General features: G+C 49.0%; 3 protein-coding genes and 2 pseudogenes across 7 annotated transcripts; all 5 read left to right on the top strand.

The window, feature by feature from the left end:
* Nucleotides 1–65,373: 65,373 nt before the first annotated feature.
* On the top strand, nt 65,374–65,909 carry LOC118663658 (annotated as a pseudogene).
* Nucleotides 65,910–102,739: 36,830 nt separating this feature from the next.
* Nucleotides 102,740–119,458, top strand: SALL4 (spalt like transcription factor 4). Its single transcript, XM_036320976.1, has 4 exons — nt 102,740–102,863; nt 112,250–114,580; nt 115,336–115,613; nt 117,492–119,458. The coding sequence occupies exons 1-4, from the start codon at nt 102,740–102,742 to the stop codon at nt 117,903–117,905; spliced, it is 3,147 nt and encodes a 1,048-aa protein (XP_036176869.1). The 3' UTR covers nt 117,906–119,458.
* A 10,288-nt stretch (nt 119,459–129,746) lies between these two features.
* LOC118662633 (probable phospholipid-transporting ATPase IIA) lies at nt 129,747–242,998 on the top strand. Of its 4 annotated transcripts, none has more exons than XM_036321235.1 (25): nt 129,750–130,090; nt 157,815–157,959; nt 159,469–159,582; nt 167,021–167,129; nt 181,591–181,649; nt 183,083–183,134; nt 184,876–184,970; nt 186,639–186,719; nt 188,770–188,845; nt 194,878–194,954; nt 196,741–196,901; nt 199,940–200,082; nt 201,019–201,131; nt 208,509–208,721; nt 220,517–220,678; nt 228,015–228,107; nt 229,191–229,274; nt 230,595–230,765; nt 232,132–232,230; nt 234,166–234,255; nt 234,330–234,474; nt 235,844–235,908; nt 238,538–238,693; nt 241,566–241,630; nt 242,897–242,998. In XM_036321235.1, exons 1-25 carry the CDS (start codon nt 129,804–129,806, stop codon nt 242,988–242,990), a joined length of 2,949 nt encoding a protein of 982 aa, XP_036177128.1. In that variant the 5' UTR covers nt 129,750–129,803; the 3' UTR covers nt 242,991–242,998. The 4 variants fall into 4 exon arrangements, with proteins under 4 accessions (XP_036177129.1, XP_036177131.1, XP_036177128.1 ...); XM_036321237.1 differs by lacking the exon at nt 129,750–130,090 and adding an exon at nt 156,768–157,038; XM_036321236.1 differs by lacking the exons at nt 238,538–238,693; nt 241,566–241,630; nt 242,897–242,998 and adding an exon at nt 238,381–238,470 and having other exon boundaries at nt 129,747–130,090.
* Nucleotides 242,999–243,309: 311 nt separating this feature from the next.
* On the top strand, nt 243,310–247,572 carry LOC118662635 (probable phospholipid-transporting ATPase IIA). 2 transcript variants are annotated; one of them, XM_036321239.1, is made up of 3 exons: nt 243,310–243,836; nt 245,514–245,717; nt 247,101–247,572. In XM_036321239.1, exons 2-3 carry the CDS (start codon nt 245,525–245,527, stop codon nt 247,235–247,237), a joined length of 330 nt encoding a protein of 109 aa, XP_036177132.1. In that variant the 5' UTR covers nt 243,310–243,836; nt 245,514–245,524; the 3' UTR covers nt 247,238–247,572. The 2 variants fall into 2 exon arrangements, with proteins under 2 accessions (XP_036177132.1, XP_036177133.1); XM_036321240.1 differs by lacking the exon at nt 243,310–243,836 and adding an exon at nt 245,340–245,378.
* Nucleotides 247,573–282,958: 35,386 nt separating this feature from the next.
* LOC118662498 lies at nt 282,959–283,523 on the top strand (annotated as a pseudogene).
* The last annotated feature ends 2,736 nt before the right edge of the window (nt 283,524–286,259 follow it).

Below are 286,259 nucleotides of genomic sequence, written 5' to 3'. Positions count from 1 at the left end.
CCCAAAGCAGAACTCTGTTATTTGTAAGTCATTTAAACGATGATGATGATGATGACGACGTCAGAAGTTTCCATCCTTGAGTGGTATAAGGCAGCGTTTGAGAGCCAGATGCTGAAACTACACTCTCTGGGTTTGCCCAGCTCCCCACCTTTCCATCCGCGGGACCTCCGGGACCTCTCAGTGCCTCCGTTTCCCCACCTGCTAATTGGGTTGTTTTGAGGAATAAATAAGATAAAGGATGAAAGTGTCTGCACATAGTAAGTCCACAGCATATTTTCATTCCCTTCTCCTTAGAGGTCAGACGTGGCCTATCGGACCAAGCTTCCCCTCTCCTCCCCCCCAGGGCTTGCAGCCAGTTCCAAATGCTGAGGTAAGTCTTTATTTCCATGGTCACAGATGAAAGGGCTCATGATGACTTACCCAAAAGAGTAAGCAGGAAGTGAAGAACTTGCCTAGGGCAAAAATTAAATATGTATGCACATTTATATGTATGTATGTGTATATATAAGTTTTTTGGGGGGGCGAGAAATAAACCTCAGAAAAGTACAATGAAATAAATGACAAACACTGTTTAATAAGCGATGTATAACACAATATTTTTAAAAAGTTGCATATGCAAAAGTACCTCCCAAATGCCAAGCTTCCATCCGATGATACTCACTAGTAGCATGTGGGCACACATTTCCCTAAGCATATGTGGGCCATTTTTGCTGGGTACCTTCATGTACACTCTGCTCTGCCATCTGCAGTATTAACTTCCAACAGTATGTCATGGAGTCTATTTCACCAATAATGACATTGTTTATCTTTTTTAAATTTTCAAACTAATAGATGCCCTTTTATTTTTAACTCGAGACCTGGTGCACGGATTTGTGCACTGGTAGGGGGTCCCTCAGACTGGCCTGCGCCCTCTCGCAATCTGGGACCCCTCAGGGGATGTCAGACTGGTTTCGGCCCGGTCCCCGCAGGCCAGGCCGAGGGACTCCACCAATGCATGGATCCGTGCACCGGGCCTCTAGTATGCATATAAGATCTTTGGTTAATCTCTTCTCGCCCTTCCCTCTGAGATTCATCAGCCTGTCCCATGTTTCCATGCATTGAGCGTCTGCCCCCCAGTGGTCAGTGTGCGTCATATCGACCGGTTGAATGGTTGAACAGTTGCTTAGGCTTTTATATATTAGATTATTTTTAATATGTTTTTATTAATTTCAGAGAGAGGAAGGGATAAGGAAAGAGGGACATAAACATCAATGATGAGAGAGAATCATTGATTAGCTGCCTCCTGCACCCCCGCACCCCGGACATACGCTCTGACCAGGAATGGAACTGTGACTTCCTGGTTCATGGGTCTATGCCAGTGGTCAGCAAACTGTGGCTCGCGAGCCACATGCGGCTCTTGGCCCCTTGAGTGTGGCCACGAAGTTTCAATCGCACTGGACGTGCGTGCTCGCACGTGGTATTTTGTGGAAGAGCCACACTCAAGGGGCCGCAGTTTGCCAACCACTGGTCTATGTTCAATCACAGCCATGCTGACTGTTTTTTGTTTCTTTTTTTTAAATTAAATCTTTATTGTTCAGATTATTACATTAGTTACTCTTTTTTCCCACCATAACTCCCCTCCACCCAGTTCCCACCCCACCCTCCGCCTTCACTCCCCACCCACTGTCCTCATCCATAGGTGCATGATTATTGTCCAGTCTCTTCCCACACCCCACACCCCTTCCCCCCCCCAAGAATAGTCAGTCCATTCCCTTCCTATGTCCCTGATTCTATTACAATCACCAGTTCATACTGTTCATCAGATTATTTATTCACTTGATTTTTAGATTCACTTGTTGATAGATGCGTATTTGTTGTTCATAATTTGTATCTTTACCTTTTTCTTCCTCTTCCTCTTCTTAAAGGATACCTTTCAGCATTTCATATAATACTGGTTTGGTGGTGATGAACTCCTTTAGCTTTTCCTTATCTGTGAAGCTCTTTATCTGACCTTCCATTCTGAAAGATAGCTTTGCTGGATAAAGTAGTCTTGGTTGTAGGTTCTTGGTATTCATCACTTTGACTATTTCTTGCCACTCCCTTCTGGCCTGCAAAGTTTCTGTTGAGAAGTCAGCTGACAGTCATATGGGTATTCCCTTGTAGGTAACTGATTTTCTTTCTCTTGCTGCTTTTAGGATTCTCTCTTTGTCTTTTGCTCTTGGCATTTTAATTATGATGTGTCTTGGTGTGGTCCTCTTTGGATTCCTTTTGTTTGGGGTTCTCTGCACTTGCTGGACTTGTAAGTCTATTTCTTTCACCAGGTAGGGGAAGTTTTCTGTCATTATTTCTTCAAATAGGTTTTCAAAATCTTGCTCTCTCTCATCTTCTGGCACCCCTATAATTCGGATGTTGGTACGCTTAAAGCTGTCCCAGAGGCTCCTTACACTATCTTCGTATTTTTGGATTCTTTTTTCACTTTGCTTTTCCAGTTGGGTGTTTTTTGCTTCTTCGTAATTCAAATCTTTGACTTGATTCTTGCAACCCTCTGGTCTGCTGTTGGGAGTCTGTATGATGTTCTTTATTTCAGCCAGTGTATGCTTAATTTCTAGTTGGTTCTTTACCACAACATTGAGGGTCTCATTAGATTTCTTGAGGATCTCACTACATTTATCGGCGGTCTCACCAGTCTTCTTGAAGATCTCACTACATTTATCGGCGGTCTCACCAGTCTTTTCAAGGGCCTTATTAAATTTATCAGCTGCTTCTAGACAGTTCTTTAAAGACCTTAAAAGTGTGGTTTTGAACTCTGTATCCAACAGTTTGCTTTCCTCCAATTCTGCCGTTTGTGTCCTGTTTCTTTGTCTCGGCATTTTTTATGCTTCGCTGTGTCGATAGAGTGCCTTTCTGTGCTAAGTGTCCCAATTACCTGAGCTAGACACTTTTGGTGCACCCCCTTGTGGGCTTTGTGCATAGTCTTGTAGTTAAGCCTTGATTGTTGTAGTTATCACTGTGCGGAATTGACCTCCAGGCCAATTGGCTGTGAGAATCAGCTGTGTCTGCAGTGGGAGAACTTCTGTGCTGGAGACACCCCTCTGGGGCTAGACTTGCTTCGATGGGGCTTTGGTGCTCACTGAGTCTGCCCCCTGAGTGTGTCTTTTATGGTTCCATGGAGCTGCAAACTGGATGGTCCCACTCTGACCTCTGGGCTTCCTGGCTCCTGGATCTCTAGGGAGGTGCTAATCTAGCCTTTGCCTGAGGCTATCCAGCAAAAGTCTCCCTGCAGGGCTTGGGCGGGGCGGGTCCCACGGGATCAACAGGGTGGGGTTAGCAATTATGGCTGCTCTCAGTCTTGCCCTCAGAGGCTCTGCTTCTCAGTGTCCCAGTAATCGCTGCAAGCCCCACGGAGAGAAAGCTGCCCTAAGGTTCTGAGAGATGCCAGACAGTCCCACTTCTCCCGTATGAGTCTGGGTCCCTAGAGACTCGCCCGGAACTGGAGCTCAGAGCCTGAGACTCCCTCCCAATTGAAAACGACAACCGAGCCCTCAGCCACCAGCCCGCTCCGCGTGCACTCTGCACCTTAGTATTTTACTTAAGCACTACACCTCCTCTGAGTCTCGGTATGCTTTTCTCTTTCCTCCTAGTTGTAGAACTTCCACTCAGCCAGCCTTCCTGTGGTTCTGGATGATGTCCGTTCCGTCTTTTAGTTGTATTTTTGAAATGGTTGTTCAAGGCAGCAAACTCCAGTGTTAACCTATGCCACCATCTTGGTTTCTCCCCGGCTGTTTTTTGAAGTCATTCTAGATCACAAGACTTATAAAAATAATAGAGAAATGTAGCTACCCCCATGCTTCCCCCAATGGTGACATCCCCCATAACCATAGAACATTATCAAAACTGGGAAATTGATAGTAAAAGAAAACTCCAGACCTTTCTAAGATTTCACCAGGTTTTACATGCATACATTTAAAATATATTTTTAAAGATTTTTAAAATTTATTTTTAGAGAGAGGAAGGGAGAAGGAGAGAGACAGAAACATCATCGTGAAAGCGAAACATTGATTGGCCCCTGCACACCCCCACTGAGGATTGAGCCCGCAACCCTGGGGAATGTGCCCAGACCAGGAATCAAACCAGCAACTTTCAGTACACGGAGTGGCGCCCAACCAACTGAGCCACACCGGCCGGGGCTTTAGTATGCTTTCAGGTGTAGATCTCTGACATTTTATTTTATTTATTGGGATCACAAATGCCATTTTTAATAAACACCATCCATCCAGAAATAGAGTGCGGTATATTCAAACCCGTGGTGATGTGTGGGCTGTTTCCCCAGATGATTTTCTCTGTGTATATACTGGTTTTTTAAAAACAACGGCCACACTCAAAAGGGATCTTCTGAGCGGCATATGATTTTTAAAATGTGCCTTATTGTCAGGAAATCGTGGACATCTGTCCGTGTCAGGACAAATTCAGACCTGCCGCGGTGGGGGTGTGTTTAGGGTAGGACGTCTCGACTGTAACCGATGACTCTCCAGGGAAGCAGTAACCCAACGGGTGCCCAGGCTCTCACACTCTTTGGAAAACGTGATGTGCGCGAACTGTTGGCATTTCTGAGCCAGAGCCTTGGGGTTGCCTGAGCCGGGTCCGTGCACAGGCGGGGAGCCGCTTCCTCTTGGAGCCACCAGGACCCTCTGCTCATCTTCCAGTCGCCCCGGCGACCTGCTGGTCGCACACCTGCTCGACTGTGAACATTGACTGAACACTTTTATGAGGCCTCCCCCTTAACAACTTCCAGCCGAACCGCTCCGGCCCTCCGGCTCCCCTGCCCCCACGCCGGGGAACTGCGAACGCTCCCGTTTCTGCTTTTACGCATTTGGCATCAACATTTCTTGCAGCTCATAAACACCTTGGCCGTTTTACCAGTGTCGTGAAAGATGTTTATGACCCAAATATGAAAACTTTGTGAGAATTAACACACCGGCAAACAGGCTGTGTTATTCTAGGAGAGAGGAGCCGTCTAGAGACGACCCACGGCCTGTCTGTGGAAATGCATGTGGCTGGATACAAGTGCTGAACGGTGTCAGGATGGTCTGGGACGACACCGCTTACTGCTCTTCAGGAACGTGAGGTTTCTAATGGTTATCAGCTTCCTGTTTGGGTGTTTTTATAGCATGGTTATGTTGCAAAGTGAACGAGGCAAAATAAAATAGGAAAAGCGATGTAGGACCAGGAGCTTAATAAAAATCCATTTTGTCACTGGCCAGCCTCCCCCCCAACAGCTTCCTCTGCAGGGCCCGCTGAGGCGCTTTGTATTGACAGATGCCATTGCTCATTTACGACGTGATAATAAAGGCCTTCAGCCTGACTCAGTGTTATTCTTTTCCTCCCCTGACAGGAGGGAACCAAATGGCCGCAGTCGCCCCAGCAGGCATTTTTTCATTAAAGATGATAACTTTATGGTGAACAACAAAATTCAAAAGACGTTGCAGGAAAGTCACATTTGGTCAGGGAAGGCTGTAAAATGTCCCGGATTTGTCACACATAGAGGAGATCTAACGAGCATAGATGAAGGCGAGCTACACAGGTGAGCTGGAATCTCAGAATATAAAAGTATGGGCAGCGAATATGCAATGTGGGCTCTGCTTCGTTCTGCCATGGTGTTGTTTGTATAAATAAGACATAATTGCCTAACTCTTATCAACTTGTAATCCATTTTTAGTGTCTTATACGTACAAGAGCTTTGTCTTTGTTTTTCTATCATTCATGTATCCTTGGTATTTGACACTGAAGAGAATTAAAAATGCAGTTCATAGGTTTCATAGTTTTTTTTATCCCCAAAATTCACATTTTATGTAGTTTTATTGCTATTAATCATTTTCAGACTTATATTTGGCTTTTTTCTTAAAACACATTATTATTAGTGCTTCTTAGTCCCTGGTTCAAACGCTATTTTAATGAAACCGCTAGTTTCGAACTCAGCCATGTTAGGCAGTTATGACCCAAATTGTTTCCTCCTATCTCTGTCATACGCCATAAATGAGACTTGTTGGTAGACCATCGATGTCTTCAAATGAACACAGACAGATTTCTCTGCTGTGTTTTAACCCTCTAGAGCAGTGGTTCTCAACCTCCCTAATGCCGCGACCCTTTAATACAGTTCCTCATGCTGTGGTGACCCCCAATTTCATTGTTACAAATTGAACATAATTAAAGCATAGTGATTAATCACAAAAACAATATGTACTTATATATGTGTTTTCTGATGGTCTTAGGCGACCCCTATGAAAGGGTCATTCGACCCTCAAAGGGGTCGCGACCCATAGGTTGAGAACCACTGCTCTAGAGTCTGGGCAGAACTATTGTTATCAGCCACCGATTCTTGTGTATCCTTCCTGAGAAATGTTCCATCTTCAAATAAACCTACGTGTTAAGTATGAGGCACGTCCTTGTTTAAAAAGCACAAATGCGGTCGCTCACGTTCTGCCTCGCCTGTCATTTGTGGGCTGGTTTGGATTTTTACTGAACTATAACTACAGGCTGGGGCAGGAGTTGTTCGTATGGAAAATAGTGCAGTTAATAAGCAAGAGCACAAGAATAAACTGTGTTTCGCACACTCACAACTGGAAGCCCACTTTTGCCCCATCCCGCACGGACATTTCTGTACCTATACGTCCACTTCAGTCTTTTGATTTCTATTTGGGGGAGTAACAATCATGGCCACTGTGTGCCCGTCCTCCTTCTCAACCCTACCTAAGCATTGGCTCATTTGGTCCTCGCCATTCCCCAGTAAGTAGTCTGGCTATTCTTGTTCTGCAGATGGGGAAAGTGAGGCACTCAGCAGTGAAGTGGCTGAGAAATAATTGACGGCTCTGTTAATGGAAAGGCTGTTTCCAGCGTTTTCTACCGCATTACAAGCAGCGGTGAGCGTCTGTCTTTCTGCACCTATTTTTATTTTTCTTGGCTTAAATGCTTGGGGTGGCATCGCTGCACCTGAGGCCAAGCGCCTTTTTCCTCTTGGGAAGTATCGCTGCCAAACTGTTTAGGCCAAGTATTTAGTCTTCCTGTTTTCGCTACAGCTGTCATTTAGACAGTGTGGCTTGCTACTTGGATGGATGGATGGATGGATGGATGGATGGATGGATGGATGATGGTCAGAGCGATAGAACCCATTTTCTTTCTTTTTTTAAAAAAAATATTTTTTAAATATTTTTATTTTTAATGATTTCAGAGAGGAAGGCAGTGGGAGTGAGAGATAGAAACATCAGTGATGAGAGGGAATTATTGATCGGCTGCCTCCTGCTCGCCCGTACTGGGGATCGAGCCCGCAACCCAGGCATGTGCCCTGACTTGGAACTGTGACCCCCTGTTCATAAGTGGACACTCAACCACTGAGCCACACCGGCTGGGCTAGAACCCATTTTCTCAGTCTTTCAATTAATAGCATTATATACTGATTCTCCCCCACCCCACCCTCGCTGCCACCGAATGTGGGGGTTGGCCTAAAAGATTGGGATGGTTTCCCCAAATTTATGGGGAGGCTGTTTGGAGGATACAGATCTCAGCTCTTTTTCCATTTTGTTAGCAAGGTCCAGAAACTTCTAAAATTCAGTTGTTTGGGGTTTTGTTTTGTTTTGTTGTTTTTGTCATAAATTAATTCTGAGAGGCAACTAACACACCAAATGGCGCGTCCCCGCGGTGGCCCTCAGTGGACAGGAGCTACTCCCCAGGAAGACACTGGTCATCCACGAGCCTGGTTCCCCTCTCCTTCTGCAACGAGCACAGAGCAGATGCAAACCCTTTTCCTGCAGAAGCAGATGGATCCGAAATGAGGGGGCCTTCAGCATTCACCGTTCACTGCTCATAAAAGCGTAGAATCAGAGAGTGAGGGAGAGGCCCCTGCGTGTCTGCACCCTTCATACTCAGGGGACAAAAACTCACTTTGCAATTCCTGTGACTTGTGGGCAGCCCTGCCACTGTGAGCGGGAAGATCAAAGGCCCACCTCCGGGTCGGAAATGGGAGAGTTAGTGTCCCGCTAGGCGTCTCTCGCCCCTCTTAAGCCTGGTGATTCTCCTTATGATCGTGAGCTACTTGGCTCTCAATTTGGGGTTTCGTTAAGGACATATCCACACTTAACTGAGGGAAATGGAAGTTGGCACTTGCTTTGGAAGTCCGGCTGTGAGGATGAATTTGCCAAGCTCACAGCGCAGGGCCTGATCACAGTAAGCCCTTGGTAACCTTTCAGGATCCAATAAAAATAATAGTTGTGAAACATTTATATCCTCCTGGATTTGGAGACACAGCTCTCGCCTTAGGCTACCAGGGCCCCCCAAAGGTGTGTCCGCCCCAAGCCAGGACCTGTGCCTTTATCATGTTACACAGCAAAGGGGAATTTAGACAGCAGGTTGATAGAATGAAGGTTGCTGCTCAGCTGACCTGGAGATGGGAGATTATTCTGGATTTTTCCATGGGTCCAATGCAACCACAGAGTGCTTGTTTCGTACGTGCCAGGAGTCAGCAGATTTCTTCTGTGAAGGGCCAGGTAGTAAATATTTTAGGCTCTGTAGGCCAAGGGCAGTGCCCTCAACCCCTCAACCAACATTCTTGCCAGAAGACTGAATAGTCTTTTTTCACACTTTGCATTTTAAAATGTAAAAACTCTTCTTGGCTCATAGGCTGTGCCAAAACCAACAGGGGGCCTGATCTGACCAGAGGACTCCAGTTTGCTGACTCCCGGTACAGGCGTATGTGCAAGTATGTACTTTATTTCCAAAAACAGGCTGATGCTAGATATACAGATTTTAATCCCTTTTTTAAAACCTACCATTTATTACGAGCATTTCCTTGGAATAAGTTATTTAACAATTCCATTGTGACGTTGCGTAGTATTTTCTCATAGGAAATGCACAACGTCCTTTTTATCTCTCGCTCTATTCTGTGTAATGGCACGCTACAAGCTTTGAACATAAATCTCTGTTCGTATCTCTGATTATATCTGAGGATCAGTACCCAGAAGTAGCATGACTGCTGCTTTCTCCTTTTAGGTCAAAGCCTTTGAAAAAGTTCGTAGAATGAGATGGGGTTTTGGGAGAACAAAACCTTCATACAGAGAGAAATGAGGAGGAAGGAACTGGTCGCCGCGGGTGCTGGCTCACTACAGAGCCCCGGGTTGAAGTCCTGGGCCTGCCACGGACTGGCTGTGTGACCCGCCACGACTGGCTGTGTGACCCGCCACGGACTGGCTGTGTGGCCCGCTGCTGCTACTTAAGCTCTCTGGGTCTCAGTTTCTTCATCTGTAAAATGGAGATAAAACACTACCAGCTTCCTGGCTGAAGGAGATCACACACACACACACACACCTGGCCAACAGTGCCTGCTCAGTCAGTGATGGCTTTGATCGCGACCGCTGCTTTGCTGCTCATCTTTAACAAGACCCTCAGAGGAATTGGAGCCTACTGTTTCGCTGACTGCTGGCACCCTGGTTTTTATTTTTATTTTTTTTTATCCTCATCTGAGGGTATTTTTCCATTGATTTTTTTTTTTTTTTTTTTTTTAGAGAGAGAGAGTAGAAGAGAGAGGGAAAGACAGAAATATCAACGTGAGAGAAACACATCGATTGGTTGCCTCCTGCACGAGCCAGGCCAGGGCCAGGGCCCGGGAGGAGTCTGCACCCAAGGTACCTGCCCTTGACCAGAACTGAACCCGGGACCCTTTGGTCTGCAGGCAGACGCTCTATCCGCTGAGCCAAACCTGCTAGGGCAGCATCCTGATTTTTAAAAAGGGCCAACAGTACCCCTGTTACTAATTCCTAGGGACCCTCTGGTGTCAACAGGCCCAATCGTACTGGGTCTGGCCGTACATTGAAGTTCTAGTCCAATACCTTTAGGAGTCTGGACAAGTTGCCTAACAACTTGGGAATCTGTCCCTCACTTTCCCCATTAACTACATGGAGGTGATCCTGCCTCCCCTACCTTACTGATGAGAATAAAATGAAATAATGAGTTTGAAGTGCAGCTAAAGAAAAAGGCGGTGTTTCAAGCACAGGAGGTACAGGCCCAGGAGTGACAGGCAGGGTTCGAGCTGTTTCAATGTAGAAAAGGAAATACGTGCATAAGCCATGTACCTGTCGGGGTCCAGAACAGCACCCTGTCACCACACACATGGATGTTTCTGCAGCAGGAAAGCAGGAACATTCACACAGATAGTCTGTGTCCATCGAGGTCAAGCTTTGCCACCAAATGAGTTCCTATCGGGTGAGCTTTGGCTATCAAATGAATTAAAGTAACATTCGGTTTTCTGAGCCTTTTGTCCTTAAATAACATTCTTCTTGGGCGTCTCCATATGCACAATAAGCTTAAGAGAGAGATACTATTACTGTGCCCATTACCATAGGGAAACAAGCCCAGAGAAGGTGAGTAACTTGCTCATGGCCACACAGCTGGTAAACAGCAAGGCTGGATGCAAATGCAGGGAGTCCAGACTAGAGCAGTTCTTCACCTGTGCCTCATGGGTAGATTTTATGGTAAACCTGGATGGGGTGGGGGAGGGCTTTATTTTCACTGCCTTCTAACTAAAATTTAGCATTCCTTCAATTACAAATGTAGGCAACAAGACACAGCAAACCTCTGACTATCACCACAAGGAGATATTTCCCATTACCATGGTGGCAGCCGTCACCTCCGCTCATCACTTCTTTGAAGTTATAGGAGCTCTTAGACCCCCCCATGAGATGCTGTCATTAAAGGAATTCACAAAGAAGCACATGCGTTGCTATGTCACAAATTTTTTTAAGTATTTTGATAGTTGTATTTCACTATCATTGATTTCCTTTGTGCTTACATTTATGCATTTGAAAACAACTCTGAGAAGGGGCCCATGGGTGTCATCAGCATTTCAAAGGAGCCCAGGGTCCAGAAAAGGCTGAGTAGGCCTGGCCTAGAACCACGCTTGAACCACTGACACCCTGCAGATGTAACATGCACGCACATTGACCAAAAGTGGAAGTGAGACCTAATGGCGTTATTGGTCATCTCTGGCCGACTTCCTTCCTATTTACATATGTGTATGTTCTGGAATCGTGTGCAGTGAGCATGTATGACTTTACCACTTAGGGGGGCACACCGCTCTTTAAAGACACAGAGAGCATTCTCTTTAGTCTCACAAGACATCCCTCCCAGATGCCGGGTACCACGCAGGCACTGAGGAAGTCAACCCAACATGAAAGCTGTCGTTGAGGTCTGACGTTGAGTGAATGAGAGCCAGTCGATCACGTTTCTCAAACTTTAACTTTGAAAGAACAAAAGGTCACTTCCTGCCTACCAGAGGGCCAGTGGCTGCGTGGGAGAACCCAAAGCACAGGTGCCGTGGGTGTGCCCACAGCGAGAGAGAGGGCCCTATTTTTGCTCTGACTTGACTCTGCCATTTCACAGAAACAGCTATTGCTGAAGCAAAGATGGCTAAAGATAACATTTTCCTCTTGACGCTGTCCTGTGGGTTGGGACGGTGAGCTCAGGGTGCCTTTCATTCTTCTCATCCTGAGTCCCAACCGTTGCTCAGGCCTCTGTTGACAGTTAGTAACTGTGGTCTTGGCTGAATCAAATAGGATGCTGAGCACCAGTGAGCATGGGAGGGAGTCCCCAGGTGATGGGTGCTAGGAGCACAGTGGGAGCTCTGAGTGAGGAGCAGGAAACCGGAGCAGGTTGGTGATCTATCCTACTCAGCTTCAAGGACGACTTGACCTTGGGATTTGTGAATCCTACCAGCTGGGACTTCCCGAATAGTCACAGCATCATGATATGGTCTACAGGCTCATCTTTACCTTCAAGAAAGCCATGACCAAGACTAATGGCCCCCTGCTAGCTAACTCCCACCTGCCCACCAGTTTCCAAACCCGTCCTCTCCAATAACACCTTGAAAACAGTTCTTCACAGCACTCTTACTGCACCATGATGACCAGCTTTGCCAATAAGCGTCCATTCCTTGAGGGCATAGCTGTGTTTGCGGGGGAGAGTTCAGTACCGTGAATATGAGCATGGGCTGGGATTCTGGCTCAGCCACTTCCTGGTTGTATGATCTTGGGGAAGCCCCCTCTCTCTAAGCCTTTGTTTTCTCATCTGTAAAATGGGTAGTCAATGGCTGGTCTAAAGTATCGAGAGCTAACTCTGTGCCAGGAACGCTTCTAGATGCCGGGGATTTAGAACCTGACGAAAACCACTGCCCAATTGAAGCCTGAATTCTAGTAGGAGTAGGGGTGACAGGCAATAAATAAGCAATAAATATAATTATGATAGTATGCCCCTCCTTACTGAGAGGATTACTTGAGATGATGCTATTATGGTGCTTAGCATAAGGCCTGGCTCATAATCACTGCTAACATGACACTGTTGGTTGCTTTCTCTAGGAAATCATTCTTGACGCCCCTCCCTCCCCCCTGTAACCAGCACCCTCGCCCCACCCCACCCCAGGCCTGGCTGCAGGCCCTCTCTCTTGATTCCAACAGCACAGCCAGTGCACTTAACCATGGCACCTATCAGATTGTGTGAAAGTATTGTCTCATGTACACATGGGTTCCATGGTGACCTCACCTACTTGAAACATGTACTACAGATTTGTATTCATCTTTATATCTTCAGAACCTCACCCAGTGCCTGGCCCATGGTTGGTACTAAATAAATGCTTGTTCAATCAACCAGAGCTCAAACCTAAAGAAAACCCCAAGGCCTCAAATGACATTTAAGGAACTTGTGTCCAGCCTGTTTTGAAAGAGTCCTGTAGCAGCCAGCCTCCAGGTGGCCTCTGATGAGCCTCGCCTTCTCACAGTTATACCTTTGTGCAGCCAGTGGGAGACGAAGAAAGGACAGTGTGAGTTCCCAGACAAGGTCAGAGGTACTGTAGCTTCTGCGTGCCTCTCTCTCTTGGGTTACCTGCTCCGAGGGAAGCCAGCTGCTGTGCCCTGAGGACTCCTAGCAGCGCTATGGAGACGCCCACATGCTGAGGACCTGAACCTCCCAGCACCACCCAGGACCTGTCAATCACGTGAATGCACCATCTTGGAAATGGATCCACCAGCCCCAGGCATGCTTTCTGAGGACGGGGACCCTGGCCAACATCTTGTCTGCAACTTCACCCAGCTCAGCCACTCCTGGATTCATAGGAAACCCACACCTTTTTAAAAAGAAATGTATTGGCAGAAACTCAGCCAGCTTGGACTGCAATGAGCAGAGACAGTACAAAATGAAAAGAGGCTTTGAACCCTCAGACTTCTACAGGCAGGAAGCAGGTGCAAGACGACTCAGCTGTCAGCAGGAGCTACCTTTCCTGGGAAAAGAAGACAGACTCGGGAAATAGACCCACAAGTCCAGAGCGTGCATCCAAGAGAGTCAGTCACTCACTCGTGGCCACAGAGCCGATAAGAAGTAGGGCCAGGTTTCAGACGGAAGTAGCCTGGTTGTAGAGTCCATGCTCTTTCCTCCTACAGTACGTGCTCTCTCTAATGGGTGGGTGGATAGTGGATGGATGATGGGTGATGGATGGATGATAGATGGATGGGTAGATGGATACAGATCATAGTTTCGGTTCTCTGTATTCACATTTTTAAAGAGCAAGTGGTGACCATGTAGGCACACAGAGGGTCAGAAGTCCAGACTCCCTGACCTGGCACGTGCTGATCTGAAGCTTGAGACCTCCAAGAAAATTCACTCAAGGAACCAGTGCAGCCTCTCATCTTGAGCCTTTTCTTTGGACACGAGGGAAAATGTGCAGGAAGATGTGAAAGACAAGGAAGGACAGTCACCTCACCACACCAGGTGCAGGGGCTTCTACCCCAGCTTACCTTCAACACCCCAGCGTGGGCCTGCCTGCTCAGCCTCCCTTCTTACTTTCTGTGTCTTTTCTTCCTTATGCAGGTAGTTCTAACCTACGTGATCATTGTAGGAAAATCAGAACTGACTAAAAAGCACAAAGGAAGCCAAGATTGCTCATTGTCCCACTACCAAGCAACAGCCCCGGTAGCATTGCCTTTCAGTTTTGTGTTGTTTTATAGACGTGCATCCTATCTGCAGGATTTGTCACTAAGGATCCAGTTGGGTTGCACCTGAACATTTTGTTGAAAAGCCTTCAGGTTTTTTTCCCCCAGAGTTTCCTACGCCGATAGGAATTAATTTCTTCCTTCTTCCAACAATCAGCAGTGTGTTTCCACCCCTAGGTGGGCTCCCGGGGAATTAAATGGAAAACATCTCCTTTAAACTCCACACCAGCTTTTGTTCGGCCCCAGTGTCTATGCAACACGAGCATAACTAGTTAAAAAAAAGTAGTCATATTGGGACTCTTCTCCCCCGAATTGATGGTTTCTTTGGAAGTTATGTGGGCACTGACTAACCACTTCATCTCCTGGGGAAACTTAGTTAACGAGGGTCTTTCCAGGTAGCCACGGAGTGTTGCTATATGCTCATGCTGGCTGCTCTGTGGTCTATGGAGAGATATTTGCAACTGATATGAGTGATTTAAATGTTTGCTCTGAATTCACTGTTAACTATTCCATTTTTAAACTTAAAAACTGATCTTTCGTGGGGTTTTCCTTGCCTTAAAAAACAGATTCAGGCTGGGTGATAAAACGCAAAGAGCCCGGTCAGTATGGCTCGGTGGTTGAGCATAGACCTATGAACCAGGATTTCGAAGCTCAATCCCCAGTGAGGGCTCGCTCGTGCCTGGGTTGCTGGCTCGATCCCCGGTGTCGGGCATGCAGGAGGCAGGTGATCAATGATTCTCTCTCATCATTGATGTTTCTATCTCTCTCTCCTTCTCCCTTCCTCTCTGAAATCAATAAAAATATATTCTTTAAAAAAATAAAAGAGGGAAGAGTACAGCAACTCACAATGGAGAGAGTAGGGGTGTTCTCTCAGCCCGCCCCAGGCAGCCACTGTCGCCAGCACTGTCACCCAGGACACCATTTCTATAGCAGCTGGGGGGGGGGGGGGGGATGAAAAATACAAAACAAAAAAACATGCCTGTGTCACAACTAGACTAGAAGACCACCATGTTAAAGGGGTTGTTTGGAGATGGGATTATAGGTGATTTTTTTTCTATTTCCCAGTGTTTACCTGCATTTTCTACAATAAGTGTGTGACCTTGTATCGCAATTTAAGTTATAAAGAAAGTAGATGCGTTCCAAAAGCCACATTAATTCACGTATGCAGGTGTTTGTTGTGGTTTGTGCGTGAGCATGACTGACCAGCCAGCTGCACTTGTGAAATAGACACTGAGCTGGTCTCGTCTTCATGAGGCTTCTCCTTCTTACACCCCCCACCCCCATCCCGGCCCCGGTCCCCCAGCTTCCTCCTTCTTTTAAGCGGCACCGCTAGTTGCCATACTTTCTGGAAGATCTTAAGGCATCAGAATCCTGTTTGAAAAACTGACAATCCAGAAACCGCGGAAAGCAAACCCTGTGTGTGGGTCACCGTCCCCAGACCCCAGACACATTGTGACGTGGCAGCAGCCCGCCTGACGATGTCCGTTAAATAAACTCTCCACAGAGGCGAGGTTTGAAGGGTCATCTCACATACCAACTACTTTGTTCCTTTCTGATGGCTGCTGATCAGTATTAATAACGGCAACACTTACAGTGTCTGAGGGCTGGCTAAGGGCACTGGGAGAGAACCCTGCTACCTGCCTGACCTCATTACATCAGCTGCACTGCGTCCTGGCTGCGAGGCCTGGGCGGGGGGGGGGGGGGGGGTGTTACTTCACCTCTCTGTGGCTCTGGCTTCTCACCCATAATATGGGGACAATCATGGTGTGTACCTCAAAGGGTTGTTGTGGGCTTAAAGGAATTAACACATTCAAAGCACCTAGAACATTGCTGGGCACCTTGTAAATAAGCTTAGCTACTGCTGTCCTGATTACCCCCATTCAAGAGGCAGAAAGACTGAGGCATAGAGATCTCAAGCAACGTGCTCAAGGCCATACAGCGAGGCAGGGCTGGACCCTCAGTCTGGCTCTGCCTGACTGCAGCGTTCATGGCCTTGACCGAGGAGTCAGTGCACTCTTTGTGTTCGGGCTGGATAGTACATACAGGGTGTCCCCCAAAATGTATACACACTTTGAATGGTTATAGAGTCAGTGTTTACTAACATGCAGCTCATTTTCAAAATTAAGTGAGTTATCAGCTGTTAACGTGTGTATGCATTTTGGGGGAGACACCCTATATTTCAGGCTTTACAAAACAGACTTTTTTAAACTAACTCCTCAACTCTGCCTTTGCAGTGTGAAAGCTGCCATAGACAATACATAAAGAAATGGGCTTGGCTGTGTTCCAATAAAACTTTACTTACAAAAGCAGGTGGGGGGCCAGATTTGGCCCGTGGGCCTTAGTTTGCTGACCTCTGGTATCAGCTACTACACACAGGAACCTATAATGTTCATTGACTTCCAGGCTTTAGCTGCTCTGGAAAGAATCACTCTGAACTCCTTTCTGCTTCTGCCATGTTTGAATTTTACAAAAGCAGAATGAAGACGTCGTGAATACTTAGGGAATGCAATATGAGGCTGGTAACTGTAACTTCACTTGCCTCCCTTTAAAAACATATTTCTTGCTGTTTGTTTTTTATCCTATAGGCCAGTGATGGCGAACCTATGGCACGCGTGTCAGAGATGACACGCAAACTCATTTTTTTGGTTCATTTTTCTTTGTTAAATGGCATTTAAATATATAAAATAAATATCAAAAATATGTCTTTGTTTTACTTTGGTTGCAAATATCAAAAAATTTCTATATGTGACACGGCACCAGAGTTAAGTTAGGGATTTTCAAAATGCTGACACGCCGAGCTCAAAAGGTGCGCCATCACTGCTATAGGCAAATATGTAGACATGCATTGTATGTGTTATCATTAAAGCATGGGGTAAACAGTGCCTGAAACAGCACCGCTATAAGTTAAGCAAAGCTGCCTTGATGGACAGGGCTACCCTGCCAGCCAGCTGGAACCAGATGAACAGAGATAGGTCAGACGTTCGATCTTTAATCAGTATGGTCTCTTGGTGATGTTTAATGCCACCCATCTTTGTCAGCTGTTATAGTTCCTGGAGAATTAAAATGGTCAGCATTAGGTGTCTTTGCCAATACCCATCTCCATGGGCGCTTTTTCTCCTGGGTGAGTGTTGGTGGATATGAGAACAGCGCCTGTCTTAGAAGCTTTTTGGAATTCTTTGGTGTTTCAGGGTACTCTTTTTGCATTTTCACATTTGAGTCTGTTCCCAATAGCTATGACTCCCAGACCTGAGGGGTAAGTGGGCGTGTTTGATTCTATATTAAGGTATTTTGTTGTATACACGCCTAAGTGTTGCCTCCATGGTCTTTGCTTTTTGTAGACATTCCTTCATCGGGAAGGAAATTAACTCGATGTCTGTGTGCCTCCTGCTTTCATCACCAACACTGTCTTCCCAGCTTTAATATTGAGTTGTAGCTTCAAATGATAAGTTTCGGCGGGCAATGAGAAAACTTGGAGAAAAGGCAAAGAGAGGGGAAAAAAACCGTCCGGTTATACTTTTACTCCCTTAATTCATGCTCCCTGTGGAAAGCTCCGTCCGGGAAGTTAACTAGTGACACCACAGATGATAGATACAGTGGAATCTGGTCATTGAACTAACAGAAATGGCCTAGCTGGTTCCTCAGCCTCATCTCTGACCTCTAAACTCACCTGCCCTCTCCTGTTTTGAAAAATAAACAGGATTTATGAGAAGTTGGGTGGGCTGCTAGGGACATTCATGTGTTCTGGAAGAATCATCGTCAGGTGAAATGAAGGGTGAGGAAGACAGTGGCCACCAGGTGCTCTCTCTGGGAGATGCGGGAAGCCATTCGGCTCTTCACCATCACAAAGGGGCTAAAATGTGGACTTTTGACACTATTTTCAACTGAAGTCATACTCAGGGAAACACTGGCGAGACTGAAGCAATAGTGTCCCTTCTACACTTTTTTATGTTATTGATTTCTTTAGAGAGAGAAAAGGAGAAAAAGAGACAGAGAGAGAAGCATCGATTTGTTGTTCCATGTATTTATGCATCCATTGGCTGGTTCTTGTATGTGCCCTGACCAGGAATGGAGCCTGCAACCTTGGTGTATCAGGACAATGCTCTGACCAATTGAGCTACCCGGCCAGGGCCTATTCCTGTACTCTTTTATATATATACTAGAGGCCCGGTGCACAAAAATTTGTGCACTCGGGGGGCAGGGGGGCCCTCAGCCTGGCCTGTGCCCTCTCGAAGTCTGGGACCCCTCGGGAGATAACGACCTGCTGGCTTAGGCCTGCTCCCGGGTGGCAGAGGGCAGGCCCAATCCCTAGGTGCAGCCCCTGGTCGGGCTCAGAGCAGGGCCGATTGGGGAGTTGGGGTGCCGCCCCCTGTCATGCACAGAGCAGGGCTGATTGGGAGGTTGTGATGCCACCCTCAGTCACGCTCAGGGTAGGGCCGATTGGGGGGTTGGGGCACCGCCCCCTGTCACACTCAAGGCAGGGTCAATGGGGAGGTTGCAGCGCCACCCCATCATGCACAGAGCAGGGCCAATCAGGGCATTGGGGCGCTGCCCCCTGTCACGCACAGAGCAGGGCCCATCAGGGGGGTTAGGGCTCCGTATCCTGTCATGCACAGAGCAGGGCCGATCAGGGGGTTGGGGAGCTCCCCCCTGTCACGCACAGAGCAGGGTCAATCAGGGGGTTGAGGAGCTCCCCCCTGTCACTCACAGAGTAGGGCCGATAGGGGAGTTGGGGCACTGCCCCGTCACACACAGAGCAGGGCGGATCAGGGGGTTGGGGTGCCGCCACTGTCACACTCAGGGAAGGGCCGATGGGGAGGTTATGGCTCTACCCCGTCACACACAGAGCAGAGCCTGTGGGGTGGGGGGGTTGGGGCGCCGCACCTTGTCACACACAGAGCAGGGCCGATCAGGGGGTTGGGGCACCGCAGCCTGTAACACACAAAGCCGCAGGGTGATCAGGGGGTTGGGGAGCTCCCCCTATCAGGCACAGAGCAGGGCTGATCAGGGGGTTGGGGCGCCTTCCCCTGTCAGGAACAGAGCAGGGCCAATAGAGAGGTTGTGGCCCCGCCCCTGTCACACACAGAGCCACAGGGCGATCAGGGGGTTTGGGCGCTGCCCCCTGTCATGCTGATCCCGGTGCCGGGAGGCCTCGCAGCTCCGCTGATCCTGGTGCTGGGAGGCATATTACCCTTTTACTATATAGAATAGAGGCCTGGTACACAGGTGGGGGCTGGCTGGTTTGTCCTGAAGGGTGTCCTGGATCAGGGTGGGGGTCCCCACTGGGGTGCCTGGCCAGCCTGGGTGAGGGGATGATGGCTATTTGCAGCTGGTCACACACCCTTCAGGGTGGGGGTCCCCACTGGGATGCCTGGCCAGCCTGTGTGAGGGGCTGAGGGCTGTTTTCAGGCTGGGACTGAAGCTCCCAACTGCTCCTTTTTTTCTTTTTCTTTTTTTATTCTGGGCCAACTTTAGCTCTGGATCCAGCTCTGAGGCCTCAGCTGCTGAAAGTAGGTATCTGGTTTGTTTCGGTTCTATAATCAAAACTCTTTATCAACTCCAGCTCTGAGATCCCGGGCTCGCTGAAAGCAGGTTTCTGGGGTTTTGTTTAGCTTCTATATTTGTTACAATGTTTCTTAAACTGCAGGCTCAGAGGCCGGCAAGGCAGGCGGGGAACGTTGGTTTCCTCGGTCACTGAAGCAAGTAAGCCTCATGTTAGCTTCAAGCTGCCTGGCTGCTGGCCGCCATCTTGGCTGGCAGTTAATTTGCATATCTCACTGATTAGCCAATGGGGAAGGGTAGCGGTCGTACGCCAATTACCATGTTTCTCTTTTATTAGATAGGAGATATATATATTATTTATTTATTTATTTTTTTACTGATTTCAGAGAGGAAGGGAGAGGGAGGGAGAGATAGAAACATAAATGATGAGAGAGAATCATTGGTTGGCTGCCTCCTGCACACCCCACACTGGGGATCAAGCCTACAACCCCGGCATGTGCCCTGACCGGGAATCGAACCGTGACCTCCTCATTCATAGGTTGACGCTCAAACACTGAGCCACGCCAGCTGGGCATTTCCTGTGCTCTTTTAATCACTCTTATTTATAATACAAATGAGTAAATTAGGCACCAATGTGTTACTTAATATTCCTTATAAGCTCCTGCACCTTCTTTGTTCTATTTTTACTTTTTATTATGAAAATTTTCAAGCATGAAGACAGGCACAGAGAGCAATGTGTATCTCTACACGGGCGCCCACTGTCTAGATGTAATCATTGTTGACATATTTGCTTCATTGGTCATTTCTTTTTCTTCAAGTAGGTATAATTATAGAAATCCTGAATTTTTGTCCCTGAATCACTCAGGTTGTGTCTCTTAAACAATAGGGAGGGGTATATATATATAATTATGTACGTATAATCACAGTTTCCCCCAAAATATCCTTTACAGCCAGTTTATTAAACCAGGATCCAGTTACATGTGGCTGTTAATGTTCTGTGTCCCTTTTAAAATCCAGAGCAACCCTCCTCCCACCCCACCTTGCTTTCCCCCAGGACATTAATTTTTGAAGAGCCCGGGCCAGTTGTCCTGTTCAATAAGGGTGGGGCAAAAGTAGGTGTACAGTGTGAGTATGCAAAACACAGACTTGTTCATATGGAAAATAATACAATAGCTAATAAATAACAACACAAGAATAAACTGTGTTCACACGCTCACAGCTGTGAACCTACTTTTGTCCCATGCTGTATTCCGTCTTCAGGAAGATTTCATACAACTTTGCACTTTTGTGTCGTCACTGGACCACAGTATATGTGAACTGGTGTTTTTTAAATTACTTCTGACTAGCATAATCATATCACCTGAGGATATTTTTTCCATTGATTTTTAGAGAGGTGGAAGGGAGAGCAGAGAGAGAGAGGAAAACATTGATGTGAGAGAGACACACCAATTGGTTGCCTCCCGCACCCACCCCTAAGTGCTTCGGGGATCAAACATGCAACCCAGGCATGTGCCCTTCACCAGGGATCAAACTGGAGACCCTTCAGTGTGTGGGCTGGCGCTCTAACCACTGAACCATGCTGGCCAAGGCAATATTGCACTGCTTTTTAGATTTCTTTTTTTTTTCTTTTTGGTCTGTAAAAGCTATAATTTATAGCTGTGTACTGTTAACATATCACATATCACACAGGTTTAATAATATTTCACACACTTGAATTAAATTATATATAAAGGATATATATAATTTATATAGTCACAGTTATATATACAGACTACTAGAGGCCCAGTGCACAAAATGAGTGCACTGGTAGGGTCCCTAGCAGCTACCAGCTGCCGGCTGGGTACTCCCTCCCTTCCCCCAGCCGGCCCTGCCCCCTAGTCAAACTCCCGGGAGAACTGCCAGTCAAGGGGACAATTTGCATACTATGCTGTCATATATTATGTATGTAATTTATACAAAATGTGTATGTGTTATTCTGTGTATATATAGAATGTTTATATTCAGAAAATTCTAGAGAAATGGAAGAGACTTGTGATCCTGACAGCTACTGGTTATATGCTCAAAGATAACTGTGGGCTCATCCTAATTTGGGGTGCTTGTCCACTGTAGCCATCGTTAGCTGCCCCCACCCCAAGTCAGTATTTATTCCCAGGCCTATAATACGGCGGTTGTGGGTCCAGAGCTGGCCCCCTGGGCGTGTCACCTGCCCTAAGGACTTGCTTCTGCCCCACCGGGCACTGCAGCCAGGCTTCCTGCCTCTCACAGCACCTTCCTGATGCTTGGACAGGCGTTCCCTGGAGATTAATCGGAATTACTAGTATTTCCAGCAGCTCACGACTCTTTTTCCCTTGTCGCCTTAATTTCATGCCAACCTTTTCTGGGATGGAGGGTTTTCTTCCTTCCGTATGAAGCCCTGTGCCGGCCAGCGGTGTAGCCCTGATCTGTGTTGCCTGGGAGGGTTAGTGGGAGATTTCAGAGGTCACTTGAGCCACCCTAGATGGGAAGACGTGAGCTATGTAAGCGGCAGCGGAACTAAGCCACCACGGGCTGCGGGCTGCGGCGGTTTGTTTGGAAGGAGACAGAGCTGGTCTTTGAAAATGTTAAATGAATTGCTAACATTTAAAACTTGGGTGCACTCACCACAAGAATTCAGATCACGGGGGCTTTTGACAAATGGGAAGGACCTGCCATCCCTGGAGTGGCTGGGGCCAAGGGCAGGCTGTCCTGTTGGCAGGACTGAACTTTCTAGTTGGCCGCTCACACTCCCCGTGGTGCAGAGAGGGCGGCAGAAGCCCTTGGAAGCCACGGAGAATCAATCACCCAGCAAAATGTACCGGACAATCGCTGTGCAGGCACAGGAGTAGCTGACAGACACGTCCCTTCCTTTGAGTATTGTGGGAGATGAAATAGATAGGAGTGGACAGGTATGAATCATTCAACAAATATTGATGGAGCCCTACCATGTGCTAGACGCGGTTCTAGCAAGAGATAGAGCAGTGAATGAGGCAAAGTCTCCTGGCACTCACATTGGGGGGTGAGGAAAGAGAGACAGACAATAAACAAAATAATCTAAGTAAAACACATTTGTTAGAGAGCGGTAAGAGCTATGGATAGGAACAGTCTGGCAGTGGTCAGAGGGGAGGGGGTTTGGGGGAACTGGATGAAAAATGGTGGGAGGATTAGCCAAAGAACACACATGCACACCCCATGGACACAGACAGCAGTGGTGATGGCCAGAGGAAAGGGGCTGCAGGGAGGGTCGAAGGGGGCAAAGCGGGGGGAAATGGGAACATCTGCAATAGTGTCAACAATAAAAATAAAGAAAAACAAAAAGCTATGGATAAACAGTTGAGAGGGGAGCAGGATTGGTGGTAGGGGTTGCCACTTTATATCCAGAGGTCAGCAAAGGTCACAGAGAGGGTGACTTGAAGGAAGAGCAGAGCCAGGGAGGGAGGGAAGGAGGGAGGGGATATCAGAAGGACAGCCAGGGCAAAGGCCCCGAGGTGGGGTTATGCTGGGGAGTTGTGGAGAGAGAGGCCAGTGTGGCTGGAGGGCCCGCCAGGGAGACAGTGGGGAGCTGAGGTCAGGTTGTGAGGACGCAGACTTCTCCTGACTTGAGCGGAGCAGCCTTGCCATCCTCACAGGACCCCTCCCCCGCTCTGTGTAGAGCGACATGGTAGGGCTGAGGGGCAGCTGAGAAACCACCACCATCCCAGACTTGGGGCAGGATGGGAGCAATGAGAGGGAGAGGATGGTCCGACTCGGAGCACGTTTGGAAGTTGGAGATGGATGGTTGATGGCACGGGGACAGCAGAGAAAGAGGGGATTAAAGAAGTCCTGCTTTTTGTTTGTGTTTTGCCGAGTGGCAGGATAGAGCTGCCACAGACAATCCCGTAGAACAGCAGGCTGAGGGGGCCCAGGAGTTCGGTTTTGAATGTGTACATGGGGACAGGTGGGAGCTGGTGCGTTGTTCGCGGCCATTGGGTGTGTAAAGCCAGAGAGGCTTGGGGAGGCCGTGGACAGCGGGAGTGCCGGCAGAGGGGAGGGAGGGCCAGGTCTGCCGCGTGAACCTGGACGGTGCGGGAGACCCAGCAGGAGAGACGACGCGGTCACCGTGACTGGGAGGAAACCAGGCAGATGCGAGGTCTGGACGCCCAGGGTGTTTCCGGGAGGATGAACAGTCGAACGCTGCTGGCAGGCCAAGCGAATTCGCCATTGGATTTAGCAAGGCAGAGGGGTCAGTCTCTTCTAGTCTCTGGTTTCATCGCCCTTCAGTTAACAAAACCATCCATTCATCCAAAATACATCAGGTGCTGTGGCCACCAGCCTCCAAGATGGTCCCCAACGCTGATTCTTCCCGTCACAATGAACAAGGCTGGCGGACATGTTAGCCACCGGATGTGGCAGAAACGGGGGGGTGTGACTTCCAAAACCATGCCAGGTGTCTGGAATTAGAGAGTGGTGGTGATTGTGCAACTTGGTGAAAATACTTAAAAAAAACCCACTGAACTGTGTGCTTTAAAAGGGTGAATTTTATGGTGTGCGACTTTGTCTTAAGAAAAGAAAAAACTATATGGTGGGAAGACTAATTGAGATGCTACGGGTCAGATCAGCCATGCCAGTTGCCACAATGCATGTAATACAATGTGTTGTTCTACTTTTTAAAAAAGACCTGTGGCTGCCGGCCCGCCCCCTCCCACTTACTCTGGGGAAAGCTGCTGTCGTGTCACCAGGACACTCGGAAGCTCCCTGGAGGGGCCAAGGCCGCCCTGCAGGATGCTGGGAAAGACCGTTTTCTCCACGCGCCAGGACACAGGGCATCGTGTGCCTGAGCCAAGCAGCAATGCTGGTCTGGGCACTGAGGGGGTTCCCAACACCCCACCCCCACCCGGTATGTGCTGGTTTGGCAGATTAACTATTTTGAGTTAAAGGCACTTGAAAAAGAGCAGGTGCCAGAAGGGCTCTCTGCCCGGCCCCCTATTCTTCCTGAAAGTAGGGCATAAACCTCCCAAGGGAAAGGCACCTTCCCTGCACCCGGAGGGAAAGCACATTCTTGTCACTGGACATGGGGCGTCAAGCCCCAGGGGCATCTGCACAAACTGTATTAAAAATAATCCTTACCAAGAATAAATAAATAAATCAATAAACAAACATCAGAATTGCAACTAAAATGCAGAACAGCCATCATGGAGAACCACCTGAAATCTAGCTGAACGAAGTCCTACAATTAGGGGATTAAAGAAGCAGCACATCAAAACTGGTAGGAGGGGCAGAAACTCGGGGCGAAATCATGGAACTGTCTGGTCCCACACTCACGTGTGGCGGTTTAAAATCAGGAGAGATATGTTGGCTCTGGAGATTTCCCTGAGGAGCAAGGGGCCCCAGCCCCACACCACGCCCCCCAGCCCAGGGTTCCAGTGCCAGCAAGGATTGTGGCTGAGTGACATGAAGGCTGCTGGAGTCCCAAGCAGTTCCTCTTTTCTGTGGTTGTTGTTGTTAGTCCTTACCCAAGGATAGTTTTCCATTGATTTTTAGAGAGAGTGGAAGGGAGGGGGAGAGACACAGAGAGAGAAACATCGATGTGAGAGAGACACTTCGATTGGTTGCCTCGCACACAAGCTCCGACCAGGGCCCGGGATCAAGCCTGCAACTGAGGTACATGCCCTTGACTGTAATTGAACCCAGGACCCTTCAGTCTATGGGCTGATGCTCAATCCACTGAGCCAAACCAGCTAGCGCCCAAGCAATGCCTCTTAAAGGACCCATGCAAGGACATACTTGGACTCACTCCCTCTGAGCTCCAGTGCTGGGGCAGCAGCTTGAAAGAAACCTGAGACATTTGGGGAGGAGCTAACTTGTCTGGAATCAGGGCAAGAGCTGGAGGGGCAGCTTTCTCGCAGACAGAAGTGCTGGCAGAGGCCACTGTTCCTTTGCAGAGTCCTCTCTGCCACAGAGCCCACAGACTGGCACCATATCTGAATCTCCATCAACCTGGCTCACACTTTTTGCTGTGCCCTGATGATTCCCTGAGACCCTGCCCCTTCCTACTAGCAGGCTTATCCACACCATTTCCAGTGGCTTTTCCATACAACTGGCCTCTCTTGCCTCATGCTTCAGACTTTCCTAAAATCTCTCAAACAAACAGCAGCTGGCATCAGCATGCCCTATACCTCTCAATAAATGGCTCCAGGCCCAGCACTAGCAGCAGCCCACCTTGGTTCACAGCTTGGCTTCTCCTGGGTACCTCCAAACCCAACACAAGTAGCAGCCATCTGCAGATTGTGCTGTAGCTCATATTGGGTAGCCCAAGGCAGGGCACAGGCAGTGGCTGACTTTATACCTCCCAGGAAGCTCCAGAGCCAGTGCACCTGGTGGTCAGTTTTGACCATGTTGATTACAACCCCACTACCTCCATGAGTGACACACTCAAGGGGCGGACTCAGTGAGCACCAAAGCCCCATCAGTTCTTCCACTGTAGTTGCAGCGGATCCTCACAACTAATTGGCCTGGGGGGGGGGGGGGGCACAATCCCGCCCAGTGATGCTATCATCAACCAAGGCTTAACTACAATAGGACAGTGCACACAGCTCACATATGGGTGTATCTGGAGTGCCCAACTCAGGAAACTGGGAGGCTGAGACACTGGGCCCTACAGGACACTCTATCAATTCCAGGAGACATAGCAGCTCTACCTAATACATAGAAACAAACACAGGGAAGCAGCCAAAATGTGGAGACAAAGAAACATGTCGCAAATGAAAGAACAGGAGTAATCTCCGGAAAAAGAACTAAATGAACTGGAAGCAAGAAAACTACCAGATACAGAATTCAAAACAATGGTTGTAAGGATCTTCAAGAAACTTACTGAGAACTTCAAGGACCTTAGTGAGAACATCAACAACATAAAAAGGACCAATCAGAAATGAAGGATACACTAATTGAAATAAAGAATAATTTACAGGGTACCAACATTAGAGTAGAGGATGCCAAGAATCAAATCAAGAATTTAGAAAACAAGGAAGCAAAAAACATCCAATCAGAAGAGCAAAAAGAAAAGATAATCCAAAAATATGAAGAAAGTATAAGGAGCCTTTGGGACAACTTCAAGCGTACCAACATCCAAATTATGGGGATGCCAAAAGGAGAGGAGAGGGAGCAAATTGAAAACCTATTTGAAAAAATACGACAGAAAACTTCCCTTACCTGGTAAAAGAAATAGACATACAAGTCCAGAAAGTGCAGAGAGTTCTAAACAAGATAACCCCAAAGAAGCCCACACCAAAGCACATCATAATTAAAATGCCAAAGGTTAAAGACAAAGAGAGATCTTAAAAGCAGCAAGAGAAAAACAGTCAGTTACCTACAAGGGAGCACCCATACGACTGTCAGCTGATTTCTCAACAGAAACTATGCAGGCCAGAAGGGAGTGGCAAGAAATATTCAAAGTGATGAAAAGCAAGGACCTGCAACCAAGATTATTCTACCCTGCAAAGCTATCATTTAGAATTGAAGGTCAGATAAAGAGCTTCCTAGACAAGAGAAAAGCTAAAGGAGTGCATCACCACCAAACCAATATTACATTAAATGTTAAAGTGCTCTTCTTTAAGAAATAGACAAAGAAAATAGAGATAAAAAATATGAACAATAAAATGGAAATGTATTCACCAATTAAATCTAAAAATCAAAATAAATGAACAAGCAGAATAGAAACAGACTTATAGGTACAGAGAACATTTTGCCAGTTGCCAGATGGGAAGGGTGTTGGGGGGATGGGTGAGAAGTGAAGGAATTTAGAAGCACTGAGTAGTCATAGCCCATGGACACAGACCATAGACAGGCGAAGGCCTGGGGTGGGGTGGGAGATGGGTGGAGGGTGGCAAAGAGGGGAAAATGGGGGACATCTGAAATACTAAAATAAATTTAAATAAATAATCTTTTTCTTCCTTTCATCGCCCGATAAACTTTAGTTACTTTTTCACAACTAGCTCTTTGTTCAGCCTAGTCAGTAAACACAGGCCTGCCTGCTTCTTGGATCTTCATCTTCCTCCCATGAAGGCTCCCAGATGCATGTAAAAACATTATTAAATACAAGTTGTATGCTTTTTCCCCGTTAGCCTGTCTTACATCAACTTAGCACAGAGAAAAAGTTTTGCCTTCCCTACAATATTATCTTGCTAACTTAACGGCCGTATTTTCTTTTCTTTACAGTGAAATATTGTTAACATTTCCTTTCATGCTTTGTCCTTAGATGTGGTTCCATCCAAGAGAGGACCATAGTCAGGGATTCAGGTCCATCTGAGTGGCTGGCCTGCGTCTTCCCAGGTAGGCTCACTGGAGAAGGTCATGGTTAAGATAAATTTATCTTAGGAAAGGGAGTCAGGTGTTCAGAGGATGAATCAGCCCTGGTGGGTCGGGGGTGAGGGGTGGGGGAGCGAAGACTCTAGCCCAGGGGCATGGAGTAGGCAGGCCTGAGAGAAGGGCAGGGAGTAGAGACGTCCTTTCATTCTTCTCGCTGACCACAGTTCTGTTTTCCTTGATTTCCCCATCATCACCCCCACCCCATTCTCTTCCATGGCCAAAGGAGCTCTGGGGAAAACAAAAACATAGCTGAGCCTCACTAATCACAATACAAGAAGACACTAAAGCTACCATAGCTCCCATTTATTGAGAATTTTCCTCACCATGCTACACATACAATAACCTACATAAATTATCACATATATGCGCGCGCGCGCACACACACACACACACACACACACATCCTTAAAATAGAAGCAAGCACTGCATTAGCCCCATTTTATAAATGAACTAAGTACAGAGAGGTTAAGGAACTTGGCCAAGGTCAAGGTGGAGGAGGCCTGGGTTTGGACCCAGACAACCACGATGCAATCCATTGAAAGGGTTATCGAGTGGGAGGCATCATTAGAAATCTTTTTAAAGATGTGCATATTTGATTCAAAATATTTATGCATCTGGAAATATCTCAAGCCACCCATTCTTCTCATTTAATATATTTTAATACTAAACTATTGCACCAACAAAAATATCATTGTTGCGGTTCTTAAAAATAGCAGCACAGACAAGGATATTAACATCGCCCAAAGAGGCTTTGCAAGGAGTAGTCGCTAATTACAAATAAAATTTAAAAGGAGAGGAGGGTGGCTGTTTGAGTAAACACAGTCCTAGACATGGGGTGTGTTGGGTAAAGGATTGGAATTCCACAGAAGTCCTTGCAGCGTGGCTGTGCGAGAACAGGGAGCCCTTAGCCTGCTGTTGGATGTGTTATCATGTCCTCCTGTTAATAAACGTTCAGGTTCCTATTGGGCAAGATCCTGGCCACGCACCAAGAAGGCATTGTCCCCAGGACATACACCATTTAAATGTCAAATGCATGCCTAATGAACGGAAGCCCAGGGCTGGTAGAATTTTCGACAGAACTCGAAGGGTGATTTCATTTCCCTCCATCTCTTCGGAGTTCTGCAATTGGGTTTTGTCCACTTCCCCTGCCCCCAAGTCTGTCCGTCTTTCTCTCTGCAATCTGCTAGTGGCAACTAGCCTACAAGATGCACCTCTGTGCTCTGGTTTGGTTTAAAAAGGCATTCGTCTTGGTTATGGGGAATAATCTATGCTAATGTGTGTTTTATTTCCAGCGAGTCTTATTGATCTGCACTTTCCATTCTTCCTTATTAATGTCCAGCAGCCCAACTTTTAAAGGGTCAGATTTCAAAGAGACTGCATCCTCTCCTTGGGACGTAGGCCGCCCTCATATTTCTGGAAACACAAGTAGGGTAACTGGTCCCTGATCCATGTGCATGGATTGGTTCATGGGAACATCCCAAAGCCCTGGATGCCGAGGAGAATTTCTCAAAAGGCTGTAAAGACTTTATAGCCTAAGAGGTTGGGGGGGGGGGGGGAGCAGGGGGCAGAGAGGGGTCTCAAAACACTTTTTCTGAGTTGGAGGATCTCTGTGTTAGGCTTAGGGACTGCCTGATCCCAAGGCTGTCCTGCTGCTTGGGAATTCTCAGTGTCCTCCCTTCGGTGGCTGTTGCTAATGAGAGCAACAGAAACTTAGACGCCAAAAAGATCATTCCAAGCAGTGAAGTTATCTTTTTAAAATAAATGTTATATTCTGGAATAATTTTAATGTAGTAGAAAGGCTACCAAGATAGTATTGAGAGTTCCCACATACTCTTTACCCAGTTTCCCCTCATTGTAGCATCTCACATACCAAGGCCCAAGGGACAGGTGTCAAAATTGAGGAGCAGGGTGTCCACTGGTGTCCTGCTTCTGTCCAGGGTCCAATCCAGGAAACCACACTGTACTTTTACTGATTTTTTTTTAAATTCTTATTTTGTTTTCATCTTGTTGACCTCCCTTCAGCATCGGGTTTTTTTCTTTCTTTCTTTCCTGCTTTTTGCATTGTTTTTGACGTTCCATTAAAACTCCCAGAAGAGTAAACCTTCTGAAAGGAAGCCTAGGATCTGTTTATTTCAGTATTTCTAAGTGGTGGTACCCATCCCACGGGTGGTACAAACGAGATAATTTTAGGTGGCACACCAATGAACACTTGTTGTTGAAGTGGTTATGGATATATTTTAGTGGCTTTTAGAAAAGCATATAACAAGCCAATAAGACCATTCTACGTCCATATTCCCAAGGACGAGACTAAATGTGAAAAGTGAATTGATATAAAGGCAGCTTAAGGGAGAGCACTGAGTGGTTGTGCCACGACTCACAGAGAAGTTAAATTCTGGGAGAGGGACGCTTTGAGGCCTGAATTTGGGACACGCAGGTCTCCTTCAGATACTTCCTTATGCACATGAGGAAACTGAGGCCAGGAGGGAGTGGCTTGTGCCCTACAGCTGCCCAGTCCACTTCATCGCTAACTCTTCCCTGGGCGGTGCCCGCCCCCCAGGCGGCCTCCGGGCAGAGCCAGGGCCGGTCCTGGGGGTCCTGTGCATCCATCCAGGTGATGGTACAGGGACGGGCTCCATGAGACTTGAGAGCAAGTCTGCCAGGGGCTTCGGGAAAGTTGTCCTTCATCTCAATAAAGGACTCAGTCATCAGTGTGGCCGGGATCGATCACCCATGGCCCCTCCGCACAGAGGCGCGCCCCGGCCCTGGACCAGGCAGCTTCTACCGCCCAGTCCACAGGGATCACCGGGAAGGTGGCTGGGTGGAAGCCTCAGGAAAGTGTGTCAGATGCTACTCTCCATCCGGGAATGGGGGTGGTTATGAATCCATATACAGATTGGCCCGCATTAAAAAATACAGGACAGCCCCAACCGGTTTGGCTCAGGGGATAGAGCGTCGGCCTGTGGACTAAAGGGTCCCAGGTTCGATTCCAGTCAAGGGCATGTACCTTGGTTGCGGGCACATCCCCAGGGGGGAGTGTGCAGAAGGCAGCTGATCGATGTTTCTCTCTCATCGATGTTTCTAACTCTATCTCTCTCCCTTCCTCTCTTTAAAAAAATCAATAAAATATATTTTAAAAAAATACATGACAAAAAGATGAACCAAAAACTTTTAAGAACGAGTTAGCGATAAAGGGAAGGGCGGAAAGGGACAGAAGGGTCAGGCCAGAGCTTCTCTAAAAACTAATTCTGTTAGTTTTATTTCTGTCCCAGCTAAGTATGCTACATAACTAAAACTTAAATTTAACTTTGAGAAATGCAACCCCCAGATTTTGAAAACAAACCTAACTATAGTATTCAGGGTTGTAAACCTCCCTTTGCCCACCCTGTATTAACTCGGTAGCATAAGTACACAGAGAGCAAAGGTTCCAAGGGCCTTAAAAGACAATGACGTGAGTGTATGTCCTTGGTGGGATGTATATGCCCCAAGGACAAAAAGAATTGCAAAAAATGAATCTTAAAATCAGTTTTTCCATAATCACATTGTTGGTGATCAGGTTGGTACTGCTATTCTAGAGCAGTTAAGTATAAGCTGTGGGATAAGCAAATATTTATGTCCTAGGCAAGGCCATTATGTTAAAAACAGCTTATAAAGAAAGTTCATTGCAAATTAATATGTATCATTCTATAAAATACTAGAGAGGGTGAATCACTGTGACAAAAGTCACCCATAATCTTACCATGCAGCGATAACCAGTATTCACACTGCATATCTTCCCACTCAGTTTTCTATGCATAACTGTGTCCTTCTTTTACAAAAATGACCTCATCCTGAATATATGTTTAATAACCCATGCTTCAATTTTTTTTATTACTGCATGAAATTCTTTTTGGATTCCTAAGTATTTTTCTGCATCCACTTGATTATAAACTGCATGAGAGTGGGCCTTTGAACACTATTTCTCCAACCTTACTCAAGTACCCCATCTCAAATTTTACCATCTATGCATAACACAGGTCAACTATTTGATTTAGCATTTTCCTTTAAAGTTACTCACACTTTCTTCTCTTAGCTTAACCTTATGCTATTGTCTCCTTGGAATCATAGGCTTGATAAACCAGTTGTATATGCTCCCAATAAGAGTTAATATAAATACGTAACTAACACAATGTAAATTTTCATCTGTGTGTGGTTGTTCATCATCTTGTGTACAGCCAGAGGTGTGCGCACCACATTTGACAAAGTTCTACAGTATCATTTTTCAAGGCTAAATAGATTTTAGGTTTTTCTCATGATTGTGTGCATTCTATGAGTTTTAACGCACTTTGAGAGTTGTGCAACCACCACCCCAATCAGAATACAGAACAGTTCCCTCAGGCCCTAAATTCCCCCTGCTGCCCCTTTGTAGACCTGGCCTCTGGATGTGGTCTCCTACTGTTGGGTCATCAAGTTGTTTCCTAGTTTTCTCTTTGATGATTAACCCGCTTCCTTTCAGTATTGTTGTGTTTGAAGTCCTCTGGGACAGCTTCAGATGACAATCAATCTGGGGGTTCTAAGTCCTTATATAAATACCCGGACAAACATAACTCAGTTGGTTTTTCTTCTACTTTAATTCTCTGCCTCCCCCAAGTCTTTATACATGTATTAATCATCACTGAGGATATTTTTTTTCCCATTGATTTTTATTTTTCGAGAGTGGAAGGGAGGGAGAGAGGAAGAGAAACATTGATGTGAGAGAGACACATCAGTTTTGGTTGCCTGCCGGAGGTGCCCCAACCCAATCAGGGCTGGTAATTGTTTCTGAGCACAATTGAATGAAGACAAACTGTATACATATTTTAAAGATGGAGTGTCTCTGGACTGGGAATTGTCTCTAACATTCCGTTAGTCCCTCTCCATCCTCTCATGGTCAGCAATCCGGCCCTTATGCTAACCATACCTCCCAGTACAAGGACCATCTCTCAATAGCTGGTGCCCAAGAAAGACATCACGAATCAACTCCTGCACTCTTCAACTGATCCCTGATGTGCCTCGGAGCCTTTCTCCGCTCAGCTTTCCAGGCAGTTGGTCCGAGTTAGCATACCAATTGAAATATATTTGCTATTCTAACTTAGTCTTAGGTCGAGGTTGAAATAATGTCTGCCTCCATCTTGACCTGCTGGGTCTCTAAGCCCACAAGTCTTCAGTCCTCACACCTGGGTTCACTTCTCCCCACTGGAAGACCCTATTCCAATACTTGCGTAGGATGGGAAGAGGGTGTGACTAAAAAGGGGGTAGCGCCAAGTAGTTCTTTGGGGTGATGGAGGTGTTCTGAGTCCTGATTATAGACATGATTACACAAATTGATACCTATGTCAAAACACATCAAACTATCCACCCCGCCCCAAAAGAAAAGTCCATTTAAAACATGCTAACACTGTTTTCTCTTAGCCTGACCTTATGTATTGTCTCCTTGAAATGACAGGCTTAGTAAACCAGTTGTGCATGCTTCCAATGGGAGTTAATATGAGTACAAGTGAGTGGGTGCTGTGATTCCAGAGGTGATTCGAATGCGCTCTCATTTATAAACAAACAAAAAGTAGTGAACCGATCTCCAACGGGGGTACCCCACCTCACCGCGCAGCGCACTTGGTATCCGTCTCCCATGAGTGAACTTATGTCCTGACACCACTGAGGCCGGAAGGTGTTAGTCAAGGCAAACGACTGTGTCTAGTGTGTAGCTTTCCCATCTGGGCTGTAGGTGTCCTCTTTTCCTGGCAAGCAGGTCCTTCACAGGGAGGAACTGTTGCCTGCTTGGGGACTCCATGTCTGCCGCATGGCTCGCTGAACTCTGCTCACAGAGGCCTCTCCTGCGCGCCTTGGCTGCCTCTGGAACTCGCACCACCAGGGCCTGGAAGAGCTACCTCGCTCCGCTCCTCCTCACTTTCGCTGGTCTGAATCCTGCCCAGCTCCCAGCTCCCAGCGCCCAGCGCCCAGCTCCCAGCTCCCAGCTCCCAGCTCCCAGCGCCCAGCGCCCAGCGCCCAGCTCCCAGCTCCCAGCGCCCAGCTCCCAGCTCCCAGCTCCCAGCGCCCAGCTCCCAGCGCCCAGCGCCCAGCGCCCAGCACCCAGCTCCCAGCTCCAGCGCCAGCGCCCAGCGCCAGCGCCCAGCTCCCAGCTCCAGCTCCCAGCGCCCAGCTCCCAGCTCCAGCGCCCAGCCCCAGTCCAGCGCCAGCTCCCAGCGCCCAGCGCCCAGCGCCCAGCTCCCAGCGCCCAGCTCCCAGCTCCCCGCTCCCAGCTCCCTTTCCGCCCCTGGCCAACCCAGATGAAAAGATGACTCCCATTTGAGTTCTCACAGCATCAGCCTGCGGACTCAGGGGTCCCAGGTTCGATTCCGGTCAAGGGCATGTACCTTGGTTGCGGGCACATCCCCAGTGGGGAATGTGCGGGAGGCAGCTGATCCATGTTTCTCTCTCATTGATGTTTCTAACTCTCTATCCCTCTCCCTTCCTCTCTGTAAAAAATCAATAAAATATTTAAAAAAAAAAAAAAACAGTGGCTAGCCTGGCTGGCCTGGCTCAGTGTTTGAGCATCGACCTAAGAACCAGGAGATCACGGTTCAATTCCCAGTCAGGGCACATACCCGGGTTGTGGGCTCGATCTCCAGTATAGGGCGGGCAGGAGGCAGCCGATCCATGATTCTCTCTCATCATTGATGTTTCTATCTCTCCCTTCCTCTCTGAAATCAATAAAAAAACCTCAGTGGCTACCTACCTGAGAGACAACACACGTGATGGGATAATAGTAACAGCTATTGTTTATTGAGTGTGCGCTGGGTGCCCGGCACTGTGTGAAACATTTGATGTGTGTTGCCTCTTGATCCTCAAAAGCAATTGCGTCCATCTGATGATGGAGACACCGGGACCTAGGGAGATAAAGAGCAAGGGAATCCACGGAGGGGACTCAGCCCATCTCCATAGAGTGACTGGATTCCTGTTATCTGGTTATGCCTCATGTTGTGTTCAGCCGACCACTATATACTGTGTGGATATATATAATGGGAGTCTATGATTTGGAGGTAAATAAACTTATTATTCTGTCTTAAATTGACAGTTCCACATACGCCATATCCAGACTAAAGCAGAGGAAGACACATCACCCAGAGATACTGAAATGGAGACAGATGGAGTCCCTTGGATGTCGAGGTGCCTGCTATGGGGGTTGGGTAAGTCTGTTTTACTATATATTAACACTGGGTAGCTGAGATGACATTTTTGGAATTTTAGGAAGGAAGAAGGATATGTGTAGCTCTGTGATTCGATGAGAATGGCGGCCATTGAAGTTGTGCAGTAAATTGCTCTTGTCTTCCCAGCAAGGTTGTCTCCCAAGGCCACGTAGCTTCCTTTGGAGACTCTCTTCCCACTCATGGGATCATGGGGAGGCTGCCAATCCGGATGCCTTATTATATATCCCATACCCACCACCCACAGATCAGCCAATGAGAGAACTCTGTTTCACCACCTACTACCAACACTGCCTTCCTGATTGGTTCAGAACTAAACAAGGGATCACGCTGAGCCAGTCAGAGCACTCCCTAGGACTCCTCAGCCAGAGTTAGCATGGAGAATAAATTTACCTTTAAAGGAAAACTGCCCTCGTCCTTGTGGCTCAGTTGGTTAGGCTCATCCCATGCCTCAGGAGGTTGCCAATTTGATTCCCAGTCTGTTTTTAATGTCTTTAGAAGATCATTGAAATACAGCGTGGAAGGAGGGGGAAAAGAAAATTTCAGTGGAGAAATCTCACAAATACAACCTTGACCAGGTACTCTAAGTTAACATCAACAGCGATAAGTCATGTTGATAGTATGTACCCTTGAGATGAGATGATATGAATGGCTTACCTCTGTGGTCTTTCTTCCACAAACATATGACATCAGACAAATCCCAATGGAATACTTTCTATAAAATACTTGATCGGTACTCCTCAAAACTGTCAATTTAAAAACACACGGACAGCCCGGCCAGTGTGGTTCAGTGGTTCAGCGTCTACCTATGAACCCAGAGGTCACAGTTCTATTCCCAGCATATGCCCTGGTAGTGGGTTCAATTCCCAGTAGGGGGCGTGCAGGACACAGCCAATCAGTGATTCTCTCTCATCAATGATGTTTCTATCTCTCCCTCTTCCTTCCTCTCTGAAATCAATAAATATTCTTTAAAAATTTTTTAAAGGAAATCTAATAAAGTATGCACTTTAATTACTAATAGTGTATCAATGTTGGTTCATGAATTACAAGCAATGTACCATCCTACTGCAAAATGTCAGTAATAGGGAGAACACGATATGGGAATGCTCAGTGCCATCTTCACAATTATTTTCTTTAAACCTAAAACTGTTCTAAAATGAAGTTTATTTTTTTTTTAAATATAATTGACTATTTAAAGCAAAAAGAAAGTATTTTAGGATTTATAACATAAGTAGCAGTAAAAAGTCATGACAAATACAGCACAGGAGACATGAGGGGAAATGGAAATACTCCACCACAAGGCTTTCAGATCACATGTGAAGTGTTCTACTATCATTTGACGGTAGACTGTGATGTTAAAGGTGCACATAATAGGCCCTAGAACAGCTACTAAAAAATAAAAAGTTAGCCCTGACTGGTTTGGCTCAGTGGAGAGAGCGTCGGCCTGCGGACTGAAGGGTCCCAGGTTTGATTCCGGTCAAGGGCATGTACCTTGGTTGTGGGCACATCCCCAGTAGGGAGTGTGCAGGAGGCAGCTGATCGATGTTTCTCTCTCATCGATGTTTCTAACTCTCTATCCCTCTCCCTTCCTCTCTGTAAAAAATCAATAAAATATATTTTTTAAAAAATAAAAGGTTAGCCCTAGCCGGTGTAGCTCAGTGGATAGAGTGTTGGCCGGTGGACGAAAGGGTCACAGGTTTGATTCTGGTCAAGGTCATGTACCTCAGTTGCAGGCCCATCCCCAGCCCCCGTTAGGGCACATGCTGGAGGCAGCCAATCGATGTATCTCTCTCACATTGATGTTTCTCTCTGTGTGTTTGTCCCCCTCCACTCCACTCTCTAAAAATCAATGGGAAAATGTCCTTGGGTGAGGATTAAATCAATCAATCCATCAATCATAAAGGATATAGCTTAACAATTCAAGAGTAGATATAAAATGAAATCCTAAAAATAATTCAATTAACCCAAAGAAGGCAGGAAAAAGAAATAAAGAACAGATGAGATAATAGAAAACAAAAAGCAAGATGGTAGATTTAACTTTGAACGTATCAAAAATTACACAAGTGTAAATGACCTAAACATTCCAATTAAAAAGTCAGAGATTATCAGGCTGCATAAAAAGACAACAACCAACTGTATGCTGTCTCCAAGAAACCCACTTTAAGTATAAAGACATATTAGAAGCAAAGACTAGAAAGAGATGCGCCATGCAAATGCTACGCATAATACCGTGGAGTGGCTACACTAGCAGGGATAAAAAATGGGGCCAGTTCACCAAATGATGTAACCCTAAATGTGTATGTTCTTAATTACAGAGCTGAAAGAATTATTCGTGACATGGTATGGGAATAAAAACAAATATATGAATTGTTTGACACATGGACTGGGAGTTAACCCATGGGATAAATGCCTATAAATTGAATACAGGGTCAAAGTACACACTGATTTGAAAAAAAATTTTTAATATAATTTTATTGATTTCAGAGAGGAAGGGAGAGGGAGAGAGAGATAGAAACATCAATGATGAGAGAGAATCATTGATTGGCTGCCTCCTGAAAGTTGCCTATTGGGAATCTAGCCTGTAACCCGGGCATGTGCTCTTGACCTAGATCGAACCCGGGACCCTTCAATCCACAGGCTAACGCTCTATCCACTGAGCCAAACAGGCTAGGGCTGATTTAAAACTTAATGAATACTGTCAAATTGCTCTCCATGACAAATAGTCAAGAAAAGGAACAGCTCTGTCTGGTTAGCTCAGTAGTTATAGCATCTGCCTGAGGACCACGGGTTCTCATGTTTGATTCCTAGTCAAGGGTACATACCTCGTACCTCTGTTGTAGGTTTAATCCCTTACCTCAGTGGGGGCTCATTTGAGAGGCAACCAATTGATGTGTCTCTCTCATATAGATATTTCTCTCTCTCTCTCTCTCTCTCTCTCTCTCTCTCTCTCTCTCTCTCTCTCTCTCTCTCTCTCTCCCTCCCTCCTGCCTCCCTTCCACTCTCTGAAAATCAATGGGGAAAAATTCTAGGGTGAGGATTAAAAAGAGGAAGAAAGAAAAGGAACAATTGCTGTGAACAAATAACTCGTAAGAATAAGAATAATGGCTAAGATGTTTTTGAGCTCCTACTGTGTGCCAGGCTCTTCCTATTTATTAATTTTACTCTCATCAGAGAGGCACCCTGCTTCTCTCCCATTTTATAGAAGACTGTTGGAGTAGATGGTTATAAAAGAACTGGGGATGCAGGGAGGTCCCAGGTTCGATTCTGGTCAAGGGCACATGCCCGGGTTGCGGGCTCAGTCCCCAGGAGGGAATATACAGGAAGCAGCCCATCGATGATCCTCTCTCATTATTGATGTTCCTATCTCTCTCCCTTTCATTTCCTCTCTGAAATCAATAAAAACATAAATTTTTTTAAAATGGAGACGAGAGGCCCTGGCCCGGTAGCTCAGTTGGTTAGAGCGTCGTCCTGATATGCCAAGGTTTCAGGTTCCATCTCCAGTCAGGGCACACACAAGAGTCAACCCATGGATGCATAGATAAGGGCAACAACAAATCGATGTTTCTCTAAACTCAATAAAATTTTAAAAATTAAAAATAAATAAAAATGGAGACTAGAGTAGCCAATTCATCTTCTGTGTTTCCCTCTCCTGTAAGATCTCTTTGCTATTTTAGCTCCAGAGGCTGGAAACTGCATTCCAATGAGGTTTCTTTATGGACACTGACTTGGCAGAGTTTTCTGGCATCATGAAATATTCTTTTTTTTGGTGGTTTCTCAACCATTAGCCAGAAACAAGTGCTTCACCTTTTTTGTGTGGGCACTCCACACGAATTAAACACTGTGCCCTCCCTTTTAAAGGTATTCAATTCTCTGAGCCCCCCTATTCGACCCCCCCTCCGCTCCCCAGCTTAACTTGTTTCCTTCCATTGTGAAAAGAAAATTCCATGAATGCAGAAGCTGAGACACATGAATTTTTTGTTTCTCCTCAAGGTGCTTACCTAAGATGAGCTTTGTGACTGGAATGCAAAGAGCCATCAAAAGGAATCTCAATCGCATTAGAGCAGATAAGCAGTTATCAGATGGTTGGACTGATTGGCTGGTTAAGTATTTTCCTAAGGAAGCCAAGCTCCATAGTGCGTTCGGAGCGGCTCCCCAACTAACCGGGTGTGGCCTGCTAACTTCTGCTTTCATTTTTTTTATACTCATTTTTTTTTTCCTATCAGCTGCAGCCACGGCAGGTTTTAACTTTATAAAATTAAAGGGCTGGGAGGTGTCCCTATTCTGTTGCCCACCAAGGCAATCCCTAAATCGCTGAGTGTGATCCCTACTGTAAACACGGACTCATCTGTTTTCTAGAATGAGGGTTTGGGACAAAGTCAGGTTATTTGCGGAGGTTTCTTCCAAGATACAATCTGCCATTTCTCAAAGTAAAATTCCAAGGCAGATTGCGAGCCACTGCTGATGGGTGCACCCGAAGTGAAAATTCTTGTGGACTTAAATCAAACAACAAGTCACAACGGCCCCGAAGGCATACTCATCATTTTTCATCAACTTTTTTTTTCCTTTCCGGCGAAAGACATTCTCAGAATTTGAAAAAGCCTATTCACTGGACAAGTCGTCATATTCATCATAATTATAAAAACGACAGGGTTTTAAAAGCCAGATGCCAGCCCAGTGAGAAAGCGTTTACTAGGACTTAGGGCGGGAGCCGGGGAGATTTCACATCTGCAAAGGAAGGGTAACTGGCAGGGAAATCCTGACTCCAATTATAAAGCAAAGACAAAATCCCTCGAATCCTTTCAATTCATCCATCTTCTCCGGCCAAATTGTGTTCTTTCTCCTCCCCGCCCCCTCTCACATTTCCATAAACAATATGACTACGGGCTGAGCCCCTCGGCCAGCAGATAAAGGCGCAGGGCTAAGGAAATTTGCTTCCCAGCAATTATTTTTGTGAGGTCACGGAGTTAAGCATTAAAAGAAAACTGCTGTGACCAAGGGTATTCAGTAACTGTATGATCTGTGCTGCAAAACTGACAAAAGAGCTCAGCCCCCCTTTTACTTTACACCCACAGAAATCATTGACCAGGGGGCCTTTGTTCCCTAAATTCACCTAAGAGGAATCTTTCACTCGAACGCCCCTGCATGGCCGCTAATCCCCGCCTGCCGCCGCTTCCCAAGGAAAGTCCATTTGATCTGAGTCTACCCCTGCAAATTATCAGGATAATTATGATCTTTTTTAAAAAATGAAAGGAAAAATATAAAGAAAACTCCACCAAGATCTTTAGTATCCAGAGCAGGAATTAGCAAACTCTTCCTGAAAAGGGGGCAAAGAGTGAGTATTTTCATCTTTCTGGGCCTCACGTAGTGGACTGCTCAGCTCCGTGCTGTGGAATGAAAGCAGACAAGGACATCACTTAGTAAGTGGTAGTGACAGCTGGGTTCCAATAGAACTCTCTTTATGGACACCGAAACCTGAATGTATGTAACTTGCACGTGTCATAAAAACAATACTCTTTCGATTGCTTCTCAAACATTTAAAAATGTAAAAACCATTCTTAGCTCGGGGCAGAGTTGGCCTGGGAACTGTAGCTGGCCTTTGGAAAAAACCCTTCTTGATCTGAGGTGTGTGGATTATATCCCCTGGGTCTCCCCACACTCACAGGGAAGTATGGAGGCTTGAAAACACAGCCGGACGATGATGTCTGGATTGTAATATCCTATCCCAAATACAGCGAGGGATCCCAGGAATCTGAGGCAGAAACTGGACTTCATGCCACATATTCTGAAAAATGCTCACCAGGCTGGTGATTGTACTAGTAGATGAACCCATTCAAATCCTAGGGAAGTCAGCATTCTGGTCGGACAGGGAAAACTCACCCAAAGCCTTCCTTGCACATGTCTCTCACCCTCGGCCTTCCTGACATTGGGGCCAGGTAATTCTCTGTTGTGGCACTGCCTTGGGCACTGTAGGGTTTGTTTAGCAGCATCGCTGGCCTCCACCCACTAGGTGCTAGTTGCATCCCCCAAGTCATGACAACCCAAAACATGTGCACGCATTGGCCCCGTGGGGGACAAAATCATCTCCAGTTGAGAATCACTGACCGAATGAGTTTTCTCAATAGCACTTTCGGTGATAATGGAAATGTTTTATAACAGGATTGTCTACAAACTATTAGCCACTCATCAGTACTAAGTACTTGAAATGTGCTAAGGTGCCTGAGGAGCTGAATTTTAAATTTTATTTAACTTTAATTGCTTGAAAGTTAAATTTAAGTAACCACATGTAGCTGGTGGCTACCATACTGAATGGTGCTGCTTTAAATTATTTTATTTTTATTTATTGATTTGAGAGAGAGAGGAAGAAAGACAAAGAGAGAGAGACATTTTTGTCCAGCTGGTGTGGCTCAGGTTGAGCATTGACCTATGAACCAGGAGGTCATGCTTCAATTCTTGGTCAGGGCATGATCCCCAGTGTGGGGCATGCAGGAGGCAGCTGATCACTGATTCTCTCTCATCATTGATGTTTCTATCTCTCTTTTCCTCTCTGAATCAATAAAAATATATCTACACTAATAAAAGAGAAAGATGCAAATTGGCCATACCTTTGCGACACCCACCAGCCAATCAGGAGTAAGTATGCAAATTAACCCAACAAAGATGGTGGGTTAATTTGCATATGCAGGCGCTGAGTGGCCAGGGGTGGGGCGGGACGCTTGCATTGTCGCTATGGCAATGACTCAGGCATTCTGCACCACCCCAGCAGCTCCGGGCCTCGGGACAGCATGGGAAGGCAGAAAGGCAGCTACGGGCGGGAACGAAGGCAGAAAGGCGGCTCTGGGCTGGAGTGAAGGCGGAAAGGCAGCTCCGGCCAGAGCGAAGGCGGTGCCAGCAGCCAGGGGAAGGAAGGCCCATTCTTGCATGAATCTTCGTGAATTGGGCCTCTAGTATATATATATAAAAGACATTGTTATTCCATTTATTCATGCATTCATTGGTTGCTTCTTATATGTGTCCTGACAGGAGAATGAACCTGAAACTTTGGCATACTGGGATGAAGCTCTAACCAACTGAGCTACCTGGCCAGGATCTTGAGTCTTATTACTTTAGAAGCCTCATAGAAATGGAATTATTCAATATTTGTTTTTTTGTGATTGGCTTATTTCACTTAGCATAATGCCCTCTAAGTTTATCCACATTGTAGCATCTGACAAAATTTCTTACTTTTTAAAGGCTGAATAATATTCCAGTGAATGTGTTTACACGTTCTTTATCCATTCATCCCTTGGTAGACATTTAGGTTGCTTCTACTTACTGGCTACTGTGAATAATGTGGCAGTGAACATGGGTGTGTGAGTATCTCTTCGAGATGCCATTTTTAATTCTTTAGGATAAATACCCAGAAGTGAGATCGCTGAATCTTATGATAGCTCTATTTTTAATTTTTTGAGGAGCTGCCATACTCTTTTCCATAGTGGCTACACCATTTTGCAATCTCGCCAGTAATGTATAAGGACTTCAATTTCTCAACATTTGTTATTTTCTGTTGGGGGTGGGGGTGATAGTGGCCAATATAATGAGTATGCAATATATTTCTGTGGTTTTGACCTGCATTTTTCTGATGATTAGTGATGTTGAGCATCTTTTCATAGGCTTGTGGACCTTTATATGTCTCCCTTGGAGAAATTTCTACTCAAGTCCTTTGCCCATTTTTTACCAGTTTATTCATTATATATTCTGGATATTAAGCCATTATCCAGTATACTAGAGGCCCAGTGCACAAATTTGTGCATCAGGGTAGATTGGGGCTGGGCCTGTCGGGAGGAGGAGACAGCGGGAGGTTGGCCAGCCGGCCCGCCCTGATTGGGGCCAGGCCAGCTGGGGGAGGGGCTGTAGACAATTTTCCAGCAGACTCCACCTCCAGTTGGGGTAGGGGGGCCAATTGGGGGTGGGGCCTGCTGTGGGGCGGGGCTGTGGGCAGTGGGCCGGCCAGCCCCGCCCCCGAATGGGGTGGGGGGACGATCAGGGGTCAGTGGCTGGGGGAGGGGCCGGGGGAGGTTGGCCGACCAGTCCCACCCCCGATTTGGTTGGGGGGAATTGGGGGCAGAACTGGCTGAGGGGTGGGGCCCTGGGCCAATGGGGGGGTGGGGCTGTCTGGGGAGAGGGGCCACAGGTGGTTGACTGGCCAGTCTGTCCCTGATTGGGGTGGGGGTGCCAAGCTGGGGTGGTCTGATTGGGGTGGGGGTGCCGATCTGGGGTGGGGCTGGGCAGGGAGAGGGGCAGGAGGTTGGCTGGCCGGCCCCACCCCCCAATCGGGCCAGTTCGCTGGCCGCAGCGGGCATCATAGCAACCAGTTGTTCCAGTCATTGCGGCATTCCGGTCACTGGCTTTTTATATATATAGATGATTTGCAAATATTTTATGGCTAGATGTTCAGCAAGCAGTGAAATGATCAGATTGGTGGTTTACAAAGATGATTTGTACCAGTTCATTCATCCTTTGTTGTTTATAAAAGGACAGAGTTGATTATGGTACCTATGGGTTTCTTTGTATGTTCAATTCATCAACTAGGAATGCTATGGTTTTCAAGAATATTAGTGGTGGCTAGAATAATGATACATTTAAAGGTGTATGTCACCATATGTTAGACACTGTCTTAAGCATTTTATGTACTTTAAACTCATTTAATCCTTCTGTGATTACTACCATCCAGCCAATTTTATAAATGCAGAAGCTAAAGTATAGAGAATTTATGTACCTTGCCCAAGATCACACAGCTAGTAACTAATGGAGCTCAGGTTTGCACCCAGGCTTCTTGTTCTCAAGTCTGAGAATTTAACCACAGCATGCAGTGCGTCTCTGGGGCAGCTGGCGATCTTTCTTCCTATCTGAAATCTCTTTCCTAGATTGTCACCCAAGGTAGACTCTCAGCCTCATCATTCTAAAATCGGGTTGTTTCATTAGACCATTGGTTCTCAACCTTCTGGCCCTTTAAATACAGTTCCTCACGTTGTGTCCCAACCATAAAATTATTTTCATTGCTACTTCATAACTGTAATGTTGCTACTGTTATGAATCATAATGTAAATATCTGATATGCAGGATGGTCTTAGGCGACCCCTGTGAAAGGGTCGTTCGACCGCCAAAGGGGTCGCCACCCACAGGTTGAGAACCGCTGAATTAGACGATTCCCTCTCCTTCTAAAAAAAATCTGTGATGTTTTGGCCACATCTCCCTTACCAGGCATTTAGAAACGGCTTTCCAACTCACCGTCTCATTTAAATCCTCCCAGGGAGGCAGCTTTACTTTGAGTGACTTGGGGGACAGATTTTGCAGTCACTCGTTCCTGGGTTCAAATCCCAGCTCTGCCTTTCGGAGCCTGTGTGACTGTGGGTAATCACTTCACCCCTCTTAGCCCCGGGAGCCTCACCCATTACATGAGTGCACTGGTAACCTTCCCCGCGTTTTAGGTTATTTCTGGAGTTAACTGACATCCTGCATCCACGGCACCTCGCTCATAGTTTACACCCAATTAAATAACTGTCAGTCACCGCAAAAATGACTAATAATTTCACAGTCAGCCGCATGGGTATCACATTCGGAAATCTGAGGTCAGTGACACTGAGTGACGGGATGGGCTCAGGACCACGTGGTTGCTAAGCGTCGGACGGGAACTTCAGTCTGGCCTCGCAGCACTAAGTCTTGTGGTTGTTTCTCCCGTATCTCCCCAGAGGACCTAGGAACCAAACAGACTTCACGTATGAATGACTTATCCAGTCGGATTCTGGATCAACCATAACATCTTGCATGGAAAATATATCATTCGTACACTTTTCTTGTTCTTCATATTTCATTCAAGGGAAATATAGATGTGCAAGTTAAATACACATTGCATGCCATTAAAAGGAACTATGAAAATCAAATAGGGATTGTGTAAAATGCTGATATTACAACTTAATGGCAGTGAAAAATGACAAGCTAAGATTTTTTTCATTATGAGATATTTTTATTGAGCTAGAGATGACATACAACAACGTGGAGGCTTCGGGTGTGCAGCCTGCCGGTGTTATACATTTACATACTGCAATATGGTTACTGCCATAGCTTTCGCTTACACCTCAATCACACCACAAAATTATCCTTTCTTTTTCGTGGTGAGAACATTGAAGATCTAATCCAGGGGTCCTCAAACTACGGCCCGCGGGCCACATGCAAATACAAATAGTGTATTTGTTCCCGTTTTGGTTTTTTTACTTCAAAATAAGATATGTGCAGTGTGCATAGGAATTTGTTCATAGTTTTTTTTTAAACTATAGTCCAGCCCTCCAACGGTCTGAGGGACAGTGAACTGGCCCCTGTTTAAAAAGTTTAAGGACCCCTGGTCTAATCCCTTAGGAATTTAGAAGTACATGATGTAGGGTTGTTGACCAGTTGTGAGATTGATCAAATAAAATCAGGAAGGGTCCCTATAAATTGTGACAAATGGAGTCCCCTTTATTTTTTTTAATATATTGTTATTGAGTTCAGAGAGGAAGGGAGAGGGAGAGATAGAAACATCAATGATGATGAGAGAGAATCATTGATCAGCTGCCTCCTGCACGCCCCCTACTGGGGATCGAGCCTGCAACCCAGGTGTGTGCCCTTGACCAGAATCGAACCTGGAACCCTTCAGTCTGCAGGCCGAAGTTCTATCCACTGAGCCAAACCGACCAGGGCGGGCTTTCCTTTAAAAGAAACAATTCCCAAATGAGAAAGACATGAAGGATTCAATTATTTCCTTTTTTCTTCAAATTATAGATTCCATGAAATCTGGGGTGTCTGCCCTCATGGCAGAGGCTGGTATGCTTTCCATCACTAATAGAAAAAAAACCCTCAGCCTCACATGAGGCCTATTTTAGGAAGAATGTTGACTGATTAGTAAAATACTATTGCATTTATTTGTCAAGGAACACTTCTCCCAGCTGAGCGGCAAAAAGTTGTAACTTTTTATTTTTTTTTCCTAGCAGCATCACTGATAAATTCCTCCCCAGCCGGGAGGGCAGTGCCTACAGGTCTCCTCTGGAAGCCTTCTACCCGAGGCTCGAAGCCCCTTTCCTGGGGGCCCTCCCGGCTCCCAGCCCAGGACACTGAGTGAAGTTGAATTCAGTTGGTGGCTGGGGCCTGGGCGCGTAAATTGCAGGAAGCGGTCCCAGAACTAAAGATGCTCCCTCCAGAGCTTTGTCAGGAAGGGGTGGTGTCCGAGATCATAAACGCCCTGCAGCTTTTCAGGAGTTTACAGCCCCCAGGCCTCCCCGACAATGGGCTGCAGGAGGACTCTTAACACCTCGTTAAGGTTGTTTTTACCCAATGCTAATGACAAAAAGGCGCCCTCGGAGCCGGCTCGCTTTCACTCTGAATCCTCTCCTCTGGAATAAAAATAAAAAAAAAAAAAGTCATAAAAGGGAAATACAATAGAGAGCCCACTTCTTGGGGAGGCTCGTTAACATGTTCAGGTGGACAAGGAGTTGGGGAAGTCAAGGCTGGGCCCAGGGGCGGGGAGCCGGCTTCCGCTCCTGGCTGGGCAGGCAATCCCCACAGCACCAAGAAGGAAATGCTATTTTCAACTTTCTCTTTCTGATCACAGCACAGCTTTGGCACCGGGCCCTTTCCCCGCCCGTCTCCGCAGCCCTCCGCGCGGTCGGTGGCAGCGATTTGCCGGTGTGTCTCGAGGTTTTTTAAAATACGCGGTACTGGACTATTTAGTCGGGGCCACTGACCTTTTTTCCTTATCAGTGGTTCTCAACCTTCTGGCCCTTTAAATACAGCTCCTCATGTTGTGACCCAACCATAAAATTATTTTCATTGCTACTTCATAACTGTAATGTTGCTACTGTTATGAATCGTCATGTAAATATCTGATATGCAGGATGGTTTTAGGTGACCCCTGTGAAAGGGTCGTTCAACCGCCAAAGGGGTCGCGACCCACAGGTTGAGAACCGCTGCCTTAGACTGACAAATTAAAAAAAAAAAAATGACAACAGCCAACACAACAATAGCTGTCCAGTGTGAATGAATCAAAATTACACCTTTTGGGGCGAGGGGAGTTCAGATTGGCCAAAATATATTTTTGGTGTGCGCAGAATTTTAGTGATTAGTTTATGTGTGCCATGAGATGAAAAAGGTTGAAAATCGCTGGTCTATGGTATCTATTAGGACCAAAACTTTTTTTTTTTTTAAAAGAGGGGTCAGTGCGAAAAAGAGGTCTATATTCATAAATCCCATGACAGTGGGAAAGGGTGCTGTGCATGAGCCTGGAAGTTGCTTTTTATTCCAGAGATTCTGGTGTGCGACCATGCAGTTAGAGGTTAATCTCGGACTACCCCCCTAGAGACCCTCTCAGTCCCTGTCGAGCGTGTAAGCCTGGCATGGGACGCCCCTCTCTGTGCCAGCCGGTCTCCTAGTCTGTAAACTAAGACTGGGAGTGGCAGTAGCTACCTCTGGGGTGGTTCTGAAGATTGAATGAGAGGATGCCAGGAATGTTTTGCACAGGACCAGGCAGACAGAAAACCCTCAGTGAATGGCACTTAGTACTCATTCATTCACCCATCCATCCATTCATTCATACATTCACTCAACAAATATTTCCTGGGCACCTGTTTTGTGCTCAGCACTGTTCCAGCATCAAACAGACACAAAGCCTGCTCCCTCCAGGCTGACCTTTCAGGACTGGTTCTCCCGGGGGCAGGAAGGTAAGGGCAGAATGCAGAATCGCTACTCCGCTTCTTCGAGGTGTGGGACTATAGGTGAATCCCTCAAGCTCTGGGGTGAGAGGGTCCTTCAGGCCTCTTCTTGGTTTAGAACCGAATCTCTCAGCCTCAGCACGACGGACGTTTGCGTCCTGATAATTCTTTGTTGGTGGAGAGGGGGCTGCTAGGTGCATTGGAGGATGTTTAGCAGCATCCTCCACCCACTAGATGCCAGTAGCACCCCCAAGTTGTGGCAACAAAAAAAGTCCCAGACCCCGCCCCGGGTTGACAACCGCTGCTCTGGATGCATGGAAGGTCCCCACACCTGTTTCCTCTCTGAGCTGGAATAACCACTTTATCTATTTCACAGATAGTTAGACGTGAGACGTGAGTGAAATAAGGCCCTGCCTCGCACGCAGTAAGCCTCCATAAAAGTGATCGATGAGCCGGTCGATGCTTTCCCTCCTCCTCTGGGGAGAACGTGGGCGAAGCCAGGGTTTCCCGTTGACCACAGGTGCTCTGCTCTGATAGGTCCTGGATTTGGCGGGGAAATCTCACCTCATCCTGTCTTGGGGGCTCCCCGGTGGTGAAGGGTTTGGGCAGCCACAGCCAGGGAGCATCTGTGAGTGACTAATTGACCGTCCTTCCAACTGGCCTTTGCCAATGAAATGGCCCAGACCGTTACAGACAATGGGACTTGACTTTTTAACACGCAATTCAGCCGGAAGTCCAACCCCTCTTGGGGTGGGCACCTACCCTCTGGGGAAGGAAAGTAGGCTTGCTTCTGGTGGGAAGCTTCTAGAAACCCTAGAAATTCCCATTTGTTCAGGAGGCAGAGTAAGAAAGCAGAAGGAGAAGTAGAGCAGTTCAGAGCATGGGCTGTAGAGACGCAGCCACCGGCAGAGTGGATGGCCCTGGGCAAGTCACTTCAGCTTCCTGGCCTGTTTCGTCACCTGTCCGTCACCTGTCCGGCAGGAACAATCGTGACACCGCCCCCATTTGGTTGTGGGGATTAAAGGAGCAGAAGTGAGTGAATAGGATCTTGCCCGAGCATCTGGAGAGAGAGCTCAATAGGAAAAAAGCCTGCCCCTCTGACCCACAGGCTCTGCTTATCCCCAACGTCCAGGGGACAGAGGGTGACCACTCGTCCGGTGTGCCTGGGACTTAGCCCTGAACGACTGGAGTCTCAGGAAATCCTGCAAACAGGGATGCTTGGCCACCCAAGGAATGACGTTGGGTGTGATTTTCCGGTTCTGTGTCCTGGTGGAGCGCCCAGGAGGGTGAATGGGTGAATGGGACGGGCTGGTGGATCGGGGAAAGCGGGGGGCCCGCCACATGGGCCGCCCGGGAGGGTATGCTCTGTGGGCCGGCAGGTTTACGAGCGCTCTCCATGAAGGTTTAATGGTCCGGTGATTTATCCTATCTGCGCAGTCATTGCTCTAAGGAGAAACCTGCTTCTCCGAGCTTCTGCCTTCCTTTACCATCAAACCTTTCATCTTCCCGAGTCGTCTCCGTCCCCCATAAATAACCTCATTACGGCCACACAAAGCCAGGGCCCCCGCCTGCAAGACTGGACTCCCCAAATCGTGGTTTCATAAACCAGTTTGACCAGAACATGCGACACTTAATAGGATCTGCTGGGGATGTTTGCATGGGTGGAAGGATGGGGGTGTGTGTGTGTCTGTGGAATGATAAGCTTAGAATCACAGTTATCCACTCAATTACCCTCCCCTGGACATCTCTAAGAATGTCTTCCCACGGCGGAAACCCTATAACACAAGGTGGACAGTCATAATGTCCACTAGAACTTTCCACGCTGAGGGAAGTGTTCTGTAGTCTGTCCAGTATGGTGGCAGCCAACCCCCAGGGACCACTGGTGCCTGAAATGGTGCTGGGGTGACCAGCTTCTCCTCCCCAGACCTCAGGAGGTGATCACATTTGGAGCCCAGCAGCCAGTGTCCTGTAAGAAGAGAAGAAACACAGACAGAAGGAGAGACCACCCCGTGGAGACAGAGGCGGAGATCGGAGTGGTGTTGCTGGAAGCCACAGGGCAGCGGAACTACCAAGAGCCCCAGAATCTGAAAGAGACAGGCGGGGTCCTCCCTGGACCCCTCAGCGCCTGGCCTGCTGACACCATGATTCTGGACGTCCAGCCTCCAGAACCGTGGGGATAAATCTCTGCTGTTCTAAACCACCCAGTTTGTGGTCACTGGTCACTGTGGCCCTAGGAAACTAATATGCCCTCAGAAGCTTCGATCACTTGGCCCTCTCACCATCCAACCTGTGAGACCTGGGGGCCCTTAAGTCTGTACCCTCACCAACGCTAAATGGTATCTCTCTTTTAAAAATATTTTTTTTTCCTTCTTTTGCAATAAATTGTAGAAAAGTTGCAAAGATACTGGTAGTACCAAGTTCCCCTATGCCTTCAACTAGCTTCCCTAAGGTTAACATTACCCTGGTGCATTTGTCAAAATTAAGAAATTCACGTTGGTAAGATTCTACTCACCACTTACAGACTTCATTTGGATGTCACCACTTTTTCCATTATTGTTGTTTTTCCGTTCGAAGACCCGCATTGCTTAAAGCCTCCATTTCTTCAAATGTGTTTTTATTTACTACCTGGAAAGCAGTTTGAGAAGAGTTCTCATCTCTTAAAAGAAGTTTTATTTTTAAATAAATATATTTTTATTGATTTTTAGAGAGAGGAAGGGAGAGAAGTATAGAGGGATAGAGAGATAGAAACATCGATGAGAAAGAAACACCAATGGGCTGCCTCCTGCACGCCCCCTACTGGGGATCGAACCTACAACCCGGGCCTATGTCCTGACTGGGAATTCAACCGGTAACCTCTTGGTTCATGGATCAGCGCTCAACTACTGAGCCACACTGGCCAGGCTTAAGAGAAGTTTTAATAACCTTTGGACGTATTTCAAACATTCAAAGAAGAACAAACTAATAAAGTAACAGACCTGTTGATTTAATACATGGTAATATCTACAAGTCCACGATTTCTTTTCTGTATTTGCAAAACATTAACACTCTGGAAAACAGACGCTGATGGGAACTGTGTGCAATCCTAATATTTCGCCTACTTTGTAATACAGTGCAGACACCTTATTGCAAATATATCGATGCATTTGATTAGAAGCGCTGCCCCAGTTCCCACTGGGATTACTAGTATATAGTATAGGAATGTGCTCCATATTGTCTCCCTAAGATCTAGAAAATTCTAAATTCTGAAACATCCAGCCCCAGGAGTTTCAGAGAAGGCCTTGTAGACTTCATTCAATGACTTTCAAATCTTTTTGCTGTAGTGTTTAAGAGAAAAAATTATTACAGATAGAGCAAGCATCCCTCCCACCCTCTGACCTCATTCCCTGCTGCCTCCCCAGAGAACCCCCAGCCTGAAGTTGGATTTTATCATTTTCCTGCATGGTTTTTATCCTCACCCGAGGAGATGTTTATTGATTTTTAGAAAGAGGAAGAGACAAAGAGAGACAGAGAGAGGGAGAAACATTGATATGAGAGAGAAACATCCATCAGCCAGCCACCTTCCACATACACCCAACCAGGGGTGGAACACAAAGCCCGGGTATGTGCCCTGACTGGGAATCGAACCCACAATCTTATGGCGCATGGGATGACCCTTCAGCCAACTGAGCCGCCTGGATAGGGCTCCTGGTGTTTAATAATTTTATTTAACAAGTATGTCGTGAAAAGAAATTATGTTATTTTGTATTCTTTGCCCCAAGAATAAAACTCACCTCATCCGTTTTCAGGTTTGAGTAACATTTATACCATGCCCTCCGACTAAAATGTGAGAAATCAATAACAAAAAGGTGACTTGCGAAACCCACACATTTGGAAAGTTTAAGACACATTTTTTAAAAAGTCATGGCTAAAAGGATAAATTCTTAGTGAATTCTGAAAGTATCATAACAGCAATAATTAATGTGCTACACAAAACTTATGGTATGCAACTAGGCAGTACTTAGGAACTAAAATTTACATTTGAAAAGAATAAGGATGAAAATTATTAGCCAGTCATCCAACGTAAGAAATCAGAAAAATAGCAGTAGAATAACATCCTTAAAAGCAGAGGAAGGAAATAATAAAAACAAAGGCAGAAATTAACAAGATAGAAAACAGGGATATAAAACAAAGAATCAACACAGGCAACAATTGAAAGTATAATAAAATTGACAAACATTCACCTAAAATATTAAGGAAAAAACAGAAAAGCACAAATAAATATTATGAGAATGTGCATATGCAGCAAACTTTTTAAATACAAGGACATTTTTACAAATATATCGATGTGTTTGATTAGAAGGGCTGCCCCAGATCCAACTATATGCCAATAAATTTGAAAACTTAGATAAATAAATGAATTAGTTCTTAGAAAAATATAACTTGCCAAAATGGACTCAACCTGTAGAGTCAGGTTTTTCAAGAATTTAACAAGCTGACTCTAAAGTTTTTATGGCTGAGCAAATGGCCAAGAGCCAAGGAAACTCCCATGGAAAAACAGGTTGGGAGAGTCCTAGCCAGGTTGCTCAGTTGGTTAGAGCATCACCCTGATGCACCAAGGTTGTGGGTTCGATCCCCCGTCAGGGCACATGCAAGAATCAACCAATGGCCCGGCCGGTATGCTCAGTAGGTTGGGCATCGTCCCATGTACCAAAGGGTTGCTGGTTCGATTCCTGCTCAGGGCACATACCCAGGTGGCAGGCTCGCTCCCTAGTGGAAGGCGAGTAGGAGGTAGCCGATTAATCAATTGATGTGCTCTCGCATCAATGCTTCTTTCCCTACCTCTCTCTCTAAAAATCAATAAACTATTCTTAAAAAAAAAAGTAATAATTAACTAATGAATGCATAAATAAGTGCAACAACGAATTGATATTTCCCTCTCTGTCTCTAAAAATTAATTTAAAACAAAAATAAATAGGTTGGGAGAAATGTGCCCTGCCAAATATTAAATATTGTTTTATAAATCTGTAGTTATTAAAATAATGTAATATTGGTGTAGGGAGAGAAAACAAGACCAGTAGAACAGACTAAAGAGCCCAGAAATCTAGCCAAGATGCTATGGAAAATTATTATTATAATAGACTAGCAGAGGTCTGTGGAGAATATGAAATCGTCCATAAATGGTACAGGATAATTAGTTACCCAGAAGGAAAAACATACTTAGATCTTACCCTCTTGTGATATACAAACATCTCTCCTAAAGGATGAATTTTCTGGTATGTGAATTATATCTCAAAACAAAGATCATGCCCTAACCGGTTTGGCTCAGTGGATAGAGCGTCGGCCTGTGGACTGAAGGGTCCCAGGTTCGATTCCAGTCAAGGGCATGTACCTTGGCTGCAGGCACATCCCCAGTAGGGGGTGTGCAGGAGGCAGCTGATCGATGCTTCTCTCTCATCGATGTTTCTCCCTATCCCTCTCCCTTCTCTGTAAAAAAATCAATAAAATATATTTTAAAAAAAACAACAACAAAAAAAAACAAAGATCATTAAAGACTTAAAAGTGAAAGGCAAATGTTTAGGATAAACTATAGGAAAATATTTTTATAAGCTTGAGTTATGAAATAATATATTAGCCCAGCTGGTGTGGCTCAGTGGTTGAGAATTCCCAGCTAGGGCACCTGCCTGGATTTCGAATTTTGGGCTCAATCCCTGTAGGGGGCTGCAGGAGGCAGCCAATTAATGATTCTCTCTCATCGTTGATGTTTCTATCTCTCTCTCCCTCTTTATTTCTCTCTGATATAACAATAATAATAATAATAATAAGACATAGTATATTAGACACAAATGACAGATTCCATAAAAAAATTAACTATATTAAAATACAACTAATTGATAAATACAGCTACATCAAGGGACATTACAAAGAAACTGAAAAGATGAGGTAGTCTCTGGGAGAAAATTACAATATTTATAGTTATTAGAAGATTGTCCAGAATAAATAAAGAACTTCTACAAGTCAATAAGAAAAAAATACACACAGATAATGTAATAGAAAAATGGACAAAATACTTTAGTGGACGTTTCACAAAAGAGGAAGCATGAATGCCCAATCTATATAATAAAAGCCTAAATGACCATTATGGCAGAACGACCAGAATGACCAGTTGCTATGATGTGCACTGACCACCAGGGGGCAGACGCTCAATGGAGGAGCTGCCCCCTGGTGGTCAGTGTGCTCCCACAGGGGGAGTGCCACTCAACCAGAAGCCGGGCTCATGGCTGGCGAGCGCAGCAGCGGTGGCTGGAGATTCTCCTGCCTCCGCAGCAGCGCTAAGGAGCAGCGAGCCAAGAGGTAAGGAGCAGCAAACAGGTGGGAGGTGAGGAGCCAGGGATCCCGGACTGCGAGAGGGCGCAGGCTGGGCTGAGGGACACATCCCCCCCCTCCCCCCAGTGCATGAATTTCATGCACCAGGCCTCTAGTAAATGGATAAAGTGATGACTAATCTTATTCATAATCAAGAAATGCAAATTAGCCCTGGTTGGTGTGGCTCAGTTGTTTGGGCATTGCCCCATGCACCAAAAGGTTGCTGGTTCAATTCCTGGTCAGGGACAAGCCTGGGTTTCAGGCGTGGTCCGGGATGTGCAGGAGGCAGCCAATGAATGTTTCTTTCCCTCTCTCTATCTCCCTTCTACTCTCTCTCAAAATCAATAAAAATATATATTTTAAAAAGAAATGCAAATTAAAACCACAAATTGGACATTCAGGCACCTTTAGGGTGGTGTGGCCTAACTTATACTATGAATTTTTACTTCTTTTTTTAAAATATATTTTTATTGATATCGATCAGCTACCTCCTGCACACCCCCTACTGGGGATCGAGCCCACAATCCGGGTACGTGCCTTTGACTGGAATCCAACCTGGGACCCTTCAGTCCGCAGGCTGATGCTCTATCCACTGAGCCAAACCAGCTAGGGCAATTTTTACTTCTTAATCCCTTCACTTATTTCACACAGTCTCCAACCCCCTTCCCATTTATTTGGCCACGATCAATCCATTTTCTGTATCTATGAGTCTGTTTCTATTTTGTTTGTTTATTTTGTTCTTTAGATTCCACATATAAGTGAAATCATATGGTATTTGTCTTTCTCTGTCTGAATAATTTCACTTAGCATAAAATCCTCTGGGTCCATCCATGCTGTTGCAAGAGGTAAGGTTTCGTGATTTTTTTTATGGTCAAGTAATAATCCATTGTATTTATGTACCACCACTTTCTTATCCACTCATCTAAAGATGGGCACTTGGGTTGTTTCCATATCTTGGCTATTATAAATAACGCTGCCGTGAACATAGGGGTGAATATATTCTTTTGAATTAGTGTTTCGGGTTTCTTTGGATATATGCCCAGAAGTGGAATCGCTGGGTCATAAGGCAGTTCCATTTTTAAGTTCTTTAGGAACCTTCATACTGTCTTCCGTAGTGGCTGCATCAATCTGCATTCCCACCAACAGTGGACCAGGGTTCCCTTTCCTCTGCATCCTTGCCAACACTTGTTGTTTGTTGATTTACTGATGCTAGCCGTTCTGACAGGTGTGAGGTGATATCTCATTGTGGTTTTAATTTGCATTTCTCTGATGATTAGTGACATCGAGCATCTTTTCATATGTCTGTTGGCAACTTGATGTTGTCACAGAGGTCCCTTAAAGAATCCTCGTTTTCTTATTTGTTTTTCCTTTTTCCTGCTCTAATCGGGTGTTTTCTGCTAACTTGTCTGCCAAATCATTGATTTGATCCTCTGCTTCATCTAATTTGAAATTGATTACTTCTAGTGTATTCTTCATTTCAGATATTGTATTCCTCATTTATGACTGGTTCTTTTTTTATGATTTCTATGTCCTTTTTTACACTTATTTGCGCTTTAAGTTCTCACTGAGTTCATCCGTTCTTCTACTAGTTTCTTAAACATCCTTGTAACCATTGCTTTTAACTCCGTGTCAGGTAGATTGCTTGCCCCCATTTCATTTAGTTTGTTTTCTTGGGATTTATTCATTTAGAGTGTGTTTCTTTGTATCTCATTTTGGCTGCCTCTCTATATTTGTTTTTGAGTATTAGGTAGATCTCCCAGGTCTCCCAGTCTTGGTGGGGTGGCCTTCCTGGTAGGTGTCCTGTGGGCTCATTGGTCCAGTCTCCCCGATTATCTGAACCAGGTGCTTCAGGGATGACGTTGTGTGGGTTTGGGGAGCCCTCCTGTTGTACAGAGCATGGGAAGCTCTGGTTATACTAGACATCACAGGGTCGGGAAACATCCAGAAACTGAATGGTCACAACATGTTAACTGAGTGCTACCCAATGCCGCATTGAACTCCTGTACTCCAGAACTCAGCCCGACTCAAGCGCTGTGTCCACCTCCTCAGGCTTGCCACCCCGTTGACTTGGGCCTGGACCACTAACCACAGTGATCTCCAAACCCCTTCCCCAACCCTCTTCCTCACCATTTCTAAACATCAGTCAGATCATGTCACTCATCCATATAACCCTCCAACCACTATGCCATTGGTAGAGTCCTGGGATGGACAGGAGGCTCAGCCCCACTTGGTGAGAGGCACTAGGAGAGGAGATGGGACTTGAAGGAGCAAAAGGTGGCAAAACCAACCCTCCCTCTGCAGAGGCACAAGCTTAAGACCACTCGGTGGAGGAGGGGGGCGGGGGGCGGGGGCGCGGAAGGCGACCATTCCCAGGGCTTCCCTGGGCCATGAGCTGAGGATGGAAATCACACAGGGGAAGGGGCCTGAGTCCCTGCGTCACCCCATCAGCAACACTTGGTTTTACTGGGACAAACTGGGTCACACAAAAGACCTGCCCCTCTAAGACCTGCCAGGTGTGACTGGCCTCTCCTGAGTTCTCTCAGCTGAAGGCAGGTCTCAGTCCATCTGGGGAGGCCCTCGGTCCTCTGTTCCAGCCCGAACACTGACCGACACCAGGACAGAGGGGCGTCTTAGAGAGCTAGGGTGCCCTGGGACCTCTGGAGACAGGGTCAGCCCTCCCGGTGACAGGAGGAGCCTGGGAATCAGGAGAGCGAGCCTCACCCAGGGCAGGGCCTCACCCCTCTGCTCCGACACCCTCCATTGCAGAATGGGAGTGGCCTGGCCACTCTGACCCTGGAGGGACAGCTCCCGCTACAATGGGCCCCGTGTCCTTCCTGAAGGTGCTGCCCAGGGGCATGGCGCCCAGTGTGCCCGGGAAGGAGCAGGAGAGAGCGCTGGTTCCAGCCCTGCCTGCCTCCCTCCCCGCCCTCATGAGGTCTGTCCAGGGACCTGGCCTGGGCCTGTGACAGACACGGAGCCCTCTGCCGGTCCCGTGGGGTCGGCTGTGTTCCAAAGGACACTGGCCACCAGGCCACAGCTGTGCTGCCCGGGAGCAGGGAGGGCTGCTGCCTGCCCCAGGCCCTCCCGCTGGGCCGGGGCAGCTGGGGTCCCCCCGTGGGGTCTGAGCTGGGAGCTGGGGCCCAGGTCTCAGGCTCTCCCTGGGGATCCTGCTCTGTGCTCAGGTGGTTTCCATAGTAAAGAGCCGGCGCCTCAGAAGAGGAGAGCTGGCAGGTGTTCTGACCCGCACGACATCCATGGAGAAGTCGGGGGAGGCTGGACGGACACACAAACCTGCGAGCGAGCCCGCGAGCCCTGTGGCCAGCGCTGCCCTCACCCGCCCTGTGCGTGGCGGCCCTGAATGCCACCTGCACCCGTGGGCGCTGACCTAGAGGCCCCTGGAGAGAGGGCGGGGCAGGGAGCTGACCTCCTTCCACATGCAGCTGCGGCGCCTTCAACAAGGGGCACGGTCATCGCAGAGACGTGAGGGTCCCACCGACCCGGGTGACGACGCAGGGCCCATGTTGAACCCCTGGGAACAGAGCCCAGCACCTGGAGGAAAGTCAGGATGGTGGTTTGAAGGGGCGCACTCATCTCCCGCAGAGTCAGGCCCTGCTCTCCCAGGCGCGAGGGAGGGGAGTGGGGATCTCAGAGCCAACGGGGCTGGAGCGCTCACAGGCCTGGGCACAACAGCACCGGGAGGAGAAAGAGCCGCTCGCTCTCCCTGGTGGAAGCGTGCAGGTGCCCAGCTCCAGGCAGAAGGTCCCGGGGAGGCCGCCCCTTGGAGGCAGAGGGAGAGACGCAGGGAGTGGGCATCACCCAGCCTCTCCTTCGGAAGCCAATCTGCAGTCTCATTTGGCTCCGAACTTGAAAGTGTTCGAAAGAGAAAAAGGGAAAGTGCCCAGAAAACTGAGAGAAGAAAATGCACTGAGCAACGTGCTCACAGGACAAAGAGCCCGCCTCTCACAGACCAGGCGTTGGCACAGTCTGAGCACAGCCCAGCAGAGGGGCTGGGAGCCCGGCCGCCCCTTCGATGCCGGGGAACCACATCAGGAGCAAGGCAGCCGCCTCTGGGACACGCGGGAGAGCGAGCGGATGTCTGTCAGGTGTGCAGCGACAGGGCTGCACCACCAGAAGCCCAGCCTCCCGGAAGGTGGAGGAGGAGTGGAGAAGGCACCGTCTCCTGCCAACAGCAGGTGCTCTTCCAAGAGGAAAAGCTCCAGGAAGGTGATGGCAGCTCTGTGGGCCGAGAGAGGGCTCAACAGCTAAGAAAGTACAATCACATCAGACAGGTGCTGCCTAATGCCTAGTTCACGTCCAAGCCTTTGCCAAGTGGACATTTGCTACAATGTTCCCTGCACAGCCACGAAGGTCCAAAGCACCAGGGGATCCCCTGGGGCACCAGGTCCCCCAGGAGGGAGGTCACGCTGGGAAGGCTCAGGGCTCAAGGGTCCATGCGGGTTTCATTCATCTTCCCCAGCCGCTGGGCATGAGCACCCACCACCATGGCAAGGCCTGTGGCTGGGTCTCTTCCAGACTTTACAGTCTAACTGCTGTTATTCAGTTGGTGCTATGTTGGCCCATATTTAAGTGAAATGGTGTTATAATGTAAGTTAGTAGCTTTTCAAATATAGATTTCATTCATATAATTCTTAGGAATACATTCTTTTCATGTCACTGGACCAACTAAAGTTAAATAGTGTAAGTATTGTATTTTGATTGAAATAAAAGGTCCACTTTAACCAAAACCATCATTGAAGTTTGACATGGAGAGAGACTTTAAAACAATACAGTTTGCTTCCTGTGTGCTATGATTTGTGAGATTATGTAAAAGTCACCTAATTTTTAATCTCGTAATTGTAATGGGGTTATTTAGAAATAAAAAACAAAAAAACCTCGCCCATCTGAACATCGACAGAAAACTTGCCAATGCCTTCCCTTCCCTCTCTTATACCTAAGAGGCCTTCTCCAATGTGGTTCTGATCACCCTGGGCTTCTCTGCAAAGCTCCTACCCCCATTTATTTGCTCCCCAGGGCTCAGTGATTGCTGTTGTCACAACTTGTCTTCCCCCAAATGTTCCCTTGGCCTGTTCTTCATTATTCAGTTTTGCTCAACTGCAACCTCCTCCAGGAAGCCTTCCCTGACTACCTTGATGAAAATGCTACCCTTCCCCTGAGTCACTATCTATCGCAATTTCTTCGATGCACTTATTGCTGACCAACAGCATCTCCTTTATTATTTGTGTACGGATCTGTCATCTGTCCCCACGTGTCACCTTCAACAGGACAGCAGCCTGCAGCTCCTGAGGGAGACCTTGTTGGTAAACCCTTGAGCCCGAGCATGCAGCCCGAAGGGTAGGCGATAAGTGGGCAGTGATCGCATGGATGTGTGAACGTGACTCTGGAAGAACGCTTGTCATTAGACACGTCTTTCCCCCAGTTTAGAGATGAGGAAACCAGGTGCACTTTGTCCAAGATCAGGTAGAAACACAGGGGTCCAACTCCAGGTACCCTGCTCTTGACCATCGCAACCTCAGGCTGAGATCAGAAAGGAAGAAGGTTCCCCGTTACTGTCTGGCTTTCATATTCCGCCCTTACCTCCCCCAAACTAGAATCAACCTTTCATGCTCTGCCCACTGAGAAGTAAGCTGACAATGAGACAACCCTGGGGTCACTGGAGTAAGGCTGAGAAGGCTCAATGTTACTCTCAAAGATGAGATGCGCCTTCATCATGGAGACAGTATGAGGCCTGAGTCAGACCAGTGAGGGAAGCCTCACAGAACAAGATTGGCGACCACTGTCCAGGCCCAGTTAAGGGCTGGGTTGAAAAACGGCAGCTCCTGGCGCCAAGGCTAAAGACTGTGGATGAACTCCTCCTCTGCAGTCGAGTTGTCACCAGGAGGGACATTTAAAAGGCGGTTTCTCTGGACAGGACAGCCCCCGCCCCGCTGCTCTCCCCTCAGAAGGGAAACCTGGAATTCCTTCCTGGGAGAGCTTCCTTTACACACCCTGGGACTCCCCGGAGTCTGTTTTCTCTGTAAACAAGGCAGCCATCCCCAGCGTGGCCTGCGCAGTCTCCTCCCAGGCTGATGGCATTTGGTAAAAAATGGAGGTGAGGGGGTGGGCAGAAGGAAGGGCGGAAAAGATGGGGAAGAAGCCAGAGCAGCCCTTTTTGTTTAGAAGAGTGTGACAGACTGTCACCCTTGAGCCCCACTTATGTTCTCCGCTTGGTGGGGGCATTTGTCCAAAGGTGCAGCCTCACACTGTTGCTGATGTTGATCAAGCCGTGTGCCTTCCCCGAACCCCGAGCCCAGGAGGTGAGTGGGTGTCACGTATCTCCCTAAACCACCTCCAGGGCTCGGACAGAAGCCAAACACTTTCCCAGGTTTTCTCTCTCTGTTCTCTTCAGGGTTAAATACTTCCTGCCGCCCGAGGCCTGATTTTCTTTCCAACTAAACTGGGATCTCCATGGAGTCAGAAGTTATGTTCTATTTGTTTCTGTAATCTCAGCAATCCGGCATAGAGTACCGGGCAAGGGTGGCCTGAATGAGTGAGTAGGTAGATGAAGGGAGGATGGATGGATGGATGGATGGATGATGAGTGCATGGATGGATGCACAGAAGGATGGGTAGATGATTGGATAAGTATATGGAAGTTAGGTAGGAAGGAAGAAGGAGCATATTCTTTGCAAAAAACGAAAACATTACAGATAAGGCTGAAGCCCTCTTCGATGATCTACTTCCCAATTTCTTTTTGTCCCCTTCCCCAATGGAAACCAGGTCTCCAGGACTTCTTCCATGCACGTCCATGTGTAAATATGCATCTGTAAAGAATACATGGCATTGGTTTGTGCTCTCTGTGTTTTGTCTTACAACTTGCTCTAGTCGCCCAGTAATAGATGTCAATTCAGATAGACCTGCCCTTTCTCCTTAACTACGGCAGAATAGCTCTCTAGTTTGGGTCTCTCCCACAGCTTCACTGTCTAGTTCCCTGTTGATGGACATGTAGTTGGTTTCCAGTCTTTCTCTCTCACCATTAACGCTACAGCCTCACCCCTCTCCATGCGCACAGGGACCTTCATCCCTCAGCTTGAAATCTGTGCACATGATAGAGCAGCCAACTAAATGGGAGCCCTGTGCTGGGGGTTTTAAAAGCAGAGTCTTTAGAACCTGTTGTGTTCCTTCTCCGTGGGTTTAGATGTGACCTGGTGGGAAGAGGAGGGCTCAGGATCCAATAGAACTCATTCCCAGCCTTTTCCCACCAGCGCTGGCCCCTCGGGAAAACAGCTTCCCTTTCAGAGGTTGGGCAGCCTCAGCTGCACCCTATGGGACCGTGTGAAGACGGACTGAGGTCGCCTATGGGTGGGGCACCCCCTAGGGAGCCCTCGGAAGGTGCAGATGGTCACTGTCAAATACAGTCTCTTTCTCTGGCCTCAGGATCCTCGGTGTCCAGCTTAGACTCTCTGTGCTGCGAGCTTCTAAAGCTCATGCTGGCAGCCGCTTTCTACAGGGACGCTGCCATCCGAGTCGAGGCTTAAGAAAGAGCTGAACGTTTGGATTCCCTGCCGGTTATAAGCCAGCATGAGCTGGTGAAGCATGGAGCTGGGGAGAGGAGGCCGCGTCTAGGAGGCTACTTCCGACAAGATTTCGGGCTTTTCCCATCACCCCAACCTGATCATTAATCGGAGCCAGGAAGAAGCCCCTGATTCGTGATTGCCGATTGCCGAGGTACCGGCCTCCAAACATCTGAGGGCAAAACAGTTTGTTAATTGCTGTCTAGACAGTTTATTGCGGCAATAAGATCAAAACCCAGAATGCTAAGGTTTGTGGTATGAATCATGCAGACTAAACAATTGTTTTATTGCATTTACAGAGAAGTTGATTTATAACGTCACTGGGCAATAAAATTCCTTCATGGTTTCACGGGAATAATTTTGCTTCTTTTATGCCACTCTGTGATAATTCCACCGCTCCGGGCTGTTAAACTGTGTCCTCTGTCCCATCTAAACAGTCTCTGATCGGATGTCTGATTGTCATCCAGGGCCAGCGTTCGCTCCATCCTGCCAGAGCCCTGGTGAGAGCAGGCAGCTGGCAGGGGCGGCCTGCGAGGCTCGGCTGTCACAGCTGCTTCTGCCCACGCCTGGACGCCTGGGCAGTTCCTGGGCCCCACAGCCTTCTGTCTTGTTTGTTGGCAAAGGCCAATGGACCGGCTTCCCCCTCAGAACCGGGTCCTGGATGAAATGAACAGAGCCGGCCAGTCCTGTGGTGCCTCTGAGGCCCCGGGGCTGACTGCTCCCTCCTTGGTCGTGAAGATTGACCCCTACGTCTGCTCCTGAGATTCTTATGGGGTTAGCGCTTATGTTTAGCTCACTGGTACATGTTGAGTTAACTTTTGTATATGGTGTGAAGAAAGGATCCACTTGTTTGCCTGCAGATAGCCAAGTGTCCCAGCACAAATACTTAGTTCTGTGAACACCCTTTAGGTCTCATTTCCAAGGGCATCCCTGAAGCCTGACAAGGTTTAAGGACAGCCCCTCTAGCGCTCTAGGACTCAGAATCCCATCCGTCTTCCCTACAGCTCCGTGACCTTTCAGGGCACCTCACCACTTGGAGGCTTCATGGCCTGAAGTTATAAAACGGGCCCAGCCGGTGTGGTTCAGTGGCAAATGCCCAGGTTGTGGGAGGCAGCTGATTGATGATTCTCTCTTATCGTTGATATTTCTATTCCTCTCCCTTCCTCTCCCTCTCCCTTCCTCTCCCTCTCCCTTCCTCTCTCTGAAATAAGTAAATAAATCTTTTTTTAAAAAGTTGTAAAAGGTGAATTATCCTAACAGCATATTCTTTTTTAAAATATATTTTTATTGATTTTAGAGAGGGAGAGATAGAAATATAAATGATGAGAATCATTGATTGGCTGCCTCTTGTATGCCTCCTTCTGGGGATTGAGCCCACAACCCGGACATGTTTCCTGACTGGGAATCGAACCATGACTTCCTGGTTCATAGGTTGATACTCAACCACTGAGCCACGCCGGCCGGGCTACTAACAGCATAGTCTTCTAGGATTTGTTTGAGTCCCAGTGAGAATGAATGTAAAGTGCTCGATGCGATAACTGGGACATATTGGACAAAGGTCGATAATTATTTATTATCAACTAGAGGCCCAGTGTACGAAATTCATGCACTCAGGGGAGGGGGGCCCTCAGCCTGGCCTGCATCCTCTCGCAGTCTGGAGCCTTCAGGGGATGTGTGACTGACAGTTTGGGCCCGTTCCCCATGGGGAACGGGCCTAAACCAGCAGTCAAACATCCTTAGTACTGCCATGGAAGTGGCAGAGGCTCCCACCACCACGGCTGTGCTCACCAGCCGTGAGCCGGGCTTCTGGCTGAGCGGCGCTCCCCCTGTGGGAGCACACTGACCACCAGGGGGCAGCTCCTGCATTAAGCGTCTGCCCCCTAGTGGTTAGTGCACGTCATAGCAACCAGTCGTTCCACCGTTCGGCCAATTTGCATATTAGCCTTTTATTAGATAGGATAATTACATTATCTAATTATTAGATTCTAATAAAAGGGTACTATGCGCATTAGACCGGACATCTTCCGGATGTCCTTCCCAACAAAGCCACAGTGGCAGGGGTCGAGGCAGAGGTGGTTAGGGGCGATCAGGCCGGCAGGGGGGAGCAGTTAGGGGGTGATCAGGCTGGCAGGGGAGGGCAGTTAGGGGCAATCAGGCCACAGGGATTGGGCCTAAATCAGCAGTCGGACACCCCCCGAGGGGTCCCAGATTGGAGAGGGTGCAGGCTGGGCTGAGGGAGAGCCCCCGCAGTGCACTAATTTCATGCACCGGACCTCTAGTGTGTGTGTGTGTGTGTGTGTGTGTGTGTGTGTATGTGTGTGTGTGTATATAAAATTACCTTCCTTTAAAAAAAATAGTCAGCCAATGAATACATAAATAAGTGGAACAACAAACCAATGTTGCCCTAGCTGGTTGGCTCAGTGGATAGAGCATCAGCCTACTGACTGAAGGGTCCTGGGTTCTATTCCAGGGCATATGCCTGGGTTTTGGACTCGATCCCTAGTAGGGGGCGTGCAGGAGGCAGCTGATCAATGATTCTCTCTCTCATCATTGATATTTCTCTTTCTCTCTCCCTCTCCCTTCCTTTCTGAAATCAATAAAAATATATTTTAAAAAACAACAATGTTTCTCTCTTTTCCTCTCTCTAAAAATCAATAAATTTTTTAAAATGCATGAAACTTGACAGCAGCTCTACTCACTATAGGCTCAAACTGGAAACCACACAGATGCTCTTCAATAGGTGGCTGGTAAAACTGGGTACATGCACATTCAGGGTAGGACTCAGCGATCAAAAGGAACAAGCTGTTGATACACTCAGCAACCTGGATGGACCAGAGCTGATATACGTGAAAAAGAGCCAGTCCCAAAAGATTACATACCATGTGATTCCACTGATGTAACAGCCTTGAAATGACCAAACTCTGGAGATAGAGAATAGTGGGGTGGTTGCCAGGGGTCAGGGACGGAGTGAAGGGTGGGAAAGGGGTTTGACTATGAACGGGCAACAGGAGGAACCCTGGTGGTGATGGAAATGGCCTGTGTCTTGGTTGTATCAGTGTCGGCATCCTGGCTGTGACATTGTACTAAACCTGTGACATGCTACCATTATGGGAACTAGATAAGGAGTACATAGGCTCTCTGTATTATTTCTTTTGTTTGTTTGTTATTCCTCACCCAAGGATTTTTTTTTTTTATTGATTTCTACAGAGAGTGGGAGTGAAGAAGGGAGGGAAGAGAGAGAGAGAGAGAGGAACATCAATGTGAGAGAGACATTGATTGATTGGTTGCCTTCATGGAGTGCGGGGAGGGGGTGTGGCATGGGCTGGGATCAGTTGGACCTACAACCCAGACATGTGCCCTTGACCGGGAATTGAACCAGAGACACTTTGATGCACAGGCCGGCGATCTAACCACTGAAAACACTGCAAATGAATCTACAGGTCTCTCAAAGTTAAAAGTTTAGAGTCCTCACCAAGAGTCCCAGGGGATTCCTGCTTCTACAGTGTTTGGACGGAACTGGGCCCTCAACCCCCATCCCAGGCAGTAGTTGAGACCCAGCCTCTTCACAGTGCCCTGGGAGCACCTCCAGGCCCCTGCCATGGCTCTAGCGCCCACAGCCGCCTCTCCCCTGAAGCCACGCCTCTCCTCCGCCACCCATCCAGATGACGGTGATGACCGCAGTGACCATGTCCACCTCCCAAGTGTGTGGGAACTGCTACCAGGACTGGAGGCCGCCATCAACCGCCAGACCAACCTAGAGCTCTACACTTCCTACGTCTACCTGTCCAGTCTTAGTACGTTGACGGTGACGATGTGGCTTTGAAGAACTTTGCCAAGTATTTTCTTCACCAATCTCCTAAGGAGAGGGAACATGCTGAGAAACTGATGAAGCTGCAGGACCACCGAAGTGGCTGAATCTTCCTTCAGGATGTCAAGGAACCAGACCCGAGAGCTGGGAGAATGGGCTGAGTGCTGTGGAGTGTGCATTACACTTGGAAAAGAGTGTGAATCAGTCATTACTGGAATTGCACACATTGGCCACTGACAAAAATGACCCTCATTTGTGTGACTTCACTGAGACTCACTACCTGAATGAGCAGGTGAAATCCATCAGAGAATCAGGTAATCACGAAACTAATAGGCACAGGTTGGGGGCACCTGAAACCGGCATGGCAAGCATATCCTGGGAGACAGTGAGGAGAGCTAAGCCTCAGGCTGGCTTCCCGTATCCACGGGGGTGACATCCTGGTCACCAGAGCAGTACGTGCATGTTGCAGTTACCTTTATCTTTTCTACTAGAGGCCTGGTGCACGAAATATGTGCATGGGTAGGGTCCCTAGGCCTGACAGGCGATCAGGGCCAATCTGTGGTGTGACCAGCGGGGCGATCAGGGGACCCCCACTGGCACTCACCTTGGCTGGCCTGGGGCCTGCAGGCTGGGGGAACCTCCTGCGTTGAGCATCTGCCCCCTAATGGTCAATGCATGTCATAGCGACTGGTCATTCCACCATTCAATTTGCATAATAGGCTTTTATTATATAGGACTAGAGGCCCGATGCACAAAAATCATGCAAGTGGCTCAGCCCTTGTAGCCCCAGCTTCTTTGGGAAGGTCGTTCAGCTGTCTGGTCTAATTAGCATATTATGCTTTTATTATTTTAGATAACTTGTACCAAATCATCCACTCATGTCTTTCATTTGTACCATTCCTTCAAATAAAGTAATTTGTACCTCCTACCCCCAAAAAAGTTTAAGTAAATGTGTGTGTGTGCGTATGTGTGTGTGTGTGTATATATATTGAATTATATAAAATTGTTATGTCTACATGTCAAAAATGGACTAATACTGATTGGTACTTTCACACGGTTCAGCCTAGTAATTTTTTTCCACTCAGCTGAATGGGTAGCATCCAGATCACGGTTTGGCAGCTTGCTTCTTCATTTCACTCTACCACATGCACAATATTCCATGTCAGTATAAACACAGCTGCCTCCAGCTGCAGCAATACAATGCCGTGTTCTGGATGGCCATCACTTATTTTGACAGCTTCCTCTAATGGACATTTTGGTTGTTTCCATTATTTAGCTTTTACATAGGAGGCTGCAATGTATTTCCTTGAACATACATCATTTGTCCCATGTTCAGTTGGGTCTTTCTGATGAATTTCCAGCAGAATAATTGTTAGGCCAAAGGACATGTACATCTTTTACTTTAGTGAATGTTGCCAAATGCCCCCCAAGGGGGTAGAACCAATTTTCACTCCCACCCAGGAGGCCAGGCCAGGTATGCGAGGTTCTGCTGCCCCACACCTTGCAAAGACAGTGTTATCACACTTTGATATCTGCTAATCTGATAAATGAAAAAAAAAGATATCTCATAGTGATTTATATTTGCATTTTTCTTATAATGCCTAGGAGTCAAGAATCTTCTCTTGTAAGAGTACAGCTTGTGAACCTAATCTACCATATTCATTTGCAATGTCCTAAAGGGATTTTTGTGATAAAATTTCTTTTTATCACATAGAGGATTTGCATCCAGTGTGTTTGCATAGCGTGGAAGATTAAGAAATATTTGAAGATTAATTGCCACACCTGGACACAAGCCCCCACCCCTCTGAGCCTCACCCTCACCTCCTCAGGCTACAAGGGAAATCAGAAATGATAACTGGCAAATGGAATTGGACAGCAGGTGGGGTCAGAGAATGCTGAGGGTGGCTTTGCTTAAACCTCCAAGGATATTTTTACAGGCTTCTGGGGCTCTAGACTCAAGGACCTATGAGCTCTGCTCGATCCAAAGAAAAATATGGAATTCATAAATGGCTACAAAACGTATCATGCTGTCACCTGCCACTGAACTGAACTTAATTTTTAAGACTTTTTCAATCCCAAGAGCAAAATATTCTATTCTTAACAAATCAGTAATTGCACATTTAATTTTGAACGTTTCAAAAATGCATATATAAATTATATATGAAATATGTTCACATATAATGTAGTGTATAATATTATATAGTAAAATATATTTTTATATGGTAATATATTTATATTAATATAGTTAATATACATAGTATAGTTAATATATGTAGTATCATATATAACATATATAGTAACATACTAGTATATAGCAAAATTTAAAGGGCTGTTTATTATACCTGATCATTTCACATGACAATGAGACAGTCACTGAAACATTCATTGAAACATTCATTGGACTCTTGACCAATAACAGATACACAAGAAAATAACAGAAGCTTCTTATTTTGAAAACTGGGTGGGACTCAGGCTGATAAGCCTTTCATGCGTTCACGAATGCTAACTGGGAAGATAGTTTGGAACATTCCAGATGTTCCTTTCTTCTCTCTCCCCCTCCCTCTCCCTCCCTTGCTCCCTCTCCCCCTTCTCCCCCCTCCTCCCCCTCCTTGGTGCTCCAGGATGGCCATCAGGGCCCTTGGAAGCCGCCTTTATTAAGCTGGCCCATTGTATGCTAAGTAATGGTGGCTCAGAACTGATCCCTTCACAAAAGGCCTTTGTTTGGCGATTCCCTCTGTGCACTGGGACTCGGTGAATGACGCCCCTTCTGGGAAGTCTTCCTCAGCTGGCTATATTGACGGAAGCAAGTATGATTTTCTATCTTGTTTTCCTTGCTTCTTCTTCTCAAGCATAATTCAGATCTCAGGAAAGCACGGGGGAGATAAGAAAATAGCTAGGAAACAAGGTATTTCTGGCTTCTAGGCTATGTAAACAATTTAGGTTTTTACAACAAGTACGCGGCATCTTTTCAAACACTCTATTTTCCAGGTGTTGGGACTGTGGCCGACAGCCCTGGAGACACATGAGATGTTCTGATTTTGACCTCTTTTCCTTATCTGCTCTTCCTGTTCCCTTTCATTTCAGTCGTTGGGGGAGGGAGGGAGAGAGGATGAAACCAACTATTTCCTATTCATTATTTCCATCTTAAAATAAAAAATGTTTTAAATGTCACAGTAGATGGTTTAAAAGCAAAATTACAGAAAATTTTTAAAATGTGTTGATTTGAGAGAGAGAGAGAGGAAGGGAGAGAGAAGCATGGCTTTGTGGTTCTACTTATGCGTGCATTCACTGGTTGACTCTTGTGTGTGTCCCGCTCAGGGATCAAACCCGAAACCTTTGGAGTATCAGGACGATGCTCTAACCCACTGAGCTACCTGGCCAGGGCCCAAATCACAGAAGTTGTTTATTTTGCATATTCTCTGTAAAGAAAACTGGTGGGACCTTTAGGGGGAAAGGCTGCGCCACATAAAATGAGACAGCAAAGGACAAAACAGCAATAAAGGCAGCATTGGGGCTGGGGGCGGGGGGGGGGGAGGGGGGGAGTGCGTGTCCCCTTAGGATGGAGAATGCCCCTGTCCTTCCATGAAAAGCAGCCTTCTATTCATGGGAACCAGCCCGGCCCCTGGTTATGAGGCTACAATGAGTTCCCCAGATGTAGTTCTCGGGAGTGAGGATTCTCAGAGGAATAACGAGAACCCTAGGGGCTGCTGTTGGTTTTGTTGTGAATAGGTAATGCTGCCAAGTAGTTTGCAATCACAAAGTCCAACAAACAATGAGAAGTCCCTTAAGGACCGTCCCGCAGCCCGTTTCCCTGCTCCTCGTGACCACCAGCTCCTTCCGTCTAACATTCGGAGATGTGCGGTGAGCCAGAAGCCAATATAAACACATCCTCCGACTCCCTCCCTCGCTACACCATGCGAAGATGCCTGATAGGCTGTTTGGCTCGCCTTCCTTGCAGGGCCCCTTGATTTGGGCCATTGTTCCATCTCAATACTACAGAGCTCATCAATCTTTTCTATGGCTACATAGTGTTCCACTGTAAGTGTACCTTAATCTATTTAACCGGTCCCAACTGATGGGCCTGTGGGCTCTCTTTGATCTTCTGCTATTACAAACAGCGCTCCCTTGACTAATCTTAGTCGGACATCATTTCACACATGTGTGAGTAATTCTGAAGGGCGCATCTCTCCGAGTGCAATTGGTAGATCAAAGGGTTTACTAGCCCATTTGCGGAGAGGAAGGGCCCGAGGTGCCCGGGTTATTTACAGGCTGGCTTCTCACGCCTTCGGTTTCACAGCCTCCGTATTTAAATTTAAGATACCCAAGTAATACATTAACAGGTTCCCCTGTTGATTAAACCAATAAATAAATAATCCAGAAAGATAGAGGGTAACGTGTGAAAGTCCCCCCTGAACGCCCTACCCCCGAGACCTCAACACCACGTTCTCCCCAAAATAACAGTGAGCATATGATTCCAGACCTTTCTGAGCATTTATGTGTCTATTCATATATAGCTGTCCCTTGCTATCTGTGGGGGGCTGGTTCCAGGACTGCCTACGGATACTGAAATCCATATATGCTCAAGTCCCTTAATTAAAGTGGCATAGTATTTGCATGTAACGTATACACATTCCTCTGTATACTTTAAATCATCTCTAGATTACTTGTAATACATAATACAATGTAATGCTATGTAAGTAGTTTTTATACCGTAATGTTTAGGGAATAATGACTACCAAAGAAAGTCTGTACGTGTTCAGTACAGACACAACTGTCGTAGGCCTTACTACATACTACACGGCAGCAAGAAAGTGATCTTGTTAATGCCTTAAACATTTTTTTTGAAGAGAGAGAAAGAGAGACAGGGGGTCTGGGGGTCAGACCTGCAACCTTGGTATGTGCCTTTGGCTGGGAACCACCCCCAGTTCTTCAACCAACTGAGCTACTCTGGGCAGGGGAACAAGGTGATTTTTTTAAATTTTTTTAAAAATATATTTTATTGATTTTTTACAGAGAGGAAGGGAGAAGGATAGAGAGTTAGAAACATTGATGGGAGAGAAACATCGATCAGTTGCCTCCCGCACACCTCCCACTAGGGATGTGCCGGCAACCAAGGTACCTGCCCTTGACCAGAATCGAACCCGGGACCCCCCAATCCGCAGGCCAATGCTCTATCCACTGAGCCAAACCGGTTAGGGCAAGGTGATTTTTTTTTTTTTTTTTTGGTGATTTTTTTTAGAATATTTTCTATCTGTGGTTGGTTAAATACACAAATCTATCTAAGGATAAGAAGGGCCAACTGTACCTATTTCTTTCTTCTTCTATTTCTTTTAACCTATTTCTGTGTAGGTGTGGATAGATACATAGGTATGTAGATAGATAGAATACACTCAGAGGGGTGTGTGTGTGTGTGTGTGTGTGAATGTAAAAGTGTACAGTAGTGTTTGTCAGACTTTCCTGTGCCAGAGCGGCCCCTGCGGACTTTGTTAAATGCAGGTCCCGGTTCAGTGTGTCTGGGGTGGACCTGAGATCCCCCATTTCTAACAAGCTCCTAGTTGATACCAATACGGCTGAGTGAGGGTGTATTTTTGTTTTGTTTTGTTTTTTACATAAATGAGATCGTACCTACTTATTGTTTTGCAGCTCACTGTTTTCCAGGCCAGGTCGTCTGGGAGGCGATGGGCATAAGGCCGAGTATGTGGTGTGCACCTGTTGGCACTATAACCCTTTATGCAGGAAACAATCGCTTTAGCTGATTTCAGCCTGGGGAGCCTCTGAGACATTGCCAGGTTGATTGAATGAGAAGGACCTGTGGTGGTATTAGAAGCAGTTCTACTTGCTGCTGAAATTAAGCCTCAAGTGACATGAGAATTGTTTCTGTTCTGCTCATTCATTACCCTCTGGCGCTCAGCGACGGCGCCGTTTGAGAATGGGACAGACATGGAGACAGGAGAAGAAGAGAGGAGATTCTAGTTTCTTCACATAATTCACTTCACTGGCCAAAACGTTTTCCACGGGGCGTTCAATCAGCAGAGAGAAAAACAGAACCAAAAAGCCCTTTCTTTCATGTACAGACTTCCAGGTCGTTTCTCACCCGTGCGAGGGACGGGTGGATGGTTTGAATTCAGGATCAGCCGTTGCTCTCAGTTGTGCTGGACAACAGGGACCCCTCCCTCCCCTGCTCCTCCCTCATGCTCTCCACCCCCAAATCTCCAGACCCTATCAGGAACTCCCCCATTTGCACCTCCCTTGCTCCTCATCAACCCTCGTAGGCGGGATGTAAGGCCTTTTCCAAGTTGGCCTCCTCTTTCTCTGCAGCCTCATAGCTGGTCCCACCTCCTTGCTCAGCATCAAGGACTTCAGGTCCTTTTACTCACCCAGCTCCCTATAAGCACATGCTGTTCCCTCTGCCTGGAATGCTCTTCCTGGCCATTTGACCCGTTATCTCATCCTACAGGTTTCAGCTCAAAGGTCCCTTCCTCAGAGGAGCCCCCTCGGACTAACCAACTCTCTCACCAGCACCCTGACCCTCCTCTTCATACCAATTACCCCGGAGTGGGATGGTGGCTGTCTACCCATCTGGGAGTGAGTCTGTGATTGATGTTCGTCCCCCTCCACTAGACCTCAGGTTCCCTGAGGACGGGTACCAGGTCTGCTCTTGTTCATTGCTGCATCCCAGTGCTAGTAATAGGCTTGGCATGTAACAGGCAGGCAAGTAATACTTCGGTTGTTTGAAGGAAGGGAAGAGAGGACTCACAGCATGCCGGCTACTAATATTGTTGACAGGGCGGCTAAAATGGTTTGAGGACGATGCTGAAAGACAAGGGGACCGATTGGGGTAGATTGGGTTGGATGGTGGAGGGGCCAGAAAGCTCAGCTAGAACCTTTCTTTGCAGCTGGGCCAGAAGGTAGGATGGCAGGTAATGATGTCACCCTGGGGGTGACCTAGGGTGACTGCGCCTTGCCAAGGCTGGTACTTGACAGGGAGGAAGAGCAGCATTTCTTTTTTTTTTCTTTTCTTTTCTTTTTTTAAGTGAACTTGTATTTTCTTTTTCTTTTTTTTTCTAAATTTCTTTTTTTTTAATTTAAATCTTTATTGTTTAGATTATTACATTTGTTCCTCTTTTTCCCCCCCTAACTCCCCTCCTCCCAATTCCCGCCCCACCCTCCGCCCTCACTCCCCACCCACTGTCCTCATCCATAGGTGCACGATTTTTGTCCAGTCTCTTCCCGCATCTCCCACACCCCTTTCCCCCCCAAGAATGGTCAGTCCATTCCCTTTCTATGTCCCTGATTCTATTATAATCAACAGTTCATTCTGTTCATCAGATTATTTATTCACTTGATTCTTAGATTCACTTGTTGATAGATGCATATTTGTTGTTCATAATTTGTATCTTTACCTTTTTCTTCCTCTTCCTCTTCTTAAAGGATACCTTTCAGCATTTCATATAATCCTGGTTTGGTGGTGATGAACTCCTTTAGCTTTTCCTTATCTGTGAAGCTCTTTATTTGACCTTCAATTCTGAATGATAGCTTTGCTGGATAAAGTAACCTTGGTTGTAGGTTCTTGGCATTCATCACTTTGAATATTTCTTGCCACTCCCTTCTGGCCTGCAAAGTTTCTGTTGAGAAATCAGCTGACAGTCGTATGGGTATTCCCTTGTAGGTAACTGAGTTTCTTTCTCTTGCTGTTTTTAAGATTCTCTCTTTATCTTTTGCTCTTGGCATTTTAATTATGATGTGTCTTGGTGTGGTCCTCTTTGGATTCCTTTTGTTTGGGGTTCTCCGCGCTTCTTGGACCTGTAAGTCCATTTCTTTCACCAGGTGGGGGAAGTTTTCTGTCATTATTTCTTCAAATAGGTTTTCAATATCTTGCTCTCTCTCATCTTCTGGCACCCCTATAATTCTGATGTTGGTACGCTTGAAGCTGTCCCAGAGGCTCCTTACACTATCCTTGCATTTTTGGATTCTTTTTTCATTCCGCCCCTCCGGTTGGGTGTTTTTTGCTTCCTCGCATTTCAAATCATTGACTTGATTCTTGCGCTCCTCTGGTCTGCTGTCGGGAGTCTGTATAATATTCGTTATTTCAGTCCGTGTATGCTTAATTTCTAGTTGGTTCCCCAATATAAGATTGAGGGTCTCATTAGTTTTCTTGTAGATCTCATTAAGTTTATCGGCGGCTTCTAAACAGTTCTTGAGAGACCTTAAAAGTGTGGTTCTGAACTCTATATCTTCCATTGACAATTTTGTCCTGTTTCTTTGTCTCCGCATTTTGTTATGCTTCCTTGGTGCACCCCCTAGTGGTCTTTGTTCGCAGTCTTATAGTTAAACCTTGATTGTTGTAGCTAATACCTGGGAGGGTTTGACCTCCAGGCCAAGTGGCTATGAGGATCAGCTGTGTCTGCAGTGAGAGAACTTCTGTCCTCTAGGGAGGTGCTAATCTAGCCTTTGCCTGAGGCTATCCAGCAAATGCCTCTGTGCAGGGCTTGGGCGGGGCAGGTCGCACAGGATCAACAGGGTGGGCTGGAGAGAGCAGTTATGGCAGCTCTCAGTCCTGTCCCCAGGGGCTCTGCCTCTCTGAGTCCCAGCACCCACTGCAAAGCTCGGAGAGAAAGCTGCACTCGCTCTGACCGAAGCCAGACAGTCCTGCTTCTCCCGTTTGAGTCTGGGTCCCTAAAGACTCGCCTGGATCTGGAGCTCAGAGTCTGCGGCTCCCTCCCGATTGAAAAACTCCAACCGCGCCCTCCGCCGCCAGCCCGCTCCGTGCACTCCGCACCTCAGAATTTGACTTCAGCACTGCGCCTCCTCTGAGTGTCCATATGCGTTTCTCTTTCCTCCTAGTTGTAGGACTTCCACTCAGCCAGCATTCCTGTGGTTCTGGGTGACGTCCGTTCCGTTTTTTAGTTTCACTTTTGAAGTAGTTGTTCAAGGCAGCAAACTCCGGCATTAACCTATGCCGCCATCTTGGTTCTCTCCCTGCCTGCATTTCAAGGCAACATCTTGAGCCCAGCGCACTCGCAAGGAAGGAAGCGTTGACCAGATGGAGTGTTGAAGAGCACCCACGCGTGTCATTCAGATCCACCCCAGGTCTGAATCTAGTCTGAGCCAGTCTTCTCTGTGGGTGACCGTTCCCAAGTTACAGACCAGCTGTGACCTTCGTGTGCAGGCAGCGGTAACCAGGCGGGATTCTGTAGGTGAGAGTGGTCGATGCGTCTGTAGCAGCACCAGGCGTCATTAAGCGCTCAGGGAGGGTGATGTTCCATTGTCCAAGCCAGTCCTGAGCCCCAAAGGACAACCTGGGGATGCAGAGTGAGAAATAAATCAAAGCAAGACTTGGGGAGCTCATTTAGTAATGCCAAGGTGAAGGGTGGGCAAAAACTTCTGTTTCTAACAGAACCAGTTGAGCACCAAATATGCAGCCCTAAAATGTGAGTGAAGACTTGATCATTTAACTTATACAAATAATGTTTAAAAATATGACAGATATTTCTTTATGCTTTTCATCAATCTCTTCTTATGTTAACTATCTTACATATAACCATACTGTCATTATTTTTTTAAAAAATTTATTGAATTTATTGGGGTGACATCCTATATAATAAAAGCCTAATATACAAATTCCTGAAGGGCAGAATGACCAGCAGAACAACCAGTCACTATGATGTGCACTGACCACCAGGGGGCAGATACTATATATATATATATATATATATATATATATATATATATATATATATATCGAGAGTGAGAGAGAGAGAGAGAGAGAGAGATTTTTGTTCACTGCTATACCCTCCTCAGTGCCTGGCATGGTGTGGGGATGAGGATGGGATAAAGGAGGCGCCTACATTTTGTGCCCCAGGCACCCTCCCTGCCTCACTCTCATCCCCACCGTGGCCTGACATACGGCAGGTGCTCAATAAATAGTTTTCAGATGAATGAATCCAGATATGTGGAAACAACCAGATCTTTGAGTTAAACTTTCTCCCAGATGTTTCGACTTCTGGTTTCAGCAGCCTCAGGCTAACTTGGTGACAGTTTCTCTGACCCTTGCCTCCCAGGAAACAGACGTTACAATCACCAAAACGTTGGTGATAATATTGCCATTTAGCCTTTCTGGAGCCCTGTGTCCCTGCCCTCTATAGTTCTTGCCAGACATTTGAAGGAGCTATTTGTTTTTAATGCTCCAAGACTGTGAAATAGGTTATGCAAGCAAGTAAGAGAAGAGAGAAAGAAAGAAAACAGCTGATTGACTGATGTTGGTGATGGTAATTTCCATGTAGAAAAGGCAATACAAGAGCCAACTTCCTCAATGTTTTAGTCCTGCTCTGACCTGCTTAGCAGCCAATTTAGTTCTACAACTGACCTTTATATCTAAAGCAAGGTTTTACTGTTTTAAAACAGGGACATGTTGCCTCTGCATTTCTGAAGCTTTTCTCCATGTCCTATTGTTTATTTAACTTTTTTTTTTTGCATTGCATTTTTAAAAAACTTTTAAATTTACATCTCCACAGAAGATTTTTTTTTTTAAATATATTTTATTGATTTTTCACAGAGAGGAAGGGAGAGAGATAGAAAGCCAGAAACATCGATGAGAGAGAAACATCGATCAGCTGCCTCCTGCACATCCCCCACTGGGGATGTGCCCACCACCCAGGCACATGCCCTTGACCGGAATCGAACCCGGGACCCTTCAGTCCGCAGGCCGACGCTCTATCCACTGAGCCAAACCGGTTTCGGCTCCACAGAAGATTTTTAAAAATAATTCAAATTGGCCCTACCAGGGAGCTCAGTGGGTTAGAGCATCACCCCGATATGCCAAGGTTGTCGGCACATATAAGAATCAACCAACGCATCTATAAGTAAGTGTTTCTCTCTCTCTCTTTTCCTTCCTCTTTCTCTCTAAAAATCAATAAATAAACATTATTTTTAAAAAAGGTTAACGTCAGTAATAAGATGCCACATCAACAATATGAAGCCCTTGGTAAGACACATGGAGAAGTACACACCACCCCTGTAGTATTCTTGCCAAAAATGCATAACTTCTTTCCAAACATGAGAAAACACCAGATGATCTCAAATTATGGGGCATTTTACAAAATAACAGACATGTAGTCTTTAAGTGTCACAGTCATGAAAGACAAGGAAAGATGGTAGAACTGACATGGGTGAGTATGGGGTCCTGCACTGGACCCTGGAACAGAAAGAAATATGTTCCTAGTTTAGCCAGCTTGACAACACATAGAATTCCTTAATCTAATGAACAAAACAAGCAATCAGTATGGTGATTACCAGAGGGAAAGGGGTGGGGCAGATAGAAGAGGATAGAGAGGGGATAAATGGCGTCAGAAGGAGACATGACTTTGGGTGGTGAGCACACAATACAATATACAGATGATGTGTTATAAAATTGTACGCTTAAAACCTATATAATTTTATTAACCAATTAGAGGCCCAGTTGCATGAAATGTGTGCATGGGTAGGGTCCCTAGGCCTGGCCGGCAATCAGGGCTGATCTGTGGGGCGACTGGCAGGGTGATCGGGGGGCCCTGCTGGCACTCGCCTTGGCCGGCCAGGCACTGGCCATTGATCGCCCCCGCCAGCACCCGCCTTGACTGGCCTGGGGGCAGCTCCTGCATTGAGCATCTGCCCCCTGGTGGTCATTGCACATCATAGTGACTGGTTGTTCTGCTGGTCATTCTGCCCTTCAGTCAATTTGTATATTAGGCTTTTATTATATAGGATGTCACCCCAATAAATTCAATAAATATTTTTAAAAAATAATGACAGTATGGTTATATGTAAGATAGTGAACATATGAAGAGATTGATGAAAAACATAAAGAAATATCTGTCATATTTTTAAACATTATTTGTATAAGTTAAATATACACAAAACAATACTGTATATATGTACATACATACTAGTATATATGCATATTTAAAGCTGCATAGCACAAATAAAGGTAAATATATAGAAAGTAGATTGGAAGGATTCATTTTAAATACACAATGGTAGCTGTATATGACAGAGAAGGAATTTGGATTGCAGATGAAGATAAAGGGGAAAAATATAAAATAAACTTTTAACGCCTTAATATTCTATTCCTGTATATTGATCCTATAGATATACATACACTTGTCTACAATTATATGTACAAATACATATGTACAAAATTATACAATACTCCCCTACCCACCCACCGAGAGCATTGTTTATAATCACAAAAACCAGAAACAGCCTAAATACTTAAGTAGATTCTGACCACATTAATCTTGGTCCATCCAAATGCTGAAATACTGTGCAGCCATTAAAAAGAATGGTGTGCCCTGGCCGGTTTGGCTCAGTGGATAGAGCGTCAGCCTGTGGATTGAAGGATCCCAGGTTCGATTCTGGTCAAGGGCATGTACCTCAGTTGCGGGCACATCCCCAGTAGGGGGTGTGTGGGAGGCAGCTGATAAGTGTTTCTCTCTCATAGATGTTTCTGGCTCTCTCCCTCCCTCTCTGTAAAAAAAAAAAAAAAAAAAAAAAAGAATGGTGTATTTTTAAAAAGGTGTTTGGCCTTAGCAGGTTTGGCTCAGTGGGTAGAATGTCAGCCTGCGAACTAAAGGGTCCTGGGTTAGATTCTGGTCAAGGGCACATGCCCAGGTTTGGGGTTTGATCCCCAGTCGGGGTGGGTGTGGGAGGCAGCTGATTAGTGATTCTCTCTCATCATTGATGTTTCTATCTCTTTCTCCTTCTCCCTTCCTCTCTGAAATCAATTAAAAAATAAAATAAAATAAAAAAGAATGGTGTTTGGCCCTAGCTGGTTTGGCTCAGTGGATAGATAGTCAGCCTGCAGACTGAAGGGTCCCGGGTTTGATTCTAGTTAAGGACACATGCTTAGGTTGTGAGCTTAATCCCCAGTAGGGGGCATGCAGAAGGCAGCCAATCAATGATTCTCCTTCATCACTGATGTTTCTATCTCTCTCTCTTCCTCTCTGAAATCAATAAAAAAAATAAGAATGGTGTTTATAGGTGGAGCTGTGGAATAAACTGCAAAATACATTGTTAAATAAAAAAGTAAGAAGCAAGACTATCCATAACCAGAAAGGCAGCCGGGCCAGTGTGGCTCAGTGGTTGAGCATTGATCTATGAACCAGAAGGTCAGGGTTTGATTCCCTGTCAGAGTTATGGGCTCCATCCCCAGGGGAGGCATGCAGGAGGCAGCCGATCGATGATTCTCTTTCATCATTCATGTTTCTCTCTCTCTCCCTCTCCCTTCCTCTCTCTGAAATCATAAAAATATTTTTTTAAAAAGAAAGGTATGTGTGTGTGTAGCATGTATATGCCCCTTGCCTGTGGATAGACCACCACTCTCAAAGGAGTCACAAGGAAACTGATCCCAGCAGGACCTGGGGGAGGGGCGGTTGGGGGCTAGGGCAGAGAGGGAGATGCTCTCTCCCTGTCACAACCCTTGGAACCTTTTAAAGTCAACAACACATTCATGTATTGAGGACAAAAAGAAATAGTTAATTTTGGAAAGGAGTCTTCTTGCCCAAACCAACAGGAAAGCACAAGTGGGAGCATATGATCGACTCCACGGTGGTCCTGAGGCTCAGTGACAAAAGGCAGATGCTGATATCAGGGAGCACCTTCCTTCCTTCCTTCCGCAGAAAGCCCCTTCAAGTGCTCAGGCCCTGGGGCCCGAGCCTCTCTGCTCAGAGCCGCGTGCTTCTCAGAGCCGGTCTCCTCATCGGTGCCATGGAGACAGTGGGCTCCCTTCCCAGCAGCTGTGTCCGGGAGGGTGAAACGAGATCCTCCTGGCACAGAGGAGGCCACCTCTTGTACTTTTCTTAGCACCTCTGTGTATTTCACATTGATGACTCCAGGAATCCGAAGCCTAGAGGTTAGGAGAAAGAAAAGGGTAGGCTTCATTCCAGAGTCTTGCTAATCCGAGCCGGGCTGCCCCTGGGCTCCCCCTGCGTCTCTCCACCTTCTTTACATAAAGAACTGGAGGCCCTGGGTGTCTGCAGGCTACACAAGTTGCCTAGGGCCACCGGGCCAGAGCTAGCCGGGCCATTTGTTCTCCCTCTCAGCCTGTTCCTGTGTTTATACTACCCTGTTTAGTTTAATGCACATCCCAAGATTACCCCTAATACACATCCTCGGAAATGTTTATGGAAATTCTTTATAAGCAAACGGCTTTATTTCCCTTGAGTAGCTGCAGAGACAGAGCACGGGTCACTTTTTTATTGACAGGCTTAAACACGCCGCAGGGCCCCGACCCCCACCCGAGCGGGTCTGTTACCAGCCCACCCACGCTTCCAGGGCCCGTGGTACTGCAGTGGGAGCCGGGGCTGCCCACTCCGGGTCGGGCCGGGATCCCAGCCCCTGAACCTCTTTCCAAAGTCGGCATCTCCACGGCACGTTGTTTCCTCTGCTGGTCGTTTTGTTCAGGTGAGGGAAGCGGGGAGGGGGGAGAAGGGCATATGATTTTGTATTTGTTCCCCTCCGTCTCCCCACAGACTTACTCGATGCCTGTGAAGTGCATCTATCAGATAGAGAAATTGCATTCTGATAACACAGGCAGACGATAGGCAAACAAACAAGTACGTAAATATGAACATGCCTGAGGCTGGATAGTGAGTGCTATGAGGACAATCACATAAAATAATGCAATTAAAGTGTTGAGGGAGTAGGAGAACCAACATAATCTAGGATGAGGTCATGCTTGAGCAAAAACCCCGGTGAAGTGGGGAGAAAGCCAAAGTTCTGGGAAGGGCATTCCCAAAGAGGGAACAGCAAGTGCGAAGGCCCTGAGGCTGGCTCTGCTGGTTACATTGGAGGAAGAGGCAGAAGGCCCACCTGGCCGGGATGTCGTGATTGAGGGGGTGAGTGGTAGGAGGTAATGTTGGAGAAGCAGGCAGAGACCAGCTCACGGTGGTCTGGGAAGCCAGAGCAAGGACTTACAGATTTTGTTCTAATTTCAATGGAAAACCTTTAGGCGCTCTAAGCAGGGAACGACATGATGGGCTCTATGTTTTTAAAAGATCCCTTATATAATGTTGATAGGAATGTAAATTGGTCCAACTACTACGGAAAACCATATGGAGTTTCCTAGATGTCTATACCCTCCAGCAATTCAGCTTCTGGCTATTTACCCTGGAGGCTATGAAAACAGGATTTTGATGAGATATACACTCCCAAGGTTATCAAAGCATTATTCACAATAGCCAGGAATGGAAACAACACCAAATACTCACCAACGAATGACCAGATGAATGACGTGGCACATATACACAATGGAATATCGTTCAGCCATGAGAAAGGAGGATAGCCTGCCATTTGGGACAACAGGGATGGCCCTTAAACACATTATGTGTGCTAAGCAAGATAAGTCAGAGAGGAACAAGGACTGTGTGATGTCACTTATAGGTGGAATCTAAAAAAAAAATCAAACCTGTAGAAAACACCAAAACAGCCCTAGTTTTCTCAGTGGTTAGAGCGTCGGCTCTCAGCCTGAAGGGTCTCCGATTTGATTCAGGTCAAGGGCACATACCTCGGTTGCAGGGTCAACCCCCAGCCCCAGTCTGGGTGCATGTGGGAGGCAACCAATCGATATGTTTCTCTCACATCAATGTTTCTGTCTCTCTGTCTTTCCCCATTCCTTCCACTCTCTCTAAAAATCAATGAAAAAATATCCTCCAGTGAGGATTAACAGCAACAACAACAAAAACTATTAAAAGGTGATAACCAGGAAGTGGCAGAGTAGACAAGATTGATGGTGTTTAAGGGTACCAACTTGTAACAAGTAGTGAATAAGCCATAGAAATCAAATGCATAGTATAATGAATACAGACAATAATATTGCAGTAACACATGCAATGTAATAAATATCATGTCAACTGCAATCTATTACAATATATAAGTGTATCAATGGAAGTGTACCTTCCATTTAAAATTTAAATAAATAATCCCTTTGGGTCCTATAGAGAAGATGGTCTCCAGAGGAGAGGGGAAGACCAGTTAGGAAGCCACTGCTTTGTTTAAGAGATTGTCCAAGAGAGCATGGCGGTGACTTGTTCTGAGATCTACCTGGTACAGATGGAAAGAAGCAAATAGACTGAGATATCAAGTGACCCTGGATGAATACGGATCAGGCTCATCGATGGAGTGAAATGGGGAAGGTGACCCGAGAGGAACCGTGATGGTTGAGCAACTGGGTTGTTAGGGGTACCATTTTCCATGACGGGTAAGACTGGAAGAGGAGCCAATTCAGGGGGGGAATTTGAGGTGCCTATGGACGTCCAAATGGGACAGCACCCAGGAGTCTACCACTTCAGCATTCGTCATGGTAAAAGCCTACACTCACTCAGCATTCTCCCACACAGTGTTCCACAGCATCCTCACCATCACCCTGCAAAGCGATTGTGCCAATGTTATCTCCATTTTTCAGATGATGACAGAGAAACACTGAACAGTTTAAATAATCTGTCCAAGGTGACCCAGCCTGGATTTGAACTCATGGATATTGGAGTCAGTAATGGGTTAAATTATGTCCCCCAGTAAAGATAGGTTATAGTCCTCCATCTAGTCCCACAGAATGGGACCCTATTTGGAAATAGAGTCTTTCCTGGGGTAGTAAAGGTAAACTGAGGTCATTAGGTGGGCCCTAACCCAATATGACCGATGTCATATGGGGGAAATTTAGATACCGACAGGATAGATGGAAGACAATGTGAGGAGACACAGGGAGAAGACGGCCGTCTACAAGCCAAGGAGAGAGCCCTGGACCGGATCCCTCCCTCACAGCCCTCAGAAGGAACCAACACCGCCGACACCTTGATCTTGGGCTTCTAGTCTCCAGAACTGTGAGATGATGCGTTATTGTTTAAGCCCCTGGTTTGTTAGAGTAGCCCTAGAAAACTTGCATGCCAATACTTTTTTATTTCAAAGAAACAATTTTTAAATATATTTTTAAATTGGTTTTTAGAGAGAGAAAGGGAGAGGGAGAGAGAGAGAGAGAGAAACATCAATGATGAAAGAGAAACATCATCATTGATTGGCTGCTTCCTGCATGCCCCCGACTGGGGATTGAACCCACGAATCGAACATGTGCCCTGACTGGGAATCGAACCAGTGATCTCTTGGTTCATGGGTCAGTGCTCAACCACTGAGCACAGTGGCCGGGCCATGCCGATACTTTTAACGGGTAGCCATGTTCCTCCTGTATTAGAATTTCTTACTGAATTGTCTATCTTCTGTGCTGAAATAGATGTTTTGCTGGACAGTCAAAATCATGCAGACCTTGCACCTCGAGTGCCTCATATGTAAAAGACAGCTCTTAGATATTAATTTTTTTTTTTTTTTTTTTTTTTTTTTACTACAACTTGGAGCTTGTACGAATTACCTTCCCCCTGGGACAGGAAGCCACCACAATACAGAGGCTCAAGCTGCCATGAGATTTTATTTCTAACCATAAAATGACATTAGTAAGTGGGTCCATCCAGGATCCTGGCAAGAATGACAAGGTTCAGTCCAACAGGGTAACTGAGGAGAGGTGATAAAGGGGTATTTACAAAGGAAACCATAGGCGTGGTGAAGCACTCTAGGAGCCCCACCCTCAGGGCTGCCTGACCTCCTTTAGCCCTGAAAAGGCGAGGGCAGGGGGGAGCGGCGGGAGGGGGTGGTGATCAGAGCCTGGCAAGAGCTGTAGGAGAGGCCAGCGCACAGGGGCTGTGCCCTTCTGAAGAGGGACACAGCCATTGCCACACCAAAGAGCTGGTATCCCAACCTCACTCTCCCCCGACATCCATCTCTAGCCCTTGCTCCCTAGTGGCGGAAGCCAATAGAAACCAGATGTCACAGGAGCAAGTGAACACAGTCCCCGCAGGTCAGCCTCCTGGGCACAGAGCAGGGAAGAGAAGATGGAGAGCGATTCCTGAAGGGCTAGTAGAATACTCTGCACACTCGGCTGTCCACAGAGCTAACATTGGCAAGTCGACAGGCCCCTTTTCTTGAAAATGATCCCATCCCTACCCATTATTTATGTTGCTAGGTTTTTGCAAGAACCATGTAAAATATTTTACTCGCTTTTAAAACTCATAAATGTAACGAAGGCAAGATGTTTCAGCAAATGTGCTTGGCAGACAAATCCTGCCGAAGATCCGCTCGTAGCTGATGTCAGGACCAAGGCACATCGCTTGACCCGCAGAACATCTGACCGGGAAGCCAATAAATCCGTCCCCTGACCCACGTGGCTCCCAAGATGTCCAAGCTGTCATTGCAACTTGAGAATGTATCTATTTCTTCATGCACTTCCCGCCGTCATCTCTTGCAAGTATTTACTGCTCTTTTAAAACTGAACTTGGCCCTGGCCAGTGTGGCTCCGTTGGTTGAGCGTCATCCCCCGCACCGGAGGGTCGCCAGTTTGATTCCCAGGTAGGGCACATACCCTGGTTGCCAGTTCGATCCCCAGTTGTGTGTGTCTGGGAGGCAACAGATTGATGTTTCTTTCTCATATTGATGTTTCTTCCTCCCTCTCCCTTCCTTTCTCTCAAAAATCAATTTTAATAATAATAATAATGATAATCCTATCTAATAAAAGAGAAACATGGTAATTGGCGTACAACCGCTACCCTTCCCATTGGCTAATCAGCGAGATATGCAAATTAACTGCCAGCCAAGATGGCGGCCGGCAGCCAGGCAGCTGACACAAACAGGGAGGCTTGCTTGCTTCAGTGACGGAGGAAACCAACGTTCCCCGCCTGCCTTGCCGGCCTCTCAGCTGCACTCTAAGCAACATTGTAACAAATATAGAAGCTAAACAAAACCCCGGCTTCAGCCAGCAAGACCGCAACATTGTTTCAAATACAGAAGGGTAAACAAAGGCCAGAAACCTGCTTTCAGCAGCAGAGGTCTCATAACTGGAGCTGAGCCTCAGAGCTAAAGCTGGGCCAGAATTTAAAAAAAAGGAAAAAAGTACAGGTTGGGAGCTTCAGTCACCCGCCAGACTGAAAATGGCCCTCAGCCCCTCACCCAGGCTGGCCAGGCACCCCAGTGGGGATCCCCACCCTAAAGGGTCTGTGACCAGCTGCAAACAGCCATCATCCCCTCACCCAAGCTGGCCAGGCACCCAAGCGGGACCCCCACCCTGATCCAGGACACCCTTCAGGGCAAACCAGCCGGCCCCCACCCGTGCACCAGGCTTCTATCCTATATAGTAAAAGGGTAATATGCCTCCCAGCACCAGGATCAGCGGAGCCGTGAGGCTTCCCAGCACCAGGATCAGCGTGACAGGGGGCAGCACCCAAACCCCCTGATCGGCCCTGCTCTGTGTGTGACAGGGGGGAGCTCCTCAACCACCTGATTGCCCTGTGGCTCTGTGTGTGACAGGGGGCGGGGCCACAACCTCCCTATCCACCCTGCTCTGTTCCTGACAGGGCGGAGCTCCCCAACCCCCTGATCGGCCCTGCTCTGTGTATGACAGGGTACGGAGCCCCAACCCCCCTGATGGGCCCTGCTCTGTGCGTGATAGGGGGCAGCGCCCCAACCCCCTGATAGGCCCTGCTCTGTGCGTGACAAGGGGTGGTGCTGCAACCTCCCTATCGACCCTGCCTTGAGTGTGACAGGGGGCGGTGCCCCAACCTCCCAATCGGCCCTACCCTGAGTGTGACTAGGGGTGGCATCGCAACCTCCCAATCCGCCCTGCTCTGTGCATGACAGGGGGCGGCGCCCCAACTCCCCAATCAGCCCTGCTCTGAGCCCGACCAGGGGCTGCACCTAGGGATTGGGCCTGCCCTCTGCCACCCGGGAGCAGGCCTAAGCCAGCAGGTCGTTATCTCCCAAGGGGTCCCAGACTGCAAGAGGGCACAGGCCGGGCTGAGGGACCTCCTCTCCCCCCCGAGTGCACAAATTTTTGTGCACCAGGCCTCTAGTAATAATAATAATTGAATCTGTCCAGCTGGAAATGCACTGGTGAAGAAAGATTCCTGTATTTTGTTCAGGCATTCTGCATGGAGCCTCAGATCTGAGCTTTCTAAGACTTTAGTAAAAATGTGTGTACCTGAAATCTGAATTGATCATCAGTAGAGGTTCAGAGTAAAAATCACTAAACCAAAAGCTTAACACAAAACCTAGCATATGAAAAGAGTACAAGCCATATGTCAAGCAGACTTCTAGCCTTTTGCATGGAATAATCACGCTCATTTTCCTAATGGGTGTTTAATGCATGTGTTATTATCCCATTTTATAGATGGGTAACATGAGGCCCAGAGGGAGTGAACCAACTTGACTGGGCCACACAGCTGCCAGACAGAGTCCAGGCAGTCTGATTCCAGACAGCATGCTTAACCTCTCTGTAACACCACATAAAGAAATGAAGGGCATTCTTAGAAAAATGGTTTACACAGTAGCATATGTGGACGGCCTGAGTTTGGGTCCAATAATAGGTACTGATGGTGTGTCTTGAACCTCAGTCTTCAGATCTGGAGCTCAGCCTGAGACATGGTTCTGATACATGAGTATGCCCAGCAGCCATAGGTCGGGTATTTGCTCGGTGCCTGGCATTATACCGGGTACTGGGGATACAAGATTGGGTAAAGTGGATGCGGCTCCTCCTCAGGGGGCACCTGCAGTCTGGAGGAGAGAGGCTTTGGTCAAATAACCTCACAAATCAAGCAAATTGTAACCGTGATAAATGCTAGGGGAGAGGCAGCCAGCTTCACGGGCGTGTGTGAGGGAGCCCAGCCTGGACAGGGAGGATGGGGAGACTGACCGAGGACAAGATGCCTGAGCGAGGGATCAAACTGGAGTCACTCCCTAGATTGGGGAAGCAGAGTGTCTGGGCAGGAAGGTGCGAAGTCCTCTGGTCTGGGAGACGGTCTGAAAAGAGGCTGCTGGAGACGTGGGGCTGAAAGTGGGGAGATCGTGAAAGAACATCCAGGTCTGCACAAAATCCATCATACAGTGGCAAAGGGCTCAGGGCCCATCCCCAGACCTTGGACCTCAGGTTAAAAATCACTAGCTTCAGCCCTGGCTGGTGTGGCTCAGTGGTAGAGTGTCGGCCTGACACCCACACAGGTTCGATTCCTGGTCAAGGGTACATACCTGGGTTGCAGGTTCGCCCTGGTGGGGGCAAGTGTGGGAAGCAACCAATCTCTCTCTCTTTCTCTCCCCCACGACCCCCCCCCAAAAAAAGCAATGGGGAAAAAAATATCCTAATATCCTCAGGTGTGGATTAACCAAACAGAAGAGCTTCATTTACACATGAAAAGCGCTCAAAAACTTTTACCAGGAAATGAGTAGCATAATATTAAGTCACCTGATACACTGAGCAACAGGCCTCCAGCTGAGATTTTTTTTCCAGCCACACCCAGCAGACCTCCAGCAGAAACACTAAAGGAATAAAATAATGGAGGAAGAGGGGAGGAGACAGAAATAATCCGGAGAACACTGAAATATAAGCATAACAAAAGGATCTCCGAGTCCTGAAATCCTAGAAACAGATTTTTTCCCACCTGGGGACACGCCTGAAACTCCAGTTGAGATGCTTCCCTGGATTTTCCGGCTCAGAAACCAGAGTCAGTTTAGGTGCCTGGCTGGCAACCATGCCTAACGCCAAGGGGAGACGTGGGTACTTGCTACCTGTTGGTGAGTCTGGAAATACAAGGTGGCGGGTCTGGGTTCAGGTGCAGACTGCCACTTCCCACCTGTGGGAACCTGGAAGGTCCCTTTACCTGTCAGTGCCTTTGTTGCTCATCTGTAGAATGGTAGACAAGGAGGTAGCACCCACCCTCTTCTTCCTCCTTTCTTGCTTACTCTGGGATTTTAAAAACAATTTTATCTATTGATTTGAGAGAGAAACATCAATTTGTTACGCATTCAGTGGTTGACTCTTGTTTGTGCCCTGACCAGGGATCAAACCTGCAACCTTGGCATATTGGATGGCCCTCTAACCAACGGAGTTACCCAACCAGGGGTAGAAATTTCTGATATTTCTGCCCAATCAGCCGCTGCTGTTCTCACCCTTCTTTGTTTGGCTTGTAGGGTCTTTCCTTTGAACAATACTCTTGTTAAGAACCTCAGGAATTTCCTGGCCCAAACCTCAGATGCACATTCCAAATTAAACCCACTTCCCTTTCTCCTACCTTGTCTCACATGTCCTCAGAAATCTGACTAGCTGCTCTTCTCCACCCACCCTGACACTCCCAGTCTCCATCCCACTCCCTTCATCACACAGAAAGGGGACTGGCCACTGCTGACATCTTGCATGAGCAGTGGGCCTGAAATCAAGGGCAGAGGTTCTCTTGCACGGCCGGTGTGGCTCAGTGAACCAGGAGGTCACGGTTCGATTCCCGGTCAGGGCACATGTAGGAGTCAAGGGCTCGATCCCCAGTGGGGGCCATGCAGGAGGCAGCCAATCAATGATTCTCTCTCATTATTGATGTTTCTCTCTCTCTCTCCCTTCCTCTCTGAAATCAATTATATATATATATATATATGTGTGTGTGTATATATATATATATATATATATATACATACATACATATACACTCTGAGTGGCCAGATTATTTTTTTATTCTTTTATTATTATTTATTAATATTTTACATATGAACACCTATAAACCTTTTGCTCACCTTGTATTCAAAGTAAAATACCATAAATAATGGTTGATATTCTGAATTAATATAGAGTCCTTACAAATTTACTTTTTTTTTAAATTAAATCTTTATTGTTCAGATTATTACATTTGTTCCTCTTTTTTCCCCCCATAACTCTCCTCTTCCCAATTCCCGCCCCACCCTCCACCCTCACTCCCCACCCACGGTCCTCATCCATAGGGGCACAATTTTTATCCAGTCTCTTCCCGCATCTCCCACACCCCTTTCCCCCCCAAGAATAGTCAGTCCATTCCCTTTCTATGTCCCTGATTCTATTATGATCACCAGATTATTTATTCACTTGATTCTTAGATTCACTTGTTGATAGATGCATGTTTGTTGTTCATAATTTGTATCTTTACCTTTTTCTTCTTCTTCCTCTTCTTAAAGGATACCTTTCAGCATTTCATATAATACTGGTTTGGTGGTGATGAACTCCTTTAGCTTTTCCTTATCTGTGAAGCTCTTTATCTGACCTTCATTTCTGAATGATAGCTTTGCTGGATAAAGTAATCTTGGTTGTAGGTTCTTGGTATTCATCACTTTGAATATTTCTTGCCATTCCCTTCTTGGCCAGATTATTATAACCACCCCATCAGTACTTCGTTGGGCCACCTTTTGCCTGCAATACTGCGGCGATTCTTCTTGGCATTGACTCCACGAGATGTTGAAAGGTGATGCGAGGAATGTGACACCATGCCTGATGAATAACACTGTCCAGTTCTGTGAGATCTGATGGCTGTGGAACCAGCTGCCTGATGGCTCTTTTAACTTCGTCCCACAAATGCTCAATTAGATTGAGATCTGATGATTGTGGGGGCCACCTAAGCAAGGTAAAGTCTCCCTCATGTTCTTGAAACCACTCCTGCACAATACGAGCACCGTGGCATGGCGCATTGTCTTGCTGGAAGAAGCCATCTCCACTGGGATACGCCATCAACATGATGGGATGAACTTGATCAGCAACGATACTTAGGTATGTTGTGCTATTCAGACATTTATAATGATCTGGCCCTCTAGCAACTTCAGCACAAAATTATAGCTAATTTGCCTACAAACGTCAGGTGGTCATAATAATCTGGCCACTCAGTGTATATATGCCGTTCTCGACCAGGAACAATTCTGCCAATGTCTGGAGACATTTTGGGTTTTCACACTGGGATGGGGGTGCTACTGGATCTAGTGGGGAGAGGCCAGGGATGCTGCTAAACATCCCATAAAGTGCAGGGCAGCACCACAGCAAAGAATCACCTGCTCCCAGATGTCAACAGTGCAGAGGTGAAGAAACCCTGAGCTGGGGTTTAGAGTTAGGAGGGTGGGATGTGGGCGCAAAGCCCCTCTGAGAATCCAAGGAAAGCTACGAACCTTCTCCCAGAAAAACACACCAAATTTGGCTTCTGGTGTCAGATGTTCCATCGTCCCGGGAACCTACTCGTGGGTCACACAACTAAGATGATGAGCCCTTGAGCTCAGGAAGGGCCCCTGTCCACAGGTGACATGTTCAAAGTCTTGGCCACTATGTTGCAATAAAAAAGGGCAGGTATTATGTTTTCCCAACAATTGAGCAATTCATTTCAACATGGCTTATTCTCCTGTAACCAGCAAGACCTCGGGGCCAAAAACAAACCGAAAAAAAAGAGGAAAAAGAAAAAAACGGTATTGGAAGAATTATTATAAATAACAAAAGAAAGACCGATCCCAAAGGAGACCAGTCTGAGCCAGCTCTCAGCCTTTCTCAAAACTCTGATCAAGATAATTGAAGGGCAAGGAGGTCCTTCGCCTGGGGCACTTCCGTTGCCAGGACAGGCGTTCTCTCCTTCAGCCGGTGTGAGTGTTGGGCACGTCATCTCCCAAAGGTAACGCACAATCTCATTTAATCCTCGCAACGGCAACATCCCGCCCCTCCCACTTCACGGCTGTCCGAGCTGAGGCGTGGAGAGTGCTGACCATTGCCCCGCTGGTAAAAGGTGGAACCTCTGACCCCAAACCACCTAACCCCCGAGCTCGACTTTCTCCAAGGCTGAGCCAGGGTCTCCCCGAGGGTGTAGGAAGTTGCCCTCTTCTTGGTTGGACCTTCTAGACCTTCCATATTTCTGATCCTCAGACTCTCCCAGCTCATTCCTGCCTTAAGGTCCTTGCTGTTTTCCAGAACATTCTTCATCTCAGCTCCTAGTGGTCACCCATGTACATCCCCCTCCAGTCAGTCCCTGTTTATTCCCTTCATGATTCATATACAGTCTGCATTTGTTTTATTTGTGTCTTGTTTACTCACTAAGCTAGGAGCTCTAAGAGGTAGCTTGGACCTCATTGCCAAGTCCTGGGCCTAGAACCTTGCCTGCCCAGAGGGTTGTATGAAGAAGCAAATGGGTGTCCTGCAGTCAGACAGGCTGATACAGAGTCTACAGTTACTGCTTGGAGGTGTGTGCCCTGGGACAGGACACAGCTTTTCCCAGTCTCAGTTTCCACATCTGTAAATGGGAGTAATAACGCCCGTTTCTCAAAATTGTGAGGATAATTACATAAGGGCCCCATACATTGTATCAAATTTAGTTGGAACCCAGTCAATACTGGTCTTTCCTGATAAACTCTTCTCAGGGGACTAGCCCTCCAGAACCTTCTCCATCACCCCCAATCACACACACTTCTAGATTCCTATACAAATATCCCAGAGGTATACAGGGCTTTCTGCACAGCCATGGGTCTCTGTCAGGGGTCAGACATAGAGGACAAGGCCGGATTCGCTCAGATTCAGCTGGCATTCCCCGGCTTTATGGTGACCCAATCGACTCTCTCCTCCGCCACATTTCTGAAACTAAACTCACTGCTTCCGACTCACCCCTTCCTGATAGGCTCTGTCTGGAGAAAAGATACTGTCCATTTCAACTACACCCACGCCTGTCTTCCTCCTTTTCCCACCTACTCTTTCATTCATTCACTCAATCATTCAAAAGCTAATATTTACCTAATATCTTTTGGGGGACACCCTCCAGGCCGGACTTACAGCCAGGCCATTTTTAAGTCCTATGAATGAGGTGCCAGTGATAATAATAACATCAGCAACAACTGACATTTATCGAGCATTTCCTGCACTGAGAGAGATGTCTGAATATAGTCCAGAGATCACCAATTTTTTTCTGTAAAGGACCAGATGGGTATATTTTAGAGTTTGGGGGCCAAGAGGAAAAACTGAGGGTATTATGTAGATCCTTATATAAGAGGGGGAAAAATTTTCAATTGATGAAGTACAAAATATAATAATTGATTACAATTTTTTTTCTAAATCAGGTCTACTAATGAGAAAAATGGAAGTCTTTTGTAGATAAGATTTTATTGGATTGGGGTTCAAAGTCAGTGTTTCTTACCAAGTAGATGGTGAATGTTCATGTGTACAGCCCTTTCTTAGCCTGCAGGCCATACAGAAAGAAATGGCAGGCTGGCGTTGGCTTCAGGCTATGGTTGGCTGACACCAGTATGGTCCTGAGGAAGCTGCTTAGTTCTGAATGTTGGCCTGAACCCTACGAGACCTTGGGCATGTCACTTACCTTTCTGCACCTCAATCTCCTCACCTGGAAAACTAGTAAGATAATAACAGTAATTATACCACAAAGTAAATGATTACATGCATGCACTGTGATTAGAACAGTGCCTGGTCCTACATAAGCAATTCCATAAACCCTGTTAGTTATCTGACCCAATTTACAACACACAAACCCCAAGCCCCCAACATTTCCCCAGTGCCTTCTGGCCCCTTGTAGCAAAATCTCCTCTACCCTCACCCTTTCCTCTGAAGGTCCCTGCATCTGTGAGCTGTAACTGACCCTGTTCTCCCTTGGGGACTCTGCTTCTCCCAAGCTGCTCAAGCAGCGGCTGTTGCCTCCTGCCCCCCCACCCCACCCCCCACCCCCAACGCCTGACCAGGGCTCGGTGAGCTCCTTGTTCCTTTTCCTCCCATGTTCAGCCTTTGGAGATCCAGAATTCAGGGTTTCCTATCCATACCCCCTCCTTGTTGCATCCCCTGTGGGTCCCTGAGATCTTGCCCCACAGTTCTTAGAGGTTTTGTGTCCTGATTCAGTCTCTCATTCGCCTATAATGACTTGACAATTTGCATGTCTTTGAAGATGATCCTTTTGATTCCTGGCCGCTCAGTCCTTTAACCGCCTCCCCTTTAGGGATCTTGTCCACACCGTCTTAGCACACACCTCCCAAGCTCAGGCTCTTCGTTTCCAGTGACGACATCCTCCACCACCTCAGCTTCAAGCACTCCTTCCAACCACTGCTCAGTATTTTCCTGCTCAGCCTCTTCGGGACCCCAAGTCCACCGGTTCCTTGACCTTCCTCATAACCTCCACTCTTACTGACTATATCATTGCTTCACTCTTCTTACCCCCTTCCCATCCTACCACCTCTGACCAGACGTGGTTTCCTGCTCCACCATACTCCCTCACGTTCACCCTGAATGCCCTGGATCCTTTCTTCCTCTGTCCACCTGTCTGGCTAGACCCCATTCCAGGTTAAATCCAACCCTTAGCCCATCCCACACCTGCAGGGGAACAGCTGAAGGAGGCTGGGAAAAACACACACCATGCGAACTGGCTTCTCTTTAAATGCACGAGCACCCACATGGGCCCAGCTCCACACGCAGCATTTCCTCCCTTCTCCATCCATTCTCCCTCTCTCCTGGAAGACAGCACACCCCTCCCTTACTCCTCTTGTAAATTCGGTGACATAATAGATGCAATCACGCTAAATCAACTTACTGGTCTTTACCTGCACCCAAACATTCTCCTCCCCTGCTGTTATAATGAATGGTATGTTACCAGCACCCTACCCCTTCCCACCTTCTTAAGATCATCGCTCTGTAATTCTTCCTTTTCTCTCCTCCATCATCAGCAATGCCTCTTCCCTCGGAGCCTTTCTAGCATCATCCAACACCTGCTATTATATCTCCCCTTAAACTCATATTCCCCCTGAAGTTCTCCTACCTGCCCCACTCTACCCCTTTCTCCCCCAATCACCAAGAAGCATCTTCAAAAGAGTTGACCCTACTCACCACTTCCGTCCAACTTTTTTAACCCTTTCCAATCAGCATGTGCCCCACGGCTCCACTGAAGTCTCTCCTGACGACGCGCCATCCCTGTGTTACCCAACCCAACAGTCACACCTCAGTGCTTGTCTTCCCTGAATCAGCAGCAGCCGGTTCAGATGGTGGGTTCCTCCCTATGAAGCACTTTCCGGTCTCAGCTTCTTGGGTAGCTCTCTCTTGGTCCTTCTGGCTTCGCAGTCACCTTTGTAAGTTCTCCAACTTTCTCCTTTAAACTTGGAGTTTCCCAGGCCTCATCCTTGCACTTGATTCTTCCTTATCTCCCTTCTCTACCTAGAACCCGTGGTCGGCAAACTGCGGCTCGCGAGCCACATGCGGCTCTTTGGCCCCTTGAGTGTGGCTCTTCCTAAGCCTTAGGAGTACCCTAATTAAGTTAATAACAGTGTACCTACCTATATAGTTTAAGTTTAAAAAATTTGGCTCTCAAAAGAAATTTCAATCGTTGTACTGTTGATATTTGGCTCTGTTGACTAATGAGTTTGCCGACCACTGGCCTAGGGCAGCCCTGGGAATGATCCCAACCAGCCCCAAGGCTTCAAATACCATCATACGGTGAAGGTGTCTGCCCTCGTGGAGCCCACGGTGTGAATAACAAGCGATAAACAGATATGCAATTATCTCTCCCACTCCCTAAAATCAAGGAAAACATATTTAAAAAAATGATGAAGCCTATCTAAATATTTCCATTCTTAGACTTTTTGGTGCAGGACAAATAAGCATCCTACTAGTCGCTCCTTTTGAGTTATTCTTTATATCTTTGACATGTCCTAATAGATATTTGGGTGCCTCTCTGGTAAGGAGCCACTGTGATATGACATTTAACACAAATGGAAGGAAAGAAGGAAGAGGTAATGACAACTTTTATTTGGACTGTGAGCACTGAAGGTTTTCACCCTGAAATTCTCAGCACCTAGCTCAAGGCTCGGCACATGGTGGACAAAATAATTACTAGTTGGATGGATGAATGAACAAATAAATGACCAAGTAAGCAATATGAGAGACCCCAAAACTATCATGTATGTTTGAGTCTACTTAATATTACGAGAAACCTTCGATAAATATTCCTGCTCTAGCGTGTGGTGATTGGTATGACAATAATAGATGTTTCCTGAACACCAGCTTTATGCCAGAGACTTGAGGTAAATCACTTCTAATTTTCACAGCAAATGCCACAAATAGAGATTGGTTCCCCCATTCCCTGGGGAAGAAACAAGGCAGGGGGACAAGGCAGGGCGGACATTGCAAAGGTAAGAGCCTCACCCGCTCTGCCTCCCGTGTGCTGTCCACGCCACGGATTTAAGGAATTAACTCTCAGATCACCTGGAGGGGAAATGATTGAAAACTTTCCTATTATTCTCTGGGCCTAGTTTTCGTTCTGTTTCCTAAGCGTCCCTCCTTTCTCTTTTGGTGTCTTTATTTACCCCCTACAGTTTGCGTCCCCCTTGTTTTTCGTCCTCAGCTTCTGCCCTTTCCTGTCTGCCCTCTTGGTCTCCCTCCTGCCCTCCATGTTGGGGCCTCATCCCATTCTCTTTGTCAGCCCACCAGACTAGGGCGAAGTCATTTGTTTACTTGGGAGTCTGAGCTGAGAAGAGAAGTTAAAGTCTCTCCACACGTTCAAACAAAGAAAAGATCGTTTTTCTATTCCCTTTCATGGTCAAAAGATGATCCTTTCTTCCCCTTCACAAAATCCATTTAGGTGTTTATAGACCAGTTATCTTAACAATGACGGTCCGTGGCTTTTCTCTGTGCCAATTAATGTTCTTAATTGCCTCGCTCTAACCGTCTCACCTTTGGTGTGTTGGGTCGAGCTCTCTGACAAGTTTATTTTCGATAATAATTTACATTGCCAAGACAGATAGATATTTATGACAGTAAACTCTCCTGCGCACTGGGCTTTTAGCTTCCCGGGGTTTGTTTTAATAAAGAACGCTGCGACAAATTTACAGAAGAGCCTTCTCGGGGACATATATATATATATTTTTAAGACAAAGTTCAGAATAGGCACTTTTTTTTGAGAGGGGATGCAGGACCTGTGTGTGGTAGATAACCCAAGAAAACGTTTAAAAATTTAAAAAGCAAGAGAAAACTTTTAGGAAAGGTTGTGGGAGCCAGTCCAGAAATGTCCGAGTGCAGGAGGCATCAGAACTGCTCACAAAAGGGGAAGAAATGGAAGCGGTTTTAGCAGAAAAAATGTGTTCAATCAATTGAACCTTCAACTTGCTTTTGAAAATCTATACATTTCTCCTGCCCAGTTACGAAATAGGTGAGCATCCTGATAAGCGTGTTTATGAGGTTACCAATTCAGCTTGGTCCCTCACATTACTGAGGTTCGTGTCTTGCACAAGAGCCCACAGAAGGAATAAGACGGTATTTGAAACAAGCTTTTGAAGGGCTACGAATTTGGGAGATAGCGGCATTCATTTCAGAAAGGCTCAGGATGTGAGGCTTGAAGGAAAGAAATTCCTTCCTTCAAATTCATTGAAATATTCTCTATACTAAAACAACTCAAATATGTAACAGGATTGGGTAAGTAATTGAAAGGTTCATTCACAGAGTGAAAAATTACATAAGACACATTTACAATGTGTGTGTGTGTGTGTTTAATGCAACGGAAAGGGCTTCTGAAATCATGTTCAGTGAAATAAACAACTCCGAAATGTATTTTCAAATTGACCTCAATTATGTAAAGGTTATGATATTCATGGAAGAAAGATTAGAAGAAAATTCACTGAAGTGTTATCTTTCTCTAATCTTCAGAGGAAGCAAATAAATTACTCAGATCAACCCAAGGAGTGAATAAGATTGCTCAATCTTTGCAGGAAAGGCCAGAATGCAGGGGTCTGACTCAGTTGGGGGAGGTTAACAAGGCTCCAGGGGACAAGATAAGAGGATTAGATTGTGATTTAGTACTTAACATTTTATTAGAAAGTATCTTACTATTAAACAATGCTAGGTAGATGCTCATATGGCCTTGAAATCATATGGCCTACAGACCTGCTTTCTGAGCTTCAGCGCTATTGACATTTTGGGTCAGATAATTCTTGGTTGTGGGGGCTGTGTAGGATGTTAGCATGATCCCTGGCTTCTACCTACCAAGGACCATTAACACTCTTGAGTTGTGACAACCCAAAACTGGCTCTAGACATTGCCAATTGTCCCCTGTGTGAGAAGGGACAAAATCACCCCCCACTGAGAACCACTGCTGTGGACTTAGAGAACCAGCCTCCACTCCAGTGTGTGAGTGCCCAGAGTTACCTAAAGACCCATATGCGTGGACTAGACTGAGCTCATCAAGTGACTGAGGGGCAAAAAAGCCAGGCCCGTCAACTTTCTCATTCCTAATCCATCTAGTCTTCAACTAAAGAACCTGCCCCCCAAATTCTCATTTTCTGACAATTCATTCCTGCTTGAAGGAACTTGCTGGAATATATATATATATTTAAATACACAGTGGTGGGCTTCTATATATTAGTGGCAACTCAAGAAGATGAATTGGAGCTAGACATTGTTCGATACCAATTTGGAGTTGATCAAATGGCTGTGGGCAGAGAGATATCAAAGTGGAGGGGGGTAGATATCGTCAGTTAAGTGGTGACTGTTGCAATTAGCCAGACTTTGCAGCCATAAATCACCCCCAGCAGAAGGGCTCTGGGCCAGGACACTCGGAAAAGTGGACATTTGGCCCCATAATAAAGCACTCCCAGTGAATTACAAGCAAGATTTCAAGCAATTTTAGCTCAACTTCTAAATCTCTAGAATTTGAAGAGTTCCTTCCAGACATAAAGCCTTCCATGGGAGGCAGGCAACGATCCAATCGATGAAAGTCCATAGGCTCCAAGAGTTGCTCCATGAGAAAAAGCCGACGCTTCATACATTTCCCGAATTAAATCATCGGTGGTTACCACGTTGGGCCCCTTGGCCACTTCCTGGCATGAAAACTTAGAGACCCAAAGGGGCAGTGCTTCTGCAGGGGCGAGTCATGACTTACGGATGCCAGCCTGGCCACTTCGGTCTTTTCAAGAACACAGAGGAAAACCACCCACCTAATTATGGCCCTTTCAAAGATAGGGAGAGCCAGATTGCTAATTGCCTTCTGAAAAACGGCTTCACATATCAGAAAATTCACCCACTGTAAGCGTACATACAGTTTGATGATCTTCAATACATTTAAACAGTTGGGTCGAAACCGGTTTGGCTCAGTGGATAGAGCGTCGGCCTGCGGACTGAAAGGTCCCAGGTTCGATTCCGGTCAAGGGCATGTACCTGGGTTGCGGGCACATCCCCAGTAGGAGATGTGCAGGAGGCAGCTGATCGATGTTTCTCTCTCATCGATGTTTCTAACTCTCTGTCTCTCTTCCTTCATCTCTGTAAAAAATCAATAAAATATATTTTAAAAAAAACAGAAAACAGTTGGGCAACCATCAGTTTGTCATTCCTTTTTCCCCTAATTGTGGTAAATCTTAATCGTCTTTCATTGTACTGCTCAGTGGTATTAGGTACATTCAAATTGTGGTTCCATCTCCAGAACTCTTTTCATCTTACATAACTGAAACTCCATTCCCATAAACCAAGCATGTCAAACTCGCGGCCCATGGGCTGCATGCGGCCCACAACAAATATTTTTGCGGCCCAGCCAATATATCGGTATGTAAAGAAACATATTTAATAAAATTTCGTAACTTAATTTTTATAATATTCTGTTATACATCATTATTAGTAACAAACTACAACGTTCGCTAATGACTGATGACTACAATCATGTTGCCTTCATTTCCCTTACGCGCAGGCGCACCATTTCTCTCCACTAATAGCAGCAGGGGATATTTTAGCAGCCGGTGGCCACGTCATTAGTCTTGGACTGACTTGTCTGGTTTGCGCAACAGGAAATATTTCGCTTTTGGAGAACAAGAAAAATAGGTTTATTTGCGTTAGGCTTATTAATTTGTGCAGTTATTCAGTGTCTGGTAAGTTAATGTTCAAGGAAAAATATCTTTATTAAAATGTTCTATTATTTTATGTTAACAATTACTCATTTATTTCAGCCCTTTGTATTCAGCATGTCTCTATCAAAATAAACCTATGTTTCTATGAAAACTGAAGCTTTTTTTTTTTTGCGGCCCACATACACTTAAACCTTGTTTATTTGGCCCGTGTTAGCCTTTGAGTTTGACATGCTTGCATTAAACAGTGACTCCCTCCTCCACGCAGTCCTTGGTGACCACCATCTACTCTCTATCTCCGTGAGCTGACTAATCTGGGTCCCTAGTGCAAGTGGAATCATACAGTGTTTGCCTTCTGTGTCTGGCTTATTTCAATTAGCATAATATCCTCAGGCCCATCCATGTTGTAGTATGTGTTAGAATTTCTTTTATTTTTAAAGCTGAATAATATTCCATTGTGTGTATAAAGCACATTTTGTTTATTCACTTGTGGGTGGACTCTTGGTTACTTACGCCTTTTGGCTCCTGTGACTAATGCTGCTATGAGCATGGCTGTTCAGGTATCTCTATGTCCCTGCTTTCAATCCTTTTGGGTCTATATTCAGAAGTGGAATTACTGGATCATATGCTTAATTTTGGAGGAACTGACATATTGCTTTCCATAGTGGCTGTACCAGTTTACATTCCCACCAATGGTATTTGCCTTGTAATACCTTATTTTGTATTCAGGCCCCCAAAGTCATTCGCCATTGATTGATTGATCGATTCATTGTTATTTATTGTGATTTCTGTGTTCCGTTACCGCGACCAAGTGCTAGGGACACAGTGGTGAAGGCATCTGCCCCCATGGGGCCCACAGTGTGAACAACAGGCGATAAACGGATGTACAATGAAACCATGATGATAAATTTTGAGCTGTGCTATAAACACTAATAGGCAGGGCCTCATTCGGATGAGGAAATGCCCATTTTATAGGAAGAACATTCCCTGCAGGATAGAGCAGGAGAGGAACTTTGTGGAAAGATTTTATCTGAGTTCCACTGAGACTGTATCCCTTAACTGGACAGTTACTGAATTCATACATTCAGCGAAGTCCTGACTGATCTGAGCTGGTTTTCCCATCTGTGAAATGGGAATAAAAGTGAGTTTTAGTAAGGATGAAAAAAGATTATGTATCCCAAATAGCCTCAAACAGAAAAAAACTTCGGTGTTTAGAGACTGCTTGTTAAAAGGCATAACAAGTGAATTTCTGCCTGGGGCAAACAGAGAGAATGATCAGATTATAGAAACCCAGTCAGCGAGCAAAAAAGTTTAATAAAATCCTTTATTCTGGGTTTGTTTGTTTTTTTTTCTATCTCTGGTCCCACCCAGGTCTCTTGGTTTAAGGAATATTAAATGATAAATTTAAAGTGACCTTTGATTATATGTTGGAGGTAGATTCAAAATGTGTACTGTATCTTTTTTTAATATATATATTTTATTGATTTTTTTACAGAAAGGTAGGGAGAGGGATAGAGAGTTAGAAACATCGGATCAGCCGCCTCCTGCACACCTCCCACTGGGGATGTGCCCGCAACCAAGGCACATGCCCCAGGAATCAAACCTGGGACCCCCCAGTCCGCAGGCCGACACTCTATCCACTGAGCCAAACCGGTTAGGGCTGTACTGTATCTTTTCTTTTCTTTCTTTCTTTCTTTTTTTTTTTTTTTTTATGAGTTTATTCGAGCCAAACTAATGGCATGCCGGGAAACACAATCTCAGATGCTCCCGCTCTTCTCTGGATCTGATATTCACGGGAGGGTTCCACCTGAGGGAAACCTCTCCTCAGCTTTATCTGTAGAATTCGTTTCTACAGACCCTGGGTTTATCGGAAGAACTTAGGGCAGGCCTCATTTCACATGTTTTCTTTTACCACAGTATTTTTTTTATTTAGCTATTTCATCTATATTGAGCTACTGCAGGATGACAGGGCTTGGGGGGTGACAGGAAGAATTTTGGAGTCAGGCTCAACCACTTCCTAATTAAGTCACTTCACATCTTTGAACCTCAGTTTCCTCATTTTGCAAAATGGACAAAACAATGCAGATCTCCCCAGGAAGACTGAACGGGAAAGTGTGCCTTTAGTGAGTCTTTCCAGGTGTTTTATTATTATTATTATTATTGTCATTATTGGAATTTTTTGCAACACAGACTATGATGGGAAAGGTGTATAGTTTAAGGAGATTGTATTATCCCAAGAGGGGGGTATTTTAAATTCTCTAAAATTGTGAGTACAACATGATCTTATATTGGATATATATGCAGCGCATCTCTATGTATTTAATTCCACTAACTGCCTTGCACAATGTAAACACCCAATAGATGTTGAGTAAATGTGAAATCTTCAGCCTTGTAAGTCTTCGATGGGTGTTTCTGTCTTTATTTGGAGTTAACTTCATTGGAAGGAGCTGCAGCCATAAACCCTTCCTCCACATTTGTGCATTGCATTTTCAATTATTATTATCACTTGGAGACTCCAGTGGGACAATTGTATTACCTTGTTCTAAGTAGAAATGGTGAGCATGTTTTAACTATCACCAACTAAAATAAATAAGTACAAACAATTATCTCTTCCATGAAGTTTTCCTTAAGCCCACTACTATTTCTTGAGCTGTAAAGTTACTGTGCACTCATGTGGACTGGTAAATTGCATCTCCTGCTACACTATCTTACACAGGAAAGGTGTTGGGAATATAAGCAGATTAGTCTGCAAGACAGGCGTTAATTGGCCTTATTACTCAGTATGAGAATTCTAAAGGCTTCCGTGTATTATTAAACCAAATTCTTGCCTTTCCAACATTGGCTGTTGACTGTAGTTCTATCCTTTTTGCTTTAGGGGACTTACATAAAACAACACAAAACATTCTGAGAGACCAAAAATTGGAGGTTAACTTTCCTTTCTTCAATAAGTTTTTATTGATGGCCACGAATATAAAAAAGACGATCAAGCTGATTTATTTTTTGCCTTGGGTTGTCCAAACACCCAGGTGAACATACTTCTGAGCTCAACATTCTATTTTGCTTGCATTCCTGATGAGCTTACAAGAAATGCTTACAAGCTGGGAACCTGATGAATAACTAATCAACAAAATGCAATGCACAAATGTGAAGGGAGGGTTTATAGCTGCAGCCCCTTAATGAAGTAAATGCCAAATAAAGTCAAACGCCCAGAGGCATCATGGAAACACCCATCAAAGACTTGAAGGTAGAAGATTTTGCATTTATTCAGCATCTATTAAGTATTTACATTGTGCAAGGCAGTTAATGGGATTAAATACAGAGATTTACTGAATAGCCATATATGCATCCAATATAATATGATATAATATAATATAATATTGTACTCACACATACAATTTTAGAAAATGCCAACTATCCCCATATTGGGACGATACAATCACTTTGAACTATATATATACCTTTTCCATAACTTCTACATTGCAAAAAAATTCAATAATGACTAGTTTAGTAACGCCCAGAGCACAGTGCTTCCATGGGTGATGTGATAAAGTATGTAAAGTATATGTAAGTATGATGTTATCAGACATTTATGGCTGTGGGGGGAAAAGGCAATGGCTTGCTCTTTTGATATTATCTGGCTGTCCTCCTTTTTAAACTGCCCTTTCTAGATTTAGTATTCTGTTGTTTTAAAGTTAAAAAAAACAAAAACCAAAATCAAGGTCGCATTATAACAACTAATCCTTTGCGACTATGAATTCTGGGGGCTATTTATCATTTAAAGCAAAGAAATTATGGTGAGGGAATTATCGGAAAATTCGGAAACTCGAAGGTCACTTTGTGAGTTGAGATGGAGCGGGAAGGTTGAATACACCACCATTTTTATTATTCTTCAGGCATCACGAAACTCCATTTAAACATTTCAACCCCAAAGAAGATGGCAGGGGGCACGGGGCCGATCTCGGTTTTAGGTTTGCTTTTTGAGTTTTGGGTAGAGGAGCCAAAAATATGGAGCCACCGAGAAGACCTTCCTCCACGACTTGCGCGGGTAGCAGCCTTACAAAAAGTCATTTTTGGAGCACACTCATCCGGGACGCTCGTTCCGAAACTTTCACGGGAGCCCCCTGCTTTTTCCTAGGTGCACAGTTCTTTTTCATTTATCCCCAAGGATTCGGGTCGCTGGGGGGAAAGAGGGTCCCCCCACCCCACCCCCCTATTTCGCCCGCGACCCAGCCAATCTGAGCGCGGATGCTAATTAGCTGCGCTCCCGGGACGAACACGCCGTTGTCGCCTGCAGGGCCGGACTACAAAGCCCAGCATGCCTCGCCCCTCCCTGATCAATGAGGGCTTATTTAAATGATCTCTGAGGTCTTGGACCCAGGCCAATCAGCTGTCAGGGCTCATGATAAATCGCAATGCATTATTGATAATAATAATTACCGGGACATGCGCGTTCCGGCCGGAGGGGGGTAAATTTCCCCACGCCGGGACCTGGCGGCCGAGCGGGCGAGTCGCCGCGGCGCTGCGGGCGCCCCCATGCTCGCACCATGTCGAGGCGCAAGCAGGCGAAGCCGCAGCACATCCACGCCGAGGAGGAGCGCGGCACGCAGCCGCCGCCCCAGCCGGCCCCGGGGGTCGCGGCCGCAGCGGCGCCGGCGCCGGGGGAGCCGGGTGAGTGGGGCCGGGGCGGCTTTCCCGAAGCTTCGAGGGCGCGGGCAGCGGGGAGCAGCCGAGAGCCGCCGGGGCGCAGGTCCCGCGACGGGAGCCGCCCGCGCCCCGCGCGCCCCGGTGCCTTTTCCCTTTTCCCCGCGCCCCCCACTTGTGTGAGTTTTCCCCCGAGGTGGCCCTCTTGTTGTAAGATGGACCCCCGCTCCCTCCCGAGCGGTCCCGCTCCGGGCCCGCCGCCCCTCTTAATTGGTTCCACTCCCCTCGCCCCCCCCCCCCCACTTGTGACTTAGGCTCCCCTCCTCCCTCCTGGCGCCGCTTTTCAAAGAAAGACCCCGGGGGTCCCCCCGGGCTTCCCTCACCCCTCGGGCCTCTCTGGGAGCGGGGGGCGGCGCCCCGCGGGGGGCCCCGGGGAGGCGATCTGCGCCCGCGCCCCTCCCGGGCCCGCGGGGGGAGGGGGCGCGACCTCTGGCCCCCCGGGAGCGGGGTGCGGGCCACCCGCGCTGCGGAGGGGCCGGGGAAGGGCTCGGCGGGCCCCTGGAAAGAGAGTCTCTTTTCGGGTTTTCGCTTTTCCCCGCGGGCTGCGCCGCCCGCCGCCGCTCGCCCTCACCTTCGGGGCCTGACCTCAGCCATCTTGATTTCCGATTCCCAAAATAGCCGGCGCCGAGGTGCGGCCCGGGGCCCGGGCGGGGGCCACTGCCCCGCGGGGTGCGCCTCGCGCGGCTTCTCCGGGCGCCCGGCTCCCCCAGCGCCCCCGGGGCCAGCGGGAGGGGAGAGGTCGGCGGGGCTGGGGCTGGGGCTGGGCGGCCGGCCACGCTGCCAGGGGTCCCCGGGTCGGGGCAGCTCGGACCTCGGCCCCGCCCGGCCGACCGGCCGGCCCCCTGCTCCGGTCCCCTCGCCGGGAGGCTGGGGTGCGAGCTGATTCCCACTGTCCCTGCGCCCGGCCCGCCAAATTGCCGCCTGATAAGTTTCAGCGCCCGAATGGGGGCGGGTGGGCTGGAGCTCCGCGCGGCGGCCCCCGCTCCCCGTGCCCCGCGCCGGTGGGGGTGCGGCCCCGCAGACACTCGGAGGTGGAACTCGGGTGGGAAGACGGGCGCTCCTCTAAGGCTCCTATCTTTTTTTTTTTTTTTTTTTTTTCGGAGCGGGGATGAGGACTTCTCCCAACGATAGAGTGGGTTCCTATAAAACCCTACTACCTGCAAAATAACCTTTTTTTCCAGGGCAAATGAGAGAGATCGGCTTCGCGGAGGGGGCGGGCTGTGCGTTTTGGGGTGCCTGAGGGTCGTGCCGCGAGCACCCCGGGTCCCAGGAGGGTGGCCGCGCTGTGCCTGGGGGGTGGGGAAAGCCGCTGGCCCACCTGGAACAAAAGGGTTAACCCCGCGCCCGCCCGCCCGCCGCCTCGGGAGAGGAGGGCGCTCCTGCCCTGACCCTCGCGTCCTGCGCCGACCTCCCCTCCCCCTTCATTTTGGGTGAGCGCGCGCTGCTGGGGCTCCGGTGCGTTGGCACCCTTAGGGGAACTTGTTGCGGGGAGGGGCCGGCCGGAGTTTGCAGTGTTCACCGGGCTGTGCGGTCTCGGGCCCGGCCGTGCGCTCCCTCACTATTGGGGGGCGGGGGGTCGCTCTTGATCAGCGGGGTCGGAGCGGGCGGCGCGGGGTCGAGCGGCCGCCGAGCTGAGCGCGGGCGCCCCCTGGAGGCCCAGTCCCGAGCCGCGCGCTTCGCTGAGAGGCGATCTCCTCGCAGGTACCAGCTCTCACCTGATGGGGCGGGGTGTGGCGGGGAATGGGGAGCGCTGGGCAGGGCCAAGGATGGGCGTCCCCGGGCACTCCAGGCAGTCGCCGGCGGGATCCCTGGCTGTGCCGGGTGTTTGCAAGTCTTTGGGATTCTTGGAGAGAATGCCTCGGTCCTAGGTTGTGCTTGCAGAGTCCCAGGTACCACCGCGGGGCAGAAGGCAGTTTTCCCAAGCAGTCCATTTTAATGGCTGCACTTCGCATTTGGGCCGCCTGTTAGTATCTGAGTACATACAGATATAGCTATATTAGAAAGGCAAATATATAGGTAGGTGTAATTTAAAATTAACATGGGGCCGATCTTACTTTGAAGCGCCCATGTGAGACCCACTTGTAAAGAATACCGTTTTTTGAGGGAGGAAAATGAAGTTTGGCGACCATTTAGCAGATCAAAACATCTGCAGGTGGTCAGGGGGACTCCAGCTACACACAGGACAATTAGCATTTTCTCAAAAGGGTTTTGTGCCCTTTGTGCGAAACTGGATTACAACCTCCAACGATTAAGATTCCCAAGTTTTACGTAACTGCCTGGCCCAGGTTTCTAAACTGAAATGATCTACATTGGCCAGTGAGGACTTTGAAAATCGGGCATTTGGGAGCTCCCCTCTTTATTGAGGGATAGGGACGTGTGTGGGTTTGCAGCTTTAATGTTGGAAGCCGACTTTCTGTGTTTCTGAGTTGGGGAGAGGCAACCCCTTTGGGTTCATTAAAGAGGTTGTTGCACAGGTAGCTGGCCATTCAAGCCTCTGCTGGCTTCCTCACCTGTGGGGAGTTGGACAGGCAGGACAGAGTTGGCCCTTCCTCTTTTTAAGAGAAGGTGGCTTTGTTGTAAGGTTTTAGAGATGTGCGCTGCAGCCGGTTGTGTGCCTTTCAGCGATGCAACCTGTGAGGCCCACCTGGTTTCTCTGAGCTTTCGGGTTCTCGTCTACAGTGGTGTTAAGTGTCCTGTTTAGATCATTTCAACTGTAGAGGGCTCACTGCACTGGGAATGTGATCCGTAATTCTATTGTTCAGAGTCACCATGTCTTTGTTTTTATTTACTTATTTTGTCAAGATGGCGCTGAACTGCCAATTGAGATAATTCTGCATTTTTATCTGCAGCTTACTGTATGCCAGGCCCCAGGCTGGGGGCCTTAAGCACATCATCTTTAGTTCTCATTTTTACTCATCGGAGAGTAAGTGGCAGCTCCCAGTGGAAATGGCGTGCCCATGGCTGCCATGGCTTGTTGGATTGTAGCCTCGCTACAAGGGCTGTTTGTCCTGGTCTGAAGAGGAATTGGCTGTGGGGTGGAATTTTCTGTCAGTTCCTTTGATGAGGGGGCCATGGTTAGTGTTTGGGTGGCTGAGTTTGATCATCTCTCCTCCCTTTTAATTTCTGAGATGTGCGTCTGGAAGCTTTTGGTTTGATGCTCTGGTCTTTATTGCCCTGCAAAAATGATGGGGGAAGAGAGTTCAAGAAGTTCCCCTTTTCATCATCTGTTGTACTTTTGATTACTTTTAAAAAGTACCCAAACATTTTTAAAAGCCTCTAGACCCAGACAAGAACTGCTCCTCAGCCACCGTCATGCTCTTTTATTTTTTGACAACCCCCCACCCCCCATAATTTTGTTCCTGTGTCAGGCTTTGTTCTAGGGGGCCCTGGAGAAGGAGGCAACAAAAGTTTCCTGCCTGCATGAATGTTACAAATTTGCTTCAAAGATGAGCTCCAGTTGAGGCAAAATGGATCACATCTCTGTAATGTCAAGCGCGTGGGTAGCAGTGCTCACACACCCTAGCAGCTCTGCAACCTCCTTTAATTCTTTTGCCCCCTTCCCACCCCTTCCTCTCCCCCCCCTTTCAGCAGAATTCCTGAATTTTGATCCTAGACTGTTTGGAACAATTGTTTTAGCTCTCCATTCAGTAAAAGCTTAATTATTGCTCTAATTTGCCATCTATGAATGAAGTTAAAGGCTTATTAAGTGTTTCTCAGATTGTGGAATTCAGATAAAAAGGCACTTTCAACTGGCTCAGTCCTTGAGGACTTCTCAATTTCCTTTTGTTTTTTTGGTAATTATGCTGCAAGTGGGGGAGGGTAGTAGATATTGTGTACTTTAATCTACTCATTGTAGTTCTTTAATATAGGGATGGGGGGAGGTAAGCTTGAGTCCCAGTGCTTCTCAAGATAAACTTTTTTTGAAGCATTTTCTCATCTCCAGCATTTGATTGGCCTCTGGTAGATGAGCTTTTCTTCCTATACAATGGAAAGAGTATTTTCTCTCCATTTGGCAGTGATTGAATCTAAGACCCCTGCTGGGTTTACTGCATTCTTCCAACTTATTGGATAACTAGATGCTGGGAGATAACATTCCTAAAATTCGGAGTGGGGGTGGGGTGGAAGGATGGAAGCTTTACTTGCTCTGTAATCCTCTGAACTTTGCTTTTTTTCCTTTTGGGAAGGGTTCACTTAAGCATGCCCAGCAATTGTTCATAACAGTCCTCTCACTCTTTGGCAAACACGGTTTCAGTATTTGCCAATGGTGGTCTGGACGTAGAAGTACGTTTTACTGCAAGCAAACAGAGCTCCTGCTGTTTTAAGATTCGAGTGGGATGTGGCTGGTATGGCTACAGAAGAGGCGAGTCTGTGTATACAGTGCAGGCAAGCTGGTATTCAGGCCGTAAATCACTCCTGGAACTGTTAGATCCTTCTAGAGCAGGGGAGCTTAACCTTTTTTGTGCCATAGAGCCCTGCAAAACCGAAACTATTTAAATACATAAAAGGAAATGCATAGAAATACCGGGAAATAAATTGCATTGAGATGGTTATCAAAAGTAAAAGCATTTGTGATAAAGTGACACGTGCTTCTTTATGAACACAGTAAGATGTAGCAGCTGGTCAGGTAATTTCTAGAATTTCCAGTAATGCCTTAACACCCCATGACAATAATCTGTTTTCTGTTGAAACAAACTCACAGGTTCTGTGATACCACTGTGGTATGCGTTCCCTACATTCATAATGAACAGAAACACTGAGTTTTAGTGCAGGTTACTGAAAATAAGTACCTTTCGTGGCCCCCCCCCCCCCCCCACAGCCCCCCAACTGTGGCGTGTTCCCTACTTTCATAATTAAAAGAAACATTAAATTTTGGTTCAGATTACTGAAAATAAATACCTTGTACTACCCACCACCACCACCACACACACTGTGGTATGTTCTCTACATTCAGAATTAAAAGAAATGTTAAATTTTAGTTCAGGTTAGTGAAAAGAAAATTAATTTTTTTCCTATCTAATTCCATGGACCCCAGTTTAAGAATGTCTTAGAAAACCTGCATTTTTAATGAGAATTTTTTTAAATATACTTTTAGTTCAGAGAGGAAGGGAGAGAGGGAGAGAGAGATAGAAACATCAGTGATGAGAAGAATCATTGATCAGCTGCCTCCTGCATGCCCACCACTGGGATGGAGCCTGCAACCCAGGCATGTCCTCTGACCAGGAATCAGCTGTGACTTCCTGGTTCGTAGGTTGACACTCCTTCTGAGGAGGGTGACCACTGAGACACACCTTCCTAGCCTCAATGAGGGAATATCCCCTAGGGCAGTGATGGCGAACCTTTTGAGCTCGGTGAGTCAGCGTTTTGAAAAACCCTAACTTAACTCTGGTGCCGTGTCGCATATAGAAATTTTTTGATATTTGCAACCATAGTAAAACAAAGATTTATGTTTTTGATATTTATTTTATATATTTAAATGCCATTTAACAAAGAAAAATCAATCAAAAAAATGAGTTCACGTGTCACCTCGGACACGCGTGTCATAGGTTAGCCATCACTGCCCTATGGGGTAGAAGGTGTTTTTTTGGGGAGGGTTGTCAAAAACATTGATGGATATTACAGTGGTTTGTGGCCTTCCAAAGGATCACAGTGCGTGACCAGATATACAATGTATTTGTGGCATTAAAATGTCATGGCAAGGGGGTGATTAGGAAAAAAGATGCTTTAAAAGACTCTGTAGAGAGGTGAAATAAAGAAAAAGTCGGAGAAGCTCTGCTCTAGAAGAAACAATGATAAATGAGGCCACAGAACTTCCCTTATGGTATTTAAGAAGACAATCCCCGCTCTTCCATTTTCTGGTTATCCGTTTGTCCCATTGAGCTACTTAATTGTTTCTGAGTCTCACTTTCCACATCTTCCAAATGGGAGCAAAGACTTGTTTGGGTATCAGAGTATGGAGTGTATATTTTGTTGTTCAGACCCTTACAAAGTGGGCTGGGCATTGTGGGGTGGGCTTTCCTGGAGATTTCCAGAAGTAGAATGGTTGAGACAAAGGGTGTAAATATGCTAATTAAAAAGAAACCATAGTACAAAAGTATATACAGTTTATTAATCCTCACCCCAGGGTATTCTTCCCATTTATTTTTAGAGAGAATAGAAGGAAGGGAGAGGAGGGAGTTAAGAGAGAGAAACATAAACATAGCTGTGAAAGAGACACATAGATCAGGGGACTGCGAATTGAACCTGAAACTCATTGGTTTGAGGCCCAGGGCTCCAACCACTGAGCACACCAGCACTGAGCATTTCACATCTTGGGAAGTGTGCCATAGATGCTGTCTGTGTTCTAGAAGTTGATAAGTATTTTTAACTTGATTCTTGAAATAATGACTGTTGTGGAACAGTATTGGGACAAGAAGGAAGGCAGTACCTCCTTGATGAGCACCACCTGGAAGTTCAGAGCTGCATTGCGTCCTAACCATATTATTTTATTGTATTTTTTATAATCCTCATCCGAGGATTTTTTTCCATTGATTTTCTTAGAGAAAGTGGAAGAGAGGGAAAGACAAATATCGGTGTGAGAGAAACACACGGATTGGTTGCCTCCTGCATAAGCCCCTATCTGGGCCTAGGCCTGGGAGGAGCCTGCAACCAAGTTACGTGCCCTTGACCGGAATCAAACCCGGGACTCCGGTCTGCAGGCTAATGCTTTGTCCACTGAGCCAAACAAGCTAGGGTGTATCCTAACTTTAAAGTCAACTTCTGGGTGTCCCAGAAAGGTGGTAACCTATGCTCTAGCCACCCCCCCTCCCCCAGCCAACCTGACTCCTCCCCCTGGAGTTTCTGTGAGAGGAAAGATAGTTGCATTCTCAACAGAAGAAACATGATAGGAAGTGCAAGAACAAAGAAAGGACGAGTTCAAATGGAGGTGTGGGTGCTGCCTGCCTGGGTTTTAATAAGTGTAGTGTTTATGGGGCACCTGTTGGTGCATAGTCCGAATGCTGGAGGCTGGAGGCCCATCTTTTCATCCTAGAAGGTGAGAAGTAGTCAATGAGCTCGTCAAGACTGTTGTCAGCAGCCCTAGTTGCCCACCTTTAGAAATAGGTGGGGGGAGGGGGGATAGAAAATATATTTTTTTTTTCAAAGAGCCCTTGTAGGTGGCTGGCTTGTTTGGAGCGCCTTCCCATACGTGAAAAAGGTTGTGGGTTTGATTCCTGGTCAGGGCATGTACCTGGACTGCTGGTTCCATCCCCGGTCACAGTGGCTCTGGGAGCCAGCTGATGGGTGTTTCTCTCTCTCTTCCTCTCTAAAATCAATGAACGTCCTTGGGTAAGGATTAAAAATAAATAGAAGAGGTGGGGGAACTAATGTTCACTGAATATCTATGGTATCTGTACTTTTCACAGATCCTAGGATGGTTGGTGCTAAGCACAGCAGGTGCTCAAGCATTTGTTGAATGAATCACTTAACCCAGACATCTACCTTAGGAAGTTGTTGTAATTACACATGGCTTTTAAAATTTTATTTATTGACTTCAGAGAGAGAGATGTCGATTTGTCATCCCACTTATTTACATATCATTGGTTGCTTCATGTATGCGCTGTGGCTTGGGATAGAATCCACAAGCTTGGCTTATTGGAACAATACTCCAGCCAACTGAGTTACCTGGCCAGGGCTGATAATACATGCTTAGTAGCCCACCATATCAAACCTTTTATTGATGGGCCAGTGCTGGATTGGCTTTGCTGGCTTATATGGACAGAAGTCCCTGCCCCTGGTCCCTGATTGGTCAGAATAGAGCTGATTGGCAGGAGCTGCACAGCTCCAATTGGAGGGGGAAAGCTTCCATCTTATTGATTGAAATAGGATTTTAGGATCTGCTTTATAGGGACATGCACTTTAGCCCAGAGGCAGGCACTCCAACTCCACCTTCTCTGTGAAGTGTAGTATGTGTGAGAGGTCCCTGTGCAGAAAAGGCTGCTAAGCTCTGTTTGTTTGTTTGTTTTAATTTGAACCCAATTAGCCACCAGGATCCCTTGTTAGTGACTTTTTTCTCTTTAGGGTTCAAATCCTATATAATAAATAGGTAATATGCAAATTGACCATCACATCCTTGCACAAAGATGGCCGGCAGGGGAGGGCAGTTGGGGGGGGACCAGGCCTGCAGGGGAGGGCAGTTGAGGGGGGACCAGGCATGCAGGGGAGCAATTAGACATCGATTAGGCTGGCAGGGGAGTGGTTAGGGAGTGATCAGGCAGGCAGGCAAGCAGTTGGTAACCAGCAGTCCCGGATTGGAGAGGGTGCAGGCTGGGCTGAGGGACACCCGCCCTCTACCCCCAGTGCACAAATTTTGTGCACCAGGCCTCTAGTTTCTAACATAATTTTCATTGACCACATGAAATCCATTTGCCATCAGAAGGCCTGCTTTCAGTGGGTTGAAATCTGTGAAGGCAATTATAACTAGAGGCCTGGTGTATGAAATTTGTGCACGGGTAGGGTCCCTAGGCCTGGCCGGCGATCAGGGCCAATCGGGGCCTTCCTTCGTTTCACACTGCCCCCTGATGGTCAGCGCATGTCATAGCAAGTGGTCAAACTCCCAAGAGGACACTGCATATTAGCCTTTTATATATATAGATAAATTGTATGAGTTTCCTAGGGCTATTGGAATCAATTGCCACAAAGTGGGAGACTTAAAACAACTGAAATTTATTCCCTCATGGTTTTGGAGGCTAAATGTACAAAGTCGGGGTATTGGCAGGTTCGATTCCTTTTGGAAGCTCTGAGGGAGCATCTGTCCCTTGCCTTTGTCCTGCTTTCTATTGGCTCCTACTTCCCTACCTTCTATAAGCCAGCAGCCTTGGTTTATAGCACATAACTCCCTCACCCAGCCTTTTTCCCTGTCTCTAATCTCCCTTTCCTTTATAAGCGTTGGGCAGGGGACTCATACTAATTACATTTGCAAAGTTCCTCTTCCTAATAAGGTCACACACACATGTGCTGGAGTTAGTGCTTAGACATATTTGCACCCTTGCCAGGTAGCTCAGTTGGTTAGTGTCGTCCCGATATGCTAAGGCTGCGTGTTTGATCCCTGGTCAGGGCTCATACAAGATGCAACTAAAGAATGTATAGATAAGTGGAATACCAAACCAATGTTTCCTCTTAAAAAAAACAATTAAAAATAATAGACATGTTTGGAAGGACATTCATTGACCCACTACGTAAGTGGTTGGTTTTTCAGATTCTTTATATATTTGATTTCCTTACACAGACTGATGCATTGTGGGTGGTCATGGTTCTTCCTAAGAAATTGTCTCTCTTCCTTCCTTGAACAGAGTTCTTAGCTTTTCCTCTCTTCACAGGTGCTTCAGTGAACTACCCGGGGACTGGTGATGACATGAATGGGGACCCAGCGACAGGAAAGAGGTCTCGTCAGGAGGAGACTCACATCTGTGAGAAATGCTGCGGAGAGTTCTTCAGCGTCTCTGAGTTCTTAGAACATAAGAAAAATTGCACTAAACACCCACCTGTCCTCATCATGAACGACAGCGAGGGGCCGATGCCTTCCGAAGACTTCTCCGGGGCTGGGCTGAGCCACCCGCCACGCAGTCCAAGCATTAAGGACAGTCACAGGGAGAGTGGCAGCAGCTCAGGGGACTTGAAGGAGAAGCCAGGGGCGGAGTCTGTCCTGTACTTAAAGACAGAACCTGCCCTGCCACCCACAGCCCAGGACTTAAGCTATTTACCCAAAGGCAAAGTGGCCAACACTAAGGACACTCTTCAAGCACCACGGGGCACCAAGGTGGCAGTGAATCAGCAGAGCGCGGACACGCTGCCCACCCCCCTACCCGGTGCCAACAGCATCCGGTGGGTCCTGGAGCAGATCCTGTGTCTGCAGCAGCAGCAGCTACAGCAGATCCAGCTCACGGAGCAGATCCGTGTCCAGGTGAACATGTGGGCCGCCCATGCCCTCCACTCCGGTGCAGCGGGAGCGGACACCCTGAAGACCTTAGGCAGCCACGTGTCCCAGCAGGTCTCTGCGGCCGTGGCTTTGCTCAGCCAGAAAGCTGGAAGCCAAGGTCTGTCCCTGGACACCTTGAAACAAGCCAAGCTACCTCACACAAGATTCCCTTCCCCCACCAGCTCGGTGTCCCCAGGGCTGCTGTCATTTTCCCTGAGGCCGGATGGGACGAGGGTGCTCCCAAACCGCATCCCCGGTGCTTTGCTACCCCCGGCCCCAAGCTCTGTGCTCTTCCAGAGCCCTTTCTCCACGGTGGCGTTAGACCCATCTAAGAAAGGGAAAGGGAAGCCACCCAATGTGTCCCCGGTGGATGTCAAACCCAAAGACAAGGCCACCCTCTACAGGCACAAGTGTAAGTACTGTAGCAAGGTTTTTGCGACTAATAGCTCCTTGCAGATCCACCTCCGATCCCATACTGGAGAGAGACCCTTTGTGTGCTCTGTCTGTGGCCACCGGTTCACCACCAAGGGCAACCTCAAGGTACACTTTCATCGACACCCCCAGGTGAAGGCGAATCCCCAGCTGTTTACCGAGTTCCACAACAAAATGGCAGCAGGCAATGGCGTTCCTTATGCACTCTCTGTACCTGTCCCCATAGATGAATCGAGTCTCTCTCTAGACAGCAAACCTGTCCTGGTCACAGGGACCACCAATGTAGGTCTACCTCAGAACCTCTCTTCGGGGACTAACCCCAAGGACCTAATGGGTGGCCCACTGGTCCCCGACCTGCAGCCTGGGCCGTCTCCGCAAAGTGAGGATGGATCCCTACTCTTTGGGGTGGGGCCAAACCATAATTCCCCAAGAACTGGTGGCTTCCAAGGGAGAGGGGCACCCGAGCCAGGGTCAGAGACCATGAAGTTGCAGCAGCTGGTGGAGAACATTGACAAGGCTACAACTGACCCCAACGAATGTCTCATTTGCCACCGGGTCTTAAGCTGCCAGAGCTCCCTCAAAATGCATTACCGAACCCACACCAGGGAGAGGCCCTTCCGCTGTAAGATCTGTGACCGAGCTTTCTCCACCAAAGGCAACCTGAAGACACACTTCAGGGTTCACCGAACCAACACATCCATAAAGACGCAGCATTCGTGTCCCATCTGCCAGGAGAAGTTTACCAACGCAGTCATTTTGCAGCAACATATTCGGATGCACATGGGTGGTCAGATTCCCAACACACCCCTGCTGGAGAGTCCCTGTGACTTGATGGGTCCCGAGCTGATGATGGTGGGTGAGAATGGCCACACAGGTGTTGTCTGTCACGACGACATTGTCGAAAGCATCGATGCTGATAAAGTCAGCTCCCAGGATGCTCCCAGCAGCTCCTCGAAGGTCCCCATGCCTCTTTCCAGCATCCACTCGGCATCGCCCACAACAGGGTTCACCTTGATGGCCCGCCTGGAGGCCTCGGGGAAGGTAGGTCCTGCTCCTCTGGTCCTGCAGCGGCAGAGCAGCCAAGAGAATGGTTCGGTGGAGAGTGATGGCTTGACCAACGACTCCTCGTCCTCAGTGATGGGAGGTCAAGAGTATCAGGGCCAAAGTCTAGACATCCTGGAGGCGACCTCCTTTCAGGCCCTCTCCCCGGCCAATAGCCAAGCAGAAAGCATCAAGTCCAAGTCTCCTGATGCTGGTGGCAGAGCAGACAGCTCGGACAGCAGCCGCACCGAGATGGAAGGTGATAGAGCTTTGGATTTAACTTATGTCCGTTTCAGGCACAAGGTCATCCAAAAGGAACCTGGGTGGAACTTGGCACACGGAGAGTGTGATAAATGTGAAGCATCCTCTGTAGGGCAGGTAGCCGTTCTGCACTTCTGGGTGGAGGGAAAGAGTAACTTCCTTTATCCCAGTAAGGACATCTTTGATTTAATGCCCGTTGGCTGTGGACAGTGGGCTTTTTTTGTTTTTATTTTGGTGTTTGGGCCCTGTGGGGACATAGGGTAATCTTAAAGAGCAGAAGCATTTTGAGGAGGCGGGCACTGTTATTTGGCCACTGAGACAAATCATCATTTCTTGATTCTGAGGTCCCACTCCCTAGTGTGAGGTTCACAAATGAATAACGGGGTAAAAAAAGAATCTAACCCTTTTGAAATGCACATATAAATGGTGGGGTGCCTATTGAACTACATCAGAGAGAAGGATGGGCACCTGGTCATACTTCAAGGTAACTCTTTATATAGGGATTTGGACTTGAATGCATGTTATGTGTTACATACCTTTACAGCAAAATGGTAAAATTTCCTAAGTGTGTGAGTCATGATCATTCTCCGCACAGGTAAAGTCAAAGGAGAGCTGCTTCCGGGGTGTGAACTTCCTGAAGCCCTTTCCAGGAAGCCGAGTGGGGGGCAGGAGTTTTCAAAGTTCTTTTTTGGTTTGAAGTGTGAATGAGTTTGGGGTGATAAAGTTTTGGGATTTTTTTTCTCTGTGCACTAGGTCGGAGCAGTCTCCCATCTGCATTTGTCCGAGCCCAGCCAACCTACGTCAAAGTGGAAGTTCCTGGTGCGTTTGGACCCGCGACCATGTCCCCAGGCCTGGCACCTTTGCTGGCGGCCCAGCCACGCCGCCAGGGCAAGCAGCACGCCTGCACGCGGTGCGGGAAGAACTTCTCGTCGGCCAGCGCCCTCCAGATTCACGAGCGGACTCACACGGGGGAGAAGCCCTTCGTGTGTAGCGTCTGTGGGCGAGCTTTCACCACCAAAGGCAACTTGAAGGTGAGTTCCCTGGGGTTTCGGCGGGGATAGGATCCAGGTGGGGAGGGGCATCTCTTGGTGTTCTCCATCCACAGTACACCTTCTACTAGGAGCAAATGGGATATTACACTTCAAAACTGGCTCTTCAAAGAAATATTCTTTAAAAAGAACTAAATTTTCTTGTCCTAGCCAGTTTGGCTTAGTGGATAGAGTGTTGGCCTGTGGACTGAAGGGTCCCAGGTTCAGTTCTGGTCAAGGGCACGTACCTCGGTTACAGGCTCGACCTCCTCCCTGGCTCTGGATCCCTGGCCTGACCAGGGCACATGTGGGAGGCAACCAGTTGATGTGTCTCTCAGATCAATGTTTCTCAGTCTCGCTCCCTCCCTTCCACTCTCTGAATAACAATGGAAAAAATGTCCTCGGCTGAGGATTAACAAAAAAATAAAAAACAAAATAAAAGTAATTGTATTTTCTCTATCCTGGCATCTCTGATACTGGACGCTTCTTGCTGTCAGTGTCTGTGATCAGTGATTCTTTTCTAATCTCAGTGGCAGCTAAAATCATGACACATTTTACAAGGGGTGTCGTCAAGGAGAGGACACGAAGTCTGCACTCCGCTCCCGTCTCTTGGTGTTCAGTTTAGCGTAGGCCATTGTCCTCCTGGGCTGGGCGGACCATGCCGCCTTTCAGCAATCGTTCAGTAGCTGTGTGAAATCATAAATGGTATCTGTCATGTGTGGTAACGTAGAACTGATCAGTCATGTGATGGCCACCCTGCACTGTACGTTGCTTTTGTCTTCTGAGGCTGCTGGTTTGAAAAGAATGCCATCTGTTAAACATACAATAAAGGACCACCGCAGTGTGCCTCCAGGTCATCAGCGGTGCATTTCAAAGTAGAACAGCTGGTTCTATGGCCTATCGTTACATGACAGGTTGGTTCCACCTAAGATTTCACACAGGAGATGGAGGGAAGACCCTCCCACGTAAGGATTGGAAGTGGCCCGCATGAGGACACAGGATGGAACTTGGGGACCTGAGTTTTCCTCTTGGCCTGGCCCCTGGTCTTACACAAGCCATGTCTCTCTGGTTCTCTTCTCTCCCTCTCCAGAGTAGAACACTCGTTTAATGCTTTGTAGTTAGAGTAAAGATCGGAACTTCATCTTAAAGATGGCCTAGGAGACAACTGTATATGTCATTTTGAAAATGGAAAATACTTATCACAAAACAACCTATTCTTTTCAGTCCAATTGGCAAAACTGCGGGAGGAAGAACATGAAGTAAGTTAAGCTCTAGTACGACTCCCAGAAATACAAAGGTTACATTTGATCACAGGCCCTGCTGTCAGCCAGGGGAGGTCTGGAGCTGCTCTCGCTGCACTGGGGGCTTGAGGCAGGGGCTCCTCGTTCCTGGGTTTCCCAGGCATGGGGGTCCTGGTAATGATGGCCTCAGGCTTGTCCTGGAGATGAAATGAGTTATATAGTAAAGTGTTTCAAATTATGCCTGCAACATCTTAACAGCTTCTTAGAGCAATAAAGAGCAAGTCACTTCCGAGCTCTATGAGGTAACTCCCGACTACTAAGGTTGTCAGTGAAGATGAAATGAGAAAGCCTGGTACCACTTCAGTTTTTTAAAGAAGCTGAAAGGGGGTTGAGAATTCAAGCAGAACCAGGAAAGTAATTGCAGAAAGGAGTTGAAGAAGCAGTGGGTAGTACAAGCAGCTAAATTTTTTTCCCCCTCAAGAGAACAGATACCTGGTTTTTTATATATGAAATCTAATTTTTAAATATAAATTATATTAATACTGTTTGGCTACAACCAAACCCCCACACAGGCTGACTGTGGCTTGCCAGCATTCACATCTCGGTTTCGGTGGAAACCTTTCTGTCCCCCTTCCCCTAGGTTCACTATATGACGCATGGCGCCAACAGCTCCGCGCGCCGCGGGAGGAAGCTGGCCATCGAGAACACCATGGCTCTTCTAGGAACAGACACAAAGAGGGTCCCAGAGGTGTTTCCCAAGGAAATCATGGCCCCTTCGGTGAACGTGGACCCTGTTGTGTGGAACCAGTACACCACCATGCTCAACGGTGGTCTGGCCATGAAGACCAACGAGATCTCGGTGATCCAGAGCGGAGGCATCCCGACTCTCCCGGTGTCCCTGGGCGCCAGCTCCGTTGTCAGCAACACCACCGTCTCCAAGATCGACGGCTCCCAGTCGGTTAGCAGCGACGTGGAAAAGCCGGGTGCTGCCGACAGCGTCCCCAAACACCAGTTCCCTCACTTCCTGGAGGAAAACAAGATTGCGGTCAGCTAAGCGACGGGAGAGCCCGTGTGAAGGAGAAATGCAGAGTGACCGCTTGAACTGGATCTTTTGTTTTTGTCGTTGTTGTTGTTGTTTAAAAACCCATCTCCTCCTGTTTGTTTTTTTACTGATGTGCAAATGTTTACAGTTGTGACCACAACCTCAGGCACGTCCAACAATCACGATGTTGCTATGCTGCTTTGCTAAAAAAACCAAACAAAAACCACACACATACTAAAGTAAATACAGACTAGTATATATTTTTTTAAAATTTTGGAAGAAGCGGGTCTTGCAAAGTGGCTTTGTTACTTGAGACAAACTGTATATATGAAGACTTTGTACAAGCTAGAGGAACTGTTTCCAAAGATTGTCCCTGTTTCAAGTTGGAACTTACTAAACCACGATGGGAAAGAAACTGCTTAGCCTCACTGGGGCGGGGGGGCTGCATACTTCCGGGACTGTGTGCGGGTAAGTGGACTAGGTCTGTTGTCCTTGGTGGCCTGCTTTGTATGTCCCTCGACCCTGCACCCATCTTTTGTTTTCTTTCCTTTTTGAATGTACTTTTTATTTTTAACTAAGGTGTGGCATTACAGAATCCCTTCCACCTTGGGCCCGTGAGTAGGATGCCCTCCAATGGACGGTCTTGGTCCCTCGGGAGTCGGTGTGTGTGTTGCTGCTGTTGAAATAAGAGTTCAGTGGGAGCCCTAAGCGTGCCAATGTCTTCCCTGCTTCCCGATGCCGCCTTCCTGAGCACCAGGACAGGTGGGCACCTGAGCAGGGGACCTCAGGTGACTTGATTTAGTTCACCAGTGCCTACTCTAGCGAAGACATGAGTCTTTCATTCTTGAAGAAACTCATGGAGGGCATGTTTCTGATAAGAGGTTCACATACTAATTTTTATAAAAATTTTGATGTGACTTATGCCAAGTAATTGTGAAGATTCTTTCCCCCCGTTAGTACTGCATGAATGTTACAAAGTTGGAACAGGCGAGTCCTGGGTATGAAAGCTTTAATTTATCTACCTCATTTATTTTTTATTTTTGTAGCTTTAGTCTCTCTTTTCCTATGTTATGACCGCTGAAAGTGTTCCCAGTCCCTGTCTTAAACCTAAGAGTTGATGTATTGGTGGGAGCGGCTGGACCTTCAAGATGTTTTGTGATTTTTTTTTAATCCCTTTCTTGCATATGTAATAAGCAAATGCTGAAACTTTGCTCTGATGGTTTAACGAGGAAGAAGAAGGAAAGACCCTGGTTTCTGAGTCTTTCCCCTCAATGTGGAAATGTACATCAAAACGTGTATCAAAAGTTGGTCTCTGAGTTATTGCACCTGACTTCAGGATAAAAAAAAATTATTATTTTTTTGCCAAGTTGTGCCTTTCCTTCTGAAATTGTAATGAACACAAGACTAGAACCTGTTTACACTGTGAAGTGGATATTGTTACGGAGGACATGCCAGGGGCTTTCTCACTGTTACGCCTCGTGAATGTGCGATCTACGGAGAAAACCTTGTAGTTTTACCTGCTGATGCTGACTGATGGAAAATAAATTTTGGTATTTTTCCCCTCACCAGATGTGTCTAAGTTTTTCTGGTCCTTTCTGCTCTAACCTGAGAGTCCATCCTTGACAAACATTTCCAGGTGACTCCTGACCTCAAGGTCCTACAGTGAAGATGTTTATCCAGTTAATCTGTGCTTGACCCACTTCTCAAGCACGTAACCAACTACTTGCTGGTTCATATCTTTTCTTTTTTAAAAAAAAACAACATTTTTTTTATTGATTTCGGGGGGTGGGGGGGAGAGAGAGAGAGAGAGAGAGAGAGAAACATCAATGATGACCGAGAATTATTGACTGGCTGCCTCCTGCACGCCCCACACGAGATCAAGCCCGCAACCCAGGCTTGTGCTTTGACCGGGAATCGAACTCTGACCTCCTGTTCATAGGTGGACATTCAATCACTGAGCAACACTGGCCAGGCTGTATCATTTTTTAAGGCATAAAAGTTTTATTAGAGTTAACTTCACTAGAGAACTCTTGCTTGTGTTTGCTTATGACTACAGAGGACTTAAGCACTAGACTACCACACATCTCAGTCCATCCTGACCAAGTCACCGGGCAGAGAGACAATATTTTTAACCATCTCATAATTATGGGTTGCTTAGGAGGGAATGGGCTGAGAGTCAAATAGGCAGCCCTTGATTCCAAGGGTAGTGGGAAAAGTGCTCATTGGAGGGAGACACAGGGCAAGGCCAGGTTAGTGACCTGGTAACGTACCCTCTTGTTGCACATCTTTTGCTGTTTGTCTTTGCAAACCCAATGGCAAGAAGCAGCATGAGACCCCAGAACCTTTGTGGCTGTGAACCTCACATTATCCTGAAGTATATTCCCTTGACATCCAGCAAAGGGCTGGGAGTTGTGTTCTGATGACCTTTGACCTGCATGTCAACTTCTTTGCAAGTGGATGTTTTCCACCCTCCCCTGACCCTCAAGGTCTGTCCTTTGGCCTCAGTGCTAAATTTAGGAAGAAGCAGCCACACTGTGACTCAGAGACAGATTAAGCTGGTCCTTAAGATAGCTGAAATGCAAAGTACCTAATTTAAGCTAATAACATGCCTTGGTCCCAAGTGTACAATTTTCACACTTTCTCCCTCTTGATAGTAACCCACAGGTGAGTTATGTCTTTCTAGATTCAAATGTATGGTAATTATTTTATTTAAGAAAAAAAGTATATATCTTTAACCCCCTCTCCAGCATATTTTACACATCTTTCCCAGGCAAAGCCCGTTTCTGGCTAATTGTTTTTAAATATCTACAATAATATAGAAATGTTTAATTAGCTATTTTAGACGATACGTCTATTTCCCTCAAACTATTTTGTTAAAGCATTTTGATCATTGCCCTGGCTGGGTAGCTCAGTTGGTTAGAGCATCCCAATATGCCCAGGTTGCAGGTTCAATCCTCAGGGAACAAGAAGAAGCAACCAATGAATGCATAAAGAAGTGAAACAGCAAGTGGATGTGTCTCTCTCTCTCTCCCCCCGCTTCCTCTCTAAATTTAACAAAAATTTTTTAAAAAAGAATTTAATCGTCTTTGTGGCATAGTTTTGTTTTTTTGCATTTGAATTAACTCGGTAAATTTGTACTTGAGGGATTACTAGCACAAAAATTGTGATGTTTCCATAAGTGTGTGGTGTGTGTGTCTATTTTCTCAGCCCTAATCTTTGAAGCTCATTATATATATATTTATCTCCTATATAATAAAAGCCTAATATGCAAATTGTCCCCTCTGGTGGTCATTTGACCGCTCACTATGATGTGCACTGACCACCAGGGGGTGGCACAGAACATGGTGGGCATTGGCAATGGGGCACTGGCAGTGGGCAGCAGTGGAGGTGCCGCTGGCCCCAATGGGCCCTGCCAAGAGCAAGACAGTGGCAGAATGGTGGAGCAGGTGGGGGGGTGGCACCAGGCCAACACAGGATGCCAGGCGAGGCTGGGGGTGCAAGCCCGATCTCTGCAGGCCACCCTGAGGGACCCCATCTGTGCACAGATTTGTGCACCGGGCCTCTAGTATGTGTATATATATTACACATACATATGTACAAAAGCTTTCAGCTCTTTTTTTCCCCTTTTTATTGACTTAATTGGGGTGACACTAGTAAACAAAACAGGTTTCAGGTGCACAATTCTACACATCATGTGTACATTGTATTGTGTGTTCACCACCCCAAGTCAAGTTCCTGTCCATCACCATTTATGCCCATATACCCTCCTTCCCTCCCTCCACCTCCAGGCAGTCATCACACTGTTGTTTCTGTCCATGAGCATTTTTCTCTCTTTATTTTTTGCTCATTTCCCTCCACACCCCGCCATCCGGACCTCCCCTCCCCCCACAACTGTCTGCCTGCCCTCTATTTTGATTGTTAGTTCATTTTGTTCATTAGATTGTACATATGAGTGAAATGATATGGCACCTGTCTTTCTCTGATTGGCCCATTTCACTTAGCGGAAGGCTGTCCTGGTCCACCCATGCTATTGCAAAGGGTAAGATTTCCTTCTTTGTCTATGGCTGAGTGTTACTCCATTGTATAAATGTACCACAGCTTTTTTTATCCACTCACCGACTGATGGACTCCTGGGTCGTTTCCACGTCTTGGCTATTGTAAATAACGCTGCAGTGAACATAGGGCTGCATATATTCTTTCCGATCGGCGTTTCGGGTTTGGGAGAGTAGGCTGTGGTGTGGGCACAGTGAGTCCTCTGCGTTTATGGAGCACAGGAGGCAAGCAATACAGCCGCTGTAGAACTTGCTCTTCAGACTTGAGACCTGCCTGTCCTCTCGTGCCTTCCTCTGTGGGTTCCACATGTTCAGAGCTCTGTTTTGATGACTTAAGGGGTTCTCAACATCTTGGCTTGTATAAATGGCCAGTTATATCTCAATAAAACTTGGGCGGTGCGGGGGAGGGTGGGAGGGAGGCAAACTTCTTTTTCCCTGGCCTGCTGGCTTTAGTTGGTACCCCCAGAACATGTTTAAACATAGTGTTCTGGGAAAGGAATTGTTTGCATGACGTGGATGCATTTGGAGAGGGGGCCCTCCAGGTGAAGTACTTTTTGGCAGCAGAACTTGCCTAAGAGCCATTAAGAATGGGGAAGGCCCACCTAGCTGGTTTGGCTCAGTGGATAGAGTGTCGGTCTGCAGACTGAAGGGTCCTGGGTTCAATTCTGGTCAAGGGCACATGCCTGGGCTGTGGGTTTGATCCCCAGTAGGGGGCATGCAATGATTCTCTCTCATCATTGATGTTTCTATCTCTCCCTCTCCCTCTCTGAAATCAATAAAAATATATTAAAAAAAAAAGAATGGGGAAGGTGGCCCTAGCCGGGTGGCTCAGTTGGTTGAAGCACCCTCCCAGACACTAAAAGGTATCAGGTTCCACTCCTGGTCAGGGCACATACCTAGGTTGTGGGTTTGATCCCAGGTCTGGTGCATACAGAAGGCAACCAACCGGTCAATGTTTTGCACATTGATGTTTCTGTCTCTTTTCCTCTCAATAAGAAAAAGAAATCAATAAAAGTGTGTCCCGCCCTGGCCAGTTTGGCTCAGTGAATAGAGTGTCTGCCTGCAGATGGAAGGGTCCCAGGTTTGATTCTGGTCAAGGACACATGCCTTGGTTTCTGACTCAATCCACCACACTGGGGAGGCAGCCGATCAATGATTCTCTCTCATCATTGATGTTTCTATCTCTCTCTCCCTCTCCATTCCTCTCTGAAATCAATAAAAATATATAGATTTTTAAAAAGTGTGTCCTGGGGTAAGGATTTTTTTTTAAAAAGCAAGAACGGGGGAGGTGAGGTTCAGTTAAATCTGACTGCACCAGGATGACCCAGGTGGCAGTGTAGCTAAAACCACAAGGAAGGTGGTGAAATATCTGCACGTTCATAGGAAGCTCTTCAATGGCAACTCCCATCACAAGACGACCTTCGGCAGAGGGCTTGAGCCCAGTCAGGGAAGGTAACACAGTCAGATATGTAGGAAGTCCAGAAACAAGGTTGTTTGGGAAGGAGTTAGATGATAAAGGTACCTTTCATCAAATCGGGAAACATGGGTTCATGATGAGATAACTGGCCACTCCTTTGGGAGAGTCCCACGTCAGTGCTGTGGCTGGGTGCCCTAGGGCAATTTAATTGTGGATCCTCAAATAACTCACCTGCAAAATGGGGATACTACGTGGATCGTAGCACAGAGAGATTGTATGAGAGTATGAAAGCACTTGGTCTAGGGCAGTGATGGCGAACCTTTTGAGCTCGGCGTGTCAGCATTTTGAAAAACCCTAACTTAACTCTGGTGCCGTGTCACGTATAGAAATTTTTTGATATTTGCAACCATAGTAAAACAAAGACATATTTTTGATATTTATTTTATATATTTAAATGCCATCTAACAAAGAAAAATCAACCAAAAAAATGAGTTCCTGTGTCACCTCTGACACGCGTGTCATAGGTTCGCCATCACTGGTCTGGGCCCTAGGGCACAGGGAGCATTCCAATATGGTGGCTGTCTCTGTTTCACCTGTTTGGCTCAGCAAATCGACACAGTCCCATTTAGTTAATTTTGTTCCAACTCTGGATCAGGTAGGTTCTCTTGGTTCAATTTCTTGAGCCTGACGGAGGAGGCCACGTGGTTCAGGAGGTGCCCTCTGGTCGGCAGCTCCTTTATCTTGAAGATAATGTCCATTTTGCATCTCAGAAACTTGGGAGGAATTTTTTTCCCTGACCTCCGTAAATGTCCTGAGTAAATTGTGTCAGAGACAATTCTATCTTCATCTTTATTTTCTCATATGGCAAAGACCACAGAGGAGGAAGAAGAAACTAATGGATTTTTTTTTTTTTTTTTTTTTTTTTTTACTAATGGAATTTAAGATTGCTAATCTTTGGGATTCCACAGGCCAATGAAATTGTCTTTAAAAAAAATAGGGGAGGGGGATGGCCCAGCATGTAGCCCAGTTGGTTTGATCTCCAGTTAGGGCACATACAAGAATCAACCAATGAATGCATAAATACGTGGAATGCCACAAATTGGTATCTCTCGCTCTCTCTCTCAAATCAATCAATAAAAATTTAGCCCAGCCAGTGTGGCTCAGTGGTTGAGCATAGACCTATGCACCAGGAGGTCTCCGTTTGATTCCTGGTCAGGGCACATGCCTGGGTTTCGGGCTCAATCCCCTGTAGGGGGCGTGCAGGACGCAGCTGATCAATGATTCTCTCTCATCATTGATATTTCTCTCCCTTTCCCTTCCTCTCAGAAATCAATAAAAATATATTTAAAACATTTAAAAAAAATAGGGGATGTGAAACAGGGAACTGTTTAGGGTTGCCAACTTTTTATTTCTAGCAAGTTAGGATGATTAACAAGCATCTCATTCACATTCTATTTTATTATCCACATGGCATTCTTTAAAATGTTTACTTGTTTATTTTCTGTCTACCTTGTTAACATACCATATTTTAAAAAGGAGAAGTCATGACTTCTACAAATATAAAATGGATAAGATTTTATTAACAGATTTACAGTGGAGTCAAAGAATTGCAAGAACTCCCCAATGATAGGCAATCAGGAATGCTGAAGTGAATTTACAAATCCTGGTCAATATCCACAGGGCAATAATCCAGGGCATCCCATGGGACAGAATCCATCTGCATTCCTATGGACAAGAATGCTTGTTGCTATCAGTTTTCTCCACCTTGTAGAGTTGTAAAATAGCTCAAAGCCATGACAGGCACAGGTAACCTTGCCCTTTTCAAAGTCATTTATAATCTCCTCTAGGAATTAGCAGAGTCCTAGACACCAGGAAGAGGGGCTGTGTCTGTCTTGTTAACTGTATCCCCAGAGCCTGGGACATTGTAGGTTGTTAGTGAATGAGTGAATGTTCTGTGGAATTTTCCTAAACTCCCTGTTCTTTTTGGAAGATAGCATTGCTGTGGAGAGGGAGGGGTGAGGAGAGAGAGAGAGAGAGAGAGAGAGAGAAAGAAACATGCAATGATGCAATGATGAGCCCCACAGGCATGGCTCAGTGGTTGAGCATTGACCTATGAACTAGGAGGTCATGGTTAGATTCCAGTCAGGGTACGTGCCCAGGTTGCCGGCTCGCTGGGGCGTGCAGGAGGCAGCCGATCAATGACTCTCGTTATTGGTCTCTATCTCTCTCCCTCTCCCTTCCTCTCTGAAATCAATAAAAATATATTTTTTAAAAAGAGAAAGAAACATCAGTGATGAGAAAGAATCACCAACCGGCGAGAGAGAGAGAGAGAGATTTGTTGTTGCAATTATTTATGTTTCTTTATGTGCTCTGATGGGGAATCAAATCAAACCTTGACCTCATGGTTCATCCGGCCAGTGTGGCTCAACTACTGTGACACCCTGGCCAGTTACTTACAGAGGTTTTTTTTTCCTAAAAAGAAGAGTGGGGAGAAGAGATTCCTGTTAGAGTCACAGCCTTACTAGGGGCTTAAAAATTATTTCACATCACATGCTAGCCCAGCAGGTCTCAGCCAGGGACAATTTTGCCCTCCAGGAATCATTTTGCAATGTCTGAGGACATCTGTGGTCGTCACAACTGGGAGGGGTGGGGCTGCTACTGGCATCTAGTGGGCGGAGGCCAGGATGCTGCTAACAGGGGATGGCCCCACAATGAAATATTCAGCCCAGATGTCAGTAGAGCCAAGGTTGAGAAACTGCTCTCGGGACTACCCAGAGCATTCATTCAGAGAGAAGGTTCTAGACACCAAAAGGACTTCATTACTTCTCTGCCCGGCCCGAGTTTTCCCAAATCATTGCTATTGATGGAGTTCCCATTTTCCCCAGCCAGTGCCGCGGCCTCTAGTCCTCCCCCATTGGACAGGCAGGAGCAGCCAGCATGGACATCTATGAAAATAAGGCTGAGTGGTGCGTCTGCCATCTGTTGGCCACGCCTGTGGGCCTCAGTTTCTCTGATTTGTGGGCTATGTTGGTTTACCCACTAAAGACCTTTCCACTCTGGGTATCTAGGAGTTGGCAGCTTACTGCACCCAGGGCCTGAGGGCTGTCAAGGCCATGAAAGGGGTTGCTCCTCAGAAATCAGAACTCTGAGGGGACCATTCCTAGCACCATGGGCAGAAGGCAGGGCTGGGCCAGGTGCTGCACCCTCTGAGTAGGGCCCAGTATTACCCCTCCTCCCATCACTGCCCCTACTCTATTCCTCTCCTGAACACTGGCACTGTTTCTGAGGGCCCCCTGGGCCTCTTGCCTATCTCAGGCAAGCTTCTAGATCTCTCTCCAGGTGAGATAATGCCCTGGCCAGGTAGCTCAGTGGGTTAGAGCATCATTCTGCTACACCAAGGTTGTGGGTTCTATCCCTGGTCAGGGCACATACAAGAATCAACCAATGAATGCATAAATAAGTGTAACAACAAATCAATGTTTCTTTCTCCTTCTCTCTCTCTCTCTCAAATCAATTAAAAATAAAATAAAAGATGAGATAAAAGCCTTTAAGTGCCTCTTGTCCTGAGGGATTGCTTTGCTGAAAGGGAGTCTCAAAAAGTGCCTTCTCCAGCTTGGCCGGTGTGGCTCGGTGGTTGAGCATCGACCTATGAACCAGGAGGTCATGGTTCGATTCCTAGTGGGGGCACATGCCCGGATTGCAGGCTCAATCTCCAGTGGGGGACGTGCAGGAGGCAGCTTACCAGGATTCTCTCTCATCATTGCTGTTTCTCCTTTTCTCTCCCTCTCCTTCCCTCTCTGAAATCAATAAAAATATATTTTTAAAATAGTGTCTTCTCCAATGATTATGAAAGTGCACTGAAGAAAAACAAAAATGCAAAGGCAATAAAAATCACTCTTCTTTTGATATGGAAATGTTATTACCTCTGGAGATTAAGAGGGGGCTCTTTGGTTTTTAAAAGTATATTAATTTAAAGAAAAACATTGTAAAAGTGACACATGCTCACTAGAAAAAAAGTAGATGAATACTTACCACGAAGCATGCGTTGTACTAAGAGCTTCATCTGCCCCCATTACTGCTCTAAATTCTTCTAACAACCCTGTAATAACAACTGTACTCACTGCTTCCCTTGAGTAGGCACTCTTCCAGTTGCTTTATGTATATGATTAACTCATGCAATCCTTCCCACAGTCCAATGAGTCCATTTTACAGATGAGGAAACTGAGGCCCGACAGCTTGTATGTGACGCAGAAGCCACGGTTATTACTCCATACTTTAGAAAACGAGGGTCCGGTCAGATGAGAGTGGCCACAGGCGGGCTCCACAAGATCTACAGGGAGCTTGAAGGTTATTTGGGATCTGGATTAGTAGGCGCCTGGAGTGTCATGATGGCTGATTCCATTGGTCACAGGAGACCATCTTTCCTGCCTTCTGGAGCCCGAAAGACCAGGTCTGGAGCCCAGCCTGTCCCTAACCACGTGGCTTTGTGCAGGCCACTCTGAGCTACTCGTTCCTCACCTGTGAAATGGGTGTGATTGCTTAGATTTAGCTGCCAAGCCCGTCAGGAGGGTTAAGAGTGGAACTCAGGCATGTTTGAGGTGCTTGGTAAAAACAGAGCTCACAGTTACTAACCCCCAGCTGTGTGGGGGACCCTGGGTTAAAGGGTCACCATGTCCTTGGTCTTGTGACCACATGTGGTGGGGGAGGGGGGTGAAGAAGAGGGTCTGCAACTGATCTGAGGTGGGTGGGGTTTGAGAGGGGACTGGTGGTAGAGGGCGGGGCCTACTCTGTTGCCCTAATTGGGTGTCAGGGTGTTAGCACTTCCTCCACTCAACAAATACTGGGTGCCCACTGAGTGCCCACTGTGTGCCCACTGTGTGCCGTGAGGTGTATGGATCACCGCCCCAGATGCAGAGAGAAATCAGGAAGCAAAGCAGACCAGAGTGCTCTTAAGAGCAGTACTGGGAACAGATCAAGCCCTTAGTGCAATGCATGCTTTGTGGTCAGTATTCATCAAAGCTTAGCCAAGAATGCTCTTCTCCCTTCAGAGGCGCAATGCAGCAACTTCTAAAGACATGGTTCTTCCTCGAGGAACTTGATCGGGACATGAGCTAAGTCACACTTTGGTTTGGGATGCACCCCGCACCTCCTTCTGTCACCCAGGGCCCCAGACTCATATTTTTGGTGGCTCCCCCATTATTTGTAGCAAAGGAATTGAAAGGCCCGCCCGCCACAGGAGGTATACAGGTGTAACCACTTAAAGTTTACTTTAGTTGCAGTAGGTTAGTTTGTAAGGTATTACATTGAAGGACTCTTCAGTTACATAGGATTTTTAATTGCCCTCTAAACCTTCACCACTATTCATTTTCTTTCTTTTCTTGTTAATCCTCACCTGAGGGTATTTTTTTCCATAGATTTTCAGAGAGAGAGAGGGAGGCAAGGTGGGAGAGAGAGAAACATTGATGTGATAGAGACACATCCACTGATCGCCTCCTGCACACACCCCAACGGGGGGCCAGGATCAAACCTTCAACCCAGGTACATGCCCTTGACCGGGAATCAAGCCAGAGAGCCTCCCACACACAGTGAATGCTCCAACCACTGAGCACACGGACCAGGGCCACCACTACTCACTTTCTTTCTGTTCTCAACATGTTATCAGGCCCTTGGGAAGTTGGTAGGCCTTAGACACTGTGAGAAAGTGTGAGCCAGTGAGTGTGGCTGAGGGTCTGGGCGAAGGAGTTGGGGGTGTGCGATGTGAATCGGTGTGGTTGAATGTCTGAATGAGTGAGAGGGCGCGTGTGTGAGCCCCAGAGTTCGTGGAGGAAGTGTGAGAATGAGAGCGTGCAGGTTTGTGTGTGTGCACGTGTGTGATAGTGACTCCCAGGGATCCAGGTGGGAGAGTGACAGTGAGTGAAGGGTGGCGGGGAAGTGAGGTAGGGTGTGCCCCTGTGTCCACTGTGATTCCTAGGGGCACATGTGAGTGAGGCCTGAGATCCAGGATGGGCACATGAGGGTGAATATTGGGGTGTGTGCATGTGTGATTGTAAACGTCAGCGTTGGGAGTGAGGTGGGAAGCTATGCTGTGTGCTTGTGAATGTCGGATGGTGGGGAATGAGCGGGTGAGAGTGAGCGCGTGTGTGGGGCTGGCGTGTGACTGCATGTTGGTGCAAGAGTGAGCATGTGAAACAATGTATTTAATGTGACGGCTGAGCTTGGCGGGGGGCCGCGTGTGTGCTGGTGACTGTCGGACGCTGGTGGGCGGGTGGTGGGCGGGCGCGCGCGCGGCCGGGCGTGGGCGGGGGGCGGTGGCCGGGTGGGCGCGCGTGGGTGGCGCGCGGCGCGGGCCGGGGACACTGCGGCGGCGGCGCGGGTCCAGCCGGCCGCCCTCCGTGGCGGGCGCGGCGCGGGGCGAGTGGGCGCAGCGCGGAGCTCGGGCCCATGGTGCGCCCGTGTCCGTCGGTCGGGCCGCGCGGCCGTCTCCGCGCGTGGCCCGGCGCTCGCGAACTCGCCCCCTCGCAGCGGGCCCGGCCCGCCCGCTGCCGCCGCCTCCTCCCCCGGGGCGGCGCGGCGCCGGCGGGCGGCGGCGCGGAGGCCGGACCGGGCGGCGGCCCAGGCGGCGCGGGGGGCGCGGCAGGCAAGGCGGGCGGCGCGGGCGACATGACGGACAACATCCCGCTGCAGCCGGTGCGCCAGAAGAAGCGGATGGACAGCAGGCCCCGCACCGGGTGAGCGGGCCGGGCCGCCTGGGCGGGCGCGCGGCGGAGCTGGCCGGGCCCGACAGCTTGGCCGCGCGCGGCGCCATGAGCCGGCGGCCGGGGAGGCGGGCGGGAGGCGGGCGGCCGGGCGAGGCTCCTCTCCGCTCCAGCCCGGGTCGGGTCCCCGCGCGATCCCGTCCTCCTGGGCCTGAGCGCCGGGCTGTCTGGCGCCCCGGGCACCTTCCTCTAGAAACCCCGAGAGCCGGCCCGCCCGGCGCTGTTTACAGCGCGCGCACCGGGAGCAGCCATGCCTGGGCTGCCTTATTGTTTTCTGGCGTCTCCTCGTCGCCGGGATTGATACGAAACCGTGCTCTGCGCGCGGAGCGGTCCTCGGACCCCGGGGTGTGCTGGGCTGCCTGGGGTGGGGCACGGCTCCTCCCGTGCCCGCCCGGGGTCCCGCGGCAGCGCCCCCGGTTCCAGCTCCAAAACGGCCCCCTTCAGCGCCCGGCCCCAGGTGGACCCGCACCGGCCGCCGCAGGAGGGTGGGAGGCGCTCTAACCGGCCGATTTCGGACCCCTCCCCGCTCCCCACATTGCGGGAAGGAGCCCCTGGCAGGCGGGGCAGCCACCTGCGGCGGCTTTGCGGCAGACCGACTCGCGCGCCCGGGCGCGGGCTTCCCTCCCTTGGAGAGGGGCCGGGGTGATGTTTTGCGCCCTTGTGTCCTCCCCTTGGGAGGCTGGCAATGACCTGTTGAGGTTTTGAGGGACTGTGGCACCAACTGCGATAGATTTACCCAGGGGTGGAGGTTGAGGGGAGCTGGTTAAAATACAGATTTTTCAGCCCAGACCCGTCAATCAGTTCTTGGGGGTGCGGCGGGGCCTGGAAATGTGCATTCCCCCCGCCCGCCCAGGTGAGGCCCAGGCCCTGAAGGCTGAGACCGGCAGCTGGGCGGGGCTGCGCCAGGGAGCAGCCCTCCCCCTGGTGTCCTGTCCTGGCCGTTCTGGGCACCTCCCTGTGGCCGTGGTTTACGCAGCGTCAGATGCTTGGTGCAGGGGGTGGGGAGGGAAACGCCTAGGGCGGCTTCATCAGGTGTACATGGGGGGGCTGATGCCAGCTGCCATTTTGTGGGGTTCTTTGTCCCTGCCTTCCTTGAATCTTCCGGCGAGGAGGCCCCATTGTTGTAACACAGAGGAAACAGCTCAGCCAGGTTGAGGACTGCCAGGCAGATGCAAAGGGAGATGGGGTTAGGGTGGCCTGACCCAGAGACAGACAGCCCTCCACCCCTTCCTTCGCTGTTCCATGTTTTATTCCTGACCAATCCAGGCGAAAGAGTGATGTCAACGCGAGCTCTGTGCCTGGCATGGTGCCTGATGCAATATACACCCTTCGTAAATATTTCAGCGAATTTTTACGAGCAGCGGACTCTAAAGTTTAGTTATTAATTCATGCTGCAAACAATTGTGACATTTTGCCTACTGTGAGCCCGGTCCCTGCCAGGTGACTAGGATGCAGAGTGGAATTAATAAACAAGACAGTGCCCAGCAGGTGCAGGTGCCTGGCCCTGCCTGTGCATGGGAGCCATCTGGGGATGGCCCAGCCCCTGCCCATTTCAGACTTTAGAAATAAGAATCGGCAGTGGGACCCAGGCATGTATTTAATTTTTCAAAGCTCCCAGATGATTTCAACTGCAGTCGTAGTTGAGAACCTCTGATTCAGTGCATGAGAGAAAATGCACATGATTATTTAAAAGTGATAGTCTGGAGAAGCCACGGTTGGGGGTTCGATCCCCGTAACCCAGTCAACTAGTGAATGCATAAATGAGTGAAACAACAAATCAGTGTTTCTCTCGCTCTCTCCCTCTGTCTCTCCGTCTCTCTGTCTCTGTCTCTCTCTCTCAAGTAATAAAAAAATAAAGATAAAAGTGGTAGTTACCAAGAAAGAAATATGCACTGTTAATGTGGGGATCTGGAGGGAGTGGTACAGACGGTTAAAAAAGATTTCTGTGGGATATTAGAGTGGAGTGTCACACCTCCTTTAGCATTTGTCACCATGGAACTAATTTATTTCCTAAATAGTGACACGGATTCAGGTTCAAATCATGTATTGGGGAGCCAGGCACTTGGAAATATGGTCTTGTGTTCAGTCTACAGCGTTAGAAGCAGCATGTGGAGGTGGGGATCTTGGTGTATAGAAGTACTTTGGAACAGCTGGACGGCGAGGCTTCCTGAAATATAATTCCCTGGGAGGCTGGGGGGTGGGGGGAGTTAAAGGGAGAAGAAACGAATATGTGACAGGTCAGGCTCTGGCGGGGATTAAACGGTCCTGTTTTAATCCTCACAATGACTGTGAGTTTTGGGAATTAATGTCCCCATTTTATAGACGAGAAAACTGAGATTCATCAATGTTAAATAATTTGCTGGAGACAATAGAGGTGGTCCTTGTGAGGGGCTGAATTCGAATCCAGTCAGTTCATTTCCCCCACTGGCTCTCAGCTGTCGGGGTGGTTGGGGGGTTTTGTGGTTAAAAACCCAAAACCATAGGAGCCAGGAGTCCAGGGAGACAGAGCGTCGCTCAGCGTTGATGATGTCACTTTGCCAAGAGGTGAAGGTGATTTGCAGAAGGAATCCCGTGGCCCCAGTGCTCATGCTCTCGTGAGAAGGTTCCACATCCTGCCGCTGAAAACACTGTGGCTGAGGTTTTAGGAAACAAGGCATTTGCCCTGTATTCGCTGGGAGCCAGTTTCTGACGTCATGTGCTTTGCTTCTGGCTGAATGGAGTTCCTTTCTTCTTGGTGAAACACCAGAGATCGGTTGTGACAAGCGTGGGTTTGGGAGTTGAGGAGCCGGGTTCGAGCCCAGCCGCCTCTCCTTACTCGCTGTGCGACTTGGGAAAATTACTTCACTTCTCTGGGTCTCTCAGGTTTTTCATCGTCGAGTGGCAGTGACAAGTACGCATCCCTTGTAGGGCTGTTCTGAGACTCAGCCCACGTCAAGTTTAGAAGACGAAGCACTCAATGCGCCTTCATATTGACTGGTGGGGTGGGCAGAATAACGCCCTGCCAGGTGTCCACGTGGCAGAGGCCCTTTCCAGGTGTGATGAAGGTGACTGTGAGAAGGGAGGCTATCCTGGATGACTCGGGTGGGCCCAGTGCAGTCACCAGCGTCCTCGAAAGAGGCCGGAGAGTGAGTCTCAGAGCTGGAGGGAGACTGGAAGATGCCAGGCTGCTGGCCTGGAGGGGGAGGCGGGTGAGGAAAGGAGCCCGGGGAGGGGTGGGGTCTCAGAAAAGTCCATCAAACAGTTTGTCCCCCGGAGCCTCCGAAGGACCTGGTCCTGCCAACACCTTGACTTTAGCCCCCCGGGACCACTCAGGATTCCTGGCCTCCAGAACTGTACGAGAGTGCACTTGTGGTGATCTGTTACAGCAGGAAGGGGAGCCCAACGCAGAGGGTGTGTCCCGGAGGCCTGGGGAACGGGTTCTCCCACTGGGCTTCCCGTCCCGCCGGGGCGACGGGGGCCACCAGCATGTGGGTGCAGCAGGGGCGTCTCGCGGCTCGAGGGGGCAGAGTTTAAACTGGCGTGCTGCGTGCCTCGTACCCTGACCGCTGAGGAGGGGCACGGATGTTTAGGATCTGCAGTGCTTCGCTCGCTCTGACCTAGTGCTTCCTCACTCCTGCTGCCCAGCCGCCCTTGGACGTGGGTTTAATTTTTATCCGTGTTTCACTGGTAAGGAAACTGCGGCCTGGAAAGAGTAAGCCATTATTTGGGGCCAAGGATGCACGGCCGAAACGGATGAGAGCGCAGGGGAGCCTGACGCCAGATGAGGAGAAGTGGGGAGGGTTTCTTGGAGCAGCTGTGTCCTCCATGCTGCGTTTCTCAGTGTGTGTGTTTCATGTTCCCTCCAGTAACAGTGCCTTAACATTTTGCAAAATGACCGCAGGATAGAGAATGTAGGAGTGGCTGTCAAGGTATATCACATTTTGAAAACTGCTGGGAGAGTAAAGGTAAGAATATTGTAGGCTGTCATTTCATTTATTTACATATTTTATGTATTGATTTTTAGAGAGAGGCAGGGAAAAGAAACATTGATCAGTTGCCTCCCGCACATGCCCCGACGGGGGATCAGACCAGCAACCTGGGATGTTCGTTGACTAGGAACGGAACCCACTGCCTTCTGGTGGAAGGGACATTCCTCCCACCAGCGGAGATGCACTGGCCAGGGCGAAGCCCTTCATTTCACACGCCCAGCACGGGATGCTGGCTTCCTGGCTTTGTGGCTAGGTGTTGGGTTCCAAGGCCACACAGACTTAGGTTCAGGTACCAGCGCTGTCATTTTCCTGCTGGTCTAACTCCGGGCCACTGTCCTTCCCCCTCTGGGCTCCATTTCCCCTTCTGTAAGAGCGTCTGTGTGGTTGGGCATCACCCACACAAAGTAGTTGTTGGAGAACATCAGAAACAGTTCTTCTCTCAGTCTGGAGGCTCGGGCGGGGCCCCCTGTGGATGACATCTCTTCTTCCTAGATTTTGTAGAAGGTGTCGGTGAGTAAGAACTTGGCTGGAAAATGCCCACAGGATACTTGTTGCATATCTCAGATTAAGTGTCTAGTGTAGTGACGGCGAACCTATGACACTTGTGTCAGAGGTGACACGCGAACTCATTTTTTTGGTTGACTTTTCTTTGTTAAATGGCATTTAAATATATAAGATAAATATCAAAAATGTAAGTCTTTGTTTTACTATGGTTGCAAATATCAAAAAATTTCTGTATGTGGCACGGCACCAGAGTTAAGTTAGGGTTTTCAAAATGCTGACACGCCGAGCTCAGAAGGTTTGCCATCACTGGCCTAGTGACTGGGCAGCGGCAGGCCGTGTGCTTCTCGGTGGCCGCCCTCGGCAGCAGGCCAGGGGCAGGGTCTGTGATCCGGATGGCACCGTTTATGGGAGCTAAGAAAATAATGCCACTGTAGGGACCTCTTCCTCAGATAGACATAATTGAATCTAAAAGTCTGAACTTTTCATTGAAGCTGCCATTTCTGATTTGTGGGATTAAAGTGCCCCTTCTCTTCGGAGACGGTGGAGGCCGTATCAGGCATATGGCACCGTTGACCCTCGTCCGTCACAGTGGTTACGTCCTGTGAGGCCCCTGCCAGCCGTGAACCAGCGAGCAGTGACTTCTTGCTCCCTGGGAAGATGCGGAGGTTGGTGCCTGCGAGTAGACAGTGAAAAGGACATGTGTGCTGCCTGAGAGCCCAGAGAAGGCAGGGCGTCACCTTGCCCGGCCCCGCTGGGAATGTGGGTGGGGCGATGAGAATGTGTTGCACCCTGCACGCCTGTATGTGGCCACCAGGGTGCTGTGGGTGCTGATTTGGAGCTGACCCTTCGAGGCAAAAGGGGAATTCGCAAATACCAAAACCACGATCGATGAGACTGTATACAGGCGTGTGCGGTTTTCCAGTGTCTTCCTGTTGACACGGTGGAGTGGGGTTAGGTATACAGCGGATAGGGGTGTGTCCGGGGGGGTCCATGGGGGACCCTGCTTGTGGGTGAAATGCAGAGACCCAGCTCTTCCCCTGACAGAGGGGGACGCACAGTTGCATAAACAGCTCCTCGCTCCCTTGGACGAGAACAGCCAGGACAAGCCTTGGCAGTGGCCCATCTGGAAATGCTCTCTGCGTCCCCTGCCAGCCCAGCTGTATGTACTTGTGCCATTGTGTCTGGTACAGAACCCCTGCCCTGGGCCGACTGACACAGGCAGGGAGTGACACCAGAGGCAGTAGAATTACAAACGCAGACAGGATGCGGAAGCGTGTGTATAGGAGCCAGGCTTGCCAGGGCCGAAGGCCAGTGAGGGGAGGCCTGCGTGCCAGTCCCCAAGGCAAGAGGGAAGCCATTTGACTGTGACTTCAGCCAGGCACACAAGTCAGAAGGAGGAGGCAAGGCGTTGAACAATCCCTCTTCGGGCTTTTGTGTGTTCCTTTTGTTCTTTCACTATCTTTACCCAAATGCAAATGACGGAAACCATTCATTAGGGCCGGCCCGTCTCTTATGGCCACCTTTGGAAATGGGCGCCAAGTGTCTCTGGCCTCACTCATGACAGTGAGTGGACTTTGGGTTAATTTAGAAAGAAGAACGGTCGTGGTGAGGATTTTGTCGGTGACTTTCCCTTAAAGAGTTGGGGGGGGGGGGGGTGTGTTGATTTCTTAAGCCGGGTCGGCTTTCTTCCTTTCGTGACCCTTTGAGGCACTGAGACAGGGACTCAGAGGTTGGCCTGTGGGCAAATTCCCCAAAGATCTGTGAACCAGGCTCAGGGCCCAACACTGAAAGGTTAGCAGTTATTTTTACGGTTCCTTCTGTCTGTCCCAAGTGATACTTGTTTTCTCCTTGTGGTTCAGGTAGGAAGGGTCCTCTTGTTTAAGTAAAAAGGAGTAGAACTCAGAGAAAAGCAGGAAGTCAGTGGAGCTCATGCGGTTTGTGGATGGGCCCCAGGTCACGCCTGAGGTGTGGGAAGCGGGGGCCTAGTGGTGCTGTCTGCCTAAAAACACAGCATCATCGCCGCGGGAGCATCTGGTGGTGCTAATAGACTTAAACACTTTTATTTTGCCATGTTACCAGAAAAACATGGTTTGTAAACAATGACTAGGCCCTGGCCGGGTAGTTCAGTCGGTTAGAGCATCATCCCAATTCGCCAAGGTTGCGGGTTTGATCCCTGATCAGGGCACATAGAAGAACCAATCGATGACTGCACAAATAAGCAGCATAACAAATTGATGTCTCTCTCTCCCTCTCTCTCCCTCCTCCCCCCCTTCCTTTCTCCCTTTTTCTCTGAAATCAATAAGTAAAAATTAAAAAAAAAATACACACTCAAAAAAACCCCTAACCCCCCCCCCCCCAAACCCCCTAAGCCCCCGCCCCACCAGTAGTTAGTTTCCCAGGTTGATTGGGGATCTTAATGTTGTTTCTATCATCGGCTAAAGAGTTTGAGGGGATTATGGGAGAGTCCAGTTGGAGGAGTCCCATGGAAAGGAAGGCTTCTGTGGGAATCAGGAGGGGGGGGGCGGGCGCTGGTGCCCCTCCCGGTGAGATCTCTGTTGGCTGCCCTCCCTGAGGAAGAAGCAGGGTGAAGTGTTTACAGTGTCCTCCTCAGGGAGCTGGGCCTGGCAGGGTCTCCCACCTGCCCTGGGCAGGCTGCTGATGGGGTGACGTCAGGCTTGGCCTGGTTAGACCTGGGGGATTCGCAGCCTCGGCCCTGTGGACGTTTTGGGTTTGATCATTCTCAGTGTGGGGCTGTCCTGCCCATTGTACGATGGTCAGCAGCATCCCCGCCTCCACCCACTGGCTGCAGCAGCACTCCCTCCAGCTGAGACAACACAGATGTCTCCAGACATTGCCAAGTGTCCCCTGGGTTGGGAGGGAGACATGGGGGGTGAGGAGTGGGAAGTGGGAGTCAGCCAGCTCGTACCTCTTAGGAACTACTGGACTGATGGAATGAATATGCACTGAGTGGCCATGTCCCTTATTGTCTTTAAAAAAAATTAAATCTTTATTGTTGAAAATATTGCGTATGTCCCCTTTCCACCCCCCCATTGACTGCTTCTAGCTTGCCCCCATCCCCCGCCCCAGGCCTTCACCACCCTATTGTCTGTGTCCATGGGCTATGCATATATGTTCTTTGGTTGATCCCCCCCCCCCCCCCCCACCTTCCGTTTTCCCTCTGAGATTCCGCAGTCTGTTCCTGAGATTCCGCAGTCTGTTCCATGCTTCTATGTCTCTGGATCTATTTTGTTCATCAGTTTATTTTTGTTCATTAGATTCCACATATGAGTGAGATCATGTAATACTTGTCTTTCTCTGTCTGACTTATTTCACTTAGCATGATACTCTCCAGGTCCCTCCATGCTGTCTCAAAGGGTAAGAGAGCCTTCTTTTTTACTGCTGCATAGGATTCCATGGTGTAAAGGTACCACAGCTTTTTTACCTGCTTGTCTGCTGCTGAGCACTGGGGCTGTTTGCAGATCTTAGCTATTGTAAATTGTGCTGCTATGAACATAGGGGTGCATACATTTTTTCTGATTGTTTTGTTGAGTCTCTTAGGATATATTCCTAGAAATGGGATCACTGGGTCAAATGGCAGTTCCATTTAAAAAAAAATTTTTTTTTAGTTAATCCTCACCTGAGGGTATTTTTTCATTGATTTTTAGGGAGAGTGGAAGAGAGAAAGAGAGAAAGATCGATGTGAGAGAAACACATTGGTTGGTTGCCTCCTGCTCATGCCCCGACCAGGGCCAGGCCAGGGAGGAACCTGCAACCAAGGTATATGCCCTTGACTGGAATCGAACCCAGGACCCTTTGGTCCACAGGCCGATGCTCTATCCACTGAACAACCAGCTAGGTTTTAAATGTAAGTCGTGAAAACATAAAAATCCTAGAAAAAGCCATAGGCAGTAAAATCTCAGACATCTCTCATAGCAATATGTTTACTGATACATCTAGGCAAAGGAAGTTAAGGAGAAAATAAACAACTGGGACTACATCAAAATAAAAAGCTTCTGCACAGCAAAAGAAACCATCAGCAAAAGGAAAAGGGAGCCCTAGCCAGTTTGGCTCACTGGATAGAGCGTCGACCTGGGCACTGTCTCAGTCCCTCAAAGGGTCACGAAAGGAAAAATTCCATTTTTAATTTTTTGAGGAAACTCCATACTGTCTTCCATAATGGTTGCACCAGTCTGCATTCCCACCAGCAGTGCACGAGTGTTCCTTTTTCTCCACATCCTCACCAGCACTTGTTGTTTGTTGATTTGTTGATGGTAGCCATTCTGACAGGTGTGAGGTGATACCTCATTGTCGTATTAATTTGCATCTCTCTGATGATCAGTGACTTTGAGCACTTTTTCATGTCTGTTGGCCATCTGTGTGACTGCTTTGGAGAAGTGTCTATTTAGTTCCTTTGCCCATTTTTAAATTGGATTGCTTATCTTCCTTTTTTTAAAAAAAATAAATCTTTATTGTTGAAAGTATTACGTATTTCCTCCTTTTTTGCCCATTGACCCTCTCCAGCCTGACCCCGCCCTCCACCCCAGGCCTTTACCACTCGTTTGTCTTCCTTTTAAGTTATAGGAGTTCCTTATATATTTGGGATATTAACCCTTTATCAGATGTATCATTGCCAAATATGTTCTCCCATATAATGGGCTCCCTTTTCCTTTTGCTGATGGTTTCTTTAACTGTGCAGAAGCTTTTTATTTTGATGTAGTCCCAGTTGTTTATTTTCTCCTTAACTTCCTTTGCCTAGATGTATCGGTAAACATATTGCTATGAGAGATGTCTGAGATTTTACTGCCTATGGCTTTTTCTAGGATTTTTTTGTTTTCACGACTTATATTTAAGTCTTTTATCCATTTTGAGTTTATTATGTTCTAGAGGCCCGGTGCACAAAAATTTGTGCAGGGGGGGTGTCCTTCAGCCCAGCCTTTTGGTTCCATATACATCTTTGGAGTATTTGTTCTAGATCTGTGGTATATGCTGCTGGTATTTTAATAGGGATTGCATTGAATCTGCAGATTGCTTTGGGTACTATGGACATTGTAATGATGCTAATTCTACCAGTCCATGAACACAGTATGTTCTTCCACTTGGTTATTTCTTCCTCTATCTCTTTTTTCAATGTCCTGTAATTTTCCAAGTACAGGTCTTTTACCTCCTTGGTTAAGTTTATTCCTAAGTATCTTAAATTTTTTATTGCAGTGATAAATGAGATTATTTGTTTAGTTTCTCTTTCTGAGAATTCATTATTGGTGTATAAAAAAAAGACATAGATTTTTGGGTGTTGATTTTGTATCCTGCTACATTGCCAAATTCCTTTATTAACTCCAGTAGTTTTTTGGTGGAGTCTTTAGGATTTTTTATGTACAATATCATGTCCTGTGCAAATAATGAGAGTTTTACTTCCTCCTTTCCAATTTGGGTGCCTTTTATTTCTTCTTTTTTTCTGATCACTGTGGCTAGGACTTCCAGTACTATGTTGAATAAGAGTGGTGAAAGTGGCCATCCCTGTCTTGTTCCTGTTCTTAGGGGAAATGCTTTTAGTTTTTGCCATTGAGTATGATGTTGGCTGTAGGTTTCTCATATATGGTCTTTATCATGTTGAAATATGCTCCCTCTATTCCCACTTTGCTGAGAGTTTTTATCAAAAATGGATGTTGGATTTTGTCGAATGCTTTTCCTGCACCTTTTGAATGATCATGCAATTTTTGTCTTTCAATTAGTTTATGGTGATGTATCACATTTATTGATTTGCAAATATTGTATCAGCCTTGCATCCCTGGGATAAATCCCACTTGGTCATGGTGTATGATCTTTGTAATATATTGCTGGATCCGATTTGCTAATATTTTGTTAAGGATTTTAGCATCTATGTTCATCATGGATATTGGCTTATAGTTCTTTTTCTTTGTAGTGCCTTTATCTGGTTTTGGAATTATGATAACGCTGGCCTCACGCAAAGAGCTTGGAAGTGTTCCTTCCTCTTGGATTTTTTGGAATAGTTTGAGGAGTTTAGGTGTTGTTCTTCGAAGGTTTGGTAAAACTCCCCTGTGAAGCCATTCGGACCAGGGCTTTTGTTTGCTGGGAGTTTTTGATTACTGCTTCTATTTCATCAGTTGTTATTGGCCTATTCAGGTTTTCTGATTCTTCCTGATTCAGTTTTGGGAGATTGTATTTTTTTAGGAATTTGTCCATCTTCTCCACATTGTCCAGCTTGTTGGCATATAGTTGTTCATAGTATTTTCTCACAATCCTCTGTATTTCTGTGATGTCTGTTGTTACTTCACTGCTTTCTTTCTGATTTTATTCATTTGGGTCCTGCCTCTTTGTTTCTTGATGAGTCTGGCTAACAGCTCATCAATCTTGTTTATCTTTTCAAAGAACCAGCTCTTGGTTTCATTGATCTTTTGTACTGGTTTTTATCCTCTATGTCATTTATTTCTGCTCTAATCTTTATTATTTCCTTCCTTCTGCTTACTCTGGGCTTTTCTTGTTGTTCTGTTCCTTATTGTCTTTTTAAGGTGACTCATCCAGTCTTAAAAAAGAAAAAAAAGAAAAAAAGAAAGAAAAACCGGTTGGGCAAGAAATTCATGTTTGGACTGTTGTTCTTATCTATGAGGTCAGCTTTCTGATTTAATAACTATGGAAGCCTTGAGCTGTTGGAAGAGACCATTGGGGAAGTGGTATGAGCTGACGTGTAACCCCTCTCCCCCCACTCCCCCAATTCAAATGTTGAAGTCCTGACTCCCAGCAGCACCTCAGAATGTGACTGTGTTTGGAGGTAGAGCCTTTGAAGAGAAGGTTACGTTAAAATGAGGCTGTTAGGGCGAGCCCTCATTCAGGAGAAGAGAGATTAAGACTCGTAGGAAGGTACCGAGGGCGAGAGGAAAGACCATCTGAGGACACAGTGGGAAGGCAGCCATCTGCCAGCACAGGGGAGAGGCGTCAGAAAACCCAAACCTGCCGACACCTTGATCTTGGACTTGCAGAACTAAGAGAAAATAGCGTTCTGTTGGGTAAGCACCCAGCCTGTGCTCTTGGATTGTGGCAGCCACCGGCAGCCAGTGCAGAAAGCACCTCGTTCGTGGCCACGTCGGCAGGTGTGGTCTCGCTTGGTGTTGCTAATAAATCTTCATGAGCCCTTCAGCCGTTTTCTCTAGACCAGCAGTTCTCAACCTGCTGGCCCTTTAAATACAGTTCCTCATGTTGTGACCCAACCATAAAATGATTTTCGTTGCTACTTCATCACTGTAATGTTGCTGCTGTTATGAATCGTCATGTAAATATCTGATATGCAGGATGGTCTTAGGCGACCCCTGTGAAAGGGTCGTTCGACCGCCAAAGGGGTCGTGACCCACAGGTTGAGAACCGCTGCTCTAGACACTCCAGTCTCGAGCTAGCATCTTGCAAAGTCCTGGGGCTGGGGCTGACGCCCCCTCTCCCCATCTTAACCTAAAACACTCCCACGGGCTGCAGGAGGGACGCAGCCCTGGCACAGCCCCAGGTGCTTCCCTGTGCTCCACGAGCTTACAGCCGTCGCATTTCCAGCTGCACGTTGTGTGGTGGCTGTTAGCTCTGGACACTTGGACGGTGCAGGTCAAGTACGTCAGACTTGCGGCCGGCGGGCCACACCCGCGAGTGCGACACGCTTGGGGTAGATGAACTTGAGCACTGCATCGCCGCCCAGCATTCAGTAGGCGGCCAGCACTGTTCTGAGTTCCATGTGGATCGCCCCATTCAGCCCTCCCGGCAACCCTCTTACCGATGACAGCCCAAGGGACAGAGGGTTCTTTCCCCTTTAGAATGGTTTTGCTTTAGAAGGACCAAGACTCATTTCTGTATTTTAAAAAACCCATTTTCCCTTCATATGAACGTAGGCAGCAAAGAGCTTTTTGCCACTGGCCTCCACGCCCTTTCCTATGCGAGTTTTCCTGTGCTGTCCGTTCAGAGCAGGCGGTTTTGTTGGGGTTTTTGCAGGCTTCTGTGCTTTGGAGGTATGTGTATATTCTGTTATTCGCAGTGAAAGCTGATAATTAGCAGACATGATGATATGACAGGAAAGTTCTAGAAACTTCAAGTTATCCTAGTAAGTATACATTCTTCAGAAACATGGTAACTGTTTTCAGAGTCACTTATTGATCAGTATTTTTTTTCTCACCCTCTTCGTATGAGGCACATTCATGCTGGGGCGAGGGGAGGGAAGGACAGAATATCTGTTTCTAAAATGTTTGTCCTCACTCTGTAAAAGGAAGTCATTTGAGTCTGATGAATACCTTTTAGCATTTATACAGTCAGTCTCCATAAAAATTCAAATAAAATGTAAAACTGGAGAACTTCATCCCCCCCCCCCCCCAATCTTCTCTCCTCATTTTCCTACTCCCCAAATGAAAGGCAATTAGAGGCTCTCTTCCAAGGATGACAACCTGTTCAGGCAAACCAATGGACCAGGTAGTGAACAGGAAAGACCACTTGTCCCATGGATTCCGTTCCCTAAATAAGCTGACTTTAAAAAGATTATGCACATGTACTCACATATACAAATACATATACATATACATATACATATACATATACATATACATATACATATACATTCACACTCACTAAAGAGCACAACTCATGCATGCAGTCAGTGAATTTTCATAACGTGAACACACTCCTGCAGCTAAGGAGACAGGCCGCTACTCAGAACGTCCCCTGTACGCCCCCCTTCGCTACTCCCCCCCCACACCCCATTTAACTAGACCTGACTGCTAACAGCAGAGATTCCTTGGGCCTGATTGTGAACAGATGCATCAAACAGCAGGTGCTCCCTGGTGCCTGGCTTTACCGGCTCCATGTTCTGTTTGTAAGATTAGACCACGTTGCATGTGTATTACACAGGGTGGGGTCAAAGTCAGTTTACCATTCATATGGAAAATAATCATAATAATAAAAGGTCAGGAGACGTCTCGACCAAAACGACCAAACGACCGGTCACCATGAGGTGCATGGAGCACCTCTCGAGCCCTCCCCCACAGCCCACAGGCTCTGATCGCAGCAAGGCTGGCAGCCGGCGGGCCCGTGGGGCGGCGGGCAGGCGTGGCAAGGCGGGCGCAGCTGCGAGCGCAGTGGGGGAAGGTGGGTGGGGCGTGGGCGAGTGGACGAGGCTGCGAGTGTGTAAAAGCACGAACTCTATCTAAAAGTGTGCCCACAGCGGTAAACCTACTTTTACCCCACCCTGTAGTTTGCTCGTCCCCGTGGCCACATGTAGACGTTGTATGACATGTCATCTCTCGGTCCCTTCCCCTCTTGCTGGACCCTGGGGCTGTCTCCAGGTTTGGCTCTGGGACTAGTGCTGCTGTGAACGTATCTTGGAGCCCAGGTACTGTGTGGTTTGGCTGGGCCCTGCGGTGTATTTGAGTTAGCGTGAGTAGAAATGGGTAATGTTCCAGCGTGTTAGTACTCAGTGGTGTGTCCCCATCGGGGGCAGTTCCTGTCACTCCGTATCCTCACCGACACTTGGTATCGTCTGTCTCCTTTCATTTCAGCTGTCCTTGTGGGAACAGAGTAATATCGAAAGAAATGCATTCTTTTCCTTATGATTTATGTGAGAGAGGCTTCCTTTTTCTTGACCTGAGGTTAAGTTTTGTTTTTTTAATATATTTTATTGATTTTTTACAGAGAGGAAGGGAGAGGGATAGAGAGTTAGAAACATCGATCAGCTGCCTCCCGCACACCTCCCACTGGGGATGTGCCCGCCACCAAGGTACATGCCCTTGACCGGAATCGAACCTGGGACCCTTGAGTCTGCAGGCCGACGCTCTATCCAGTGAGCCAAACCGGTTAGGGCGACCCACTTCCTTCTTTACAGTCTTTTGGAATTTCCAAATTTTCTACACTAACAAACATTGCTTTAATAATCAGAACGCAAGGCCTGAGGTTAAGTTTTGAGATACAGGTTAGCCAAGTCATGTGAAACCTGAAGGTAAGCCAGGCAAAATAATCACACCTCAGCAGCCAGCACCCTGTCCTTGAGGAGTTTAATTATAGGGAAACAGTAAAAAACTGTAGTTTATTTATACTCTCAACATTTATATGTGTTTATATTTCTTAATTATATACAATTTTATGTACCAAATTTTAATGTAATATATATTTTTATATTTATTTGTACTTTATAAAATATAAAAGTTACATGTGTGCATGTGTATTAAAGAAAAACTGGAGAACAGAGAAAAGCGCTGAATATAATCCTGGCGTTAACTTTCCCTTCAAAGAAACCACAACTGCCCTGGCTTGGAGCATCGTCCCAATAGACAGAGGTTGTGCTTTGATTCCTGGTCAGGGCACATAAATCCGTGGAATAACAAATCGATGTCTCCCCCTCACCCCATCCTTTCCCTCCCTCTCTCTCATCAATAATAACAAGCCCTGGCCGGTTTGGCTCAGTGGATAGAGCTTTGGCCTGTGGATTGAAGCGTCCAGGGTTCAGTTCTGGCCAAGGGCACATGCCCAGGTTGCGGTCTCGATCCCAGTGGGGGGCGTGCAGGAGGCAGCTGATCAGTGATTCTCTCTCATCATTGATGTTTCTCTCTCCCTCTCCCTTCCTCTCTGGAATCAATAAAAATATATAAAAAAAGAAAAAGACAACCACAGGTATCACAAACACTTCAGCGTATGCTGTGTTTCCGGGCCTACGTCGTCTTGTGAATGATAACCATGTAGTGTGCGTGTTTTTATTTCCTACCTTTCCCACTTAGCATTGTAGCGCAGGGCCTTTTCTGTATCACCAGGGCCTTTGTAAACGACGCTTTAAATGGCAACAGAATATTTCTTTGAAAAGACTTCGCTAATTTACTTAGCCCGGGCCCTATAGTTCCACAAATGGATTCCTGTTTTCATTTTTAAAAAAATGTTTCCGTTCTGAAGGCTGGCCCTCCAATGCAGCGTCACCCCAAAGGCACACAGGGGAACGCAGACCCCGGGACCCCAGCAGGCACCTGTTTGGGGTGGGAAGAGCGCCATCTGCAGCAGGACTTTCGCCAAACAGCTCTGCTCATGGCCCCGCAGAACCGCAGATAAAATAGGGCCTTCCTCTGCCTTGTTTACATGTTCCGGAGCGCGGCGCGGATTCTGGCACGTAGGAGGCGCTCACTTAATACCCGCTGAGTGAATGATGAGGAGTAGGAGCCACAGTTCCGGTCAGCCTGCCTGCTTCCAGTGCCCTTAGTTTTATTTGAAAACATTAAGATCCCCAAGGGACTCTGGGTTCCTAATTCCTGTGGGGTGTGGGTGGTGTGCGGGGCGCACGGCGGGCTCTCAGTGCAGGTGTGTGCGGAGTGTTGGGGCCAGGAGGCAGAGAAGCAATGGAACAACCTTCTGCACAGAAAGAAAAGGGAGGCCTCTCCCCCCTCCCTCCCTCCCTCCCTCTCCTCCATCCTTCCCCTCCCTCTCCTCCATCCTTCCCCTCCCTCCCCCTTTCTTATTCACTCAGCCTGTTGCTTTAAGGAATTAGCCACAGAAGCAGCTTGTCCCAGGCCTGGGTCACAGATCTCAAATTGATGCCAGATTTCCTGCTCAGCTGTAGCTGCCGCTGTTTCAGTCCTCAGGGCTCCCAGCAACTTCTGCTGCATCACCAAGATTTCTGACATCTTCAGGCAGTGAAGACTGGGGCTGGGCCTTTGTCAGGTAGTCAGGAACAACCCCTTCAGGAGCAGTGGGCCGTTTTGTGCCAAATGATGGCACCAGCAGCTTGGGGGACCAGGGCAAGCCAGACGACGCCCTGCCAAGCAGAGAGGCCCGGGGTGGCCCAGGAGGGGGGTGGCCCAGGAGGGACCTGCCCCACTTGGAGCCGTGCCTGAGCGCTCTCCCCAGCTCTGGGGCCCTGCAGCGACTTTCAAGCTCTAGAGTTTTATTTTTTTCCACGATGAAAATAATAATTTCTTTTTTAAAAAGTAGTGGTTCCTGTTATAGAAAACTTAAAGATGCAGTAGCTAGAATTATTGAAAGCCCTCCGCCCTCTTGTTAACATTGAGGTATGTTACCTTCTATCTGTATTTTTATTGAATGCCTATCAATGACATGATTTCAGTTCATTTTTACCATTATAAGTTAGACTTAGTCTAGAGAAGATATCTTTTTTTTTTTTTTAAATCATTGATTTCAGAGAGAAAAAGAAATCGGAGAGGTAGAAACATCAGTGATGAGAAAATCACTGATTGGCTGCTTCCTGCATACACTGGAGATAGAGCCCACAACCTGGGTATGTGCCCTGACCGGGAATCAAACCGTGACCTCCTGGTTCATAGGTTGACGCTCAACCGCTGAGCCACACTGGCCGGGCTAGAGAGGATGGCTTGATGCGTGAACTTTATTCCTTTTGAGGATTTTCATAGGCTAGACTCTAAGGCCAGTGGGTTAAATGGACCACGGGGCGTTCTAGGGCTTTCTGCAAGGCCTCCCTTGTTTTACTCCCTGTGAGACCCAGAATCGCCCCACGTACTAGGGTTAGGGTGTGGGCAATGCCCCCACCAGCCATTTTAGTTTTGCTTATGCTCAGTGCATGCCCACAACATTGGGAACGTCTGAGAGAGAGAAAGAAGTAAAAACATGTGCTTTCCTTCCTCTGTCCACCACTGGGCTTCCTGCTTATTAATGAGCGAGGTGGTGGGGGTGGAGGACAGGGGCCTGTGGTCGACTGAGGACACAATACAGGCTCTGTGGATGGGCCGGGTGACCTTAGCCCCTCGTGGTGGTGTGTGTTGGTAGTTATGCAAGACGTGTTTGAGAGGCTGAGCCTTCTTTGTTGAATGAATAGAAGAAGGTCTGCATGTCGTTTCTCATGATGAAGCTGTGTGCAGACCGCAGGGCCACGAGCAGACTGTCCGCCTTCCCTGCCAAGGGTGGAGGCGGGCAGCACGGTGGTTGGAGCCCAGGGTGGCATCCCCTGCGGCACCAGCATCAGAAAAGGTGGGACCATGCTACCTGGTGAGTGCCCGCCTGTGAGCTGTCATTGCCCAGACCCCCAGCACCTTCCTGGGAAACACCTCCCATGGCCGTCCTGGGGCTGTCTCAGCGCCAAAGCCACACCTGAGGTGGGGCGCGTGTGGCCGTGGCGCTGCCCCGGTCTCCATGGGAACAGGGAGGAGCCGGATCTGGGAAGGAAAAAGGTTACTAACACGGTGGTGGCTCCCCGAGGCCAGGGTAGGCTGTTGGGGCGCTGAGGGGTTGAGAATGTGGATTTAAGCAGGACGGCCTCTGTTCAAGTACGACCGGCTGTAGGACCCTGGCATGTGAGTGCGCTTCTCTGACGTGGGCATGGCTACGGTGCTCAGCACTTCGGGACTCGATGAGTTAGTGCGTGCAGAGTGCGGAGATCCCAAAGCCGTGGCCCATGTGGCCCACGTGGCCCACGGAAAGCACAGTCGCAGTGTTAGCCGTTGCTAAGGCTACCGGTGGGGTGGAGGGAGGAGCCAGGTGTCACTGGGACCCTTGCTGTGTCCCTGTCATTGGATTTTCTCTAGGTGGCTGTCTAGGTGATCCAGAGGCGGCTCTCATAGTCTGCCGTGGGCTGAGGTCTCCAAAGGCAGTGGTTCAGGCCGCTGGGCCAGCTGGAGGACAGTCTGAGGCCATTTCTCCATCTGTGAGCACCGCCTGTAGGACCATTCTTTTTTAAAACAAAGCATTCCTTAAAAAAATACATATATGTGTGTGTGTGTGTGTGTGTGTGTGTGTGTATGTGTGTGTGTGTGTGTGTGTATTTTTTATCAATCATTGGCTGGCTGCCTCCTGCACGCCCCACACTGGGGATTGAGCCCACAATGTGGGCATGTGCCCTGACCAGGAATCGAACCCTGACCTCCTGGTTCATAGGTCGATGCTCAACCACTGAGCTACACCAGCTGAGCGGACCTTTTTTTTTTTTTTTTTTTAATCCTCACCTGAGGATTTGTTTCTGTTGATATTTAGAGAGAGTGGAAGGGAGGAAGGAGGGGAGAGAGAGAAACATCATTGGTTCCTTCCCACATGATCCAGGCTGGGGATCGAGGCTGCAAGTGAGGTACGTGCCTTTGCCTGGGAATTGATCCTGAGACCCTGCGGTCCACGCTCTAACCATTGAGCCAAACCGGCCAAGGCGCATGTAGGCCCACTGTGAGCACCAAGGGAAGTAACTCACACTGAGGACTTCACCGCAGCACTGGGCCCACACTGAGCGCTTTAAAGATGTTCTTGCTTATTGTTTTGGTGTCTGAGGAATCACTTAATTCCACTCTCTGGCATTTTGGGGGCTGCTGGTGCTGGCTGGGTGCTGTGGCACCAGACCTGTCTTAGAACCGTGAGCCAGTGACCTCAGTCAACTGTAAATGCATGAGGTAAGGCAGCAGGTCTACGCGTGCTGGGTGCCTGGGGCCTGGGAGAGTCATCAGCCCTCCCAGCGTGCATGAGCACCTGCTGTAACCGGGCCTGACCCACGAGCTCACGGCTGGGAGCCGAGGCCGCACACTGAGAGCTGTGTGCTGTTTGGGCGGCGGGTAGGGGGGTTCGTTTCTAGATTTAAAAGTTGATCAGCACAAAGTCACATAGTTCAGTGTTTAAAAGGTACAGAAGTGTGCACATTGCAGACTCAGCTGCCATCCCACCCCCTCCGTTCAGCTACCCGTGCCCCTCCCGAGGCAACCACGCATCAATTTGAGAAGGTCATTCTAAAGACTTTTAAAGTATTTATTAAAAAAGCTCACGTAGCCCTCGCTGGTGTGGCTCAGTGGATAGAGCGTCAGCCTGTGGACTGAAGGGTCCTAGGTTTGATTCCGATCAGGGGCACATGCCCGGGCTGTGGGCTCCATCCCTAGTGGGGGGCATGCAGGAGGCAGCCGATCAGTGATTCTCTGTCATCATTGAAGTTTCTATCTATCCCTCCCTTCCTCTCTGAAATCAATTTTAAAAAAAAGCCCATGTATTTTTAAAAAAATGTATCTTTATTGTAAAAGTATTACAGATATACCCCCCTTTTTTCCCTTTGACGCCCTCCACCCCACTCCCCCATACGGGAATATCTTGAAGAGGACTTATCAAGTCAGAGTGAATGTGCATTTAAAATTTTGATGTTATCACCAAGTTGCCCTCCCTCAAGGCAATCCTGAATTAGACACCTCCCAGCTATGAAAGTATCTGTTTGGCTGGACTGACCAGTGCAGGTTATACTTTTTGATCTTGGTCATCGTGCTAAATAAAAAATGATATTTCAGTATGGGTTTTGCTTTGCATTAAATTTAAAAATCGCACCAGTTGCCAAAAAGTGAGTGTTCGCACATCCAAGTTTATGTTTCGTCTCTGTCTTGAAGAGTCAGATGGTCTGTCGTGCTGGGCTTATGTAGGAACATATCCTGGCAGGAGCTGGGGGCGGCCACTTCCTTCCCACAGTGTGCCCCATCCCACAGGCCCGTTGCTTGCTAGGCTTCTGGACATGTCAGCTCGCCAGTCCTTGTCTAGAGAGAAACCAAGTACAGGGTAGGGGTGCTCAGAGCTGCTTCCTCCTCTCTTTGCGAAGAGCTCAGAGTTGGGCTTTGAAGGGTAAGTAGGTGGGGGCTTCCCGCAGGAAGTCTGGTGTGAATGAGCCTTGCAGAGGGATTGGGAGTTGGAGAAAAGGACCAGCGAGGGAAGGACTGGGCACCAGCATTCGGAGCTCACCTGCCTTAGCTCAGTCAGTGGCTTGCTAATGGAGGACCTGGGATGCAAAGGTCAAAGGCTTGGACTTGAGCCCGTAATTATTGAGCCATAGTGGGGTGGGACGCCCTGTGAGTCTAGGTGCACTGCTGGGCAGAAAGAAACCAACAGGGGAAGACATAAGGCAGGAGAAGTAGGGAAAGGGGACAGTTCCCACCATCTATGCCTGCCCCCTTCTCCCAGGAGAACTAGAAATTACCACCTGTGTGTGTGTGTATTTGCTTCCCAGTATTTTCCCCCAGGCATAGGTATATTAGCATGTACTTTTAACGATAATATCTCTCTCTGTAAAAGGCTAATATGCTAAGTGTCCTTCCCTCTGTCCAGTAATGACATCATGTGCCAATGCCCAGCTTCCTCTCCCTAGCGATGACTAGCCTCCTTGCAGCTTCTTCAGCCCAGGAACAGGACTTGCTTTAGAGCCAGGTGGAAGCATTTCACACTTTAACCAAATGTCTGTAAAGCGTTTTCCTGTGCCTCATCTCGTTTGATCCTCACAGAAGTCCTGGTGAAGGTAGATAGGAGACTCGGTGGAATCCTATTTTTTTTTCCATTAGCCGGAAAACAGAGATTTAGAAAGCTTAGAAACTTGACCCGACTGAAAAGAAGTAAGAAATGATAGACCTTGAAAATGACTTCAGGTTTTCTCACTGCGCAGAATATAGTCAAACACGGCTGCAGTTAAATATTTCACCCTTTCTTCTCCCTGCATGATCTACAATAATCATCTGCTTCATGTTGATATTTACTGCTGTGTTGCTGACAGTTACCTGTAAGAGAAGTTGGTGCGCTTCACTGGGTTGGAAAAAGTTTAGCTAAATCAGAAAGCAGTCTAATTAAGCAAGTTTATTTTATATCTATAAAAGGCTAAGTTGACTCACGCATGCTCCATACATATAAAGCTCTTGCTGATGCCAATTGCATGTGTGTGTTTCCATCTGTCATTGTTGATTGTGAATTTGGTTGACACTTCTATTATAGAGAAAGGGCCAATAGCAATATTAAACTATTTCTTCTAATTAATTTCCTTTCCATGTGCACGAATTTGTGCACCGGGCCGCTAGTAGCATACTAAATAGCATATCTATAGCTTTATTTTTTCTTCCCCCTACCTCATCACTTGGATCTGGACCTGCCAGTGTGTGACCTCATTCTTTTATTGCCACAGGTTCAGTGTACAGGGCGTCCCTCCATAATGGACATCTGGGCCTCTGCAGGTTTTGCTCTCTCAGTGCTGCTGTGAGCATCCTTGTGTGTTTCCTGTTGCTTACCGGTCCCTGTAGTTGCCTAGGATACATTCCTCCAGGTGGATGTGCTAGGTCAGAAGATCTGAGCTCTCCATTTAAAGAGAAATCGCCACCTTGACTTTTTTCATGGATATAGTCCCATTTCTCCTCTGGCCAGTAGCATCCTGTGGCCAGAGATATGGTTGACATCAGTGACCTAGCTTCCTCCTTTGCATTCTTTCTAACTTGAGATTTGCATTCTCCTGCTTAAGTAAACCACACCTAGCCACTGAGATGTTTATAGAACAAAGAAGTAAAAGTTTGGCTTTGTACCTCCCTTCCTCTTTTTCCAGCATCCTTATTTTCTCCCCTCCAGGCACCTGTGCTTAGCAATTTGGGTTACATCCTTCTAGAACAGTGGTTCTCAACCTTCCTAATGCCGCGACCCTTTAATACAGTTCCTCATGTTGTGGTGACCCCCAACCATACAATTATTTTCGTTGCTACTTCATAACTGTAATTTTGCTACTGTTATGAATCGTAATGTAAATATCTGATATGCAGGATGTATTTTCATTGTTACAAATTGGACATAATTAAAGCGTAGTGATTAATCACAAAAACAATATGTAATTATATATGTGTTTTCTGATGGTCTTAGGCGACCCCTGTGAAAGGGTCGTTCGACCCCCAAAGGGGTCGTGACCCACAGGTTGAGAACCGCTGCTCTAGAACTACAGTCGATGTGGTAAGCACTAGTTATATGTGGCTATTTAAATTGAGGGAATAACATTTAAATTTTACATTTTGAGTACTCGAAAGTCTCATGTGGCTACGTGGCTGCTCTCTGACAAGGCAGATATAGAACCTTTCCATCATTGCAGACATGCGTGGAGGATGCTGCTCTGGACCAGGGTCTCAAATCGGGGTGATTGACGTTTGGGGCTGGATCATCCTCTGTGTGGTGCTGCCCTGTGCATCGGAGGATGTTTAGCAGCATCCCTGGCCTCCACCCACTAGATGCCAGTAGTACCTCCCTTTCCTGCACCTGCATTTGGGACAACCAAACAGCCCTGTAGACATTGCCAACTGTCCCTGGGGGTCAGAATTTATCCTCGGGCGGGGGGCTGAGGGGGGAGGAACTCAACCCCCCCCCCCCGTCCCTCCCCTCCCGGTCCCTCCCACCCCCCAAGGCTGTAGACTATTTTTTCCATATTGCTCTCAGTTTTTCTTCCTGGGCCTTCCCAGTGTCAACATTGAGACGGGCACTTCCTGGACCCTGGCTGCCGGCAAGGTTGGTGCGTCACGCAGCAGCTCAGCGAATACTCACTGAGTGGGTGCCGATCGCCGGCCCCGAGAGCAGGCGGGATCCTTCTCCGAGGCCGGCTCCTGGCTGCAGCAGTCACCTTTCCAGAAGCACGGTTGCCATGGCACTTCCCCCTGTAATATTTGCTTTTCCTTTGCTGTCGGCCTGGCCGTGTGAAACCACTGCACATCAGCGGTCATCACCTTTGTTTGTTCTAGAGTCAATTTATAAGAAAAATCTACTTTGGCTTTTCTCTGTTTAAATGGTCTAAGCTGGAAGCAGTGAGACTAAGTTATCTCTAGCCTCACATCTTTTAAATTTTTATTTTGTTATATTTTTATTGATTTCAGAGGAAGGGAGAGATAGAAACAGCAATGATGAGGGAGAATCATGGATTGGCTGCCTCCTGCATGCCCCACACGGGGGATTGAGCCCGCATCCCGGGCATGAGCCCTGACCGGGAATGGAACGGTGACCTCCTGGTTCATAGGTCAATGCTGAGCCCGGGCCTAGCCTTACATCTTAACCTAGTTGAATAGCTGTTGATATTAACAGGTGAGAAAATTGTTTCATGTTTTTTTTTAAATCTAGAAAAATAACTCGAGAAGTAATATCTACTGTTTTAAAAAATATATTTATTGATTGATTGATTTTAGAGAGAGAGAGAGAGAGAGAGAGAGAGAGAGAGAGAGAGAGAGAAACATTGACTTGTTCCACTTTTTTTATGCCTCCATTGGTTGATTCTTGTATGTGCCCTGACCAGGGATCCAACCTGCAACCATTTGGGCTGATGTTCCAACCAATTGAGCTACTTGGCCAGGGCTCAGTATCTACTATTAATTGAATGCCTGTTATGTGCTAGGTCCTGTCCTATCCCTTTTCTGTATAAAATCTTTATCCTCATAGTAACTCAGCAAGGCAGGTCTTATCTTTTTACAGGGAGGGAAAATGGGCTCACAGATGAGTAGCTGGAAGGCGCACAGCCGGTGTGGAGCAGGGCTGGGATGTGTTCCTAGTGTGTTCCTAACACTGTCCATGTGGTCCTGCTGTGTTGAAACAGTGGCTCTCGCCTGTCACTGCTTTTTCAGCCTCTCCATTAATTCTCCCTCTTAGGGATTCTGCGGCGCAGCCATGTCCCCAGGCTGCCTGGGGTGCGGGGTGGGAGTTACTTTGCCCTGGCATGTGACAGACAGCTCCGTTTGGTATTAGGAAATAGCAGTAGCAGTCCACGACACCAGGTGACAGCTGTCACAACATAGCTCTGGGCGCCTTCCTCCCAGACCTTGGAGGGGGAGGGGCCTGAAGTCCACCCACTAGGCAGAGGGGGTCTGGCAGCGGCCTGGAGGGGAAGAGCTAGAGCTTTGCAGGTTATAAATCCAGAAGCTGAGAAGGGCCTCGCTACCGCCTCTTCTGTTTGGACGGGCCGAGGGAAACTTGGTCACTTGTAAGTTGGCCACCACGCCCAAGGCTTATGCTGCAGGACGTTAGTTCCCAAGATATGCTTCCAGACGCTGCAGTGATAGAGTAACTCACGGACAGGAGCTAAATCACTTTGAGACGGGTAGGAAGACACCCACTTCCTTTTCCAGTTTTCCGTCAGTATTGCTCACCCTGGCAGGGCCCCCTTTTTAACAGCTGACCCTGCTGCTGTCTCCACGCTACAGGGAGGAGAAGCGGCCCCGGGCCTGGCCGCCGCTGTGTCCAGGGGGAGTCTTGCGGGATTTGTTAGCTTCTCATTGCGTTGATCATTGCATTGATTTTGGTATTTGCCTTCTTTGTCTGACAAAGTGTGATGCTGGTTTTCCATTTATGATAGTGACATGAAGTTACCTCTTAAAATACATTTATGTAAATGGAGTTCTGACCTGGGCACCGCTGACACTTGGGCCGGGTCATCCTCTGTCGTGGGTCCCGTCCTGTAAGTTGGAGGACATTGAGCAGCATCCTGGCCTGCTCTGCCTACTACCTACCAGTGGCTAACCTCCACTGGGAATCACCGATTTAGGCAAAATTGTGAATTTAGACTAGTGGTTGGCAAACTGTGGCCCCTTGAGTGTGGCTCTTCCACAAAGTACCACGTGTGGGCGTGCACCTACAGTGCGATTGAAACTTCATGGCCACACTCAAGGGGCCAAAGAGCCGCATGTGGCTCGCGAGCCGCGGTTGCTGACCACGGATTTAGACAATAGAGGTAGTTGGATATCGCAGAAATCCTGTGTATGAAAATGGCTAAAGTTTGGGAATCTGCTTAGGAAATTTCCTTCAATGTCCTCGTCTGTCTTCTTTGGCACTGACATCGATCGGTTCAGTAGTCAGGTGGACGCCCCGGCCGGTGTGGCTCAGTTGGTTGGAGCATCGTCCCACGGACCACAGGTTTGATTCTCCATCAGGACACATACCTAGGTTGTGGGTTTGATCTCTGGTTGGGGCGCGTTCGAGAGGCAGCTGATTGGTGTTTCTCTCTCACATCTATGTTTTTCTCTCTCCCCTTTCCTCCCTTTCTAAAAATAAAAAATAAAAAAGTCAGGTGGGGAGGTGTCTTGAAAGGGGAGAGAGAAAGCAACGCTGTCCAGGAGAACTTCCTGTCATGCTGGAATGCTCTGTGTGCTGCTATGAACATAGGGGTGCTTCTTTCTGATTGGTGCTTCAGGTTTCTTAGGATATATTCCTAAGAGTGGGATCACTGGGTCAAATGGCAGATCCATATTTAATTTTTTGAGGAAACGCCATACTGTTTTCCACAGTGGCTGCACCAGTCTGCATTCCCACCAGCAGTGCACGAGGGTTCCCTTTTCTCTGCATCCTCGCCCAGCGGGAACTCTTAAGAAGCTTAGGATCTCAGACACATAAATCCATTGGGGATACATCTTTAAGGAGGGCTCGGCCATGTGGCAGACACGACCGTCAGATGGGAGGTTTGGCATAGTGGTTAACAGATGCCCAACTGGCTTGAGCAAAGTAAAATAAAACAAAACGAATTCACTGGTTCCTAAGACAGCCCAGGGAATGGACAGACCACCAAGGAGATTTTCTGCCTGTGTAAGTCTGTATCTACATCCCTCTCAGCTCCTTCCTTTTCTTTTTCTTTTTTTAAAATACGTTTTTATTGATTTTAGAGAGAGGCAGGGAGAGCTGCCTCCTGCCTGTCCCCTATGGGGATGGAGCCCGAAACCCAGGCTTGTGCCCTGACCGGGAATCAAACCAGCAACCTCTCGGTGCTTGAGACAACGTTCGACCAACTGAGTCACACAGGCCGGGGCTCCTGGCTTTTCAATTTAGTGCATCTCTCAGTAGGGCCACCCGGCCCATGCAGCTCTCGGTCTTCAAAGATTGCTGGGATTCCATTTTGTGGACGTTCTCTGTTCATTTAACAGCCAGGTTTGATGACCGGTCAGGTTTGACCACTGGTCAGGTTGATGACTGGTCAGGTTTGATGACCGGCCAGGTTTGACAACTGGTCAGGTTTACTCCCAGTCTTTGGCCTCCACAGTGCAGGCCACACTGACGGTCCTGCTGCTTTGGGCACGTGCACGCCCCTGCCAGTGAAGTAACAAGCAGTTTAACCTGGCAGCTTGCTGTGCCGAGCCTTCTGCTAAAACATAACCGACAAAACTTCTATAAACAGCCAGCCTGACTGTATGTGAGTCCCTTAAATTCATTCTTTAGCTTTCAGTACAAACAGACAGCAGTGGGATCCATCATTACGGGGTTATTGTAGGATGGGGAGAGAATTTCCGGTTCTGCAAATGGAAGGGTGTGCTTCCTATTAAATGAACCAACCCTCCGTCCCTCCTCCCCTCCCTCCTTCATTCAACACCCAGAGTGCCCACAGATGGCCAATGTGGGTAAGTCACACCCAAGAGCAGGAATGGGGTTGGACTACTTGAGGCTTCTGTGTGTCTGGCCGTTGGACGACTTAAAGAGGCGCCAACACGAATGAGTTGCTGGGAGCGAAGCCGCCCTTATCAGAGCCACACTGTACCGGGCAGCAGTTCGCTGGAGCGAGGAGGCTATTTTTAAGCAGCAGCGTCGAGTTTCAGCGTGGAAATTCTGAACATCCGAGCAGGCAGCTTGCTGGCTTGCTAATCTTTGGGGTCCTGATGCCCGGGACTGTGTTTGCTCAGCCCTGGACCCCAGCACCTGACCTGGGCCTGCTTGGCCTGCAGGACGAGTGGAGAAGGGAGTTCCTCCGTGACAAGTAATTATGTGAGTCCCGTCCGGCTGGTTTCACTTCTGCTGGGTGTCTCGCGGGGCCGGCCGGCCGGGCTGGGTTCCTCCCGCCAGCCTGTGTGTTCGGGCCGCGAGGGGACCGTGGGGTGTTCCTGTTGCCGTGCTCACCAGGGCTTGTAGCTCTCGGGAAAGACACACTGCCTTTTGGGGGTGTCTCCGAGTGGCTTTGTTCGCCAGAGCCGGCCACGTTCCCAGGCGTCCCCTTAGCTTGCGCGCGGGTGACCGGGACGGCCAGGTGGGGGGGGCCCTCGGGCCGGCCCGCCTCCAGCTTGTACGCTGGCCCGTGTCCAGGTCACGCCGGGCGAGTCTCCGTCCTTCTGTGTCGCTGAAGGGAGCGCTGGGGAAGGCAGCCTCTGCCCCTCCTCCTTTCCACAGGGAGCGCGGGGTGAGCAGCAGCCCGAACAGCAGGGCTGTTGGACAGGACAGGCACGGGTCAGAGCCAGACCCGGCTGTCCCGCACGTCTCAAACCCGGGGGCTGCACCCACTCTCCTGAGCTTTCTTCCCTCCTCTGTACAGTGCAGAAGTACTAACCATCTTGCCAGTGGAAAGATGAATTCTGTTTTTTGAAATAAATAATTTGGGCTTGGGGGCAAAGCACCTTTGATTGCGACCCCAGCTTCTTAGGAGCCCCAGTTCTGTTTCCCATCTCCCCCGAGGATGCGGCCCCACAGGGGCCCCAGTGCCGAAGCTTTCGAGGAAAACGTGCCGAGGAGGGCGAGGCCTTGACGCTGTGGGCGTGTCTTTCCCGCAGGTGCTGTGAGTGGCTGAGATGCTGCGGTGGGGGAGAGCCCAGGCCCCGCACGGTCTGGCTGGGGCACCCCGAGAAGAGGGATCAGAGGTACCCCCGAAATGTCATCAACAATCAGAAGTACAACTTCTTCACCTTTCTTCCTGGGGTATGTATGGGCAGGGACCACACCTGTTTTTTTCTTCCCACACCAAATGCACGCAGTGGTGCCAGTCTTAGAAGACGGAGGTCCCCGTGGCAGGTTTTGTGAACACGCGCTTGTCTTTTCCACACCCCGTTACCACTGGCGGTGGCTGCTCTCTGTCTGCACAGCTGTGAGACCACCTGATCAGTTACATCAACTTCACATTTATTACTTATTTAGTGTGTTGTGCGTAAGAGAGAAAACGATATTACAGGGACCTGGCATTATAACCAGAACCCCGGAAAGCCCCAGTGCTTAAATTTCCCCCCATCGTCACGAAACACATATTTAGCTGCAGGAAAGTTGGGGGATAAGAGTATAGAGAGAAAAAAAAAAAGATGCATTTTAATCCTTTCACCCAAAGAATTTCTGGGAACATTTTTTGCTCTGCTAACATTTTTGCTAATGACTTTCTGGTTTGCTTGGTGTGTTACTCTGTAGTCATAGCACTTCCCATTAACTTATACAAATACATGGACAGGAACTCCTCCAACCTTCCCCCAACGCACGCAAATCAAACGCCGATTTTTATTCACTGTGGCCTCCAGACACTGATCGACTATAGAAGCCGCAGCGGCAGCCAGTTCCAATGCTGGAAAGGAAAAAACGTTACTATCTTCGATTTATTGTGAGATAATACGGACACACACATGCATTATACTGTAGCTTAAGGTCCCTTCAAATGCTTTTTTTCTTTTAACCAGAGTCTCTCTCTACCTTTATTCACAAGGCTCTTTGACCTCTGAATAGGCTAATGATGGAATCCCATTACCTTTTCTTGGTAGTCTACAGTTGGTGCCTTCTTAATGTTTTAATTGCATAGTTTCAGTTGTTCTTTTTAAAAATTATCTGTATTGTTGAAAGTATTACAGATGCTCTCCTTTCTTCCCCATTGACCCCTTCCACCCTGCACGCACCCTGAATGGTTTTTTAAGGATGATTTTGATTACATTCATTGCTCGCTGTCTCAGCCCTCCCCACCCTTCCCCCAAATCTCAGTAACTTAACTCAAGAAAAAGTTTATTTCTTGTTCCTGGGAATTCTGATGCAGACGTGACCACTCTCTTCCCTCTGGGAGCTACGCCTTCTGGAATTCTGGCCACCGGTGTCCCCGTGGCCGGGCCAGAGCAGTGGCCCAGCGATCACGCTTAACCACCTTAGCCTTGGAGAGACTCGTCATTTTCTTTTATTTTTTTTTTAAAATATATTTTTATTGATTTCAGAGAGGAAGGAAGAGGGAGAGATTGATAGAAACATCAGTGATGAGAGAGAACCATTGGTCGGCTGCCTCCTGCACGCCCCACACTGGGGATCGAACCTGAAACCTTTTGTTGAACGGGATGACGCTCCAACCAACTGAGCCACCGCCACGGCTGTAGGAAAGTTTTAAAACATTATTCACCTCCCACTCGCCCTGCCCAATCCTATCAGATAAGCCTTGAATGTCTCCTCTCGCTTCTCTCCACATTCCAGGTGCTGTTCAACCAGTTCAAGTACTTTTTCAACCTCTATTTCTTACTCCTCGCCTGCTCGCAGTTTGTACCTGAAATGAGACTCGGTGCGCTCTACACCTACTGGGTCCCCCTGGTGAGTAACGCGCCCTGTCTGCTCAGTGACCGCAGAGCTGGGGACAGACAGCTCTTTGTCTCTCTCGCTCTAGCATGTGGAATGGGAGAGTAGCCCTTTCAGGGAGAGGGCACCCTCAAGCTAACTCATTGGGCGCCCCAAGATTTTAAGGTTGCAGCTCCATTTCCTACATCAGCAGGGTCAGACGATAGTGAGTTCTGTGCCATTCCTTCCTTCTGTCACTCTGCTCCTCCGTCATTCATCGTCTCAGCAAACAAGGGAGGCCAAGCCCCGGTCTCTGTGGACTGTGCTGTTTGAATTGTTTTCTGAGACCCCATGTTCTACTTACTCTGTGTATGCTATTTAGGGGGAGGGTTTAAAAAAGTAACAGATTCTGTGCTTTCATGTATATGAATGTGAGAGAACTGACCAGATTGCCCCTCCATTCCTTCCCTTGCCTTCTTTTCTTTCTTCCTTTCCTTTGCCAAATGGTAATTGAGCACCAACTATGCGCCAGGCACCATGTTGGGTGCTGGGGGTGCAGTGATGAACAAAACATATAAATTCCTGCTCTCATGGAATTGATTTTCAGAGGGATAGACAATAAACAGATTAATAAAGTTGCTTCAAATTGTGGGAAGGCCTGTGAGGGTAACAGAATAAGGTCATAGGACAGGCGGGGTATCCCAGGTTCCTGGAGTGTTTGCTGAATGGATGAAGGTGGGGGCTGGGAGCTGTGGAGGGGCAGACTAGCCAGGGTAGCCATGGAAGGCCTCTTGAGGAGGTGATGGGAAGGGGAATAGGAGGGTGGGAGGACTCTGGGCAGACAGCAGCCGTGCAAAGGCCCTGTGGTAGACAGGAGCTCAGAGGACTTGGAGAACAGAAAGCGGCTCAGCATGACTGGCACTGGAAAGGGCAGAGCTGATGCCTTTTTCTCCAGAGACATCATGAAGTGTATGTAATTGCTGCCTGTTTCTCTCTCAGCTGGACTCGGGGAACACTTAGATTCTCTTTTCACAAACATGGTTAAATTTTTTAAAAAAAATATTTTTATTGATTTCAGACAGGAAGGGAGAGGGGGAGAGAGATAGAAACATCAGTGGTGAGAGAGAATCATTGATTGGCTGCTTCCTGCACGCCCCCTACTGGTGATAGAGCCTGCAACCCGGGCATGTGCCCTTGACTGGAATCAAACCCTTCAGTCCGCAGGCTGATGCTCTATCCAAATTGAGCCAAACCAGGTAGGGCTAAATTTTAATTGGAAGAAGATTTGTTTTAACATTTATATTTAGAGAGAGAGAGGGGGAAGGCGAAAGAGAGAGGAACTTTGATTTGTTGTTCCACATATAAGAGACAGCCAGTGAATGCATAAATAAGTGGAACAACAAATGTATGTTTCTCTCTCTCTCCCTTCCTCTTTTTCTCTAAAAATAAATAAAGAAAATTTAAAAAAAGATATACACAGTTCTGAGTAATTTTTCTTTCTAATCTTCAGCATCTCTTCTTGACTTTTGAACACTGACAACTCACTAAAACAATGTGAGAGCTCTGTGTGAATTGGACACACTCCGACCGGTGCTCCGCTAGAAGTGGTAGGAGTTCCTTAGGACCTCGCGTGGGTGGCTTTGTGCTCAGGGCACCCACTGGCGCGTGGAATGCTCCAGACCCTGCCTCTGAAGTCTGTGTATTGGCTTCTTTGCAAACCCAGATGTGCTGCTCTCTACTGCCTCCCAAGGGGCTTCTGTTCATTTTTCTTTTTCTTTTTCAATTACAAAGGGACTTTTCCTTATTGGAAAAAAATTTGAAGAACAACTGGGGGAAAAACCCCCACACAAATGCCCCTGTGCAGCTGCCCCCGAGATGCCCCATTTATGTTCTGGTCGATTTCCTTTTCGTCCCTTACATGTGCCTGTGTTTTGTGCGCACTCTAACATACAGTGTAGTAAATTCTGTATGTTATGTAAGTGCATATGTTTTGTAAATTGGGATCCCAAGTGCTCACGAAGATAGCTAGCTGTGTGTCTCCCCTCCTCCCTGCCTCTTGCACCTCAAGCGTGATATCTGACCTGGTGTGTGTCCTCGTTCTTCATGGTACCCGTCTGCCCAGCCTGTGGTATAAACCCATCACCCGACAGGTTCTGGGGTACAGATCTGTTCACACCCCCACTACCTCGTCTACCTTATCTTGGCATCTATGGTGGGGAGGGGATGTCAGCCACATTGGGAATAAGCTTTTCATTCTCTTAACCAGATTCATGTACATACGACTAAGGGGGGGGGGGGGGATGAATTTAACAGGAATTCACACGCCTGAAAAAGTTGGTGAGAATGAGATCAGCTCTGGTGAATTCTCCCAGAGGCGGTCAGCGAGGGTCCCTGTGGGCCAGAGGCGAAGCGAGCTGCCCCGGGAAAGGACTCCCAGCTTGATAAGGGAGAACTGAGGGGCCAAGGAGACTGGGGAAGTCGCTTGAGGTCGTGGTCGGATGTGAAGGGTTTCTTTCGATCTCACAGCGACAGAGCTCCCTCCCTTTCTCCGAGGAAAGGTCTTGGGATGTCAGAAGGGCTCTGGGCTGCACGGAGACCGTGTGTACAGGGAGATTCGTTGCGGCTTGTTGCGTATAATGAAAAATTGGAAACAAACACTTGTCTGTCGGTAGTTACCCACATGCTGGTGGAGCTGCTCCGGGGCGCTGCCCAGGAGTGAGAAGCCGGGAAGTCACTCCAGGTGCTGACCCGGGAGGGTGTGACTCATGTTTTTCTTGACGTGGAAAAAGCAAGTTGCAGAACAACATGGACCGTATGCTCCAATTTTTATGACCCTCTCCCACAACAAATACAGGGGTGGGCAAAAGTAGGTTTACCGTTGTGAGTACCCCAAACAGAGTTCATTCTTGTGTTATTATTTATTAATTAGTGTATATTTATTTGTATTACAACTGGGGTGAGGCAAAAGGGCTGGGGGAGTGGGTGGGGGCTGGGGTGACCAGGCGGGCTCCCACCCCTTCCAGTCCTGTCTCCTCGCTGAAATGTCCCTGGGATTTTCCAGGAGAAGCCGGAAGACCTGATTTTCAGTGTAAGCCACTGACCCCTGGTTTTCCTGGGACCCGGCCTCAGCTAGAAGCCGGCCGGTTGACGGCAGCCTCGGGCCATCCTGAGGTTTCTAACTCAGGATCAGGGCCCCTGGGACGGTTCAGGACGCAGAGGGGATGTTTGTCTGGTAGAAGTCCTGGCTTTCTTTCCGGGGCCTGCAGAACAGGGAGCTTGGGGTGGAAGATGAATTGGACACCACCTATTTCTAGGTGACTGTAGCCGACTTCCCTGAAAGGCCCTAGATGTTTGTGCAGGGAATCAACGTGCAGTTCTTGGCTAGAACACATTTTGAAATGTCTCTGACCATCTTGAAAGCCCCGGCATTTCAAACCCAGGTAGGAGCGCAGTAGGTCAGCGTGAGGGCTGTGGAGCACGTGGCTGAGGTGCAGGCCTTGGCCCCACTTTGATGAGAAGTTGTTTCATCTGAACAAACTGCTGAACCTCAGTTTCCACATCTGTAAAACGGGTGATCAGGTCTATTTCCTTGGCTTGTTGGGAGGATTACATGAAATAACAACACGGAAAATGCTTCCGATAGCTCCTGGCATATAGAAATTAGTCTCATTTTAATTTTTAAAACCTGCGCTAGTGACACTGTTGTTCACTGTCTGGATTAAGTTTTAGTTTTTAATACTTTTTCTTGGCACTAATATAGTAGAGGAAGAATTTCTTCAGGAGATAGCAGAAATAGCCCATAACATTGTATGAAGGCCAAGTAATAAATCTAGATTTTTTTGTTATTAAGATATAATTTATACACCATAAAATGCACAGACACGGCCCAGCTGGCGTAGCTCAGTGGTTGAGCGTGGACCTATGAATCAGGAGGTCATGGTTCAATTCCTGGTCAAGGCACATGCCCGGGTTGTGGGCTGGATCCCCAGTGTGGGGCGTGCAGGAGGCAGCCGATTCATGATTCTCTCTCATCATTGATGTTTCTCTCTCTCTCTTCTCCCTTCCTCTCTGAAATCAGTAAAAAAAGGTATATATATATATATATATACACACACACACACACACATATATATTAAAAAAAAATGCACAGACATGGAGTTTCTGATTCAGTGAGTGTTGACCTTCATCAACACCCATGTAAACGCCACCTCAGTAAGACAAGAACACTTCCATCGCTCCGGAAAGTTCCCAGTGCCCCTTTCCTGCCAACCCCTCCCCCGCCAGAGGCAGCTGCTTTTCTGAATTCTATCTTTTTCAGGCAGTTTTGTTTTCGCAGGTCGACTTTTGATGTTCAACATCACCACAGAGCCTTATTGACACCTTCACAGTGGCTCTCTGTGCGCTGCCATGGCCTGCATTTCTCTATAAGCTCAGCTTGGGCCTGACAGCCCCGGCCCACTTTCAGACCTCTTTCTAGATGTCTGTGGATGTGCAGGGCCTCCGAAGTTGGACGGCTGGAGTTTATTTCTGGACCACATTTGCATCTCTTTGTAAATAAATTTCTAGCCAGGGAATGGCGTGTCCTCCAGAATTAATGAGAACTGTGTGTTTGGGGGCGGGGAAGGGTAGGTCGGATGAACTTGGGAGGCCCTGTTCATTGGCAGCAGGGAGGCTGCAGCTTCTGTCTTTACTTACTTATTTATTTTTTTAATCCTCGCCCGAGGATGTTTTTCCATTGATTTTTAGAGAGCGTGGAAAGGAGGGGAAGAGACAGAGAGAGAGAGATACAGCGATGTGAGAGAGACACATCGATTGGTTGCCTCCTGCATGTGGGGATCCAGCCGCAACCCGCACACGCCCTTGCCTGGAATTGAACCCGGGACCCTACAGTCCACAGGCTGATGCTTCTGTCCACTGAGTCAAACTGGCTAGGGCGCAGCTTCTGTCTGCATGAGCACACACTCCCACTGTCATCCGTGCGACTCAGCCAGGCCCATGCAGGGCAAAGAGAAACCAGAACATTTGAAGAAAACAAACAACAACAAAAACCTGGCCTCTGGCCCAGAACAACAAAACTGCAGCGTGAGTGGGGGGAGGAGGGAGGGGCGGGGTGGGGTGGGGCTCTGCAGACCGGGCCTGTGGTGCCGGAACAAGCTTCCTCTCCTCCATACTAGGTCTGCAGGTCTGCGTATGCTTTTGTTCTGAAATGGGCCCGTTCTTCACATATGATTGGCAGCAGGAGGCAGGAGGAGTCCTGTGATTGTAAATTATCTGGGGCTTTGGAGGAGGTCCACAAAGCAGCGCCTCTCTGGCTAGATTTACATAAGGGATCTGAATCAAAGTTAATGCATTTCACAGGGTCAACAGCATGAAAATGAAGTCAGCAAGCAATCCCTACTGCTACCCTCCGTGGGAACCTTGCTGTCTGTGTTTTTAAAAAGTGATTTTAAAAGGAGGGATGATAAGGGCATCTCGTAAGAAAAATGAAGGAGGCCCTGGCCGGGTAGCTCAGCTGGTTAGAGCGTCGTCCTGATACTCCAAGGTTTTGGGTTTGATCCGGGTCAGGGCACACACAAGAAGCAACCAGTTAATGCTTAAATAAGTGGAACAGCAAACCCTTGTTTATTTCCTGCTCTTTTCTCTGTACCTCTCTCTCTAAAAAAAAAATCAATAAAATAAAAAAAAATTATATTTAAAAGAAAAATGGATGCAGGCTCTTGCCTTTGTGGATACAAGAGGGAAAACTGGATGGAAATAGGTCCATGCTGTGGACGACACACACCAGTCTCCCCCAGAGTTTGTGAGTTGGGGTGCCTGGCTCAGGAGGATCAGACAGTTTTACATTTCCTTTTTATTAGTTGATACTTACACTGTGAATGTGTTATAATGTTTCTTTATAAAAATTTAGGACACTACAGACATCTTGCAGTCCATCCCACTCCATCCTTGTCCCTCTTAGCAGAGGAATCTAACCAATAGTTAAGGAAATGGCAAAGTCTTTCTTTAAAAAAAAAAAGGTTTTATTGATTTTTTGGAGAGAGAGGAAGGGAGAAGGGGAGAGAAACATCAATCGGTTGCCTCCCATACATTACCCGACTGAGGGTTGAACTTGCAGCCTGGGTATGTGCCCTGACCAGGAATTGAACCAGCAATTTTTCAGTCCATGGGATGATGCCCAACCAGCTGAGCCATACCAGCCAGGGCAGAAAGTCTTTCCCAGTGTATGAAATCTTTGTTATTTCTGTGAACGGTGTTCCATTTTATGTTCTGAAAGGTTGATTTCCCTGCTGACCCTGTCCATGCAAGCAGCAGGTATCTCATTCTTTTTAGCTCCTGCTGGTGGTCCATCTCCTTGGTTCTGCCCACTGGAGTTTCTGTAGATGCAGAACAATGTGGCTATTAAGATCTCAAGCCAGATTTCCTGTGTTTAAAATTCCTGCTTATCTATAATAATACAAGGGTAATATGCTAATTAGACCGGATGTCTTCCGGACGCCCTTCCTGACAAAGCCGGGGCCAGAGGGAAGCCAGCCGGGTCCCAGGTGCCTGCCAGCGGCTGGAGGAGGGAAGCCTGGGTCCCAGGTGCTGGAGAGAAGCTGGTGCCGGCAGCCAGAGGAAGGAAGGCCTACTTTTGCATGAATTTTCATGCATCAGGCCTCTAGTATATCTATATATATAAAAGCCTAAGCAACCATTATGACCGGATGATCAGCTGGTAGCTATAATGTGCACTGACCACCAGGGGGCAGACGCTCAACGCAGGAGCTACCCCCTGGTAGTCAGTGCACTCCCATAGCCAACCTCCTGTGGCCGGCCAACCTCCCGCAATCCCTGCCTCCATCCGGCCGGCCCTATGGGGACTGGATGAGACAGCTCAATTGGCCCCGATTGCCGGCCAAACCAAGGGACCCCACCCATGCATGAATTTGTGCACCGAGCCTCTAGAGTGTGTGTGTGTGTGTGTGTGCGTGTGTGTGTGTTTATGTGTGTGTGTATAGTATATAAAATTCCTAAGAGTTTTATTATTTAACCTCTTTGTGCCTCAGTTTCCTTATCTGTAGCGCAGTGATCTCGTATGGTGAATCTGTACATAGGGTGGTTGTGAGGGTGGAATGCACTAATGGAAGGAAGGCACTTCAAAGGAGCCCAGCTCATGGCCAGCGAGATTCAGATGTTAGTGGTCACCCTCCTTCAGCCATTGTCTGTGGATGGACAGTGTGGGTGTTTTGACATTTCTTACTCTCAGAAGCCCTGAGACTAGGAGGTGGTGAATAGGGCTGTCCTTGTGCCTGCGTGTTGACGAGTGTTCCTCCAGGGTGTGTGTAGGAGACCCTTGGAGAAGCGGGTTTGCTGGGCATGTGCATTTGGGATCCTTAGCAGGCCGTGCCCTGCTGCCCTCTGGCCTTTTCTGTCCCCGGCCCCAGGAGAGGAAGGTGGGTTCCAGCAGGTCTCACTCTGTCCCCTCTCTCTGCAGGGCTTCGTGCTGGCTGTCACCATCATCCGAGAGGCGGTGGAGGAAATCCGATGCTACCTGCGGGACAAGGAAGTCAACTCCCAGGTCTACAGCCGGCTCACAGTGAGAGGTCAGCCGGGGTTCCCCTTCAGCTCAATCATCGGTCGCTGACAGTCAGGGAGCAGAGTTCAAGGCCTGGGGCTGGCGGGGGTGTGGGGCCGCGTGGCAGGACAGCCACTCAGTTGCTGGTACCAGGGAGGCCAGCGTGTCCCCCGGTGCCTGGGGAGATGTGGGCCGCATCCCCAGGTGGCCAGGCCCTCTTAGAGGGGGTCCTGTGGTCTGACTTGCGCATCCACATCCTGGAATTGAATTCTGTGCATCTGGCATCCTCGGCCCGCTAGTTCCTTACCCTTATGGGGTCTGGCTGCAGAGGGGAGCTGGGAACTTGGCCCTACATCCGTTTCCAAAGGAGCCACAGCTTTCAAAGCCACTCTTTCAACACCACAAAACCAATGTTACAACTGTGCGGCATTGGTTTCTGTTGATCTATTTGTGTACTTTCACATTGACTGTGGACATACAAGATGAGCCACACTCATTTTTTTAAAAAGGCACCAGAGTCACGTAAATACTGCATCTGTGAAGACTTCTTTACTGGCATCTCCTCAGTCCTTAGAACTGAAGAGGGGAGAGCCGGTAGTCTGACCCAGAGAGAACAGAGCTAGCCTTCCGTCGTTAGCCCCGGGCCGGACACCAGCGTGTTAAATGGTGGGATTCAAAACCCACCCCAAACCCCACAAAACTACCCGCCAAGGTGGACTTCTGCTTCCCCCTCCCAGTCCTAGAGTAGATTTCCTGTGAGGCTGTGTTCAGAAAGGAGAGAAAGTTCCTGCCTGCAGTCCCCTAAGATGGCTGATCCCATCCAGGGATGAATGTTTTAGGAGAGGCTTGAGGGAGTGGGAGCTGTGCCTCGCCTGCAGGAAAGGGGGAATTCTGAAAGAGACGAGACAGGTGCGGGAGGAGCTGGGCCCCGGGCCTGGCGTGAACTGCTGCTGTTCAGCCCTTTAGTCTTCCTGGGTTTTCAGTAGAATTTTCCTTTTGGGAAAAATGCCAGAGGAATATTTTTTGGCCCCCCCCCCCCCCCCCCTCTGCTCCTCCTCCCCAAACATTGGAATTTTGGACAAAATTCCTTGAGGGCATGAAGTGTTTTTGTTTTAGTGCCCTGAATAGATTTTCATAGTTGGTGGTCTTAAAAATTTGCAAGTCTCTGGGAGAAGGGGGACTTTCGAGCGGGTATAGAAATATGTTTTGTTATTGCTAAACCACTGCGTTTAGGACATTTTGCAAACTAAAGAATAAGAACCCAGTATAATCTTTGCAAAGGCAGGTGGCCTGGGGGTTCCACGTGGGTAATCAGAAGACCCCTCTGGGGAGGCGTTTTGTGTGGTTTGTGTATATGAAACCCTCCCTTAATAACATATCCTGACGATGACATTTGCAATGCTTGGCAACCGGCGGAGCGGGCCCCTGGGTCTGTTTAGAGGAGGGGCGTTGGGAGGCCTTCCATTCATCTGTCCAGCCGCCCGCCCTTCGCTTCTTTCCATATTGCAATGGCTTTCCCCGGCGTGGTTTTCGTGCCCTCCCCTGCAGGCCCCTCTCAGCTGCTGCTACCATCCCCTCCGTTCTTGCAAAGGCCCCAGAGAGAATTGGCAGATGGCTCCAGCAGTAAAAACTTGTCTTCCTTTGTCGGCCTCCCTTTGGGACCCACGGCTCCCATTGTCATGCCAATTCGACAGGAGAGGCCAGGGAGCCGAGCTCTGAATATTAACCCAGGCCCTCCCCCTGCAGTTGGTTTTGAAAGCCCCGAAACGGGCGGGCGACCAAAAAACTGTCAGCCAGGGGCGTGATGGAGGTGAGTTTAGTTATTTGATCCACTTTTGGGGGAGGGGCCGGAGAGAAGAGCCCAAGCAGAAGGCTTCCGAGGGAGGAAGGAAGAGAAAGAAGCCTCCTTTGACCTTCCCGCGCCATTTAATGACTCAGAGATATTTTCCCGGTGAGACATCTCACCAAGAATTCAATGAAGCCCAAAAGCGAGATGAAGCAAATAGGGACATGCATGTCCACGCGGGTCTGTTTTCTTTTTTTGATCACAGGACAACTTAAAATGGACTTTTCAACACTCCTTCTGGAGTTCAGAAATGCTTAGAAACCAGAATATCCAGTCTGCGACCACTAGATGGTAGGCCATGAGCTTTCCCTGCCTTCAACATCATTTCCTGGCTGAGAAAGCAGTGCTTGGATTAAATAAGATAGTTAAGCATTTGGGGGTCATAATCTCTAACTAGCAAAAAGCTGCAGACGTCCTGCAGGGAACTCGTGCAAGCCGGTCACCCCGGTTCCTCAGTGGTCAGCGTGCTGCTAGCCTCTCTCTGTCTTAGCCATTAGAGATTAAGGTGAGGATATCATTCCTTTTGCCCCTAAACACTCCAGTGTTTAATTCCTAAGAGGACAGTTCTCTTACATAACACAGTACAGTGAGCCAAATCAGGAAATTTAACATTTAACATTGAGGCATTACTATTAATCAGATCTAGAATCCTTTCTCAAAATTGGCCGTTTGTCCCTAAAATGTCCTTTAGTAGCATTTTTTAAAAAAATTGATTTTAGAGAGGAAGAGGGAGAGGAGAGAGAGGGAGCGAGAGAGAGAGAGAGAGAGAGAGAGAGACAGAGAGAGATAGAGAGAGAGAGAAAAAGAAAGAAACATAGAAACATCTATTTGTTGTTTATACACTCATTGGTTGATTCTTGCATGTGCCCTGACTGGGGATCAAACCCGTAACCTTGGCATATTGGGGTGACATTAATCAGCTGAGCTACCCGGCCAGGGCTGCAGCATTTTTTTTTCTTGATCTAGGAACCAATCCAGGGTTGCCAATTGCGTTTAGCTGCCCTCTCTCTCTCCACCCTCCAGCCTGGCATAGCTCCATGATGTTGGCGTTTTTGAAAAGGATAGGCCAGTTTTTGTCCAGTTACTTCACAGCTTGTCCCTCAGCTTGTGTTTGCCTCATGTCTCAAAGTTAGATTCATGGCGTGCATTTTGGCAGGAATTAATATAGTTTTAAGAATGTCAGTGGCACAGACTCTAAGTCAGGATGTTGCCAAAGTTTTAGAGGCATTATGTTAATCAAACTGAAAAACTTTGAGGAAAAAGAATTCTATTTTGAACAGCTGAACTAAAAGCCCTGATAATAATGAGGAGTTCTCCATCAGAGGGAAGTTACTTTAAAAAAAAAAAAATTTTTTTTTATTGATTTCAGAGAGGAATGGAAAGGTAGAGCGAGAGATAGAAACATCAGTGATGAGAGAGAATCATTGATTGGCTGCCTCCTGCATGCCCCACACTGGGGATCAAGCTCGCAACCTGGCCATGTGCCCTTCACCAGAATTGAACCTGGGACCCTTCAGTCTGTAGGTCAACACTTTATCCACTGAGCCAAACCAGAAAGGGTGGAAGTTACTTTTTTTTTTTTTTAAATAGCTGCTTCCAACACTAATTTTTTCCAGACTATATATGGCTAATATGCAAAGTGTCCCCATGGGAGTTTGGGAGACCGGGAGTTCTGTAGCTCGTTATGACGTATGCTGACCCTCAGGGGGTGGCACAGAGTGAAAGAAGGCCCTAGCTGGCAGCTGGAAGGCCCTGATGGGCCATGATCGCAGCCAGGCCTAGGGACCCTACCCGTGTATGAATTTTGTGCACTGGGCCTCTAGTATTCCAATAAAACAACAAAAAGGTTATAAAAATACCTGAAGTATATGAAAAATCACAGAAAAATATATACAAATGGTGAATATACATATGAAAGGATCTCAGGCTGCTTCCAACATTTTAGATTCTCTTATTTCATTCAGTGTGTACCTAAAACAACAGACCAATTGGATTCATTTTTAATGTAATTGTCATGGTCTAATGAGTATTTGAAGTATTTTATTACTATAACTAGAGGCCCAGTGCACAAAGATTTGTGCAATAGGGGGGGGTCCCTCAGCCTGGCCTGTGCCCTCTCGCAGTCTGGGAACCCTTTGGGGGATGTCCACCTGCTGGGTTAGGAGCACTCCCCAGGGGATCAGGCCTAAGCTGGCAGTCAGACATCCTTAGTGCTGCTGAGGAGGCAGGAGAGGCTCCCGCCACCACGCTGTGCTGGCAGCCATCAGCCTGGCTTGTGGCTGAGCAGAGTTCCCCTGTAGGAGTGCACTAACCACCAGGGGACAGCTCCTGCATTGAGCATCTGCCCCCTGGTGGTCAGTGTGTGTCATAGTGACCAGTCATTCCCAGTCGTTCTGCTGTTAGGGTCAATTTGCATATTACCCTTTTATTATATAGGATAAGCCATATAAAAGGGAGTGACCTTGTATTCATTCTTTTAAGGATATTTGAGACTCCATTTTGGCCAAAATCTACAATAGGTTTCTGTTTTATTATGAAAATTGGAGAGCTTTTATTAGTTGCTGCAGTGGTTTGGATTGTTTATTCACTTATGAATTCCATTACTTTTTTTGGGAAAAAATAGTGAGATTTGATGGAATTTTCTCTCTCCTGTATAAAGTATCTCTAAAGATTAACATTGGGATTTTAATTTATGTTCCTTAACTTTAATATATGATAAGTTACAATAGATTTCTGTTTTACAAAAATAAACATAAGGGTCTGGGCTTAGGGAATTCATGGTCCAGTGAGGTATCCAGGCATATAAGTCGATAACTTTAAGAAGCTAACTAAAAAGAACTTATATGCTTATATGCGTTGCCCATGAATACGGACAGTAGGGTGGTGAAAGCCTGGGGCTGGGTGGGTACCAGGTGGTGGGTGGGGGGCAAGGAGGCAAAAAAGGGAGAGACATTTGTAATACCCTCAACAATAAAGATAAAATAAAATAAAATAAAATCAAAAAGCTAACTAATAATTATGCTTTATGGGCATGAATGTGGCGCCCTTATGAGGAAGGTCCCCTTCTTGACCACTGCACTCCTGGTTCTGAGCTTGTACTGGATTCAGAACTCGGCGTCCACCTCCTCCCCGCTGTGTGGGCAGATCGCTTAACCTGCCAGTGATAGTAGTACCTCCTGCCTAAGAGTTGCTTAAATGCAACTCCTACATGGGAAGAACGTAGGACTGAGCCTGCGATTGGATGTGTGCTCAAGGAAGGCAGTGCTGGTGGTATAGCAGCAAGGGCTCATTAAGTGTTGGTGGATGAATCAACGGAGGTATTAGCCAAGGGTGATGGAGGTTGTGGGAGTCCGTCAGAGAGGAGTTGATGATGTCTTCCAAAAGAGATAACCTTCATCCTGCGTCTCACAGGACGGGAGAGAGCAGGACTGGCTACATTAAAAAATTAACCTGTGATGAGGCCCTTGTTCAAAAATTATTAAGATTTTCAAAATGGTGACAGTAGATCCCTAAACCAAGTAAGGGGCCCTTAGGATCAGTCCTGGGATCACATGCCATGACGTTGCCCTGATAAGAGCTCCCCAAAGGCCCCGTCATGATTGCTAGGAGTGCGGCGGAGAGAGCCCTAGGTCCTGGCTCCATCTTGCTCTTCCCGATGAGGCTGCCTCCCTGAGCCTCTCCCTCCTGGGAGAACAGAAGAAAAGGCCACGTAGGCCCGTGAGGACCGAGACTCTGGGGAAGTGGGAAGTTGACTCTGTGACCCAGGAATCCGTGCAAGGCCTGCTACAGGGCGATGGGGACAGTGGAGCTGTTGGAAAAATGCTGTCCACATTGGAAAGCAGGAGGCAAGGAAAGCGAGGAAAGGTGACTTACCGTAGCCAGCAGGTGCTGGAGGTCAGGCCTGTCATTTTTAAACGGCCCCGTGCAGGGAGCTTTTCCGGGGAACTGGGGCGCAGAGAGGGAAAGCACCCTGTCTGAGTGATGCAACTAGCTAGGGACTGGAACCCCGGCCTGTCTGAATGTCAGCCCTTCGTCTGTAAGTCCAGGTACCTACTGTGTGCCAGGAGCTAGCGCAGCACTTTGCCATTGGACCGGAGGGCCGGAACAAAAGCATGGATGGAGTGTTTGTGTGAACTAATATAAATTCAAAGTAAACATCATTACATAAAAGGGCACGGTCTTTTTTTTTTTTTAGTTTTATTCATTTCAAATGGGCCGGATCCGGCCTGCGGGCCGTAGTTTGCCCACGGCTGCCATAGACAATCTCAACGATTGCCAGAGTGTTCCTCCTAAATACAAATGCTGCAGAAGGACTTCTAAGATTTAAGTCGTTTTAAAACACATTTGCATTTTTTAAATTGATTTGAGAGAGACAGACATCGATTATTTGTTGTTCTATTTATTTATGCATTTGTTGGTTGATTCTTTTTAAAAAAAATATTTTTATTGATTTCAGAGAGGAAGGGAGAGGGATAGAGAGATAGAAACATCAATAATGAGAAAGAATCATTGATCAGCTACCTACTGCACTGAGCCCACAACCCGGGCATGTGCCCTTGACCAGAATTGAACCTGGGACCCTTCAATCTGTAGTCTGACACTCTATCCACTGAGCTAAACCAGCTAGGGCTGTTGGTTGGATTCTGTATGTGCCCTGCCTGGGGATGGAACCCAAAACCTTGGGGTACCGGGATGACGCTTTAACCAACTGAGCCCCTCGTCCAGGGCCCATTTCTCAGTCCAAAGAAACTTCTCAGTCCAGCGTTCTCATTCTAAGGTGGGCAGACAGCTGAAAGCCACGTCAGGATAATGCTCTCAGATAAAGGAAAGCCCCTCTTTCCTTCTGCCTGAGTCCACATTTCCACGGGATCAGAGACCTAAGAGAGATTCCTAGACTTTTATGAGTTTTATGGCTCTAATGATGGAGCTGTCTCCCAGAGTAACACCATTCAGCGACCTGGAAACCCCAAAGGCCGCGAGGAGAGGATCTTGAAGGTGGAACAGACTCACCAACACTTAGATTACTTGAAAGATTTGGGCGGGTCAGGAAGAAAGAATGAGTCCATGAGTAATTTCTCATACTTATCTTCCCCAAACCAAAAGTTTAATTCTGGAGAGGGGTCCCTCCGCCTTGATTATCACAGGAGGCGGGCAATGGGATTTGCATTTTCACAGGATGAATTCCAGGTCTTCATACCAGGAATGTTTTCCCAGACTGACTTGTGATCAGGGGCTAAAGGAAGCCAGCAGATAATTAGCCTTGAAAGAAACTGCAAACAGAGCACAATTAACACGATCCGCTGATGTGTCTTTCCTGCTGGGGACATCTGGGCACCCCGGGAACCATAAGCCATAAACCAGAGGTCTACGCAAAAGGCAGGGCGTCTCTCCCACCTTGAGCTTTTTAGTCCATATGTGGTGTGAAAACCAGATCTCCCCTTTCCCCCAGTTCTTCCCAGATAGCTCTGCAGTTACAGAATAACCCCCAGGATCTCATCCCCACTTGAGAGTGGTATCTTTTTTTTCAATTCAGTTCAAAATCCACATCGAACCATTACTTAGGATTGCAATTAATGCGACTGACTGTTGAGGTCAAAGGTCATATGTGTTCTTCTTTTGGGGAATTATATTTTGCTGGAGTTCATCAGAAGGTCGGATAGTGTAGGGAAGATGCGTTTATTAATGGGGAGTAGTTTAGCTGCTAGTTAATTAACAAAACTGTATTCCTAAACAGAAGTACCACTTATGTTTTCAAAGTATATAAGCTCTGTTCAGACACGGGAGAACACTAAGATATGCTTTCTACGTTTTTTAGAGAAGAGAACCACAGCGCTGGTCTTTTTTATATTATTGCAAAAAAAAAAAAAAAAAAAGTCCTTTCCTAAGGATTGCAAATACAGTTGGGTGAGCAAAGGCCTCCTCTTCCTGACCTCCTCTGGTTAAGATTCTCAGAGCATCTGCTTTTCCGAGTCTTATTTAGAACAGATTTGGCCAAACATTTTCTCATTCTCTGACACTTGCAAGTTGTTATTTCAGAGCCCTAAGGTTCTTTTTTTTTTCTTCCAAAGTACTCAATTTCACTTCATTACAAATATTGGTGAACTAATCTATTGTTTAATTAAAAAATACAGCCTCACATGTAAATTGTACTGCTATCTTTCCCAGAAGGTATCCCCTCCACCGCTGGGGTGTTGGTCTGTTTCATCATTATTGGGCACCAGAAGCAACGAGAACCATTTCTATATTTATTTTAAAAGCCTTGGTTGGGTATAAACTTGTCACGTAGAAACTCCAGCCTTTCGTTTTTTAAGTTCCCACTGTTTTAAACAAAAGCCCCAGGAAGTGGCCGTGGAATTTCCAATAATGCTGTTTAACCCTTTGCCTATTTTCAAATCACAGCCTTTTTCTTAGGCGTTGGGGAGCGCAGACGGCTGGATGAGAATGTGAAAATTCCAACCTTAAACCCTCCGTGTGCACTCTGCTGGGCCTGCAGAGGCGTTTTAGCGTCCACCCCAGGAAGTGTACACAAGCCGCAGCATTTACAACTCATCACTGTCACAGGCGGATTAGAGTGTGAGCTAAAGAGTAAAACATTAGCCAGGGTCAGCGCACGGGGATCCCGGTTTGAGATCTACAAAGCAATCTGTACCCTGCATGCACCGTCAAAAATAGAGTATTCTAGTAGCTGGCGGGGCTCGGGGTCAAAAAAAATAGGCCCACACATACTAGTGCCCAGAATTTATTTAAAAAAAAAATTTTTTTTTCCAGGCTGTTCTGCATTTTGACTGAATTGTCATTTGCTTGTTTCCACTCCAGGGAAACATCTGGCTTCTGCCCCCAGTGTAGACAGACTGCTCTTATTCCGAAGCTGTCACCCATGAAAAGCATGGTTTGGGCTCGATGGCTTTGCTTATGAAGGCTCGGGTCCGTCTCTACAGAAATAAACAGCGGCCGGTAGTAATTGGAAGTTTGCTCCCTGTTAGAAACCCCGGCTCAGAGGCCGCGTGGGCGAAGCGGCGAAAGCTGAAAGGATTAAATTTACTTTATAGAGAGCATTTAGTGGTGGCGGATGTGGCCGGTGGAGCACGTTCCACTTAACCTTTGTGAAAATCCCTCAGCCCGCTTCTGTCGAGGTTCTGCCAATGCATTAAAACGCCCAGCGCCGAGGGGCCGAGATGGGTGTTGGAGGGGCCACACGGGGGAGAGCTCTGGGAGGAAGTCAGGGTCCTGAGGATTCTGCTCTCAGAACCAGGCCAGGTTTCCCTGTGCACTTGGCAAAGGTGAGGTTACTGGGTGTTTTTATGTCTGTTCAGCACCAGCTACGTAATCCTTGGGGCCCAGTGCAAATGAAACCGTGGGAGGCCTTGTTCAGAAGTGATTAAGAATTGGGGGGGGGGGGGGGGAAGGTTATTAGGAGTTGTAATATGTCAGCAATTGGTCCTCCACCCAAGGTTTGGGGGGTGAGGGCTGTGGGCACACAGGTCGCTCTTCTGTCTCAGGGATATCTGGGCAGGGGAGGGAAAGGAAACTTGGGGGGTGTGACTGCTAGCTGCTCCGGGAGGTGGGGGTGCGGGGGGGTTGGGGGGAGGCAGGGAAAATCACTGCTGTTTTTATTTCCCATGTGTCTGTGTTAGGAAGACGGAGCTTTGCCCGGGGGCATCTGCATTTCCTAGTTTCTGTGAGAACGATGGTAGAAAGCTCAGGACAGTGGTTACATGAAGATGAGAAATCGTGTTCTGGGTCCTTTCCACCACTGAAGAGCTTTCTGCCCTGAGTTCGTCCCAGCCACTGAGTGCTGGGCTCTTCACCGAACTCTGGGCCTCCCCCCTCCCCCCTCCCTCCTCCCCCCTCGCTAGGCCTGTCCCTCCACTCTGAGCCCCTGCGCAGGGACATTTTACTCGGCTGAGCTGGGAAGCCATAGATGCTGGAGCATACGTCGTACCAGTGCCTGCTTTCCCTCGCCTCTCCCTGCTGCGTTTTCTCCTTTCCGTTCTTTTCGTTTTATTTGTTTCTCATTCAGACACACGCTAAACACCGGCCCCACATACAGGCCTGAACTGCCCATTTTCTGATCGCGAGCGTGACAGCGAGGGGGAAGGAAGTCGCATTCGTGGTCAGGACCCGTGTGGGAGCTCAGCAGAGTGGGAGGGCTGAGGGTCTCCCTTTGTTGAGGCTGCGAAGTCGAGGTTCACCCCCTCTTCGCCCCCAAATACCAGCATGCTCCTCGGGCAACCTTGGTGAAGAAGCACAAGTGACCTCTTGATGGTGTGGCCCCCCGTGGCTCCTGTGCCCACTATGGCCCCCATGGCCCTCCTCCTGAGAGGGAGCGGGCCGTTGGCTGCCCGTCCCCCAGTAGGAGTGCCTGTCCCCCAGTAGGAGTGCCCGTCCCCTAGGAGGAGGGCCTGTCCCCCAGGAGGAGTGCCTGTGTGCAGGTCGGTCTGCTGGGGTAGCACAGACTGCCCCGCAGCCCAGCGGATTAAAGGGGTTTTTGTTGAGCCAGAGCAGATGGACAGAGAGCGGCAGAGTTCAAATTAACCCGTCATAAATCAGGACGCCCTGTAGGAAGGGAAAAATCTGGCAGGGGGTCAATGGGGAAAAAAAGGGACATTTGTAATACTTTCAACAATAAAGATAAAAAAAAAGAAAGAAATCTGAGCCTGGTCACTTAGACGTTTGAGCTAATTTAATTTATTATTTTTTCCTTATGAGAAAAGCACCTCGTGCTTATTTTAAAAAAACCGATGTGAAGAATTAAAAACGCGTGTGTGCAGACAGAAAGATAAACCCCACGTCCCCAGAAAGAATTGCTGTCACCCCTTTCAGTCGAATCCTTCTGGTTTTGCCCTGTCTCCTGCTAACACACACACACACACACACACACACACACACACACCATTATTATTTAATAAGAGTAACCATACTCTTTCACCTAGATGTTGAAAGAAGGTGGGAACCAGACCTCGAAGACCAGAACACCAGCGTGATAGTTTGGGTCAGGCCACCAGCATCAATTTGAGTAATGGAACCAAAGACAACGTGTAAATTTATGTTTGGGAAAGTTGGGGCAAGTCCAGGGAAGGAGAAGTGTATTGGCGCAGAGGGCTGGCCGAATTTCCGATCTTCCTTCCAGGAACGCCACGGGGAGCTCCCCAGAAAGAACTGCGTGTCTGTGTGCGGTGGTCCTGTCGCCCCCTAGTGGTTCGAGGACAGCTGTTCGGGCAGGAAAAGAATTCCGTGCATTGGACCCTCTCTGGGCCCATTGCTAATGGTCTGTTTGTATCAATGGCTGTCCTTTAGTCCCCCTGTCAATATATTTACCAAAGCCCACGACAGGATCAATGCCTGAGCCTAGTAGGTCTCTGGCACGTCGGGGCTCAGGTCATTGGACTGAATGTAGCGCTGTGTTTTATGATAGTGGGACACTATTAAATGCTCACCTCGTGGGGTGAGAGACACATTCCTGGAGAGGCACTAAGGTGGGTTGGCCCATCACCATCTGCGACGTGCTTTCTAGAAGTCATTAGTGTTCGTGGACAGTTCTTGTAGTGTCAGTTCTACTTACTATGACAAAACCTAATTACATATAAAAATTAGCGAAAACCCAACCCAATGGAACCTAATACAGTTGTTTCAATAGAAATAATTGGAATGAGTTAAAGTCTCCATGGTGCTGACTTACTAAAAAGACACCAGGGGTTAAATTATGTGAAATATTGTGAAAAATTGTAAAAATCTAGAGTTGTGCACTCAGATTATTTCTGTTGGTGCCTTTAAGTTATTTTCAATGCTGAAGGAACAAAAGCTAGGAATCCTCATTGGTGTTGAATGAACGATGGGGTCATTATTACTCTTTCTTTCCTCTCTCTTGTGAGTTAAATGGGCTTGTTACAAGATGCCAATAACATAAAGATTTTATGGTGTTGCTCCCTCGTGTGAGAATTGGACCCGTCTGGATGCAGGCCCTGACCAGCCAGTTCCACCTTCATCTCTCTGTTCCCTGCCTTCACGCCATGTTTTTGTACTTGCTAAAGGGGCACACATGTGTCCTACTCACGTGCTCTCTCACCTCTGTGCCTGCCTCCCTTCTACTGCGGGCAACCAGGATCCTTCGTCTGGTGAGTTCTGGCCTCACCACTCCTGTGAAGCATTGGTCCACACCTCTCTGCCCCCCACCCCTCCACTCATTATTTGATTCTCGCCTCCACTCGAAGGTGAGTTCCGTGGATCACCGCCCTTAGACTGCCTGGCATACAGCAGGCATCCAGTGCATGGTGCTGGAATGTTGATTGAATAGTCAGTGCCTTCTGTGTGCTGAGCACTGTTCTAGATCCTTCTTCAAAGGGGGACTTCCCCTCCTTCCTGGTCCCTCACTCAGCTCACTGACTCACTCCCATCATTTCACATACTATTTTGCACCAGCAGCATCTGCCTGGCTGTCTTTCTCACCAGCTCATGGGTTAGCGAACTACAACTGGTGGGCAAAGTCAGCCCACTACCTTTTATTTTATTACTAGAGGCCCAGTGCACAAAATTCATGCACTCCACGGGGGAGGGGGGGATGGGGGGTGGCGGGGGATCCCTCAGCCTGGCTTGCGCCCTCTTGCAGCCTGGGAGCCCTCGGGGGATGTCCTAAGCTGGCAGTTGGACATCCTTAGTGCTGCCGTGGAGGTGGGAGAGACTTCCACCACTGCCGCTCTGTTCCCCCTCTGGGAGTGCACTGACCACCAGGGGACAGCTGCTGCGTTGAGTGTCTGCCCCCTGGGGGTCAGTGTGTGTCATAGTGACCTGTCGTTCCACCATTGGGCCGAAACCGGCTCTCTTGACATCCCCTGAGGGGTCCTGGATTGCAAGAAGGCGCAGGCCAGGCTGAGGGACCCCACTGGTGCACGATTAGGGCCAGGAGGGATGTGGGAGGTTGGCCAGCTGGGGAGAGACCGCAGGAGGGACCCATGGCGTGTCTGGCCCATCTCGCTCAGTCCCAATTGGCCAGACCCCAGCAGCAAGCTAACCTACCGGTTGGAGCGTCTGCCCCCTGGTGGTCAGTCTATGTCATAACAAGCAGTTGAGCGGCCTTAGCATATCATTAGCATATTATACTTTGATTGGTTGAACGGATGACTGACAACCAGACACTTTGCGTATTAGGCTTTTATTATATAGGATTTTTTGGTATGGCTTGGGAGCTGAGGATGGTTTTTGCACTTTAACCCTTTGAGTGCCAACCAATATCCCAGGAACTATGCTAAAATTGCCAAGGCATTTTTGCCGATTTTACAGCAGTTTAGGAAAAAAATTATGAATCGCGAGTAAATGAAGTTACATATTCAAAAACTTAAGGAAACCTTCACTACGTTTGTTTTCATCTTCGACATATATTGTTTGCTGATTGTATTATAAAATACTAGTAGGAAAAAAATTTGAATAGCGCTCCCGGCACTTTTGGAGAAAGACAGGAGGAGCGGGATCGCCTCCCCGGCACTCCAGGGGTTAAAATATGAAATGCAGACCAAAGACTGTTAGCCTTTGGCGGGAGACCGGGGTTGGGAGAATTGCAAACACTGTCTCTTGGCCGGGACACGCCACACTTTTACGGTCAGGCCCTTTATGGCACACGCTTGCTGACTCCTGCCTGAGGCACGGTTTTAGGATGCGGGGACCCACGTCAGTCTCTGAATTCCTAGGGCGCAGCACTCAATAGGCGTTTTTTGAGTTGAACTGAACTCACTGTTTCTTATTCCTTCCTCTGGAGTCGGATGTGGATTTGAATACCTGTGAGACTAAAGGCATGTCTGAGCCTTTGTCCTCCTTTGAAGACGAGATAATCATGCCTCCTCCCGGTGGCCACCCCGAGGAGTAAACAGAGCCAGCCACATGCCAATACCTATTCAGTGTTTAGCACAGAATTAGCATTTAAACATGTTTTATTTTTTATTTTAATCCTCACCGAAGGATATGTTTTTTAAATTGATTTTTAGAGAGTGAAGAAGGGAGAGAGAGAGAAGCATCCATGTGAGAGAGAAATATCGATTAGTTGCCTCCCATACACACCTGGACTGGGGATCGAACCCAAAACCTTCTGGTGTACGGGATGACGCTCCAGCCTACTGAACCACCCAGCCAGCGCAGCACAGAATCAGCGTTTGATGTTAGCTGTTCCATTTTTGTTCAGATAAACATCCAGCAAAAGTAACCTGATCATAACCATGTAAACCAAACTGTATAGCCGTTGCAAATTAAAAAAAATAAAATAATTAGTCCTTTTCGGTTAGCATCTTTCTTTTTGAAAATTAAGAGCTGCCCTTCTGCCCTTTTCTCTCTCTTCCCCATGTCTGTGTGGGTTTTCTTTTTCGTTTGAGGCTGAATGAGTTTCCTATGGTGTGGACGTTGGAAAGTTTCCAAGGCACCATTAGGACAGAAGATCTCGCTTGAGGGGTGTGGGCACTTCCCAGAGCTCCGTCGGGGGGTAGTTTCTGGAGCCGTTTCTGCCTCAGACGCACCTTTCTCAGAGGGGTAGGAGGTGATGCGGGGTGGGGGCTCATCCTTCTGCTGTACGCACTGGCTTTGAAGGCGCTGGGCACTCTATAAAGACGCATGGAACGGGAACGAGTTCAGACGGATGTGTCTTGGACCTGTTTCTTTGCAGGCACCGTGAAGGTGAAGAGTGCCAACATCCAAGTGGGAGACCTGATCATCGTCGAAAAGGTGAGGGCCTCTGCTGTGTGTGAATGGGGAGTGCCCGCTCTCACATCAGTGCTGGCGTGCAGTCGGCGGCTCTGATCGAATGCTCGCTGTTTGCAGCTCCATCCAGCAGCTCTGTTGGGGAGAAAAGTCTCTTTCCTGAGGGGCACAAAGTATTTTTTCAGGTTTACATGTGTCGGTTAGCTAGCAGTCCGACACAAGTTTTGATTTCCTGTTTGATGTGTTCGTTGTTCTTTTTGGGGTCTTTTTAAAATTTTTTTTACTTACCATGAAGTCTTTCTTAGAAGTCTATTAACTACATAAACATGTCTGTCATTCACCTTTTGAGCAATTTTAGCTTGCACTTAAAATAATTAAATATACGTCTATATTTTATTGATTTTTAGAGGGGAAAGGGTAGGGAGAGAGAGAGAGAGAATCATCGATCGACTGCTTCCTGCAAGCCCCCTACTGGGGATCGAGCCCGCAAACCGGCCATGTGGCCTGACCAGGAATCGAACTGGTAACTTTTTGGTTCACGGGACATTGCCCGACCAGCTGAGCCGCATCGGCCAGGCCTTAGCTTGCATTTTTTTACTTAAACATCATGCTTTTCAATCATTTTATGGGGAGTAGAGGTTACTATGAGAACAGTAAAAAAGGCAAAAAACACATTTTTAAAAATAGCACTGCTAATTTGCTCCTGACTTCAGCGGATACTCACATCTCTTCTTACTGTGTTATTTGGAAGGCATTGGATTTTGAGGCTGGTTCTGGACAGTCTCGGGATAATATTTGATTTGAAAGGAGTGTGTCTGGACTGGGCTCTGTAGGAAATGAGCTGTGCTCTTTTAAAAGGATTAAACCCAACAACCCCGATTTGCGGGGAAGTGAAGCCCTTCTGGGCGGCAGCGCGGAGGAGCCACACCCCCCTGTGCTGCTGGGCGCAGTCCTCTCTGTTCACAGTTAAATGAGGCTGCTGTCGGCTCTCGCTCTCCTTTTGAGAATGGCTTTTGTTCCTTCCTGTGACTTGACTTCCTTATTAGAATCCCACTGGAAGCCAAACCTCCAGCCGGGAAAGGGGTAGAAGCAGAGAGCGTGAGCAGGGGGCGAGTATCTTTCCTTTCAGCAGACAGCCTGGACCAAAGTCAGCGAGGGTCACGGGCCTGAGGCCGGGGTCCCTGGCTGGAATTTCGGGAGGTAATGGTTGGATTTGCCAGGAAGCTAGAAGCTCTCTTTCCGAGATGTGATTTCAACAGGGGATTAGGCACGTCACAGCAGCGTGGAAGGGTTTTCAGATTCAGAACAAAATAAACCCCCCGTCTGTCTTGGACAAAGGCAGACACTGAAAAGACGCCGTGGGTTTCGACGGCTCCCCCCACCGAGGGGCGGTGGGGGTGGTGGTGCGGAAACCCACCCGGGATGGCCCACAGTAACAGCCCTTCTTTTTGTAACAGAACCAGCGGGTGCCTGCTGACATGATCTTCCTGAGAACATCAGAAAAGAACGGTAAACAGCTGGGATCGATTGGGAAAATAACCATTAACCTTTCAGTGGCAATTTGGCAAAGTAATCATTCGAAAATGTAACTGAAGTAGATGATCATTTCGGAGCCACGGAGGCGAATCCAAACAGCCCTTTTAACGGAGCAGTCCTAAAACAATGTTTTCGGTGCTCGCAGGCCAATAGATTGTGATCATTACAAAGATACTGCTAGTTGGACCCCTGCTGAGTCTCTGCTGGTGAAGTCTCATACATACACGCACGCACAAACATATGCACACACGTGCACACACGCACATACATATGCACACGCGCACACATACACTCACACACGCGCACGCACATGCGCATGCACACGCGCACACATGCAGGCATGCTTGCACGTGCTTCTTTCCTTCCCTGACTGCGTGAGGCTCAGCTTCAGGCGTTGGCGGGAAGAGGAAGAGTGTCTGACAAACAGAAATTCCCTCTCTTCTGAGAAAATACCAGGAGGTGTGTGATGAGGCGCGCAGTAGGTGTCCCTTTGGGCTCTGAGTCACGAGTGGCGGGGCCAGGCCCTCCCTTGCCCGTTGGTTTGTTTGTTGTTCCAGCCCATTGGGGCTGAGGACCGCTCCCGCCTTTCCAAGCCCCTCTCACTGTGCTCTCCCCGCTGCCACCGCTGCCCGCCCTGTCCGTTGGCTCACGTCTCCTCTCTCTTTATTTTTGATATTTAAGCTGCTCTGAGGAAACAGGGCTGTTTCTCTCTTGCCTATCAGGCACAATCAGAGATCTTTGAACCCCCAAAAGATTCGTACTTGTATTCCTTTGAGGTTCCTGCAGCCTATTTTATTAACAAATTGAATAAAAGCACGGGTGAAATCTTACACTAATAATATATGAAGTAATGCAGAGAGGGGGGTGGAAGGCATGATGAAAGCAGCCTTCTTTTAAAAACTGCGGCTTTGTCCTCAAATCGGTTCTGTGTCCTGGCCCATGAGTGTTGGGGATTAGGTTCCCTGAAGGGCTCTCCCTTTCTAAAACACCCCAGCCCCCCAAAAGATAGGAAGTTCCCAGGAGCCTTCGCTGCAGCGCTGGCGAGTTCCGCGCCCTCTCTGTGTGATGAGAGACACGGCCGACCTGTGGCTTGGACTTGCACGTCAGACCCACATACGCGCCCACACAGAGTGCGCGTCGGTGACTACGGCCGACCGACCTGGCGCTCTCGGCGTGGCATGGACCAGCGCTTTAGCTTTCACAGTCTGAGCTCGGTGCTGTTCATCTCCATGTTCACACTCAAGGGAAACTGAGGCTCAGAGAGGACCTGCAGCTAGTGAGTGTTGGAGCCCGGACTTGAGCCCAGGAGGTCTGGCTCCTGAGAAGGTGCTTGTAACCCCTGCCCAGAACAGACCCGAATGCGGGCTCTCTCAGGCCGCCCCCACGCTGGGCTTCTGTCACCACCGAGTCCCGACAGCAAGCTTGGGAGGTGTGTGTTTCCTCCCGCTTTATGGCGAGGACACGCCGAGGTTAGCAAGGTGGAGAAGCTGGCCCGGCTCCCACTGCGAGTGCGTGGGGGAGGGGGCATTTGCACCCAGATCTTTCTGACCCTAGAGCTTAAGGAGGAAGTGGGAAATGGGGTATTTTCCTTCCCTCTTGGTGGTTGGCCATTTGTTGGCTGTTTTTACAAGGACCAGGGCGGGGGCTGCCCCGAGCGGCCACCAAAAGGCTTCGTGAGCTGCTGGTGAACAGAAGGCACCGGCTTCCTTCACAGGGTCTTGCTTCCTGCGGACGGATCAGCTGGACGGGGAGACGGACTGGAAGCTGCGGCTCCCGGTGGCCTGCACGCAGAGGCTCCCCACGGCCGCCGTGAGTAGCTCTCCCTGCAGAGGCACACATGGCCCCTGTCCCGGCAGAGCTCGCAAACTCGGGCGCCCTCCGGGCCAGGCATGGGTGTCAGAGGTGAAGTGGCCGGTGGGGTGTTTTGGGGCCCTGGGAGCCTCGAGTGCCGGTTGGTTCCACGTTCCGTGGCCACGCGAAATGCAGGCTCGGCATGCGGGACGGAGCTCTTCCGAGGGGAGCGCAGAACCTTAGGAAACCGTGACCGGGACCGAGGGTAAAAGTAAAGGTAGGCCAAGCATGTCCTCCTCTGCTCAGAACTCCGGAGGCTTCTCAGCTCCGAGAACCCGTCCCACAGGCCTCGCTGGCACCTTTCAACCCCGTGTCATCGTATACTCTCTGCGGACGCCCTGACCTCCACTTCGGGCCCTCCCCTCTCCCCACGCTGCAGCCGCACTGGCCTCCCCGTCAGGCATGCGTCTGCCTCCCAGCATCTGTCCTTGGCCGTGTCTTCCACTGGGAACAGTCAGACCCTGATGTCTGCTGGCTGGGCACCTCCATCGTATACTTAGGTCTTGTACACCCGTCTCCTTAACGGAGAGGCGTTTTCTGGCCACCTTCTCCCTGCATTCCCACTCCACTCACTTCAAGACGGTATCTTTGAGGGTAGGGTTCTGCCCGGTATATTCACTGCTGAGTTCCTGGTACATGGAACAGCATTTAGAACAGTGCATGGAACAGCATATAGACAGTGTGTGGAGGAACATGTAGAACAGTGCATGGAACAGCATATAGACAGTGTGTGGAACAGCATTTAGAACAGTGCATGGAACAGTGTATGCCCGGTGTGTGGAACAGCACTTAGAACTGTGTGGAATAGCACATGGACTCTCTCTAAGAAGGTGTGGTCTAAGTAGTTGTAACCAACAGGTGCTCAAAGCTTCCCAGGGCCCTGTAGTTCCCTATATCACACCACAATTTGTAGAGTGAGGGAGGGAGAAGGTAGCCAAAGTGTAAGTTTAAACACAAGTCACACGGGTTGGAAGTGGCCTGTGGCCTAGGTTACAAAACCACAGAATGTAATTCAAATGCCTGGAGACCAGCATAGGTCCCGTGCGTGGTCTGAAAGGGTTCAGCTGCACACGCCAGCTTTCCCTGGGCTGGCGGTCACATCGGTTGGTGCCATGCCTTTCCTTGCCCTCTAAGGAAGGAAGAAGTTCTCTGTCTCCGTGGAGTTAGCATAACAGTAAGCGTGCCCATGGTACATATGATTGTTCGTCGTCAGGAACAAGTGAAATGGTGCTGTTAATTATTACTGCTTTTTAAAGCAGGAATTCTAGAGCCGTGAGTCTCTACCTGGCCGGGAGCCCCTGGGAATCTGTAGAAGGCGCCATGGCGACCCTGGGCGGGGCTGGTCTAATAGGGGTTCTGACTTTATCTGGATGGCGTGGTCTCCCTTCTGGTAAAGTTTCTGCAAAGAAAGGTTCTGACCCTCAGAATGATCGAAGGACTCCCCTTAAGAGCGAGTCGAGAGCCTGGAGTTGTGAAGACACCTACACGTGTGGAAGGTTTCCCCTTTCCCCACCTGCCCCATCATTTCAGGGCCTGTTTGCTTTAGAGAAAGAGCGGCTGCCTCCGGAAGTCTCTCTGCTCATAAGCCGCCTTTTCTAACTCCCAAATGTCACCTCTGTCACGCAGGATCTTCTTCAGATTCGATCGTATATCTACGCGGAAGAGCCGAGCATCGACATCCACAATTTTGTGGGAACATTTACCAGGGTACGTAGCTCCGCTTGCCACGGACTCCCGTCTTAGAGTGTGGATTCACGATGGGAGCCCGCAGACACGCGTCTGAGGGTCCTTGTCAGGAAGTATCTCTTTGGGGGTGGGTGGGGGAGGAGAGGGGAGAAGGGATGGAAAGGGGAGGGGGGCAGGGGTTGGGCTGGCGGGGTGGAATTCCCTTAGGGAGGCACCGCCTGACTCCTGACACATTGTCTCTCACTAGAGGCCACACATCGCAGGTTCTTCAGCCTCTGAACAGCTGGGATTGCCTGACACTTTAGCCACGCGCTGTTCTAATTCATGTTAACGCCGATGCTCAAAGTTACTCTGTCTCCCTCTGACAGGACGACATCCTCTACTGTTTAGATAAGCCCTGCCTGCCATTGTTATACTTTTTACTTTTTAATCCTCACCCAAAGATATGTTTATTTATTTTTTTAATTTTGGAGAGAGAGAGGAAGGTAGAGCGACAAATCTCAATGTGAGAGAGAAACATCGATTGGGTGCCTCCCATAGGCACCCAGACTGGGAAGTGAACGCCCACCACCTTTCGGTGTATGGGATGATGCTCCAGCTGACGGAGCCACCTGGCCAGGACCACTGTTGTTTACATATATTTGATTAATCCTCCCCCAAGGATATTTTCCTATTGATTTTTAGAGAGAGTGGAAAGGACGGGGAGAGACAGAGAGATAGAAACATCGATGTGAGAGAGAGGCATTGATTGGTTACATGCGCCTCCCCCCCACTACCCACTGGGGCTGGGGATCAAGCATGCAACTGAGGTACAGTGGGGCCTTGACTTACGAGTTTAATTCTTTCCGTGACGGAGCTCGTAACTCAAATTACTCGTATGTCAAATCATTAAAGTGAACGAGTGAGACACGGGATGCTGGGCTGATGTTGTGGCTTTCACTGTGATGTTCGCTGTGCCAACTAGTGGTGGGGTATCTGAAGCTGGCTCGTTACCCGAATTTTAGCTCTCAATTCAAAGCAAAAAATCGGCCGAGAGACGGCTTGTATCTTGAAAATCTCGTTAGTCGGGACACTCAAAAGTCAAGGCCCTACTGTACGTGCCTTTGTCTGGATTTGAACTCAGAACCCTTCAGTCTGAGGGGTTCTATCCACTGACGCTCTATCAACTGAACAAAACTGGCCAGGGCAGTTATACTTAAAAAAAAAGTTTTTATTGATTTCAGAGAAGGAAGGGAGAGGGAGAGAGAGAGAGAAACATCAATGATGCGAGGTAATCATTGATTGGCTGCCTCCTGCACACCCCGCACTGGGGATCGAGCCGAAACCTGAGCACGTGCCCTGACCGGGAATCATAGGTAGATGACACACTGGCCAGGCTGGGCAGTTAATACTTTTTAAGTCACTTCTCAACTCTTCGGAATAGAAATTAAATTTGGATTTAAGTTACTTTAGGAATCTGGGACAGGAGGGTTATAGACCCCAAATTAAACTGTTCGTGTTGTCTTTCTATGAGCCACACGACTGCCCTGTTTGATTGTTAGCTCTCACCTTAAAAACACTCCGTCCGTGTTCCAGGCTTGTCCTTAAGTCAGGAGCCAGCCTTTCCAGGTATTTCCATGGGGGTGGACGCCCCACGGACAGTAGTCGATGAGGGTAGCCCTCTCTCCAGGCTGAGCTGTGGGCTTCTCACCAGGGGTCGCCCGTCTCTACCTGTCTTGTGGGTTTTTTCAAAACCTCGCTCCATAGCCCTGGCCGGTATTTCTCAGTGGTTAGAGCATTGGCCTGCACTCCCAAGAGTTGTGGGTTCGATTCACGGTCAAGGGTATGTACCTGGGTTGCAGATTTGATCCCCACCCCCTGTCGGAGCACTTGCCGGAGGCAACCAATCAACATGTCTCTCTCATATAGATATTTCTCTCTCACTCTCTTTCTCTCTCCCTCTCCCTACCTCTCTTTTACTCTCTAAAAATCAATGTAAAAAATATCCTGAGTGAGGATTAACAAGAACCCCCACGAAAACCAACAACAAGAAGCCTCGCTGATAAGTGTGTGTCTGTCTGGCCTCTTGCAGGAGGACAGCGACCCTTCGATCAGCGAGAGCCTGAGCATCGAGAACGCGCTCTGGGCGGGCACCGTCATCGCCTCAGGTGAGGCGCCCTGCCCTCTCCCGGGAATGTGGTAGCAATTTGAAGAGGGAAGAAAATCCTCCTGAGTAATTAGAATAATCGTCTGTCAGTTGGGAAAATTAGTCCGCGGTCAAATGGTGTTTTCCACTTGTCCCAGCACCTCCAGGGGATCCTGCTGGCATCTAATTGCCCCTCAGACGCTTAGAGAGCCAAGCGGAGAAGCCGCTCTGGCCTGAGGACTCTCTGCAGCGCCCACTTCGCGAATAGCCCTTAATTGCTGCTGCAGATGGACGTTCTAATCTGTCCCAGAGGTTGGCTCAGCCTGCACGTTGGGCTGCAGGTCGTGTCTGTGAGGCTGCTGGTCCTGTGGGTAAGGGGCTCCGTGCACAGGAAAGGGCGGAGCCTCAACATTGAAAACACCGAGGTGATGCAGAAATCCGTGCCTTTCAGTTTTGAGCATGGGGGCAACTGAACAGGAGGGGCCCAGGGGTTGAGCCTGGCCTGCAGCAGCCCTGTTGATATCTGTGGGGTCCCGCCCGTCTCTCATGCAGTGTGACGAGCCCTTTACACATTTCACTTGACCCTCCCAAAGGTGCCACGAAGGTAGGTGCTAGTGTTGTCCCCATTCTGCAGATGAGGAAACAGGCTCTGTGGGGTTAAGTAACTTGCCCAGGGTCACCCAGCAGGGGAAAGGTGAGTTGGGACTTGAACCCAAGCACTTTGCTTGAGAAGCAGAACTCATTGTACCAGCCGCTGTTAGTATATAATAACTTATACTAATAACATGTAATTCTGCTGCTGGCAACTCTCTGTCTTTATTATTGGAGGAATCCATTTCTTTCCCCTCTTCAGGAGTGATATCTCCCTCCTATCAACCCTTTTTCCTCTGCTTGTTGGTTCTCTGTGGCTCATAGGAGAGCAGACGCTCAATCCAGATACTCTATGACAAGCATGTCAAACTCAAAGGCTAACACGGGCCAAACAAATGAGGCATGCAGCCCGTGGGCCGCGAGTTTGACATGCTTGCTCTATGACAAGGGGAGGGAGGGACTGGCACAAGTGAGAGCCCAGGCCGCCTGGCATCTCTCTCCACAGAGATGAGCTGTCCCTGGGGTTCTTGCCAGGTTTCTTCTCCCCTGGCTGTGTGGATTGGCAGCGTCATCTGGCTGTCTCTCAGTTCCCCTGATGACTAAAGGAGTGAGAAATTGGTCCTTACAATTCTGCACGGCCACTGCCTGGCCACGCCTTGGCTTCTAGTAACCTCAATGTGCTTAATTCTGCACTTGATTTGATAACATTAATATTTTAGTGACAAGTACCTGTGCCTGTGTCTGTTTGGTTTTCATTCTGGTGATTGTCTCTCCTTCCTTCCTGCTTTCCTTCTTCCTGTGAAGCAAACCTTGATTGAACATCTATATTCAGTCATGCCACGCTCCATTGCTTTGCTGCCATTCTCTTGTTTTGGTTTCATCTCATAAAAACGAGGACATTTAATGGAATGCAGAATGGAGACTCAGAGAGGTTAAGCAACGTGCCTAAGGTCACACAGCCTTGGAGCAGTCATCTCTTAGGAGGAGGAGAGTGGAAGGCGAATTGGGATCTTGAAGATGGGGAAGAGATTTCACAGCAGTTCATGGGAAATGCATTGTGGAGTCGGTACATGCATTTTTTCGGTTGTTTGAATTAATTGCTGTGCTTGGTGATGTGGGAAGAGAGAGCAGGGCTCCAGGGCTCCAGTGGCATTGCCTACCATCGCCTTCAGCGGGTGTATGCTTTGGAGTGAGTCAGGAGCTGGGCACCCAGCATGTCTGCAGCTGGCCTCAGTTTCCCTGACTTCTCACTGCATCTGATTCTAATGCAAACACGGAGTGAAACACAAGCCGTTTCCTTCTGGTGCTCAACTCAAGCCACGGCCACCAAGAGTAACCTTACCCGTATGACATGTGGCCTCTGTGTTCCCTTTAGAATCTAACTCCTGTGTCGTGGTCACTCCGCTCTTATTAGTTGGAAGTTTAAAAAATAACAAAGCTTCCCCTGGTTGGTGCGGCTCATTTGGCTGGGCATCATCCTGTGCAGGGAAAGGTTGCCGATTCAACTCCCCGTCAGGGCACATGCCTGGGCTGTGGCTCGATCCCCGAATGGGGGCGTGCAGGCGGCGGCTGATCATTGTTTGCTCTCATATTGAGGTTTCTCTCTCTCCCTCTCCCTCTCCATTCTTCCCTCTCTCCTCTCTCTTTTCTTTTCTTTTCTTTTTTTTTTTTTAAACATATTTTTTATTGATTTTTTACAGAGAGGAAGGGAGAGAGATAGAGAGTCAGAAACATCGATGAGAGAGAAACATTGACCAGCCGCCTCCTGCACATCCCCCACCGGGGATGTGCCCGCAACCCAGGTACATGCCCTTGACCGGAATCGAACCTGGGACCCTTCAGTCCGCAGGCTGACGCTCTATCCACTGAGCCAAACCGGTTTCGGCTCTCTTTTCTTTAAAAGATGTTTTTATTGATTTCAGAGAGAGAAAGGGAGAGGGAGAGAGAGAAATAGAAACATCAATGATGAGAGAAAAAAATCATTACTCAGCTGCCTCATGCATGCCCCCCACTGGGGATGAGCCCACAATCCCAGCACGTGCCCTAACCAGGAATTAAACCATGACCTCCTGGTCGAAACGCAACCACTGAGCTACACTGTCTGGGCTTCCCCTTTCTCTTAAAAAAATAAAAATAAAGCTTGCTAGTGTAGATGCTGGGGGTCCAGCATCGATGCAATTGCCATGGTAACTCAACACAGTGCTGCTGGGTGAGGAGTCACCAGGGAGGTAAGAGGGAAGGGCAGGGGGAGGCTTGGCAGAGAAGGTGGCCTGGATGTGACAGAGCCCAGGTGTTCTAGTCCAGTTCTTCCAGGACTCAGTGGTGAGGGACCAGTTTGTTAGTCTCCCCCCCAACCCCCCGGAAATCTGTAGCGGATGGATCAGTGTCCTGCTGGGTGTGACCAGCGGGCAGGTCACGCCACGTGCACCTGGCCACCCGAGTTTGATAACGTCCCCTGCTCAGCGGGGCTTGTCCTGTGACCGCACGCTCGGCGTCAGAGGGTGCCTGATTGCCATAAACATTTCTGAACGCTGGCTCTCTGGGGCTCAGCGTTTATCTTGTTGCTGACAGGGAACAAAGGGGCCGCAGTGAGGCCTGACCTGGGACCACACTGCTGTGTGGGGTTAGGAGGAACTTCATGAAATGCCGACCACGGCAGCCTGGCTCCTTGGAGAAAGCGGCTGGGGGCCAGCTGGCAGGATGGAGAGGATTTCTGGTCTGCGGGCTGCAGAGGGTGAGGGACAGCAGAGGGGACAGCATGGGGGGCGGGGTCCGAGGCCTGGGTCGCATGAGGAACGTGGACCCAGCCTCACCAGATCTTCCAGTTTTCCAGGAGAAGCCAGAGGTCTCCATTGTTAAATGAAAGCTCCCGGCATGAAAAGCAGCCAGCGAATTCAACACCGTAAAGCGCTGTGCAGACCAAGCCAGCGCCCCGCTGCGGCCGGCGTGTGCGCGCTGTCTGGGCGGTGAGGCCGGTTCGGATCTGGTGGTGACGGTTTTGGTCTTGAGCACAGGGAGGTGTTGGGGGGAAGGCCATTTCAGCAGCATCAGGCACTGAGGTTGGCTGGTGCCCGTGGGGGACTCTCCCTTGGGGAGCCTCTGATATGAACACGGGCTACAGGAGAGGCGGAGGAAACAGGGGAGTGTGCATTTCCTGTGAAACCTCATGCACCTGGACTTTGAACATCAAGGCCAGCGTGGAGCAAGTGAGCTCAGCCCAGGCTCGACTCCCACTGCCCACCATCTGCTGTGGCCGCACCAGTGTGCCTGGGAGCCTGCCACCTGCTGGGAGCGGCCAGCGAGCTCCCCAGCCTGCCATCTGCTGGCAGCCTCCCTGCCCGGAACCGCCTCGTGCAGAACACTGTGCGCTAAACTGAGGGACTTCTGTGCCTCCAGGAGACACGGCCCCGCACTGCATCTGGGTCAGCTCTTTCCCTGAGGCTGTGCTTGAGTCTCCGAGTTTTGTACATTCCTCCGCCAGTATTTTTCCGAGGAGAGAAGGTTAGGTGTTTGCTTTTTCCAGTGGAGAGGATCACTGATTGGCTGCCTCCTGCACACCCCCTACTGGGGATCGAGCCCGCAACCCAGGCATGTGCCCTGACTGGGAATCGAACCAAGACCTCCTGGTTCATAGGTGTGCACTCAGCCACTGAGCCACGCAGGCCAGGGTCTTCACCACCGTATTGTCTGTGCATATATACATATAAGATAACTCCTGAACCCCTTCCCTCTGAGAATCTTCAATCTGTTCCATTTCCATGCCTCTGATTCTATTTTATTCACCAGTTTATTCTGTTCATTAGATTCCTTATTCGTTTATTTTGATTTTTAGATTCAATTTTTGATAGATATGTCTTTGTTGCCGCTTTATTGTTCATATTTTTGTTCCTTTGCTTCTTCTTCTTCCTCTTCTTAAATAATACCCTTCAATATTTCATGTAATACTGGTTTGGTGGTGATGAACTTCTTTAACTTTTTCTTGTCTGTGACGCTCTTTATCTGACCTTCAATTCTAAATGATAGCTTTGCTGGGTAGAGTAATCTTGGTTGTAGGTTCTTGCTATTCATCACTTTGAATATTTTTTGCCACTCCCTTCTGGCCTGCATAGTTTCTGTTGAGAAATCAGCTGATAGTCATATGGGTACTCCCTTGTAGGTAACTGACTGTCTTTCTCTTGATGCTTTTAAGATTCTCTCTTTGTCTTTAGCCCTTGGCATTTTAATTATGTGTCTTGGTGTGGTCCTCTTTGGGTTCTTCTTGTTTGGGACTTTCTGTGCTTCCTGGACTTGTAAGTCTATTTATTTCACCCAGTAGGGGAAGTTTTCTGTCATTATTTCTTCAAACAGGTTTTCAAATTCTTGCTTTCTCTCTCTTCTCCTTCTGGCACCTCCATGATTGAAATGTTGGTTTTCTTGAAGTTGTCCCAGAGGCTCCTTATACTATCTCATATTTTAGAATTCTTTTTTCTTTTTGCTCTTCTGATTGGGTGTTTTTGCTTCCTCATATTTCAAATCGTTGTTTTGATTCTCAGAATCCTCTCCTCTACTGTTGAATCCCTGTAAGTTATTCTTTATTTCAGTTAGTGTATGCTTAATTTCTGACTGGTCCTTGTCCATGTTTTTGGCATTCTTACCAAGATCCTTGAAAGTCTCACTAAGTCCCTTGAGGATCCTTGAGTAATCTTGTAACTATGGTTTTGAACTCTGTATCCAGTAGTTCACTTTTTTCCATTTGTGACATGTTTCTTTGTCTCCAAAATTTGGCTGCTTCCCTGTGTTTGTTTCTGTGTATTGGGTAACTGCTTTGTCTCCTGGAGTGGATAGGGTGGCCTTGTGTAATAGGTGTCCTGTAGGGCCCAGTGGCTCAGCCTCCCCAGTCACCTGAGCTGGGCACTCTAGGTGTGTCCCTTTGTGGGCTGTGTGCACAGCCTTGTTGTAGTTGAGCCTTGATTGCTGTTGGTGTCACTGGGAGGAATTGACCTCCAGGCCTATTGGCTGTGAGAACCAGCTGCGACTGTAGTGGGAGGCTGCTGTGCGGGAACACCCCTATGGAGCTGGACTTGTTTCAGTGGGGCTATGGTGCTCACTGAGTCTGCCTGTTGAGTGTGTTGCTTGTGGATGTGTAGTGTTGTAATCTGGTATGGTCTGAAGCTGTCCACTGGGTGCACTGACTCTTGGGTCTCCAGGGAGGTGCAAAGCTAGCCACTGCCTGCACCACCATTTTGGTTCCCCTGCCTATTTGATTTCATTTTAATTGAATTTAGATTGCTGCCCGTGGCTAGCAGCTTCCATGCTGGTCATTGTGGCCATGGGTCATTGGCTGGCCCCGACGTGAACACACTGACACTCTCCCCGTGTGGGTGTGGGATTTAGAAGATGTTCTCGCAGGCAGCCCAGGCTCTGGTGTTCGTAAGCCCGTCTGTCCACACTAACAGTTCTTTGTGTCATGTTTTTCTGTTCTAGGAACTGTTGTGGGTGTTGTTCTTTACACGGGCAGAGAACTCCGGAGTGTCATGAATACCTCAAATCCTCGAAGTAAGGTGTGTGCAGTCACGAGAAGCGTCTCCTTGTCAGACCTTTCGACTTGATGGACTTTGATGATTGGTGTTGGGGGTGAGGAGCTAGAGTTAAAAGCTGGAACTCCTGACAGTATTATCTCATTTATACAAACCTACTATCTTTTCATATATATATACTAGAGCCCCATTGCATGAAGAGATTCGTGCCATAGGCCTGCCTTCCCCTGGCTGCCAGCACCGCTCTTCCTCTGGCACCCAAGCCCCAGCCTTCACTTAGGCCACAGCGGAGAAGCCAAGCCTCTTCAGTCTTCAGTCGTCTTCAGTCTTCAGTCTTCGCTCGGGCGGAGCCTTTAGGCTCCAGACCTGCATGTGCAAATTAACCACCATCTTTGTTGGGTTAATTTGCATACTCATCCTGATTGGATGATGGGTGTAGCGGAGTGGCACCAATTTGCATGTTTCTCTTTTATTAGTGTAGATCTGTAGGTATATATACATATATGTAGATATGCACACATATAATACATAAGTAGCTATTTATATATATACAAATACATAAAATTAAACACCTATTTTTTATTTTTTAAATTAAAAAAATTTTTTTATGACCAGAACATTTTAAAATTCCCCTTCTTTTTTTGTTGTTAATCCTCACCTGAGGATATTTTTTTCCATTCATTTTTAGAGAGTGAAAGGGAGGGAGGGGGAGACAGAGAAACATGATTGATTGCCTCCCTCATGCACCCTGACCTAGGGCTGGGGAATGAACCTGCAACCCAGGTACATGTCCTTGACTGGGAATCCTACCAGAGACGCTTCAATGTGTGAGCTGACGCTCTACCACTGAGCCACACTGGTCAGGGTGTATTCCCATTTTTTAATACATCACATTTTAAAACCTTTTAACTTAAAGCAAACTGTTGTTTGCTGTGTTATGCGGTGTCCTTCACACGCGTCTCATCTCATCTCATCCTTATGCCCGCCTCTGAGCAGGTCTTCCCTGGCCTCACCTCCTGGAGGAGAAGTGGCCTCGCACCTGCCATGCTGTGCCCGTGTGCACTGTGCCCCGGGGGCAGGTCCCGTCAAACTCCACTGACGGCAGACAGGGTCAGATCTGCTGTCTGCTCTGTTCGTGCTCGTTTCCCTCCGTGACCCTCCCTCCCAGCCCCACCCCTCCTCCAATCTTTAAGTTAGAATATTGCAGAATGATTTCCTTTGTCAATTCCATGAACAATTGCTGTTTCCCAAACTCCAGTCATTTTCACCCTTCCCCCCATTACAACTGTAAATGACATGTATTTGATGTTTTTGTCTCCTCTTAGGCCATATTTCAGTGAAGTTATGGGTCTGTTTTGCTAGTTACATTGACAAAATACACTGAAATAAATACGTAATAATTAAACAATATTAATTAATGCAGCACCTGAAAATCAGGTGCCACCAGAGGTGTGTGCCCCAAACTTGCAGGCACATCTGACTCAGTGTGTGGGACGATGCTGGGAGTGTAGACAGTCATTTTACAGGCCGCTGTGTGGGATGGTGGAGACCATGCAGTGTGCAGCCCCACCAAGCGCGGCAATAACCTGCGTATGTGTTTCCAAGCCTGAATCTTAAGTCTGAAAAACGCTGAAAGCAGAAACCTCCGAGGTCCCTGAGATGCCTGTTATGGACTACAGCCCAGGGTGCCCAGTGTTTTCAGCCAAAGCTGTGGGTGCGGAAGGGTCCCAGTGTCCCCCCTGGGTGCAGGGGTTCATGGCTGTGGGTTGCACCAGCTGATCCTGAGCCCCCCTTTGTGCCTTGTCCCCAGATTGGCCTGTTTGACCTGGAAGTGAACTGTCTCACGAAGATCCTCTTTGGTGCTCTGGTGGTGGTGTCACTGGTCATGGTGGCCCTTCAGCACTTCGCTGGACGCTGGTACCTGCAGATCATCCGCTTCCTCCTCCTGTTTTCCAACATCATTCCCATCAGGTGAGCAGAGAATGAGCTTGCATCTGGGTGCCATGATATTTCTTCTCTTTACCAGCTGGGCCCTTGGCTGAGTGATGACCAAGAACAGTCAGGATCCTCCAGAGTCTGAGCCCTGGTCTGTGGCGGTAGCATTGGAAGGGTGCATGCTCCAGGACCCATCCTTTTTCTTTTTTAAAAAAATATGTTTTTATTGATTTTAGAGAGAGAGGAAGTGGGGGGAGAGAAATATCGATGTGAGAGAAACATCGATCTGCTGCCTCTGAACGCCCCCTACTGGGGAACGAACCCACAGCCTGGGCATGCGCTGTGACCGGGAATCGAACAGGTGACCTCTTGGTGGACGGGACGATGCTCAAGCAGCTGAGCCACACCAGCCAGGGCTGATCCATCTTTTCTTAAGGGACTTTCTGCTCAAAAGATCTTGCCTTTCCCAGTCTGTGATAGGGAAGCCAGTTAGAGTTCATCTCACCTGCCAGCTCCAAGGTGTTGGTGGTGTCTGTGTGGAGAAGGACTCTGAGCCTGAGTCTGGGCTCAGCAGGAGATAATTTTGAGATTGATTAGCAATGGAAGCTGGATGGTACAGGCCAATTGTCTGCTTTCCTCATTTGGAGCCTGAATAAATGGTTTAAAAATGATACCAGTAATACATTATCACAGTAGGAAAAAAACAAAGATTCACAGTAGCAAAAGATTAAAATAAAAGTCACTTCTAATCTCACAACTGAATGATAATTGCTGTTAATATTTTGGGATGTATCTTTTTACAGAGCGCTTTCTATTTTAGGAAAAAGAGACTCTGCTCTACACAAAGTCTGTCCCCCCTTTTTAACAGCAGTGTGCTGCAAGTAACTTCTCACATCAAATATACTTGGAAACCCATGCTTTTTTACAACTACCCTAGTACATATTCTGGGTTTAACAATTTACTCTGTTCCCCTATTATTGGATATTTGTTTCTACTTTTTCCATAGTAAATGATCAGTAAAAATAATTTTTTATTGATTGATTTGAGAGAGAGAGAGAGAGAGAGAGAGAGAAACATTGATTTGTTGTTCCACTTGTTTATACATTAATTGGTTGATTCTTCTTTTTGTTGTTTTGTTAATCCTCAGGATATTTGGATATTTTTTCCATTGATTTTTAGAGAGTGGAAGGGAGTGAAGGAGAGAGGAATGGAGGAAGAGAGGGAAAGAAAGAAACATCAATGTGAGAGAGACACATTGATTGGTTGTCTCCCCCATACTCCCTGTCCAGGGCTGGGGATCGAACCTGCAACCCAGGTATGTGCCTGTGCCCTTAACCGGGAATCAAACCCGAGACCCTTCGGTGCATGGGCTGACGCTCTAACCACTGAGACACTGGCCAGGGCTCATTGGTTGATTCGTCTTTATTATTTAAAGTATTACATATAGTATTACATATGTCTCCTTTTTCCCCCGTTGACCTCTCCCTGGCCACCTCCATACCCCAGCACATGTGCTCACACCCCTAAAGTCTGTGTCCATTGGTTATGCTTATATGCAAGCATACAAGTCCTTTGGTTGATCTCTTCCCTCCCCTGCCTTCCCTCTGAGGTTTGATGGTCTGTTCGATGCTTCTCTGTCTCTGGTCCTGTTTTTGTTCATCAGTTTATGTTGTTCATTATATTTCACAAATGAGTGAGATCATGTGATATTTATCTTTCTCCGACTGACTTATTTCACTCAGCATAATGCTCTCCATGTCCATCCATGCTGTTGCGAATGATAGAGTTCTTTCTTTCTTACAGCAGCGTAGTATTCCATCGTGTAGATGTACCCCAGTGGTTGATTCTTGTATGTGCCCTGACTGAGGATCGAACCCGTAACCTTGGCGTATGGGGATGACGCTCTAACCAACTGAGCTACCCTGCCAGGGCGATCAGTAGATAATTATTAAAGCAGGCCATATCTTTCCCCTGAAACTTTTAGTGCTTCTCATCTCTATTTTACACTTGCTATATTGTCTTTCCTTTTGCGTAATTATATCATCCTAGCTAGAATTTGTCTTTCTTTGAGGACAAGATTGTAGTTGTGGTACAACAGCGTGACCAGTACAGGGGGATCGAACCCCTCACCAAGGTGCTCTGGGTAATGGTTTCAAGAATAACAAGTCTACCTTGTTTCCAGCAAAAAAGTGTTTGTGGTGTAATGTTAAGTAAAATTGTGGTCTTTAAAGTTCTATCTACAACATGATTGAAAATTACTGAAGTGAATCTTCATATGGCCAGGTGGCCAGTAAAATAGTGAGCAGTTTGGTTAGTTTAAAGGACTATGAGTGAATTTGAAGATTTTTAAAAATTTTTCTTTTGCCATAAATTATTTTTAAGTGAACAGAATACACACAATGGAATATTATTTAGCCTTAAAAAGCAAGGAAATTCTGACCTGCTGCAACATAGATGAACCCTGAAGATGTGCTGCGTGAAATAAACTAGTCACAGAAGGAAAAATACTGTATGATTCCCCTTATGTGAGGTACCCTGAAAGAAAGTCCTAGAAACAGAAAGTAGAATGGTGGTTTCCAGGGCGAGGGGGTAGTGGGGGATTATTGCTTAATGGGTGGGAATTTCAGTCTGGGAAGATGAAAAAGTTGTGGGCATGGATGGTGCTGGTGCTGGTGCTGCACAACCGTGTGAAAGTGCTCAATGCCACAGAACTGTCCACTTAAACTGGTTTAAACGTTGTGTATATTTTACCACAATTTTAAAAAATGACTAGAGTATCAAAAGTCTATTAGTTCAGAGGATCAGTAATTAAAAAAAAAAAAAGTAAAACCAAAACAACTACCCTTTCGGTATTTAAAGTGACCTTGGTCCATGATAGAATAGCTTCTTGTAATCTGATGGTGGTGTTGACTCCTGTTGTATCTGGGGATTGAGCCCCAGCAGTGGCTTCTGTGGGGAGTGACTCCAGATGCGGTGGCACAAAGGATGAGTAGTCGGAGTCCTTGCTGTTTGCAAAAGAGACACAAGGGCCTTGCGTGCATCCTGTTAACGTCGGCTCTGTTTCCCTGGCCAGTTTGCGTGTGAACCTGGACATGGGCAAGATCGTGTACAGCTGGGTGATTCGAAGGGATTCGAAAATCCCGGGCACGGTGGTTCGCTCCAGCACGATCCCTGAGCAGCTGGGGAGGATCTCTTACCTGCTCACGGACAAGACAGGTGAGCCTCCTGCCCAGGGTGCAGGCGAGAGAGGTGCCGGAGCCTCCTGCTAATCTTGATTTCCTTCATCTTCTGATGAAGACTGAGTATTTGTGATGGGATGACGATAATAGCAACAGAGCTCTACACATACTTCTTAAGTTTTGGGTGTTTACATGTTTATATGTAGTTAGTTATTCCTCATCCTAACCTTGTATTTTTGCAGGTGAACAAATGAAACCCAAGTTAAGTGACTTGTCAGAGCACATGGGGGCGGAAGTAGACTTTGAGCCCAGGCAGTCTGACTTGGAGTCCTGGCCTCGTAACCACACCCCAGATTCCCGCTCTGCTGTTCAATGTCCTAGTGGTGAAGAGCGAGGGCTGGGAGAGGGGAGATGTGGGTTTAAGCTTCCTCTCTACCTCTCAGTGCCCACGGGATCAAAGGGAATCTGCTGCAGAGGTTGGAGTGGCTCACTCCATCAGAGAAACTGGGTTTTGGGGAGGAGAGGAGCTGGGGAAGTCCCGGAGGTGTCAGCATCAGGACCCCTGGGTCGCCTCTGTAGGGTCTGCCACTGGGTGGCCGGACTCCACTCATCTTCCGCCCACGCCTCTGCCTGCTCACGGTTTAGGCGCCTTCAGAATAGAATCTGATTGGACTGGTGTACGTCATGTGCCACCCTCTTGGCCAGTGAAGTGAGACAGGCACCCTGATTGGCAGTCCCTGTGGACCATCCCAGGAAACGAGGGGGGTGGTTTCCCCGTGGAAACCTTGGATGCCATTTTCAAAAGAAAGGGAGTTGGATTCCAGGCCAGCAAAACAGCACAGCAAAAGCAGGGGCGGAGCTAAAACCAGTGTATGACGTGTAGTAAACACTCAAAAATAGCAGCTGGCACTACTGCTCGGACTGATAAAAGCTCCTGGATGTCGGACCAGTTACTCGTTTGCCTGTGTTTCAGGAACTCTTACCCAGAATGAGATGGTTTTCAAGCGGCTCCATCTGGGCACAGTGGCCTACGGCCTCGACTCCATGGACGAAGTGCAGAGCCACATCTTCAGCATCTACACCCAGGTAACGCTTTCCCTTTCCTTCTTTTTTAAAAAATATATTTTTTATTTATTTCAGAGAGGAAGGGAGAGGGAGAGAGAGATAGAAACATCAATGATGAGAGAAAATCATTGGTCAGCTGCCTCCTGCAGGCCCCCTACTGGGGATTGAGCAGTAACCCAGGCACATGCCCTTGACCGGAATCAAACCCAGGACTCTTCAGTCTGCAGGCTGACGGTCTATCCACTGAGCCAAACCAGTGTCGCTTTACCTTCCGATACCCCGATCGGTTCTTTACGTGGATGAACACCTATATTGAGATGTAACTCTTAATGCCGAGTGATCACCCTGTGCTGTGCGGCTCCCTCTCGGGGACCGAGACTTCCGCCACGCTTGCTGGTGCCGGGCTGAGCACCCCTCGGCCCCTTCTCAGCCATGCGGGCCCGCCGATGACTCTATGAGCCAGCCTTCTGGTCGTGGTGTGACCCCCAGCCCGTTTTGGGGACTTTAAGAGCCTGTGGAACTTACAGAAGCCGTGCCTTCTCAGTTATCTGTGCAGTTCAGCTTTTATGGTCTGTTTTTGGTTTAGTACAGATAACACTCTTTGGAAAGTGTTGAAAGTCAGAAAACAATATTTCTGACCTTGCACTTTAACTCCTAACCCTTCCTTAGGAGAAGCTCAAAAATGGATTTGTCCATATCCTGGCCTTGGGTTTAAAATAGCTAAGTGTTGAAGGGTTAGGTCATCTCAAGGTTGGTGTGAGCTCAGAATTATAGTGCCCGCCCCCAACCCCCCACCCCCGCCTCCCTCCCTCCTTGCCAATGTGCATGTTCCTCCTTCTCTCATGACATCTAAAAATCCTGCAGTAAACGCATGAATACTTCCGTGGTGAGAGGTATGAAGGCTTTCCTGTGTCTTCTTTTTCACAGCTTTATTGAGGCATACCTTGCATGCCGTAAAACTCAGCTCTCTGTTAATTTGCAATACGATTCTTTTTAGTCAGTGACTGAGTTATGGACCCATGAGCACCCGAGAAAGAGTCCCTGGAGCCCATGCCATCATTCCCCTGACCTCTGGAGTTATGACTAGGGCTTTGTAACAGTGTTTTGTAAAGCACGGTGTTTGGAACGCCACGGTCAGGCCACGTGGGACCGTCAGAATCTCTAGACCCAGTCTCAGCAGGGGGACCAGGTGGTTCCAAACTGCAGCAGTTTGAGAACCTGTGCCATGAACCCGAGCATGTATGTATACGTGTGTGTGTGTGTGTATGTATGTATGTGTGTGTGTATATGTATATATATATATGCCTAGAACCTCTTGCATTCTTTAGGTGTGGGGGCCCCAAACATCTCTATTTCTTAAAATTATTAAAGTGTTTACTGGTTATTTTGAGAAGCATTTCTGGTTAAGAACCACTGTTAGAATAACACTACCCAACTTCCTGTTTTCACTCCTGTCAGTGAGTCTCATAATTTTAACTAGAGGCCCGGTGCACAAAAATTTGTGCACTCAGGGGGGAGAGGAGGTCCCTCAGCCCAGCCTGTGCCCTCTCGCAGTCTGGGACCCCTCGGGAGATAACGCCCTGCTGGCTTAGGCCTGCTCCCGGGTGGCAGAGGGCAGGCCCAATCCCTAGGTGCAGCCCCTGGTCGGGCTCAGAGCAGGGCCGATTGGGGAGTTGGGGCACCGCCCCCTGTCATACACAGAGCAGGGCGATCGGGAGGTTGTGATGCCACCCTCAGTCACACTCAGGGTAGGGCCGATTGGGGGGTTGGGGCACCGTCCCCTGTCACACTCAAGGCAGGGTCGATGGGGAGGTTGCGGCGCCAGCCCCTGTCATGCACAGAGCAGGGCCAATCAGGGGGTTGGGGCACTGCCCCCTGTCACTCACAGAGCAGGGCCCATCAGGGGGGTTGGGGCTCTGTACCCTGTCACGCACAGAGCAGGGTCGATGGGGAGGTTGCGGTGCCACCCCCTGTCACGCACAGGGCAGGGCCAATCAGGGGGTTAGGGCACTTCCCCCTGTCACTCACAGAGCAGGGCCCATCAGGGGGGTTGGGGCTCCGCCCTCTATCACCCACAGAGCAGGGCTGATCAGGGGGTTGGGGCGCTGCCACTCTCACACTCAGGGCAGGGCCGATGGGGAGGTTATGCCTCTACCCTGTCACACACAGAGCAGGGCCCGTAGGGGGAGGGTGGGGGGTTGGGGCGCCGCACCCTGTCACACACAGAGCCGCAGGCCGATCAGGGGGTTGGGGAGCTCCCCCCTATCAGGCACAGAGCAGGGCTGATCAGGGGGTTGGGGCGCCTTCCCTTGTCACGAACAGAGCAGGGTGGATAGGGAGGTTGTGGCCCCGCCCCGTCACACACAGAGCCGCAGGGCGATCAGGGGGTTTGGGCACTGCCCCCTGTCATGCTGATCCCGGTGCCGGGAGGCCTCGCGGCTCCGCTGATCCCGGTGCTGGGAGGCATATTACCCTTTTACTATATAGGGTAGAGGCCTGGTGCATGGGTGGGTGCCGGTTGGTTTGCCCTGAAGGGTGTCCTGGATCAGGGTGGGGGTCCCCACTGGGGTGCCTGGCCAGCCTGGGTGAGGGGATGATGGCTCTTTGCAGCTGGTCACACACCCTTCAGGGTGGGGGTCCCCACTGGGGTGCCTGGCCAGTCTGGGTGAGGGGCTGAGGGCTGTTTTCAGGCTGGTGGTGACTGAAGCTCCCAACCGCTCCTTTTTTTTCTTTTTTCTTTTTTATTCTGGGCCAGCTTTAGCTTTGAGGCTTGGCTCCAGCTCTTAGGCCTCCGCTGCTGAAAGTAGGTTTCTGGCCTTTGCTTACAATGTTGCGATCCTGCTGGCGACTAAAGCAGGTTTCTGGGGTTTTGTTTAGCTTCTATATTTGTTACATAGTTGCTTAGAGTTGCAGCTCAGAGGCCTGCAGTGGCAGGCGGGGAACGTTGGAGTCCTCCGTCACTGAAGCAAGCAGGCCTCATGTTAGTTTCAAGCTGCCTGGCTGCCGGCCGCCATCTTGGCTGGCAGTTAATTTGCATATCGCCCTGATTAGCCAATGGGAAGGGTCGCGGTCGTATGCCAATTACCATGTTTCTCTTTTATTAGACAGGATGGTTTTACAATAGGACCAGGACAGCGAGGGTAAGAAGAGTGGGGTATGCACCTTGAGAGCAAAGCTTAATGGGATGCCCCCCCCCCCCCAAGCCTCAGTAATCAAAATTCATGGGAAAATCCACGATGAACAGTACTGACATTTTAAATGGACGGGACCCAGCCTGCGCAGTTAGGTGTCTGCCACTCCCTGGCCCTGGCTTCCTAGTGTCGACGGCCTAAGGTGGTTTTCAGCTGCGGGAATGCACATTGCGCTGGATAAGGCTGCGTTGTGAGGGCCGTCCTGTGTTTCGTTCTAGGATTTTAGCAGCATCTCTGCCCTCTACCATCAGGTTGTTTGTAGTACACGTTCCCTCCTCTGCCCCCAGTGGTGACAACCCCAATATCCCTAGAGATTGCCAGATGGTAGCCCAAATCACCCCAGTTGAGAACCTCTGTGCTATCGGGTTCGATGTCACAGAATTGAAATGTGCTGCCTTTGCTGTGCTCTAAGATGTCTGCAGTTCAACAGTGAATGCTGTACTTACTCACCATCAATCAACCTGTAACTCCGTGGGCTCATTTGGAAGTAGCAGCCCCGAGCCTGCCTCTGTGGGGGTGCCCTTTGAGGCTGATGCATGACCAGCTTTGGGCTTTACTTAGGGAGTGAGGTGGGACAATCGAAGCAGGAGTTCCTTCTCCTCAATCGTGTGATTTTACCTATTGCCACCCGTCCACACTGTCCGTTAACATTACGAACGCCCATGAGGTGGTGGTGAAGTTTTAATTGCATTTAGAAAGAACGTTTATGTCCACGGTGGCTCCGTATTTAATTTTTGTGCTGCTGTTTCCTGTCACACTAACTGGAGTTCTCGTTGGGAAAGGCCCCGCCGTGGGTCAGTAATGAGAAGCAGGGGCCTGTTTCTCATGGATCCTCGTGTCTCATTGAGGGTGGGACGCTGTAGGGTGACTCGGAAGCATTGGGTGGTGCGAGGACCCCACCCCAGGGCCCACGTCCAGGGCCTCTGCACATGGAGGTCTTGGTTCCTCTCCCAACTCCTGACCTCGCGGGAGCGGCGCTGGCCTCTCTCTCCCCTCCCTAAGAGGACCAGTGGTTCCCCCAGGGCAGCAAGACTGGGAACCTGCCTCTGTGTCCACATCTGTTTTGATTTTCCCCTGGTATTTTTTAAGTAAGAAGAAATGGGTGTAGGTTAAAGGGCCTGTGGGCAGGAGGCTAGAGAGAAACACTGTACAATGTGAAACTCTTCCATATGGGGAATGTGAGGATGTTTGAAGACGGGGCCCAATACTAACACTGGCAGAGCCCCTGGTAATTACCAGGGTCTAAGGATACACGTGGATCACCATTTGGTGTGCGAACGAGCCTTTTACTTGAAAATTAAGAGAATTTCAGAACCAGTGGTTTTGACCCCTCCTCCCTGAAGCACCGTCGTCGCAGGGAAGGGGATACGTGCTAATGTCAGAGAGAAATCAGTGAGCGTGGAGACTTACACCAGCCGCCTGCTGGTGGGGCCGGGCACCCTCGTCTTCTGATTTGTTGTCAAATGGTCCCCTGTCCTGAAAGTGGGGTCCTTGCGGAGACCGGGGCTGCCTGGCTTGTCCCCCATTGGGATGTCAGTGGGAGGATTTGTCTTCTGGGGGAGACGTGAAATCAGGTTGCTTACAGAATCCTAAGGTTTGTGGCGGTCCTCCACGCGGCCTTTCCTTCTAACCCACTGTTACTGACACTTGCCAGCCGAAGCAATTGCTCTGTCAGAGGTCTCGCTCTTGCCCCTCGCGCTCAATCATAATTTGGTCCAGGTGCTGAGGAAGGTGGGCAGCCGCGAGGACGTGCGTCCGTGCCTGGGACGGACATCACAGAACGCAGGGAACCGCCTTCCTGACGGCGTCTGTCCCACGGAGGGAGAGCCGTCCTGTAAACCCACGGGCCTCCGTGTCATGTTGGAGTTAAAGTCTTTCTCGTCAAAAGCACTCGGCAAATAATGATTCGTTTAAACTGCAGTTCTGATTCATTACTCTAATTATCGTTACCATGCAGTGCCCTCTGGCCTGGAAGTGAAACTCGTGTCCTCTTGACACCAGAGGTTAACAGAGCAGGAAGCCAGGGCGGTGTGCGCGCCTGCATGACAAGAATAATTTAGTAATTGTCTAATTACCCGAGGAGTCCAAAGCCGCTGCTAAAAATAGTATTAAAAAATTAAACGAAAGTCATTTTCTTGTTTCGTGTAGCCCATCTGTTCTCTATTTTGGGCATGTGTTCACAGGCACAAAACACATTTCACTCTCAGAGACCAGCTTGCTTCTCCTCTGTTAGGCAAAATATGTTTCTAATGGAATGTAGCTTCCAGTATGTCCGCCAGCATCTCAGGCTCCCGGACGCAGCCGTGGAGGCAGGAAGACTATGATAGTCCCATTGTCCAAAACTGTGGTTTAAAATCCGGACCTGAAGTGGGTCCATTTGACATTTATTTCTTCTTAGCGATGGAAAAAAAATTCATGTCAAGTCAGGACCCCCTCCATCACCTTAGGAGCGGTAAATTGTTCATTTGTTCAGCATGTATCTCCTGCGTTAGATACTAGGGATGCAGCAGACAGCTGTCCTCACGGTCGGCCAGGAGAATCATCAGCCAGTTGTAGACAGTGGGGACGATAAGCCCCCGGGAAGCATGACTTCCAGTGGGAGGGCAGGCGGGGTAATAGGATTTAGGGCAGCGGTTGCTAACTGGTGGTCCATGAGGTCTGAAAGGTTGGCGACTGCTGAGTTAGGGGGCTCAGAGAAGCCCTCGTTGAGGAGGTAACATTTGAACTTAGACCTCCATGATGAGATGGAGTGAGCCGGTCCTGCAGAGACCCAGGAAGTGGTATTCTAGGCAGAGGGTACAGCACGTGCACAGGCCCTGTGGCAGGAAGCAGCGTGGCAGTGTTCAAAGAACTGAAGAGGTCAGCGTGGCTGGAGCAGAGTGCATAGGAGGTTGCAGAGATGGGCAGGGGCTAATCAGACGGGCCCCATGGGCCATGGGAGGGCATCTGAGACATAAACTGCTAACAAGTAATCATTGCCTGGTGGTCTTACTTTTTTAAATTACATTTCAAGGCAATAGAAACCCTTTTTCCAGGGAAGGTCTTCATGGCACCCGATGTGTAATTCAACAGATAGGAATGGGCTGCTTGCCTTGCACTTTGGGGACGCTGAGCGGGTGGCTTGGGATTCCTGCTACTCGGGTGTGGACCCCACTCCCCTACCCCACTCCCTCATTTGTAGGAAGATGAGGCCCAGAGGGCAGATGGGGCTGGCTTAAAGTCGCACAGCTTTTCACAACCCATCCAAGAATAAAGCTCAGGGTGGTTAACCTTTAACACTATTTTTACCATGTTGCTTGAAGCCACTTTCTCCAAGACTTAACGCATTCAGGAGGCTCAGCCATATGTCGAAAGGTCTGAACAAGAGGGTGGAATAGCTTTTCCACAAGTGAAGGGTCTGAAGTCAGCGTAGAAAGCAAAAGTTGAGCACACATAAAATTAGTCTTTTTAAAGAACGTATTTATTTATTTATCTTTAAATTGCTCTTGGAAACCTACCTTAAGTGCAGTGCTAGGTACCAGGTGTTCAGTCCGCTCATCCAGGAGTGTCATTCCTGTTACTGTCCCAGGCCCTGCCCCGAGTTACGTGTCACTGATGATCGTTTCGCCTGTAGAGCACCAGTTGCCGTTGCTATCTTTTATGTGAACCCAAAGAGTGTACATTAAAAACAGTGGTTCTGAACCAGGGAGGGGCTTGGTCTCCCTGGGACTTTTGGCAGCATCCGTTGAGACCGCTAGGAGAGAGGTGCTTCTGGGATCTAGGAGGTGAGGCTGGAGGTGCAGCTGAACATCCCACAGGCACGGGATTGTCCCAACCACAGACACGTTTGCCCCGAATGCCAGCAGTGCCGTGGTGGAGAAGCCCTGGTCTGAGCACCAGGACCGCTGGCAGCATGGTGGGACCTCACTCTGTTGGAGGCTCCCCGACACCCCCAATGGAAGACAGGTTCCCACATTAGCAGGCAGAATCACCCACAGTCACTAGATTACTATTTTTCCTGTTTATTTTGTGTGGTTTTTGTTGCTGTGCTGAGCGTCAATGATTGGGTCCCTGAAAACCACACGCCATTTATTGCAGTGTCGCCGTAGCTAGCCTGGGAGTTACCGCTAGTCTGCAGTAAGAAACGCCGACTCCGCGAGGCTGTACTTCCACACGTTGGAGACTTTCTGTGCCTGTGGTCACCTTCCTTGTCGTTCCCTCCTCACAGCAATCCCATGACCCGCCTGCTCAGAAGGGCCCTACCATCACCACCAAAGTCCGGCGGACCATGAGCAGCCGCGTGCACGAGGCCGTGAAGGCCATCGCACTCTGCCACAACGTGACCCCCGTGTACGAGTCCAACGGCGTGACCGACCAGGCCGAGGCCGAGAAGCAGTATGAAGACTCGTGCCGTGTGTACCAGGCGTCCAGCCCGGATGAGGTAAACCCTGGGCGGGTGTGGCTCCCATGGATCCAGCTATCAGGGCAGACAGGAGCCAGGGAGGGGCAGGGCAGCGAGGCAGGTACCATATTTTTCCATGTATAAGACGCTATTTTTTCTAAAATCATTAGACTGAAAATCGAGGCGCATCTTATACATGGAAATCAGCCGAGGCGGGAGGCCCACGCGTGTGTGTAGCTGCCCATACCTTGTCAAACAGGCTTCCTTCAATCACAAGTCTTATTGTTACTGACATCAGCTTATTGGAGGTGGAGGTGGAGAGTGTGTAGATGCAACAGGGACCTTAGCGTTCTGAACCCATAAAGGTGTCAAAAAATAAAAAGGTAAATACCGGTAAGCGATTGTCTTACTCCGCAAAATTCAAACCGAATGTAATCAGCTATGCAAAGAGCACGGAAATAGAGCTGCAGAGAAACAATGTGGACCTCCTTCCACTGAGTGTATGATCAGACAGTGGAGAAAACAGGAAGAACAACTCCTTAAGGTGCCAAAAAAGAAGAAGCCTTAAGAGGAAAACCAGCAAAATGTTTAAAATATTGATTTCTTAACTTTGGGTTGGGAAAGTGGGGGGCGTCTTGTACATGGGGGCGTCATACATGGGAAATACAGTACCTTTCAAGTGCGTGCAGGACTTGATCTTCCCTAGGGGTAGTCACGGACTTGAGATGTGTCCTGAGTTAGGAAGGAGCAGGAGGTGTTATTTGTAATTCAGGTGGCTAGCCCAAAAGGGAGACAAGATCCCATTGAATCCGCATCCCCTTGGAAAACACAACCACCAAAACACAGCTTTATTAAGATAAAACTCACATACCCTACAGCCATTTAACATGTAGCGGGCAGTGGTTTTTTTAGTGTGTTCACAGAGTTATACAACCATGACCACAATAAACTTTGGAACATTTTCATCACCCCAAAGGAAGTACTCCATGCCATTGTCCCTGTAGACTCCCCCGCCCCCAGCCCTGGCAACCACTAACCTACTTCCTGTCTGTGCAGAATTGCCTTTTCTGGGCATTTCATACCAATGGAAACATACATTATGTAACCTTTTGTGTCTGGTTCTTTCCCTTAGCATATGTTTTGAAGATTCATTCGTGTTGTAGCCTGTCAGGACTTCATGACTTTTATGGATGAATAATATTCCATTGTATGGATAACACTACATTTTGCTTATCCATTCATTGGTTGATGGACATTTAGATTGTATTTTGTGTGTTTGTTTGTTTACTATTATGAATAATGCTGCTATGAACATTTGTGTACAAGTTTTTTAAGAAAGATTTTTAAATTGATTTTTAGAGGGAGAGGGAGAGAGAAACATGGATGTGAGAGCGTAACATGGATCGGCATGCCTCCTGCATGCTCCCTACTAGGGATTGAGCCTGTAGCCCGAGCATGTACATGGACTGGGAATCGAACTGGCGACCCCTAGGTACACGGGATGACACCCAACCAACTGAACTGCTCGGGCCAGGGCTGTGTACAAGTTTTTGAGTGGACATATGTTTCTCTTGGTGTATGTCTAGGAATGGATTGCTGGGGCACATGGTAACTCTATGTTTAACCTTCTGAGGAACTGCCAGACTGTTTTCTAAAGTGGCTGCACCATTTTACATTCCCATCAGCAGGGTGTGAGGGTTCCCGTTTCTCCACATCTTAGCCATCACTTGTCGTCGTTGGTCCTTTTGAGTCTGGCCATCCGAGGGAGTGTGAAGTGGAATCTCATTGTGGTTTTGATTTGCGTATCCCTGATGGCTAATAACATTGGGCATCTTTCCATGTGCTTACTGGTTATTGGTGCATCTTCTTTGGAGAAATGTCTGTCCATATCCTTTGCCCACTACTAATTGTGTTATGTGTCTTTTTACTGTTGAGTTGTAAAAATTGTTTATACATTTCATATAAGTCTTTTATCAGATTTGTAAATATTTTCTCCCATTCTGAAGGCTTTTAAAAAAATTTATATATATGTGTATATATGTATATATATATTCATACATATATATGTGTGTGTGTATATATATATATATATATATATATATATATATATATATATATTGTGTGTGTGTGTGTGTGTGTGTGTGTGTATTTATTTCAGAGAGGAAGGGAGAGGGATAGAGAGATAGAAACATCAATGATGAGAGAGAATCACTGATCGGCTGCCTCCTGCACACCCCCTACTGGGGATTGAGCCAGCAACCCAGGCATGTGCCCTTGACCAGAATCGAATCTGGTACCCCTCAGTCCACAGGCCGACGCTCTATCCACTGAGCCAAACCAGCTAGGGCTGAAGGCTTTTTCTTGATGGTGTCCTTTGAAACACAAAAGTTTCTAATTTTTAAGAAAATATATATTTTATTGATTTCAGAGAGGAAGAGGGAGAGAGAGATAGAAGCATCAATAGTGAGAGAGATTCATTGATCAGCTGCCTCCTGCATGCCCTTACTGGGGCTCGAGCCCATAACCTGGGCATGTGCCCTGACCGGAATTGAACCGTGACCTCCTTCCTGGTTCATAGGACAATGCTCAACCACTGAGCCACACCTGCCAAAAGTCTAATTTGATGAAGTCCAATAAGCCACACATTTTAAAGTTGCTGTTCATATCTAAGCATATTCTTTTGCTAAGTCCAAAAGGGATTCATTTGATTCCATGTTCAAGAGTGTTACCCCTTTAATGTTTTCTGTAACAGGACCCAATTGCTTTTCCTTTTAGGGTGTCGTATGATAGGAGCCCCCTCTGTGTATGTTTAGGCAGAGGACTTGCCCAGCATAAAACAGTAGCATCATACCCTTTGTAATTCACACACAGGCCTGTGTTTTCCCAATCTGTTAGCATTTTGGTCTTCTCTCCTTCCAGTTTTTTTACTTCTTTTCTTAAAGAAAACTTGCGTTCTGATTATTAAAGCAATGTTTTTTAGTGTAGAAAATTTGGAAATTCCAAAAGATTGTAAAGAAGGAAGTGGGTCGCCCTAACCGGTTTGGCTCACTGGATAGAGCGTCGGCCTGCAGACTCGAGGGTCCCAGGTTCGATTCTGGTCAAGGGCATGTACCTTGGTTGCGGGCACATCCCCAGTGGGGGGTGTGCGGGAGGCAGCTGATCAGTGTTTCTCTCTCATTGATGTTTCTGACTCTCTATCCCTCTCCCTTCCTCTCTGTAAAACATCAATAAAATATATTTAAAAAATAAAACATGCAAAACCTGACTATTAAAAAAAAAAAGAAGAAGAAGAAAGTGGGTCAATTGCAATCCCAGCGGTACAGGAGGACAACAGGAACTTTCCTGGAACGTGTGGTTGGCATCGGGTCCCGTTTGAAGTACGTTCCATGTATTATCTCATTTTTTTGTTTTTTTGTTCATCCTCACCTGAGGGTATTTTTTCCATTGCTTTTCAGAGAGAGTGGAAGGGAGGGAGGGAGGGGGAGAGAGATAGAGAGAGAAACATCAATGTGAGAGAAGCACACTGATTGGTTGCCTCCCACAGGCTCCCTGACCAGGGGTGGGGAGCAAACCCACAAACCAGGTATGTGTGCTTGACCAGGAATCGAACCCACAACCCTTCGGTCTGAGGGCGGATGCTCTAACCACCCACCCTCACCAGCCTGGGCTCAACCATTTTTTTCCCTGAAGCCACTAAGAACATTTTGATAGATAGCCTTCCAGTATCATATATATATATATTTTAGTTTATCTTTATTGTTGAAAGTATTACAGATGTCTCTTTTTTGTTTTGTTTCTTATTTTTGTTTTTTCCCATTGACTCCCTCCACCCGGCACCCACCCCTCCCAAGCCATCACCACACTGTTGTCCATGGGCTATGCACACATGTATATACGTCCCCCAGTTAATTCCCCACGCCCCGCCTTCCCTCTGAAATTCGTCCGTTCCGTGGTTCTATGTCTCTGGATCTATTTTGTTCATGAGTTCATTTTGTTCATTAGATTCCACGTGGGAGGGAGAGCATGTGATACTTGTCTTTCTCTGACCTTCCAGTGGCTCATATATGGTTTTTCTTAAGACAATAAGAATTTTAATAAGCTATGGTTTTGTATCCTCTTTTTTCACTTAATATTTTATCAGGCCTGTTTTCGGTTCTCCTGAATATTATTAAAAAAACAGTTCTTCAGCATTATTGCCTCTGTTCTCCTAGGACTGGAACTCAGGTTATTTCTAATTTTTGGCAATCATATTTATAAACATTGCAGTGAGCATTGTTACACCCAGCGTTTCTAGAAATGGGGAGGTTGGGTTCATGTTTGAGTGCCTGCGATGGGCTAGGTCTGTGGCTGGCAAACCGTGGCTCGCGAGCCACATGTGGCTCTTTGGCCCCTTCAGTGTGGCTCTTCCACAAAATTCCACGTGCGGGCGCCCATGTATAGTGTGATTGAAATTTAGTGGCCCATGCGCAGAAGTCGGTATTTTGTGGAAGAGCCACACTGAAGGGGTCAAAGAGCCACATGTGGCTCGCGAGCCGCGGTTTGCCCAGCCACAGTTTGCCAACCACTGGGCTAGGTGACGTCAGCGTGGGACAGGACTGCAGCCAGGTCCCAAGGAGGCAGCAGGAATGAGGCAGTTGAGCACCCAAGTCTTGGGACTCAGAACAGCCACGTATTCTCGTCCTGCCTCCGTGTGTCTGTGACATGGACCCACGAGAGGGCGTGGTGAGGCCCTTGGCAAGCAGCCAGTAAGTCCTGTGGGTCAGGTTGGATGAGTATTTTCAGGCCCGTGATGTAAATTACCAGGAACAGACATTTAAACCGTTTTGCTCTTCCACCAACGTTACCGGGACTCCCAATGGCGGTTTTGTTCGCTGTAAGGAGCAGGGGCTTCCCTGGTAGAGGACGTGTTTAACGGTGCGGACCAGCCTCCGAATGTCAGCGAGCCCTGGTTGGTGGCATCTGGGAACAGCGCAGAGAGAGCCCTTCCCAAAGCTCAGACGTGGAAGGGCTCCCCGATGGGCCTTTCCCTCTTGTTACTTCTTTCTCTTTCTCTGGGCAAAGGAGTGTGTCCCCAGGAGACTCCTCCTTCCAGCCTGCGTGGTGGTTACAGAACAGCTGTGAGGCTCAACAGATGACACCTGGACCAGGCTTCCTAAGGGTGAATAGTGTCGCCCGTGGCCGAAATCCCAGATGGGATTGTGTGCTGAACGAGAGGAGAGGAGGGAGAGGAGGGATGGCTGATGCTGCCGACCTACTTGGACACGGGCCCTGGTCACCAACACTGCAGGTTGTCCTCGTTGCCTCAGCAGGTTTAGTCGGTTTGCTCTCCGTTTCCTGTTTTGGGCGTGAGGACGATCCACTGAATGGTGGACGAGAGGAGGGACCAGCCTCTTGGTGGTTTGGACTGGGAACAGCAGTGTCCGGTACTTGTGGAATTGGAACACGTTCCAGATGTTGGGGATCTGATCAGTCCGCACTCTGTCCCCGAGCTCGAACACTCCGATTGGCTAGAGATGGGTAGGGGGGGTCTTTACGGGGGTCTTTCATGCCTGCCCCACACCCCTCTGCTCCTACTGAATCCTGAGATAATTTGTTTTAGGGCTGGGCAAGGGTTGTCCCATGAGGGTAAATCTTTCATGGACTGCTCTGTGCTTCTTAGCTCCTTTTTCTTGAGTGAATAATTCTTCCTCTCTTCTGTCCATTAATTGCACTGGGATTCAGATTGGTCCTGCTTTTCTAAGATTCTGAATAATGATTAAAAAACAAGTATTTTCTTTGGGCCTTTTGGTATCTTCACAGAGGTCTTGTTGGTAATCCCCCCCCCCACCCCCCCCCCCCACACAAAATGTTATTATTTGTATTGCACCACTGTCCTGTGTTTCTGGTGGAATATGTGAAAATACAGATAAGAAAATAAAGTAAACCACAATCCTACTAACAAAAGCTACAACCACTGTGAGTAGTTTACTGACCAGCCTTCTAGACGATCTCAAAAGCTGTGTGCTGCAAACTGCAAATCTGCGTGCAAAGACGCACCATGCGATGGAGAGCAGGCGAAATCTCCTCACGGTGAAATCTACTGAAAACTGAGCTGTTTCCGAGTCCCCGTGGGTCTCCACGTGGACGTGGCCGCATCTAGAACCCTCCCTTTGAAATTCTGTATCAGTAAAACATTGCTGGTCAAGGCAGGGTCAGCTTACAAACACATGCAGAGCCAGCATTCTCTTCACCGCGGAGCTGCCGGGGTAATTCCTACCAGTTGGGGTGGTGTTCGTTTCCTGTAACAGAAGCGGGGCTTCCTAAATTTGTTTCCTGTGCACATTCCGCTTGGGAAGCCTTGAAGGGTCTGTATTCAGCGGTTGATTGCAGCCCGAGGGGCGCTCCGTACAGGAGCTCCCAGCGGAGAGGAAGGGGCTCTCACCTGGCGGAGAGGAGCCCACGGAGAGACCGTGGCCGAGACACTGCTTTTCATGCATCTGTTTCTTGGTGTGAGCCGTCAGGAGGCGCTCTGCTGCGAGCAGGTAGACGCAGCCCATGGCTCACTTATTTGTCTTTTCCACGAACCCTGTCATATTAACAAAAAATTACTTAATTTTTAAAAATCACAGTTACTAATGTTCTCCCTAGAAAAAAGCAGACATTGTAGAGTCAAAAAGAAGTTGATAAACATAACCTGTAATGATTATCACCTGGCGATATCTGCTGTTTATGTTCTGATGTAGATTTTCCCAGAGTTTCCCTAAATTTGTGCATATATGTGTGTGTGTGTGTGTATAATTTTATGTTTCTGTAATACAGAATCGCACTGCAGTGCACATCACTAAGCAGGAAGGAAAGTGAAGTGAGGGAAGTAACATCCTTTAGAAAGCCATACGGTTTCATAGTGTGTGTGCATGTGTTTGTGTGCCGAGTATATGTGTTTGTATATATATGCACACACGTGTGTGGGTGTGGATACGTACGTGCTTGTGTGTGTGTGTGCACATGTGTGCCGTGTGAGCATGTGTGTGTGGGGACGTGCGTGGGTGTTTGTACAGGGTGTGCATATATGTGCGAGGATCAGTGAAAGTTTCTTCATGCATTTGGCTAGGCCTTGGCTAGCTCAGTAATTTCAGAGCCACTAATTACAAGTTGTCCGTCATGTGTAGAATGCTCTGTGTGGCCGCCCCACGCTCGTGGCCCAGTGAGACGGCTGTCTCTCCCCCCCGATGACCTCCGTTCGCGAAGTCTCTGTGTTGGTCCTCCTCGCCCGACCTCGTCCTCTGAGCCACCCGCTGGCATCACTGTCCGCGCCCTGCAGATATCATCTGTAGAAACTGGAATCTTCCCCACCCTTTAACTAATAGTGAAAGAGTTTAAAAGCAAGTTATAAATTATAGATGTAGTTTTGTACCTTGCTTTCGGTAGTACGTCTTCTTAAAGAGTGTTGGGCCTTGGCTGGTTTTGCTCAATGGTTAGAGTTTCAGCCTGCAGGCCAAAGGGTCTCAGGTTTGATCCCTGATCAAGTGCATGTACCTGGGTTACAGGTTTGATCCACAGCCCGGTCAGGGTGTGTGCATCCAGGAGGCAACCAATTGATGTTTCTCCCTCCCTCCCTCCCTCCCTCCTCTCTAAAAAAAAAAGTCAATGGAAAAAATATGCTCAGGTGAGGATTAACAAACAAACAAGAAAAAGCGTGGGGGTAATGGAACACCATTGCTCTGTGACGTCGGCAGAGGGCTGAGTCTCAGGAAGACATTGGGTTGCTTTGTGTTCCTGTAGTCGGTCGAGAGCATCAATGAACGTCTGCCTTTCCAGACCCCCCTTCCCACTAATTCCAGGAATGACGAGGGCATCGCATCGGCGCCTCACCTTTCTGGCGCAGTGCTGGCTGCGGTGGCCTTCCATGCTCTCTGGATGAGCTGTGTGGTTTCAGGCAAATTCTTAAACTTCAGTAATCCTCGCTGAGCTCGGCCTCCTGAAGGTGTCAGGGCTGCTGCCACTGAGCTCACAGCCTTGGAGAGGGAGGACAGCAGTGGTCCTGACAGCAGCAAGAAATGGCCCCTGCGGAACCCCTGCTCTGTGCGTGCACCAGGCCCTCAGCATTCCTTGCAACCCACTGGTTATGATTGTGCCATTTTGCCAGTGATGTGGTTGGCAAGGCCACACGGCTGGCAGGATGACAGCCAGGCAACTCATATCAAGTTTGGATCTGATCCATCCATCCATCCACCTAACGAGGTTTCTTTTTCTCTTGCTGCTGCTCTGACCTCCTGGTATTCTGACCCAAGACCCCCCTGAGGCCCCAACTCTGGCTGTTAAGGACAGTGAGACACAAGACCCTGAAATCTTCATACTTTGACGATTCTTTTGAAGGGAGGCTTGGACCCGCCCGAATGGGAAGTAGCCTGCTTTTAGTCACCTTGTTCTGGGAAGGAGTGTGGCGGTCTGTCCTCACCCCTGAGGTGTTTGTCCCTGCCACAGCGGAGAGGGTTAGTGAGCGCCCCGATTCTATGCTAAGATTCTGCGCCTGTCTCTTCTCAGTGGGACCTGGGCGGGGGGGTGGGGGTGGTGGGGGGGGGTAGGGGGGGTGGTGGGGGGGGGTGGTGGTGAGCTCTGTGTTCTGTTAGGAAGTAGCTTTAAATTAAGGCTGACAAAGTCGAAGTGAGAGAGTGGAAGGTAAAAATGGACGACCCCCCGCAGGGCTCATATCCTGTTGGAATCAGCCCCCGAGGAGCCAAGGAGGTTTTGATTAGGACAAGGGACCCAAGGGGCGGGGGCGGGGGCGGGGGAGGGAGGACAGGCATAGTGTTATGCAGGCCCCTTAGCTCTGTTGAGATTCGCTGTAGGATAAAGCTCGGTTAAACGATGTTTACCTCCAGTTGCAATTCATCCCTCATCGGGAGCATTTGCCAGTGTCGATCATTTCAAATTTATAGTCGGCGTCTCCGCTAACAAGGCCTGTGGGGTCCACGGCGTGGGGGCCGGGCTGGGCCCAAAGTCCCTTGTGGTCCCGGAGTTAGAGATTCTTTCTCCATTGAAGTTAGGAACAGGCTTTGGGGGATTAGCAGGTCTCCCCGAAGCCCAGTATCACAGACTTTTCCCATCTTTTCAGAACGATAAAGTTGGGTTTGAACCAGCTGTTTGAAACAAGAGTGAAAAAATTCTTTTAATAACAATCATGTTTGAAATGCGAAGAAGGATTTTTCTTCTCACATAAAATTGGTACATAGAGGATGTAAATTTAGCTAAGCTTTTTTGGGTTTGTGTGTATCTAGGTATTTGTATTCTGTTGGGATATTTTATTTACTTAATTAAAAATAAAAGAAATGCATGTACATGCTTAAAATACGTCAGCAGTGTGGAAAGATGCAAGTGAAAGCTAGATGTATTTCTCTTCACGTGTCACCCCAGAAACATTTTGTACACAGATGGGACTACTTTGTATATACGGGTCTTTACTGATTTATTAATTTTTAAAAATTTTTAAATTTTTATTGATTTCAAAGAGGAAGGGAGAGGGAGAGAGAGATAGAAACATCATTGATGAGAATCACTGGTTGGCTGTCTCCTGCACACTTCACACTGGGGATGAGCCCGCAACCCAGCCATGTGCCCTGACCGGGATTCGAACCGTGACCTCCCGGTTCATAGGTCGACGCTCAACCACTGAGCAACACCAGCCGGGCTGGTTTTAAACTTTGAAAGAAGATTGTTAGCAGGTAGGCCAGGGATATTGAAGGTCAGGGTCATTGAATTAAATAAACAAATACATTTACAGAGACTTAAGCAGGTTCATAGCAAAAGCAAAACAAAACATCGTTACTGGACTGGCCTTTGCTTTGGGGGGGTGGGCGTGGGGTGGGGGAGCAGCGTGACTGCGGCTTCCCCTGGCAGATTGGAAGCTAGCTCCCTTCACCATGGCTGGCTTGCTGCGACGTGATTACCACAGGGTGGAGTTTCCTGTTCTCGAAGAAGAACTTTCTAATGTGAATTCCGTTAATATCAGCAACAGAAGCCTATTAGGCCTCTGAGCACAGCACCCACCAGGGTTGTACAGACACAACCGTGACAGTGGGAACAGAAATGAGGACTAGTCCCTGTGGCCCGGATTTCAGAGGCCCTGGAAGGGGGTGGGATGGGGCGGGTTTGACCTCCAGGCTGACCCCCCCACCTTCAGGTGTGGCACTTCAGCTGCAGCGATGCCTGGGGTGCCAAGCTGGGGGTGGCTTCCTTGTGGCTTTTGCAGTCTCTTGGGGAAAGGAATGGGGACTCAGGGCGAACCCCGAGAAAATAGAGGTGCTGTTGGTGGCTGCTGCTACTAGGTTTCCTGGAAAAGCGACTCTTTATCTCCCACCCCCTCGATGAAAAAAATAACCATAATCATGAAACATCTCAGACATGCAGACAGTTATAGAGGGTAATGTAGTGCACACCATGTACTCACCACCAGGCTTAACGATGATAAAGCATTTCAGATGGATGCCTCTCGTGTGCCAACTTTGTCAGCTTCCCTCCCTCCTCAAGTCGACACTCTCCCCAAATCCACCCCCTTGTCTTTCCCTAAAGATCGTTTCATAGGAAGAAAGGAAGGAGGGTGCCTTTTCTTGTTTCTTTTGTAGACACCCTGACCTTGAACTTGGATGGAATAAAACGGCAGCTTGTTTGGCATTAAACCCGGCGCCTCCTATACTTGTTTCCTATCGCTGCTGTAGCAAATCGCTGCAAATCTGGAGTTCAAAACAACAGGGGTTTACTGTTACAGTCCTGTGGGTCAGGGGTCTGACACGGGTCTTGCCAGGCTATGATCAGGGTGCCCTCAGGGCTGCGTTCCTCCTGGTCCCAGGGACAGTCTGTGTCCTTGTGTGCCCAGCTCCGGAAGCTGCCCACCTTCCCAGGTCTGTGGCCCTTCCTCCGGCTTCAACGTCACCTGTGTCTGACCCTCCTCCTGTCCTCACATTTCTCTCTGGCCACAGCCAGGAAGATTCTCCCATTTCAGGGCCCTCAGTCTTAATCACATCTGCAAAGTCCATTTTGCCTCGTAAGGTGACAGTCACAGGTTCTGGGGATCAGGACGTGGGCATCGTTGGCGACTGTTAAACCTCCTACCACTCCTCCCATCAACTTCCTGATGGTGACTGTGTGTCGGGGTGGACGCCTGACAAATCATGCCTCCAGGGGTGCCCGGCCCACTGCTAGGGGCCCACCTTGCAGGTGCCCGCCTGGCCTGGCCTCTGTCCCTTCCTCGTCTGTGTGACTAGTGTTGTCAGCCTCGGCAGGACGGACATCTGGGGATAATTTTGTGTTGTGTTTGGCAGCATCCCTGGCCTCCACCCACTGGATGCCAGTAGCACACTCCCATCCCCCAGTTGTGACAACCAAACATGTCCCCAGACATTGAAATGCCCTTTGGGGGGCAGTATTGCCCAGTTGAGAACTGCTGTAAACACCCATCTGGGTGAGTATCCATGAGACCTAAACAGGAACCTGATGGTCAAACCACCCCGTCTGTCCTGATAATTGTTTGGCGTGGCACAGATTCTCCCAGAAGTGATCTGTGGTGGAGCGCTCTGTAGTCACTCCTAACCCTGTGCGTGCTCTGCCTGGGCTCTGGCATGGCCTGCCGTGGGGCCAGGAAGAGAAGGCGAGTCGTGCCTTTAGGGGCAGCTGTGAGTGCAGAGCCCCAGGGGCCCAGGGGAGCGGATGCCGTCACTGGGTTGGCACAGTCTTCCCAGGGACACAGTGGCTGCTTGCATTTCACCTGTCTGCCCCCCTTCCACCGTTGTGTTCCTGTGGTTGACCTCTGAACCAGGACGCTCAGCCGTGTCTGACCTTCGACCCCGTGTTACCTGCAGGTGGCCCTGGTACAGTGGACCGAAAGTGTGGGCTTAACCCTGGTGGGCCGAGACCAGTCTTCCATGCAGCTGAGGACCCCTGGCGACCAGATCCTGAACTTCACCATCTTGCAGATCTTCCCTTTCACCTACGAGAGCAAGCGCATGGGCATCATCGTGAGGGTGAGTCCTCTCTGCTTATGACGGGGATAGTTCAGAACCCCCAAGTGCACCGTGAATGTCCCCGTGGCTTGACCTTCTTCCGACCCCTTTTTATTATGTCCTCCGTTGCCCAAACTAACAAGGGAACGTGAGTCCCTAAGCAAGTGGTTCTCAACCTTCTGGCCCTTTAAATACAGTTCCTCATGTTGCTACCATAAGATTATTTTCGTTGCTACTTCATCACTGTAATGTTGCTACTGTTATGAATCGTCATGTAAATATCTGATATGCAGGATGGTCTTAGGCGACCCTTGTGAAAGGGTCGTTCGACCGCCAAAGGGGTCGCGACCCACAGGTTGAGAACCTGCCTAAGCAGAAAGAAAAGCCGTTCATTCATCAGACAGCTGGTCAGCTCCTTGTTAACCCCGTTCTAGAGCAGTGGTTCTCAACGTTGGCTGCACATTAGAATCACCTGGGAATCTTTAAAATCCTGATTTCTGGGCCTCATCCTCCCGAAATTCTGTTTCTTTGTTATGGGGTGGGGCCACACATTAGTAACAAAGAAACAGAATTTCCAGAGGATGAGGCCCAGAAATCAGGATTTTAAAGATTCCCAGGTGATTCTAATGTGCAGCCAACATTGAGAACCACTGGTCTGACCCAGTGGTCAGCAAACTGCGGCCCCTTGAGTGTGGCTCTTCCACAAAATACCACGTGCGGGCACGCATGTCCAGTGCGATTGAAACTTCGTGGCCACACTCAAGGGGCCAAAGAGCCGCATGTGGCTCGCAAACCGCAGTTTGCCAACCACTGGTCTAAGGGATATAGACTGGGCACCTCTTGGTAAGAACACACTTCCATTGTATGCTCTTCTGTTTAATTAAATGTATATCTTTTATTGAGGTGAAGTTCATATAACATGAATGAGCCATTTTAAATGTATAAGTCAGTGGCATTTAGAATATTCACAATGCTGTGCACCTTTTTGTCAAGTTTCAGAATGTTTTTATCATCCCAAAGCTAATTTGTAGCCCCTAAGCAGCCACTCCCTGTCTCTTCTTCCCCCTACTCGCTGGCAGTCACTAACCTTTCTGTCTTGATGGATTTACCTGTTCTGGGCATTTCATATATTAAGTGGAATCACAGAACATGTGGCCTTTTGTGTCTAGTTCCATTCACTTAGCATAATGTTCTCGAGGTTCATCCATGTCCAACAGGTATCAATACTTCATTCCTTTTTATGGCTGAATAATATTCCACATTGCTATCCATTCATCCATTGATGGGCAGTTGGGTTGTTTGCACCTTTTGGCTATTGTGTCTAATGCTGCCAGGACATGTATGTACAAGAATTACAATACCTGTTTTCAGTTCTTCAGGGTGGAATTGCTGGGTCATGCTCAGTCAGTTACTCAATTGCTGGGTAATTCTATTTTTAAACTTATGAAGAATGTCTAAACTCTTTCTGCAATGCTGCACAATTTTACATTCCAGCCAGCAGTATACGAAGGTTCCAGTTCTTCCGCATCCTCATCAGCACTTTTATTTTCCATGTTTTAAATTACAGCCATCCTAGTGGTTGTGAAGTGGCATTTCATTGTGGTTTTGATTTGTATTTCCCTAATGACTGATGGTGGGGAACATCTTCATATGCTTATTGGCCACTTGTATACCTTCCATGGAGAAATGTCTATTCAAGGACTTTGCCCACTTTTTAATTAGGTTGTTTGTCTTTTTGTTGTTTTATTGTATATGGTCTGGTTACTAGAGCTTTATCCAAGATATGGTATGCAAATGGTTTCTCTCATTCAATAGGTTGTCTTTTACTTTATTGATAAAATTCCTTTGACGCACAGAAGTTACTAATTTCAAAGAAGTCCAGCTTGTCAGTTTTTTCTTTTGTTGATCTTGACTGGGTATCATATCTAAGAGTTCATTGGTAAATCCAAGGACATGAATTTACTCCTATATTTCTTTCTAAGAGTGTTGTAGGTTTTGCTTTTTAGGCCATTGATCCCTTTGGGGTTAGTTTTTGTATATGGTGTGAGGTAGGGGTTCAACTTTATTCTGTTGCATGTGGAGCTCCAATTGCCCCGGCACCATTTATTGAAGACACTATTGTTTCCCCATTGAATAGTCTTGGCACCCTTGTTGTCATTAAATATTTTTAATGTGTTTTCATTTGTGCAGTTTCAATGGGTTTTTATTTGTGCAATCACATTATTGAAGAAATGTTTACTCAGCATCATTTGCCATATTTATTTTAGAACTTCTCTTTATCCTTTTGAAACTTTTATTGAACTAAGCATACACAGAGAAAAGCACAAACAGCTGAAATGTGTACACCTCAAGTGCTTACAAAGTTAACACTCCCATGCAGCCAGCCTCCAGAGCAAGGAACAGAAGCCCCCCACCATCACCCTTAGCTCCCTCGTGCCCCATTTCTGCTCACTACATCCCCCTCCCTACAAGGATATAACCACTGTCCCATTTCTGTCACTGATTAATTTTGTCTCTTGTTGAACTTTATGTAAAGGAAATTGTACAGTAGATACCCTTTTGAATTTGAGTTCATTTGCTCAAATTTTTATTTCTAAGATTCACCCATATTTTTGCATGGATTGTAGCTCAGAAATTTTCTTAAAGAAATAGAACATGCATTCAGTCGAAGTCTCCCCATCTGCCACTCCTAGAAGTGTCTCCTGCACCAAGTTCCTCATTCTTAGGAATTTTAAAATACTGTTATCAGACATGTTGAGTATAAATAATGTATATCAAGGAGTTACATATTTTTATTCTCTAAGAGGCATTGTAGTCTATGTATCATTTTTTGCACTTCCTGTTTTTTGTTTAACACTAACTAAACTTAATGCTAAATTTACACCCACTTCATTAAGCTTAGCTGATTTTTGGTACTGCATTTTGTGACTATACCCCTCTTCCTTCCGTCTTTTGCGGTTCTCTCTTGATAGACACTAGTTAGCTGCCACTAGCAAGAGCACAGCTCTGCGTAGCCTTGTCTGCTCCAGGCTCCATTGTACAGACGTCAGTTTCTCTATGCAGTTCTCCCAGAGGGAGAGTTGCTGGGTTGTAGAATATGCACATCTTTAACTCCGCCAGGCATCCTCGGCTCTTTCCCCAAAGGGCTGGCTCTAATCTCAGTCCCCCTCATGCCCCCCCACATTGGATAGTGTCAGACTTTTACAGTGTTGCCTGTCTGAGGAGTCGGAATGAGCATCTTGTCTGCCTACTTGCGCTTTTACTCCTAGAGACCACACTTTCCGTCCAGGGAAGCCTGGGAACCCTGGAGTCATAGGCCACTTTCTTCTTAAACCTGGCCGGCCACCAGCATGACCGGGGCGCTCAGTGTGTGCAGGTGACCTGGTGCCATCCCAGTCCTGCTTTGGCATTGGGCGGTTGCTGGTGTGTTTAAAGGTTCCGTGCACTATCTGGCATGGCTGGAGAAAACTCTGCCTCAGATCATGAGAATCTTTGGAATAAGAGTCTCATTTTTTTCTGGATTTAAAAAAAACACCCCACAAATGAGGATCTCTACCACCCTATCTACACAAGTCTTTCTTGCCCTAGGGATCCAAGTTGTAGATTCTATTACAGTCATTAGTAATAGTAGTATTAGGAATTGGGAATAGTAGTAATAGCCTGCAACCTGGGTATGTGCCCTGACCGGGAATTGAACTGTGACTTCCTGGTTCATAGGCCGATACTCAACCACTGAGCCATGCTGGCTGGGCCCAGCAGGTGCTTTTACACTCCATGGGGCGTGTGTCCTTGGCACTGGGGGCCTGGAGGGAGCTCCCCTCCCACAGACCTGCTGCTTTTCTCGCTGGTCTCAGCCTCTATGACCCAGGGCCTCCGCATCGGCAGCACACATCTGATGTCGGGAGCACCCATGGCCTCGGAGCCACAGCGTAAATCCTGGGGAATTAGAACCATTTTCTCCTGTGGAATCACTTTAACTTCGTTCCAGCCTTTATTTTTCCAAGTGTGAGGCCATGGGCTCTGCTAAAGTCATTTCAGGGTTGAATCATTAGGACTGGCCCCCCTATCAGCCATCCTAGAACGAGTGGGCAGCGTGCACCCGCCCTTCCTCTGTGGGAAGGGACTCTCATTCCCAGACACTTTGTTAGGTGTGGCCCCGTGTCTTCCCACAGCAAGAACAGGACTCATGCCTGGAAGTGGGATACTGTTGGGTGGGCAAATGCATCATCTGAAAACAGCACTCCCTCCTACCCAGGTTATAAAAAAGTCAGCATTCAGTTGACATTTGGAACAAATAATTATATCAAGAAGAAGATCAAAACTACTTGTCTTTATTTTCCCACCAAAGGCGGCTGCTGTAACCTTCTCGGAGAATTTCCCGTCAGTTGTTTCCAAGCGTATGAGTGTGCATATCTGTGACCATTTTTATAAAGTTGGCATTGAACTCCACAGGAGGCATCCTAAACTGCTCCTCTCCAGTGAGCTGTGCATGGTGAAAATGTTCTCCTATTGTTAAAACATGATTTTTAAACAGTATTTTTAATGTGTGCATGTGTTTTGTTGGAAAAAAGTGTACCATTATGTAATTGAATACATATATTTTTGGGTGCTTAGGTTGTTTTTCATTTCTCGCTGCTGAAGGTACATGTATGAGCGGCCATCTTGGGTTGGCTGTCTTGGACACGATGCGTATTATTTTGCTAATTTTTCTTGGTTTCTGACCTGTCTTCCTCTTTCTCTTTGCTTTTGATGGGTGGAAGTCAGCACCCAGGGCGTTTGGACCAGTTTTGCATTTTGCATGACTCTCACTCAGGTTCTCTTGCTGGGGCCACCTTGCCCGCAGGGGACGTCTGCAAGGACCGGAGACAGTGTTGGTTGTCACAGCTCCAAGGGTGGCATCTGGTGGTTGGAGGCCAGGACAGCCTCCTCACAAAGAATCCAGCGCCGCTGTTCACTGTGGCGGGCCCGGGAACTGAGTGCGAACGTGTCCATGTATCCTGTCTGTTATTTGAAAGTAACCGTCCATTACCTGATGTGACGACGTTTCAATCAGTGATAGAAGCTCTTGGTTTATTTTGTGACTGTTGAGTTAGGGTTTGCTCTCGCCTGGTTCATCAGCCCTCTCAAATGTGTGGGCTCCTGGGCAGGACGTGGTGGTACCGTCTGGCGCTCACAGAGCGAGGTCGGGTCTGCGTGAGTCTCTCTTCTCAGGAGGTGGGTACGGCTCAGAGGAACCAGCTTCTTCGGGGCTTGTGTGCTTGTCCTTTTGAAGGGACAAGCCTGCCCTGCTTTTCTTCTGCACAAGATGTTCCACTGCCTCCCCACGTGGAGAGATGCAGTCGGGCCGTTGGCATAGATCATCCCCTTGTCATTGTTTGAACAGAAGAGGCCTTTGAACAGGTGCCAGCACCAGACCACAGTGGAAAAAGATGAGGCCCCCAAACAATGCCACACACCCAGCAGATCTCTGTAGATTTATAGCGTCATCTTGCCATAATATGGGAACGAAGTAACCTGGTGATGAACTTGGTGGGAGGAAATGACTAAGGGGAGGAGACAGTCGACACAGTATTTACATTGGACGGGAGGCTGAGCTCTCTCGAGTCCCTGCTGGAGGAGAGGAAGCCGGGGAGGGCCTCATTTCCTACGGTTCTCTTGTTCAGCACCATTTGGGTGAAGGGGAAGGCAAAAAAAAACTCCGAGGCTTTCATGTTCAGACCCCACAGCTCTCCTTGGCCTGAGTCACCCGCGAGCTTGGGCGCGATCTGTCGGCGATAAGGCGCGCCGCCCGGAGCTTTCAGACGCAGGGGGCGCTGCGTGGAGGGTGGTGCTTTTCTGAGTAATCATGTTGTTCTAAAAAGATCCTCAGTGATTAGAGGGCTTTGAAAGTTATTTTAAAAGAGGAAGCTGTACCACTGATTTGGCGGTGTGTTCTTCCTTTGTATGAAGCGTTAACAGGCACGCATTCTGGGCGTCTGGGCAGTAGAATTTAGGCCCCAGGAGGCGTGGGGGGTTGGGGGGGTGGTGGGGTTGTGGTGGTGGTGATGGCCACGCTCAGTTCCCTTGCCCATCTCCCTGCCTCCAGCCTCCAGCCTCCCCATGATGGGCATCATCAAGGAAAGAGTCGTGTAAGGGGCAAGAACCAGCGATTTCCCCATCATCCCTCAGAACAAGCAGTCCTTAGCCTTGGCGCTGTGGGCGTTTGAGGCCGGGTGTTTCTTGGTTGTGAGTCTGTCCTGTGCACTGTAGGATGTTCAGCAGCCTCCCTGGTCTGTACCCACTAGGCTCCAGCAGCACGCCCTCTGCCCCCCACTCTGACAACCAAAAATGTCTCCAGACATTGCCCCATGTCTCTGGGCAGGGGTGGGTGGGGGGAATTACCCCCATTGAGGACCTCTGTGCTGATAAGCCTCCTTCTCCACATACAGAGTGACTGAGGGCTATAGAGTTACTGCCACTCAACAGAAAGGGGTGCGGGGGGGGGGCATTTCCTGTGTGTCTGGCCCTTTGCTACGTGCTCTGCGTAGTTGGTCTCGTTTAAGCCACACTCACCTCTGCAGTAAGAGTTGTTAGGGTCCCTATTTTACAGGTGAGGAAACCGACGTTTAGAGAAAAGATGTAGCTTGTCCCGTGGGGGATCGGCTGGGGCTGGTACCAGGTTCGAGCATTTGATGGCTGTACAGTGGGTTACCCACTCCCCAGAAGGCCTGGCCAGGTGAACTGAAACTCCCTAGCCCAGTGCTCAGCTACACGTCGGGGGTGGAGGGGGTGGCATCATCTAGGTCAGTGGTTTTCAGTAGAGGTTTTGCCTCCTAGGGAACATGTGTTCATGTCTGGAGACATTTTGTGGGTCTCCCTGGGGTGCTGCTGGTGTCTGGCGGTGGAGGGCCAGGGATGCTGCCGGAGACCCTGCCCGCACTGCAGAGAGTTCTCCAGGCGTGTGTCGTGGTGCCAGGGCTGAGCAGCCCTGGTCCAGGGGATTATCTCTGGTCTGCGGGGTGGGGGTGGGGGTGGGGGCGCCGTGGTGACACTGGCAGGCCAGTGTGTAAACGGAGTTATCTTACAGCGTGGGAGCTGTTCCTGCTGGAATGGTAGTTACTTAGAAAAAACACAAACAAAGTTCTTACATCCTTTTGATCTTGCTTTCATCATTTAATAATTTTTCAAATGCTCTGAGTTTTCTGCTATTTTCTGTGGCCTTTGCCCCAAAGCGAGGCCCCCTCTGGCTTTTTATCTCTGGCCAAGTGGAAAACATGGGCGTCTGCTGAGCACACGGGGCGCACCAGCTGTCAGGGGAAGCGGGCACTGGAGCCGGCGGGCGTTCCTCCCGCTCACTCCTGCCTTCCGGCCCCTCTAGGATGAATCAACAGGGGAAATTACCTTCTACATCAAGGGAGCCGACGTCGTCATGGCTGGCATCGTGCAGTACAACGACTGGCTGGAGGAAGAGGTGAGCGTGATGTGGGCGTGGGAACGGCCTTGCCGGCACCTCTGGAGGCCTGCCCTCACAGGGGGCTAGGAGGGGGGGGGTCTCTGTATTCGTTCTCCACGTAGCACATCACCCCAAAATGCTGCAGCTTCGCATAACACGTTCAGTTCTCGCCGTTTCTATGGGTCAAGAATGCGGGCACGGCTTGGCTGGGTCCTCCACCGGGTCTCTCACAGGCTGCAGTCAAGGGGTCGCCTGGGGCTGGGGTCTCATCTGAAGCCTCAGCCGGGGCAGGACCCTGTCCAGACTCAGTGGTCATGGGCAGGAGTCTGCTCTTTGGTGGCTGTTGGCCGGAGGCTGCCACGTTCCTCGCCACGTGGACCTTTCCGTGGGACAGCTCCCAACTCGCAGCTGGCGTTGTCAGCGGGGGAAGTGAGGGAGCAGGACGGGGCGGGGAGAGGACGTCACCTGCCCTCGGTAGGGACCTCCCCTCACTTCGCCACACTCTTTGCCAGGAACAGGCCATTGGGTCCAGCACACACTCATGGGAAGTGACTATAAAGGGTGTGGATATTGCATCTTCGATTGGGTGGTTCGCAAGCACAAATGCCCACAGGGCCAGGCGGGTAACACAAACGGAACTGGCCGGGCCATGTTTTCCTGCCAGGGTCACGTTTTGTGTGTGAAAGGCACGGGCATGGTGTCAGCTCAACACCTGCTTTCCAGCAGCCCACGGAAGCGGCTGCATGTCACCGTCAGCTGCTGCGGTTACTTGGGAACACGTGCTCAGTGTGTCAGAGGTTCCATTTTCCCAACAAGCCGGAAATCCAGACTTTCCTGTGCAGTGTTACACCCTTGACTTAAATTTCGGAACAAACGGTGCCCATCACAGAAACTGCAGGTCGTGTGGCCTGTGGGTCATGCCATGACCTCCCCTTAGAAGGTTCACTCAGGGACACGGCTTTGGGGAAGGCAGGGTCTGGTGGCGGTGCGCTGTCCCCACGGGAGGGGCCTGTCCCCTTCAGCGCCTGGCCCTCCTCAGCGAGCGTCAGGGCCCAGGGCAGAGCCTCAGTGCAGCCCCGCTGACCGCCCTCTGCTTCACAGTGTGGGAACATGGCCCGAGAGGGGCTGCGGGTGCTCGTGGTGGCGAAGAAGTCTCTAGCCGAGGAGCAGTATCAGGACTTCGAGGTGAGTGGTCCTGTGACGGCTGGTTATTATCAGCCCTGCCCACCTGCCGGTCACATCTCCTCCCAGCTGCCCCTCGCTCCTCCTGCTCTTGCCATCCTCCTGTCACTTCCGAGCACAGTCAGGTTCACTCCTGTCCCCGGCCTTCGCACTTGCTCTCTGAGTGCACAGAACTCTCTTTCCGCCTGTTGCTCCGTGGCCCACGCCCTCACTTCCTTTGGCTCTCAGCTCAAATGCCGCCGCCTCTGAGAAGTCCTCCTGGACTCCCCATCTAGAGCAGCCCCACCTTAACACTCTCCACCCTTCACCCCATTGAACTTTCTTCATTGCACTTAACAACATCTAGAATGACCATATACATAAACATTAACATATCTTTTCTGGAATAGAGTCTTTTTGAGAGCACTTTGCTACTCTGCTTGGCTCTTATATCCCCAACGTTTAGGCTAGTCATCGGCACATAGCACACCTCCTGGAAAATTTGGAATGAGGCCCTAGTTTTTTAAAGTAAAAAATATTAATGTTGAACCAGATCATTGACTTGCACAGCCAAGGGTTCCAGCATAAATATGTCATCTTGTCCCGTAGACTGTCTGTCCCTAGAAGGGAAGTGTCTTTGTTAGGTCCCCAGTCCTGGCATAAAGCCAAGCGCGCACATGCATGCAAGACGGGAAGGGAGGGGTGAGGCTGGGGACAGGCCCTGGGCCCTTGTCCTGTTCCACCCAGAGAAGCTGTGCTTGTCTGTCTCTTTTATGTGTGAGTTCTTCGTACAGTTTTAATTAACAAGAGGCCTAGCCCTGATCAAGTCCACCTTCCTTTCCATTTTAAAGGCATCAGTTTGGAGTCGGCCCATGAGGGGCCTTTGATTTTCCTCTAGGTCTTTGCCAGCACTGGAAAGAGGGGAGAAACAGAAGGGTTGGGTCGATGGTCTTCTGAAGTGGGACTTCGTCAAGGATGCTTGGTTACAAAGTGTGCTTTGTGCCGGAGAACCTACTGCTTTTCTGAGCTCTTGAGTTGTGCCAATCCTTGCAACAACCCAGTGAGGTTGGGGCTGTTATTGCTGCTTCTGGGTGAAAGCAGTAGAGGCTCAGAGAAGTTAAGCAACTTGCTGGAAGTTGCACAGCAGGTGGGTGTAGAGCCAAGGGTGGAACTCAGGTCTGTCCATTCCCGTGTCTGGACTGTGGACTTGGGAGGGACCGAAGCCTCCGTGTCATCCCTCTGGGGGCTGCACCAGGTGCTGCGGTGGGATCAGCATGCCGTCCCACTGGGCGTTGGACAACCCTGCGCCTCCCCACCCTAAGCGTGTCCCCTGCTGTGTCCCAGGCTCGCTACGTGCAGGCCAAGCTGAGCGTGCACGACCGCTCCCTCAAAGTGGCCACGGTGATCGAGAGCCTGGAGATGGAGATGGAGCTGCTGTGCCTGACGGGGGTGGAGGACCAGCTGCAGGCGGACGTCAGGCCCACGCTGGAGACGCTGCGGAACGCTGGCATCAAGGTGGGCGGCCTCTGCGGCCTGGCTGCTGAGCGACCCCCCGGGGAATGGGCTCCGGAATTGTACAGCTGTCCCTTGAGCGGAGTGCGAAGGTAGGGGAAGGGAGAGGGGGGGACGTGTGACAGAGGGAGCCAGGCGTGCAGGGACTCCAGCCCCGTCTCAGGTGGGCCTCTCATCACCTCCCGCCCCGGCAGCCCTGCGCGTTTGCTTTCCTGGCTGGCCTTCCTGACCGGGCCGGGCTCCACGCAGGCAGGACCGCCCGCGGCTCCTCATCCCTCCGTGCCAAGTGTGTCCACTATACCCCTGTGAGTGGCCAGCCAGCCAGCCGTCTGTCGGTGCGTCTGGGTGGATGGGTAACCACCCAACAGAGTGACCGCCTGCCCCAGCAACTGCTACGTTTACGTTTTGTACTCTACTCTTTGGGGCCCCCAAATGTCCAGTAGTTGGATCAGGAGAGGCCAGTAGAGGGCGTCTGAGGAGCCTGCAAAGGATCAGCGAACTTCCTGGCTCAGCGCCCCTGAGAACACGTATGTTTGCCACCCGCCTCCGCCCCAAAGCAGCTCTGGGCTGCGTCCTCGGGCCTGCATGCGGCAGAAGCGCGTGTGAGCTGGGCCATGCGAGCTTGTGGATTAAGACCAGCCACAGGGGTGCTCCAGCCACGTTCGTGCCCGTCGGGGGCTCCCGTGTGTGCGAGCGTGGATTTTTGTAAACCAAACGCTGTCACGTACCTTTGGCTCATAGGAAACTGACAGATCCCAATTTTGAAAAAAACGGGCTGAAGTCAGAGGGCTCGTTTCTACTGAGTTGTGGTGTTTAAACTTTGTCCCTGGGCCATTTCCAGGACCTCCCTATTGGGACCTCGCAGTGCGGCTTTGGGGCAAGTCACCTCTCTGCCCCCACAGCAGTGAGGGACCTGTTCCGAGGCTGGAACCTGGAGGTCCAGCACCAGTGCTTTATAGTCAGGGTTAACCCCACGGGATTCCTGACCGGCGTCCGACCAGGCAGAAAGACCATGTGTCCGAGACAAGTCCGTGTTTCCTGTGGGACCCGGAAGTGACCCCTCACCCATGCAGGCTCCCCTTGCTTAGAGATCAGTTATGACTTTAAGAAGAATTCCCAGAAGAGGGGTTGTGAGGCCAGAGGCCGGGCTTTGCGATATCCCCTGAAGCGTGTGGCCCAGCGTCTGCTGCCACCAGGGGTGGTTGCGCCGCGTCCTGACGGCCTTGAACGGGGCGTTTCCTGCCACCTCGAGGAGGTAAACGGGACACACTAAGTTCAGCTCGATGTTCCGGGAAACTCGGCCGACGCAGGTGACAGGCCGCCTCTAACAACACTAACCGCGGGGACCTCTTTCATGCGGTGATTCCAGGTTTGGATGCTGACGGGGGACAAGCTGGAGACAGCCACATGCACAGCGAAGAACGCGCATCTGGTGACCAGAAACCAAGACATCCACGTGTTTCGGCTGGTAAAGTGTTCTCTGCGGGGGGCCTCCTGGGGGTGTGGCTGCAGTTTGCCTGTAACCTCGTGACCTCATAACCTCGTGACCTCATAACCTCGAGGGGGCCCCGAGAGGGGAGCACGTTAACCTGCTGGGCGCGGGCTTCCACGGTCGGTTTGGGAGGAATCACTGATGAACCAGTGAGGCCGGAGGCTCCTTCCGGTGGTGTCTCCGGAGCACCCCGTCCCATCCTGGCTGTGTGGACACGTGGCCTTAACCTGGTGGGGTCGTGGGCCCTTTGAGAGGCTGCTGGAAGTGAGGCAGGTGGCGTGAAGGATGCAGATAAGCACATGCATGTGGAATTGTACCTAGGAGTCCAGGGTTTCACCAAGTCCTTGAAGGCCAGTCCTGGGGTAAGAAATAACGTCCAGATCACAAGTATTGGCCTGAAGGAACACCTGGGAGCCTGTAGAAGAAGGTGTGTTGGGTGGGCACGGGAGAAGTGGCCCCAAACAAGCAGGCATTAGGCGCCCCGAGGCTGGAGGCTGGAGGCCAGGGGCTGTGCCTGGCCTTACTGAGCTGAGGTGAGGAGCAGGCCCCTCTGGGGCAGGGTCCCACTCCTCTGAAACCGGAGCCACCATTCCAACAGCTGCAGGGACCTAGGTGTTTGGGGGTCTCCCTCTCACCCCGGCCTGTGGTCCGTAGCACGTAGAAGCTCCAAGAAGGCCAGCTGTTTGGGGAACAGCACGCAGTGTTGCTTAGAGGCAGATGCGGTGGATCCTCATTGTTCACAGGATCTGCTGACAAACCCGCCTACTCGCTAAAATCCATCTGTGACCCGAAAGGTAGGGGTCAGGTGCGCGTGGTGCCGTCCGAGTCGTGCCCGTCCGCGGAGGACGAACAGGGTGGGTCCGCCGTCTCGTTTCAGCGCTCACGCTGCACACAGTGTCCTTTTCACGGTCCATGTCGGGCCACTGTTTTGCATTTTTGTGCTTTTTGTTAGCGATTTCACTGTGTGAAACGGCCTCAGCACAGTGGCGAGGGATGGCCGCTGTTCCGAAGCACAGGCGGGCTGTATGTGCTTCACGGAGGAAATGCGTGGCTTAGCTAAGCCTCTCCTAGGCCCGCGTCCAATGCTGCTGGCCATGAGCTCAGTGTTAAGGGATCAACAAATATGTCCTCAAAAAAGACATTTAAGCAGTAGCACACATAGCACGAGGTTATGCACTGATCCGGTGGCAAGAGATACCGTGAGCGGAGGCTGGCAGGAGCCATGCCTGTGCTTGCTGGGGCCTGGCCCGTGTTGCTGACTCAGCGTTCAGGGCGGGGCCGTACAGAGCGTAACTCTCACAGCGCATGAGAATCCACTGCACGGCCTAGAATTCAGGGCCCGCAGACCGTGGCTCTCGTGCTAGCTCCCTGTTCTGGGAAACAGTTTTACCTAAACGGAGATACACCCGTTGTTTACATAACTGTCGGAGGCTGCTTCGTGGCCCACGGAGCCCACAGGAGTTCACATCTGGTCCTGCATGGAAAGCCGGCCTCCCCTGCCGGGTGCCCGCACGCGGCGTTCTCGCTGTGTGTTTCAGGCAGGCTGACACACATGCCCTGCTTCACTTTCCTTACATGTAAGGGAGCGTGGCGTCCTGTGAGAAATGCATGGGGAAACACGGGAGTGCAGGGCAGGCCTGGCACAGGAGGAACCTGCAGTCCTTCTTGTTCTTGTTTTATTTTTTTACGTGGTCACAGCCGTCCTGGGGAAATGCAAGGTGACAGACAGGCTCTCCGGTCCCCACAGAATCATCACAAACAGGATTTAATTTGGCTCTGGGTCCGGTGGCAGGAGAGGGGCAGGGGTCCTTGGCCAAGTGGCCATTGTCTTCATGTGGCTCCAGGAAGCCACTGTTTGTTGTTCTGCGGTCTCCAAAGAGCGAGGCCGCCTCACCCCTCGTTCCCTTCCAGGTGACCAACCGCGGCGAGGCCCACCTCGAGCTGAACGCCTTCCGCAGGAAACACGACTGTGCCCTGGTCATCTCTGGAGACTCCCTGGAGGTAGGACCGCCTGGTGCCCCTTCCTGCTGCTGTGAGGGAAGTGACCTTGCTGACCCCTCCTCCCTCCCCAACAGATCTGCCTCAAGTACTACGAGTACGAGTTCATGGAGCTGGCCTGCCAGTGCCCGGCCGTGGTCTGCTGTCGCTGCGCCCCTACACAGAAGGCCCAGATCGTGCGTCTGCTGCAGGAGCGCACTGGGAAGCTCACCTGTGCAGTAGGTAGGCTAGTCACCTGGGCAGTAGGTAGGCTAGTCACCTGGGCAGTAGGTAGGCTAGTCACCTGGGCAGTAGGTAGGCTAGTCACCTGTGCAGTAGGTAGGCTAGTCACCTGGGCAGTAGGTAGGCTAGTCACCTGGGCAGTAGGTAGGCTAGTCACCTGGGCAGTAGGTAGGCTAGTCACCTGGGCAGTAGGTAGGCTAGTCACCTGGGCAGTAGGTAGGGAAGTTACCTGGGCAGTAGGTAGGCTAGTTCACCTGGGCGGTAGTAGGCTAGCTCACCTGGGCGGTAGGTAGGGTAGCTCACCTGGGCGGTAGGTAGGGTAGCTCACCTGGGCGGTAGGTAGGGGAGCTCACCTGGGCGGTAGTAGGCTAGCTCACCTGGGCGGTAGGTAGGGTAGCTCACCTGGGCGGGAGTAGGGTAGCTCACCTGGGTGGTAGGTAGGCTAGTTACCTGGGCGGTAGGTAGGGTAGCTCACCTGGGCGGTAGGTAGGGTAGTTCACCTGGGCGGTAGTAGGGTAGCTCACCTGGGCGGTAGGTAGGGTAGCTCACCTGGGCGGTAGGTAGGGGAGCTCACCTGGGCGGTAGGTAGGGGAGCTCACCTGGGCGGTAGGTAGGGGAGCCCACCTGGGCGGTAGGTAGGGTAGCTCACCTGGGCGGTAGGTAGGGGAGCCCACCTGGGCGGGTAGGCTGCAGCTTGAGCCTGTCCCGCTGTTCTGCTGGGTCCATTTTCTGGCGGGGTAATTGGGTCCTGCGGCTGTGTTCTGCACACCCCCAGGCCACCTTGCTTGGGTCTTGATGTTTTCCTCTATGGACTTGGTTCTATGTTGTTATAATTGTGATTTTGCTCTTTCCCTTTGAGAAAGAGGAGATAGGTGTGCCTGAGGGCTTCGCTCCTTAGCTGGCACTTTCTTCGCCAGCGACCTGGGGCGCAGCATTGCTGAGGGGTGAAGACCACACAGGGCGCTGGATCTGGGTCCCGCGCTAAGCGGGTGTTTGCTGGCTGGGTGCCCGGTGGCTCCCTTCAGCCGCTGAGCCTGTCTGCTCATGGTCAGTGGGAGAGCTACAGCGCTCTTCTCCAGTGGAGCTGACGAGATCCGATGGGGTAACTTTAAAAAGTACTTGCCACAACAGCCCCCGTCAGAGGCAGGCCGGTGGTGGTCGTAAACGGGGGGGGGGGGGGGGGGGGGGGTTGAACACAGGCCCCCTGCTGCTGCGGAGTGGCAGGGACCTTCAGCCAGTCACCGGTCCCTCTGACGCCCGCCGTCAAACAGGAACCCCGTGCCTCAGGTTGTTGGTGTGGTTACGGGAAGTAACCAAGTTTCTTGCCTCTCGCAGCTTCTGATTGTTTCTCCGGTCCGTGTGCCCATAGGTGACGGCGGCAATGACGTCAGCATGATTCAGGAGTCTGACTGCGGCGTGGGCGTCGAGGGGAAGGTGAGCGGGTGCCAGGTGCCGGGTGCCGGGTGGCAGTGCCGGGTGGCGTGGAGTTCTCTCTCCTCCGAGGCACAGCGTCAGTGCTTCTGGGAATCGCACATTAGGAATGCGCTGTAAGGAACCCTGCATCCTGACGACCCCGCCTTACCCCCTGGGGTCAGAATTCGGATCACTGCATCCTGCAGACAAATGCTGATTTTTTGCTTGTGAAAACCTAAGTTAAAAAAAGAAGGTTTTTGCCATAATACTAGGGTACGCTGGATGTGCTTCCGACTTTTCCCTGGGGTGGTGGTGACAGTTGGAGCCCGAGTTGTCACACTGTGTGTGCAATGTGGGAGAACAGGGCGTGGCGGGCGCGTTGCTAGAAGGCCTGGGGCCTGCAGTTCCTTCGAGTGTTTGTTACAACAGTTTTCCACCTCTTTCCTTGTCAGCTGTGTGCTGCCTCCCGTAGTCTGCTCTGCCCTCTCTAATTTGTGCCGCTCAGTGACTCTCCGCAAGAATAGTGGCCACCAGCTGCCAGAACGGGGTGCAAAATACGGCCCTGGGTGCGGGCCGGGGGCTCCCCTTACATTTTGGTCCGTGTCCTCATGAATTTGGCTCATCCTTTTCTTCCTTTTTCACCCTTTCTGGTTAAGGGACCGCGAATGAAATGTTACGTTTGAACTCTGTACGGACTCCTTTGTTGCAGGTTTTAGGAAGACACTTGAGTTTAATAGATAGAATTCTTTACAGGTGTCTATGTGGAGCCAAAACATTTCCCCTAAAAATTATACTCTGATACCTCTGTTTTTGGAGAATGAAAGGAAGAAATGGTCACTGTAAAAAATTAGAACAACTTAGAAATGGATGAAGTGTCTTTTAGATAGCCTCATCTAAGTGGTAACATTGCTTATTATTCAGAACTTTTGTCTATGTGTATATTGCTGGTTATGAATATGTATGTATGCATATATTGTATACACATACGTACGTTCAGGCATATGCATATCTTACACATGCATGTATATTATTTTCAGGTATAGTTTTAAATTAGAAACATTATGCATTTAAAAAAAATACCTACAGTGGGGCCTTGACTTACGAGTTTCCTGACTAACGAGTTTTTCGAGATACGAGCCATCTCTCGGCCGATTTTTTGCTTTGAGTTGCGAGCTAAAATTCGGGTTACGAGCCAGCTTCAGATACCCCACCGCTAGTTGGCGCAGTGAACGTCACAGTGAACGCCACAACATCAGCCCAGCATCACGTGTTTCACTCGTTCACTTTTTGATTTGACATACGAGTAATTTGAGTTACGAGCTCCGTCACAGAATGAATTAAACTTGTAAGTCAAGGCCCCACTGTATTTTTATTGATTCAGAGAGGAAGGGAGAGGGAGAGAGAGAGAGATAGAAACATCAATGAAGAGAGAGATTCATTGGTCGGCTGTCTCCTGTATGCCCTACACTGGAGATCAAGTCTGCAACCCGGGCATGTGCCCTGACCGGGAATCGAACCGTGACCTCCTGGCTCATAGGTCGATGCTCAACCACTGAGCTACGCTTGGCTGAGCAACATTATGCATTTTTAATGCAACTTGATGACATCTGTTATCTTGGATTTGTTTCTACATCAGAACATGTAGATCCGTCCTTTTTTTACCTTCCCTCAAACTTTTTATTTTGAAGATGTCACTCCTTCAGAAAAGTTGAAATAGAGCAGTGAGTACCTATCTATTCTTCACTTCAGTTGACCAGTTGTTAACATTTGCCTCATTCTCTCTCTCCTCCCCCAGCCCCCAAATCAGTGGAAAGTCAGTTGCCGAGATAATGTGTTACCCCTAACTACTTTAGCATGGACCTCTTAAGAAAAAGAAGATTATGTTACGTACTCAAAATAACATTATATGCCCCCCCCCCCGAATGCCATGTTGAGATGACATTATATAATTTTCATAGTTCATTCTCCTCTGTCATCCTCAAAATGTTTAATGAAAGTATCTCCAGGAACCAACGAAGGGACAGTTGTGGGTTCTCCCCGCTACCTGTGGGTGAGGTTGATTTGATTCACATTCTGTGTTTTTGGTGTGAGTAGCACCTAAGGGGAATTTGCATCCCCTGTTGCATCCAATCAGTTTGTCCCACAAGTGGCATCCGTCATGGACCTTTTAAAATGATAAAATTCCACAAATGGTTGCACTGTAAATTATTTCCGCTTCTATAAATGTGCATAGCTGCTGTGTATGTTCAGGAATGTTCCATTTAATATTGTTAGTAGCATCTGATCCCCCCCCCCCCCCCATTTTTAACTCTTAAGGGAACCGAGCGTTATAAAGTGCCTGTCTTTGAGCGATTTTTTGCTTCTGATGCGCATTACGGCGTGGGCCTTACCCCCAAGGCTTAATGCTACATCCATTTGACCTCCAAATTATAACTATCTGTGATTTGGAATGTTTTTTGTTTAAATAAATTCCTCTTTTTAAATCAAATTTAGACTTGGACCACCAACTGTGTAGAGCTTGAAACCAAAGAATCTCTTTATTGAAGTTCTCGGGAGATCTCCTTACAGTGTCTTGCTTTTTCAATTAAAGCAAATGTGTTCGCTTTGACCTCTTGTGCATCTGACGGTGCCCAATGTCATCGGATTTCAGGAAGGAAAACAGGCCTCGCTGGCTGCAGACTTCTCCATCACTCAGTTCAGGCACCTCGGCCGCTTGCTCATGGTGCACGGCCGCAACAGCTACAAGCGCTCGGCCGCCCTCAGCCAGTTCGTGATCCACAGGAGCCTGTGCATCAGCACCATGCAGGTGGGTGGCCGCCGCCCCTCCGCGCAGGCGCGCGTGGCTGTCCTGGAGAGAGCGGGGACCCAGGCTGTGCCTTGGAGCTGCTACCCCCTCCAGGCCACGTGGCAGCTGATAGAACTCGGATTGCCCGGATCCTTCCTGTTAGGCAGCGAAGGCCATTCTTGGGGTGTCGTATAGACTGGAGTTGTTATAACTGGTTTGCTGGAAGGAAAAATGCTGTTAAATGGTAAGCGGGTACTGAGTTTTCCACATGCAGAAATAAGGGCCAGTCGAGAATAACTTGCTGTCTGTAGCGCTACCTACACACCGGGCATCGGGCTGTGTTCACAAGGCAGTGTCTCACTCAGTCCTCACAGTAGCGCCCATTTCACAGATGGGGAGCCTGAGGCTCGGGGTGGCGGGGGAGTTTGTGTCGTGTCCCTCAGGGTTAGTGTGCTCAGACAGGGGACTCCAAGCCTGCGCTCTTAATCAAGGTCTCCGCCTCGGTGCCCTCCATACGTAAGGGCTATAGCAGTTAACTGTGTACTAGGGAGAAGGCCAAAGGGCAGGAAAGAAAACATTTTGGGTGTTGAAAACTGTCTACTGATTTTCCTCCGTGGGCATTTAGGTGAAAATACTCCCAGTTAAGTGGGGAGAACATGGGGATGATATATCCCAGAACCCATGGTTTTTGTTCTGACCAAGCCACTAAGTATAGCAGGTCCTCAAATAATGTCGATTTGTTTAAGATAATTTCATTATAACATTGGTGACATGTTCTTTTAAAAATCAATTAGCCTATGGTAAACATTGTTTTCATTATACATCGTGTTGCTTAAAGTCACAGAACCTATCCATGGTGTTAAGTGAGGACTTACTCTATTTATGATACCTTGAGCAAGCCACTTCACCACTCTGGGCCTCAGTCTTTCCACCTGTAAAATGGGGACGGTAAGATCTGCCTTGTCTCTCAGACAGGGCTCCTTTGAAAAGTAGAGCATTTTATAAGGGACCAAGTGCTAAAGGCATCCTTACCATTATTAATAAAACAAAAGAGGATGATGTGTAAAATAAGAGGACATTTAAATTTGTAGGAAAGGTGATTTATCATACATGAAAGGCACAAGGCGTCCTGCCTTTCCGAGCGACTCGGGTGGTGCTGCTCTGTGTTGATGAGAATTCGCCCGTCACCGGCCTCCTCCGTGCATGCCTTTCGGGGTGAATGTATGTTTTTAATATCTGTGCACTTATGAGTGTAGGAGCCTTAAAGTGATTTTCATCAACATGCTCTAAACCCAAACAGCTGGTACGGTTCATCAGACCGCATCTGTACTTTTAACTTATGCTCGCTCCTCAATTGAACTGGATAGGACGGTGGTTTTAATCACCGGGAGATCAGTCAGCCCGTCCCCGGGCAGGCACACAAAGCGGGCCTGGGTGAGCTCACTTCTGTAAGGCTCGCATGCCACCATGAACATGGCTTCAGAAAACATGGTCGCTGGGAATCGTTCTCTGTGCTAGGAGAGTGCCCTTGACCCTGTCCACCGTGCTGACAGTGGGCCAGTCCGTGTTAGAACTGGCCCTGGACGGGGGTCTCTTTGATAGAGGTGTGGCGTCTTGTGTCCCCCCTCCGCTCCCCCTCCCCAAGTGCTCTTTTCAAGATGAGGTATTTGTGGTCAGCTCGGGGCTTTTGGAGAAAGAGGCTCCCCGTGGTGATCTGCAAAACGAAACACCAGATTTTTGACATTTTTACAACCATCCTTTCTCTGCAATAGCCCAGCCTGGGTGAGAAGCTCCTTGAAAAGTGGCTTTCACCTTTCAATTCTGAAATCACGACCAGGGTGGCACCAGGGCTTCCTGCCAATGACCGTGGCCTTAGGTGACCCCGTGTCCTGAGCTGTGCCAGGTGAACAGGCATGGCAGCGGCTGCGGGGAGGTGTCTGGGGTTAGACCTCTTCCTGGTCACGAGGCTGGCTCAGCCTTTCTCCCCTGTCCGTCCTTGGAAAGCCTTAGGGAGCAGCTGTCCCTGCTTCCTTTGGTTTTATACTCAGGGGAGTGAGCTTCGCGGCCACTTTCCTTCCGTGAGCCCCTAGAAGTCCAGAGAAGGAGGTCACAGCATCAGGCCTGCTTTGAGCTCTCTGGTTTATTTCTTCACCGCCCGTAGCTAATAGTTTCCAAACGAGGAAGCAGAAGTTTCGGGAAGGGGTCATAAATATCTTTATTCCTCTTGTCTAATTGCAATTCGTAAAATTTTCAAAAATAATAAGACCTATAGTGTAAGAAGTAAAGCCTTCTCTCCAACCGCACCCTCCAGGGTAATTGCTTGTGTCCTCCTGTCAGAGGCTGTGTTTCCATATCAGTTCCCACACATATGCCCACTTGTGATGGCTGCACATCCAGGGAGGCGGTGATGCTGAGCTCTTAGGAGCGTGGGCTCTGAGACAGGTGGGCTAGAGTCCCGAAGTGCCATTTACCTGCCCAGTTTCCCCGCCTGTAATATTCAGGTGACGTTAGGACTCGACCTCATGAGCAGTTCTGGAGAGTCACTGAGCCCATCTATACAGTGTTCCAGCTCATGTTCACACAGGGGCTGAGAGTGGACTCTGGAGCTAACAGACTCCTTGGGTATGATTCCTGGCTCTGTCACTTATGAGCTGTGTGATCTCGGGCAAGTCACTTAACCTCTCTGTGCCTTCTCTCATTGGTAATATGGGGATGATGATCACAGTACCTACTCCATAGGGTTGAGTGAGCATTAAGCAAGCTAATACACTTAAAGCACTTATGACTGTTGGTGTGAAGTAAGTGCTTTGTAAGAGTTGGGTGCTGTTTTTATAAACGTAAACATCAGGGCTTTGGCGATGGTTTTGCTAACGTCCTCTTTCTCCTTGCACAGGCTGTCTTCTCCTCTGTGTTTTACTTTGCCTCCGTCCCTCTGTACCAAGGATTCCTCATCATTGGGTAAGGAAATCCAGGCAAGCTATTAATTTTTTATGAAAGCACCCTGAAATGCCACAAAAGAAAGAAGGAACATTATATAAAGAAGCATTATACAAAGTCCCCAAGTGGCCAGCCAAGCCAGGTCCAGCAATGCAGGTTAGACTTTTTTGGAATTACTGAGTTTTTGAACTGCTGAGCCCGTAACCAGGCCGAGGAGGTTGTGTCCGGTCGGCTTGTGTCCGTGGCACTTGGCCATTTGTACCTGGGGAGGGAAAACCGCCGGCCCGCGAGACCCAAGGTTATTGGCTGATTGGCCACCAAAGCAAGAGTGAAGGCTCGCAGACCAGCGATTCCATGGGGGTCTTAGGAAAGAGAAAAGCGGGGTCTGCGCAGCACCCCCCTATGCGGCTGACCCCAGTGGGACGGCCCGCTGTTGGGCGTGCAAGGCGGGCGAGTCTTGGCGGACCCCTGCTGCCTCTGACCCATTAGACAGGGTGTCCCTTAGACATTTGCTGCCACCAACTCACCCCCACTCCTCACCTGGATTCATGACGTCCCTTTTGACCTTTTCAGAGGGTTGCTCAGTCTTTGACTTACCCAGGTGGGTGGAGTCTAGTTACCACCTGCCCTAGATAGAGGCGCACAGGTGCTCCTGGCTCGGAAGAGGGGCAGGAAGGCGCTGGCCCCAAGGACAGTGTTTTGCCCGGTCAGCCGAGAGTAGGCACTGGACTTCTAATTGGAAAAATGGACTGTCCTTTGTCAGGTCCTGGAAGAGTAAAGCAAACAGGCCCGAATATAGCGGGGGCTTCCGTGTTCCACGTGGTCCTTTCAGGAACTGATGCCCGATTCCCTCTCGGTTCTCATCTCCTCCTCTCTCCACCCTTCAGCTCCAGCCGCACTGGCTGCCTCACTGGTCTTCCAACAGAAGGGACACATTGCTACCTCAGGGCCTTTGCACTCACTCTGATGCCTGCCTGGGGTGCTCTTCGCTCCCGTATCGGCATGGCTGCCCCCCCATGTCTTGTGGATGTTTACCAATGTCAGGTCCCTTGGCCGCCTTCCCAAACTGCACCCCCACCCTGTGCCTTAGTCCCCTTCTCTATTACACTTTCCTCCAACACGTGTAGTTTACTGGAGTGTTTATTGACTCACGTTTTGTCTGTTTTTCATCTTGACTCTCCAGTGCTTCGTTAGAACTGGCCCTGGCACGTGGGAGGCACTCCGTACATGGTTGTCGATGGGTGAATGGGAACGGGCCAGGCCTTACTGGCAATCTTTCTGTCCTAGGTACTCCACCATCTACACCATGTTCCCTGTGTTTTCTCTGGTCCTGGACAAAGACGTCAAGTCAGAAGTTGCCATGCTGTATCCTGAGCTCTAAAAGGGAGATAAAGGGGAAAAGAGACAGGAGAGAAAGGCAAGAAGAAGAAGGATGAATAGGAGAGACACAAGATACATTCAAGATTAATAAGACCATCCTTCAGGAACTCCCCTTCCTCCCTTCCTTCCTTCCTGCCTACATCCGCAAAATCCCTCCCTCCTTCCCTCACATCCCACTCCCTCCCTCACCTCCCTCCTCCCTCCCCTCCCCCTTTCCTTCTTCCTTCCCTTCTTCCCTCCCTTTCCCTCCCCTTACTTCCTTCCTTCATCCCCCCCTTTTCTATATTTCATATAAAAGATACCTGATTTGAACACACTTGAACTGGTGGCTTTGAGGAGAAATGCATGGGAGTTTTCCCCTTAAAAAAGTAACATACGCACATGTGAAGAATATTAAACAGTAATATATAAATGGAAAACAAGCCAACTAACAACTTTTCTAGAGGCTCTGGACAGTCTTGTATCTGCTCCTAGAAATGTTTATGTACACGTCTGAAAAGTGTGTGTGTGTGTGAGTGTGTGTGCGTGTGTGAGTGTGTGTGTGTGTGTGTGTGTGTGTAATTTCATTTGCTCTCGAGGGTTTTTTACTAAAGGGCAGACTTATTTCTATCTAGTGTCGATTCTCTTTAAAAAACATAACTTATTTGATGTATTCAGATATGTGTAAGCCACTTCCTTTGATGAAGACAGGCAGGTGGCCTTGCCTCATTTGGGGAGGAGTTGCGTGAAGGCAGCGGGTGCCCTGGCTGAGCCCCGCACGGTAACCTCTTCTGTCTGTCTCTCCTGTAGGGACGGCCGTTGTCCTACAAGACATTCTTAATATGGGTTTTGATTAGCATCTATCAAGGTAAGAAAGGGGAACCCACTGCTTGCCTTCTGCTCTGGCCTGGGCCCCAGGGCAGCTTTATGTTCTGTTGTCTGTAGGACGGAGAAGCTGGAACCCTAGGATAGCAGAAGGGAGCGTGTCCGCCTGCCCCTGGGGGACCCTCTCAGGGAGTCCTAAGGACTAGAATATGCAGCACTCAGAAGTCCCACATGTGAGATGCTGCTGTCAGCTCAATGCCATGAAGTCAGAGAAAAAAATGACTCACACTAATCAAAACCTGCCGAGGTGTTAGAGCCATTGTACCCAAAAGCGATTACTTTCTGGAACGTTCGGCTGCTTTTCCTGAGGTCAAGTTGCAGTGTTTGAAAAGCATATTTATTCCAGTGGCCTCCGGGGAGGGTCCCTGAGGCCGTGGAGGCTTTGTGAAACCTTAGCGAAGTCTGAGGAGGGAGCATCAAAGCCTCTATTTGTTTTTATTTTTCCTCACTCTTTCCAGAAGGTCTATTTAAAGTATGTTTTATAAGCCACATTATATACGGTGGTCCTAATACCTCCCTCCATCAGCTCATATAGAATTTACAAATATACAAGGTATATTGGGGTTTGTGTTTAATGCTTTCTGCTGGCGGGGTGCACAAAGAGTGTGGAGACCGTGGAATTTGTTAGCAGGGGCCTAAATGGTCATGACAAAATGCCAGGGGTATTTTAAAGGAGTGTATCAAGGCATAATATATGCATCTGGGTCAAGAAAGCCAGCCCGGCATGAGAGTTCAGGTGGGAAGCAGTGGGCTGCGTTCCACGCCCTCCACTCCACCGGCTATAACGGGCCGCCACCGGCGGGTCCCCCTCGGCGGGTCTGCGGGTTTCCCCGGGCCGTGCCTTGGGGTGTTATTCCTGTGTCGCTAGCAGTTTTGATCGGTGTGAGACGTATCCGTCCAGCCCCTGCCTTGCTGGCTAAAGCCTCATCTACACCCTCCCGTCTCCTCTCTCTCTCCTCAGTAGCGGCTGAGTGAGCCTCCTGGTCAGCTCTATCATTTCGTATAAAGTTTACCGTCTTAACTCTTGGGAAGGGTACCGTTCGGCAGTGTCCAGTCTATTGGCGCTGTGACAGGTCTCCAGAGCTTTGTATCCATTCGACCATAAACTCCTCTTTCACCTCCTGGCAGCCCCTGGGAGCCTCGGACCGCCAGCCGGCTTTCTGTGTCTGTGAATTCCACTCGTTTAGAGAACTCCTTCATATAAGGGGAATCATTCGGATTTTCCTTTCATGTCTACTTGCCTCTGTCATTTTAAATAATACATTTAAATTTCTATTCCTTGTTCCATCCGCTTCAGATAGTTAACCTCACCCCATCTCCCTCCCTCCCTCTTCCCCCCACCCCCCCACCCCACCCCCGCAGTGATAGACTCCTGATTATTACGTAAGGTCAGAAGGGGAAGTCGGAAAACTAGACAAAACTGGAAAGTGATGCCTCTTTAAAACTTGCATAAAGCACCACTCATTCAGCAAGTGGTACTTTTCAGGTCTTAATGGAAAAACAAATGAAAAAAAAGGCGTCTGACGTGAGTGAGCCGTGAGCCTTCGGGGGAGCGTGGGGAGGCGTCACGGGGGAGGTGGGAGCGCGGGGGTTGGCGCTCCCGGTGAGAATGCCGCCAGGGGCGCAGCGGCCCTCCCCACCCGCACTGTCCTCTCTCCAGGGAGCACCATCATGTACGGGGCGCTGCTGCTCTTCGAGTCGGAGTTCGTGCACATTGTGGCGATCTCCTTCACGTCGCTGATCCTCACGGAGCTGCTGATGGTGGCCCTGACCATCCAGACCTGGCACTGGCTCATGACGGTGGCCGAGCTGCTCAGCCTGGCCTGCTACATCGCCTCCCTGGTGTTCCTACACGAATTCATCGGTGAGACCCCGCCCCCCCCCCCCTATGGGAAGCCTGTCTGTCGCCTCCAGAGGTCTCCCAGCTTGAGAAGGAAGGCAGCCCCCGGCACTGGGGTCCTGGGCTCCGTGTCCAGCAGGCCGTGGCCCTCGACTGCCCCGCTGACGGCTGTCCCGTGGGCAGTGTGCGTCAGCCAGCCGGGCCGGGCGCTTGGGCAGGGTCCCAGCGGAGAGAACTTCCTTTGGGAACTGGATGTGCTGATGGGCTCCGGAGAGGATTCTGTGTCGTTCAACAAGGGCCCGGTGGGTTTCCCAGGGAGCGACTGCTGTGCTGGGCTCTGTGCCGGGTGGAGATGCTGAGTGCCCAGGTCTTGCTGATGAATGAACAACAGTGGGCAGGACTTAGCATTATTCCCTTGGGAAACTGCCTGACCAGGATGGCCCCTCTGATCACGTCTCTGTGCCTCAGCAAACACTCCTTACAAAGGTCTTGGTAAAGATAAAGGAGCATCCGTGTGAAAAGTGAAAAGTCTTAGAACGATTTCACACTTGTCCCCAAGAGTTCAAATGGGTTTTGTCAGCACCTACTATGCGCTCAATGGCTTGAGACTGGGGAATGGGGGTGCTCGCAGGGGCTTAGAAAAGCTGTGGTCGGTCCCCTTAAATGTGCATCTGCCGTAGGACTGGGTGGGCAGCATATAGTGGGCCTTAGGGCTGGCACGTAGTAGGTGCTTAATCAACGCCAGCTGTGTTTCCCCATCCTGTGCTCGGGCAGTGGGGTCATGTTTACTGTGCCCTCCATTCCACGCACTGTTGAAGCCACCAGCTGTCGCCCCCCTAGCACGGAAGGGCGTGCCTGTCCTTAGATCAAAGCCCCGAGCTTACCCTGTTTCCGACCAGGGGGCCCAGCTGCCTTGCGCCACCCCCAGACCCGTCCCCTGGCTTCCTGTGACCATCATGCAGACGAAGGGGAAATCGGTGGGGAAGTAGGCACGTGTGTTTGAGGGTCGCTTTCTGCTCTCCGGCGGCCGTGTTTAAAAACCTCCAACTTTCAGAGCCCAAATCAAAAACACCTGTAAGAATTGGTTTTCGTCTGTAGTTTCTGTTTCCTACTTGTTGAAAAGAGCAGTTCACCGAGGACCAGGAATACAGAAGCAGGTCAGAGAGAGGGGAGCGCCAGGCAGGTCGGGCTGACAGCCTTATGGGCTATTAGCTGCTGGCACGTCTGCCCCTGAAAGATGGAGTGGAGGGAAGGAGCATGCCAGGAGGCCGTGTGTGTGTGTGTGTGTGTGTGTGTGTGTGTGTGTGTGTGTGTGAGACGGGCGATAGCTGTGGTGGCCGTTTCTGGACCACAGGTGCCTTCTGGAACATTCCCGCCCACTCACGCTGTCTTCCCGTTTGCTTGCAGATGTGTACTTCATCGCCACTCTGTCCTTCCTGTGGAAAGTCTCTGTTATCACCCTGGTCAGCTGCCTGCCCCTCTACATCCTCAAGTACCTGCGCAGACGGTTCTCCCCGCCCAGCTACTCCAAGCTCACCTCGTAGGCTGTGTGTGCAGTGGCGGGAGTCTGGTCCCTGCTCTCCTGCCGGACAGAGTTCAGTCCCGTTCATCCTGACCGCCCGAGGGCTCTGCAGGAGGGGCTGCACGTGTGGTGTGGACGAGAAGAGGCTCTGCCTGGAGTCCTGCCCGAATACACGGGAGGGAGCCCCAAGGAGCCCGCGCGGCCCGTGTGAACCCCGTGGTTCTGCCTGGAGTGAATGTGAATGTGTCCCCGTGGGTGGCTCAGCCAAGAGATTTATACGCGGGTCGCTGTGCAAGCTTCCTTATGACTTGAATTTTGTTGTCACGTGATAAAGTTTCTGTCTAGTTGGAGATTGTAGAGGACTTTTGGTTGGTTGGTTTTTTTCATCAGTCCTAACGTGTGTGCACTCTTTATGTCTTTCCTGCTCCTAAAGACTGGTTTTAGAGAAACGTAAAGCTCTTGGTGGAGGTTTGGGGGGAAAGACGGTGCATTTGGTTAAAAGTTATCCGGACACTAACCTCAATTTGGAAACGCCAGGTGTCCCCTCTAAGGCCGCTCCGCTATTGAAGCCGGCCTTCCTAGGATCACAGAAAGGCAAATGAGAGGCGAGGGAGAATGAGCTGCAAATCCACGTTTCCCAGGCATCTCACTCAGCACCCACACTGGAGTCACGTCCCCGCCACCTCGTAAAGGAGTGTCAGAGGTGCCACTCTGCTTTGTCCGGACCTGGGAGCAATCATGAAGCCCGCGGCCATCTAGGACACCCGCGACATCCTCTGGGAGTTGTTTTCGCAGGACATGTGCCACCGAACAGCCCCTTAATATGCCAACAGGGTGAAAAGAGGTACAACTAATTCTTTAGACAATGGGGCTCACACGGCTCGGACCCTGGTCCAGAGCGGGGAGGTCAGGACTGGGCCCTTCACCCGCACTGATGTCTGTTTCCTGTTGGGAGGAATGATGGAGGACGGAAGGACAGAGGCGGCGGCTTCTTACCACGTTGCCATGCTTGGTGGCAGCTTCGAGCAGGGAGCCCCACGGGAGGAGGCCTGGCATGGGCCTGCGCTCTGCTCCACGGCCTGCAGGCTTCACGGGGGGAGGGGGGGCTTCCAAAGGGCAGGCAGAGGCCGAGACGCCACCCACCGGGCTGCGGCACGGGCATGGTGTTTTTTTGTTTTTTTTTTAAATGTATTATTGATTTTTACAGAGAGGAAGGGAGAGAGATAGAGATTTAGAAACATCGATGAGAGAGAAACATCCATCAGCTGTCTCCTGCATACCTCCTACTGGGGATGTGCCTGCAACCCAAGTACATGCCCTTGACCGGAATTGAGCCTGGGACCTTTCAGTCTGCAGGCCGACGCTCTATCCACTGAGCCAAACCGGTTTCAGCTGGGCGTGGTGTTTCTTATAAAGCCGTGGCTTCTCGTTCCGGTCACTCTTGCAGCGGCCAGGTGTGCAGGCCCCGGGGGTTCCGTTGGCGAGTCTTCAGGAGGTGACTGTGTTTGAGGCCTCAGATGGGTGGTTAATCCTGTGTGAGTACATGCCCTTCAACCCATGGGCACGGCTTCTGTGTGTGCTTCAGAGACGTAGGCTCGGCCTGGGTGCTGGCCCCACTGCCCGAGGGCCCCTGCTCCGGGGACACGAGGAGCCGGCATGCCTCGCCTTGGCAGCGCCCTTCCTGTGCTCACGTCTTCATGTTGCCTTTTTATATCTTTATAAAGTGACAGCAAGTTGCAGGCCCTCGGAAATTAGCTATTGACAGCACTTCTGTCTTAAGATTCTGCAATTTTACAGTATTTGCCCCTCTCTGTTCCAGCCATTTCCACCTCCCACTGAGATCTACAGGGAGCATATATAGGGTGGGGCAAAAGTAGGCTTACAGTTGTTCATATGGAAAAATCATGCAATAATTAATAAATGATGATATAAGGATAAACTGTTTTGCATACTCATAACTGTAAACCTACTCCCCCCACTCCTTCCCCCCCCCCCCCGGGTCCCCCTATAATGCAGTGGAGGAATGGCTATTTCAGAACAGGGTTTTTGCCTAGAACGCTCAGAAAGGTCGAGCAGGTCTGAGTCCACTGTGCTATTTTACAGTTTCGGAGGTGGAGGAGGAGGCTGTGCTCCGAGTGCCTGCACCTGGCTGCCGTGTTGGGCGTCAGACGGGCGTCTTAAGTATTTACTCTCTGCGCTTGCAAACCCGGGACCGGGCCTTGCTCACAGGCTGGTGAGGGCTCCTGCAGGGAGGGCGTGTGGATTCCTTGTCCGGGACATTCGGGTGTTCCCAGCAGACACGGGACGGAGATGGTTTCTGTGGCCTTCCCCTGAAGTCCCGTTTTGGGCAAGGTGCGTGAGTTGACCTTTAAGATACTGCTTGGCCTCTCGAAGGGAGAACGCTTCTAAGGGGGCTGGAGAAGCCATCCCTGAGGGGCGACGGATGCGCGTCAGGGCCACCAGACACGCCCTGCCCACTGCCCTTGGGCACACTCTGTGGAGGCAGTCGGGCGAGGGGGATGAAACCCTGTAGAGACCACCATGGTGTAAGCCACCCGAGGGTGGGCAGCCTGCTCACGCCCCTGCTGGGGTCCGGGGGCGCCTAGGAATGGGGATCCCTACCGGCACACACCAGACTAATCCCAGCAGAGAACTGGTGCCCACTGGGCGCTTCTGGGGGCATCTTAGTGGTTGGGGGGAACCGAGAAACGAAACACCGGAGCTCTTTTGAGGGAAACTCCCAAGTTCATGACCTTGACCATAAGGCTTCTGTTGACTGTTTTCTGGGTTCATCCACCTGGAAAGATCTTCCCTTCGCTTTGGAACTCAATGGGATCCCAGGCCCAACAGCCAGTTGAGTCTGAGGCCAGAGGCCCCGTGGCCACAATCAGCAGGTTACACACGTCCTTCTAGTGAAAACGACCACTCCCTCCGCCCTCGGTATTTGTGCCAGAGCAAGCACTTCTGTTATTTATGATTATTCCTTTTACATCTTTTGGTGACGGTGTGTGTTGGGGGGGCGGTAAGAATGGTTTCTGTTTGCCCCCCTTGTCCTCCCTTTCTCTAAGAAAATGGCCAGGCGAGCCACTGGAGTGGTTTCTCCTGCCTGGCAGGGTGACTACCTTGGGGAGCCTGCATGCACGTGTGTGTGGAGCCTGTGGTGGCCGGTGAGGCTCTGGGTGAGGCTGGCCGCACTGACTCGGGCTGCTTGGGGCAAAGGACTTGCCACCTGGAGCTGGGAGGCCAGGAGCTGGGGTTTCAAACGCCCGCTGTTGGCATTATTATATCCAGATCCCAGATTCGCTTCCCTGAAGCGCACCCCTTTTTTGTCGCCGTCATCATAAATGCCACCATCTGCTTTCCCGTCCCCCAGCTTCTCTGCTGAAAACGTAGGTGATTCTGACAACTTTGGAATGTACTTTGCGTTCTGTGCTCATTGGAAATGACATCATAATGCCTGTTTTTCTTCCGCCAGACTTTTGTTTTCATACTTTTTTTTTTTTTAAAACTGGGGTGGGGATGGCAGTGCCCGCACGCCTTTCCTGGGGCAGCATTTTAAACCTTTGCCAAAATTTCAAACGGGACCTATGCATTCTCCCAGTCCACCCTGCGTGAGGCAAACACCCATCAGCTATTTTTAATCTCTGTGTGTGTGTTTGAAATGTGTGTGTGTCGGGGGGATGTATGATGTTATCTCCAGGTTTTTGAAGAGAGATTTGGTTTGGGTCAACATCCCATCATGCCCAGCTTTGTAGTCATTAAAAGAAACAATCACAATGAGCTTTGTAAATACAACAGATTTTATTTCTCTCCCCTTTCAATGTAAAGCTTTCGGTCATTTCTATATACTTGTTAGGAAACGGATCCTTTAACTGTGTCCATTTCACCCTGGAAGGATGCTCGCTGTGCTTTTGGGAGGGACTGAGAGCACAGTCCGTAGCACCTGAGGCCACAGCAGCATCACCTGGGAAACGGCGTCTCCGTCCCAGCGCGGGGGGAGGTGCGGTCTGTTCGTGTCGCCAGACGGTGTCACTGAATGTTGTGTTTGCTGGGGCAGGCGGGCGTGCGGTGTTTGCAAGAAGAAGAACTCGTGGCTCATTTCTGACTTTCTTGCGCCGGGGCTGGCGGTAACCGCATGGAGGGTCCCCGAGGGCCTCATCAGTGCTCTGTAATCCTCCCTGCGGTGCTCACGGCCGCGGTTTTGATGAGAGGGAGCGGGTAAAGTGCACTTTAATTTGGCAGGGACTCCCAGATGCTTTAAATTCTCGATCCTGTGATGGCACACGTGTGATCCCGCGTGCTTCCGAGCGGTCCTGCTTTCATTGTCTGCCGGCGTGGCCTGCTGCTGTTGCCCAATAAAGCTTGTGCACTTATGCTTTGGGGGTCGTTTTAATTTGTGTGCAAACATGAATTCTGGTGTCAAAATGAGGGCTTTTTATTCTGATGCTTCTCTTTTGTGCAGATCTCCTGGTACATAAATGGTAAATAGCTTTTTCTCCATTTAAATTTTTTTTTTTAATTTTAGCAAAAAAACAACAAACCCACCCACCCCAAACCCATGCATTATTTATTGACCTGTGCTGGTGTGTGTTGCAGACATGTCGGAATTTCAAACAGTGATCGACATACATAGAAAAAAAGGAGAAAAGCGTTCGACAAGATTCATGTTGTATTTACACACCCATGGTCCTTGATTGCTTCGGATACTTTTGTATGTTTTGAGTCATGGGATAGAAGACTTAGGAACGCGGTGACTTAAGTTTTAGGCACATGAGGTTTCTAGGCTCATTTGTGAGAAGCAGAGGACATGTTTTACCAATTTCATCTGACGATCCTCATCTCGGAGTGATTTTGCCCCCAGGGGACATGCGGAGTGTGGGGAGTCACAGCTGGTGTGTGTGTGTATTGGGGGGGGGGGTTGCCCTGCTTCTAGCGAGGAGAGCCCCGGATGCCGCGGGACACCCTACGGTGCACAAACCCCCTCAACAAAGAAGCAGTCGGGCCCCCGATGTCAAAAGTGCCGAGGCTGTGAAACCCCAACAGACTCTGCGCATGTCAGTCTTACCCTTTGTCGGTGCCTTCCCCCATGTCCCGGGGAGCCCAGCCCCAGACACCCCCGTGTCCCAGCCACGCGTGCACCTGCCTGGCCAGATGTTTCAATTAGTAGCTGTTGGCAGTGTGGGCCGCAGTGTGGGCTCTCGGTGGAAAGGCCCTTCTCCGTTTATCAGTTAAAGAGATTGTACGTGAACTGTGTCTCCATCAGCAGCGGCTCCCTGGGCACACGGGATGCGTGCCCTCGGCTCCTGTGACGTGGGCGCAGGAGGAGCACCCGGCAGTGCTTTCCTAAAGCGTGTGTGTGTGTGCGTGTGTGTGTGTGTGTGTGTGTGCGTGCGCGTGTGTGCTCTTGGAGCAAAGCCCCGCACTCTGCAGCTACCTGCACAACATTCTGCCCGTGTGGACGCTCCGCCAGCGAGCTGCTGGGGAAACCTGAGGGTTGAAAGGCCTTCCTCCCTTCCTTCCTCCCTCCCTCCCTTCTTTCCTTCCTTCCTCCCTTCCTCCCTTCCCCTCTCCCTCTTTCTCTCTCTCCCCCCCTCCCTTCCTTTCTTTTAAAAATTGATTTTAGAGAGAGAGGAAAAGAGAGAGAGAGAGAGAAAAACATCGATTTGTTGTTCCACTTGTCTACACACCCATGGTCGACGCTTGGATTGCCTTGCCTGGGATCGAACCCCACGTCGGTGTATCAGGATGACACTCTAACCAACGGAGCTGCCCGGCCAGGGCCTGAAAGACATTTCTGTTTCCAACACCCAGGCAGGCCACACAGACCCAAGACGCTGCTTTCGTAGGGTCCGAGTTCGTTTCATGGCCCACAGCTCCGTTACAAACAGGCATTTCTTTAATGTTATTGACCAGACTATTTTGCTGAATTTAGAAAACCCAAACAAAACTAAACTGGGGTGTGGGGGGTGGGCGATGACTGTTTATTTGATCTTGGATATTTGTATTACATTAAAGTTTATGTTCAATATTACTTTGTTCTAGTTTCAGGAGTACAGCAGTTAGGCACTCATATACGTTACAAAGTGCCCCCCCAATATTTCCAGTACCCGCCTCGCAGCGTGCATAGTCATTACAACATTACTGACCCTTCCTGTGCGGTGCTTTACGCTCCCGTGGCTGTTGTATAAACACCAATTTGTGCTTCTCAGTCCCTTCACCTTTTTCACCCAGCCCCCAACACCCTCTCCTCTGGCAGCCACCAGTCTGTCCTCTGTGTTTATTAATCGGTTTCCGTTTTGTTTATGTTGTTCTTTAGATTCCACAGATAAGTGAACTTATATGGCATTTCTCTTTTTCTGACTGGCTTATTCACTTAGCGTAATGGTTTGGGTCTCTCCCACAGCTTCACTGTCTGTCAGGGGTGGGCAAACTTTTTGACTCGAGGGCCACAATGGGTTCTTAAACTGGACTGGAGGGCCGGAACAAAAGCATGGATGGAGTGTTTGTGTGAACTAATATAAATTCAAAGTAAACATCATTACATAAAAGGGTACGGTCTTTTTTTTTTTTAGTTTTATTCATTTCAAACTGGCCAGATCCGGCCCGCGGGCCATAGTTTGCCCACGGCTGACTCTAGTTCCCTGTTGATGGACATGTAGTTGGTTTCCAGTCTTTCTCTCTCACCATTAACGCTACAGCCTCACCCCTCTCCATGCGCACAGGGACCTTCATCCCTCAGCTTGAAATCTGTGCACATGATAGAGCAGCCAACTAAATGGGAGCCCTGTGCTGGGGGTTTTAAAAGCAGAGTCTTTAGAACCTGTTGTGTTCCTTCTCCGTGGGTTTAGATGTGACCTGGTGGGAAGAGGAGGGCTCAGGATCCAATAGAGCTCCTTCCCAGCCTTTTCCCACCAGCGCTGGCCCCTCGGGAAAACAGCTTCCCTTTCAGAGGTTGGGCAGCCTCAGCTGCACCCTATGGGACCATGCGAAGACGGACTGAGGTCGCCTGTGGGTGGGGCACCCCCTAGGGAGCCCTCGGAAGGTACAGATGGTCACTGTCAAATACAGTCTTTCTCTGGCCTCAGGATCCTCGGTGTCCAGCTTAGACTCTCTGTGCTGCGAGCTTCTAAAGCTCATGCTGGCAGCCGCTTTCTACAGGGACGCTGCCATCCGAGTCGAGGCTTAAGAAAGAGCTGGACATTGAGGTTTCCTGCCAGTTCAGCAGGATGTGGTGAAGGACAGCGCTTGGCATATCCTCCTGGGATTTGTTTGAGCCTCAGTGAGGATGAATGTGCAGTGCGTGGTGTGATACCTGGGACATGTTGGACGAGGGTCCATCATTATTATCAATAACTATATTAATATTATTATTCAGCTCCTATTCGGAATTATTATTATTCATAGTTGTTATTGAGTGAGTTGAAAGGACTTGGCGAGGAAGTCTGAATTATTTTCCTGAAGGGAAGTCACTGGCTGTGCAAGGTCAACGAGGAAGAAGAATTGAGGCGTGGACACCTTCAGGAATCATTTGTTCTCAACCTCACATGTGCTGCCTCACCCTCTATGATGTAAATGGACGTGATTTCTACCTTCACCAGGGACCAGACTTGGCCAAACCTGGTCCCCTCAGTATCTCCTGTTGCCGACTCTGCCGCTGTCTTTGGATGCTCTGGAGACCATGTTGGGAAATAATATAAGTGGTCAAACCTCCAGAAACAAAGGTAGGAAAATCCTCGGGGTCTAGGGCTCGGCATAGAGTTCTCAGCCTCGACAGCAAAGGCACAGCCCAGAGACGGAAAAGGTGGTCAATTATATCATTAACACTATCGGCATTCGGGCCGTGAAAGACCCTATCAAGGGGATGAGAAGACAACCTGTAGAAAATATCGCACATCGCATACCCGACCAAGGAGTATCCAACACGAAGGGGCCGGGGGGGGGGGGGGGGCGGGGGGGAGGGGGCGCTAGAGAAAGAACTCTTAAAACTCAACAGCAGTATGAGCATCCCAATTAGAAAATGGGCAAAAGACACAGGTTTCCCCAAAGCGGGTACAGAGGACAGAGACGCTCATGAGAAGGCGTACAACATCAGTACTATCAGGGATGCAAAACACCACAAGGAGCTACCACACACCCGTCAGAATAGCCGACAATAAATAAACAAGGTAGCGACACCCCCAAATGCCAGTGAGCACACGGGAAAGCTGGTGTGCCGCACAATGCTGGTAGGAATGCCACATGTTACAGCCACTCTGGAAAGCGAGTTTGGCGGTTTCTGAAAAAAATGACACATGCACCTACCCTATAACCCAGCAATTGCCTTCCTGGTCCTTTATCCCGGAGAAATGAATTTACATTCACACAAAAACCTGCCCATGAAACTTGACAGCAGCTCTACTCACTATAGGCTCGAGCTGGAAACCGCACAGATACTGTTCAGGGTCGGACTCGGCCATCAGAAGGAACCAGCTGTTGATACACTCAGCAGCCCGGACGGACCTCTGGAAAGGGACATGCATGAAAACAAGCCAATCCCCAAAGGTTCTGTACCATGCGATTCCATTCATGCAATGGCCTTGGAATGACCACACTCTGGAGATGGAGAACAGATTAGTGGTTGCCAGGGGTCGGGGCCAGAGTGAGGGGTGGGAAAGGGGTGTGGCTCTGAAAGGGCAACAGGAGGGACCCTGGTGGTGATGGAAATGGCCTGTGTCTTGGTGTATCAGTGTCGGCAACCTGGCTGTGACATTGTACTAAACCTGTGACATGCTACCATGATGGGAACTAGGTAAGGAGTACATGGGCTCTCTCTGTATTATTTCTTACAACTGCATGAGAATGTACAGGTATCTCAAAACTAAAAGTTTAGGATGGATGTATATACATATTGAATTTTATAAAATTATTGCATTTATATGTAAAAAATGGACTAATGCTGATTGGTACTTTCACACGGTTCAGCCTAGTATTTTTTTTCCACTCAGCTGAATGGGAGCACCCAGATCACGGTTTGGCAGCTTGCTTCTTCATTTCACTCTACCACACGCACAATATTCCATGTCAGTATAAACACAGCTGCCTCCAGCTGCAGCAATACAATGCCGTATTCTGGATGGCCATCACTTATTTGGACAGCTTCCCCTAATGGACATTTTGGTTGTTTCCATTATTTAGCTTTTACATAGGAGGCTGCAATGTATTTCCTTGAACATACATCATTTGTCCTGTGTTCAGTCCGTACTTTCTGTGAATTTCCAGCAGAATAATTGTTAGGCCAAAGGACATGTACATCTTCTACTTTAGTGAATGTTGCCAAATGCCCCCCAAGGGGGTAGAACCAATTTTCACTCCCACCCAGGAGGCCAGGCCAGGTATGCGAGGTTCTGCTGCCCCACACCTTGCAAAGACAGTGTTATCACACTTTGATATCTGCTAATTGGATAATTAAAAAACAAAAAAAGGATATCTCATAGTGATTTATATTTGCATTTTTCTTATAATGCCTAGGAGTCAAGACTCTTATAAGAGTACAGCTTGTGAACCTAATCTACCATATTCATTTGCAATGTCCTAAAGGGATTTTGTTGAATATTTCTTTTCATCACATAGAGGATTTGCATCCAGTGTGTTTGCATAGAGTGGAAGATTAAGAAATATTTGAAGATTAATTGCCGCACCTGGACACAAGCCCCCACCCCTCTGAGCCTCACCCTCACCTCCTCAGCTACAAGGGACAGAATGACAATGAGAAATCAGAAATGTGTTTTAGATAACTAGCAAATGGACAGCAGGCGGGTCAAAGAACGCTGAGCGGGCTTTGCCTAAATGTTTGGGGATATTTTTGTCACATATATTAATCCTTGTTGGTGCCAATGTAATGCCAATAGGAGTCCCCAGTTTGGAGTGTGAAGAAGGAAACTTGATTCAGTGCAAAACAGCTCAACTGTGAAAACAGCATGGCTGTGAGGGAGACCCTCTCTGGCTAGAGCCAGGGGTGGCAAACTTTTTGACTTGAGGGCCACAATGGGTTCTTAAACAGGACCGGAGGGCCGGAACAAAAGCATGGATGGAGTGTTTGTGTGAACTAATATAAATTCAAAGTAAACATCATTACATAAAAGGGTACGGTGTGGTTTTTTTTTTAGTTTTATTCATTTCAAATAGGCCGGATCCGGCCCTCGGGCCGTAGTTTGCCCACGGCTGGAGACAGTTGTGCTCTTTTCCTTGCCTGTCTGCCTTGTCCTGCGTGGTTCTGCTTGCTCTGCTCCTGCCAGAAGCATAGGTGTTTCCGCTTAGCCAGGGAGACTCAGTCTTCATGGGAAGAGAAAGTGTGTGCTCTGAGCTGGAGGGAAGCTGACTTATATACACAGAAGTCCCTGCCCCTGCCCTGATTGGTCTGTCTCCATGCAAATGAGAACGCCAAATCGTCACAGTTTGGTCCAAAGGCACCGTCCTCATTGGTCATAACAGAGTTGCTCAGGTTGGTCAGGCTGCGCAGCTCCTGTGGGATGGGAAAAGTCTCAGTCCCATTGGTTGAAATAGGATTTCAGGAACTCCGTTATAAGGGCTGGCTCAGGTGGCAGGAGCACAGTGCAGGAAGGCAGTTCCATGCAAGCTTCTCCCTGAAGTGCAGTGTGAGCGAGAGGCCTCTGTGTAGAAACGGCTGCTAAGTTCTGTTTTTGTTTTTGTTTTGTTTTTAATTTGAGCCCAGGTAGCTACCAGGATCCCTTCTTAGTAGGCGTCTTTCTTTCTCAGGGCATATCTATCTATCTATCTCAAAATTCAAAGGGCTATTTATTGTACCTGGTTATTAACATAAATAATAAAACATTCATTGGAAAAGTATTTATATGACTTTACAGATCTTCTGGACCAAAGGCAAAGACTTCTCTTGACTGATAACAGATACACAATAAAATGGCAGAAGCTTCTTATTTTGAAAAATGGGTGGGACTCAGGCTGAGGAGAAGCCTTTCCTGCGTTCACGAATGCTAACTGGGAAGATAGTTTGGAACATTCCAGATGTTTCTTTCTTTTCTCTCCCCCTCCCTTCTCCCCCCTCCTTGGTGCTCCAGGATGGCCATCGGGGCCCTTGGAAGCCGCCTTTATTAAGCTGGCCCATTGTATGCTAAGTAATGGTGTCTCAGGGCTGATCCCTTCACAAAAGGCCTTTGGCGATTTCCTCTATACCAGTGGTTCTCAGCCTTCCTAATGCCCGACCTTTTAATACAGTTCCTCATGTTGTGGTGACCCCCAACCATAAAATTATTTCCGTTGCTACTTCATAACTGTAATTTTGCTACTCTAAACAGTATGTAATTATATATGTGTTTTCCGATGGTCTTAGGTGACCCCTGTGAAAGGGTCGTTCGACCCCCAAAGGGGTCGCGACCCATAGGTTGAGAACCACTGCTCTATACACTGGGACTCGGGGAATGACGCCCCTTCTGGGAAGTCTTCCTCAGCTGGCTGTATTTATGGAAGCAAGTATGATTTTCTATCTTGTTTTCCTTGCTTCTTTTCTCAAGCATAATTCAGATCTCAGGAAAGCATGGGGGAGATAAAGGCAATTGCTAGGAGACAAGGTGTTTCTGGCTTCTAAACTATGTAATTGATGGAGGTTTTATAACATGTGGCACCTTTTCAAAAATTCTAGTTCCCAGGTGTTGGGACTGTGGCCTACAGCCCCGGAGACACATGAGGTGTTCTGATTTTGACCTGTTTTCCTTGTCTGCTCTTCCTGTTCCCTTTTGTGTTTATTGGTGGGCTGGGAAAAGGGAGGATGAAACCAACGACAGTGGGGCCTTGACTTACGACTAACCTGTTTTTTGAGATACCAGCTGTCTCCCCGCCGATTTTTTTGCATTGAATTGACAGAGTAATTTGAGTTAACGAGCTCCTTAACGAATTAAACTCGCAAGTCAAGGCCCCACTGTATTTCCTATTCATCATTGTTATCTCAGAATAAAAGCGTTTTCTTTTAATCTGACAGTTGGGGGATGGTTTAAAAGCAAAATTACAGAAAAATTTTTTTTTATTGTTTTATTGATGGATTTTATTCTCTTTTTAAGAAAAAAAAAAAAGGCTGAGCCACGTAAAATTAGACAGTAAAAGGATGAGATGGCATTTGCGGGCGGTGAAATTCCATTAACGCGCGGACGCTCCTCCAGTCGGCCGCTAGGGGGCGCCCGAGGACTGGAAGACATTTCTGTTTCCTGTTTTCAACCACCAGGCAGGCCCCAAGGACCCAAGATGCTGCTTTCATAGCTTCAGAATTTATTTCATGGCCAACAGCTCCGTTAAAAACAGACATTTCTTTTTATGTTGTTGACCAGACTATTTTGCTGAACTTGGAAAAAAACAACAACGCACAGAACTGGGGGGCGGGGGCTGGGAGATGAATATTGATTTGATCTTGGGTATTTTGTATTTTTGAATAATTGGCAACTGGGGAAGGCTTGCCCTCCTCACTGTTCAGGCGAATAAGGTTTTGAGACGAAATGTTCCAACACCCCACGTACTTGCACTGTTTTTATTATGAAGCTTTTCAGGGTGACATGGAGCCCTGCGGTATTTGCGAGGAGATCTATAAATGATGGATTTGCTCACCTCAAAATAGAACTGTAGTCTCTCCAAACTTTCCAGAAGTCAGAACACAGTAACAGAATTCATTCAGGACTTGCTAATTTCCTACTTTAAATGGGTTACATAACAGAACAGTCCCGCCTTCGCACCTCTCAAAACTACCCATGAAGTGATGGTGAGATGTATCATTAAAAGCCAGAAATAGCTTTGCTAACCTCTGGGAAAAAGATGAGGGTTTTTTGTGTTTTTTTTTTTTTATTATATCTTCCCCCCCTTTTTTTTCACCCAAACATTGCATAATGTCAAAAAAGTCAACTCTTTCCAGGGGATTTAATTTCATCCTCCATGTGGCTGCGGTCAGAGGGGTAACTTAAGCACTTTGGGGCTGGAGGATTTTTGGAGGATCACGCATTCCCTGATCAGTTTTCATCCGAACCCTTAGCAGACAAATCCGCCTGATGCTGGGCTTCTCTCCTTCCCTCTTGCCCGCTCCCCGCTCCACCCCCCCTTTTGTGGACAAGCTATCTACAACGTAGTGTCTTTCAGAAGCCGGACTCCTTGTAGGAATGCCAAAGCAAAGCCGCTCCCTGAGCTTTCCATATTGAGGTTTTGATTTCGAAATGGATTCCCCCTAAGATGTGGGCTGACTGAATCATATGTGAAGTCACCGGCCCCACAACCTATGCCTGGAGGCCAGACAGGTCTCTTCTCTCAGATCTCAGCTGCAGGTTCTTCTCGCTCACCCTCGGAACTTGGCGTTCCAAGCCTCTGCTGTCCATTTTCAAGAGGTTTAAGAGAAAAACATTTAAAAAATATTTTTATTGATGTCAGAGAGGGAGGGAGAGGGAGGTGGAAACATCAATGATGAGAGAGAATCATTGATCGGCTGCCTCCTGCACGTCCCACACTAGGGATGGAGCCTGCAACCCGGCATGTGCTCTGACTGGGAATCAAACCGTGACCTCCTTGTTCATAGGTCGGTGCTCAACCACTGAGCCACGCTGGCCGGGCAAAACATTTTTTCTTTTATCAGGTCCAGGTAAACCCAGGAATATGTATTTTTTTTTAAATTTTCTTCAAGAAAGATTGCCGAATCCAGAAAGAAAAGGGGGAATAGGGTTGTTTGGAATATTTTGACATTTCAGTCCTTCATTCATGAACTATTTATTGAGTACCCACTAGGTGTTGGGTACTGTTCTTTGGGCTGGAGGCCTAGTGCAGAACAAGATAGACAGTCCCTGCCTTCATAGAGATTTTATTCCTGTATGTGGCCTTATGAGAGGCCACATAAGGCCAGGCGGAGTGAGGGGTGGGCTGATGGTGACAGAGAAGAGTGATGGGGTCACAAAAGGCACCTTTGGGGATGGGCTGGCGGAGCAGAGACCTGGAGGATGAGAAGGAAGGAGCCATGGGAAGCTCTGGAGGAAGTGGCATTAGGCAGTGGATGTGCAAAGGCCCTGGGGTAGCAAAGGCTGGGCATGTTGGAGGAGCAGAAAGAGGGGCACATGGCTAGAGTGTTAAGACCGAGGGAAGGGGGCGGGGCTGGAAGAGATCAGGGTGGGAAGGAAATTAAGGCCCACAGACCATGGCGTTCGGACTAAGAAGCTTTGGATGAGAGCCGAGCAAAAGCATGATTAAAGTTAGCCCAGTGCACTTCAACGAGGTCCAAGGGGCCCTGTCACTCCTCCCCTGCTCCTCGGCCTCACTCACCCATCCCTGCCTCTTCCCATTTCCACTGCAGCCTTTCACGGGGGCCGACTTATTGGCGTAAGTGACGCTAACCATGAAATAACGGTTCTTGGATGGGGTTCATCTTGCTTTCCAGCCATTACTGCAGAGGGTCTCCGCTCAGCCCCGCCGGGTGCAGTGGCGGAGGGCCCGCCCCCTAAGCACTGGGGGTGAGTCTGGGGGAGCACAGGTAGAGAAAAGTCAGCGGGCCTGCTCCCTGGGGGAGACCACATTTCCCACTGTGCCCAGTTGGGCCCGATTTCGAAGAGGAAGCCTTTTGCAGTCATGAGCTGCGTGCGGGCGCCCAGGCTGCGTTCAAATTCCTCCCGGAGAAAAATAATAACGAGAACAGGCTGTGGAAAAGAATGTAGTTAGTGTCTTAAAGATGGGCAAATATTCATTCTCATTTGTCCTTTTATGTGAAACAGATTTTTAAAAAGGCAATTGGAGTAGCTAATGACATCCAGAATCGTGTTGATTCAAGTGGGGCGCGGCGGGGGGGAGGGGGGCTTACGTTGGCCCCAACGGCTAATCAGACCCAAAGAAAAGAGGTGAGCTGATTACCCTGGAAATTGCACAGGGATTCTTCAAAGACGTGGCCAGTAATTAGAGTGTAAGATGCAATTCTCTATGCACATAACTTAGCATAATTTTATTAGGCCGCTCATCACCGCCAGAACCAGAGGAAGTCTGCGCGCGGGCTGGGCGGCTGGCGGCCACGCGGAGCCTTGCTCTGCTACGGCCTCTGCTCGGGGAGACCGGCCAAAGGCACCATCTTCCCTCTGGGCCCTGAGTGGCGGCAGCGGGAGAAGCAGTGAGTGCAACGTCGTTTTAGGGGAGGCGCTGGACTCGGGGTGGCAGCTTGGGCGCCGTGCCATGGGCCCCGCTGGAATCGAAGCAGACTTGGTTTGGATACTGATTCCCACACTTCCTGAGTGGGGCTATGGGGCCGACTCCTTCAGTGCCCGAGATCCTGCTCCTCCCCTGAGGGAAGTGGCAGCCCCACTCGTGAGGATCAGCTGTGAGGCTCGGAGACAGAATGGCAGCTGTTGGGACATCGGTCGCTGTGGAGGGCAGGAGCAGGTGCAGGAGGCAGCGTCCTGCCCACGCTCAAAGGTGACCCCAACACCGAGGGTACCCACCTGGTTGGAGCTCTTAGGCCAGTGATGGCGAACCGTTTGAGCTCGGCGTGTCAGCATTTTGAAAAACCCTAACTGAACTCTGGTGCCGTGTCACATAGAGAAATTTTTTGATATTTGCAACCATAGTAAAACAAAGACATATTTTTGATATTTATTTTATACATTTAAATGCCATTTAACAAAGAAAAATCAACCAAAAAAATGAGTTCGCGTGTCACCTCTGACACGCGTGTCATAGGTTCACCATCACTGTCTTAGGAGATCTCGGAGTTTGGGTGCAGAGACTGCAGCCTGGCTTGGATCGCCCCCACCCCCCACCCCAACCACCACCACAGCGGCTCTGTCTTCAGTGGGCGTCTGACTCCTCCCCCAGCCGGTGCTCTGAGTGGGAATGGAACCCCTCCTGTCTGGGGGCTGACCTGGGCCTCCTCAGGGACCACCCCCCCCCTCAGGGCTGGGGGTGGATGTGGTCAAAGGAGAAGGGGGACTTGCCAAGCCTCCATTGACAGGGATTTGGGAGGGAGAATGGGAGAAAGTCATTGAATTGGCAAAACATTAAAACAATGTTGTTTCACATGAAAATAAATTCATTCATGTGGTAAAATGGAAGGCAAACGTTTTTTGAGCTAAAGAAAATAAACCTTGAGGCTGGTGAGAGGTGAGGGGGTGGGGTGGCTGGTGGCCACGTGGTTGGGGTTTCCACCTTGGCCTCTCGCTGAGGGACCTCAGGGAAGCCTGGGGGACTGACTTCCGTCTCACCCTCCGTGGCCCAGGGCCTGGCTCATGGAGAGGGCGCCGTCAACCTTGGTGACATTAAAGTATTTTTTAAAATTGTGGTAAAATAGAGATAACACAACATTTACCACTTTCACCATTTCTGAGTTCGCAGGCCGTCGCTGTTGCGTTTGCAGAGCGCACGGCGGAAGGTGGGGAGCCGGGCTGAGAGAGCGGGCCTGGCTTTGCCGTGGCCTTTCACGTGGGAAGTGAGAAGACAGCCCTGAGAGAGGCTGCGATGAAGCCAGCTGCCTGGGCAGCCCACACCTTCATCGAACTTTGTTCACAATCGCCCCAAAGCGGGTCCCCCAGCTGATGAATGGATGTGCAAAAGGGAGGGTGGCACACTGTGGAATACTATGCAGCCGTAAAAACGAATGAAGACTGACACATGTTACCACACGGATGGACCTGGAGAACGTCATGCTAAGTGGAATAAGCCAGGCGCTCAGGCCCCATGGCACATGGTTTCGTTTCTATGAGACAGAAGCGGATTGGTGGTTGCCAAGGGCTGGGAAGACGGGGACAGAGGGGCGACGGGGGATGGGTGCAGGCTTTCTTCTATGGGGGATGAAAATGTTCTCAGGTTAGATTGTGATGGTGGTTACACAACTTTAAATGGGTGAATTCTATAGTCTGTAACTTATATCTCAGGAAAAATGTTTACAGAAAACCCGCCAAGCGGTTTGCCAGAGTGGCCGTGTCATTCTGCTTTGGGGTCAGGACCCCCTGGGAGTGCCAGGGGCTCCATCATTGGTGCCGTGGGAGCTGTTCATGGTTGTACTTTCTTTAATAATTTTTAACGTTTTTATTGATTTTAGAGAGAGGAAGGGAAAGGGAGATAGAAACATCAATGATGAGAATCATGGATCGGCTGCCTCCTACACACCACCCCACTGGGGATCGAGCCCGCAACCCAGGCACGTGAATTGAACCGTGTCCTCCTGGTTCATGGATCGACACTCAACCACTGAGCCACACCGGCCAGGCTAGTTGTGCTGTCTTAATGGCGGATAACCTCAGGCATCTTTTCACACACTTGGTAGCCATCCACGTATCTTCTTCAGTGAGCTGTTCAAATCTTTTGCCCAGTTTTTAAATTAGATGGTTGAGTTCTAAGAGTTCTTTATAGGGTCTGGATGTAAGTATGTTGTTGAATGTGTAATTTGTTATTCCCCTCCTCCTTACACCTCCCCGCCCCATAGCTTGTTGTTTCATGCCCTTTATTGTAATGTTTCTAATTCTAGCCACTCTGGTAGGTGCGTTGTGGTATCTCATTGTGGTTTTAATTTGCATCAACTCATTTCTTAGTCTAGTTTGTGGGGTCCTATTCAACAGCGGCTCTGGCTGTGTGCAAAGTGCTTCACATACAGAATCCTTTTGAAGAGGGGAGATTGCTGGCATCTTTTTCCCGTACGACTTTAAGAGGTTCAGGGACTGGCTCAAGGTCACACAGCTCCTAGGTGAGAGGTGGGGCCAAAATTGGCAGCTGCCTTTTTTTTTTTTTTTTAAATCTCCCCGCCACCCCTTGAGGATCTGTTTTTACTGATTTTTAGAGAGAGAGGAAGAGAGAGAGAAGTATCAATGTGAGAGAGAAGTATCGATTAGTTGCCTCCCGTACATGCCCTCACCAGGGATTGAACCCGCAACCTAGGTATGTGTTCTGACCAGGAATCAAACTCACAACCTTTTGGTGCACAGGACAATGCTCCAACCAACTGACCTACCCGGCCAGGGTGGCAGCCGCCTCTTTTGACGCTAATCTGTTTCAACTCCCAACGTCAAGGCTCCTGGTAAAAGCGGCAGCCTGACTTCTCTCCGCAAGCTGCATTCCTTGATGGTGTGTCACGGGAGGCTGAGCGATGCCAGCAAAGATGACGAGTGAATGCTCCATTTGTCTGATCCCATCATCCCCTAGGACCCTCCTCACCTCCATCCCTGACACAGCAGTTCCCTGGGAATTGCAACATGCTCTAGCCGCTGTCATTGTGGCTATTCCCACCTTCTAATCATGAGCAGAGCCAGCTTGGGATGGGGTAGAAGCCTCAAGCCGTGAGTCATCGCGGGAATGTCGTCACCCGGACTGAAGAGACCCCCGCCCCCACCCGGGGCTGTCCGGAGGACTCATTTGACAGCCGTGGCCTGCATATTTATTGAGCACGTACTGGGTGCCCAGCAGCCTCCGTAGGTGATCAATATGACATTCATGGCCCCTGCCCTCAAGTGGAGCTTCTGTTTTAGACAGGGAGAAACAGAGAAGCACCATTTTGGTGTTTGCTCAGATGTCCCTTCTAGAAAGGCCTTCCCCGACCGCCCATCTAGTATCACAGCCCTGCATCCCCTGACCCCTTACTCTGCTGTACGTGTTCTCCGGCACTTAGTACTCTTAGGGCATTATTTTCAGTCTAGTCTACTAAAATGTATGCTCTCTGAGGGCAGGGCTCAAGTGTGTAACTGCGCTGCACAGTGATAAATACTACGGTGAAATTAAAGCACAGTGCTGTTGGGGAGACTGGCCAGAGAAGGATGGGGGGAAGGATGGGCAGTGTGTGCAGCTGTTTTAGACTATTCAGTGGTCAGGGAGGGTGTCCTTGAATAGGTGGGTTTTGAGCCCAAGTCTGAAAGATGAGGGGAGCTAGCATTCGTGGGTGAGAGGAAAGAGGAATGGCATGTGCAAGTGCCCTGGGGCAGGAGAGGTGCCGTATATTGAAGAACAGAGAGAGGAGCAATGGTGGCCAGTGCTGCTGAGTGGCAGGAAGTGAGTCGATGTCATCTGTTGACCCCCCTGGGCCCGTCTCCGTCAAGCCAGAGATGCTGCCTTCTGACCGGTGGAGGCCAGCTTAGAGACTCACTGTGTGTCACGTCGCGGGACTCCACACCCCAGGCCATGGGCTCCTGCAGCCAGACCACATCGCCCAGGTATGACCGAGTTCCTTCTCCAAGTCCAGGGCTGAGGCTTTTGGTAGCTGGACCAGCCCAGAGGAACTCTCTCGATTCCTGAGAGAATCCCTCCCGAGCCCAGGAAGTGACTCTCAAGGACAGAGACTTCGGAGAGCCACGTGGCTTCCAAATGGGGGGTGGAGGCTGGGTCGCAGTCCCTTCCACCTGGATTATCAGGCTGCGTCCTCACTGTCACCACGTGGGGCACGTGGAATTAAACTCATCTCACAGATAAGGAGAGCAAAACGCACGTCCATTCCAGACCTGGCAACCCAGTAACCACGACATGCTGGGCAAGTAGCACCCTCTGAGCCTGAAGCGCCTCGTCTGTGAAGTGGGTATGTCTGTGTGTGTGTGCGTGTGTGTGTGCGTGTGTGTGTGTGTGTGTGTGTGTGTGTGGGAAGTGCCTGGAGGGCGCTGTTCTGTCTCAGTTACAGCTCTGGGGCTGCACACAACTTTTCTTGGCACCATTAAGCCAAGGAAGAGGGAGAGGGAATCGATTGCCAGGGTGCGGAGTGGCTCGCAGACTAGAACTTCAGCTTGGGCCGGACAAGAGCCAGGACCCGCTGGGGATGCACTTAGCAGGAGCCAGTCCACCTCCGGGGAGGTCCCTGCAGTTTGTTTTATCTCCTCCAGCTGTATCATCCCTGCTCTCCCCCCTCCCCCCGCCCCCCTCCCCACCTCGCATCACTGGAGAGTCAGTGTCCTGGGGGAGAATCGCATGAGCCCAGTTGGGGTCACACGTCAGGGTATGTTGACCGACTTCCTCCAGACTGTCTGCCGTGGGGAAGAGGTGAACCTCTAGAGAGACCGTGTTTGTGTTCCCAAGAAGAAAGGTTGAATGGCTGCTTTGTGGTCAAAGAGTGACACTTGCCCACCACCGTAGTGATGCTGGCTTCGCCACTGGGCTCCCTGCTCCAGGCACCGCCTGTCCAGCTTCTGTCAGGTGAAGGCTCTGAGCTCCCCGCCTGGGCGACGCAGCATCTCCGGTGGAACTTCAGAGAAACCAGGGCGGGCTCTTCTCTAGGCCATCGCTTTCCATCAGCTTTGACAGCGTCTCCGGGAAGCCTCTCCTACATCTCATTGGCCGGTACTGGGCTACACACCCACTCCGAAGCCAATCACTGGAGAGGGGAATACGTAGATAACGACCAATCAGATCTGACCCATGCTCTGCCTGAAGCCAGGGCGAGGGGCCGGCAGTCGGCTGACTCCAGAGTGGCCTGCCAGGCTTTCCCTCAGAAATCATGGGCTCTGTGTCCGTTGGTGAGGCCTGTATGCGTGCATATAAGTCCTTTGGTTGACCTCTCCCTCTTACCCCCACCCTCCCCTACCTTCCCTCTGAGGAACAGGGGGATGAGGGCATGAGTGGGGGGAATGGGGGGTAATGTGGGGATAAGGACACATATGTAATAACTTAATCAATAAAGAAATTAAAACAAAAACAAAAACAAAAAAACAAACAGAAATCGTGGGCTCTGTCGGACAGACTTCTCCGAGCCAGGAAGGCTTAAACATGGGGTCGAGGTGTCCTTTTCGGTCCAGAAGGTGTCCGTGAAAGCTGGTTGTGTTGCCACTGCTCCAGGGGGCACCTCCGAGAGAGGACATCTGTCCCCCCGTCAGGAGCTCAGTCTCCCCGGATACTAAACCTTCCTGAGACGAGAGCCGTCTGCCACCCTGGGGAGGAAAGAAACGCCAGGTGGGAGCACCCAATGAATGAGAGTTGTGGCTGAACTGAAAAAAAATAACTAAAATAAAATTCATGTTGCCAGGCACGGCGGCCGCACGTTGTTGACTTAAGGCAGTTTTCATTAGGGCCAGGCCGGCCGGCCGCGCCGCCTGCTGGGGGCTGTCCGAGCCCGGCTGTCAGCTCCGCTCACCTGCCGGAGAGCTGACAGTTCCATGGTGGCGCCTCCCCTGGTGTGTGACCGAACACAGCCACTTTTCTCAAAAGTCGGTAACTAAATGAGAGGTGCTGAAAGAAATATTGCGATTGAAATAATGCTTTAGGGAACGTTTATAAGCCTTGGAGTGAATTAACGTCTAAAAAAAAAAAAGAGCCCCCTCTTTAAGCACAAATACATACTTTTCACATTCCTTTTCAGGCACCAAGGATTTTAACAGCAGTGTAAATCAGGCTTTACAGGCCACATATTTCAAGTATGGAGTTCATTAAATGTGTGAAATTTGACGTTTGCTTCAGGGCGTGGCTGGGTCTCCCGTAATGAATCGCAAATTGTGTTGGGCTTTCTGATGGCGCTCTGATGCTAGGACCCCCGTGGGCTTGTGCACACAAAGAGGCGAGTTCTCCTCCCGCCTCCGCAGGCCTGGCTCTCCCTGGAGTCTGCTTCAAGGGACCAGGTACTCATCGCAGCTGTGGTCCCACCACCTTTGCTCACGCTGGGAACCACGGGGCCATGTTCTTTTCATTGGTTTCTGAGTGGTGTCGATGCGTTTAGTAATCCGGTGGCCATTTGCTGAGCCCGACCGTGTGCCAGGCTCCGTGCCGAGCCCTGAGAATTCAGTGGCAAATGAGACAATGTCTGAGTTGGTGGAGTTTGTAGTTTTGGGGGGAGACGGACGTAGAATGACTCGTTTCACCAACAATTAGGCAATCGCCAACTGTGAGAAGTGCCATGAAGGACGTGTCTGGGGCTTTGGGAAGCCCAGCGGAGGCCTAGTTTTTTCTGGAGAATTAAGAAAGGTCTTATGGGAGTCACGGTGGAGATGAGACTGCAGGATGGGTGGGTCTTAGCTAGATGAACAGTGGGGAAGGTGCACTGAGGGAGAGGGCAGAGAGCATGCCCTGGACTCCGTTAGCGAACGAGTAAATATTTATGGACCCCTTGTGTTCTGGGTTAGGCTTAACGATCGAGGGAAAGACTTGGAAGCTGTATCAGCTGAGACTCATGAGTGTGGGTGACAGAAGCCCGAAGAGTTGGGAATTTACCGGCTCATCTACCTAAAAAGTGTAGAGTGCGCTGGCTTCAGGCAGGGCTGGCCAGGGAGGAAACGCCGTCAGACACCTGCCCTACCTCCAGGCTCTGTTGTGCGTTATGTCTGCTTCTTGTTGAGTCCCCGTGGCGGGCCACAAGCCCAGCACGGAGACAGTCCCTGTGGTGGGACTGTGGGGAGCCCTGGCTGGCTGGTCTGGGTCCCCTGCTATTGAGAGGTGGGGTGAACTCTGTGTGAGCCACAAGTACGCGAATGGAGATGGAGTGGTTCCCCAAAGGAAAAGCGGGGTGCTGAGAGGAAAGGTGGAGCGACGGACGCCAGGCAGGCTCATCTGTCACAACATCAAGGCTTCAGGCGAGTGTGTCCTTGGTGCCTCTCCAGGTGGACAGCAAGGCAAAGCTCCTTTACCGAGCTCCGGTTCCGTGCCACACGCTGTGCTCAGGGGGCACCAATAAGGATGCCTCCTTGTTAAGGGCATCCTTGTCTCTGAGAAGGGATAGGAGGGGCGTACACGAATCTGAGGGACAGGAAGCAAGGCAACGACAATGAGGGCATTCTCGTGGAGGGAGCCCTGTGGGGAAACACCTCGAGGAGAAGCTGCATTTTGGTAGGCAGCGATGGGAAGGGGCATTTTAGGTCAAGGGAACAGCAGGACTGAAGGCACAGGGGCCGGAGTGTGGGGTGTGTTCTGCTAACGGCTCAAGAGGCCATTTCCTAGAAGCACAGACGTGCGGGAAACTAGGACAGCAGAAGAGGAAGTCGGAACCATACTGTTGTGTTGTCAGAGACAGAAACTCGTGTCAAACCAGTTCAGTCCTAAAAAACAGAGGGATGTAGTGAGGGGGTGTGCCTGGCTTCAGGCACAGCTGTATCCAGGGGCTTAACAATACGTTAGAGACCACTGGTCTCTTGATCTCACAGCTCTGCTTTCCCCTGAGTTTGCTCTCCCTTGTGGTGGGAAGATAGACATAGCCATTAGCAGCGAGAGAGAGAGAGAGAGAGAGAGAGAGAGAGAGAGAGAGAGAGAGAGAGAGATGCAGCCAGACCTGGCTCATGTGGCCAACCCTGACCAGCTCCTGTGACTCCTGTGTTGAGGAGAAGGTAGCACGTGCATTGGCCCAGTCTGGGTCACACAACCTCCTGTTGGCCCTGAGGGCAGCCCTCCCCTCCTGCCCCTAAGAAAAACGAGAGTGGAGTTAGCAAAGGAAGAGAAAAGGTGCTGGAAAACCAAACAGCAGACATCCACGGCAAGGTTTGCCACCACGGCAGCCTGGTATTTGTTTCAGGAGGCGGTGGGAGCCACAGCGGGCTGTTGAGCAGGGCCCTGATCTTATCACTGTCCTTTTTTTTTTTAATATATTTTATTGATTTTTTACAGAGAGGAAGGGAGAGAGATAGAGAGTTAGAAACATTGATGAGAGAGAAACATCGATCAGCTGCCTCCTGCACACCTCCCACTGGGGATGTGCCCGCAACCCAGATACATGCCCTTGACTGGAATCGAACCTGGGACCTTTCAGTCCGCAGGCCGACGCTCTATCCACTGAGCCAAACCGGTTTCGGCAATATCACTGTCCTTTGAGAAGATACCTTTGGCAGTGGTGGAGGGAGAGGGCTGGTTGGCGTGGAAGGAGAAGAGGTGGGGGGTGGGGTGGAGAAGAGGCTTGTGGCGGGTCAGGAGGAATGGGACGTCCGTCTGAGACGGGCAGTGGCTGCCAGGGTGGCAAAGAGACCCAGCGGCAGGGACCCTGGTGGGGTGGGACGGGATTATGCTGGGCGTAAGGCAGGGAGCCCAGGAGCCTGCCGGGCACTCCCCCAGTCAGGGCCGGGAGCCGGGAGCCACCCCCGGAGGTGGGGGTGAGTGTGGAAGGACGCGACCCCAGGCGAAGACAGGGCTTTGGGAGGAGAACAGAGGGGCCGGCGTCTCTCCTCGGAGAGCATTTGGGGGCCAGTTGCAAATCCCATGGGCGGCCGTGCTCTGACTCTGGGGAGGGTGGGTCCATTTTCCACAAAGCTTTCCAGATGTTTGCTTTGTTGGTTTGCTTTATTTATTTATTTCCTTAAGTGGTAACAACAGAGAGAAGGAGGAGGAGAAAGAAAGAAGGCAAACCGAAGTGGAAAGTGAGGCGCCCTGGAGGAGAGGAGCCTGGGAGAGGCCTTGCCCCCCACGCCCCACGGCTTCCTCTGGTCCCGGAGGGCTGGGGACGACCATCCAATGTCCATCCCCTTTCCCGGTGCCAGGCCCTTGCCGCCCCGCAGGGACCGGCCCGCTGGGCTTTCTGCTGCTCCCAGCGCAGCGACGCCCCCTCCCGGGCCTCCGGCCTTACCCAGGGGTGGGGACAGGGCTTCCCCCAGAGGAGCCTCGGGGGCAGCGGCTGCCCAGTCCCTCCTGCTCGGAAGTGGGATTCCGAGAGCCTGGCCTTGTTCTTAAACTCGCCCCACCGCTCACTAGGTGCGCGGCCAGGCCTCCGAGCCTCAGTTTACTCATCTGTAGAAGGAGGACGTCTCTCCTGCCTGCTGGAATGACGCCTTTGCGAGAGAGTAATTTCCAAATGGGGGTGGCGGTGGGTCTCCACCGTGGTGGGGTCCTTGCTAATGGAGACGTCCCGGTCCAGAGGAGGGCGATGGAGTGACCGCGAATTCCCGCTGTGGCCATGGGCTGGTCCGTGCAGACGGCAGGCCAGGGTACCTCTCTGCCCTGAGGGAAGGGGCTGGGGCTGGGCATCAGTGAAGACACCCCTGGGTTCCAATGACCCGAAACCTGGCCCAAATGGGTAGGGTTGCCAGTTAGAACACAGGACAACCAGTTAAATTTGGGTTTCAGTTTAGCATAAATAGGTTCTGTGCAATGTTTGGGACACACTTATGCTAAGAACTTACTCAGTCTATCTGAAATGCAGATTCAACCCACGCCCTCTGCAACCTTACAGACGGGCCTAAGTAAATAGGCAGAGTTTATTATCGAGAATCCCGGGGGGACTACAGGCTCATTTGGATCCAGGGGTTCAAACATCAAGGGTTCCCTCTCACTCTCTGGGCTCTGCTATTGCCCCACCAACTCGACCCCAGCTTGCCCCTCCTGCCGCGGCCACATCCCTCCCCCTTCCCTGCCAGCGGGAGAGCCGTCTGCCCACAGCCCAGCTGTGTAGCACTGGCCCTAACCTGGCCACGTGCTCATCCCTGAACCATCACTGAGGTCAGGGGAATTCCATGTGCTGATTGGCTTAGGCCTTGATCACATGACACCCCCCCCCTCAGTCTCTTTCTTTCTTTCTCTTTCTTTCTTTCTTTCTTTCTTTCTTTCTTTCTTTCTTTCTTCCTTTCTTTCTTTCTTCCTTTCTCTCTTTCTTTCTTTCTTTCTCCCTGTCTTTCTCTTTGTCCTTCTTCCTCTCCTGCTCCTGTTCCTTCTCCTTTCCCCTCTTTCATTGTATACAGACATTTTTAAAAAATATATATTTTATTGATTTTTTTACAGAGAGGAAGGGAGAAGGAGAAGGATAGAGAATTAGAAACACTGATGAGAGAGAAACATCGATCAGCTGCCTCCTGTACACTCCCTACTGGAGATGTGCCCACAATCAAGGTACATGCCCTTGACCAGAATCGAACCTGGGACCCTTCAGTCTGCAGGCCGACGCTCTAGCCACTGAGCCAAACTGGTAAGGGCAAGACATTTTATTTTTATTTATTTATTTATTTATTTATTTATTTATTTATTTAATAGATAACTTAAAAAAATTTATTATTATTATTTTTTTTTAATCAGAGAGGAAGGGAGAAGGAAAGAGAGATAGAAACATCAATGATGAGAGAATCATTGATCGGCTGCCTCCTGCATGCCCCCCAATGGGGATCAAGCCCACAACCTGGGCATGTGCCCTTGACTGGAATTGAACCCGGGTCCTTTCAGTCTTCAGGCCAATGCTCCATCCCAGTGGTTGGCAAACTGCGGCTCTCGAGCCAAATGCGGCTCTTTGGCCCCTTGAGTGTGGCTCTTCCACAAAATACCACGTGCGAGAGCGCACGTACAGTGCGATTGAAACTTCGTGGCCCATGCGCAGAAGTCGGTATTTTGTGGAAGAGCCACACTCAAGGGGCCAAAGAGCCGCATGTGGCTCACGAGCCACAGTTTGCCGACCACTGCCTTATCCACTGAACCAAACCGGCAAGGGCCAGAGACGTTTTATTATTTCAATATATAACATTTGTGACAACCCAATTGCATTTTTTAAAATTTAGTTTAGAATTGTTTTCCTTCAATCACTGTTTATATTCAGTATTATTTTGTGTGAGTTTCAGGCGTACAGCACAGTGGTTCGATAATCATATGATGTACAAAGTGGTCCCCTGGAATTTCCAGCAGCCCCCCGGCACCATGCAGTTATCACCAATTACTGACCACTCTTCCTACGCGGTACTTGGCACCCCCGTGACTGTTTTGCGGAAATGGGAAGGGATTAAGAAGCGTGGGTTGCATTTTCCCCAGTGGCTTATGAAGCGCAGGATAACATTTCTCTTTCAATCCCGAGACCCTCGGGGTCACTGGTCTTTGGAGAGTCTGGTCTCCGGCACCGGGAATACCAGTGGCACTTGGTAGCAAAGAGCATTCGGCTGAGTTACGCTCAGGGTCCTTGCTCAGGACGCTCACCTCGCTCGTCTAATCGGGTTTTCAGTGCGTGGCCACGTGCTTCTCCACTCCTGTGTTCGGTGAGCCACAGTTTCACGTGTCTACATGGCGCGTCCACGGGCGGGCAGGCAGCAGGGTCAGCGCTCCCTGGCGACGACAGTGTCTGGACGAGGGGACACGCAGATTTATGACAAACACCGTGTGACGCTCCACTGAGGACTGGAAAGAAATGCCTCGCGGTCATTCTCTTTGGTGTCACCCATTTTACCGCTCTGCTGCTGCGAGTCAAGATGCTTATCAGGAGGCAGGAAAGAAGATTCTGAAGAGAAACTGCTTTCAGATTCTGCTTCCAGGCCCCACCGTTTCTGTCCGTTCGCAGCAACTCACCACAAGCCCGCCACCTCGTCGCCACATGAGCTAGCTGTGAACTGGGATGGAGCCCCTCCCCATGGCTAGACAGGGTGGGGAAGGGGTGTGTGGTGCGGGCCTCCTCACTACCCCGGGGCTGGGGGAGTCCCCGCTCTTGTCCCCTGGACTGCCCTCCCAGTGTCACTCTTGATTTCACCTGAGGGACCAGTGACCTCTCCACATGGAGGGTTCCATCCTACCTGGCACGACTGAAAATGACATGGCCCCCAGCCTGCGCTCATGGGGCCGTGAGGGTGGGAAGAAAAGCCAGAGAAAGGAAGGGAACCGTCTGCGGAGTCCCCACTGGGGCTGCTCGCTCTGGGCTGGAATCGGCATAGCTGGTCTCTAGTCCTCACAGCTGCCGTTTGAGTGGGATCATCTCTGTGTTACACACAAGAAACCGGAGTGTGTCACTTGGGACACTTGGCTGCACGTCATGCAAAACTGACTCAAACTGGCTTAAACCTTAAGGCAGTGCATCATCTCATTGCCACATGCTTCGGTGGTAAGGTGGGTTTCAGGAATGGCACGATCAAGGTGCTGGCTCCACTTCGCTGCCTTTCCCTTGGTTTGCCCTTGTCTTTCTTCATGGCAGTGAGGTGGCTGCTCTCAGCAGCTGGGACAGCATTTCCAGACTTAGGAAGCCAGTGTTGCAAGTGACAGAAATTCCACCAACTCCTGTTCCGTGGGGCCGGCCTCCGTTTGAGGGCCATCTTCTTGTTCACCAGTTCAGGCTTCCAGATGCTAAAGGGTGGGCTGCAGAAAGCGTTCTAAAGAAATGTCAAATGGTTCCCAAATGGGGAAAAGCCAGGAACTGTCCAGAGGACTTGGATCTTCCCTCATCGGCCTGCTGCTGGGAGAAACTGCCATGCGTACATGTGAGTTGGGGCTGCAACAGTTTTGGGGTAAAAAAAAAAAAAAAAAAGAGAATTTGGGCCCATTAGCCCTGAAAATGAGTAACAGTAGTATGAAGCTCTTAGTTTTCCTCTAGAGCTGGGATCAACAAACTTTATAAAGGGCCTGGTAGTAGATCCGTTCAGCTTTGCAGGCCGTATGGCCTCTATTGCAACTCGATTGTACTACTGTCATTTTATCATGAAAATAACCTTAGACACTCCATAAACAAATGTGCATGGCTGCGTTCCAATAAAGCTTTATTTATAAAAAACAGGTAATGGGCCAGATTTGGTAATAGTGTGTCAACCCCTGACCTAAACCAAAGAAGCTGTAGGAACAGTGAGTACCCTGAGTCAGCAAGCTGGTATTTTCTAAAGTCAACTTCGCTACGTTATAATTTACATATAATGAAATGCACATTTGAAGTGCACAGCTCAGTCAGTTTTGACCACCAGCCCAGTCAAAACACAGAACCTCTCCACTGCCTTTTGCACTTGACCGCCCATCCTCACGCAGGCGATTGGTCTCATTGCCGTCAGCCAGATGGGTTTGGACTGATCAGCATTTCGCGTGAGTGGACTCCCGCCTGTTCTCCTTTGGTCTGGGGAAGCTGGTCTGAGGCCCTCTGGCCTGCTCAGAGAGCCTAGTTGGTCACTCGTGATTTTAAACTGGATTTGTGAGTTCTCTGACACACTGCCCTTCAAAAGGCAACGGTGGGGCCCAATTCCTTTGCCCTTGAATGTAGACTGGACTCGGGAAGTCTTCTGAAAGGGAGTGAGGGAAGTCACAGCAGTGACTTCCGCGGCCAGTCACGGCCTCTGGTTCTGCCTGGTTCTCTCTCTTCACTCACTTGCTCACTCCGAGGGAAGCCAGCGCCATGCGTGAGGGCGAGGGCGCTCAAGGGGCCCCGAGGAGAGGCCCGTGTGGGGGAGGAACAAATATCTACTGTGTTAACAACTTTTACTAGTTCACACTTCTGCACTGTACAGTGTTCTCTTCCGAGCCTGTTCCTTATATGACTCCCATTGTGTCCCCATTTTGCAGACGAGGAAACTGACTCCCTGAGGGTTGAGCCCCTGGCCGCAAGGTCCCATGGGCTGAACTAGGGCCCAGAGCCCACAGCCTTCACCCCTCTCCACTCTGTCCTCCCTCAACCCCAGGAAGACATCGCCATGGCCCCTGCTGGACGACCTGCTTCCACGTCGGTCGCCCTGCGAAGCCTGAGCTCCTCTAGGCCAAGATGGTCTTTTCTGTCCGCGTGGTGCTGGGCCCAAGCAGGTCCCCAACAGATGCGTGTTGACCGACTGACTGACTGACTAGGCAGTGGTTCTCAACCTTCCTAATGCCGCGGCCCTTTAATACACTTCCTCATGTGGTGGTGACCCCCAACCATAAAATTATTTTCGTTGCGACTTCATAACTGTAATGTTGCTACTGTTATGAATCGTCATGTAAATATCTGATCTGCAGGATGGTCTTAGGCGACCCCTGTGAAAGGGTCGTTCGACCGCCAAAGGGGTCGCGACCCACAGGTTGAGAACCGCTGGACTAGAGGGAGGATGGACGGGGCATGTCTTGTGCTAGGACAGGCCGGGGACCCTAACAGCAGTGGCACTGCCCTCTCGCGTGTCTCCCCAGCGGAGGTGGGCACCCAGAGCCTGCTCCCCAGGCCCCGATCGGGGCTCAGAGCGCATGGCCCGGCGGGAGGAGCTGCTTCCCTTGGGAGGCAGGCCTCTTTTGTAACACACTTACTGTTGCCAAGAGCCCAAAAATACTTTTATTCATGGAAAAACAGGGATGGCTCCACAAAGAAATATTTTGACAAGCCCGGAGGAGCCAGCGGGTCGGCTCGGAGCAGATCCTCCGGAAGCCGGGTTTCTTATCTTCTAGGCGCCCGCGGGGGGAAAGGGCCGCGCAGCAGGGCCTGCCCTGTTGCCACGCGGGCTCCCAGGCTCGCCTTCCTGGGCTGGATGGTGCTGAGGTGGCTTTCTGCACCGTGGTCTGGCCTGCACCCCACTCTGTACAGCCCCCGGCCCAGCGACCTTTCCCGGTGGTTACCGCCCGTTCGGCTGTTCTCCCTCAGGGACCGTTTCCTCTGCTGGCAAATGAAGGCCTCTCTCTGCGCTCCCAGGGCCCTGCCAGAGCCTGTTGGGAGGGGGAGCCTCCAAAGTGCTCTCCATCAGGACCCAATGCTCAGGTGAGGTGTCCCCGACAGCAGCCCTCTCTGTGCCCAAAACTCCCTTATATGTGCCAGGTGCTATTTTAAGCCCTGACATGTGCTAACTCCTCAAAACAGCTCTCCCATCGGTCACTATTTCCTCACCATTTTGTAGGTGAGGAAACCGAGAGGCAGAGAGGTTAAGGAACTGGCCTCCGATCGCACAGTTAGGGAGAGGCGGAGCTGGGAGCTGTGTCCAGGCCAGCTGGCTCTGGAGTCCGAACCTTGACCCCTCTCATGGCTGGCTATCTTTCTCAAGTGCATATCTGATCATTCTACTCAATGTCTCTGCACCTGAGGTCTTCACACGTTTAAAATAAGATCCATATTGGTGAGGACACAGGTTTAGCTGTTGTGCTAAAGATCCCTAAATAGCAATAGCTTAAACAGGTTAGCTCTTTATTCTTCTCTTACCGAAGGCCTGGGTGGGAGATCAAGGGGTCAGGGTTGATATGGAGCCCCCATGACCCTTAGGGACCTGAGCTCCTTTTATCCGGCAGCTTTGTCTTCATTAACCTCATGGCCCAAAGTGGCTGCTTGTGCTCCAACCAACACGTCCCCATTTCAGCAGGAAGGAGAGAAGGGGAAGTAGGGAGTATGTCCTGTCTCTTTAAGGGTTTGATTCCAGGCTCTTCTACCAGGTGACCTAGGACAAGTCATTGAACCTCTTTTGTTATCTTTGTAAAGGGAAAATATTTGCACTTCTTTGAAAGGTTATGAGGATTATTGAATGAATACATGTCAAACACTTGTAACAGGGCAATGCATAAACACACAAGGCCTGTTCCACGAAATCTGTGCATGGGGCAGGGTGTCCCTCAGCCGGCCTGTACCCTCTTGCAATCTGGGACTGCTGCCTCTTAACCACTCGCCTACCTGCCTGCCTAATTGCCCCTAACCATTCTGCTTGCCTGCCTGATCACCCCTAACCCCTCTGCCTGCCTGATCACCCCTAACCCCTCTGCCTGCCTGATCACCCCTAACCACTCTGCCTGCCTGCCTGGTCACCCCTAACCCCTCTGCCTGCCCCTAACCCCTGATTGCCCCTAACCCTTCTGCCAGGTGCCCAGAAAACTTGTCCAATGCATAAAGGAATGAGTATTTCCAGTGACAGCGGGCTCACTACCATAGAGGTTACTTCCTCGGGGCCTTTGCACATGCCGTTCCCTCTGTTTTCAATGCGTTCCCCCTGCTATCTGCATAGCCAGATTCAGACCTCATTCAGTGCTGCTCAGCGCCACCTCTCCAGTGAAGCGGTGTGTTCATTAATTGGTGTCTTCAGGGAACTGGTCTTCATTAACCTCATGGCCCAAAGTGGCTGCTTGTGCTCCAACCAACACGTCCCCATTTCAGCAGGAAGGAGAGAAGGGGAAGTAGGGAGTATGTCCTGTCTCTTTAAGGGTTTGATTCCAGGCTCTTCTACCAGGTGACCTAGGACATGTCATTGAACCGCTTTTGTTATCTTTGTAAAAGGAGAATATTTGCACTTCTTTGAAAGGTTATGAGGATTGTTGAATGAATACATGTCAAACACTTGTAACAGGGCAACGCATAAACACACAATGCATTTTAGCAACTATTATTATTAACTAGAGGCCTGTTCCACGAAATTCGCATGTGCAAACAGCATGTGCAAACATCAGGCAAACAGAGTGGTTAGGGGCAATCAGGCAGGCAGGTAGGCGAGTGGTTAAGAGCCAGCAGTCCCAGATTGCGAGAGGGTGCAGGCCGGCTGAGGGACACCCCACCCCAGGCCAGTTTCCTGACCACCAGCTAAAGCCAGCTCTTCCCCTGGTCCTTTCTCCCTCCTTGCTCCACGTTGGTTTTCTCGGCACATACCTCTGCAAGGGCAGTGCATCATCTTTATTACTCACGGCTGCACCCCAGGCCTAGAATATTGCAGGTACTTGGCAGTGTTTGTTGAATGAATAAACAAAGCAACAAGATAGCCCAGTTGATTTTTAAAATACGAGGAGAAAAAATTCTAGTTTTACTCACCCCAGATATTTTTTTTTTAAACAAATGAAAGCCTGAACGTTTTAGGCTTGGCTCTCAGAAGAATGCAAAAGAGATAAACCTCCCCTCCCCTCCCCCCTTTCCTTTCCCTTCTGCACACAGAAGGAGAGAGGCAAGCCAAGCCGATTGCAGCGTTGAGAGCCAAAAGCCAATTCCCTCTCGCTCCACGTCAGCACTCCAGCTTCTAGGAAAATCTTCCCCGTCTCGGAGGGCCCGGGGCAATCCGAGGGCTGAGGGCTGCCGCTGGCCTAGGTCACATCCCCTCCGCAGCGCAGGCGGGGCAGCACAGGCAGCCCCGAGGCCAGGCTCTCTGGAAACTTGCTGTCAGCAGCCCCATCAGCTGGCAAGGGAGGTCGGGGGTTCTCTCCAAATGCCTGGGGAACCTCCCTGTTGGGTCACGTTCCGGCCGGGGGGACCCTGGATGACTAGGGCTTGGTGGCCGCCAGCGCGGATGGGGAGGTAGCAAGATTCAGCACTTCTGAGCTGGAAAAAGCAGTGCCGGGTATTATTTTGGGAACAGACAGTCATGAGAAGCTCCAAGAGCTGATTGAGGAGGCTATTAAAAGCAAGACAATGTATTTCGACATGAACCAGGCCGGGGAGACACCTCGCTCCCTGCCACGACCACGGAACGGGGCGTTCTTTCCCGATGAGGTGAACCTTTCCGTCCCCTGGAAATGGGGAAAGCCTCTCCAGCTGCCCAGCCGCCGCCCGCTCCTTCTGCCCGGCCAGGCCCAGCTGGGCATCTCGGCCGCCTCCTGGGCCGCGCGACGGGGTGAGGGTCCTGGGCCGCCGGTGGAGGGAGGAGGCGGCCACACCGCGCTGCCTGCCTAGGAGCCTGGCTCCGGAGCCGGGCTGCCACTGTCCCAGTTCCCGCTCTGTCTGCCGCTTACTGTTTGGTAACTCAGGTCCCTCTCTGTGCCTCAGTTTCCTCACCTGCGAAATGGGGGTCACAGTCGTCTTCACCCCACAGAGTTGCTGTGAGGATAAGTAAGATGTGTTAGAACATGCGCAGGGCTCGGGAGAGAGCCTCTCACGCAGTCAGCACTCAGTCGACATTCGATAGGATTATTTACTGAGTACCCACCAGTTCCAGACATCATTCCAAACCCCGGGGAAGACAGGCATGCCCCATTTTCCTAGTCTAGTGGGGAGATGAGTCAGAGCCAAGTAAATAAGCAGATGAGACAATTTCATGGCCTGTTATTCGCCCAATGAACCTTTTTGAGGTCCAACCGTATGCCAGGTGTCGTCCTAGGTGCCGAGGACACAGAGGGACTAAAACTGCCTTCCTCTCCTCTGGAATCGAGATGTTAGCTGGGAGGCAGGGGAGACATGTAATACCCAATGCACCGATGATTTATCTGTGGTGTTACATGTCACACGGAAATGCACAGAGATTTGCAGGGTGAGGTCCAGGTTTAGGGCAGCGACGCGTGTTTTGGAGATGAGGGTCATTCAAGAACACTTTCTGAAGATGACACTGAAACTGAGGTCCGGGGGATGAAAGAAGCCAATCGTGAGAGATTGTGGGACAAAGGGGGAGGGAAGAAGCTCACAGGCCACGAGGTGGGTGCAGGACAAGGAAGGGTAGTGAGGCTGGAGTGGGAGAGCAAACGGGAGAGGGAGGGGGATGGGGTTGGACAGGCGGGCAAGGCCGGGTCTTGGAGCCACTGTATTAGCTGCTGTTCCCTGCGCACGTAGTGGCCTAAGGGAACAGTGTGTGTTCATCACAGTTTCTGCGGGTCAGAAGCACCCTAACTGGGTGATGTGGCTGCCTCATCTGAAGACTTGGCGGGAAGCCTCCGTTCCTTCCCATGTGGCCCCCTCCAAAGGGCTGCTTGAGCATCCTCACAACAGGGCGGCTGGCTGCCCCCAGAGCGAGTGATCCAAGAAAGCAAGGAAGCAGCCTCAGAAGTCGCACGTTTAGGCAATAGGCTAGTGTTGCACAGAGTGGGAGGGGACTTCACAAGTGGGCAGGCGCCCTGGGCCCCTCTTGGAGGCCAGCTGTGACAACCACGGTGTTTGTGTTTTATCTAAGGGGGATGGGGAACCTCTGAAGAGGTATCTTGGCTTGATCTGGGCACTTGCATGACATCTGTATGTAGAGGCAAGCTGATCGTCATTTTTGGTACCATTATTGAGTGCTTACTGTATACCAAGCACTGCATAGTGTTTTATTGGCCACAACGTCATCTGATCCTCATGTCTCCCCAAGAGATAGGTGTAAGTCCATTTTACAGATGGGGAAACTGAGACTTCCTCAAAGATGCACTATCCAACAGAGCCAGTGGATTCACCCAAGTCAAGAGAGAAGAGAGGGAATGGGAGGAGAGAGAGAGCAGCCTGGGGGAAGGCCCAGCACTGAGGAAGGACACAGATTCTGGGGGCTCTGAGTATTTCTAGAGGGCAGGATCATGGAGTTCAAGGGTGTAAGAGGTGAGCGGCGAGGCTGGGTAGATTTGATAGGTCTTTGTAGGCCACATATGGGAATGTGGACTTTATCCCAATGGAGGGTGTTAAGCAGAGGGAATGACATGATTGGATGTCCCCATTAGATTTAAAATTTAGGAAAGACCATGAAGGGCAGAGTGGACTTATTGGGGGTGCGTAGGAGACAAGCTGAGAGAGCAGTGAGGAGGAAGTGTGGAGTTCCCAGGAGGGAGATGTGGGGGTGCCCTGGCAGGGCTGGTCATGCAGGGAGGAAGAGAGGGCTGGAGTCAAGAGATTTTTAGGAGGGAAAATGTGGCAGTGGGAGGGGAGGACAGAGTCAAGAATGGTGCCTGGCTGAGGGAGCTGGGAGAATAGAGTCACAGCTCACCAGCCCCCCAACCACCCTCTGTGTTGTCTCGAGCATTTGTGGTCCGGGGGACAGTTCCTGCAGCTGCTGTCATTCACTGCTGCTCCCTTGGCATGGTGGCCTTGTCTACCAAGTAGAAGCAAGGCCCTTCCATGTCTTCTAATGTCCCCACCCCGTCCCTGCCACTCAGCCAGAGCCAGGTGCATGAAATAAACCAGTACACGAGTAGATATTTGATGGGGAGCTTCTCAGAGCAATTGAGATGACACATGCCAGGCAGTGTAGCCTAGTGGGTAAGGCTCTAGAGCCAGGTGGCTGGGGTTCAGTTCCCACCTCTGCCACTTACTGGCTGTGCAACCTGGGGCAAGCTACATACCTCCCTGTGCTACAATTTCCTTCTCTGTACAGTGATAATCATGGGGTTGCTGCGAGGATTCAGTGCGTCATGCCTGCCACAGGCAGGTGCTCGGTAAGGGCTCACGGTGATGGATAGATCAGCACGGGCAAACCTCCCTCTATTGCACTTTGCTTTTTTGTGCTCCACAGATGTTGCTTGCTTTATTTATTTTTAAAAATACATTTTTTATTGATTTTTAGAGAGAGAGTAAGGGGGAAGGATAGAGAGACAGAAACATCCATAAGAAAGAAACATCATGGGCTTTGCAGCCGCCGCCGCCCCGGAGCCACCTGTGATCAGCCACGGTGAACCCCACCGTGTTCTTCGACATCCCCATTGACGGCGAGCCCTCGGGCCGCGTCTCCTCCGAGCTGTTTGCAGACGAAGTTCCAAAGACAGCAGAAAACTTCCGTGCTCGGAGCACTGGGGAGAAAGGCTTTGGTTACGAAGGTTCCTGCTTTCACAGAATTATTCCGGGATTCATGTGCCAGGGTGGTTGCTTCACACGCCATCATGGCACAGGCGGCGAGTCCATCTATGGGAGGAATTTGAGGACGAGAACTTCATCCTGAAACATACAGGTCCTGGCGCCTGCCCACGGCCAATGCTGGAGCAAACACAAACGGTGCCCAGTTTCTCATCGGCGCTGCCAAGCCCGAGTGGGTGGGTGGCAAGCATGTGGTCTTCGGCCAGGTGACCGAAGGCCTGGATATTGTGACAGCCATGGAGCGCTCTGGGTCCAGGAATGGCAAGACCAGCAAGAAGACCACCATTGCTGACTGTGGGCAACTCTAATAAATTTGACTTGTGTTTTATCTTAACCACCAGACCATTCCTTCGGTAGCTCAGGGGAGCACCCCTTCACCCCGATTTGCTTGGAATGTTCCATCATCTCTGTGCTCTTGCCACAGTTCATTGGGTTCCATAATTTCCTTACCCCCTTCCCAGTCTAGCTGGATTGCAGTTAAGTTTATGATTATGAAATAAAAACTAAACAGTTGTCTGTCAAAAAAAAAGAAAAGAAAAAGAAAGAAAGATAAAAGAAGGAAGGAAGGAAGGAAGGAAGGAAGGAAGGAAGGAAGGAAAGAAGGAAGGGAGGAAGGAAGGAAGGAAGGAAGGAAGGAAGGAAGGAAGGAAGGAAGGAAGGAAGGGAGAAACAGCATTGACTGACTGCCTCCCGTACGCCCCCTACTGGGGATCACAACTGCAGCATGTGCCCTGACCAGGAATCTAACCGGTGACCTCTTGGTTCATGGGTCGACGCTCAACCACTGAGCCACAGAGGCCGGACAGATGGTGCATTTTTAAAAAATTAAAGGCAAGACCCTGTACCAGCAAAAAGATTACGACTCACTTCATTGCAATACTCATTTAACTGGGGTGGTCCGGATCGGAACCTGCAGTATGTCCGAGGCCTGCCTGTCGACCTCACAGTTCTGCTTCTCACACACCTGTGCCTATCTCACTTTCTGCCTTTAGACATGTGGAAGTCCAGAACGTTCTCAGCTGCTGTCTACCTTTCAGCCAGGAAAGGGCTGCCGGTCAAGGTGACTGACAGGTGGAGAGGACACCTGGGTTATAAATGCAGCGAGAGGACCAGTGAGGTGTGAGGTGCCTCATCAGAGCTGCCCAAGTCCATTAGGATATTCCTGGTGTCGAATCAGTTGTACGGGCAGGAGCAGTAAGTGGTGCCTCAGCAGAAATACCTGCGTTTCTTATTTATGGGGCTGTCGGAGGGGAGAGATTCTAATAAAAGGCTTCCCCGGTGATTCAAGGTCTCCTGCAGCCCAGATGGCGTGCAGTCTCCCCAGGCCTTTCTCCCCAGGGCCACCTGGACGCCTTCTATTTGCTTTGATTCAGCTCCTATTGCCCTTTTTTCCTCTGATGCTGGCCCGTTCCCACCCAGCTGAGAGCCTCTGTTTCTGGGACTTTTTGTGGATAATGGAGTGGGCAGAAGCTCCCCACCCACCCCCCTCGGAGCATCCCTTCAGAAAAGGGAGAGTGCTCTGGCGAAGTGAAAAACAGTGGGTGGTTCAGTTCAAAAGGACAAAATATTTCTTGCCCTGGCACTGGGAGAGGAAAGAAATTGTCTGAGGCACCGAAGAACAGCTAAACTAAGAAGCCGAAAGCTGCAGTCCATAAGGGCAAATTAGGTGACTCAGCTGCGACTCCCCTGGATCCAGTCCTTGTAGCATGAATGCGCTTTAAAAGGGAAAAATGCTTAACCGTGACAAAGAGGGGGCTCTGTAAAAATGTGGCTCAATGCTGATTCTACCGACTTCCAAGGGGCAGCCCCCTCCAGGCCGCCGGCACCTGCGGAGATCGCGACGGGCCTCCTAGGCCTGAGCCTGGGTGGGACCGAGTCTAAAATTATCCCTGATAATGAGTCTGGCAGAGGAGGCCCAGCATGCTCATTTCCTGCCTCCATTCTGGCCTCTAAGACCTCGGCTCCCAGGGAGGCCTCTGGGCGGCAGGGGCCGCAGTGCTCGGGACATGGGCCTTGTTGTCCAACAAAGTTAGGTTCAAGTTGGGATGGTTGTGTGGACATCCAGCCACAGAGCCTCAGTTTGCTCATCTGTAAACAGGGCTCACAGCATGGAACCCGGTCAGCAGGGGGTTGGGGGGGGGGTGAAATGAGTTAGATCGTGGAAAGAACCTGCTTCATGCCCTGGATGTAGCACTGTTAAATAACAGGAGGCTTGGAGGCAAAGGGCATGGACTGCAGGGCCGAACAGTCTTAATCCTGGTTTAATCACTAACTCCTTGAGTGTGGGTGGAAAGCTTTTTAAATTTTAATGTACATTTTAGCACTTATTATATGCCTGGCTGTTCTTAGCATCACATCCTTACATCAAACTCTATGGAAGGCATAGATAGTGTACCCATTTTACAGAATGGGTAAATGACTCCGGGGCAGAACCAAGGATCTGGTTCTAGAGCAGCCGTGGGCAAACTACGGCCCATGTGCCAGATCCGGCCCGTTTGAAATGAATAAAACTAAAAAAAAAAAAAGACCGTACCCTTTTATGTAATGATGTTTACTTTGAATTTATATTAGTTCACACAAACACTCCATCCATGCTTTTGTTCCGGCCCTCTGGTCCAGTTTAAGAACCCATTGTGGCCCTCCAGTCAAAAAGTTTGCCCACCCCTGGACTAGCCACATGTGGCTTTTGACCAGGTGAGGTGTGGCTTGTGCAACCAAAGAACTGACTTTTATTTAATTGTTAATGACTTTAGATCTTAGTAGCCACATGTGGCTAGTGGCTACCATATCAGGCTGCACAGAGCTATCCCCTCTTACTGTTAGTGTATTACTCTTCAGGGTCAACAGCAGGAATTTATCGATGACCCTAGCTCAGAGCCTGGCATATAGTAGCTGCTAAGTTAGGGCTGCTCTTCATAGCGTTGCTAAGTAGGGAGATGTCTTCAGAAGACAATGGTCTGCAGGCTTACAGCAAGAAAAGGGAGCTTCATTCATGCCTTGGGTGGCCAACGTGTCCCAGCATGCCCAAGAATTTCCATTTTAAAACTGGAAGTCCCTCGCCCTAACCGGT

This window comes from Myotis myotis, unplaced genomic scaffold, assembly GCF_014108235.1.
Source record: "Myotis myotis isolate mMyoMyo1 unplaced genomic scaffold, mMyoMyo1.p scaffold_m19_p_9, whole genome shotgun sequence".
NCBI lineage: Eukaryota > Metazoa > Chordata > Mammalia > Chiroptera > Vespertilionidae > Myotis > Myotis myotis.
Note: the sequence above shows the minus strand (reverse complement) of the source record. Positions and strands in the feature narration are given on the sequence as shown.

Coding starts and splice junctions, on each gene's coding strand:
- LOC118662635 (XM_036321239.1), top strand. CDS start 245,525: ATGTACGGGGCGCTGCTGCTCTTCGAGTCGGAGTTCGTGCACATTGTG. Junction 245,718..247,100: donor GTTCCTACACGAATTCATCG/GTGAGACCCCGC, acceptor GTTTGCTTGCAG/ATGTGTACTTCATCGCCACT.
- LOC118662633 (XM_036321235.1), top strand. CDS start 129,804: ATGGTGCGCCCGTGTCCGTCGGTCGGGCCGCGCGGCCGTCTCCGCGCG. Junction 188,846..194,877: donor GGGCACCGTCATCGCCTCAG/GTGAGGCGCCCT, acceptor TTTCTGTTCTAG/GAACTGTTGTGGGTGTTGTT. Junction 238,694..241,565: donor TGTGCATCAGCACCATGCAG/GTGGGTGGCCGC, acceptor CTCCTTGCACAG/GCTGTCTTCTCCTCTGTGTT.
- SALL4 (XM_036320976.1), top strand. CDS start 102,740: ATGTCGAGGCGCAAGCAGGCGAAGCCGCAGCACATCCACGCCGAGGAG. Junction 114,581..115,335: donor CAGCCGCACCGAGATGGAAG/GTGATAGAGCTT, acceptor TCTGTGCACTAG/GTCGGAGCAGTCTCCCATCT. Junction 115,614..117,491: donor CCACCAAAGGCAACTTGAAG/GTGAGTTCCCTG, acceptor CCCTTCCCCTAG/GTTCACTATATGACGCATGG.